The sequence below is a fragment of the Helicoverpa zea genome, chromosome 9, assembly GCF_022581195.2.
Source record: "Helicoverpa zea isolate HzStark_Cry1AcR chromosome 9, ilHelZeax1.1, whole genome shotgun sequence".
Lineage (NCBI taxonomy): Eukaryota > Metazoa > Arthropoda > Insecta > Lepidoptera > Noctuidae > Helicoverpa > Helicoverpa zea.
In genome coordinates, this window is record NC_061460.1 from 5267301 (window position 1) to 5555658 (window position 288358).

The following is a 288358-nucleotide window of genomic DNA, read 5'->3' on the forward strand; positions in this document are numbered from 1 at the left end:
TAATTCGTTCTCTATAGATTATTCGAAACGAGTTATTAAACTATTAAATTCTGTTCATCACAAGATCTCTAGGTATGAATATATTTCTTTTTCAACTCGTGTATCTGTATATGGATCGTAGACGGCTCTCTAGAGATGTATGCATGTGCATAAGTGCTGACGAACTATAATTGTTAATGAGATTACATACTGCACTTGCTGATGAAATCTACTGCGAGTAGGTATGTATGCAATGCGCATTATCGCATGTTCCATACTAATTTAGTGTAGTCCACTTACATGATAAGTCATAACATTAAGTAAGTACTAGAAGTAGGGTGTATTTACATATGCTCCACCATTACGTACATGGACAACACCTAGACTAAGCCCTACTTTTGATGCCAGTAGCTTAGTCGGTACCTAGTGACGACATTTGGTCTAATATTTTTAGGACCACTTGTAGCAAAAGTTGAATCTGCCTTCACCTGGTGGTCTTTTAGCTAAGTAGCTACCATGGTTACTAAAACTATTCCCAAGAAATTAACTATTAGTAGATTCCCTGATAAGTATAACCCGATGGGCCGCCAGTATGACACGAATGGAGAGATCAGTCGCAGGACCGACATAATATACGAGAAACCAAGTTCATCGGATCTGGATGTCCGGTAGGTATGTGCATAATATTTACGTTCTATTTTGCGAAAATATTTAAACAATTAAAACGGATATATGTTATGTATCATAATGATTATTCACATCATATGATTCATACATTTGATTTAGATACAATACTGTTAGGTTCAGATTACTATAGAACTTCATCATTTGCCTAGCCTTTTCCCAACTATGTTGGGGTCGGCTTCCAGTCTAACCGTTTTTGCAAGGAGCGAGGCAGTCGCTGACTCAATCCAGTTACCCGGGCAACCCAATACCTCGAGGTAAGACTGATTGTCAGATTTACCAGCTTCTGACTACTCGTAACGACTGCCAAAGATGTTCAAATGACACACTATACTTACTACTATAGAACTTGTGGTATGGAATAGAATATCTAATTGTATGGCGTCATCTGTGCTTTTAATATCTATGACCAGCAAGAACGTACTTATTCATATGATACACGAATAAATTATTTAACCCTTAGCAGGTATTGTGGGTCAAATTCGACCCAGAAGCGAACATTTTCGGTAATTATTTTTTTAATATTTATGCTACGACTGCGCGCTTCTACGTATTCTCAGTGCGTCGCTAGCTGCGGCGGGGGGCGGAAGTGCAGCGCTGCAAATATCTTAGGAGCGGAGGTAAGTAGCCGACTGGGTCACGTTTGACCCACGACACCAAGTAAGTAACTTTTTTCACTGAGTGTAATTTGTAACTTTTTTTGTTTTAGTGAATATTTCTACTACAATGGGGGGCTTTTTGAGATGAACGACTCAAATGATGATTTGGAACCGGAAAATCGGAAAGGACACCAAATATAAATCAAGTTTCAGTCATCAGTCCCAGTTTGAAGAACCAGTTGCAACGACCTCTTCTGCAGCTTCAATTTCAAGTCGGAAAAGAGCCCGATGCTACCTATGCGATTGGAAAAATGACCGAAAACATTCTCAAAAATGTTCTAAATGTTTACATATTATTTGTAAGACACATTCCTTCCAAAATGTTCAGTGTTCTAGAGTTGTCAGAAAGTATAAAGACTAATCTTGTTAGTTTGGAAAAAGTCGTTTTGATTTTGGTTGTCATTTTTTTTATTTTATGCTGATCTCAGAAGCAATTTATTTTTTTGTTATCATAAGGATATAAAAAGTGCCATACATATCTTTTAGTTAAAGTTTTTCATACATTTCTATTTTTTTTTTATGTTTTAAGTTCACACTAACCAGAAAGTGCCAAAAAATTTGGTTAGTTACAAATGTGTGTAAAATATAATAATTTTTTAATATTCTAAAATTAAACCAAGATAATTTTGTAAAAAATGCTTCTATTATTTCATAACTAACCATATTTTATACAAATAATAAAAAATATACGTTCTACAACTGATTTTTTGGTATGGGTAAATTTTGACCCACGATACCGGTAGTGTTGCCAAAAAAGGCGATACCAGCTAAGGGTTAAGACAACAAACACAGTTGTACTTTATTGACAACATAGGTAGGTGTGTAATTTGTATTACCTATGTTTTTGTAAAATGTAATGTGTCCTGAAGCTTATCTACTATTTCACATTACATTAATTATTTATTATTGATTTATTATTTTACATTAATTATAATGTCTACGTGTTCATCTTCGTGTTTATTTTTTTATAAAAGAAATAATCCTTCTTACCAAAATTTAAGGCAAAGTATTGTTATGTTTCATCTTATTTCTAGACGAACTTTTAACACGTCATTATTAATTTTTATAACGATGTTTTTCCAGAGTGATATAATTCTTTCTTAGAAAGTTGGTATTTCATTATAGCCTTTGTTTATATTCTGGACACTAGAATACCTACTTAGAACAGCTATAATTCATATAAGTTGACTTATAATGTTTTACTGTTAAAAGTTTGCATAATTTTGTAAAATGCGACCAATAAATTGTGGAAATCAGTGTGTTGTATTTTTATTTTGCATTTTAAGTATCGCCTTTAGACTGCCAATTAAGTATTAATCATGTCAAAAAACCACTTTTAAAACACTGCAGGTAGTAAAATATTCTCGTTAAAGTAATAGAGCTTTAAGTAAAGAACAGGAAAATACCTTGAGGCTTCTGTTTTATGCAGCGTGGCCTAGCCGACTAGGAAGTGCAGTCGGAGCAGAAGTTCTAACTTACCTTATATTGCTTGCACAGCCTTAATGAGCTCATGGCGCTTGCATTAAAATTGATAATTTTCCTCACAAGAACGAAGCTACGATGCAAATAATTTTAGATGTTTTAAAATGTCTTCGATTTTCCTACCTTAAATCTCTAACGTTTGTTCCTAATTTTCAGTTTGACATCATTTGTTTGGGAGTTAACTCAAAATTCTATCTCTAGGAAGCAAATCAGCAAATAGAGTATTATGGATATTAGATCAGGAATCACAATTTTAATCAGGCCTACTTTATCTCTTGTCATTATAACTAATCTCATATGCAGCTACGTAGGTATTTAACTTATAAGCTATAGTTCGGCCATTCAGAGAATGCGTTCCTGACACGTCGCGATTGAACTGACGACGTAACTACATTCATTGATTATTGATATAATAATGTTGTTTTAATGCTCCTCAATTGTTAAAACGGTAAACAACCAGCAAAAATATTTTTATCGTAACTGCAACGCCCCATTGCAAAGTTACGTCGTCAGTTCAATCGCGACGTGTCAGGAACGCATTCTCTGAATGGCCGAACTATAACGCAGACTACGAAGGCCCAGCATCTTAAATAGCCATAAATTACCATTTTAAATACAGAAACGTTGTAATTACGATGTACGGCGCATCTTCTAACTAATATGGTTACAGAGGACATGACGAGTTACATGCTGTATGACCATCATTTGTATGCCTTTCTGTCACATTACCTCGCCAGCTTGTCAGCGCGCACGGAGACATGTTATTAACTCTATGGTTCATGATATGCTGTCATAATAGAAACATGATGACATTATGGTTCCTCGAAAAAAGGAAAAAATATAGTTAGGTGCCTGAACATTATGATGTTGGTGACGTAGGTTGTTGACCTTTTTGTTTTTTTTTTGTTTATAGTTTAATTACAAATTAGAGGTCGGGTACTCAGGTGATGATAGTGTCTGTACCTCTGTAATTTGGAAGAATGTAGATACGTCCTGACGGTTATTGTAAAGGTTGGTGACATAGCGAAAGTTTGTTAACTCTTCTGGAAGTATCTAAGTATTAGCATTGGCCTATACTTAAATATCTAGATGTTTAAGGCGGCCAACTTTCCGAAAACTGAATGCGGGACTTAACCTTCCGTGAAAAGGGGGCGGGGGGGTGCATTGAAAAATGATCGGACGGAACTGATAAAATAAAAACCGTAAGCAAAAAGCTAATTTAACCTATCAATATCGTGTCACAGCGTGCACTAATGTCTTATTTTCAAAATCATTAGGCCTCACGAGTTCAGTAGAAATAAAGAGAACGAGATTATATTATAAGTAATCTGTGTTCCTGCACTGTTGAGCGTGCGCGCAGGTGGGTGTTGTGTAGAAGCGTGGTAGAAAAATAGGGATGCGGGACATGCGGGACGCACACAACGTTTTGCGGGACTATTTTACTAATAATTTCAAAACGGGATTTCGTCAAGCATTGCGGGACGGTCCCGCAGAATGCGGGACGGTTGGCCGCCTTATAGATGTTGAGTAGATAATCGACTATTTTCCATAAACAAAACAAATTCCATAAATAGGTACCCAAGTAGGTATTTTTTTATGCGGAAACAAATGGCTAAACTATCGATTTTGAATTAACATCGACCATTCATTCGCGCATGCCATAGATTATTCAACTTGAGCAAACATGCAACCGCGTTCAGTGAAACCATTACACATCTACTTATAGTCAGGTAATAATTCATTACAAGAAAGAATTCATTAATTAATCTAGAAACAGTTCTTCGAATCACTTACCGAACTTTCATTGATAGCAGACGAGTACTTTCTATATTAATCGTCTAAGCAAAGAGTATAAAAAATGATTGGTGAAAATCGTTTGCTCTCTGTTCCGGATCGAATCAAAACGAGTTTATGGAGTTGACATCGCGTCGCTGGCTCTCGGTGCAAGGCTGGTAATTATCGATAGCCATCGTTCAATAACACGCAGACAGGTGACATGCACGCACAGAACCACATTTCAAACTTTAGTATATTTATTATTTTGCATAATACTACTGTCTTTAGAAAGTGTTAGTAAACCCTATACCTATATTCTTTCACATTTTACTTATTGGATTTAGAAGTTGCTGGCTATTATTATTGACATGAAAAATGTAATTTACTAAAACAAAGAACCTATTTAGAACACGTGATGATCTGTAATAGATGCCGACATGTTTATGTTTTCTTAAAACACAATGTAGTAGGAAAATACGTTTCATAAATAAGTTTATGCGTAGTTTTATGATCCTGGCCTTAATGAATATGGAGAATAAAACGTACGTGCATATTGCGTGGTTTTAATAGATCATTTTTGCATCATTTAAATATTAATATACACAGAATTAGGCTTACTTTTGGTCCTCTTCAACGCGTTAGCTAGGTAGACTAGTAAAGAGCTTGGCGTCTTTGTGATGTGAAAACAATAATAAGCACTCCAAGTTATAAAGGTGATAAATAAGTGAGTCATTCGCGTCATTTTGTAGTGAGGAGTTTTGAATTTCAACCACGCTATCTTCTTATTGTGACTAAGTATCGTAATAATGTTGTTGTGTTAATTTTTTCAGGTCAAAGGTCTACTAAAAAGTAAATACTAAAAAAATGTTATTGTAAAAGATGAAATCATCAATCTGTTTACAAATAAGAACCTCATAGATAATTTCCGATTGGTCGCTTTTCAAAAAGTAGAGATACAATTCATTGAGATATTTCCCCTGTACATGCAGGTAGTCTAAGAATGCATCTATACCAATGGTATTTACGTACCGCATAATAACAAATAACACAATGCTGATTGTTTATTCATCAAACAGATTATGAATGGGTCTCGCAACTATTTAAACACACACACGATGATTGAAGTTTTAGATATAGGTATTCTTCTCTAAGGGCTGTGCCCCACTGATCAACGCGTACTAAAATTATTAACGTACCGAAGAAACAGCATGTATTAAATGTCAAATATGTACTTACAGATTTTTCACACTTCTACAATACCGTGGCAAATGTAAAGTGTACCTAACTGGTAGTTACGTTGTAAAATCCGTAACTCTTTTATCACGTTATTCCATCACATGTTATGGAGATTTCAAGTGATCAATTAATTGATAGCTCAATGCAACATCATGTTTAGTCAGACACGTAGGTACATGCGACCATCATTATAATAGATCTTACATAAATATTCCAATAACGATTGTATGCGGTAAACATCATATTTTTCCATTGATCTTAGAGTCAGATTTGCGCAGTCATACCTGTAGTGTTTATTGACCATGCTTATGGCTCATAATGTTTGTGTTAATTGTTTAGGTACACATATATGTAAATACCATAGGTACTGGAATGTTAATCGCTATCGCAGAATAAATGGGCTTACATTTAGGTCTGGCTATCTATCACAAAGGGATGGACAGGTCTACAATACTCTTTATCTTATCAGTCTTTATTTTATACCCAAAAAGAATGACTAATGGGTAGTAACAATTACAAAACTCAATCATATGTCTTATTAAAATAAGGAAAAGGATTCTTAGTTGAAAACCGCACCACAGTTCATAAGAAACTATAGAGAAGCATGTTTATAATCAAAACATAAGTTTTATTTTGTAAACACAACACGTTTAGGCAATAAATTACACAGGGCTTCAGCAGCTACTCTATATGCTAGCAGCTTTATATGCGGAGTACGAACTTACCTTGAGAATCGATCTCCCAGGTTTAAGTCCTTTATTAAACGGTTAAATGGGTAAGGAGGATATTAAACTGTTCAGAAACAATATAGGTATGAAAAATATGTGAGTTTTTTCGGATGAACAGAAAGTCACATTAAAACATGAACGGTGAAAATATTTCTGTTTAAGCCTTTATATGGAATAGAGAAGTAATGAGTTTATACTGTTTCTACGGTACTTATAACGTTTATCTCTCAGCAACGGCAGTATCATCAATTTATAGGCATTCAGATTAGATTATTTTTATGTGCGCTTAATTAGGTATATCACGTTTTTGTGTAGTGAAATTGGATAAGATACGTATTGGCAGCACATTACTACTGCAAAAAACCTAGACAATAAGTGACATGTCTAGTAATTATACGGGAGAAATGCGATACAGGAGAGAGCTATAAAATGATATGAATGGCTCCCTGTAACTAGTTATAAAACAATATTTTAGTGACTCAACTCGGGAACGGAAAAAAATACTTCGCAATGTGCAGTTATTGCGTGTTTGTTGTCCGTTTTGTATTTTTTTCTATTAAGTTTAGCAATCTTTCCGTGTCAGACGGTGTAGTACTTAAAAAGTAGTTTAGAACAAGAGTTTTATGTATCTATCGCACTTGTTAAGTATGTATAGAGTCGGCTATCTGCATCTAATCGCATTGACCAACAACTGATTGGAATGCCACATTGATTAACTCATTACTACACTACTAAAAGGCTAGATTGTAATTTAAATGAATTGATTTAATATGCAATAATGCAAGTACAATTTATTTTTAGACTTATCCTATATTTAAGGTTAACGTCACCTCCTTGTTTTCAAGTCGGCCTCGCGAATGTGAACATTTACAAGATTCCTCAGTGACATCAAGTTAGCGATTTAACGCTTTAAGCACGACCAGTTGTTCACATGCAAATAAAAACTACAAACAGTATAATATGATAAACACGTTTATTCATAGTCACACACAGCCGCGTTCACGCAACATGCATTCGTACAGATTAGTTACAATAATGTATTATACAGATTACCTTAACAGATCTTAATTAGATCGAACACTACACGCGTTTGCGTACACAACTCAATTTTGATATTATATCGTTTCACAGATATTTGAGACGCTAACACAATTTTCTTCTTGTTGTATGTATGTTCCTAAGTATTACAAAGATATAAATAAATATGGTGCCGAGATGCACCTCATAGAAATAGTTGGAATGTTTATTGTTGAGCCGAACCACGGCATTTGGCAATACGTCCTCGACCTTTCGTTTTGAACCGACATGGCTCGTCTTCGTTACGACCTCTCCTAGAAAGGTCACCCATGATCTTCTTGTGGTATTCTATACCTACGTAGTATCTACTATATTCTAGAATATAATTATACAAAGCATTTTTACATGCGCATATCACTGGTTGGACCACGAGGTCAAGGTAACTTTAAATATTTTTGGTAATGTTACGCATCAGTCCGAGCGTCGCAAAATGACAAGCACTAGTATCAGGGTCACGGTCGCTGCAGACCGCGACCGAAACAGTTGTGAAGACTAGGCGAGCAGGTGCGCCAGCGCCAGCAACGCCAGCGAGCAGGCGAGCGCGGGCGCCGCCGCCGAGCTCTGCGGGCCCGTCGTCGCCTCCGCCAAGTCCTCGCTGAACACGTAACTCTTTGATCCAGTATGCGACTTCAAAATCCTGTAGTTAACTTCATTCAGGGATACCTGATTTTTGACGAAGTTGTACAGTCTGTTTATAACAACGTATACATTTCCCTTGCTGTCGAAAGTGAATCTGTCTACCCACTGAATGTAGTTTGGATCCCGGGCGATGGTGCGTTGGCCGACACGGAAGTCGACGGTGGTGTTCCATTCAGCAATTGTAGAATTTCCAATCAAACCATAGAAAAGTACTCCAGATGAATCCATCTTCATGCCATCAGTCTGAGAGGCTTTATTGCCGAGATCGACGACGTAGGGCCGAATAGCATTATCACCCCTTTGAGCAAGCGTTTCATTTTGCAGCACCGATGCATTTATAGCGTACAAGTGAAAACTGGACAACGGACAGTAATACACTTTTCTATCAACTTTACCCTCCTCGTTCAAGTACTGGGGTCCAAGGGCTATCCCATCAATGTTAACGGGAAGGTTGACCGTGGTGCCATTGATGCGGAAAAATGTAGCCTCGGCGACAGAAGACATTGATTGGTTATCACGAATTTTCCACGATTTTTTGTCACTGCGACGAAAAACTATAATACCGGGATCGACAGCACTGTTGTCCGTGATGTACGCGTAATCACCATTACGATTATCCACGACGAGATCGTTCAGATACGTAGTGTTAGGATTGACCGAGTCAGCGGGGAACGGAATGCGTTCCATTTCTTTGGTACCACTCTTGAGGTCGATGAGCACGAGCGATGGCGGACACTTGGGGTCCGGGTTTTGGGTTAGAGTGCCAACACGTCCGTTATCCAGGATCCACATAATTCCATTTTTGTCAATCTCTATGTTTTGCACGAATTGCAACGCGTTGCAGTCCCCAACAGCGTTCTGGCTCCAGCTAGGGAAGGGGCGCAGCTTGGGGGCCGTGTCCACCGGCTGCACGGGGATGGTCGCCAGGGTCGCCGGCACTCCGTCCAACATTCTCGGCATTGTCAGGTACAAATCGTCTTGGTAGAAGTTTATGCCAGAGATTAAAACGTTTTGGGGGATGTATCGGCTTGTATTGAGGGAGACCTCGCGGTCTTCCGGGGATTTCCATTCGAAATCGATTGCGTTCCATTCGTATATAACTCTAAACTGTTCGCGTCTTGGCGCGGGCGGTCGCGGGAATGTGTCGTTTTGCGCGGCCGCGGCAGCGACGGCGGCGAGGAGCAGCAGTGCTAACATCGTCGGTGGGTGCGCGGCGAGGAGCGTGTGGCGCGGACGACGCGGCCGATGTGACTGACGCCGGACCAACTCTGCCGCCGACACTTCTGCACAGCGGTAGCACGCGTGTGCCCACGACGTCACCCTACATACAATACAATCCGGCCCAGCGCGTCTTATCTTCAAACAAAATTTATTAAGACGGTGCACGTAAATATAAACACACGATTTACATTAGGAAGCGGCTTATAGCCGTGTCGAGCGATGTAAATGTAGAAGTGGCTCGGATGGGGTGAGCCAAGGTCGCAAATCTCGCCCTCGGCTAGACGGAGGGTCCGCCGTCTGTTAGATGTGTTGTTAACGGTTCAGATAATCGATTCAGTCGTAACTACATAACTACCGGTACGATCAAGTAGACTTCGTTAAACTGCCATTTGTTTATAGGTAGGTACGTAAGATATTCCAATTTTGGTAATCTAAAATGAGCAAATATTTGACAACATCACGTTCACAAGTATTGCTAAGCACATCGATTTGATAAGCAAGTAGGGCGAAAGTATCGCCATTAAAACAAAAACAATAAGATTAAAAACATGTCATGCTGATTGGCTAATATCAGAAATAACTAATACAACTCCGTTCTGATAACGTTCAAATGCTATTAACACTTCAATCTTGATATCTAAATGAAGTAAACATAGAAATTAATCAGAGATACCAACTTAAAAGAGCGTTTTCTGTGAGGTGCGAGTTAACCATAGTTTAGCCGATAAGTTATGGTTATAACTTGACAGGAATGCCTCTTGATGCTTATTAAAATACAAATCGGAAATTTTTATTATGTATTGTGACACTTTTTTCAAGAAACTAGGTACCTACACGTGTACTTTTAAATTACTTCTCTATCAAACAGTGGTTTAACAGAAGGTTAGGAGCACTGGTTGGTTGACATTACTTTTGCACTCAACTGTACGAGATGGATTCGATTTCCATACCAACTACGTAGATTTCACCCCATTCTCTGGCCAACTTATTTCCTCGATCCAGAAAAAAAACTATTCTATTACTACACTCCCGCGTTTTACAAAGCGATTCTCGATATAAAGTCCCCAAACCGACCCTTTCATCGTCGAAATCAGGTAGAATTCGATTTACTTATTAACCTGTCACTCAAATACCGACGTCCCACCTAATAGCTTAACTTTGCTAACCACAAGGGTTTCACCGGGGACTGACCTTAATATTTAGTAAAACAGACTCCGGATTTATTCAAGCGTGCTTCGGATATTTAAATTATTATTTAGTTACCGATAGTATTCCCGGGGGCTGCTCAGGTAACTGGGTTAAGGAGGTCAGATTAGCAGACGCTTTATATAAAACACTGGTTCTATTCAGCCCAAACGTCTGCACAGTTAAATAAGAAAACGATACTTATGTCGTTGAGAAAAGGCTGGGTAGATGATGAGTATCAATTGGTAATCCCGGTAACTATTGGTAGGCGTAGGCGTTTTCTACGGGCGCAAGTTGTGGGCGGGAGCGTAGCTGGTTTGCTACGCTTTTGGAGCGCCTGTGGCTACGCAACGAGGACATACGAAATCATAAGAAAATGTATAATGGAAACCGCAATATTTGAGAGTATTCAACGTAAACCTAGGTATGCTTTCCAGTAATATTTAGTGAACTGATCTATACGATTGTCTACAGTTTAAGTCATATTTTTTCAATTCCAAATACTTTCCATTTTGGAGTAACTATGTATTTTTGAAGCTGTTGAAACTTATTGATGACATAACTGATGACTTTATTAAATTTTAACCCCTACAAAAGAGACGTAGGTAGCATAAAATATGTATTCATCAAGATCTGAGAACCAATCAAAACATCAATACGAAAGGATTGTTGGTGAGTCAAACGTGTTTCCGTGTCGAGCTCAACGTTCAGTCCCCAGGATTACGTGTCACCCTTCTGGTAACAACAGTACATGTTCCATAATTGTATAGCTATTATTACTTTTTAATTGTATTTCATTCATACAATTTGTACCGGCCAAGGGGACTTGTCACAAAGTTACGTGTTCCATTTGAGTGCTCCAATTTCAATCCCTCGGGCGATCCCCAATTGTTTTTTGGGTTCTACAGTTGAGGTACCCTTATCATGTATGTCTGTCCGTCCATGTACCTATACATTCATGTACACACGGCAAAATTATTAGCTGGGCAGGCAAGTGGCTCCACCCGGCGCGGCGCGGTGATATTGAGAAAAACATACATGTTAGTGTGCGTAAAGCAAAACGTGTTTAACTTCGCCTATTCATAAGTCGCCGCGCCAGTGGCTCCACCCGGCGCGGCGCGGCGTGGTGATATTGAGTATGTGACTCAATAGTTTTGCTTCACAATAACACGGTGTCCCCACTCAAACATTTGCAATATCTTATGCCTCTAATGATGCAGGGAATATGACGCATAAATTTGGCGTTTATAACTATCGTTTCTATAGCGCGTTGGTCGAGCGGACAGAAATTAAAATTCTACGCCGCTGGGGCCGTAGGATCGTATCTCGCTTACGGCACAGCGATTTTTGTATGTTTTAAAAATAAATATTTTACATTTGTTTGTTGAATTCATTGCTTTAAGTAATAGTAAGTCTGCGTTGTATTTTGGATGGAATATATTTACCGTCTACCCTCTAAAAATAACAAACCATATCTAAGCTAATTATTAGTTTAAGTTCACCGTCATAAATTCATAATGCTATTGACTAGCGGGCTTTCGATACGTTTTTAGACATTATACCAACTATTATAATAATCTGTGATTATACTTTGCGTTTATTGAGAGAGGAGTGCTTTTGTTTGTCAAATCAACATGAATCATTTGACTACACTTTTAAGAGCAGAAATCATTGTTTTGCATGAGCAAAACGTTTCAATTAGTGAAATTGCGAGACGTTTAAAGTTATCGGTGAGTAATTTTATTTTATTATTATACTAATATGTAATTTAATAATATTAAATGTCATATTAACATAATATATTTATATATACTGTGATTATTGTTATGTGATTATAATATGAAGTTTAATATTATTAACTTACATATTATATATATGTAATATATATATACAATGACCATTATATATATTATATACATATAATATATATATTATTATATATATATTTAATATTATGTTACTTTGATTTAGATTTGTATGTAATGTAATCGATTGCTGTTATTTATATCAATATTTAATTATTGTTCACAGAGAAGTACTGTGCAATTGTGGGTTCATCGATATGCCGATACGGGAAACATTGATCCTCGCCGACCGGGACCGAAGGCTGGATTTGCATACACAGAAGCCAATGCGCGGCACCGTGATATAGTTTCTGCGCATATGGCTGAGCCTTTCCTCAGCACTCGTTCCATGGCGACTAAACATGATGTGACACTACAAACTATAAGGAACCACTTGCATGCAGCTGGTGTGAAATGTCGTAGGCCAGCTAAGAAAATTTTACTATCCGACATTCACAAACAAAACCGGGTACGCTTCGCAAAAGAATATTTGGATTTTGATTGGTGCAATAATATATTTAGCGATGAAAAATGTTATAAGTCGGACAAGGATGGTCGCAAAATACTTTGGCGAAAGGATGGTGACCGCTATAACTCAAAAAATTTTCTTCCATACAGGTCTAGTGGCGCACCAATTGGCTATTAATAAAAATATCAGGGGGTAATGAAATTTGTTTTATGTGAGTGATGTTATTGTTAGTAAGATTACAATTTAAGATACTTGCATCTTAATAATTATCTAACTTACTAACATGTTTATTCATATCACTAATAAATTAATAATTACCCACTGAATATGAAAAATAACGCTAATTCTTGTCCGACTTAGAATAGTTTTGTCATACATAAAACTTATTAATTTGTGATTATAATATAAATAAACCTAGTCAATAAATATTGTTGCTTTCTTAATACAAATGTTGTTGTTTAATTTATACTTCCTTATTAAAATCTAGATTAATATTCGTATTTTATTTACAATAATAAAAAAATACATAATGAAAATAAAAAATGGTTTTAGTTATGAAAAAAGTCTATGCAGATGTGAGACTCGAACATAAAACTTCCGAATCGCTAGACGAACGCTTCTACGCCTCGGCTACGAGCCTTCATAGTCTTGTCATTAAATTTTAACTTCATATTCTCATCAGCATAGTGAAAAGAAATTGCAAGTGTGTGCGTGCACAACGGGTTATTGAGGTTTGTATCCAATAACCCGTTGTGTACGCACATTAATAAACAGGCGAAGTAATACACGCGTGAACTTTACGCACACTAACATGTATGTTTCTCTTAATACCACCGCGCCGCGCTGGGTGGAGCCACTTGCCTGCCCAGCTAATTATTTTGCAGAGTGTGTACATTGCCTCATTTAAAATTAATCATACTTTTATTGAAAAAAAATCATATGTCGTAATAAAATATGTGAGTAGATAACTGTCTCTCTAGGTAAAGAATAACTCCAAAAACTAAACAATTGTTTCGAGACTAAACCGTGGGTTAAGAACTAGAGTAGCGTAAGGCCAAAATTACAACTTCTCAGGAGAGCCCGAAAACAACTCAAATTTACCTACTGTTATCTTATAGCCCTTTTTGTGGCAAAATCTACAGTAGTTAGATATCTGATTTTTACTAATAATAAAACTTTATTTATCGGCTACAGAATAATGTAACTTTTTGGTCAATCAAAATACGGTTTCATTTTAATAACATTTATTTTTCAAAAACTGGTTGACATACGTCATTTTGGCTGTTACATAAATTATATAGTGCCATAGTAGCGTATCCCACCTTTACGTTTTTTTGGCAGGAAGAAAAATTACGGAAGCTTACGAAACAAGGACCCATAAGCAGTAACGATACTTTACGTTTATTTGGCGCGAAACAAACTAAGCAAACACATAATCAAACTTTCTGCGATTTTAAGCGATTACATTAAAGGCATATTTGGTGTCCTATTCGCTCTGTAAATCGAGTTACGATCGTTGTGCTCGTATTTTTTTTGAGAAAATAATGTCAAGATTATTGTAAGTAGAAACACTTCATTTTGGCAATAAACAAATATCTTTATTTTTTATACGTTATTGTTGTACTAAGCAATCAACGCACTACATCGTTCCAGTTTTTCGGCACATAAAAATATGGGGATTAAATAAACGAATGGTGAAAAAAATTTTTTTTCGTATTTTTGCCCTTACGCTACTCTAGTTCTTAACCCACGAAACCGACTGTTACATGAAGCATTCTGAAGAAGAATAGGATCGAAGACACCCTGAAGACGTTGTCTTCATCCCTTTCTTACTCTAAGATGAAAAAAAATCTTTTTTTTTAGATTTCCAGCACTACTTTCCTATATTCAAGACACGTATATCCGAAACTCATATACCTAGGTACTTTATGGAAAGGGTAACAACATATTATACGCAGTGAATATATACAGTTACGTACGTATGTGTCGACACGCTATTATCCCCAAACCTTTCTTTTGTCACTGCAGGGAGAGCCTTTCGTTTTCGATTATCGTGTGACAGTTTCAATTTCATCTCGTTGTCAAGTCTGCGTCATGTTATCCCTTGAGTGATCAACTGATATTATGGGCGAAATTACTCCGTAATGCATTGAATAATTGAATTTAAAATTAAATAAAAAGTTGACTTTTTGAACTTATAAAATAATATTTAAATAAAATAGCCACATAGTTTTAATAATATAAAAATTGGAGTATCTACCTTTTACATACAGTAAATCTCGGTATGCATATGACAAGTTTTCAACGGATGTCGAGTTCAATTTTTTCTTTGCTCTTAAATACTTTGGTAATGTCTCATCCACAATAGTTAAAACATATTTATCAGATAATAATAGCAGCGTTTTACCTGAAATAAAACGCATATTAAATACTTACCTTATTTGAAGCTTACTAGTTTGAGATAGGCACCTACGTGTTTTCCGCTTTTATCTCCGTCCTTTTCTACCCCATATCTTGCATCTCTCTCGCACACCGACCAGTTTCACTCCCCACCAGGCAGGAGGCGACGAGTGTTCTCGGCGGCCACAGTTCGTCATTGAGTCGAAAACACCAGGCAGAAATTAAAATGTAAGCTTCAAATAAGGTAAGTATTTAATATGCGTTTTATTTCAGGTAAAACGCTGCTATTAAATTCTTGACCGTTATTTGAAGCTTACTAGTTTGAGACGTGTTTGTTATCGCCTGGTGGAAGTGGACGCCAATGTGAGCAAAAGCACAATGAAATTGTGTATGTAAATAGGTACTTAGGTACACGAGTAATCACATGTAAGTATGTGTATTGCGTCCTGGAATACTAATGTAATCAAAGTTAACTGGTACTGGTACTCAGCTACATCCTGTTAGACTGGAAGCCGACCCCAACATAGTTGGGAAATGGGCTCGAAGGATGAGTAATAAAAATTAAAAGAGAGATGCAAGAACAAAAGCAAAATTGATTTCATTTTCTAATAGTAATTAACAAAAACATTGCGATACTTCTTAATAACAATAGTAACAAAAATATAGACATTAATCAGCTGGATTAATTAAATAATCGAGATAACTTGCTACTTCTATTTAGTGGGTATCTTTCCCTTCTGTAAAAATGGGCAAATGTATTGCCTGATCGCCAATTACCCTTTGCTAATATATCGTCCAAAAGTATATTGTCAACACAGATTTTGACGCTACCGCCGAGTGGAAGCTTCCTGGGGTTGTAGTTATTCCTGCCTCTTTTAACAATGTCTTAATCCACCCGCATCATCGTTCGGGTGCCTGCCTTTGGTTGGCCTCTAACGGATATAAATAAATTTAAGGAATTAGCCGATGTCCGTCTATCTTCTAACAAGGCTTTAGTCTTTCTGACCCAATACACTGGACTTAGATTTATATTTTCCTGATTATCCATCAAACAACAACCCGACTGCCTATGACTAGAACTGTCGGTCTTAGAGCCAAAGACTGGCCATAAGATTAAATTATCTTTGTTGTTTTTGAAATGTTCTGGGTCTATTGCAAGCAAGGAAAGATCATGGACTCGCCTTTCCGAAACAAGCTAGCAAAAGAAAGAGCAGCAGTGTGCCTGGAAGTTGCAAATGGATTATTCTCGTCTACGTTTACTGCACTTAAGTAGGTTACCAATTGGTCATTATTCCAGATGGACGGCTTCCCGGGGAACAGGTTTGCTCAGCGCTATTGATTTTAAATTGTGTCCGACTAGAACGTGTGAACCTAGCTCTCCAGTGGTTTCTGCATTGCATAGTGTAGCTATAACTGACTTGTGTAATAAAATAGTATTGTATGTTAGTTTATTTACTATGTGTAAGTCTGCTAAAAATTGGGTAAGTATAGGTCCAAATAGGGATTCAAGGATTCATAGGATCCAATTTCATACTTTTCGCCCCAATTTAACCATCGACTCCAAGCTGATTGATAAGTGTTGCGTGTGGATTGAAGAAGACTTCAGTCGGAGAGACTCCTTGTCCCTCCCCCCCCCCATTTCCCTGACCTTGGCAGGGGGTATCCCCGTTGCTGTGTCTATCGGTTTCTGCTCGAGGTTCATCAGTGTGTAGGGTACTGCTAATGATCGGGACTTCAAATCTGCTCGCCAAAATACCTGGTACCACCGAAGGAACTACTATGAGATTAACTCCCGTTCCTGAATTGAGATGACTGAGGACCTACGGTATAAGGTAAGGTGGCGGTAATACCCATGCTAGCGGGTAAGTCAAAACTTGAGAAAAAGGCATCGTGGAACCCCGCTTTCGGGTCCTTCAGATCTAGGGGCACGTAGTACACAACTATGTGTCCCTGGGCTCGCTTCGAGGCAAGTAGGTCCACTGCTGATACAAGATGCCACTCCGGTGGAGGTTTGTGTCGGGAGAGATGGTCTGCCTGACTGTTGAATAGGGCTGGTATATGATTCACGACGTGATAGATTTGATACAGCTCAAGATAACTGAATACTCTGTACGTCAAGTTCGGTAGGCTCCTTGATCGGGTGCCACCTTGATTTCTTAGATATGACACCACAGTCCCATTTTTGCATTGAAAAATGGCTGTTGATCTCTTTAGCAACTTGCCGTGATTTTCCAGTTAATACTGCAAGCATCTCTTTCAGATCGCAGTGAAAGCCTTTTTCTCTCTCGTTCCATGAACCCATTACGGGAGTTCCGTTCAGTTGTGCCCCCATCCTACATCGGAGGCGTCCGTGGTTATAAGGTGACAGGGAAGTGGCGAATGAATATCCAAGGTTTGGTGGCAGCTGACCAGCCACCACTTTAGATCTGCTAAGGCATCTGCTGGTAGGTTCAACATTGCTATACTCCATTCACCGAGCCGTGAGCCCACAATGTAACCAAAGAATGACACTTTTTCAAAATGGTGGGTATAACCCGACCGATGACAAAAACGTCACATTTTTATGTAAAATGTTCTTAGTATCGTGGTCTTCAATTAAGTAGGGTTCTATGTATGACAGTCAAGACTTCTAGGTTCATTTTACATGTAAACGATTTACTACATATTTCATTAAAATTAAGAAAATAATTTACGGCCTTTATTATACATATTTGATTTCAAATAAGTTTGAAAAGATTGCATAAGTTCCACAGACATCGTTCTAAAATATCATTTCTAATGTTGTCAGTATATTACTTTCGTAGTTATTTTTATAAAATATGATCATTACTTCAATCGTGACTTATAAGAACCCTTTTTATGGTTTGTTCACCGTTTGGCTCACGGTTCCATGAATAGGGTAGGTATAGATTGCTGTTCAACACTGCATTGAGGAAAGTGAGGAGAGCCCGGTAATGCAGTCTGCCGTATGGAACAACGAAAACTTGCGAAGTTTAAAAGTCCTATCAAGCTATGCAGGTCTTCTAAGTTTGTCGTGCTGTTTGTCACGTAGTGCGTTTTGTCATTATCTTGTTGATAATGCTTGCGATTTATTCACTTGCCATCCAAAACGTGGTGCAAATGATCCCAAAGTAGGCAAATATATCTTGGTGAGCCACCAGAAAATCGAGATACACAATTATAAGTAACCCTTGAGTTTTCAAAGTTTGAGCCACCCAAATTGGTCACTGTGGCGAAGGTCTTGGGTGCCGTGCTTAAGCCAAATGGTAGGCACGTAATCTGAAGCAGTCTTCTTCTGTATACTAGTCGAAGAACATGTCTGTGACCTCCGGCTACCGGAAGGTAGAAGTAAGCCTGGGCGAGATCCACTTGCACAGCCATTCGTCTTTCTGAAGAAACTCTAGCACCCGAAAAACATTTATTAAACTGAAGGGTTCCGTAATTATGAACTTGTTGAGAACCTTGAGATTGAGTATTGGACGGTTCTTTCCGTCGCCTTTTGGGCACAAGAAACATATTGGAAAGAAAGCTGGCAGAATTTGCAGCTATCAATAGAACTTTTTGTTTTATCATTTGGGATATGACGACATCCATCTCTTTGGACTCTCTGGTCAAATCTGGCATTATCTATCAAAGGTGGCTCTTGGCCAATGGTATGCGATACCCACTTATTATTTTTGACAAGAAAGGCGGAGCTCCCATTTCTTTCCATTGGTCTTGATATAATGTTAGGCAACCCGCCTGGAAAGTCATAACTTACGTGCCTTGTTGGACGCATCAAAGTCCGCCTGCGGTCCTGGACGCTTTCTGTTTCCTCTGTTGGACATGGTTCCTATTGTAATTTACTCGTGATATCCCAAGGGAGCTTTTAGAGTTTTGCGTCACACGCCATTCAGCGTGAGTGTGATTACCATTTCCCTTCGAGGGAAGGTTATAATGGCGACTCTTCGAAAGTCGATCCAAAAAGCCACCCTGCGAGGGTAGATTGCAATGATGGTACGACCCGCAACATGCATGATTGGTACCCTGCGAGGGTCCGTGATAATGAGCCGACCCCTGCGGGGGGTGGCTAGTATACTTACTGGTCCCTGCTTTGTAATGATGCTGCGACTCGCAAAATGCAAGATTGGTACCCTGCGCGGGTCCGTGATAATGAAACGACCCCTGTGGGGGGTGGCTAGTATACTTACTGGTCCCCACTTTGTAATGATGCTGCGTCTCGCAACATGCAAGATTGGTACCCTGCGCGGGTCCGTGAAAATGAGCCAACCCCTGTGGGGGGTGGCTAACATACTTACTGGCAGTCCTAGGCGGAGCGTACCAAGTCTTTCAAGGCCGAAAAGCATCACACGCCGAGATAATGAGCCGACCCCTACGGGGGGTGGCTAACAGACTTACTGGCAGTCCGAGGGGAGCGTACCAAGTCTTTCAAGGCCGAAAAGCATCACACGCCGAGATAATGAGCCGACCCCTACGGGGGGTGGCTAACAGACTTACTGGCAGTCCGAGGGGAGCGTACCAAGTCTTTCAAGGCCGAAAACCATCACACGCCGTGATAATGAGCCGACCCCCATGGGAGGTGGCTAACAGACTTACTGGTAGTCCGAGGGGAGCGTACCAAGTCTTTCAAGGCCGAAAAGCTTTCTTGACACCATCAGCCCTCTTCAAGTGCGGTAGTGATCAGTCCGAACTAAGGAGATGCTGGTTGGACCGCACCTCACACCATTCTTTTTTGTCAAACCGTTGAACGCCTTGCAGGATTGAACTAGGGCCACAGGTGCCTTAGGAACTTCGGGCTTGCTTTCTTTTCCATAGTCACGTGCACGGGCTGTGGTAGCTTTATTATTTACCGCATCTGTATTTGCTTTATAAGTCACTCATTCTGAAAACAAATTACTGAAAAAAAAGTACACGGAAGAAACTCGTGACAAAAAAGGGGTAGATGTACAAAATATTAACACTTGATTTCGCAAAATCGAATATCGAACGGTAAAACCGTTAACAAATTGTATAAAATATTATAAACTCACCTGTGTTCTGCGAGAGCACTGAGTTTATTTTTCAACGAAATACTACAGCGGTTGGTTAGACAACCTTCTCGGGCGGAAAACAAGACGCCAATGACGAACTGTGGCCGCCGAGAACACTCGTCGCCTCCTGCCTGGTGGGGAGTGAAACTGGTCGGTGTGCGAGAGAGATGCAAGATATGGGGTAGAAAAGGACGGAGATAAAAGCGGAAAACACGTAGGTGCCTATCTCAAACTAGTAAGCTTCAAATAACGGTCAAGAATTTAATGTAATCTTTTAAATTAGGTATTAAATATAATACGGTCAAAGGTTCAACATTAATATTCGCAGTGTAAAACATGAGTCAATCGGGAATGAGGGCGCCAGATGACTCATTGAAATTGCAACAATTATCCTTTTCGTATTACAATATATTATAACTAGCTGGTGCCCGCGACTTCGTCTGCGCAGGTTTAGTATTTCGAACAATATGTTTACAAATTGTAGCCTATGTGTTATTCTGATGTATAGCTATATTATTGTAAAGTTTCATTAAAATCCATTCAGTAGTTTTTGCGTGAAAGAGTAACAAACATCCATACATCCATACATACAAACTTTCCCGTTTATAATATTAGTAGGATTTTCAGATGCTGGGATTGAGTCATATTATACGAATCCCTGTCGCGTATAGTATTTACATAAGTATAGGTATTTATGTAAATAAATAGTACAGAAGAGTCATACGAATAGGTATGTATGAATACGACTGTTGTTGGCACTTATTTAGATAAATCTTAGTTTATAGAAACGTGACGATGCTTCAATGAGGAAGCAATAAAGCACCTTTTGTATTGTGACAAATTATGCAGGCTTTTGTTTTGTGGAATTATATGAATCGATGGAACCCATAAGTATCTATACCTAGGCACGTATGTAGCTACATAAAGCAGGCACTTAAATACTAGCTATCTGTTGGTACACTCTATGTACTTAGGTATTTCTCTTCTCTATAAGCCATTACCCAAGTACCTACCACTATCATTCTTGATTGATAAGCTGCTCTAACACGTATTTACTGAGATACCTGTATCATTCCAGTACCTAAGATTCATTGAGATCTTGATTTTACGTGCATCGGTCTGATCCACCATAGATACCGACAATTCAAAATTGTTTTTTTTTTCAAGTCACATGTTTTAGGCGCCGTTATTCTTATGAAACAAAATACACGTCAATGAGGGCAGGTTTTTAATAAGACAGAGATAAATAGATATTTTAAGCAATTTTCAAGAAAGACAAAAGTCTAGCTTTTTTATACAAAATTAATTTTAATTTTGAAACGCATAAGGCTGATATATTCTAGTAAGGTTCTTAAAGGCAGCATTAGTTTGGGGAGTCTCTGGTATCGTCATGTTTTAAGATTCAGTTTTTTTCACTGAACCGATTGTAATAATCTTTCACTTTTGGAAAACTACTCTCTCTCCGAATAACATAGGCTATATTTTATATCGTTTTGACGGTAGTTCTAACCGAAACCGCGGGAAATCGGCTAGTCACCTATGAAAATACAGAAACACAAATTAAAAAAATAAACAGCAGTTCTATAACAACTAGGTTATACTTCGGCAGAATTCTTAATAGACAATCAACGGTAATGAGTAAGCGATGACAAATGTGTGTTATTCTAAATTCAAACAGCCACTAGCTGTCACGTCAGAAGGTTGTTCCGTGTATGCGTACGAGTTGGCTAATGAAAAGCTAAGTTTAGATCTTCAAAGTATTGTTTTATTTGAACACAAAACTAGACATAAGTTACTATTTTAATATGTACTGATTTATATAGTTTCCCCCCCGCCCGGGTAATTGGGTTGAGGAGGATAGGCTGTCGCTCCTTGTAAGGCACTGGTATCTACTCAGCTGAATCCGGATAGACTGGAAGCCGACCACAACATACCTGGTTGGGAAAAGGTTCGGGAGATGATGATGATGACTGACTTATGTAGTTTTGTATCAGTTGCAGTAAGTGAAATATATTTTTTGTTTTAAATCCGGAGTTCTCGCATATCTACATTCGTAGTGAAGAAAAGTCATTAAAATAAATTACTTATCTAAAAGTTCGTTCGTATCAAGCTGGCACCGGGAATCGTTTTCAAAAGGCTGGTTGCATTAGGTACCTACTATTTATTAGGGATTGCCATCCCAACGTCGATGTCCCATATCATGTCTGGCCAGCCAGAACGGCTGGGACAATAGGATGAAGGACAATACCAATAGTATATAAAAAATCAATTTAATAATGAACAACATAAAAAAAAAACAATGTTGTATTGTAGTGAAGTTACTGGTGCTGCCATCTATCAGCAAATTATATTAATATTTGAAGCATTGCCATCTAGTGGGCAGTAGTCTTACTACTAAGAGAGACCATTCGTTGTGAAAAAGACAAGTACCATGCAAGTCGGACAGATGTCACTTATTATCTTGGCTTGGATTAGCTGATTTATTGACAATTAAATAAAAATGCACAAAAATAAAATAATCTTCCGTTACATTCACAAATTCAAAATAATTTAATTCGAATTAAACAAAAAACTTATTATTTTTTCCCAAAAAGTAATAAAATAGATGGTTTGTGGCACTACTTTGTTTTATTATGAGAAACTTTTGCAATTTAATGAAATAAAAAGTTTTTATTGTGTAATAATTAATTCTACTTAGAGAGTGTGCTTATGAACGAGTATTTTTGCTGCTTATTCATATCCCGTATGGTCTAGTGGCTAGGATACCTGGCTTTCACCCAGGAGGCTCGGGTTCGATTCCCGGTACGGGAAGCACCTTTTTGTTTTAGCTCCGTTGGAAAATAAGTTTTAATTTGCTTAATTATTTCATATCTTCTTTGAATTTATGATTATAACTGTTGGCTTTTTAAATCGATTTGCAACCTAGTTTCCGCTCTTTAGCTCGCATCTCGAGGTGTTTCCATCAAAGATTCTTAGGCGCTTAAAAACTTTTCAGCCAATAATATAAGTTAATGTAATAATTTATTTGTATGTATGTATAATCTCTCGATACGATGGGTGTCTTACCTGAAAATATATTAAACTCGTGAAATAAATGAATTTTATTTTTATTTTATAAGCATGGATGTATGGGAAAAAGTGCTTGTACTTAGGTATAAAAAATCCCATTACGGCAATTAAGAATCAAGATCTTATTCTTTACCCACATTCCTACTCATTCGTAGGTAAGTATCTGGACACCTCAGAGGGGTCCAGTGTTTCTTTACATTGGCCGTTTTATGAAACTAAGGATCACATGTGTAGTTAAAGTGCTCAGGAGGCAACTGGAAACCCATAGACATAGCTCAAATACACATACTGATTGATTAATCATTTCAACATAGCATAGCGGATACCTACTATGAGAAATAAATAATACGAAGGAAACACGTGTTAATATATTGATTACCAGCGGTCGTCCTCGAACAATTTTTTTTATCGTAAGCGGCTAATTCTGCCAAAATTTTAACAATTTCACTTCTTAAACAGGCCTTCCATGCGCACCAAACCCCTAATAAGAATATTTTCGTAAAATCCCTTCTTAACGCATGTCTTCACTCCAACCTACCTATGTATCTCCCTCCAAGTTTGTAGGTGTTTATAGTTTCTGAGATTTCGTAATTAATCAGTGAGTTGTACTTCGTTTTTACCCGTTTTTACTCGCGTCCGACCGTTTTTGACGGAGCAAGCGAAGGATTCTTCAATAATTAGAATCCTTAGAAGGCTTGTTTGATAAATGCCAACAGTTCGTTGCCATCGATAACATGGACGAGGTAAGAGGAGTACATAAGCCAGTACATAAGACAGTACATAAGAGAGTACATAAGAGAGTACATAAGACAGTACATAAGAGAGTACATAAAAGAGTACATAAGAGAGTACATAAGACAGTACATAAGAGAATACATAAGACAGTATATAAGAGAGTATATAAGAGAGTACATAAGACAGTACATAAGAGAATACATAAGACAGTATATAAGAGAGTATATAAGAGAGTACATAAGACAGTACGTAAGAGAGTACATAAGACAGTACATTAGGGAGGATATAAGACAGTACATAAGAGAGTACATAAGACAGTACATAAGAGAATACATAAGACAGTATATAAGACAGTACATAAGAGAATACATAAGACAGTATATAAGAGAGTATATAAGAGAGTACATAAGACAGTACATAAGAGAGTACATAATATAATGTATGTAATTCTGTCCTGTCACGGACTTTTTTTAGAACTTTTAAAGGGAAACAATTTTCTGTCATACATCATTTTTGCGAAACTTCAACCGCTTACGTAACGCACGTACCTGTTTTGCATTTGGAAACATTATTCATTACTGCTCCGCTCCTTTTAGTCTTAGCGTACAGCCTTCCTCGATAAATGGGTTATCTAGCACTAGACCAGTAGTTCCTGAGATTATCGTGTTCAAACAAACAAACTCTTCAGCTTTATAATATTTTCATAGATTAGGTACTTATCTATCTATATAAATAAAAATGAATTGTTGTTCGTTAGTCTGATTAAAACTCGAGAACAGCTGGGCCGATTGAGCTGATTTTGGTTTTAAAATGTTTGTCGTAGTCCAGGGTAGGTCTAAACGGTGAGCAAATAAGGAAAAGGCGGTACGAAGTTTCGCCGGGTCAGCTAGTTTAAAATAAAACAATTAGGTAACTTCGGCCTTCCGTACAGAAAATTCCACTAGGACATACCTACTGTCTTATGCTTATACAAGTACAAAAATAATACGAATCCAAACAATGAACCGATAAATATAAGTTCATCATACTTCATCACTTGGATTGGTTTTTGTTTGAAATTGCGCAGATTTCCGACTACCTACTGAGCGGAGGTCGTTCAATAAACCCTTAGTAGCAGGCAAATTCTAGAAACTACGTTTTAGGTAAGTACTTACCTACAGAATTTGAGGTACATATCTACCTATTCGAACATTGTTTTTGTAATCATGGGTACTCAATGACGTATTTTTTTACTTAGAAGTAAATGAAGTAGCATAAGTTCCTTTTTTTGCAACGTAATTAGTATTATTTTGACAAGTCATTCTGGGCTCTAATAAGACCGATTTAAAATGAATAATTTGGTTCCAAACTATTTTTTGCTAGTGCTGATTATGGTAATAACGTCCATCAAAACTCAGTGGAAGCTATATAGAGGTAATAAGGGCTTATTTCTACATTAGCAATGTAGAAGTTTTTTTGGGCAGTTTCTTCAAAAACCTAAAAAATTGTCCAATAGGCATTTTATACATACATACACATTTTATACATAAATTGTATACTTACCATTATCATGAAGTTGGTGTTATGTATCAGAGAAAAACGATGGGATGAGAAATTGTTTCCATGCTTGTGTGAAAACCATTTTTTTAGGTACCTGATATGAAAAAGTCAAGTAAAACGTCTCAATTTTAAAATAGGTATGTGGCGACGATATAATTGTTTTCATGTTTAAAATTCATAATTTACATTCCATGGCTATTTTCTCGGCGCTGCTCTAAAAACATGTATTCATGGGTTTAGAAATAAGTGCCCTATTTCTGACGCTTGCATGACTATCCCACACGGTTTTACGTAAAATGATACTAGAACTGTTGCACTTTCGTAAATAATATAGAAATTGTTTGTGAAGCTTCATTTATAATATAGTTAAGAAGGAACTCCTAGAGGTAAGTTCTTACTAAAGAAGGTGACACTGTCTACGATTCAAGCATCCAAGTACGTAATTCAAGTCTTTGTAGAAGAAACAAAACTTAGTTGAACCAACCAAACAACTTCCTTGAGCCTATTGCCCTAATATCATATCTTTCAAACCAGGTGTTTTCATCTAAATAACCTTCAAATGAATCCTAAAATTAACAATGTTTGAATACTTTATTGTTTTGCTACACTTCCATTTTCCGATGTGAATGCTCTGCATTACAGTAAACACGAGTTCGTTTTATTATTGATCTTTAAACAAACAGTTTGCACCTATTTTCGGATCGGATCACTCATAGCGTATATGATAAAGTACGTATATTTATAATGTATGCGCGATTATAATGAACAATGTTTTTGTTTTCATTAATCATTTCTCCAGTTGAGATCATGTTGGCAATAAAGTAGTAGTGAATAGATTGTGGGATTAATAGCAAACACTTGCGTACTTACACAAAGTAAATCAACTCAGCCACAATGTATGTTTATTTCTGGTATATTGTTATAAATGTGATTGGTTTCAGCTACAGTCTCGTGCCACGTTAGATGGAGCCGTACCATCAGCTTCTCATTGACCGACTTCCTAAAAGAGGTTCTCAGTTTAAATGTAGTAAATTTTGTTGTCATCTAAACGCTCTGTATCCTCAGATCAAAGAAATAGATTTGATGATTTGATTTGAGTCTGTATCTATGAAACAAAAACTGCGCTCAAGAGAACTAAGTAGGTAGGTAGTATTTATGCAAAAACCATTAACAAATTAATATTATTAGTGCTTCACAAAGCGCTGTGATCGCGGCTTCTTTGAACTTTGGAACAAAGGTTTACCAGAAAATACGTGGATATGTTTATTTGTCCTTGTCCAGCAATCAGTGTGGCGTCAGCAAAAACAGCGTTCTATTCTTCACAAGTTGTTTGTTTCTGAAGCGACCGTTTATTTTCATAATTTGAAGCGCGATGATTTACGCTCAAAAATTATGAGTACGAGTTTTATATTTCATACGCTATAAGCATAAACATTGATATCTAACTAAGTACTACGAACGTTACATTGGTAATTGGTAAAAATTAAGCCAGCTTTTAGCCGCTATGTTTCATACATATTTATGTTCTTTCTTGTAAGTAAGTAGTACGTTTTTCCATACTGTATTCACTAATTGATTACTTATTATATTATTTAACAAATAAGGTCATTATTGGAACACGTCATCAACTATATTACTATAACTATTAACTTATTTAAGAAATAATCACTGACACCTCTGTATATCCATAAATATATTACTATACATGTAAATAAGTAAAGTAAGTTGAACGACTGATAAGTCTGTTTTCAATCACACTCCATACGTTTTCATTGCGCGTAGGATTTTTACCGTTATTTTCAGTGACCGCTAAATTATATAATACGCAATGGTGCGATAATTCTGAGAACAATAGAGAAGATATTTCTTTCCATGAAACGTGCATACATTGCAGGTCTTATTTACATCATTCAATGCAGGGCATTTTGCTAGTAGATCGCAATTAAGGAATGCTTTTGTCAAATTACTGCATCAAAAGAGGTTCTTATTCTCACCATAATTGGACGCTAAGGTTTAAATCCTATCATAGGTTCTCTGAAATGCAGAGCTGTGTTCCGTGCTCTTATTGTGGAATAGAAGGGGTGTGCCTGAAGCGGTCCACGTCTTTGCTCTCGCCGACTTTTGATAACTCCGTAAGTTTTAATAAACCTAAGCATAAATAAAAATCCCCATAAACTTTTACCTGCATTCATTAAACGCAAATTTCTAAAGAACCAATCTATAAAAAGCTTATAACTATTCATTTTCTCCGCTTTTCCCGCAAAATAATCAGTGTCATTTAAAATTAGCCGTTTGAAGAGTTCTCACGACAGCACCAGCAATTATCGGCAAGGCTGTGGAATAGTCATCGAATACTTAATACTAAGTTCATTTCGCAGAACAGTTGCTCGTTCTCACATTTATTTTACCGAAGAGCGACTTACGATTATTGGTTCGAATTCGATCGAAATAAACCGTACATTTGTATGTACGTTTGATACCTTCGTTTGTTACCACGCACGACGGACCTTAATCAGTGCTAAACTCTTTTGAGAAAAATTATGTGTGGCTGCAGTATCGTGATTTCTTAAGGTGTAGTTTTGCAACAGTTAAGAGGCAGCTCTGCCTTTATTTTCTTTTACGCTGCTTTCTTTGGAGGACATTAGGCTGAGAAAATTATGATTAACTTATCCCATACTACTACAGGTTTAATGGATCAGTTTTAGGTCCCCTTCAGCTCTAAGTCTTCTCAAATTCAAAATTATTTGACAGGAATAGGTTTAGTTATTTATTGAAACCAATTCTCCTATTTCTAATAACCATAAAATAGAGCAAGAAATAGTTAGAATTCCTTTAGCTTTAAATACTAATCTAAATTCCTGCCTGACTGCTGGGTGCGGTGGACGGACTGAACAAGAATTTTTTGCCTTACTTTTGAGAATCGAAAAGCGTGAAAGGAATCGTTTGGCGCCATTTGAATTTGCCCGAAGCGTGTATTGGAAACGCCAGTTAGATAATTCCTATGAAACGAGCCACGACTCTTCCATCATCGCACCTCGTCGTATTTATTTTTTAACGTCCGCGAATATACAAGTGTGGCGGGTTTAGCGGCTTTCGGCCAGTCACTGCTCAGACAACACACGGTAGACATTCGCGCCGCGCGCAAGCGAACAGTTTTTCCCGCCGCAAATTGAAAAGCGCACGTTCTCAATTCAAAGTTCCTCACCAGCTATTGGTAGCTTTTGAAATATGCCTAAGAAGAAATAAATTATTCGCTTTTAAATTATTTTACCTGAATTACGTGTAAAATTGTGACTTTTTGAACCGCATGCTAACAGTGCCTGTGTTATCGCGTACAAAAACCCTGTGATACTAAATAGCTGTGAAATTTTTAGTTGTAATAAACTCTAGTGGGTCAAAACTTTCCCGATATTTGCGGTTTCGTGAAATTTTATTTCGCGAAACAATAAAGAAAAATTCTTTATGATAGGTCCATATATGAAGGTGAGTTTTCAATTTTGTTATTTAGATTTATTATGTGTGTCATTGTTCAAGGCTTGTAAACGAGGTCTCTGTACATTTGTTTTCATGTCTGCTGTAGGAAAACAAACATGGGTTGTCTGCTTACGGATTGTTTAAATATCACATTAGATCTAGCTCTAGCTATTTAGGATATGCGAATGTCCTAATGTAGCGTTAATTGGCACGATTTGTTCCCTTCAAATGTTAAGTGTAACAGAATAGAGATCATTATCATACGATATTTTCCAGTAATTTATCTATTTGGTAGTATTTAAGTGGTGTTTGTACAACTGAATCGAATACGTTAACTAACCTCAAACTTGTTCTGTAGGAGCGTTTATTATTATACATTTATTCAATGAAACTGACGGCATTGAACGTTATTGGAACGCTTACTGATAAACTATAAGTAGGTACGTAACATACCTATTTGCTTTACAGAAAAAAATAAAACGGCAGTCTTTTATCTTTTTCACAGTAAATCTTTCAAATCTAATAAGAATGTATATTTCTAGGAACTGAAATTATTCATACTTTATAAAAGTGACTTACGGATTTTATTGCGTGAACGTAACGTAGTTTACGTTTTCTTGTAGTTTTTAATTTTTCATGCAAATGAATCATGGCGATTATTCACGGGTTTACACGAGAGCGTGAAATGAAACAGAATCAGCTGATCATGTTTGTTTCGGTTTACTCTTCTGTCCAATAACTTTTCAAGGGCCTCCGTTGCTTTTTGAACCTTAACATCTTTAGTTTAAGAGATATAATTACATTTAAGCAAAGGCATCAGTTTAATTAAGTAGGTATATGAACCGGATTCTAAGTTATAAGGATGACTTAATGCATCCATCTAGGTATAAAGTTTAATTAGGTACACTTGCACAGGATCCCAGCATCCTGTTGATTAAGTCGTAGTAATATAAATAATATTTATAACCGTTAACTATTTTAAATTACTCATGGATTTGTTTAGTTTCTAGCTTTACCTACTAGGCTGGGGAGTTGCTCAATCTCTGTAGCAATCTGAAAACGTAGGCATAAATATAACATCGCCTTACGGTCTTATCTGCAGACCTAGTTTCATGCCATATTGCTAAACAGTTATGATAAAACAGACAACAGATTACTATTTTATTTTCGAAGATTTCAAAATACAGCCTTCATGTAGTTTCGCTAATTCAGACTCATCTTGAAAATGGATGAATGACAAATAACTACATTTACCTTAAACTTCCATACATTTTTACAAAGATTTAATATCAAATACTTTTTTATAGGAATTGGTAATTTTCCTTATATTCTCTTAAATAAAAAAAAAAACCTTTACATATCTTAAAACATGACACAATCATATTTTTTTTTATCGTAAAATCAGTTTTCAAAGTTAACGACCTACGTTTAACACCATGGCATTTACTTATAAACGACCAACGAATATATTGCATCACGATTTTCACATAAAAAAATAACTCCGTCTGTCAAAGACATTTTTCGAGATGAGAATCGCTCAGAAAAAGTTCAAGTATCGGTTTTTTTGCTCATATGAATCATCGATTCTTAATATCGATATTCGCAGAGTTGTCCGTTGATTCGTCTATGTGCCCATTCGCTATATACAATGGGCCATTTATTTTTATAGCTTTAACTTGTTTTGTGGGAAAATCAGCACTATAGTTTGTGTGGTAAAGGTGAAAATGGTATGCAAGGTTTTGTATATAGGATAGGTAGTTGATAGTCTCCTCGCAAATAGGACAAGAGACAGGGTTATTGCAATTGTTGATTTACGTCAACAATACCAAATCAGGAAGTTATATAACATATTTAATTACGTTCCATGTAACGGGCAGTTTGGAAGTAGGTACATAACTGTACCTCAATGGGCCAGCGGTACTTTAGCAACAATTAAGGGAGGTAGTAAAACGGCGTGCCAATTACGTATATTGCTTCGGTTAAATCATTTTACTGCTCATAATTGTCTAGTCTTTTACACAAAAATACATAATTGATTGCATTGCATAAATCTTGATTTTCTTAGAATTTGCATAAAAATAAAGTAAACAACGTCTTCTAGACTTTGCTCTGTAGTTTTTCTTCGGTTTAAGCATAATTTAAGTGGCAATGTTCAATATGCAAATTAAATATAATAACTTACTTGAGACGGCTGATTACACACGTCGTGGTAGACAAGTAAGGAATAAGGATCTATTTAATTTTTGTCTCAGAAGTTCAGAATATGGACATAATAGCTTTACCATGTGTGGTATCAGAAAACATCAATAAAAATAATTGCCACAATAACAATCAAAGTCGAAATCCAACAATTCTCTTAAAACATAAAGGTGAGAAGTGTCTAAAGGAAAGTGTATACAATCACAACTTTTGTTCGGCAAATATGAGAAATACAGACAACTAAAAACTACTTACCAACAAATTAAAGAACCAAAATTAGTTTCGAAAACCTAATCAACGTAAATCAGACTCAACAGTTGATTCGTCTCATGCATTGTAGCTAATTAGGATGGCCATTCAGTTGATTTTTGATTGTTTCACAAAAACAATAAGGCAATCGGTTCGTTTGTCAAATTTTTGTTACCATGACATACAATAATTTCCTTTAGTTTTTCTTCAACCGTGACTCAAGTAGTCTATAAATCTTAAGACAATAGACTGAAGCTCAAACTATGAATCAACGTATTTTTACGGAGGATCAATGATTCAATACTTTTAACAGTGATAAAATTAGTAATAATTGCAAAACTACTGGATGCTATAGTTTTAAATAAAAAAGTTAAATCTACATATATTCTATAGATCAATATCCAACATTAATTCTCTATCAATAAGGTTGAATATCCTCTAAATGTCAACATTTTGTTTAATCCTACTAACCCCCCTTATCTTAAAGAACGTTTCAAGTTCCTTTATGACACACATACAAAATATCTAAGGTCATCAGAAAATTTGAGGCTGGAGATGGCGATGCATTCCACTAGCTTCTTCGACAAATCTTTTACTGTTCTGGCTGTTCGGCTATGGAACGCATTGCCCGTTACGATAAGACAGGCTCAATCATTAGCCGTTTTCAAGAGAATGTTAAAAAGCCACTACCTTTCCTCCTAACGGTAGAATAATATTTATAAAAAGTATATATATCTAGCATTGACATTATTTAAAGGTATATATGTATTTATTGTTATTATTTTATATATATATAAACATATATGTATGTATATATATTTAGTTTATAATTTAAGTATTTATGGTAATAATATTTAAGTGCGCAAATTGCAGGAGCAAGTGTACACTTAGCCTAACTGCCTACCGTATAATCTTTTCCTTCTCGTCTCAATCCATCCTAAGGTTGTCTGGAAGAGATCGCTCTTAGCGATAAGACCGCCCATTATGTCACCTACCTTAACTAGATTTAGATCAAAATTGTAAAATTGGTGTACCTAATAAAGTATATCTATCTATCTATCTATTCTAAGTCTCATTGTGTTGTAATAATTCGTATCACGCTTTGCATACGCTATCTCGTTCCGTACATTAATGGCCAGCTAATCACTTGTGACATAATACCAGTGTTTAACGTTGACATAACACGTCGATATAAATGTAAAGGCTATGGCTGTAACTATGGCCCGATGCCCCTGAACCGCAAATTAACTTTATTTGAAACTCTGCCACCCACAACGTTTTGTAGGAAGCGGTAATAATAGACATGATTATCATTATTTCGACAGTCATCTGTGGCCACTGTAATTCGCTCTGCATGTACTTTGTGCGCTCATATAAAAAACTCTTTCAACAAATCACTTAGTGAAATTTTTTTTTTTTTCTCTATAAATAGGTAGGTTACATTTTGCATTGCAAATCAAAACCATCTTATCAAGATGTTTCTTTATGCATCTATGTATCTCTCCATCTATCGATTTGTAATCTTGCAATATAAAAAAGATACCTACATAAGTAAATGCAATTATGAAAAATCACACCAATGAAGACCATGTTGTTTCAAGGTTGTTTAAAGTAACAATTAATACCTAGGCGATGATTAATTTCAAAATGGCTGGCGAGCACGTGTCACATACGGTGCGTCTTGCAAGGGTTATTAAAACTATAGTCATTTGATTATCACGTTCTATTGTACTAGCACTACTACCTAATTGATAGTACAACAAAAGTTATGTAAGAAACGGTGAATAATTTCTCACCAATTGTCACGATCATCCCCAATCCCGCCGTAGAAAAGTTTTTTTTTCATGAACAAAAAAATACTCTAGCATTATTATGAAACAAAATCAAAAAAATCAAAATCAAAATAAACGTAAATGAAATAGATGGGAACAATTGGTGTTATTAATACGTTGGTTATTATTATAAAATTACATACTTACTATAGTTTTAATACGCAATCGCTTAGGCATGACTCGTGAGGAAACATTCCCATCTAAATACCACGCTAGTTGCCATGCCAATAAATTATTACATACTGGCAACATCGTTAAAAAAATATAAAGCCTCATTTGTATTTGCCTTATTTAATTTGGCGAAGTTACTTGACATTTCTCATTCATCAAATACAAATGTAGTTTACTTCCGTGAAATGCGTGATTGACCCAAAACGATACAAAAATAACGGTAGAAATACTATCACTACGGCCTGTCTTTTTATTTAATTTAATTAATGAGTTAATTAAGAATGGCGCCGAAAGAGTATGCCGATAGTCTGACGCAATCTTTTAACAAAAACAATACCAGAATGTCTGGAAAAAACCTGTCTGCCACTACCATTAATATTTTTACTTACTAATGAATACAAAAGGCTGAAATTCAAAGACTTTGGTATAGCCAATGACAATGGTGTATTAATTATATTACAGACTAGCCGTTTTCCCGCGGTTTCACCCGCGTCCCGTGGGAGCTACTGTCCGCACCGGGTTAAAATATAGCCTATGTTACTCGCAGATAATATAGCTTTCTAATGGTGAAAGAATATTTAAAATCGGTCCAGTAGTTTTTGAGTTTATCCATTACAACCAAACAAACAAACAAAGTTTTCCTCTTTATAATATTATATAGATAAAAAGACATACAAGACAGACAAAATGCTAGATTTCTTTCTAAACCTAAGCGAGTTTTGAACTGAGTCAACGCGTAGGAGTCGGTTGAAGTCAGATTTATTTGAACAGTTTGAAGTCACACTATTCTTTCGGTTTCTGCTCGACAGATTTATCATAAACTGACACATGGACGAGTCTGAGGTAGCTCATTGTGCATGCACAGACACAGTAGTTATGTACGAAGCAGAAAAATAAATTATATAGTTGGGCTTCGTTCCGAGTTTTTATTGAAAAAACGATTGGAAGTAAAATAGTATAATCCGTACACAAAAAAACACAATACAATATTTAACACAAGGGAGCTTAAGCACAGGCACGCGAGCGACGCGGGCGTCCGTCAACAACCGGAGCGCATGCGTCGTGCTTCGCGGTTGCTCGTGCACTCTCGGCTCTCCGCGCGCGCCGCAAAAGCTGCGCGGCTGTTCCACTTTTAATTATTTCGGTAGCGAGCCGGCGCGCGTCTTAATCTAGAGGGGCGCGGAGGGGCAATAGGCAAGGTCCGCGCTACATCCTCCCCCTCCAAGTCAGCGGAAACTTGTGGAGCTGGCTTGGGAACCGACTTTTTTGGTCTACCCCTACTCCTAACTTGAGCCAGATCAGATTCACCTATGTAAGGTGACAGGAGGCTGGCATGGCACTTGCCGCGAGGTTTATTATTCTTGTCCACGATTTCGTACGTGGTTGGAGATACTATTTTCACTATACGAAACGGGCCTTCGCGACGCGGTGCGAACTTACTAGTACAGCCCTTTTCGGCCTGACTAAGGCGATGGCTATCCACGAGGACGAGGTCACCCTCACGATAATCGGGTCCGGGTCTACGGCTTTTATCCGCAGCTTCCTTACGGATGTCCTGCTGTCGCTCGATTCGCCACTTAACTTCTTGCAGGCGACTTGCAAATTCTTTGAGATACGGCGTAATTTGAGGCACATAATTCTCTTGGTCTATGACCGTCCTTAAGTCGTGGGCTACGTCCACCGGGGACCTAAACTGGCGTGCGAATGTTAGAAAGGCAGCTGTATGACCAGTACCCTGATTAGGTGCTGTATTCAACGCGAATCGAACAGCTGGCAATGCCTCAGGCCAACGTCGATGTTCTGGGTCTATTAAGATAGCCAGCATCTCTTTCATTTCCCGATTTTTCCTCTCTGCGGGATTGGCCTGGGGATGGTAAATTGGCGTCAGATTCTGATTCACTCCGAGAACGTACATAGCCTTCTGCATTACGGCCGAGACAAATTGGGTACCATTGTCGGAGATCACCCGACGGGGAAAACCATATCTTAGGAAAACTTCTTCAATTAATATTTTAGCGCAACTTTCTGCGTTGGCTACGGCTAACGGGAACAACTCCACCCATCTGCTCGCAGTATCCTCGATCAGAAAGATCCATTTCTCGCCCTTACTACCCTCAGGAAGAGGTCCAAACAGATCCATAGCGAGAACTTCAAATCGCTGTTGCGGGACAGGCGTTTGCAGTAGGCCGGCCGGTTTAAAATTGGTTGCCTTAAATTTCTGGCATAGATCACAAGCCTTAAGATACCTTGCTACGTATTGACGCATATTAGGGAAGTAAAACCGTTCCTTAATCTTCTTAAGGGTGCGTTCCAAGCCCAAATGTCCAGCTGTGGGAGCGTCATGGAGTTCTTTCATGATCTCCTCGCGCATCGACTCGGGCACCACCAGCTGGGGCTCTTCGGATTCACCATCCGGATCGAAGCGGAACAAAACACCTTGTGAAAGATAGTACCCACGATCCGTCCATCTGTTGTATGCATCGTTCTCTTCGAAATCCGTGAGTATTTTCTTGATTCCAGGATCTTCGAGCTGAGCTACTCGCAACTCTTCGGAGCTTTTGTGAGGTAAGTCTACTGAGATGGGACACAGATCACAGGTATTGACATCGACCTCTGATGCCTGGCATACCGGACGGCTAAGAGTGTCAGCGACTACGTTGACCTTACCTGGAGTATATTCTATGTCCAGGTTATAAGATTGAATTTTCAGGGCCCATCGAGCTAAGCGGCCACTTGGTGTCTTCAGTGACAGCAACCACTTCAGTGGCTGATGATCGATGGCGACGCGAACTTCGGCGCCTTCCAGGTAACCCCGAAACTTTTCTAGAGCCCATACCACAGCTAAAGCTTCCCGCTCCGTTGTGGAGTAATTTTGCTCTGCTGACGTTAACAGTCTACTGGCATACTCAATAGGCTTCTCAGACTTTGGATCCGGACCCTGCATTAACACTGCACCTAGTGCATAAGCACTGGCATCTGTGCGTAGAATAAATGGCTGGTCAAAGTCTGGCTGTCGCAGGATGGGACTAGTGGTAAGTCTTCGCTTGAGCTCGTTGTAGGCATAGTCTTCCTCTTCAGTCCATTTCCAAGGTTTATTCTTCTTGGTGAGGTCGGTCAAGGGTTGCGCAATTTCAGAGAACTGACTAATAAATTTGCGAAACCATGAACAAGTTTGTAAAAACGTTTTAAGTTGTTTCAAATTAGTCGGTGGGGCCATATCCACCACGGCTTGTACCTTCTTTGGATCGGGTTCGATTCCTTTAGCGGTAATGACGTGTCCAAGGTAGGCTACTCTCTCTCGAGCAAATACGCATTTTTCTCTATTTGCCTGGAGATTAAATTGACGTAGACGATCAAATACCTGGTGTAAATCTTGCAGATGCGCATCCAGGTCTGCTGAGATAACCAGAATATCGTCTAAATAAGCCACGACAGTCACATCCTTCAATCCAGTACGAAAACGATCCATCAATCGCTGAAATGTTGAAGGTGCATTCTTTAATCCGAACGGCATGCGTTTAAATTGAAACGTTCCGAAAGGGGAAACGAACGCCGTCTTATGTCTGTCTCGAGTGGAGGCATCGGGGCGGCTGTCGCAGGTTGTGCCCTTCTCGCAGGTGCAGGAGCGCGCACTTCCTCGAGCACATCCTCCACTGACCGGGCGTGCTGTAGTAGCTCGGAAAACGTGGAGAAAGAGTTTCTCGCTACTCGCTCGCGTATTCTTCTATTAAGGAGCCCGTACACCATATCCAGTTGTACTGGGTTTTCAGGTAGGGTGCGCGGCGGTAACTGAGCAATAAGTGCTCTTACTCTGCACACGAAAACGTCCGTGCGCTCCTCAGCTTGCTCTCGACTAAAGATCTCTCTGTAGACTCTGTGAGGCGGAAGTCGTGGACCAAAAGTCTGCTGAAGTAACAGAATGGCTTCCTGCCAAGTCGCGACTGAGTGACGAACTCCTTGCCACCAGGTAGCTGCAAAATCAGTCAGCAGCATTGGCAGGCCTCTTAGTGCAATCTCGTCACTAACACCAACACAGTCCTTGTAAATCTGCACGGCGTCGGTAAAGGCACGTACATCACCGGACCCATTGTATCTCGCCGAGCAATTTGACAAGTTTGCACTTACAGATGGGAGCGGCGCGCCTTGTGCAGGCTGCGACCGTAACGCTTGTAGCAAGGATAGCAATTGGTGGTCCGTCATGACCACGGGTGTTGGCATAGGTTGTTGCGGTGAGGCGACGGGCGGAGCATGCCCGTGCTGTGGCATAGCGCAGTAGCCATGCAGCTCACGCCCGTACAGCGGCGGTGGTGAAGAGGCCGGGGCGCCGGCGGACGCAGGGCGTCCTGCCAGCGGTGGCGTTGCCGATCTCACGTCGACGAAAAACGCACCTCCCTCCGTATTAGACGGCGTCGCACCGTCCAGCTGCCCACTAGGCGCGGGGTACGGTTCTGCTGGCTGCTGTGTTAAGCGCGAAGCACTATTCGTACGTGAACGCGTAAGCACCATGGTATTTTGTAACAAATTTTCAATAAAAAATCCAGAACTCGTTCGAACGTCACTGTCACTGATTTTGTTTTTTTTCCAGTGAAGTTTGTACTCGAAAACGGCCCCACGTTGGGCGCCACGTATAGTTGGGCTTCGTTCCGAGTTTTTATTGAAAAAACGATTGGAAGTAAAATAGTATAATCCGTACACAAAAAAACACAATACAATATTTAACACAAGGGAGCTTAAGCACAGGCACGCGAGCGACGCGGGCGTCCGTCAACAACCGGAGCGCATGCGTCGTGCTTCGCGGTTGCTCGTGCACTCTCGGCTCTCCGCGCGCGCCGCAAAAGCTGCGCGGCTGTTCCACTTTTAATTATTTCGGTAGCGAGCCGGCGCGCGTCTTAATCTAGAGGGGCGCGGAGGGGCAATAGGCAAGGTCCGCGCTACAATTATAATTTTTCTTTCGAATTTAAGAAAAGACTACTTCAAACAGCATCATGCCATGGCATGGGTAAACTGATTCTTATCAGATATTTTATGGTTTATCAAGGCCTCCATATAGTATTTTCATCATCATCATCCTCCGAGCCTTTTCCCAATCATGTTGGGGTCGGCTTCCAGTCTAACCGGATTCAGCTGAGTACCAGTGCTTTACAAGAAGCGACTGCCTATCTGACTTCCTCAACCCAGTTACCCAGGCAACCCGATACCCCATATAGTATTTTCAATACATTAATAATTTAGTTAAACGTCTGATATGTAAAATTTTCCTCTGACATTGGTTGCCTTATCGCGACCCGCCATTTTCCTAGTTAAGTGGTGGATATTATTTACGCATAAATTTGCATATTTTGGATCGTTAGTCACCTTATCGTCAATTCTCCCTGTATTGATAAAAGTGATGTATAGTCGTTTTATCGCAATTCTTTCTGCATTTAGCTCTAACTCTGGCATGCAATACCATCGTTCAATCACAACGGGCGTTTCAATTAATGTCTATTATATTAGTCGGTAGGTATAACAATTACAAGTATATTCTTGGCAATTCACAGCCACTCGAGCGTTTGACCTCACGTCTATTTCATTCGATCATTCATACATTAGTTGTAGTATGTAATATTACCAAACAAACCTAGTACAAGCTAAACAGTTCGGAGGAATCAATCACGTTTCAATTGACTTTGATAAAAATATCTTCGGGTTAATTTTCTGTTTACATGCGTCAGAGATCAACGCGTGTTGTTTGATAAGTCTTAATGATGTTGATAACGGCAGACGCAGTGTTAATTGAATGTCATGTTAATAATTAATGATCAATACTTACTAATGATTGCTCATTAACGATTTGAACAAACTTGTATGTACAAGAACAGATGTACATCGTCCTAAGGTGAAAGAAGCTAGGTTACCTAACACAAAATGATTCTTGTGGCTTTTCAAAACTCTAATTTTGATCTTCTCTATATATAAGTTACGTGATTACCTTACGATATCAAATTCAAATATACAGTCTACAGGCAGATTTATTGCTTACTCATAGTAAAATAAAGTTATCTGCCATGCTTATATAGCAACCAAAGCAAAGCTGTGAGAAAACGACACTTCGGTATACTTAGCAACAATAATCATATTAAGGTTCCCATAAGTTATCAGAGAGTAGTTGCTAGCCTGACGATATTGGAACTGTAACCCGAATACTGTATTTGTAGTCTTTCATTGTCAAGATTGTTAGGTGACACCATAGCAACGAATAGAGAATATGTAATCTAGAATGGTGTTTTACTAAGGAAACAATATGTTTTGTTGAAAATGTCACAGCCTTTCTTGAGCCCTTCTACTCCTTTAGTAAATTCCAATGACAGATTTATTTACTACGTAAACTTTTAATGAATTCCCCAATTCAATCAGTAATTAGTGAATCGATTATTCAATTATGAATGAGTTTACCACTTTATCGTGAACTAGTTAATTCTGAAGCCAACGGTCGGTATATGTGTTCGTGGAACGAGTTCATGATTCTGCGGAAATGGCCTTATTCAGGAATATACGAGAGAGAGTGAAATTGCACTAATAATATAAATATAAAACAGTTCGTTGGCTTCCGTCTTCATGGATATCGTGAGTATATTGTGTACCCTGATTCCCGAAAATCATGTTCCAAGAACATGTAAAATTAACAGAATTTTCCTTTGATTAAGGTCACATACGTCAGCTCTCAAGTATAATTTTCCAGTTTTCTGCCAACATTTGTCTTACACTCAGATCGTAGTTGAACGATCTTATGGTACAGTGACTGATATATAGCTGACAAGCGTCATTGCCCATGTTCTGTGACGTGGATAATTAAATACATTGCCAAAGAAAATTAGTGTCAACCATGATATTAATTTCCCAAGTCAGGATTTAACATAAATAATATTTTGCCAACTGTCTTGAAAACACTTCTTCGTCGCGAGTAAGCTAGTCATAGAATCAGATTTAAAAATAACTCGCCACGTAATAAAATAAAAATTGCATTACTGTTGAAGGCTTTGCCGTAAATATTGACTATCAACATAATGATTTTTTATCAGCACATAAAACTAGTTTATGAGTTGTAAAATATTAACAGTCTCAATAATACGGGAGGAGTAGTTTGTAGTATTCTGCATTTCCCTACCTTTACGTTGAATAGTTGCCAGTTAATTTTGTCACAGTGTAGTTCTTAAAGTTATTTCAATAGTTTTCTAGACTTTTCCTCATAATCTATTGTCGTTTAAATCATAAAATGCTGAACATCTTTCTCATAAACGCCAACATGGAACAAAGATATCAAACCATTTCTTAGAACTTGAAAAACATTTTTTTAATTTCATTTCCTTGTCAAATGATCGCGATAAAACTTTTATTCGCGAATAAAAATTGGTTTTGTTTGTTATTGATGGAGACGCTAAAAATACTGAAATACTCTCACGTTGTGACTAACTGACCACCGTTACTCGTTACACATTTTGTTCATGCTCCTTTGAGTTGGATGTTGACTTGACCGTATTTTGAAAATCACACGAACGCATGAATTGGAATCCATTATTTACGTGAATGGTGGATTTTCATAAAAAGTGATGCCGGAAAGGACCCAATTGGCAATTCAGGTTACCACCTACTGAAATGAGTGACGGACGTCAATTTGTTTCGTACCACTGAACATGTGAAAGTGAGCAGTTTTTTGGTCTACATAAACATGTGACTGTATTTTTTGTAGCGTAACAAAACATCTCGTTAATAGAGGCACATGACTGAACAAATTGGACGATACTAACTTGGAGAGCTGCTAATTTGAACAGACGAAATTGAAACTATGATTCTTTGATTGTAACATTACACCACGACAATTGCTAATTCTTCTTATGATTCTACTAATTAAGTAATGTTTTGGAATATTTTCGACTCATCAATTTAACGATGGAGAACATAATGTAATTGTATAGAAAAGTATTCATTTTGAGGCCGTTCAAGATGTTGTTGGTGGTTCTGTCTCTTCGAAATTTAAATTGCTCGTCTATTTACAATCCACACTTTAATAACACCGAGCTCAGAAAATCAAAACATATTTTTTTTCTGTCATAGCATGACCGCAGCTTTGATTGACAGTCCTCGTGCACATAAAATGCATTATTGTTCTGAGTAATCTGGATCTGTATGCAGATAGCTATGTTAATACTGCAGTAATGGCAGGTGTAATTGCATCCTTATGCCTCATCATTACCTAACCACAGGTGAACAAAGAATAATTAACAACGACTCGTGATGTGTGTCTAAGTACCGCGCATGTTGGTTTTCTTTACATTACTTCATTATACTTAAATTTTGAAAGATTTCAACTGGCTAGTTTAAATTAGTAACCAACATTTTAGTGTTAAAAGAAAGACAAGTCGATTAATATCTGCAAAACTCGTGAGTTGTAGCACAGATTACCTTAGTAGTTACTTCGGTTGTAGGCCTAATTTAAATATTGAAATTAAGCCTTTTACGCCCAGACAGGACAGAATTAACAATTATAATAGTTCGTCTAGGGAAGCAATAAGCTTGCTTCGAAATTACCACATTAGCTAACAAAATGCGTTCGCAGAACATTAATAGTAACACGTGACGTCCATACAATTTCATACTAAAGATAGGTATGCACTTCGATACTATCCCTACAGAAATAGAAATGCTATTAAGAACTTGGTCACAATTGCTAATTAGCTACAATTCGTGGGTTTACTTGCCCAAATGTAATACTTATAAAAAAAAAGCATTAAGTAAATATTCATTTTTTTATAAATGGCTAGTTTTTATGACATCGCAAAGAACAGCTATAAGTAAGGTTGAAATCATCTCGACATTTTTTGCCTAGACTATTCACAGCAGCAGTCACCACCGTAAATATTTTAAGTTCATTGCTATGAATGCACTTAATATTCTTTCATGATTACACTATAGGAAGGATGAATTGACGTCAAGCTTTTTTCTGGAGAAAAAAAAAGCGATGACAATCAGCTTCCTACGTTTGTATGGCGTAAATCGGGAAGCCTAGCCTTAATAAAAATTATAGCAACTAAACGTTCAGAATAGTTAAGCAGAAGAATACTAATAGAAGGCTTGACTGATTCATAACTTTTTCTTAACTTCCTTTATAGTTCGCAGTAAGTATCATTGTTTTCTGCCTGCCTACGCAATGTAGAATAGGTTAGTGAATGTTTTGTGAAACAAGATTCTAGTTCAACGCTGATAAATTTCAAGTGTACAGCTTAATGTGGGTGGTCTACTAATTATTTTTTCAGTGAATTAAAGAGAAAGCCTAAAGCTCTGTGTAAATGTTCTTAAAAATTCAAACTATTGCAATAAACCTTTTAAATTATAGGTACAAGCCTATAACTTAAATCCCACTGAATCATGCGCAGTTTAATCAGTACCAACTTACGTAAGTTACGTATTGATTAAATAAATAATTAACCATCATGAAATAGACTGCATTCCACCACATCAGCGATGATTAGATTATCGTTAGTACCTTGATATACTTCTACTTATTGTTTAACCCATTTCGCTTAAAATTCAAGAATGCTTCACTTAAGATGCATTCCAGATTCCAATATTTAATACACACACGTGCAAAAAAATGCATCCCATTTGCAAAATAAAATTAATAACCTGTCAATTAATTGTTCATAATAGCAGTCTTTTGAAACACGTTTTAATTGGACGAGTTCTTATAGTTAAACATAAATTGAACCTGTATTTTATAGGAGCACGAAGGATTAAATAGTCGGCCTAAATTATACCGTTTGCTACAAGAATCTGATAATAAATAATAATGAAGATAAGGTCTGCATTGTTCCAAGTTCCCACCTGCACTATTTATCACTCTTGTCATAAGCGGTAAAGACTTCGCATTTTGCAAGTTTTTGCTGCAATTATGTAGTTAACTCGTGTTCGTTAATATTCACTTAAGCTTAGTTTGTTCTGATGAAAATATAGAGGGATATCTTTTAAACATGATGTTACAAGAAGGAAGCCAATGATACCAACTTAGGAAAATGATGGGCAAAACTCGATATTTGCGCACACTGTTGCAATATTTGTAACTAGAGAATATCTGTCAAAATTAATTTTGCATAAATTTGGCACAAAGTTACACTATTAATAAATTTCCAACCTGGTTTCTGCGAAGTACAGTGGCTTGGTTTCAAGAAAAATGCTTTCAGAGTACGTGAACCAAGCAATATAAAACCTTACTCCGGAAGAACATTAATCAGACAGTTTCGGGGAATTTTTTGCAACATCAAAGAGCTCAATCACTTTTCGGCCAATATTTGGACGTTACATGTTAGAACACAGTGATATCAGGTCAGTGATATCGCCATGATTCAGCGGCTGACTGGAGCATTGACCCATATTCGCGAACCGCGGGACACTTGGCAAACGATTCGGTTTAAATACGAACACCGGGCCGTTGGGAACACGCCGCAACCCACCGGTTTAGGGTTACGCTAAATTTGAATCTGATCTGGTGATATACAAAGCATTTATTTCAAACACCCACAGTTCTCCTCTATTTATTTTCACACGTGTGAAAACTCCCGGTTTATTTTGAAAGAACTCATAAATAATTGTCCTACATGTTACGTAACGTCTAAACACAATACCACGACTTGCACAACTAACTATACTTGCCAACTATAAAATTTTCCGTTATACATAAATTCACTTTTAATTGGTTTCTGCCATCGCCATATTGTTTCTTCAAATAATTCATGTTAATATAATTCTGCATGCGAAATTAATTAGTTCTACGTATTGCTTTTAAAAATATCCATTTTTTCTTCGTTTTAAAAAGAAACAAATTCAGCATCAACTCATTATTCACGTTTACTCAACTTCTTGCAACTATAGTTCGGCCATTCAGAGAATGCGTTCCTGACACGTCGCGATTGAACTGACGACGTAACTTTGCAATGGCGTTGCAGTTACGATAAAAATATTTTTGCTGGTTGTTTACCGTTTTAACAATTGAGGAGCATTAAAACAACATTATTATATCAATAATCAATGAATGTTATTACGTCGTCAGTTCAATCGCGACGTGTCAGGAACGCATTCTCTGAATGGCCGAACTATAGTCTTTTTACAAGGCATTACTTTGAAGACAAATTGTTTCATTTCTTTTGTATATCGGTCGCTTTACTACACAATGAAATAATTGGTCTTGTATATATATATTTTTTATTTATTGTAAGCCGTTTTATTCGCTGTTTCCTTCTAAATATGGAAACTTAACCACGTTACCTATAACCTATTTAGCATTCAGTAAATTCAGCAAGAATACTTCAATTAGTATGAGATTACTGTGCTCCACATTAAATAAGATGTACTCACAAATACAAACGGCAGAATTGCAACTCGTGTTCCACTTTCTCTACTTACATATTAAACCACGCATTAGGGACATGTTTCACTTTCGCGAAAATCACTAGCAATAAGAACAGTTAAATAATACTTAACATAGCATCACTATTCGCTTACGGTGATGAGAGAAAATCATATTAGTAATTTGTACCGATACATTTTTTCTGGCTACAGGCCGTGAAGCAATTATGATTATTACACTGATGGAGCTCCGGACATTTTGCGCTCCAAATTGACCTTGAATATGTCAACACGCAAATATATTGAACTTCCTCAGCATCAATAAGTAGGTAATCCTAACAAAATTGTTTGTCCCATTCAGTAATAATACACACGACAAAGTCCACATGGGAACAATCCGGAACATATTACCTATAATTTGCGTCTATCATAATGAATTTGCAATCATCCTATAGAAATCGTTTGATTGAACGGGGGCCTCTGCACGCGAAATCAAATTGCTGGCGCACTTTTATGGTATGTACTGGTGATTGCGAAATAGAGGCAGATAACCCTACTAATATGTGCCAACTTTCTCGGCCTCTCCTATACTTACTTACAGTTTGGTAGCGCAAAAAATACCTACTTACATTAAAATGCTCTCGAACAAGACCTCTAAAGAGAGAAGTGAAAACTTCTTAAAAGCAATTAGCATTTCAGTTTCAAACGATGTTGACTTAATTGACAGTTAGCTTAAAAAGCCTGTGTACCTATTAATTAAGACTAGCTCAGCTTATTTACATTTGTCTGGCTAACGAGACATAGCACCTTTCTCTTTAAACAATAATACAATATTGCTTAAGAAAATTGTTTAGAAAGGCATCTTTTGTTATTTTAGCAGCATTTCTGCAAATCAGTTGCAGTCAGTTGCTCGAAAGCGTCTTAATGTCCGTCATACATTCTGTTTATTGCATATAATTCCATAAATACTAATTTCAGTAAAAGTAAAAGTTTTTAGAAATTTTACGAAAGTATTTTGGAGCTCGCTTTTGGAGCATCTTGCATTGTTGAACGTTTACATTCTCTGAACATATGTTTCATGTCTTAGCGTGTTAGCTACTCGCTTTTAAAACAGTATTTATATGAAGTGCAATAACATTGGTTTTCTCTTTGTTTCAGTGTCAACATTTCTACCCCAAGCATTATGATTTACAAATGGATATTATGATAAGAGTGAAGTGTTGTCAAGAAACTAAAAACCCAAAGTGACGAAGTGCCCTGTAGGTGTCTGTCGTGGTTCCGTTCCGTTGCTTTCCCCTTACCTATTTAGTGCTCAATATGTCTGACAAGACCTGTTCGTCGGTCGGCCCGAGGAGTTTCGAAACGATTTCGGAAGAGGACCTCACTGCGTCGCCCTGGGAGAAATTGTTGGGAGAGGTGAACACTGCTGTTCCTACGATAATAAAGACTAATGTGTCGAGTACAACCATCTCTAGAAGCGGTGAAGAGGTGTCGGTGAACCCTCAAGCCGAGGATCTGGAGGCGAACAAGTTGACGCGATCCAAGAGCCTTAATCAGCGGAGAAATAGTAGCGGCCTCCTCAGCACGATCCCGAGGCAGCTGAGGCTTTCATTGCGAGGAGTTCGGAGCGAACCTTCTAGTGTCAAGGACGTGCCCGCGACCAGGAATGACAGCTCTCTCAACCTTCTTCTTAGGTAAGTTATACTTTAATTTCATATAGAGTAACTTGCTGAAACGACCACTTCAAGGATTTATTACTTATTTATTTTGTGAAAGTTAAGGGATTTGAAAACCATTGACGTCACACTAATAAATTCGACGAATCATAACCTAACAATAAATATCGTAAAACGGATAGGTATACACTTTCATATTTTAATTCGATACGTCTGACTCTTACTAAAAGAGGAAATACACAATAGCTCACATTACGTAAGATTATTTTTCATGTGTGTCAACGTATTCTCAATCACAATGATAAAAATAGGCTTGTTTTCCATTACGGTGTTCCTGCAAACAGTATATTACTATATGCGATATTATAGGGTTAGCTGCTTATGATCTGTATGAAGTTGTATACTATTGTAGAAACATTGGTGGTGAGTTTGGACTGGTAAATCAAAACAAAACTTTCGTCGTAAAATCGGTTTACCAAGCTTGGGTCAATAAAATCAGCAGATTTGGTGTTTGAAAATAGATGATTTATGTACATATAATGTAATAGACCTACATTTATATTCAGAAGCAATCTTAGATCATGAACAAAGATAGCTAGCAGTAGTAGTAGTGGGATAGAAGGTTTACACATACAAATGCAAAATAGGTGTAAATATAAACCCTTACATAGCATTGTATTTGAGATCATTCATCAAATAACGCTCACAGTGCATTTCGGCATGATCGACGATCGAACCGACATTCAGAAACGATGCACGTCTGACCTCTACCAACTCATGCCCTTGAAATTGCAGTTTATAATTTATCGTCACGTGCCATAGGACTCCACGCAGGAATTTTCATTAGAAAATCCATGGCAGGTCAAGAACAAGCGGCGCCTCATGACCACAAGGCTTTGTCTGGCTTCGCCTTATTACCTCTTCATCGGACCCGTCATAATTACCATCAAGAACCTTTCCACATAATTGCAACCTTCATGCTCCGAACTACGTGAGGCTTCGCGCTGATTGCTCTTAGAGATGTTACTTGACCTATTGTCTGTGTCTCTGCGCTCATTTAAGGAAAATTGATTTGCTGATACAATGTCAGGGTCTAATTAGTGTAACGGGTAGAGGTCTTCTGTTCGTAATAACTATTCAGACTGATAGAGACGATCAAGATTTATATCTTTGAGACTAACATTTTATTGTTTACTCGTAACAATTGCCTGTCAATCTATCAGCCAGCTATCAATAAATCTACATCACACGTTCTCAATATTATGGGGCTATAAAACACTATGTAATTCGATAGTTATTTATTTGCACGTCGATAATGAAACGACATAAAAGTCAAAGAATGGACCTTCCGTTTATAAATGATCATCAGTTCCTAATAAAAAGATTTTTACCGATAACTTTCTCATATGCAAAATTGCAAAGGAAGCGGACGTCCTTATTTAAATACGAATTGCAGGAAACAAGGCGCCCGTGGTAGACAGCCAGCCTAAAACAATGCTCCTTGCTCAGAACACAATGAATAGACTGAATGATTGGAAGTAGCAATTCAGGGCCATCCGTTTAGCGCAATCCGTGTCCTCTTATTTTTATCTCCTTGTTGCTAGTTGTGAATACAAATGACTTTTCAATTGATTTGGGCTTGTCGCCGTCGGAAACACGCGTATGAATGTATTCACATACGCATTACGTGGGGTCCATTTTGAAATGGGTTTATTAGGCAAATTCTTTGATTTATGATGGCGTTAAGGTATTTGTTATTATTTTTATTGGTTAGACCACCCAGTGTGAATGTGAACATACTATCACGAATGGTAAGACCTTCAGGGATTTAATCGACATCTTGTAGGTTATTATCAAAATAAGCGAATTTGTTGAAATTGACTGACACAGTTAGCTCATGTTAATCTATAGTTTCGTAGTATCACTTTATCAAAGTTCATCGTCGCATGTTTCGTCATTATCTTTTTGATATATGGTCCATATCTTGGTCTGATAACATGATGGCTTTACACGAGTCTCTCCTAATAAACATTTAGTCATGTTTATATCCTGAAGGGGTATCAAAACTCTCTTTTGTATTACCAACTGCTTCTTAGAATCATGAAATTATCTCTGTAGGGCATAACATGTAGAGTAATGGTAAGTAGTTTCCTCGTACTTTTCCGTGGCCATAAAAAGTAGAAGACGCAAATAACTATAATGGATTTAGAGTAACAGTTAAAAACGGTGCTTTGTTCATTTTTTGTCAACATTTATTTGACTTTCAGGCCACTGCCCCTAGCTAGAGTAAAAAATAATAAATGTATTTCTATTGCTTTTATTGGAGTTGGTCTTAAAAAATGACCATAGTAACAGCTTTGCATGTTAACTGCATGAAATAAAACTATTTAAAAATTTCTTCTTCGAAACCCATTTTGCATAAACCATGATTAATGTATGTATAAAAAAATCCGCCAAGTAAAGTTGCCATAAGATAATTAAGTGATACAGTTAAAGCTATCAGGCTTAAGACGTAACTGTGTTTATCAACTGATAGCTAGGTCATGGACAGTAGGTCAATGCTCCTAACCTAAAATAATGAGTTTTCTGACGTTTGCTCCACTATGTATCTAGACCTTATTTTGAGAACAAATATTCTTTGAAATATAAATAATGCTAAAATATAATGGATCACGCATAGCTCTATTTATTTATATGAAGTAATTTCGCCTAGATTATGGCAGTATAACTCTCGTTTAGAATGATTTATAGCTCCATCCAACATAAATTGTAGGTAGCGTGTGCCTATTTACATTGTATTAGCACTACAGTATTACAACATCCTGAATATACCTTTGATCCAGAACGTATTTATAGAAGAAAAAAAAATACATGGATTCACAGCACGGTTGTACCAAGAACGTCGCGAGGCCATTCACTTCCTTCGAAGTGTTCAAAGTCGTATGTGTTGGTGTATTGGTACACAGTGACCTGTGTATGTGTTGGTGCCAATATTTGCACACCAACATTGGACACGCTTCCTGGCATGCCTTATCACTTTAACCCGACCTGGTTACGATTTCTGTGCATGCTTTACAACGTGAAATATTTCCTCTGTTTAGCATGCGGTTTGTAAATAGAACGCGAACGTTTCAACTAGATTATTCCGTGGGCGTTGCAATAGCAATATTGGTTTAACTTCAAACGAAGTAGGTCGAAAGTCTTAATTGAAAATACGAAAACACAAATTTTATGGCATTTATTTCTGGGAATTCTGCAACAGGTGAACGGGTAATTTCAGCACCACTTTCGCTCACACTGTTTACTGCCGACAAAGTGTCGAAATATCCTAGCAGTCGTACTAAAAACAGCAGATGACGCTATAATTACGAAACAGTGACGTACCTTCAGCTGTCACCTGTGCAAACAAGGTTAAAATAATCTCTTAGTAACTTAGTTGCATACAATACATATTCTCTTTAAATGCAATGGGTTCTGGGAATGTACTCGTACAGTACTTAAAGCCAGTTAGGTATATCTCAGGTGAGCCAAATAGAACAATATGAATTACGTGTCTTTTTCTGCATTTCTCGGTACAGTTTACCTTTAACATTTCTGTTTTGTTTTGTTTGCAAGATAAGGCGTTATCAGTAACCTATTTTAGCTACTATGTTAGTTGTGAAGGATTTAGAAACATGCTGTAAAATCTGATATAATATTGCATGTATTGCATGATTCGATATTGGTTACTTTGACGAAGGCAACCACAATACAAATACCTATGTACTTTCCTCAAAGCTACTCGTATATTCAAAGTTTCTCTTGATATACAGAACAAAAATACATAAACAAAAATCATCGTTTTTCCGGGAAAACCATCTACAACAAACACACACCAACAACAACACATGAATTCATCAATGTCACTGATAAATAAATTCTGTTTCAGCCGTGATATCGAATCAAGTACCTACCTACTTATAAAAAATTCTCGAGTATTTTTTGAATTCTTAAAATTTTCAAAGGCTAGACAGGAGAAATCCTTTGGCAAAATCACCAGGAAACACAGTTTTCCTGATTAGATTTGCATTAAGAAACGATAGTTCTTCAAGTCAGTCACCTTTATTTACTGGTAACTTGAGCCTCTTGTCTATCGTCTTTCCTTATGTTCTGATGTCAAAGAAACTTGTCAATATCAAGTACTTCTTTGAATCGGTTATTACTATATATCCTTGATAAGTATTTGCGTACATAATACTTAGTTTCATAGTTGTACAAGGAAGTAATTGAACTTCGCCTCTTGTTATGGTTTTTCTGTGTCGGGTAACTATGAGGATGGGGAACTCGTTAATACAAAAAGGATAAAATACTTATTATATATTTATAAAAAAATATTTATTAAAGGATTTTTGCTTAACACAGCAGTTTACATAATAACGAATGATTTAATCATAAACAGAATTTAAATTAAGATTGCAGCTCCAAAGACAAGATGCAAAATAAAAGTTTGAAGAGTTGCTGTCATTGATCGGAAATAGCTTACAAAATCGCACTTTAAAATTAGTTGGTTTCCGAGCCAAACATTCATTCAATTCGATAAGGTGTGGTTTCCTTATATAAACAAACAGGATCAGGTACTTTATTTATAGCAAGGATTAGGAAACTCGACGTTTATATTTACGTAGGTAGTGCTAAGGAATTCTGATAGACTTTCAAAATTCCAATAACTAAATGACGTAAACGCATTAGAACCCTGACTTGCATCAAATCATTAAAAATATACGTTCTCAATATTAATATGACGTCACAGAACTGACTCAATATGCTAATGATTGTGTTATAAAACAGAAGACTGCACATTATAGATACAGAGAACGGTTTCAATGACTACGTCGAATTGGCTAATGATGCAGAACTTTTTGGAATACAAATCTTAGATAGAGATATGAAGCTATTGGCATTGGTATTTCTGGCAAACATTTGCCACATGGGTTGTCTTAAAAAGCTAAAGAAGATAATTGAAAAGATATGATTCGCATGTAGGTATAATGCACACAATCTTTTTGCAATCGAAACATGTGCCGTTCTTTTATTTGGTTATTCACTAACTGGACACAAGAGTCTAGACACACCTGTGTCCAGTTGCTGAAACTCAAAATAAGCTCGTAATAATAAGTAGTACTAATTTTGAGATTCAACAACTGGAATCACTTGTGTCCAGTTAGTGAATAACCTTTTATTTAATGAGACCAACATCCTGAACGGTGAAACTGAGATATGCGTAGGCGCCACTCGCAGTCTAAGTATGTACCCAATATAAATAAGTATAGACAGCAGTGTACAGGTTATGAGCCTCGTAACCCGTTTCTTTCGATGCTTTTACAATTCGTGCAGGACCACATGAATTCTATACCTACCACTTTTTTTTTCTCTTTCTCAGTAACTTTAACAGCTTTTTGGTGAAAATGTACAAAAGAATAGATAAACAAATGCTTGTTCTAATGAACTATTAGGTACGTACTCGTATGCTAGCTTTAACGCCTGAATTACTATATCGAATTTAGTACTTTAGACATGATATTCGCACATTGCAATTGAAATCTTTATTTATATACCTGAGTTAGTTTCAATGGCAACAATTTGTATGCGTTATGAAAGGACCGCTTTCTCAATTCATTATTTGTATGTACTGAGCACATTATGTTTCAACACGTCTGAGTATATAAATGTTACTTTCACGACTCGTTAAATGTTCGTTATTTATATTTTGATTCGTATTAAATTTGATTTTATTAATACTCTTTCAATTGTTATTTGCTCATTACAAGCTTTATATATGTTTTAATTGTCAGTATCTTTTGTATTATTTTCTATATATACTATATATTGTTATCTCCTAGAATTATTCATCTGTTGTCTCCAGAGTGTTTCGCAATTTGTTGTTTGATGATGAGTCGTGTTTTTTTTTTCAATAGTTATAGCATACCGTGAAAATAAAAACAGTTCAGCCAAGTAATATGAAAAGTTGAAAGAAATAAGTAACGCTATTGAATAAAAAAGCAAATATGAGTCATAAACTATATTTTCTGAAAACACGCTATTAAAATGAAATCACTATTAATGACCAGGAAATTATGAGTAAATTTACAGAAACTACCGCTTACTGAAATACGACATAGTACGTAGATATGTTTGGCTGAAGAAACATATTTTTTGTCAGGAAGCGTCATTATTTCTTATTCATTCGAATGAATCACTCTCTTCGTTCTAACTGCTATTAGGTACTAGGTATGTATTTACGTGGTTTATTGAACACTAGAACAGCGGTTCCCGAATTCTTTTGGCTTCGGAACCCTTTTCGTTTCACCATTTTTCGGCGGAACCTTAGCTTAAGTAAGAAGTAAACTAAAGACGTAAAGACACTTAGGTACGGCTTGTAGCGTGTGGTAGCGCACCAAATGGTTACATGGTTAGAGACATATTCAGTATACTCAGGCATAGCATGGCTATCTGCCACACGGGCCAGAAAACAATTTAGCCGCCCTTGACTTTGTGCATTATGCGAATAGTTTTCAGTTTGAAGACTGACAAAGTAAACGCAAAAAAAAAATAGATTAGGTTTGTACAGGTGTGAGGCGAGCGAGTGCGATTTTTTTTAACTAAAAGAAGAAGTTCTAAACACCCGCTGGCATTGAAAGGCATTCAGTGGCAGCCGATATCGCGAGCGAAGCGAGCGCGAATTTTTTTTAGTTTAAGTACCTACACAAAATAAACAAACCCACTGTAAACTAATAAGGTCTCAAAAAGTACAATATCCACACAAAAAAGCAAATGCAAATGAATAAGAAGCGCTATTGCTTTTTCTGAACCAGAGGAATAAAAAATAAACATCAAAGGAAACCTCAACGGAAGAGCGCGAAATTTTTTCGGTGTTGGATACTTGAGCAATTAAACGAACATAAAAGCATCACATGTAACATGGAGTCGCGAGGGAAGCGAGCGCGAAATTTTCGGATTCGCGGAGGTGCAAAAATTCGAAATAATGTCACTTTTTGATTCATGGTAAAAATAGCCACTGGAAATACTCATATGCCGTGTCGAATGTATGAAAACATATAATCCTGGCGATGAAATAAGCCCAAAAAATGCGGTGATTTTTGGCCGACTCGCTACCTATTTTTGCCGATTGCCGAAGACCTGGAGTTATTAAGTTAATCTACAATTTGTAAAAAACGGAATTAAATTATCTGCTGCCGTGGACTTCCCCCGCCACTTGACGCGTACTTACACTCCCGAGTGGTACCCACCTACATGATGCCTAAATGGAATTTTGGAATGCAATATTTAAAACAATTTAATTGAAAATGAATTATAATTAATATTGTCAAAAGTGAAACGATTTACCATATGGAAATCTTGAATTTTCCACGGAACCCCTGAGGGCCTGTCACGGAACCTCAGGGTTCCGCGGAACCCCATTTGGGAACCGCTGCACTAGAACATAGGAATATACAAGGATAATTCTATTTTTTACCCTACGTAGAGACTTCAGGATATTGAAATGTATTTTACCGTCTTCAAAAGGAAAATGGAAAACTTTGGCTAGGTATAGGTAATCACAACGCTTGGTAAAGAAGGATAACGGTTAGAACTAGATCAGTGTGTTAATTAGCCCTATTTGGAGCCGGTTCACATAACTTCTAATTGCTTATTACTGACTTAACGATACTTGATAAGTTATAGTGAAGGAACATCCTAATGTTATTGGAAAAACTGACTCTTGTCCAAAGTTCTCATCTTGAAATGTATGTAGGTATGTTAATACGCGAGTATCTCACGTTTGGCTGAGCCGATTTTGATGCAATTTTTAGCTTAGTATTTGTCAGACTTAGGAAAAGGTTTGAGGTAAATTATTGAAGTTTAGTTTGTTTATTTGTAAAAAGCTTTAAAAGTCAGTTTTAAAAATAGAAAACAGGAGTTTAGTTACTGTTTATTATATTTACATATAGTTTATTTACTGTTTACTATGGTAGCGTTTGACCTTCTCGACTTTATGCCGGTTTTAATAGGTATCCCGTTCCGCAGCCCGCCGAAAAAAAGATACCTATGTCCCCCCTAGTCTTTTTATTTAGATTTTATATAAGTATTTTGTATGTATTATTTATTATATAATGTGTATGTATTATGTAGTTGATGTGTTTGTTTGCGTTGTTCTTATCCTTCTTCTTCCTCTTCTAGGCTGTGATGATGACGAATGTTCGGTGTTAGATGGTGGCTGTGTGTTCTGTTCCTGGATGGCTGGTCCCGCTTGCGTGCTTGGTGATGGATGCGTGTTTTGTGTGTCTGGTGTTTGTGTGTCAGTGTGTGAGTGTTGTTCTTCTGCTGTTCGTACGAATACTGTGTCTCCTAATACTTTGCTGAGTATGATAGATGAATGTATGGCTGCTTGTTTTTGGAGTATGTGAATGTTAATTGATGCGTCCAATTGGTCTATGTATTTTTTTATGCTTTTTGCAACGATGCCCGTTACGCCTACTACTATCGGAATGACAGCCGTTTGTGTATTCCACAGCCGGCTGATTTCAGTTTTCAGAAGATGGTATTTGCTTAATTTTTCTATTTCTTTGGGTCCTATGTTGTAATCTGACGGTACGGTGATATCTATTAAATATGTTTTGTTACTAGTTTTATCCGTGTATATAAGGTCTGGTCTATTGTGTGTAACAGTGACATCGGTTTGGACGGGCATTTCCCACATGATTTTGGCTGTTTCGTTTTCTCTTACTTGTGGTTGCACTAGTGTTTCCTTCCACCAGAGGTTGGCAACTTCTATTTTATGTTTTTTAGCAAGACACCAGTAGACGTATTGGACAAGATTATTATGTCGTCGGACATAGTAGGTCCCCGCTAATTTTTCGCAACCAGATATAATATGCTGCGTAGTTTCGTCTTTAGTGACGCAGAGGCGGCATTTTCCGTCTACTGGTTCTTTCAATATATCGCGCTGATGTTGTTTGGTCATAACGGCTTGATCTTGTATTGCAAAAATGGATGACTCTATAGTTGGTGGAATTTGTTGTTTTTTAATCCATTTAAACGAAAGTTCTCTGTCTATATTAGCTTGATCTAGTACTTTTTTGGGAAACTGTCCGTGTAATTGCTTACTTCGCCATACTGTATTTTGTTGTTTAATTATTGCTTCTTTGATTTCTTTGTCTGTGTGTTGGTTTCCTTGTGTTAAGTGTAGCTGTGTTTCTATTTCCTCTGCTTCTTTTATTATTGAGTATTTAACCCTATTTTTATCGTGTTTCGTTATTGTTTCAATGAGATGGTCCCTATTTGTATTGAGGTATTGTTTATATTTAAGTATTTGTGTTTTGTACATATATTCTACATTTAAAAGTCCTCTCCCTCCTTGTGCTATTGGTAAGTAAAGCCTCTGTACTGTTTACTATATATTAAATAATGTTAATATATTGTGTTATTCTATACATCGTGATCAATGTAAGTACTTCAACATTTCTATGGTTTGTTTATGTTAGTATTTATCGATGAATCATTACTAGGAAAATATTGTGGCGCCTTCAATTATAAATCTTGCGTACATTTATTAATGATCAGGAATATAATGTTACATTTACTTATCAACTACATATTATAATTTTACTTTGTTACACGTTAAGAATTGCTATACCTGCATATTACCATGGGTTCTTATACAAAATTTATTGTTATTGTAACCAACATTGTACATTAAGTATTGCTAGGTTAGTATATTAGGTCTGAATGCACTGTCTGACTGTAGCTAAGTACGTCGTTTCGGAATTCATAAAAACAGGCCCCATAGTGCTACTTCGCAAAACTGTGACAGCTGTTTATTGTAAATAAAGATGACTCGTAATTGGTAATATACCTACGTACATGTTTATCAACATCAATAAACTAAGAACTCGCTTTGATCAATGCGTTTTACTAGACAATTAATGTGCTGAAAAACACAGTAACATCTACAAATTCAGCATTCATTTTTATAATCAGTAATATTGTCGACATTTATGCAGTTTCGGCATTATAAATAAATAAATCAAAGCTATTTAATTATGAGTAGATAATTAAAATTAATGTAATTAAAATTAATGATGAACTTAATCAGATTGTGAACATAATTTAAATAACACAAACATACATTTATCACTAATTAATTCAATATACAAGCTATCAATCTGTCATGATCATTAGCAGTGTTGTTAGATTTGCACAGAACACTATCATGACAACACCATAGAGAAAAAAAATACAAAATTCACCTTATAATTGAAAAGATAGGTAAAATGGAAGACGACCGTGGTGTTTTACCGACTTTAATTGTAAAAAAGTTTCTATCTGAAAAAGTGTCCGTACCTAAATACTTTTTTATTAAACAGGAGATTCCTAACTCAATATACCTATAAGGATCCAATTCAGATACCTCCACGATTTCAAGCGGGTTATTTTGTCATGAGCTTATGTTAACTCTCAAGTTCTTATGCAATGTCTCATAGCAGTAACAGAATAGTTTAACTCTAGAATGATTAAGTATAACAAAAAGTGGGAGATGACGTGTATATACTGGAAATAACTGTTAGTAATAATTATAATATTGTGTAACTGGTGCGTCATGAGTCATGCTGGTGAATTCGTTCCGCGTGAACTGACAAATGGTACTAAAAGGTACCTAGTGTCAGTAATACCGTATACAGTAAAACATAATTGTTCCGTTATGTTTCAAATAAATATAGGTACTTGTTCCGATATAATCTCGGGCTTTTCCTGAGTTTTTTCAGTAGGTAAGAATTGTACCATTATATCAGTTAAAAGAAATACTAATAAAATCAATTCTACGAAATCATAAAGGTATCTAAGATTCTTAATTGAATTTAAGTGAATCGTTGCGGTTGCTAGAAAAAAGTATCATTAAATAGATAAAAGTAATTATTTTAATTAAATTATTAATAAAAAAGTATATTATATCTAATAAGTGATAATGACTTGACCGCATGAATTGAGGTTCTCACTTTATATAAAAACTTAGAAGTAATCAATTAGACTGAGTACCCAGTCAAAATAATACGTTACCTTTAGTTTTTTGGGACTCAACGAACTTCTACCTACATATACCTGCCTAGTTATCAGAATAACCATGAGTCAGATAGCGGTTAGACGAGACGTTGACCTTATGAAATTCATTGGATTTTGGCTCCAATGAGCCTTAAATATATTTTTAGACTTACCTGGAAAAGGTTCCGCGTAAGAGGAAAAAATTTGGAAAGATGAAACTGACGTTAAAGAAACTATTCTTACCAAGATTATTTACGAGTTTACAACCCAAATCGAACCTTTTATTATTAATTAATGAAAAAGATAAGACGTCATTAATCATTACACCTCAGTTATTTTTATAGATGGGGTAAACCACCTTCTTCAAACGACTTTTAAAAACTGGAGGGTTTAGATACACTGAAACAACAAAATTTTGCGAACAAAAAACGCTATCAGTCGAATGGTCGGAAATTGATGTTTCCTACTCAACGATCAACCCTGTCATCATTACATTGTATGTTAATGGTATTGCACAAACTTTATATAGGTATAATAATAGCGCAGTATTGTTTTTAATTGCTCACTCATGTCATCAGCATAGCTGACATAATTCTAGTACATAATCGCCAATCGGTACAATATGCGGAGTATGTACCATCCGTTCATCGTTTAGTGACTCAAATCTGGAGAATTAGTGACTGTCCCAAAATATTTCTAAGAAACTAGTTCACGTTTTAAAGAGATTTGTGAACTTCGGACGTAGCCACGTGATCGTGGGTCATACCCAACGTACTTTGCATTGGCATCGCTTGGAGTACTGCCATTCAAGAAAAACTATGCAACAATTACTAGTTGCTCCAAATATGAGTTAGGTTTGTTCAGAATTTGGTAGCAATGCCATCTATCAGGGAGTAGCAGAATCTTCAGAATCTGTAGTCGTTTGCCCAACGTAAAACGATAGTGGGTTTAGAACGGCTATTTCCGACTGACGTGTTACCAGCCGAACCGACTTGGCAGCGGTTCCCGGCTCTATTTCATTGAGAACGAAGTTCAAATATTCTCTAATGTCAGATCTTTGCCGGCGGCTAAAATTGTTGCTAGTCAGATGCTTTAGACGATGCGTCTACTGGAAATTTCCTAGGTGTGGAAAATTGAGAAAAACCCGAAAAAAGAAACAAACATTTGTATTTTCCTTGCCTCAGAATGATGTCGCATTGCACTGACTAATAATACAAACATCTAGAAATAGAAAGCAGGAAATAAAACGTGCAGTACAAATAAAACTCCAGTCTTTATTTAACAGCTGACTAAGCTTCGTATGTTTAAATTTCTAGAGCCTATTCGATGTCTCGTGTCGAAACACGAGACATTACATTATAATGGAAATAACTTAGAAATGTTTATGTGTAAACTAAACTGTGGATAATCGGATAAACTTCCCTAGCAACCAATTTATGACATAAACATGGAACACGGAAATGCTATATATATAGGTATAATGGAGATTAATAATTTTCAAGATCACTTCTCAGAAACCTAGTAACTGTTCTATATTTTACCTCAATGAATACATTTCAAAGCTTACTAGGTATAAATCTGCATTTAAGGTCTTATCGTTCACTATGGCATATTTTACATAATAAAATGCCGACACAATAAAATTTCAATGTGTGGGTGTCCGTTGTACTACGTTGACGTCATCAGACACTACGTATTTGCCCGGCCCATACGCGCAACATCTCTACGTAGGAAATCTTCGTGAAATTGGTTATAAAATGGCAAAATACATAAGCTGTTTGTGGGGGAAAACACATATTGTCATGAACTTTGCTCCTAAACGTTTTGGCACAGGTATTCTGATGACGTGAATAATAATAAGCGAATCCAAGCGCCAGTTCCAATTAGCTGATGTTACACAGGATATTCTAGTAAAATACGCTCCAATTCGCGGAATAATTAATTTGTTGTCGTAAACAGACTTCTTAGTCAAGTTAGAGTTGTTTGTATTTGCGACATCAAATGTCAGGGCAGTACTTATTAGTGTCATGCACTTCACTTGACATGTAAACAGTACAACTATTATCTACTTTGTAACGATAGCATTTCGGTTAATGAGGAATTTACCAATTTCATTTTTTCCTATTAATACAAAAACAATAATAACTTGCTAATTAATTTAAAATGTTATCGACCTCCCTTTTATTTAAACAGATATGCTAATCTTAGCGGGTGTGTTTTGTTTCATAATGATTTGCAATTAACGGGAAGGCAAAACGTAAATAAACGCACGGTATCCTTCAATATTTGGCTTAAAAATAACTCGCGAACTGAAGAGTGCTAAGGCCATTTTCAGTTTCAGTGTCATTACATTAAAATACTTACAATAAACGGCACCTGTCTTTGCAAATGCGCAGGCGTTGACCGTCTGCTTCTGGTACGAACTTCAGAAATCGTACTGAGGTCGAATCTCTCTTCACACATTATTGCAGACTTTAATATGCCATTTGCAATTAAAGACAATTCCGCCTGTCAAAATTATTTTACAATGATTTACAAATGTTACTTATTATGCATAATGTGACAGTTTATCTCGTTCGCAGTTGAAATTGGAACACGAATAGGATAACCATAAATATGAAAATGGAATGGGCAATATTTTGCAATAATCTAAATACTGGCCACTTAGATATCTTGCCAATGCGATTGCTATCTGGCTTGGCGTGGTTCTTGAAACAACTAGTAATTATTCATCGGCTAACAAAAATAAATAGAAGAAAATGCGTCGGTAAAATGGTTATTTTCGCTTCTTCATGGAAGATGCACTAATTTACTACAAAATCATTGATGAGTGATGGGTCCTTTGGCATTTGTAACGTACCTATGGAATTGTAGGAAAGTTGCCAGCCATAGGGTCACGCAGTTTGTTCACTTCCGCCATGTGAATACCTCTGCACATTCTGTAGTAGATAGTAATAGTCTATTCTTAACGGTGATTTAAATAAAACAGAAGTAGGTACCTAGTATCAACTTGTAACTGGATATCGTTTAGCGCGAACATTTTAATAAATTACTTGCTTTGGTTTGCTTGCCAAATAACTATCGCTAGGAAAGATATTAGTATCGTTATAAATATGACGATCGAAATAGTTAACTTTAAAATTATAATGAGTTGACACCTCGCTTTGAATATTCTATGATATTGATATCCCACAAGCTATAATACGCCCACGTCGACATAGGTAGGACACACTTTGTATGTTTCCACTGAAGCTTAACTTATACACTATACCTTTTATTTTTGTGGAAAATCATCTAATGACTCTTCCCGCTGTGGGTGCAGCATGAGGTAGTGTCAGACTCTTACCGACTAAAACCCACCATGTTCCTTCTTAAATTCTTTATGTACTAGGAGCGCAATAATTCTTTCAAACGATCCCCGTCCGACCATACTATATAGCTGCTATCGATTTTGAATCGAAGTTGAATTGAACGGGGCCAAGTAATAGCAAATATTGGAACATTGGGTAGGTATACTAATTCGCAGTGTTTAACCCTTTGGAATATTGAAAGGTACCTAACTGTTTTACAATGATACCGACTTATAATTAGTCACAATTATCTGCCCTGATTGTTTATAACTATAGTACTGGAAGGTGAAGTGTTGGCCTTATATTGATATGAACATAAATAAACATTTGCTTTATGACCCAGTGACTATACTCAACAATTCTCAAGTTCGCTGCTAAAAGCTAGTCAAGTATATGAAAGGTTGTATTGCAGAATTGCAGAAAGTCTTGAATTTGGGATTAAGGAAGAAATATCCAATAAAAACTTTTCCTTCCTTTGTACGGAAGAAAAAGATAGAATCTATGATTAATAAAGCTATTTAAGGAAAATATGAATAATATATATGTATCTTCTACTGAAAATGATGATGACGTAAAGTTTCAACCATTCAAACACTGTTAAAACTACAAAGAAGCTCAAACGTGCGATAGGGTCAATTCTTTAGCACCCTTTAAGGTCATACTAAATCAATATGTCGAATGGCACCATTAAAATACCTAAGGATAACGCAGTGTGATAAATGACAATATTAAATCCACGAAGGCCAGACACAGGTCACGTTTTAATCGTTGTCCTGTTATCGAAGAGAGCTGACTTAAGAACAATGTAGTTTAACACAGCTGCACTCAAATTGACATCGGTGACGTCTTGTATGACAAAAACGAAATTTGATTCTCTATATTAATTTCCCAACGTGGTTCTTCATTTAACCGCAGCACGTGTAAGTATCACGTGCTTTGGAATACGCACGTTTTCAGTGTCTGTTACTGTAGACTCTTTAATGAGGTCACGAAAACATTTTTGACAATAATCAAAACTGATTGCATGGTTGTAAGTGTACACAACAACAATGGCTTAATAATTGAGGTGGACTTCTGAGAAACGGCATAATTCATTCATACCGAAGCTAACTTAGTGTGCATTGGTCTGACATAAATGCCGTGACCCAGGATTTGGAATATATTCGGAATGCTTTCTTTAAATGAACTTTCAACAGTCGGTTGGACCCACACGGAGACTTATGTAGCGCATTCTTTGCAGGAAACAAATGACTCTCTGCCAATTTTTAACGGTAGAATTCAAATTTTAAAATTTGAATGTTCGGTCATCTTTTGTCTGACCGGTCCAGACGTTATTGTCATCTCCAGATTTAGCACCACGCATCGCAAGGACGATATTACGGCATTCGTGTCGTAAATGATTGACGTCACAATAATAAGTAGATACTGCAGTTTTATGTCTGGATTGAATAAATTAATGAGTTTACAGTAATCTCGGATAAATCACAAAACCAATGCGATCTTGATGAATCATCCTACGCCATCTAACATTTGAGTGCGTCCTTACTGATTTATTTATCCTTAGCTCATAGAACAAAGTTAAAATTACTCATAGATTAAACATAATTTCTTATAGTTGAGAAACTTTTTTTTGGAAAATCAGATCATTACAACATTAGCGATTTCTTGTGATGTAAAACTTATTTACCTAGTGACAAGAAGTATATGCATACATACCTAATTCCTCCATCGACTTTTAAGCGCTCAATAGGAAATCTATTCGTGGCCAGACCACCATCGTCGCGGTAATAAATGACATCACGATCATTCATGACTCCGCTTCAGTGATTCCATGGAGCCCTTTCGGTGCGTGGCAATGGATGCTAATTTTACGTTCTAATTGACGCCTCCGTATCGTATTTAGTACGCAAATAGTAACCTCGATTTGCGGGGTTCACGGAATGTTTCTAAATTCCAAGATCCGTTAGGTATGCACCAATAAGAATTGTGTCGTGCATAACATAAAATGAAGACACATTTCTTTTAAACATTAGAGCCGTTTAACTGCTTTTAAATGAGCCGGCGCATAAAGTTTGCAGCTTTAATGTTATTGAAGCAGTCGACGGATCCATAAACACGTCCATTACCACATGACTCTAATGAAAATACGCACGAGATAATGCCTACTAAACGGTCCCTGATCAAACATAATGCAAAAAAACTTTCAGCAGCTTTCAAAACAATGATTCATCATAATATATTAAATCTTGCTCAAGTTTGATGATCAACAAAGCGACGGACATGCATGCCGTCGAAGTCAAAAAAGTCGTCAATCAACATCCATAGTAAATAAAGTTTCAATAGTGGAAAAGTGGAGTCCAAATATTTATCTGAACATCATTCGTAAATCTTAATAGCACTCCACCCAAAACGTGATCCATAAAGTACACGTGCAGATGGAACCAAGGAGATTTTTTGTTCAAAAAATAGGCAAGGCGACGTCGCGACGCGCCACGGCGCCACTGGCAGCGTTGGCACGGGACGCCTGTATAGTGTTTGTTTGTGAACATCTTCGCATCTGTTTCATTAAACATCCGTGCGTTTCAGTATTGGACCAATTCTCATCGCAATCGGTGCGAGTGAAAAGTTCTTTCCACGTACTAACAGACACGCAATTTTCCTTTAGACGCCATTTTGTGTTTTCTCCTTTTTGTTTTGGTACGAAATAATGTTGACGATGTTGCGGAAAATCGTGGTTTTGTTGTTTGATATCAAAGAAGTGTTTAGTGAATCCCTCATCAACGTTCTCTTGAAAGATAGAGTGGAGAAAATCGTTTAACTCTGTGAAGTAAATCGAGTAGTAACATTTGTACAAATAAAGTATTCGACTGTGTGATAATAATTTAAGGTTAATACAACAGTTCAGGTGCGCTGGTCTCGCGTTTGAATTTGATAACGATAGTTTTACTAGTGGGTTTATAAAGAGTGTTTGAGGTAAAAGTTAAGATTTTGCTTCAGTATTAATTTTAAAAAGCCAAAAGTGTATTCCAATCAGTCTAGAATGTCAGGATTAAAGAGATGTATAAGTCAAGTGTCAATGTTAATGACTGGAAAGCCGATAAACTCATCGGAATCAGCATGGAGCGAAGAATTACAGAAGTAAGTCCATATTGTTACTGGATGTAGTAATTCTACGTCATAATGGTTAAGCAAAGAATGGGAGACTACGTAGTAAGGTGTCAAGATTTTTGGCAGCAAGTGTAACGCTAATTCATTGCTCCCGCAAGTTTCTTAGAATCCCTTGGCGACGAATTAATTACGTTACTGCTGGTTTCTAAAACACCCTACATTATGTTTACAAAACATTTATTTCCTTCAATATTAATCCTTTTTAAAGAAAATGTAAAGAAAAAATATTATTGCTTATTAATCCTTAATTAGAACATGATTATTGTTTAATTACTTGGTGTTCAGAATGTCATGAAATTACACTATACTTATCAGAAGCAGTGATGGGGATCAAAAACTCTGTAATCAAAAAAGTCTGCTTCACCAATGTCATTGGTGCATGGTGATTTCATTAAACATGAGTTAGTAAATGCTCTTTAGAAACGTGTTTTCTCGTCTGGATAATTCAATCCAGGCGACCTTCGCATCGCTTGATGTCATTCGTTCGTAAAGTGGGCGTCCACACGACTTCGCATACACTCAGTCACAGCCAATGCTCTGTGATCAAAAAGGTTCAAGTTTTAAATAGTAAAAACCGATCGCTACGTAACGTCTGGCGATAGTTTGTAAAACTACCTAAAAGTTCTAGAAAACAAGACTGAATAAAATTATCTATAAGCCATTTGCAAATTGTTAAATGATTCAAGCCTTAACAGAAACAATGTAACTGAGACTGTATTTTTAACAGATGAACTAAGTGTGTATAAATATGTGTCATTGTTAGCTTTCCATTCAGACACCAAAGTCAACACGCGCCCACAGTCGAAGTGAAACCTAGCTTCTAAGAAATATCTAAATCGAACATAAACTTTATGTTTTCTATCTAATAAATGTTGCAATTAATTACAATTCCGCCACACGATTTTCGTGTCGTGCGGTTTACCTTAATACATTTCTTGTAAACTGTTAATCGGTTGTGAAAATCGAGATATCGCCGTGAATAATTTAATGGTATCGGTGTCAATTAAATAAGCATGTAGTTGATTGGAGACCACCATAAATGGGCCTATTAGACGGTCCATTAATCAATTATAATGTGCAATCGTTATATCATAATTAGCCAGACGCCATATAATTATGCGTTGAGTGTCTCTACTTGATATCTATTGAAATATACCAGGTTTACTTTTAACGTTCAATTTGGTTCATACCAAATAGTTGACGCCTTTTAAAAGTTTATGTGGAACGTATATTTCAATGATTAGTGGCATTTACACGAATAAGGATCTTGTTTTGGGCCTTGATCTCTTTACGTGCATTGCACTCGTGGAAACCAGTTTTCTTTTTATTGGTTGTAGGCACTTTTTCTTTTAAAGGTTATTAAAAATAATAGTAACTTCACTAAAGAGCCACCAGGCATATACACAATTTCATTAAAAATATGTTTATTATTTTTTCATTCTAATTCATAATATTCTTAAGAGTTATCGAAGGGGCTATTTCGTAAGTATGTAGTACTTATGCGTTTATAGGGACACTCCCAGTCATCGACGACGATAATACATTTTCAAGGTGATTTTTAATAACCCATGTAAATGCTACTCTGTCATAATTTGCAAAGCGTTAAGAGATAGCAAACAAAATTAAACTCAAATGACTACAAGGTATTGATTTGTCTAATGCATTATAACGCACTAAACTACCAACCGATGAGAAAATAATATAGAAATTAGCTTCACATTAAAACTTATGATACAGTATACAGTCATCTCACTGAAATAGCAAATCCAGTTACTAGGAAGCGAATGGACGGTAAAAAATGTACATATGATACTTATTTATAAATCTGTCAAGAACCAGACATACAGACCCAGTGAACATACATATTACAAACTTCTATTTGTAAAGAATAAGAAATGTTTTGACATTTTAATGAATTTATATCTCTCAATAGCGTGGTGTAGAAAAACAGTAGGCAGTAAACATTCTTAACTTTTTAATTTTAATATTTAGTTATCATTTTGCCTTAGACGTCATTTATACCCCGAAATTCATTTATCTTTATCACCCTTGGGTTTCATTAGTCATTTGTTTTAATTACAGTTCAATTTTATACTACACACACATCTTTACCGTATTTATTATTGCAAATTGTTTCTCTTGGCCGAAGAATTTTCCCATCGAATAGTTCGAACGTGAAAATAAATCGATCATGAGAATCGGTTTTTCCAATAACTTGCGTCGATATAATTCACATCGTGCAAAAACTGAATCGTTAAACTAAGCATTATAAAGTTCTGATGTATGGCAAGTATCTATCGTTCTAAGAGTAGCACCTATTCTTTGTACCGTATGAATATGTATAATTAATCTTACACGTGAGTACATTATAAAAAATCGTGAGTAGATACTGGATTGTTATTATTATTTATATGTTTTTTATAATAGTGAAGTCGTTACATCCAATTCAGTTATAACAAAAAACTATAGTAATGGACTCGTAAAACAGTGGCTATCATCAAAATTTGTGATTCTAAATCGATTTACAGTAAATTTGTTTTTTAGAACGTACGGTAGTAAGTAATGTCAATATAATTGTAGCATTAAAAAAAATGATCTTTGGGTTGGTTGCCCTTTGTTGTAGAACTAGAGGTACCCATGTAGGGGCTTTTTCAGCCAAGTTAAAAATTATAGGAAAATTCCAATAAATAAACTGTTATTTTGTTTTTTTTTTCTTTTTCGTAATCTAGGTATCAAAACTCAACCTTTTCGATGATAAAAGCCTTCAATTTATTCAAAAAGGCTTTTAAAAGATTAATAAGAGTGCTTACTTCATATAGCATCACTGGCAGTTAGGAGAACCGGTGATAAAATTTATATCGCGTACGTAAGCCCCATAAAAACACTCGTATTTTATTATCTATTTTATCTATTGAAATAAATGGCAGCTTTATGGTGACACCATCGTATCTAGAGTATTAAATGAACTGCAACCACTCAATATCCTAAGTGAAATGGATTGATTCATTTATTTAAACCTAGTTGAGCCTACTCGACATACATATCGGTAGTGAGTTGTCATTTGTTTAATGAATTTTAATTTCAAAATGCGTAGACTGTCAATCAGGTAGTTTTCATTTAATCAAGTAAATGCGTGTTCGATTAATTATTTAAACAAATGTGAATCGTTGCTTTTGAGTTGTCATTATAGGTAAACGTTTGTATGTAGGTATGCCTACTAGCAATTAATTTGTAAGATTTTTTTATAAAAAAAAATTAGAAGTGGTTTATGAAGACAATGGCGGCGCCGCTATAAATATTAATTAAAAGTAGAATGTAGAAGTTATTCACGTTGATTATAAAATTGCAATAGTAGGTAATATGACGTTTTAATTATATCTGCAATTATAAACACAATATTATCCTCCACGCTTCCAGGTACATTAACATTATTGATATTAAGTACGTCTTTCTTGATCATTTTACTGGAAATACCATAGTTTAGATATTATTGTAGAAACATGCTAGTAACATTAGCAATGCACTGCCGTCAATCAAACAACAATTTGAATAATTTAATAAATTGCACTTATTTAACCAACTGAACAATATAGGTATTTATTTTATAGACGTCAATGAAACGTCAGAAAAATAATATAAAAGAAGTCGATTCACTGGAAATATATTAGATTAAAAAACGATTCTTTAATCAAATTAATCAGAATTAAACCCAAGTCGATGCGGTTTTTCTAGACATTCAGGTAATAAAATTAGTTGCCAGAGGTGAGAAAACGATGGATGATATTACTTTTTTTAATAATAATGACACGGGTATTACGAGTTCCACTCAATGAAGATTAATGTCATTAACTCAAAAAACTCGCAAACATAATAATTCATCTGTCCGTTCGCAAAATATTGACACACCAATTCAATCATTTGTAATCATCATTAACACGTGTGATGCTGTTATTTTATACAAAAGGGGATTTTTGGAATGAAAATATTTTTTTGTCATACAGTTTTCATATTTTAGGTATTTAATTTACTGTATTTTTCTGAAAGATTTGATTATTGGTTCCAAAGCAAAGAGTTATAAAGTCAATTTCTTTATTTCCAGATACCGTCAAGCCCGTTACGCAGCAAGACGCGTCCGAAAACGCGTCATCTTCAAACACGGAGACTGTAACGTCGTCCAATGGAACGTGGCCAAGCGCAGGCGCCGATACCTTCAGGACATCTTCACGACTCTCGTGGACGCGCAGTGGCGCTGGACGCTGCTCGTGTTCGCGCTCTCCTTCATCCTCTCCTGGCTGCTGTTCGCTCTCATCTGGTGGCTCATCATCTTCACCCACGGAGACCTCACCCCTCCCCCACCCAACGAAAACGTCACCTTCACCCCCTGTCTCAACAACGTCAACTCTTTCACCGGCTGCTTCCTATTCTCCGTGGAGACACAACACACCATTGGCTATGGCTCCAGAACAACTAACGAGGAATGCCCCGAGGCTATCTTCGTCATGTGCTTACAAAGTATTGTGGGTGTCTTTATCCAGGCTTTCATGGTAAGATTTATACTATTTACGTTTAATAAGCTCTCCCATATTTCACTCAGTTGATTAGCAAAACAAACAAACAGAGATGAACGCTGAAAGTCTACATACTGACTGTCAAAACAAATTCCATTTACTGGCAGTAAATTCTAATAGCATTAAACTAGACTGCTATAAAAAAAGAACTATTTTTGTAGCAATTCTGGCATGGATTATTTTATATCTGTTAAAAATGTAATCAGTGTTATAAATAAAGTGTTCATGAAAGGGTTTAGAGTACATAAAACTGAAAAAACCTTCCTGCTCTGGAGCTAATATGATAATTTTATATTAAACTTGGAACCTCGCCAAATGTATTAACGTAACGTACACTATACGATCCAGCCAGATGTTCTCTTAAAAATTATTACAAATTTAAAAGATAGCTTTATTATTAGGCTGTTAATATCAGCGTTACTAAAACAAATGTAGAGTGCAAGAACATTGAACTGTCAATGTATGACATTGGCAGCACCTAATGTTCAGGAAGTGCTGCTGTGTGCAAGTGACGAAGACGATCTTGAACATGTGGGTTATCACGCGGCGAACATTGCATCGATGTTGTTCTAATTTTAGGTGGGAATCGTGTTCGCAAAGCTCTCTAGACCTAAAAAGCGAGCCCAGACCCTGCTCTACTCCAGGAACGCCGTCATTTGCTTGCGCGATGGCCAACTATGTCTGATGTTCCGTGTTGGTGACATGAGAAAATCCCATATTGTCGAAGCGCATATAAGAGCACAAATAATCCGCCGCAAGGTATATTATTTCGCCAAAAACGGAGACTGGTTAGTGATTGGGGACTTCAGTCAGCACGCTTAGTTACGTCTAACATGAGTTCACACTGACTCCTCTCTCTAACTTGTGGGGCGTCGAACTCTGAATGTAAACTCCCCATTTAGAAATCAATACAGTGCTCTTCAGACTTCGATTCCCCAAGTTTTGGAATATGAATTTCAAAACAGTTCTCTCTTGTCCATAGGTGGGTCTTATATTTGCGAAGCTGGCACGTGCAAAAAAGCGTAACACGACGCTCCTGTTCTCGCGAAACGCGGTTATATGTCTGAGGGACGGGGAATATTGTCTGCTATTCCGTGTTGGAGATATCCGCAAGTCGCACATACTGGAAGCGCACGTGCGCGCCCAGCTTATAAGGAAAAAGGTATCTCGTTGTACTTCCAATATGCTATTTGTAAAATGCATCAGTGTTGCAACTACTTATTTACTTGCGCGTTTATTTGCATACGTTTGCTATCTTATACGACCCATCTATGGACGATACAGCATGATTTTATTTTATGTTTGCTTTATTTCACCTCTAACTGCTATTTGTATTATGTACCTGCACATTGCATTACTTATTTTCCACATACGTTAATTATTAGTAACATATTGATATACATCTGTTTGAATTCAAATTAATTCAGCAACTATCGGAACTAAACTGTTGAATCTTTCCATTAGCATGTACCTACTTGATATTCATTACTGGTTCCGCAAACTGTTGTTTGCATAAAATATTTTAGAGTATAATTCAACATCGAGCCAAACAATTAAAATAATCGGTTTGTAGATTGCAACTAAAAAGTAATAACCAATTACTGCAACGTGTTCATCAAATTATAAAAATATTTAATCAATTTGCATCATTATTATTTGTAAAAAAATTAACTACCTATTGGTTAGCTACACGTGGTTCTAGTATATAAGATTATTAAGCTTACTGCGTAGTAGGTATGTTAACCTTATGGAACCAATCAAATCATTTGTTACACTGACTTTATCGTGGACCTGCAATTTAGCTAGCTGCATCATATCCAATTTTCTTTTTTCTTAGAATACAAACAATAATCAGAAAAGGCATGGTTACGTAGCGTAAAAGTAAATGATATCGCTCAAAGAAAATTTATTTCAATTTCCATGCAAACTGTCACAGGAATCGAAAATTAAGGTAGTGTGAATTGCAACTACCTATCTAGTGTAAATTGGAACTACCTATCTTAACATACAGATACGAGATCTCGTATTATAAGACGGAATAAAACAATTAGATATCTCTACTAGTCGTCATTCGAAAAGTCCCTTTTCATTTGTTCGTTTTCATCGTTATTTTCATGAATTTTGACATTCTTAATGCTAATAACATTTTCATAAGGTTATATGGCAAATATCAACATACTTAACTCTTGATAAACCTTGTAATTTTAATAAACTTTGTCTTCAGCGAAAATATGCCACATTACCTTAGGAAAGACTAGCTCTGTGTTACAAGAGATTATATCATCATATGAAATTGTTCAAAACGTAATACAACAACATGCGTTAATTATTATATCGTAACAATTATTCCTGCTTCATCACTAAAGAAAACCAGTTTAAATAATGATATAATCAAGCTTGAACACGTATAAAATAAAGCCTACATAGAAAATAGAAGTTGCTGTTTGTATTCTGTCATTACTCAATAGCTGACAAGGGCTTCACTCACCGTTATTTAACTAATATCCCAGAATATACTTAAGCCCTTTTAAATATAGGTAATGACAAGATACATACAGCAATTTACCAAAAATATCTGACTATCACAAATGTTCTAATAATTTGAATGTTTCCAAACCATAGATAACTAGAGAGGGCGAGGTGTTGCCATTCTACCAGCAAGAGTTGAAGGTCGGTGCCGATGGAGAGGAAGACAGACTGATGTTCATATGGCCGATGACGATCGTGCACAAGATCAACGAGAAGTCGCCGCTGTATAATCTCTCCGCGTCTGATATGCTGAGGGAGAGATTTGAAATCGTTGTTATGTTAGGTGAGTTTTGCAGATATGAACTTACTTTGCTATATTACTGGGAAGATCTCCACATATTTACTGGAAAAGGAATTATGTTTCTACCTCTTCCTCTAGCATTAAGTTCCATAAAATAGCGAAGTGTTTTCGGTTGTTTGTTTATGGTTTTGACATCCAAAAGGGACTATGTTTAGGAATATTATTTAGACTCTTTTGCTTTTTCTTGTTTAGTTAAGAAAGAACAATGTCAGACGTCCATAGTAACTTAGGCTCAATAAAAATATTTCATGTACAGTGAAAATTCTTACAGTTTTTTGTGTAGTTTAATGTAAGAAGCTTTTCTATGTTTTCCACTTTTGCATTGAACTTCTCTAAACCAAATTATTCCAAATTATTAAAACGAAAAACCTGAACTCGATAAACAAAATAATTACTTATTCAAAAGATTTTTTTTTTGGAAAAGTTCTAGATAACAATTAAATATTTTATAAGAAGTTAGTATTTTATATTTAAATTGTTGTAGTAAAGAACTTTGTGTCCGTGAGAATTTAGTTTTAAAAGTTGATTGGGTGGGCCGAAACCTGACATTGTTCTTTTAAATAAGAACAGTGAGAAAATAGGGGTTACATGATAGGTATAAAGGCTATAAGATTAGATTTAGTGGGAAAGAAAACCAACCTATACAATAAGAGTTCTAAATAAACTAGGTACATACTAGCTACCTTCTGATTCTGATTGTCAAGTGCATGATGTAGTGCACTCGAGCGATGCAAGCCAACATCCAACTGCGAGAATACCGCACATGTCTAACACCCGTCAACGCTTATTTCAGAAGATAACTTTTAGAACAATGTAAACATAAATTATGATCTTTAAAACAAACGATAATATAGAGAGAAATACGACAGTTACAGCAAATATTTTGTAACATGAATTTTAAAATAGACATTCCATTCGATTTTTTTTTAAACCGTCTGGCTGGCACACAGACTAAATAACATAAAGCACTTAATTGTCTATGATAGTTCCACAGAAAACATTTAGACCTATACGTAATGACCACACGCTGTTGGCACTTCCTTGACAGAGTTTTGGTAGATTGCCCTGAACTTTACACAATGATAATTTTGTATGATTCCATGTATTATAATAATTGGAGTATATTTTGAGCGCAAATGATCGAATATTATGATATGGCCAAGACAAGAAAAGGCAAAATCCATTGAGTATGTCGCTATGGAAATATCAACAGTTCTGTATATTCTACAACGCTCTTTATTGGGACATAAAGTTAGAATAAATGGAAACTCTCTATGATAATGTTGAACAGAAATCCCCATCAGTGACACAGTTCATAGGAAAGTCTGTTAGAACTGTGACTCAGCGTCCATTAAGAAATAGCTCCGATTACAACATAATTTAAATATAACTCATATGAATTTAAAGTGTCTTGGAATTCATTAATGAAAAAACACAACTTGTCATGATATTCGGCATTAAGATAAAGCTGCATTGGGTTATAAATAAAATATAGCTGTTTTTGTCTAAATGAACCACGTGGCCACGTGTTGTCAACCATAAATATATTATCATTAATATCTCTGCCAAAAATCATATAACCGATATAAATCACATCACATGAGATTTCTTGATTAAAAATCCCTTTGAACTGAATATATAGCGAGCGTGTAATTGTGAGAAATACCAGATCGTCCTAATCATTATGCGTTTTTATTGCACGACTCTCAAGCCAAGTTCACTTTGAGGTCGTCTGAAAGGGTAATACGTATATTGATTAGTCGAGAAAAAAATCTGTAGCTGATTCATGTTACTTACTTTTTATTTGCTCTTTATTTCGCACGAGCTCCTGGGGAACTTTTTCCCATAGTCGGAATAAATATAGCCTATGTTACTCGACGATAGTCTTGCTACCCAAAAGCGGTTCGGTAGTTTCCGAACTTTTAGGATCCAAAGAAACAAAAAAGGTTTTTTCTTTATTATATTCGTATAAATTCGGTCACTGGCCGAAATTCGATATATTTCTATCAACCATAGTTATTTACTGGCATTCGATTTATTTTTCTTATTCCTCTTTAGTAATTCCTCTTCTGTATTTTTCCAGAGGGTGTGATAGAGTCAACGGGTATGACTACCCAAGCGCGCAGCAGTTTCTTGCCATCCGAGATCCTGTGGGGTCACCGGTTCGAGACCATGGTCACGTTCAGGAAGGACACTGGTGAATATGAGGTGTGTAACCTTTTTTCTTGTTATGTCAACTCATATGGAAATGTAATGCGAGGCTCTGAGTTAATTGTGTGGGTCACGGTCGTTTTGCTGTGTATTTCGTTTTAAATTATGTAATATCGGTTTTAAGAATGAGAATGACAAAGACGGTACAAAATTCGTTGAATGTATTATGTTATAATCTTAAGTATCTTTTCTGGCATTGTTGAGAAAATGTGCCGCTTCTTACATCTAAATAGTGAGAGCGTCAATCCACCACGCTTGTCTATTAGGTACCTATTGAGTTCCTTCTTTTGATCATTTATTTAAAAAGACTATTTTGTTTCAAAACGTTTACTTTTATTTAGCTCTTTTTAATTAATTATTGTTTGATATGAAATAGCTTCCTACATATTTCATTAATAAATACGTTATTTAAATACTAAAAATACTAAATCATATGAAGGAATGTGCAGCTGTTTAATAGGAACAATTAGTTCTACATTACAAACTTTACTACTCATTCCGCAGAGATTAGTTCCATATTTAACGGTATTTATTTAAACACAAAAAACATTGAGGTAAGAATCTGTAGATATATAATAAGATTTCTCGATTTGACCTCATCAATTTGTTTTGCTACTGAATCGAAATTATAACTTACGTGATAATTAAATGACCCTCTATTGAATTAAGCAAAATCCGGAAAAAAATAATCTAAGATGCATTGCCATGACCTCGACATATGGTATGCAAATTGAAAAATTAAACAATTAGCTGGTTTACTTACTTCCGAGGTTAAATAACAATAACTTTGAGTAATCTTCTGAGGTTAGATTAATGTCAGATGAAGGGAATATTTTTTAGCTGATTTTCTACCTTTGTTTATTTTTCTTATACCTTACACATTACCAGAAACAAACACCTACGTACGTACCAAGGTACAAACATATCAGCGAATCAAATATACAGAATTTCCAAGAATTAGTAAATGTACACACACATATTTAGTACAGTAGTGTGGGCGCCTGGCACATACAATGTTTTTTTTAATCACGTTTTTCCTTGTTCTATACATTTGTTGTGTTTGTTAATTTAACTACTTGAAAGCTTTATTTTTATATTATTTTATCCAATAACAGGAGCAAAAAACACGCCAAGTCCAAAAAAAAAAATATCTACAAAACCTTGCTTTTTTCCTTCTTGAATACTAACATATTATTATTTTTTCGTTTCAGGTTGATTATACCAGATTTAACAACACATATGAAGTGGACACTCCGCTATGTTCTTCGAAGCAACTGGACGAGTTAAGAGCTACAGTTTCCAACTCTCAGAAATTAGGTATGGAACATAAATAATATAATATAATATTGCCAATGAAGTAGATCAAAACAAATATAGAAATTGGGATAACTAAGATAAGAGACCAGTCATTAACATAATCTAGATATATTTTACTCTTACCTTTTTTAGTCATTTATTTTTTAAGATTAAGTAACAGTTACCATAAAATCTGTTTTCTTTTTTACAGATCGTATGCTAGGCACCATCCCGAAGACATTCTCCGCTGATACCTTAGACCTCAGCTCCGTCGACTCCATGTCCTTAGATGAGCACATTGAGATCAAGATCCCCGAAGCCAGGGCCCGAGAAAACAGACTGATGGCCCAAAACAACTTCATTCACCACATCAACGAAAAGTCCAGAAATCCAAGCCACACACATTTGGCTGTAGAAAATGGCCAGGAGCAATATAGAAATCATATTCCATCGGAGCACAAACAACCTGAAGTGAAGGAACATATGCATAGAAGCCATAGTCACGCTAGTATGAAGAAGGTTCATGGACTGACCCCGAACGGCGTCGGCCATGCGGGCAACGGTCATCATGAACATAAAAATGAAGAGCATAAGAAAATTATAAAGTAAGTTTTGTCGTGTAACTTTTTCTTATTAATTAACAACAAGTCATTTTAGATTCGAGGTTGTGTAAAGCTTTAAGAACTCGAAAATGTGTAATTGCAACTGATTTAATTTTGGACCCGTAATATTATTTGTTATTTAAAGAAAGTAATGTGTTCGAAATTCTTGACTGACCCTGAGCTCAAAACTGACCAATGAGATTCCAATCCAATCTACCAACCATGCTTATGTTTATCTCCTTAACTTCCAGATCCCCAAGTGAGAACAACATAACCAAGCCGCCAGTGATCCCTATCCTGGTGACGTCACCTGCGCCGGAGCCCGCCTGACCCCCGCTGCGCGAACACAACCCGCCAGCCGTCGCCACCGGGGCCGCGCGCCTTAGGAAGCCGCACGTCACCTTCTCACCCCACACGCACAGCATCGAGAACTTACATCTACAAGGTGAATAGCACGAACATTATCGTAGAAAATATAGTCTGACATTTTTATAATTCTGTATTAAAAAAATTCAAAGTACCCAAATCTTGGTAGTGGTTGATGAGTGGACTGGTAACATCTATCTAAACTATGTGCTTCTCAATGCAATTTTATATGTATTTTGTATATTTAAAATATGTGATTCACTTTGTAATACCAGTGTTCAAAATTGCGTACTTAAGGGTAGAAAAAAATATGTTCAATAAAAGTCGTGCCAATATTGTTAAAGTTTTAATCGTTTTGTAACTTTGAGGTGCTTATTGTTATAAGATTGTAAACATGTACTTAGTATTACCGTTTGTGCCATGTCCTGTTAAATTATAGGAACAGATATATTTTGTAACAGACAAGAATTTTCTACTCAACCGTCTACTTCATCAAAACATCGATGTACCAGATAGGGTTGTATTTAGACCAAGTATTTATTTAGATAATTTAGTGAACGTAGAGTGGAGACCAAAACTTATAGAAATTAAATGACATGAAGCTTTAAAATCTTAGTTAGTCATGTCTCCACAGTTTGTGTAAGAATACGAAAATGTAGGAGTTTCACTTTTCTATCGACAGTCAGACTAGAGATAGAATAAGTTCTATTTTTAAGAAATATTTATATTTCCAATGACGAATTTAATTCTAAATTGACGCAGAGACGGCCCCTGCTTAAATTAAAATGATGTTAATTATACCTAATTATCATTGTACGACAAAATTCCAAAGAGAATGTTATTAAATGAACTTAAGCTTGTGCTTTCGGATTAAATCCAAAAACTATGTTAATAGTGCAAAATAATATACTTAAGTATTTAAATTGTATCTTGCTACCTACGTAACGAGTTGTGAATGTACAAGTAGCTTACTACCTAACGCTTTTATACAATAAAAATATCGTACAAAGTACTGTTATATGTACAACAAATATGTGATATATTTGGATACTTAATACTTAAATTATTCGGACAAAAGTACTTAGAACTTGGCTGTGCACTGCCATGCACGGCCCACATTGTTATCGACACATTTTCTTTGTGTAACTAGACTAGCTAATTTAAATCTAAGTGTTAGTTTATAGCTAATGCTTGCAATATGTACTGATTATAATATTTAATTATTATAAAACAATAACAACTCTATTATTAAAGTGATATAAACAAATCATAGTATTATTGTATACGTTGAGATGTTATGGAATTCAGGGGCCTTGTGCGGCGCGGGCGCTGCCGTTTTTTAAATTAGCCGAATGCTTTGTCTTATCCTGATAGAATATCGGAATAAACAAATATAGTTGCTATATAGTTTAAATACAATACACGAGTTTTATTTCCCCCTCTACACATGTTATTATTAATTGGCACAGGTTTTGATGTAATTATTATTACTCGCATTCGCATCTCCATAGTTCCGTAGATTGCAATCATGCGTGGTAAGCGTGACAGTATTGGCAAAAGTATAAAACCTAGTGCAGCTACTCGATTAGAGATGGCGCTGTACACACATTCTTTGGTACTCGCCGATATGACTATTTTTGTAGACCATTATTGATAACAAATCTATTAATAATAACAAAAGCATAAAAATAGATTATTAGAAAATACGCAAAATTTTTACAAAATTAGGCCTAGGAACTAAGGAGGAAATATTTCTAGATTTTTCCCAGAGGTCGCTGTAATAGGGACTTATATTATTATTTCTACTTATAGACGCTCTATAATTAGTACATTTAGTTTCCTATATAGGTATAGGCACTGACGCCGTTATCGGGGCTATAATACTGAAACACATTTGCATTACAGCATAATAAAATATCGAACATTCTCGTCTCATTGCAGATAAGCAGAGATTGATCGATCATGGAATACTAGGTCGATTTTGGCTTAAGTAGATGCGAATTCACACACAATTATTTTTAGAACAATTCAAACTTTATCTTTCTTTTTCTTGCCGCGTTTCTTTTTTGTTTCTTCTTCACTGGATGAAGAAGATTCTTCAGTGGGGCTGCTGAAGTAGTTCGGAGGATACTTGATAGACGATGGTCGTCTTGTCAAGCTGGTTCGTCGTAAGGCGTCCATCACGAGTCGATCCGCCATATTCACTAGAGGGGAATTTGCAGCGAAAGGCGGTAGGATTGCCGAATTGATGGATTCTCGTAGATTCACTTCACCTGGTAAAGGTGAGCTGGTTGCCATGTAACCTGTAAAGGATACGAAGATTTTGTTACAGATTTGAACGGAATATGTTTTTCATCAAATAGGTGAAGTCAAATGTAAAACGAGAATAGAGGAAATAAAAAGATCGTTTAAATGGATATAGAGAAAATGATGTGTCGCTAAGACTTGAATGACTTGAACAGCGACATAGTCAATTTGTATAACGCTAGTAGAAGTATAGAGAAAAGAAGCATGAGCAGATTTACAAACGAATCGAGAAAAACAGGTTTGAAAGTCAATTGGAAGACGGATTAGCTGTGTCCATTTTTTTCTAAGCTAAAATGGGTACTTAATACATTTGAAATTTTTAGCTGAATAATTGATGATGCTCATCAATTATTTAATCAAAATAAAACCGTTAAAAATTATTCTTCTAAGTACCTCAATATTTTGCTATATATCTACCTAGCCTACATCATTCATGGTTTTTGCATTTGAGCCTTTAATTACCTATTAGAGCTCGTGAATCATTTATTCTAACTTCATTTGTTTCCAATTCTTATTCGTTTCAATGCTATTAACATCCCGTCCAAGGATTCTGGGTTAAATTCCAGCAAACTAGTATCTGCCCACCCTTTGATTGAATGATATTGTGGAGGTGGTAAAACATAGTTTGACCCAAGGAGAACGATCACATGAACGTCACTTTTTTAAAGTAAAGATTATATATTATATTCACAAAAAATTGTAAAAAAAATTACTTTTATATTGTCGGTGAACATGGGCTTTAGGCAGATAACAGATGTTTGTTTTAATAACTTAGGTTCTAAGAACACAAAACAGGTAAATCATCTGTGATTTTCCCGTCTTTTTCCTCACTAGTACTCAATTAAGAAGGAGCCTTTCGGATAATCGGTGATTTCATTTACTTTCTTAGTAATCACACATGTAGGAATTCTAGAAAGAGGACACTTTGGAAATGACAAATATATTCTCCTTGACTTTTCAAACTCTTTTAAAATGTAATTTAAGGGGACTCACTACACTCTATCCAAAATCATTTAAAATTGCAAACATTCTTTGTAACCCTTGGAAGACCTCAATTTTATCACACACTTTTAATACCCACCTGAAGCATGTCTAACACCAAGTTCGGAGTACACCTGGATGTAGCGTGACGTCACAGTGCTCTGACATCACAACACAATTTCAACAAACACGATAAGCAGGTGATTATCTTGTAACGAGACAGGACAAACACAAGCGGACCTTCAGGGCGTGATGTTCTATCATTATATGCGTGATCAATGTCAGTGGAAAGTAAACTGAATTTTTATACAGGACTTTTTGTTCATATATAATAAAAATTAGCCAAGTTTTTGACACCTTTTAGCTCTTGGTACTTTTATTTAGAATTTCTTTAAACTATAGGTAAGCATAATGTTCTGCTACATTATGTTATCTGGAAAGCAAAGGGAAATCTTCCTAGACTGCAGCTTTCCAAAAGACATTACATATTCTTTCATTGTGGCATAAAAAGGCAGTACGAGAAAATAGTAGAGTTTATAATTCAATTTTTTAATAGATATTCATTTACTGAATATTTTTCACTACGTTACCACGTCTAGTCATGTGCCTAACTGTGTGCCTAACACACTCGCGTTTGAACAAGATAGTTCGCATATAATGATAGAATTTCTAAGGTATCATAAATCAAACACAAATCAACGTCACAACATAAATAATTATTCATTCAATATTTACATAAAACAGCACAAAACGTGACAAAACATGCGTTTAAATTGTAACAACTACATACAAGTATATTATGCACAGTTTTCTTACAAGATAGCCTACAATTTACTTTTCTTGCCTAACAATTGACATTAGCACAATTTTAACAATAGACTACTCGCAAAAGTTGTATCGTAACAGGGCCCTAACTATCACATTCTAGGCCATGATATTGAAGCAGGAATTACAATTAAATCTTAACACCTAATAAAATATAATTAAAATTGCACTTTTTACTACTGGAATGTTTCAATAATTGACAATACAATAACACAATCTGAAAGAATTCTGCTCCAAATAATTTTGTTGATTTACTCTTAAAGCTGACTAGTGGCACTGGGTTACTTGTAAACCGTTATAACAAATACTTATCCGTATTACTTATTTACCAGATCTTTGTTTTCATGATTCTAGACTCTTATCGTACATAATAATCTCTTACTTATACATAATACCCAACGTAAGCTCTTGATTGAAACTCAGATCTTTACATAACACTTATTGAGTCCTTACATACAATACTTTAAATCAGGCATATCTTCAACTTTACTCTTAAATATTAATTGAATCTAAATAATAACATTACTCTCAGATAAAACCTCGTTAGGTACTCGATTTCGACGATGGTGGATTATAATAGGCTACGACGCGTAGCGGAACATTTTCGTACTTCGAATTCCGACTGTCCCTTTCTAACGTCAAGTCTTCGGGGTGTATTATGTATCACAACAGTTATTCGTTTATCTATGACTTAATTATAGAGTGACGGTAAAGTCGCCGTCGTTGTGCTCTGCTTTGGGCTCGTGAGGCTCGCGATCTGGCATCTTCAGCATCAGGTGCGGGTCCGCGCTCTCTGTGCGACATCACAAACACACCCACAGTTACACACACATATACAAACATTGTATTTCAATGTGCAAGAGACACACGGTGCAGACATTATGTTTAGTAGGAATAGATTCTAAGACTATTTTAGTCATGAGCAGAGAGAATAATGAATATAAATATCAGTTTTTGTTCTTAATAATACTATGGCACTTGTAGAAATTGACAGTCTCATTTTAGATTCTGATATTACAGATACTTAATCTAAGCGTAAAATATTTAACAGCGACGAAATAATTTAGTCTGTAAAATATGTCCAGTAATTCAAGGTATATTTCTATTAAAGCTGTTAAAAACTATGTAAATATTTTACACGTAACCTATTTAAAAGTACCTAGTACGAAAATACACCAGACAAGGTAAGATGCGTTTTAAGGTCAGCCGTAAATGTTTTTGTTGATAAGAGGTGCAAACAAAGACATCTACGTATCGTATCAATCTTTGTACATCAACTTACAATCTTACACTAAATTAGTAACAATGAAAATCTTAACATCTTTGGTTACACACATTTTGGTTGATGAGAAAGCACGACCAGAATTAAGAAGAAAAGAGAAACAGACATTACAGAGCTCTTTTACACATATTTAATTAGTAATGACTGAGATTCGTAAGTCTAATTATAGGTGAAAAACATTTTTATAGTCGGTTTTACCAAACCACAAGGATTAATGACGATTTCCCTGAATGATTACCTTATTTACTTATACGAGTACATAGTGATGTCAAACACGACCAACTAAAGAGTCGATGACACAAAAGATAAATAATAATCGTTCAACGACGCATCTACTTCATAGAAATTCTAAGTGCAATGGAACGAAACAAACAACTGACTAATAACACCGTTAAAAAATATTTAAATTCTGTCAAAACGAATGCAGGCCGCCATCTTGCCATAATTCAAATTGAGTGTTCCAAATGACAAGTGACCGTTAAGCTGATCATCTTAAGCGATCGACAAAACAAATGTATCCTGTATGAAAAAGGGGTAACAAATTGGCAAAATGGTACATCCTGCTGAGATTTGATAATATGGTGCCGACGAGTAACGGCCGAGGTGACGGGTGTAGAAAAACCAAAGGAGTTCTGAAGACCACACAAATATCAGTTGCGCTGACAGAAGTGACATTACTATGCGAGGGGCAATGGCTCGACAATCATCTGAGACGAGCTACAGAATATCAAACGCTTCAAAGATGGCGCAGTGATGTAGGCATAAATACGTCGTGTGAAAATTTCTGATGCTGATAATAGTAGAGACGTACCTCACCGTCTCTACTATTATTCGTGAAATATAAAACTCAATTTAGCTTGAGAATTATCCTATGCCATGAACAAAATCAATATAAATATCTATAGGTATAATATACATATATATGTACCTCTATGTACGTGACTCATAAAGCTTCCTATTGAACGCTTATTGACAATAAGGTATTCCGACTGACGTCAAAATGCAAATGATTGGGTTATAGCACCTATTTAAAGTTTATTAGTGTTATGTTTAAACACAATTGTTTAGAACCACGTACGAAACAAGTAATTTAAGTAAATGATACTCGGAATAACTGTTCACACGTTCAGTGTTAAGTAGGAACTTGTGATCTTATTTGCTGTTGCTAATTACAATAACTACCGACGTGCGTCTGTTTGTTGAGGTTACGCAGGAATTATTATAAGTTGTGAATAATATAATCTTTTCATCATATATTTTTTCCATAACCCAGGTAGGGCTAGTTTTTCGAGTTACCTATTGCATCAGAAGTGTACCTACATATTTCTTTATTAGAATCTGGTATATCTACAACTAAAACATTTTCGTTAACCGTTTTAAATAATATCAGAGTGGTATTTTCACTGCTTTCGGTTTTTGCAATACAAATAGAAAAAATATTTTTGGCGACTTACAATATTTTCCTGATTTAAAATTTTCCAATAGTTTTTCTTAGAACTGTATCTATAACTACCTTTACACATTATCTTCTTTAAGGAAATCGCTTAAGATCAAAGTCTACATTAACACATGAATAAAATAAAGTTCCTACAACTTTTCATCCTACGCTTTGAATGCTCATGCGTATAAATCAGACGAAGCTGAAATAAAATATCGATATGATATGTCACGACACGACATTACCTACCTATATTAAATGCATCACTGAAGTAAAGTTATATACAAGAGTATATAAGTATATAAGACACAGTCATATTACATATGTGTAAGATGTATTTACCTATGTGTTATACTTCTAGTATTCTAATATGTCACCATTGTATGTGATATGTGACACGCTTCACAAGCGATCACGAGAACTAACCAGCCATAAATATTAACGATATTATAATACGTAATATACATATCATTTACTTTTCATAGGCTTTATAGGAAGCATATTCCTGAAGAACCTTGTGTGAAAGCTTTCGGAGAATTTTAACTAATTAATTAAGATGATTCAGAATGTGTTTTCATAAACATGTTAATGTCATCATTAGCTGATTGATTTCCAATGTTTTTACTATATATCTTGTTTACTTTTACCTAAGGAAGAATCCATTAACAGGAAAGCATTAAAATAATAAACATTAATAGGGTTTAAAGAACTAATTACGTACCTTGTGTGTCACAATCACAAACAAATCCTTTTCAACTATAAATTAGAAATTATCTCGAGCGACGGGAGCTGTCTGTTGACCCCAGATAAACAATAATATTGCTAATATCATATCTCATACAATGCCCTCGTAAAGGAAATATTGTAAGTGCAAGAAACTTGCATCTGCATTTATAGCGTATGTACGTGTTTACTATACAATGTAGGTATTGTTATTATCGTTTAAATATAAATTACGTTATGTAGGTCGACTTGAATGTTTCCAAACAAAGAAAGGAACCTATACAAATAATTGAATGTGATTTATGAGAAGAGACAGATCACATTACAGATACAATTATAGGTGTGTAGAAAAGCTCTTTGAAATTAATGTATTCGTTTTGAATGAAAGTTTTACAGGATATTTCAGAATTTGGCAATGTTACCCTTTAAAGCCTAAATGTATGCAAACCTTATTATACAAATCATCAAAAGTAATCTAACTAAAAATAATGTATATGCATAATCTTTGGATTTTCCTGCTACAATCAAGATAGAAGAAAGCTTTGTTAGTTAACATGAGGCACAAATAACCATTTACCACCACCACATCTAAGGCCAGATTTAACTCGAAAAAGGAACTCACCGATCGATCTACGATCACCCTGGCTGCCGTAGAACTCGTCCAGCTCCTTCGCCGAGCACAGTGGAGTGTCCACCTGCATCGTCTCCTCGAACTTGGAGTAGTCCACCTCGTACCCTTGACGCTCACGGTTGTACGTCACAAGCGGGACAAACCTGTGTCCCCACATTATTTCACTAGTCGTGTAACTGGAGCGCGCCTGGGTTGTCTGACCAGTAGATTCTATTGTCCCCTCCAAAATAACCACAATCTCGAACCTCTCTTGTAATACATCAGCGGCGGATACTCCGTAGAAAGGACTGTCTGCATTGATTTTATGGACCATCGTTATCGGCCAAATGAAGAAAAGATTACTGTCACATCCATCCGCGTTTAACTCAAGCTCCGTTTGGTAATGAGACAGTACTTCACCTTCCTTTGTCGTTCTTGATCGTATCAGCTGGGCTCGCACACTGGCTCCTATAATGTGTGACTTCCTCAAGTCGCCCACTCTAAACATTAAGCTCAGCTCACCGTCTCGCTGGCACACTACGGCATACTTGGAGAACAACAGTGTTTGCGTTCTGTGCTTGGGCCGCGTCATTTTAGCGAACACTATACCGACCATGAAAGCTTGAATCATCACACCCACAATACTTTGAAGACACATAATGAATATCGCCTCAGGACATTCTTCTGTCGTCGTACGTGAACCGTAACCGATCGTGTGTTGTGTTTCAATACTGAACAAGAAGCATGAAGTGAAGTCGTAAATGTTAAACACACACGGCTTCCAATTAGATCCTTCCTGCATGGGCGGGAGATGGTCCAGTTCTAAGTCTCCGTGTGTGAAAGCTATTAGCCACCAGATCAATGCAAATCCGAGCCAGGATAAGATGAATGAGAGTGTGAATACTAGCAGCGTCCATCGCCATTGAGCGTCCACGAGCGTCGTGAACATATCCTGAAGGAACCTCAGCCGCCGCTGCGAGATCTTGGACTTGAGAATGTTGCATTCTCCGTTTTTGAGAATAGCTCGTCGTCTTGTTCTTCTTGTCGCACCATGTCTGTGAGATCGGCTCCTAAAACCAAATATCCCATTTTAATAATATGATAATTGACGTTACACTATAATTAGCCTAGTACCATCTATTCGGTACAGTCCTGGAAGTGTGAATGCCTAGTTCACGCTTGCATCGCCTCGGTGCGGCTACGACCTTCATCAATGTTAATACCGGTAATATATTCCCACTAACATAGAGAATAGGCTTTCTAATTTACATAAATCGTTTCTAATAATCACGACATTAAACATAGAGTGGACATTAGGACGCAAATAAACGGACAAAAGCGACACAGTACGGGATAGTATCTGTCGGAGACGGCACGGGGTGACGGGCGTCGACGAACCTCTTGCTGCCTGTTGTGGGGTAGTAGACGCCAGGCGAGAGGTTGCCATTGGCTGGCACGGGCTTCACTTTGAGCCAGTCGTCGGGGAGCAGCTGCGACTCCTCGCGACAGGTGGGGGACTCGGGGTCGGCGTGCATGGCTGGTGCGGCGTCGTGCGCTCGACTCACTGGCAGCGGACCGTCTGCGCCACCATCCCTCAGTGGGCAGCCTCCTGAAGCATCGCGCGCGATAATGTCTCGGTCACGACTGACTCTCTCGTGCCCGTCCGCACAACAACGCGCTAAACGTTGTATAATTGTATCGCGAGATTCTATATCGGAAATTATCAGCTTGCTACGGAAAACAAATTTTAGTTAGTGTCTGCGTTGACGTTATCAGACCTACAGGATGATATTTTGATAGTTCAGTTCTCTCTTAACTGGAGGCTTGGCTCTAAAAATCCTCCGAAGATTTCAGATTCATGAGTTTTAAGCAAATGGTTTTATTAACGTTTCCTGCGTATGGATTACTTTTGCAACTAGCTCATCATTGTCACTGTATTTCCTTTTATATTGTGTGACAGTTTATGATATAAGATTACGGAGATTGTGACATAAAGTAATGAAATCCAAACAGAGCACAAGCCACTGACTGTGGTTATTAGCGTCATTAGAGATGCGCAGGCGACGAGTTAATATTTACTGGTAATAATAATTATTTATGTCCATTTGTTCGTCATTCGTTTGCATGGCCACCACGACATTTATTTTAATATTTTACTTCAATATTTTCGATCAGTTATTGTAACGTAAATCAAGAAAATAATAGTCCTTCAAGTAGGTAATTGTTTAAACGTGTTTGAAATCATTGTGATACGTTATTTTTCTCAATATAATTTAAACTTTTGTAGCAACTGCAACATTAAATAGTTTTATATAGATGATATCCACAATGTTTCAAGCTATCTACAGTTTAAAGAAACATTTCTTTTGCATTGCAGCTGGTGACCCAGTTTTGATATCGGTCAAAGGATTTAGATTGTCAGGTACTGAAGCGTATGAACATTTTCAAGTATATATATTTAGGCCTTGTCAATCTAGTCACGTGGGGTATAGGTATTTACCGCTATATCAAAGAAAACTAATCAATTTCAAAAGTATTCCTATATAATGTCTCAATAATGATCAGAAACGGTTAAATTAATATGATTACTTGTGACGTGCATATCCAAGACCTCGTGGATGTCAGGAAATCGGTTTTGGCAATCAAATAGTCCACCATAAAATATCATATGCAGCATGCGGAAAAGCAAGAAAATTAAAAAGTAACCTATCCTTTATCCTTCAGAATGGCTCCATATGCTCATATTCCTAGCTTCGGTCCGCGCTTTTACCTGAGTCCCAATGGAATTATTTCCCCACATGGATAAAGAGTACTTATGTTCTATATGTGTATAGTATTAATTTTTATTCTGGTTTTGTATTGTTAAGCTTGTTACCTTTATTTTGTATGTCTCTACCAGACCTCGGGACTATAGAGTCCCGGATTTTTGGGAGGCGAACGTGGGGCCGAAGCCAACACGCTGAAGCCCTTTTGAGACAACTTTAATGAAATGGCGACACAAAACCGACGATTATCCCCGTATACACTATAGAAATGTACCCAAGGACAATCCCCGGTTCTGTGCTAAACTATTGCTAACTATGGAGGAAAACTACCTGGGCTATTGTGATGGGATGCTAATGGACTAGGAATGGGGAAACTACGGGAACTATGGCACCTGCCGATGACAATGTATTAAATACATGTTAAAATGGCAGGTGGAGACTCGCCAACTCACTTACTGGGCCCCCGGGAATCAGTCACTGAAAAGCAACAAGAGGGCAACAGGGACATGAGCGGCTGAGAAGGGTGAGGATACCTCGGCGGACTTTAAACGCAGATCACGCGCTCCCTGTGGGTCCAGCATCACCGGCCCACTCGCCACTTACCACGAGGCACCTACCCTCCGAGTGGGCTGTTAACCCTGCTCTAGCGACTCCACTCTGACCGGCCGATGAAGGCAAGCCAAGAGGCGGGAGACCTATCCCCCGTCACGCTTCACTCCGGCAGGCCGGAGATGGGGGACAGTATACTCTCCCTGGAGCACTCGGATATATAGCCCCGCGGGGTCGCTACTCCCCGTCATCCGCCTCAGATGCCCTGCGGGGCTTACCTTTATTATTATTGTTAAGTTTCGTCAAAGTCCATTCAGGAGTTTTTTGCGTGAAGAATATCAAACGTACATACATGGGTACAGACGATACATAGATTTACGAATGTTAAATTCATTATCTTACTTTCCGATCAAAATTCAAATAATAACAGATTAGTACGTAGATGTTGACAAGAATCAACGTAATCTTATTGCAATAAACAATAAAAGTAATATGTTTTGTCACGTTTTTATTTTATTGTATTGACAACTGAAAATACGACGACATTAATACGAGTGTATATTTAGTTAGTGTGTGACGAAATGTTTTTCTTTGGTAAGCGGGTTCAAGTGAGAGCATACGGCTCTTGTTTTTTGAGCTTTCTCAATTACTCCTAATAGGGAATAATCTATAATACCATTTAGAACGTCTATTTTGTTTTTATTTCTGCTACACACATAAATATTCACTGTATCCTCAGTCTTACCATTCTGAAAATCGTTCAAGTTTTTGCACATAGGCCTGAATTAAATTCATATAAAAACCTACCTACCTACCTCTTACTGTTTTGTAAAAATAGGACAAACACCAATATTCATTATTTCAAAGCCTTGATTTTGTACCTTCGTAATTATTTAATCGAGGGAATCATCAAGTCCATACTTTATCTAATAATTTAATCAATATAAAAAATCTTAGATAAAGTTTTATTTAATGTACCGATCGCACTTGACAATGAGACATAATGTAAATCACGTAAGTATAGAGTATTAATCTCTGGTTGCCCATTGGGTGCTAGAGGTTACGAGCGCTACGGGCTACGCTGTAGTAAGTAAGAGAGGAGCGTAGCCCACGCTTAATATTTTGGTGAAAAAAGGCCTAACCAAGAGAGGAACATAGCCTTATATGCTTAACTTATTGGTGACAAATTAATTAAGCAGGCTTGTGGCTACTGACTTATTTTTGACACAGTTATGAATTTCTTAGTATTACTTATGTTCTGCTTAAGTTTTTTTCTATAATTGACTAGCTGTTTCCAGCTGTTTTACTGTTGTGATGGAAACTACTATTCGTACCCGAGTAAAATATACTCAATGTTACACGGAGATAATGTAGGTATCCAGCCAAACCAAAAGTTTACAAAAAAAATCCTCTTTATTATAGGTATTACAGTTTTTGACAACAATTATCTACTCTATGGTATAATATTGCCTAAATTCGAAAATTTCTGTGACTTTCAAAAAGCAGGCTGCATAAAACCATAGACGATTGCTTTTGCAACGCCCTGTATTCTAAAGTAAGATGGCGGCCACCCAAGCCTTTTCATTAAAATAGCTAATTTGACAGCGCGCAAATTGTAACATGCTAATACGCATCTTTTCCCAACACTAATTTGTTGATCATTTTCCGATTCAAGGCTACTGGAATTGTTAAATAATGATTAAAAGCTTGTTATAAATGGAGATGACTTTTATCTTGACAAAAAAAACTGAAATGACTGTCGGCTTTTGAATTTTCAACTTCAAATCAAAAACTTTGTCTATTGTCTTATTTATATTCTACTGCAAGACCTGTCTCTATTGTTCATAACAGTACCTATATGTAAATACAAAATAAGTACATATTTCCATACGAAGAATAATAAATAATTTCAGATGCTATGCTATTATTAGTACCTATTCTATATTGCTGAGTGCATTAGGTCACAGTGTCTATAAGTCCATTAAATCAGAAACACGTATAGATAACCTTTAAACGATGTTTTCGCCAAGTAATTACTGCAATAAATATCAAGTGACAATTAAAAGTTTAATGACTGTTACGATCTAGTACTATCAATCCAATAGATCTAAAAATGCCTCCTCCATATTTTGCAATAGACCCAACCTTTTTAGAAGCCAAGCCTCTTTTATATAACAATGTTTATTTACACAAATTAATCACAATTACCATGTTCTGAATTTAAATCTGCGCGCCGCCATCATTGATGACTGCTGTTTACGTCGTGATTTTAAGTAGAATTAATTCACACCACGCCTCCATGCAAACATTTCAACACGACACATTATTGAGTTGTAAATAACGACAAATTAGTCGTGATATTAAAATAAACACCTGTGTAGGTGACATTTGGTTATTTTTCCTGGGATGTGGCTGTTGCTGGCTGTTTGTGGCGCCACTGATCTATAATGTAATTGTCATTGGTAATTGGGTTTTTACGTGTTTAGTGCGCGTGACGATGAGGATGGTGCTGAAATTGGTTAAGAATTATATTTAGTACCTAGTTTAATGTGTGATGAACACATTCGGTCAAGTCATCTCAATGTCTTTCCGTCATCCGCAAATAGATTACATTAAAAATCGTTATTTAAATCAAAGGAAAAGGTAAAATATAACTTGTCAAGAAGAAAGCTGTTCTTAGAGGTCAATTTCGGTTAAACTTTCAAAATGCATTTTTTTTTTCTTGTTCCTCATCACCGGGTTACAACAAGATGTTTGCTGCGCTCAACTGTCGCGTGCTACAAGATTTTTCTAGCACCCCTGCATTTATCAACACGGTTGCAACAATCATGCACTTGAATAGTTTGTCCGTACGCGTGCGCGTGTCACTAGCTAAGTGTTAGGGTTATCGTCATAGACGTTAACTTGATATTTAAATAAACAACAACAATTTTCCGCTATGATTCTGTAATCATCAACAGGGTAGAACTTAGGACCAACAACTTTACGAAACCTTAATTTAGATAGTTATAGGGTTACATAGGGCCAAATGACAGTGCAGTGCAGGGGACGCAGAAAATATGACATTACATTTGTCTTAGTAAGTTTAGGGCTTTGGATTTTGTGTTTACCCGGAGAAAGCTTAACGAGCAATGAGCAAAGAGCTTATATCACTATAAGACATATCATCGACACGAAAGAAGAAGAAGAATATTTTCTTCCATTATGTTTTTTTGTCGTAAAAAAGTCTTTTGTTTAGTCGTAATCAGTCCTTAAGTATAATTTACCTGTGCCCAAGACAGGTAACCCTATTCGCCCCAATCGTCAAAGCGATACGAGTGTTTGCTAGCACGAGGCACTCACCTCGTACTTTATATACTGGTTATGTAACACTGATACATAGTGTCCGGATTCGGTACTGTCTCAAAAAAAAGGTAAAGTATTACATTAACTGCTCTTCTAGTTCATCAAGGAATGTATTGCGGAAATACATGATTTTTTGGCCTCTTTATAGATGAAGATAGAGAACCTTTCGTAAACTATTCCGTCTCACAGTAAGCTGGTTTTTACAGGAAACCTTTATCAACAGACCTCACAATAAGCCTAAAGCGTAACCCATGATCCTGGGCTAGACCACTCATAGAATTTCTTGCTTACACGTGTTTCCTGCCTACGACTGTAAATCATTCGGGGGGTGTGTGTAGCTAAAAGTTGGTAAAACCAAAGATTTAACGGTTCAACACGTCATATTATTACGTTTACCATCGAAATATTTGCTTAATATACACTGGGCACACTTTTGGCTGTTTACCCAGACTCCATTTTGATTACTGTAACCCTAACCAAATAATAGTAAATCTTATTAAATAACAAGACTTGTGTGCAATTGTGACGTTTTTAATTTCAGTTATAATTTGGATAGATTTATTTTAAGCCAGTCTCTTGTTAAAATCTTTTTAAAATTACCTACCTACGTAGCTCTGCCTAGAGTATAACAAATACGGATAAGACAAATAACGAAAAATGTGATGAAGTTTCATCGGTACTCTATTACTTCGGTATTCTATTAGCTTGAAAAAAAAATAAATTCCGTTATAGGTATTACGCTGATTTCAATATTATATAAGGAGCTTTAATAGAGGAGGATTCAATATTATGTATTGCAGCACCTATTGACGAAAATCGAAACCAAAGAGGCATATTATATTAATTGCATTTATATTTCAAAATTGGATTTAGTGTCATGACTAAAAACTAAAACTAATCTACAACTTTTGTTAGACTTCCTACTCAAATCTACTGAATCCACAATTATGAATTAATCTTACAATTTACTCTGTCAATGTTGTTGAAACGTCAGACCACATCGACGTTACACTTCAAACAAAGATCATCGAATTAACTCAAATCTTACGTTTTATGATTGTTATAATTGTTTCATTTCTTGTTTAAATAATTATTTGATAAACAGTGTTATTATTGTTCCAAGACTTATATAAATCAGGTTGAGCTGACATAATTTTCAGTTGCGTCTTAAATTTTGGGGGTGTGTAACGCTTCTGTATTTTAGTTATTTCATAGAATAGTGATTATAAAATCTCTTTATTCGTTGACTTTATTATTCCAGTACTAAATCATAATATAATAAGTAATTTCCAATAAAGTTGGTGTACCAAAATAGTTCGACTTTGGATCAATCCGCGAAAAATATTTTCCAAAATACTTAATCGTTGCTTCTGCAACAAATAGTTTACTGGGCTTTCGGTTAGAGTGTGGTGGAGTACATATTTTCTAGAATTAATGTTTATAATGCATTGTGACAGCATCGTGTATACGATATTAAAAAGAAGTTTGCAAAATTTTTAGGTACTATTGCACAATTTTTGCAATTTAGTCAGGTACCATGTTAGTTACAAAGAGAGCTCGTGCGTAAGTCAAACCCGCACGGATCAATCGATCATAAGATTAAGCAACGCTTGTCACGGTCGATCCGTGGATGAGTGCTATTTAAACATCTTCGGCAGTCGTTACGAGTAGTCAGAAGTAAAAAAGTCTGACAACCTCTTACCTAGGGTTATCTGGTGTCTCTTCTAACTGGGTAGAGGTGGTGAGATGGGCAATCTCCCTATGTAAAATACTCGGCTATATCTGACAAAAACGACAAAAAAAAAACATTTCATTCGATTCCAGGTCAGGCAAGTAGGTACTAATGCAACTTTTCTATGTTTGTATGTACTTTCTAAGTATATCTTTGACACCAATGACTATGGCACGTTAAAATGTAGGTCCCGGCTGTCATTGAACATCCTTGGCAGTCGTTACGGGTAGTCAGAAGCCAGTAAGTCTGACACCAGTCTAACCAAGGAGTATTGGGTTGCCCGGGTAACTGGGTTGAGGGGGTCAGATAGGGCAGTCGCTCCTTGTACACTGTCCACTTGTCCACTGGTACTCAGCTACATCCGGTTAGACTGGAAGCCGACCCCAACATAGTTTAGGAAAAAGGCTCGGAGGAAGGAGGAAGATTTGACGAAAACGAGAAGCCGACCCCATGATAGTTAAAAAGGCTAAGCAAGTGATGATGACTTGGGTACCACGTTAACTACTATAAAATCTACAAGTTTAGCGACGGAAAGGTTTTTAAACGTCATTAATCAAGATTATCTAGACACGTATCAGTGTTTGCAGATTTCGCCGGATTTTAGAAGATTAACCTATCAACCATAGGCTTTTCGTTGTCTACGGCTTTATTTGAAATCCTTGGACGCGCTGAAAGTGACCAAAATTGACACAGATAAGTTACTGCAACACCACGTGTTCATTTTCTTTTATGGTCCAACATTTAATATCTGTCGTACTAGTCTACGAAATTAAAAACGGCGTCGCAAAACATTTGTCACTACAGACTAATGTTCAAAAAATTAATCAAAACTTATTTTCAAAAAAGTATACCTTATTGTTATTTGATTTCAGAATAAAAAGAGGTTTAGTAGGTGCATTCGGTTTTTTTTTCTGCACACACTGGCTGAACTGGTACAAAAAAAAAAACAAAATGCCATTAAGTTTTATTTTTAATTTATTTCTTTTTCTGTTGACAATATGGCAGTTTATGGTTTTTTGACGTAAAATAAGCCAGTGTCTAGTGTTTTTCTCATAGACGTAATATAGTAAACAGGACTGCGCACTTTTAACCAAAAAACGAGCCGAGTGAAACAGTTAGTACGGAGGCCGTCTATCCCTTTCTAATAGGGTGACTATGAGATTAAGCTATGTGAGACCAATCCGAGTTTGCTAAGATTATTAGACACAGATTGGTATTGAAGTTCTAACTTACGCAGTTTGTGACCTTAAAATACTGATATAGGCTTTTAATAATTAGCGGGAATTAGCAGTAATAAAAAACGGGAAGATTAGAAGTGCAGACTGATTTTTTTTTTGTATTTTTGCTTCACATATAGACTGAGTCATTTATATCGCCTTTCTACATTTTTTTGGGAAGCTATAACAATAGTACGACAGTTTTAAAATCCATCACCCATATTTTGACTCATTACAAGAATTCATGGGCACCCTAGTTGTTTGATTTACGAAAATCTTATTATTAGCTTACCTGTAGAACGATATATTGCAACCACCATAGGATTCACTTTCACAAGTATAAAAGCAACACATTTTCACCATTTTAATAGTTTAAATTGATTTAATAAAAAAAAATATATAAACAACATTTTAAATGCTGATTACGCGCCAAGAATGTTCAGGGTTACCGCTAGAAAATAAAAAAAGCAGAATAAAAATTTATGTTGTTTATGTTTTAAGAATAAATATGAATAAATTAATGCGATTGTTATTAATTTGTTGACTAACAATTGTTAAAATAAGATAAAAATATAAGTGATTCAATTGTTTTTTTGGGAAGACAAAACTGTTGATCATAACATTTTTTTATGCTGGCAAGGTGTTAGAAAGAGACAAACGGCCTCCGTTCTAACTATCCCTCTCGGCTCGGATTTGCCTCTGTGTATTATGCAACCAATTTAGTACCTTATTGCGTTGGAATAGAGAGATTACATCTATGGTTTTTCTTTAAATAAGGTTTTAAATCTTTTTACTACAGAGGTCTTTCGGTTTACTAGTTTACTACACTCGAAAAATTTTCAAATCAGTCATATTATACACGCTAAATATTCAAATTAGTTAGCCACCTACAAGTAAGTAAATAATTAACATGTGATTGAAAAATAAGGTAAAATCGAGAAAGAAAATAGGTTGAAGGAATTATTCAGTATATCTATGCTTTTTCCTGATTGCCTCAACATTTGAAGAAGGTAGGTGGTAGGTAATACTGTTAATTCGAAATAAAGGTAGGTTAATCGCTAACGATAAGTCGCTAATTCCTTTGATTAAAAAAATAATCCACTTATTAATAAAATAATCCTGTCTTTCTCTTCGAGTATGAAATACACAGAGATAACACAATATTTCTATTTACTTATTTCTTACAGTTTCACCTGCATTTTCTGAAAATCTCGTCATCAATATAGCTGTTTAAGCCATTGTGTATTGTGTATAAGGATAATCATGAACGATTTGTGAAAATTCTCTACCTTGTTGAATCATGGTAGGTACAAACTCAAAGCTCATTGAAATTAAAGTCAGTTAGATTTAGAAAATTAGTCATGAAAATACGTTAGCACATTCTGCATTCTACGTCTAAGTCATTTCAAGAAACAGGAAAGCAAATATAAGAATACACTTAAAGGTACCTACCTATATAAGATTAGGTAACATTCGAAGAAATCCTGCCTTGCCACAGATAAGTAAAGATTACTTCACCTGGCGATTCATTCGCGGCAATATCAATAACAATGTCACATAATTTGTCAAAATTATACGAATCGCCATTATCTTGTTTATGCTGCGCGAAGGATTACGAATTCTTCTTACAGATAATCGTGCATTTTGGGTCTTTTATTACGGCTAATTGTCTGATTAGTCACTACCAATTTATACGTAACTAGCCGTTTTCCCGTGGTTTCACCTGCGTCCCTTAGGAACTGCTGCCCGTATCGGGATAAAATATAGCCTGTGTTACTCGGGAAGAGTATAGCTTTCCAATAGTGAAAGAATTTTTCAAATCGATTAAGTAGTTTCATAGTTTCAGTGTATCCATCAAACAGACAAACAATCAAATCTCTTTATAATATTAGTGTAGATTAGTCAGCATATAATGTTCTTAAGTTATTTCATAGTTATGGCACCTAATGGTACCTATTATGATGATTTCTACTTGTTTTCAGGAAATTTTATGAAACACCCAGATTGAATGATTCAACTTTTTGTACCTACATAAAAAGATATGTTGAAAATATCCTATACTGGTAACGAACGAGTGACGTTAATCCCTGCCTGTTTTCCTACATTTGCAATGAAGGCACTTAGGTTTGCCAAACTCCAAAGTGAATTTTGAAATAAATTCTTATTCGCAAAATGAAAAATATTGGTGACCAATTTACGAATGATGAACAAATGTGACATAATGACAATTCAACATGGTCGGTAAACATTGGCTTATTAGCAAAGACAAGGTATTTACTTCGAATGATAAAGGAACGAAAGATAATAATACCAAATAGGTCAAGTACACAGAGTATACATTGTATAATTTTACAATGTGCCTAATTAGATTTTAGTCCTTCATGATTGCTTATACTTTTTATTTGTTTTGAGTCATGCGGATTAGGGCAGGAAGTTAGGGTTAGCCTTAAGCTTATCAATAAATTACTAGAGCTTCGATATTAACCTCCCCACTCAGAGACATTTAATGGTTACTTAAGCCATTCCTTAGTAAAGGATTTGTACGACATTCCGTCACTAAGGAGTGACTTGAGTAATCATTAAATGTCTCTGAGTGGCGGGGTAAGACTATGTGCTGTCATTCAATTCTATTGTATGCATCAAATATATTTTTACAACCGATGTTTAAATCTTTTTTTGTTGTTACTACTCTCTTGAATGTTGTCTACAGTCTATTTTGCATTTGTAAGTGATCTCTTGTAAGTTTACACTCTTTATTTTTTATTATATTTCAATGATTTCAGAACTTAAATGCAATGACATAATCCATTCAACTCGTAAACTTCTATCAACGATTGTCTATGGAACCGCTGTCTTAAAACTACACACTACAGTAACATACCTTTTAGTGATTTATTAAGAAAATATAACACTTATTAGCACTTCAATGTTCTAACACTGTTTACGACGACGACGCATTTTACACTGAAACCTTATAAATATCTCACGAACACCATGACATTAAACATGTGGATAACACGAAAATTATTTAGAAAACGTTTTAAAATAATGACACAATACGGTCGCAAATACACGCGCGAATAACTTATTGTACAAAACTATTTTGATAAGTCCAAGTTATTATCTTTACGATTAGATATCAGAGACTCAAGGATTGATTCACGGCGTACAATGTGTCGTACAAACAGCTGAGCTGGCGGCATTCACGATAATAATTGCAATTAGTGACAATATACAGTGATTAATGACCATTTATAAAGTAATGCATCTGTTGACCTAAAGAACTGAAAATGTAAGGCTAAATGGTTACTTATCATTTTCATATTTATGAAGTTATTATAATTATAATAACAAGCAAATGAGGAAATTGTTAGCACCATTTTCTATAGCGTCTTGTTACAGGGATCATTAGTTACGGAAAAGTTAGATAATGTGTAACGATAAGGCTCGTCGCTTAGATACATAAATATTATCTAACATTATTCTACTCTCATTTTGTATTAAATGGTAGCATAGCTGGAGCAACCCTACCAAAACGGATGACCAAGTTTCTTATGCTGTGGTAGAGAGATCTAAACTCACCCCAACCATATGGCTGACTTTAACGAAAACAGTGGACTGGCCAAAATGCATAAGTAGGTATCGCAATATGACGTAAGGCCCCCTAATACGTTAATCAGTATAAAAATGCGGACAAAGGAAATAGTGTTATCTCCAAGCCCATTACGTAGGTACCTACTGCAAAACGATATTCCGGCACATTCTAGAGAAAAATATCACCTCTAAGCGGACACTTCCCAACTATGGGGACTTATGTGCTTGATACATTTTTTACTAGGTTATACTAGGCTATTTACAATATTTGATGTTTATAGATTTTTGGAATACTTTACCTGCAAGTATCCTGTCGATACACCGTGCTCTGTCCAATGGAGCTGCTGTACGTAGGTATCCTATGAAGACTGCTCGAGGGGTATATCTGTGGAGGCCTCAGAAACCCACTACTGCTCAGCCCTATGCCAAGCATAGGGGTGTCGACCACGGAACTGTCGAACGCGCTCGTTTCATCCGTCTCTTCCTCAATAACTCCAGGCTTGTAGAATATCTTCCCAGCAGACAGCCCTGGTTTTGTTTTTCCATCTTTTTGTTCATCGTTCCGCGATTGCATTTCATATGACGAAGCCGCTTCCGTCATTGTTTTAAGGTTAGTTATTGTCACAACAGTGTCCTCACATATTTTCTAATTGCAGGCATTTTAGTTAACGTGTCCTTAGACTTCATCATGTGTTTCGTTTTAATGGATTGGCGTTTCTTCTGCATATGTAGAGGTACCTGGGGAAGAAAACAAATGGTTTAAAAGAGATCCTATTTTAAAAGTAGCAAGTGCAAGAGTCCTTATTAAAACTGAGTCATTACAGAGTGGGTCCATGGATACAAGAAGCGCTGAACTAACTTGAGTATACTCGTACATTGCGTTATAGCCGTATAAAACGATATGTCCAATCTATAGACATTTGTGAACCAAGCCTTGTTATCCTTATTCAGTATTTAAAATGGTTCTAATAAAATATGGGTTATCCAAACATAATCCTCATAGATCGGTGTCTTAAAACACTAGAGTTCATAAGTGTCATGTCAAATTCAATTAGCTTGGCAACTGCGCTCTTAATTACCTGAAGAATACTACGAACTCTATGATGTAACTGTTCACGGCCTATGTAGCACAGTGAGGCAGAATTGCATAATAGGTATCATGGTAGAAAACAAAATGCTAACAAAAATAAGGCAGCAATTTTTAACACGCTATAGAAGTATAGACCAAAACGAGGTTTTTACCGCCATCTGTTATCGAGTAGCAAAACTTGAGAGCGCTTTATAAAGTAACTATTAAGGTAATCTGCGGCTTTATGTACAACATTGATAGTGCATTCATTATAAATGTGTTATATGACGATTAAAGAACAGTAAGGATTCGTAGAAATAAACAATGTCATTATTCTTATCTTTATATTTGTGTATTTTTTTTCCACGTAGTTCTCAATGTCACACAGAGTTGCAGAAGTTAAACAATAAATAAAAACAACTGAGAAGGTAAATTAAGTGGTTCAGAATAGGGAAATCCCTTACAAAATAGTTACTTTTTTCAAGTAATGTTCCGGGAATAGTGGCATTAACATGGACACGTTTCGTCCTTGCACTCATTAGGATGTGGTCGATCACTTTACACGGTAAGTGCCAACTGTCGGATGTCTTTATCCCTCCCACAGGAACAGCACTTATTGCGGAAAACGTCGTAAAATAACATTCCGCATTTATCATGTTCCTTGCTACAAGGAAGGCTAGGAATTGATAATGATGTTTCTTTTATTGGTTCACACGAACTTCTTTAGTTTTAGAGGATGCCAGATCCTTGAGCGAGTTCGGAACTCATTACCTGACAATGATGCGAAAATAGGCGAATTCCGCTATTATCTGGAGTTCACACAGCCCCGGATCTTCAATTTTTTTTAGGCGGGGCAAAATCTGCAAAATGCCGCCCCGGCTACCTACTTATGTTTATTTTCACCTTTATTATCCATATAATTTTAGCTATCAATATGTAGGCAGGCAGGGCCGTCTCTAGCTCATGTAGCGCCTGGTTGCAATCATCACCCAAGCGCCATCTATGTATTGAAGTACTTAGAGTAGTTACAAGGAATATAAATAAGAACGTTCGAATGAAGTGCACTATTTGGTAGGTAAAGGACTTCAAAAAATTTGTCCAATTCATTGTAGGCTCAAACTGTTGGCGGTCTAAGTTATGAAAGTCGAGACAGAACGATGTAATTGTAAAAAGCAGCGCGAGCGAAGCGAGCGCGCAAATTTTTTAATTTGGGACACAAAAAGTTAATTAGTTTAAAAAAGCGCTGTAACAAGCAGCAAGCAAACTTTTTTGTTTTTGAGGACTCCATAAATATATATTTTTTACTACATTTGACCAGTGGCGGCGTAGCATCGGGTGGCACCCGGGGCGGACTACTTATCGAGCATCCCCCACCTCCCCAAAAAAAACGACAGAATATAATCACGTAGTAAAAAAAAAACCTACAGTGAGCCCCAGAAATGTTCGAGATGTAGGACACAAAAGATCCCAATTTAAAAAAAAAAACGGTAAATGAATCCGCGAGCATAGCGAGTGCGAAATTTTTGAGTTTGTTAACACAAAAGTACCCAAATAAGTTTGAAAAAAGCACTGTACAGTGAAGAAGCCGCGAGCGTAGCAAGCGCGAAATTTTTGAGTTTTGGAATACAAAAGTACTCAAACAAGTTTGAAAAAAAAAAACCACCGGAAAGTTAGGCAGCTGCGCAAAATTGTTTGGATGTGGGATACCAAAGTCCTCCACCTCCGCTTACAAATAGCGCCTAAACAACTTAAAAATAACCACTGTAAAGTGAATTTTTTTAATTGTTACTTTTGAGGACTGTAATTTAACTCTGAATTAAGCACAAATAAAAAGAAACCGTGACTGAAGCGAACGTCAATTGTTTTTGCTACTTCGGTGCTTTAAATTTTTGTAAGATTGAGTACTCAAAAAGCACGGGCAGAACAAAATAGAAATTAAGAAAGAACCGCGAGCGAAGCGAGCGGATTTTTTTTTTCTAACTTTGAGGAATTAATTTAAGTAATCAGATAAAGCAAACATATAAGAGAGGGGTGACAGTCGCACTGAGAGGGGTGACCGCCTCGATGTCTCGCGCATGCTCTGTCGTAGTTTTGTTTAAAATTTGAATATAAATAAAATGAAACAGTAAATGGTAGTGAACCTAGGCTTCGCAGATAAGAATGTGACTTGTCCCTTCTGCCCGCGCCATCCTGGTCATGCAGATATGTGTCGACCAAGATGGCACCCACCGAGATGTGGTACCCGGGGCGGACCGCCCCCTCCGCCCCCCGCTACTGCATTTGACTTATAAAAGTTAAGGCAGTGTGGACTTGACTTTTGAAGTCATTGAGGCAATGTATGTATAATATTGCGCGAGCGAAGCGAGCGCGAAGTTTTTTGAGCCCGCGACACAAAAGTACCTGATAAAGGACATTGTAAAGCAACAAGTAGCCGCGAGCGTAGCGAGCGCGAATTTTTTTAAATTATTTGTTTGAAGACTCACAAATTAAACTGGGAATTATGTACAAATAAAAAGAAAACGTGATTAGAGACTGAATCAATGACCGACGACCGAGTCAATAAAAATAATAAACAATCAGAAAAACAGTCATTTAGACGCGAGCGTAGCGAGCAAGAATTTTTTCACTTAGTTGGAGGATGTTAAAAGTAAAAAATAATCAAAATGATCAATCAAACAAAGCGAAGGCGAATTTTTTAGAAACTTTGCTTGTCAGTATCGAAATGTAATTTCATCGAAATTTCCTGGTGGTGGGGCGTCCCGTGGCGCCCCTGAGACCGAGCAAGGCGCCCGGGTCATGCGCACACCCTGCACCGTAGGTTAAGATGGCGCTGTGTTATGGTCATTGATTGGAATGTGACCTTTATTTTCGTTAGGCTTGACAAGCGCCGCGGTGGCTAAACGGTTAACGCTTGGGCATCGATAGCGAGGAGGCTTGAGTTCGATCCTAACATCGCGCAATACTTTTGGTAGCTTATTTTGCCTTTTTGGGTGTCCAATCCGTTGTAATGCATTCTATCGCGTGAGGGTGGCACATAAGTCCAAACTCCACTTGCGACATTTATCTCAAAGAGGACGGACCTATGTTGATGTGGTCATTGTGAGCTACTATCTACCGGCATAGTATAAATAAGATTATGTTAAAGTGATTCACACATTAAGATAATAGTGATTGTGCTTGTGTAATCCGAACAGGGGTAAGTGCTAGTTTTAAGGGGTTAGGACATCTATAGATTACTTCATATTCAGGTCCTGACCATTTCAATTGTCATTGTTTTAGCCTCACGCAACGCCCTTTGAGTTTGGATCTTAATAAGACCTAAGAACGAAATCTTAGATATACCTATCATAAGGATTATCCCCTGAATACGGAGCTACCGGGCATAGGTGTTGGCAGAGTTCACCATAATTAACTCTCCTGGCGTCCAAATTAGATTAAGTTAAGTTAAGCTTAGGTATTCTGTGAGTGGCTAGTTTTAAGGTTCTGTTAATATACGGTGGTAATCACTGATCTCGTTTCATTGTGCATGAAAAACCCGTAACAAATAGCGCCCAACGTAAAAAAAAAAATCGGGTGTAATACACCGACATTCTTATACCGTCATTGCATTTTGTCAAAATTATTCTGGTTGTGAAATGAAATACGGGTTAAAGTTAAATATAAGTTGACCTTTTTTTTGTGAGTGTACCCACGTAAGTTTTTTCTTAACTGGTAATGGTATGTTATATTATGTTCTTTGTTTAGTTACAATATTACTTTTGTGCACTTTTTACCATAAGTATGTACAGTTATCACTTTTTACTTGTTACCGATTGTTGAGTTGAGGTTATATATATAGTTATTAGAGTATAAAGTAAGTTAGAATATTAAGATATATAGTTATTAGTAGAGGTTTTGTTTTTATCTTGACGGTACCGAAGTAGCTTAACTATTTTAATTGAAGATTAGTTTAGAAAGGTACCGGCGATTTCTTCGTTCAAATATTGTTGTAAAGTAGGAAAATAGATAAGTATCGTTAATATTATTGTAATTACGGTGGATATTAGCTCACATTTACCGTTTGTATTTGTTTAAGTATTCGTTATGGATCCTTATTATTTGTTAAAAGAGGAATTAGAGTTTGAACTTCAATCGAGAGGAGTCTCCATAAAGGGCAATGTTGATTTATTGAAGAAACTTTTGAAGGAACTGCTCATTACCGAGCAGTCGGGGTTAGTAAATTATGAAATCAAGGCTCCTCGACAAGTACTAGCATCACCGGAGGCGGAATTAAAACACTGCAAGTCCAAATTAACAACGTTAGCCACGTATATTAATGAAATAACAGAGAAACCGGATAGACACTTATTTAAACGATTAGTATCGCGGTTGTATCACGTTAAAAATAGGTTAGAACTTATTTCGAGTGGGAACGCGGCCGAGGATAATATTAAGGTCGAACTTTCCACGCGTTGTCAAATGTTATTGGACAAGCTTGAGTCAAAGGATGACGCTGAAGTTCAGAAGGATGAAATTACTCCAGAGATTAAACAATTGTTACACGAAACCTTGGGTGAGGTTGGGGATAATATTGTAAAAAAACTACAAATTGATACCGAGGAGAATTCTGACAAAATGAGACCAAAGTTATTTAAAACTTCAACCTTGGACATAGATACACCCAAACGGAAACTGGTACCTATTAGTCAGTGGGGTGTTTACTTCTCAGCGGACAATAAAGTCAGTGTTAATGCATTTATTGAGCGTGTTAATGAAATTAAAGAGGCTAGGAATGCGACTGATGAGGACTTGTGGCGTTATGCGATAGATTTTTTTAAGGGTGACGCCTTGATATGGTTTAGAGCTAATAAAGTTCATGCTACAAATTGGAAGGAATTAGTGGTCTTATTAAAAAGAACTTTTCAATCACCGTTTTATCAGGATGACTTGTTAGCGGAAATAAAAGCAAGGACGCAAGGTAAAGACGAATCTATAGCTATTTATATGTCAACCCTTCAAAACATGTTTAATCGCTTGCCATTGCCGATTACGGAACAGGAAAAAATATCTATAATCTTACGAAACATACAGCCATATTATCAAAGAGCGATCTGCAGGGATGTGTTCTTTTCGGTCGCTGAAATAGTAGAGGTTTTAAGGATAGTCGAAAGAACCAAAATCAATTGTGATAGGTTTGAAGAACCTAAGTCTCACACAATCAACTTAGAACCAGATTTAGCTTATAAAAATAATTCACTGCCGGGAACCAGCAAAAATGTTAACGAAGTTTCGGCAAAAATTGAAATAGATAACGTCACAACCAGCGCTCAAAGGCTTATAACAGGTAGGTGTTGGAATTGTCGGGAGGTAGGGCACTTATTTAGGTCATGTAGTGTTCCTAAGCAGCGATTGTTTTGTTACAAATGTGGTCGTTTTGGAGTGACTTCTAAAGATTGCGTATGTAAGGGAAACGCCACAGGGGAAAGTATGAATCCTGCCAAATAAACTTTCCCCTAGATAAACATAGTAAGGAGTGGCAGGACTGGCTTAGGACGGTAAAGAAGTTTATGTCTCGCGGGGAATTGAACCCAGTAGTTTTAGAAAGAGATAATGATAATAGGGACTATGTACTTATCGACATTTTGGGCATTACACATATAGCGCTTTTGGACTCAGGGGCTAATCGAACTGTTATTAACAGAGATTTAGCTCAAACTTTAAGAGGTCTAGGCTTAAAAACATATCGCTCTAAGGACGTACAGGTAGCTACCGCCGATGGTAATCGTCATAATATTACTGAAATTATAGATGTTCCGGTCAAATTCAATGGGCGCTTTAATGTAGTAAAGATGATGGTTATGCCGAACTTGTCACAGAAAGTTTTATTAGGAAAAGATTTCTTTGCTAGGTTTGGTATCTTCATTGATTTTAAAGGAGAAAAGTCGGATTGCCGTCAGATGATCAACGCTTTATCCTTACAAGAACCATGTGTGGTTTCAAGGGAAGATTTAAGTATAGAGCAGCAAGAACTCTTGAATAGGTTGATTGAGATAATGAAACAGACAATTGGCTCAGGATTAGGACGCACAAATATTATTAAACATGAAATTGACACTGGTGGTTGTAAGCCAATACATCAAAAGCAGTACAATTTCTCGCCGGTAATTAAACGTGAAATTGAACGTGAATTGGATGATATGTTAGAAAAAGATGTTGTAGAACCGTCATACAGTCCTTGGTGTTCACCAGTTCTGATAGTTAAAAAACCAAATGGGGAGAATAGGTTGTGCTTGGATAGTAGACAGGTCAACAAGGTGACAAAGAGAGATACATATCCTCTGCCTAGAGTATCGAACATATTAGATCATCTCAAAAACGCCAAATTCTTAAGCACAATTGATTTAAAATCAGCATTTTGGCAAATATCTTTATGTGAATCGAGTAAAGAAAAGACTGCTTTTGCTGTACCAGGCCGGGGCTTGTTTCACTTCAAAGTTATGCCCTTCGGTCTAGTGAATGCTTCTCAGACTCAACAGAGACTGATGGACATTTTGTTTCATGCATTGGAGGGGAAAGTTTGGGCATATTTGGATGACATTGTCATTTGTTCGGTTAATTTCATAGAGCATATGGAAGTATTGGAGAAAGTCATGCATATTTTAAAAGATGCTAACTTGACTATTAATGTAGATAAATGCAAGTTTGCTAGGCCAAGCTTGAAGTTTTTAGGTTACATCGTAGACAAAGATGGACTTCGCACGGATCCTGATAAAGTTTCCGCCATACTAAATTTTCCTAGACCTAGAAATATTACGGAGCTAAAGCGATTTATTGGACTAGCAAGCTGGTATAGACGCTTCGTAAAAGATTTTTCTATGGTAGCAGCACCTTTGCATAATCTTACCAAAGGAAAGAAACATAGAAAGTTCATATGGAATGAAGAAGCAGAAAAGTCATTTACAGAGCTCAAAACACGTCTTACGACGACACCTGTAATGTCTTGTCCAGATTATAGTAAGCCATTTATAGTTCAGTGTGACGCGTCTAGTAAGGGTATCGGGGCGGTACTTTGCCAAAACGTTGATGGAAAAGAGCAAGCTATAGCGTTCTTAAGTAGGAAACTCTCGGACAGGGAAAAACGATATTCTACGTCAGAAAGAGAATTATTAAGTGTAGTTTATGCCATCGAAAAATTTAGACCTTATATAGATGGGACAAAGTTTACCGTAATAACGGATCACAGTGCATTGCAATGGTTACACAAAATGAAAGACCCTCATGGGCGGCTAGCCAGGTGGGCCATGAAACTTCAGCAGTTTGATTTTGAGGTCGTCCACAGACCGGGAAAGAGTAATACAGTGCCCGATGCACTTTCTCGTTCAATAGAATTGTGTACAGAAATCAATGCAATCAAAATATGTGAAATAGACAAAGATGATTGGTACAAATCGAAAGTAAACAAGATTTTGAGTGGTCAGGAACGTGATTTAAGTTGGAATGTCAAAGATGGTCTTTTATTTAAGAAAGTGAGGCTTAGACAATATCCTAATTGTGAGTCTATTTGGAAAGTTTTTGTACCAACGGGATTGCGTAACAAAGTAATAAAAGAATGTCATGATGAGGCTACAGCGGGTCATTTAGGCATCCGGAAAACGACTTTCAGAGTTAAGCAATTCTATTACTGGCCGAATATGATTCAGGATGTTAAGCAATACATTAAGTCCTGTGATGTATGTGCAAAATTTAAAGTTGCACAACAGTTACCCCGGGGCCACATGGGTCAACATAGGGTGGTCACAGGCCCTTGGCAGGTTATATCATTAGATTTAATGGGTCCCTTTCCGAAGAGTAAACTTGGTAATACTATGCTTTTGGTAATTACCTGCTGGTTCAGTAAGTTTACTTTAATTTTTGCTCTTCGCACGGGGAAGACAGAGAAAATTTGCGAAATCTTGGAAAGTCAGATTTTGCTTTTCGGCGCCCCAAAAGCTATTATATGTGATAATGGCAAACAGTTTGCCTCAAATATTTTTAAAGATTTAGCGTTAAAATATAATTATAGAATTTGGTTCACTCCAAATTATCACCCACAAAGTAATCCTACAGAGCGGGTGAATAGGGTCATAGGTACTATGATATCTTCGTACATTAAGTCAAAGAAGCACAATGAATGGGACGTCAACCTTAAAGAAATCGCACACGCCATAAGAACCGCTGTTCATGAAACTACTGGTTATACGCCTTCGTACCTTTTTCTAGGCAGAGAAACATCTATATCTAATTCTGATACCGGATGGAACTTCAGTTCAGATATAAATAACTTGGTAGTAAATACTAAACCGTTTATCGATAGACAAGTAGTAAGAAATAATGTGTTTAGAACTGTACAGGTTAATATGAAGAGGTCTCATATGAAGAGTAGCAATGTATACAACAATAAGCGCAATGAGGGATCCTTTAAAGTAGGCGACGTCATCTGGAAAAGGACTAAGTACCTTTCTAATGCTAATAAGAAATTTATGGCCAAATTAGCACCAAAGTTTGAGAAGGCTATAGTGACGGAAAAGTTATCAGAAACTGTTTTTCGTTTAAATAATATTTTTGGTAAACCTATTGGAATGTGGCATATTAAGGATCTGAAGGGATTGTAAAAAAAAAAAAAAAAAAAAAAAAAAAAAAAAAATATGTAAACAGATTTTTTTTTTTTTTTTTTTGTGTAGGGTAAGGGTATATGTTATGGTCATTGATTGGAATGTGACCTTTATTTTCGTTAGGCTTGACAAGCGCCGCGGTGGCTAAACGGTTAACGCTTGGGCATCGATAGCGAGGAGGCTTGAGTTCGATCCTAACATCGCGCAATACTTTTGGTAGCTTATTTTGCCTTTTTGGGTGTCCAATCCGTTGTAATGCATTCTATCGCGTGAGGGTGGCACATAAGTCCAAACTCCACTTGCGACATTTATCTCAAAGAGGACGGACCTATGTTGATGTGGTCATTGTGAGCTACTATCTACCGGCATAGTATAAATAAGATTATGTTAAAGTGATTCACACATTAAGATAATAGTGATTGTGCTTGTGTAATCCGAACAGGGGTAAGTGCTAGTTTTAAGGGGTTAGGACATCTATAGATTACTTCATATTCAGGTCCTGACCATTTCAATTGTCATTGTTTTAGCCTCACGCAACGCCCTTTGAGTTTGGATCTTAATAAGACCTAAGAACGAAATCTTAGATATACCTATCATAAGGATTATCCCCTGAATACGGAGCTACCGGGCATAGGTGTTGGCAGAGTTCACCATAATTAACTCTCCTGGCGTCCAAATTAGATTAAGTTAAGTTAAGCTTAGGTATTCTGTGAGTGGCTAGTTTTAAGGTTCTGTTAATATACGGTGGTAATCACTGATCTCGTTTCATTGTGCATGAAAAACCCGTAACAGCTGTAGGTACCTAACCATTACAGTAATCTGTGATGTAGGATTTAAAATAAAAATAAATATATGCGATAAGCGTTCCTGGCTCATAGATGATCGCAAATAATTTTTAATCAGTTTTAGTTTGCTAAAACTTCGCCTCGTGAATAATAAATGTTCGTGCAGTGGTGCAGGGGGATCGGTCAAGTTGATATGGCCATGAAATTGCTGTACTTGTGCTATTATTTATTCCGTGGTCAAAGTTAAATAAATGATGAGTTATCCATCTATCTACTACTCTGAACCTACAACACGTTATCCATTGGTCTGTGAAGTGTGAATTTGGCAGCCGCCTGATTTTGCCGCCCCCTGAATTTGCCGCCCCCTGAATTTGCCGCCCGGGGCACAGGCCCCGGCTTGCCCCCCCCTAGATCCGGGGCTGAGTTCACAATATTGTGAGTCTTTGAAAATTCCAAGATAATTCCGTATTTAGCAACACGATAGCAAATAAAGTGATATAGGTTTGCGTTTGAACAAAGTCTGTGTTTACTTTATGAATGCAGTTAATTGATTTTGTTGTGTATACCTACACCCATAAATCTATTAACATATTTTATTTAATACATAGTTAAATCATTTCCTTGTATCATTCAAGAGGTGTCTAGTTTTTCTACATGCAAATTGCTGCCCTTTACATAAGCGATGACTCATGGGTTTTTGTATATTATTGTGCCCAAGATTAAAGTTCACGAAAAGCGTCATCGATCCATGACCTGACATCTTATAAACTGAGAAATATACCATTCAAAAGCGTGCCTTATTCGCTTACTGACATACAACGAAATGTATACCTGTCCATTGACGAAGGTCGGTCTCAATTGCCGGTGTGTGTTCGGTAATTAATAAAGTACCCTGTCCGTACCTTGGTCCATGTGCGTGGCGCTTACGCCCTTTTCAAAGAGTCTTAGTTTGAACTGGTTACCATTGCTACGGTGCTGCATGAAAAGAGATGAGACTTTAAGGTCTTTTTTATGAAACTACGTCACATCATTAAAATGTGGAGAGTATGGTAAAGTTAAATGCCATTCATGATTACTTGCAATGTTGCACAGTCATGAATGACATCATTGAGCTAATCTCAAGCATGAGAGACTTAAGTAATTTCACTTGAAAATATTTGAAGCAGTCTTTTTCAAAACAGATAGGACTTAACAGATATCACACAAAAGAGCTGGTACTTAAGCTGTCTGTTAATTCTAGAACCAAATATGAAAATTGCAGCATTATTCGCAGACATTAGGATCATCATAAAATAAAATTTACCGTCATCTAATACTGGCGTGTCTAGGTCTCTTGGCAATATGTATGTGCGAGCTATTAAGTAAAGTCTATGTGAAAATACAACTATGTTGAGGTTAATCACGTCGTAAAATTGTTGTGAGGTCCTTTATAATGTGAAGTCAGCTGACCCCTGCGTGTGACTAGATTTTATCTGGATAACGTCTACTTTTACTGGCAACCTATAAATATGTTACAGCCAAAGTGATTAAATATATATTATACATAATGCCTGGTCATTGTATATAATACCCAAATTGACTAGACAGTGTGATAGATTTATCACTTTATCTGGATCTAATTCATAATAGCTGGTCAAAGTTAGCCAAAGTAATAAATATGGTATAATCGTCTGACTACTTACTAATTTTTAGAAACGGCTCAAGTTATTATCGACTCTTTTTTATGATAAATCATCAAATGATTCCTCCCACTGTGGGAGAGCAGCGTGAGGGACTCAGACTGCGTGCAGCGTGAGGGACTCAGACTGCGTGCAGCGTGAGGTCAGACTGTGAGTGGCTTAAACCCACGCGTGAAACAAGGCGCGCCGCCGAGACGGGGCCGTGTCTCCCAGGAGATGGAAGGACGATAAGGCACCCAAACTCATCGCACAGGCCCACGTCTACGGTGGCTGGGAGTCGTCTCTCGACCACACAGAAGAAGACGATGGCATCCCAGTACCTCTCGCTCCGGACCTTGGCTTGAACCAGGGTCGGGCGCGAGAGGTCGCCGCTGCCGACTGCCTCGACGAGGACACGGCGGTGCCCTTCCCGGGCAGGGCACACTCCGGGCCGTCCGTACAGTGGCCCGAGCCACACTTCAAAGAGGGGACTTTTCGCTACTATTACCCTGCACTGTGCTAACTAGCCTTTTTCGAATTATATTAACGTCAGCTACCAGGCACTTTAGTTAGTTAACATGAAATAATAATCTTTACCTACTTGTTTTATTACATTATCTAAGTCTATGGAGATATTATATAAAATTGCTAGTTAATGTGATTAATTCTGTGTCAATTATCACTTTATCCAAATTGAGTAGATATTATTAATAATAGCTAGATAATATGTATAATATGCAGACTTATTACTTTGGCTGTAACATATATCGGGTGTGTCGTTCACAATCACATTAAATTAAATGCGTTAATATACTGGTTAATATTATGTCGATTGACACAAAGAATAAAAAAATGTTTTTTTCAAACAAAGTAAATAGAATAAAAATGTGCGAAAATTAGAACACCATGTAAAAGTCAGTCATTACAAACAACTGAAATTCTCCCCTGAAAACTGACAGCTATCAACAGATCAAAACATTCGATACCCCTAACTTTATCTCTCCTTTACACATGATGTTGTAAATTATTAAAACGAAAAATGACTCCCGTGGCCGTGGCTAAACCACTGAATGGATTAGGTTATTTTTTTTACAATTCGGCATAGAATATCATAAAGTATATGCGATAAGATTTAATGTGATTGTGAACGACACACCCTGTATAAGTACTCTGTTTTAATTTTTTCTGAGACCTCTTGAATAGATTACGTACCTAATTTATTCTAAGCAATGAACAAAACAGGTATCTGTGGAGATCTAAGGGGGAGGCCTATGTTCAGCAGTGGACGTCCTATGGCTGAGATGATGATGATAATGAATGAACAAAAAACCTTTAGGTACAATTGCGCTCATTTTCTTAAATTATTTGCCTAATTGAAGAGATTGTTATTCATTTAACAAAGCATTGTCTAGCACCCCTTTTATTTGCAGTGTGAATCACTCCTGACACATCACCAAAAAATGTCACACCTCACAAATATTGGACTACATTATATTCGATATCCGTTTGCTTTGAGGTCCCACAGACTTTGCACAGCCAGTCATTGTGTGAACTAACTGTGCAAACATCACGAGGACCTAAGCATAATGTTCCATAAGTATCACTTAACGATAATAGTCCGTAATGGCAAAATAGGTTGAACTAAACTCAGAATCCTTCACACGCCACAAACGATAAATGGTCGAATTGCAGGTACATTGTGCTCTAATAATGAGTATTATCTATGTGCCGCCCATTATACGTTCAGCTGATCTTTTATTTAATAACAGGAAATTATGACAGCTATGACAAGAGAAAGCGTTATTGTTATGAGTTATGGGATGTTTATTTGTTTTGTAGGTTAAGGGCCTTGGGTAAATTGTTACGCTTTAGAGCGATATGTATTGAAAAAAAACTGCTCCTGCATTGAAAATAGCTGGTACTTTGGTGAACTTGCATATTACTTTGTCAAGATATTTAGCTAGCTCAGCTCTTAACTCTGTTAAAACAATTCAATCTAATACTTTGATAAATCCTAATGCTAGCCGCAAATGTCACATAAAATAAAGCCGCTTAAATCACATACGTTATGAAATCTAATAAATAGCGACCGTCAATCAACGAACAAGCCTTTACGTCCACGTTCATTCATTCATCATTTGTTAGGCTCTCGTCAACTTCAAAACTGGCTGTTTAAGTCTGCAAGTAAATAATTAACCTCATAACGATTGATACTTGTTGTATGGAGGCGTAATATTCGCACAGGTGCAGGTGTGCCCTCTCACTGGAGCGGTTATGCTTAAAATTGTATGGAATCGGAGGTTATACCATAATTCATAAGTTTCAAATTAAGAGCATACAAAAATGAATGTTGAACCGTATGATTTCCCTCTAGAAAAAAGGAATGTCTGGGAAAGCTCCTGATAAAAAAGAAGTTGGATTGGTTACGATTGGATTTTCATTTAAGTCTTAGTTTAGTTTAGAGTATTTTTCATGATCAAATAATTGCCTTCACAATTTTTACTCCAGTATATTATGAAACAGGTGATATCTTTCTATGAGACCCTAACTAAAACAGATATATAGCAGACGAGTAGGTAGCTTTTAGAAAGACTCAATAAGCATAGTAACTGCCAGTAGGTAACGATGTGGCCGATTTGCAGCCAGGAAGTTCTATATTGGGACAGAACTCTATTAAAGTAATTGTCATACAGATAGCATGGGTTAGCCAATCTCTGATTTGATTAGGCCAGTCTCCAAACATAGTCGGTTTAGAAATTCAATATGAGGAGACTACACAAGCAAAGAAATTTGGAGAAATCTGGACTTGGTTGGAAACCACATTGATGCTTTCATTTTTGAGACTCAAGAGTCAGACTTTATTCTTTACTAGCCGTTTTCCCGCGGTTTTACCCGCGTCCCGTGGTAACTACTGCCCGTACCGGGATAAAATATAGCCTATGTTACTCGTGGATAATGTAGCTTTCGAATGGTGTAAGAATTTTTAAAAACGGTCCAGTAGTTTTTGAGCCTATTCATTACAACCAAACAAACAAACAAAGTTTTCCTCTTTATAATATTAGTATAGATAAATCTGTAAAATGAGGATTGATGAAGCTTTATTTACAATAACGTCGTTCTTCTGTCTACAGCTGTCTTCAGATAACCAAAAAGAGCAAACTACTATGACACAACATAAAGTAGCAACTGTTAACTTGTCCAAACGTCTAGTTCAGCGCACCGGCTCAGCCCACGAATTAATAACGTCCACGTGAATCAACGTTAGACGCTCGGCGCGTGCCTGCACTGAAAAAAGTATTTTACAAAACTAGTTGAGTTAATTCACAAATAACCAAACCTTGATAAAAGACAAACGAATTTCATTTACGTATTGATCAACTGCTTCTGTTACATTTTACAAAAATATTTTTGTTATTTGAGTTGGTTATAAGCTACAAAATTTTATGTTATCCAATACAAAATTCGGTTTCGGCACTTTGCAACATAATATGTTTTGCTATACTCTACACACTTGTGACTTTACAGTTGACCCAACTAAAACTATTTTTTTAACGAATAGTTGCTGTTTTTCAAGTCTGCTATATTAGTTTGTAACCAGCTAAATAGTATTGTTGAGATTTGTTTTGCAAAGTTACTAAAAATAAACAAAAAATTTGGCTGTGATCAACTAATATTGATTATGTTGGTTTTAGAATATTTTTGGTTATCAATAATACAGCAATATAATAGGTGGTGAATAAAGTTATGCTGCGCATAACAAAACGTTTTGGTTGCATCAAACACGGTCACGGAAGTAACCTGTAGAAACCTGTTCTTCTCGTGTTGCGTTGCGAGTAGGTACTTGCGAGGCGAGTGTGTGTAGGTCTAGGTAGTGGATGTGTGTCTGTTGTGCAATGTGCATCGTCTATGGCGAGCGGGAAAGCCGGCGTTTTCGATTTTATGCATGAATCATATATCATCAAGCAACGTCAAGAAGATTTCAAGAATGGAGCCGCCGCCGGTAGACGAGGCGGCAGAGAAAACGATCTCGGACTATCTGCGGTCTTGGGGATTGGAAGCTTACATTCCAAAATTTTTGGGTGAGTGTTTTTCACTTCTATTTCTTACATAATTAGGACAATAGGTAGTGTTTCATTCGTTAAATCACTATTTTAAACAGGGCATTTCCCGTTAGATGCACTTTTGCATTCTTCTGATGCGTAGTGCTACTTTTCCGAAAAGTAGAAAAGCAAGCACCATACTACTACACATCAGGGTGTCGCACAAGGCGACTGATGTCAAGGTTTACCGCCTAATAGGTACCTTCGTAGGCCAGGAAACGGCAGGGTAGCAGCGTTTTCTTCCAAACATGGAGATTATGACAGTACTCTGCAGTATTGGAGAACGCATATATGTTCAGCAATGGACTGTTATGAGCTATTGTTTGACTATTTATGCAGGTCTTTTGCTTTCCTAGTGTATGATATTATTAACTGCCTACCTACCACACCCGAAGATGAACCACTGACCCCCGCACCTACATAACCTAGGGCCTGTCCTCTCCCAACCAACTCTTATTTTTATTAAGAAAAGTCCCGTGGTACTAGTAAACAAGCTGACTAACTGACTTAGTGCGGAGATAAAAAGACTAAACTTATCCATATTATTTCAGAAGAATCCATTGATGTGGAGACTCTCCAAATGTTGTCAGAGGCTGACTTGAAAGACTTAGTGCCAATTATTGGACACCGGGCTAAGCTGACGACACAAATCAAACTTTTGACCAATATAATGTCAAATGCTTTTGAGAACACTGTAAGTAATAATAACAATAATTAATACTTAATTAGTCATTTAAATCTACACTAATATTATAAAGCGAAAAGATTTGTATTTCTGTGTGTGTGTGTGTGTGTGTGTGTATGTTTGTAATGAATAAACTCAAAAACTACTGCACCAATTTCAAAAATCCTTTTATAATTAGAAAGCTACATTTACCGTGAGTAACATAGGCTATAGTTTATCTCCATAGTACGGGAACGGGAACTACACGGGTGAAATCACGTGACATTTGCTAGTTAACATTAAAATATTTAATAAAAACATTTATATATGTTATAATTCATGTATGTATGTTAGTAATGATTACTTTTTAATTTCATTACTGTCTCTGTGGTCTAGTGGTTTGGGGCTTTGGCACCTGATCCAGAGGTTGTGGAATTGAATCCCATGGAAAATACTTAGAGCATGAAAGTCATTTTGTGAAGTTGTTCCCAGTTTGATTAGGATAATGCAGGCCGAACCAAATCCAGGGTTGTTGTCTGTCCAATAGGTTATCCTGTGCTTTGGAAGGCATGTTCAGCCATCAGTCCCTGTCACTGTCTCGGACAGTGGTCGTCATATAAAACCATGTTAGAGTTTGATCAGGATATTATTTTATATTTCAGTGTACTAATACTACTCCGGACTCAAACAACCAAATAATGCTGTATACAGTGGAAGATTTGCCAGTTGTACAGACATTACCTGATGAAAAATGGAAATGATCGAATTTTAAATACTATTATAGTGTATGTAGCTAGGTTTGGCTAGTATAGTGTGCTAGCTCTTTGTCTGAATTAATTATAAGTTCCTACTAAAATTAATTGATTTGATACTTAATAAATAAATATAATTGTAAAAAACAAATTTGTTTTTCTTATTCTATCTCAAGTTTGTAACCGAAATGAATACCATAGTAGGTAAGATTTGGGGAAGGATATATCTTGCTAAAACTTCTTATAGGTAGGTAAATGAAAATCTACAAGAATAAAAAAAACACTTCAGGCTGATGCTACAGGGTAGCCCGCGAAATTCAAATTTTCTTACGTTTTTTGCAATTTGCTGGCCAGTGCTAGGTTGTATGTTGTTTAAAATATTGTTCACGATTGTAAGACGTATGTAGTTACAGAACTAATAAACATCAAAAGCATCAGTACAATCCTCCAAGTTCTAAAAGGTCTAGCAAAAAAGATTTTTTCAAGGTCAAAGTCATTGCTAGACCTTTTAGAACGTGGAGGATTGTACTCATGCTTTTGATGATTATTAGTTCTGTAACTACATACGTCTTACAATCGCGAACAATATTTTAATCAACATACAACCTAGCACTGGCCAGCAAATTTCAAAAAAACGTAAGAAAATTTGAATTTCGCGGGCTGATCGGAGCAGTCACTCTAACTAAAAAGTTATGTTACTTTTAACCGAAAAGTTCAGTTACAAATAACAAAATAGTTTGGTTACAATAATATTATAGTGATGTTACTAATAACTGAACCCATGATCAAGTTTTAACCAAACGGATTTGTACGCGCTAACAATAAAACGTGGCTATTTTTACATAACACTTTTGTTTTATAATACACATATTAAGTTATTTATTCTAGAACACTTTGGTACAACGTGAATAATAAATTTGTTAAGAAGTTATCATTTTTGTCGAGCTACTAATAACAGATCTCTAATAACAAAACTGAATTTGTCTAATAAGAACTATAGTTATGTAGTCACTATTTTTATGTAACAGGTTACTCAATTGTTTGTTATTTGTTACTCAAAACTTTTTTCAGTGTGACATCTCACCTACATGCTCCACTTACTTGCGCTAATCATACGCTGTGTTAATGTCACTGTATTATTTACAAGTTCACTTTTATTTGCTGTGGGAGTTGAGTTAAGCACGTAGCTGTTTAAGCTAATGCAGAGAAGTGACATTTTGAAAATGATAAATCAGACACATCAGCTCACACCAAATGTGAGCTGATGTGTCTGATTTATCATTTTCAGGATTTCTATGGAGGAGGAGGGCAAAGGCCTCCTTGAAGAACGGTGTAATTTTTTTTCTAATTTACCAGAAAATACTAAATAATGTGTTATTACTCTCTTTTTATGGTTTTCTTCGACCCTTGTTTTCCAGGATTTCTCTAATTCCAAAATTCTAATTAAATACTGCAATCAATAAATAATGTCATTCAATGTGGATGACGGATGGTGCATTGTGCTGAATTAATATTGTAGGAATTAACTTATCCACAGTACGTACAGTTCCTTATATGATTCTACTATGCCTAATCTACTTCGGACACCATGACAAGACTCTTGTAGCGTACAAACGACTGCATTTGGCATTTATTTCAACTCGAATATAAATCAATTGAATTCGACACAGACTTTCTTTTGAGTGATTCTCTTCGACTTACGTGGTCTGAATGGTATACAAGTGACAAAAGAGGTGATACCTAATTCATGGGCATAGATCTACTGGTCTACTATACCCAATCGGTCATTTAGTGCCAATATCACATGCTTATTACTTAGTTCATCTTTTTACCCTAACAAATAAAAGGACTCCACATAAGTTAAGTAGGTATATGCATTATTGTTTTATTTTTCATCATCGTAGAAAACCTAATGATACTGGTTGTGCGTGTTGATAACATGCTTACGTGAATTTACTGAAGAAGATCAACATAGAATACAGGCCTGGTGATTCCAAACGAACATTTATATTAAAAACATTGTCGTTTAAACAAATGCAAAACTTAGCAGACATACGAGAACGGACCCTGATCCTAATGAAGGTTGCTTGCAATCCAAATATCTCAGCTGTTAATATAATTACGTAAATGTCGGTAAATCTACTGCTAAAACACAGGTTCATTGATTATTTGATTATGCTAATCCATTCTATTTTGTTCATGAGATAAGATTACCTCATAAGCTTTAAATATATTAGCAGATTTAATTGATTGGGATTCCTTTGTGTCTTATATAAAATTGAAGATGTTCGTGCAAAATAGAATGACTGAGTATCACAAAACATAGGTAGTAAAATCTTTTTGACAATGCCCAAAGATGTGACAGTTCATCATTATTTGACCAGAATCAGCTGTTGTGATAGGATAAATCACCTCAATACTTAATTGTTGTACGTTGTTTATTTGAAATTCAAATGAGACTCGAACAGCATTCGCGGCAAAACCGTGCTTTTAATAAAAAATATTATGCGAGTATCACCTTGAAAATGCGCAGCATTTGATATAATATTTCCTCTTTGTATACAAATTTTATGTGACGTTGGCGCTAAACCTGTTGTTATCTCGATTTGGTTTACTATAAAGTTTGATTCCCAGTTAAAAACAGCAATTTTCAAATTAATTCTATGGTGAATAAATGGAACTAAGTATAAGCTCAATATCAGATTTAAAAGGAGCAGTAACAAATGCATATTTGTTTATCTTGTGTTTAATCAGCAACGAATCTCCATAAACCTGTCAAACAGTAAGAATGGAGAAGTTTTTATGTCTAACATTAGAAATAATTACTACAGTGTGATCAACGATCTCAGAACACACTAACTACCCTAAAAGACTGTTCTTCTTAAGCCTCAAACCAATGTCCCAATATTCGTTAGTGTCAAAAACATTTACGTCTCTTCATCTCAAAACTTACCGCGCATATTAAACTGGTACATTTTCAGAGCTTTTCATTACACTTGCAACTTTCACAAATACTATCACATACGCTGGCAACATCGATATTTTCGGGGCGGGGTTTAGCTAGGGTTGTCACTGATACGTTCTGCGTGTGCGCTTCGAATGCCGGGAGAGCGTGAACTGGCCTGCTAGCAGCATGTATACCTCGTTGGTACCTAGTCCAATTGTGAACCGCGATTATTTAACTGTCCACGCGTTCGGAAACAATTGACTGCGTTTGCTTTTAGTGTATGCAGATAAGATTTTGCATGGCCAGTTTTGTTTTATCTAGCATCCTTTTATGGTATTACTTGGTGCTAGCCATGCAATATACGAGGAAAATGAATTTCGTTAATACCTTCGTGAACGTTTCTCTTTTGAAACTTTTCAGTCACCTTTGATGATCATTGTTATGGTTCATCAGTATTTTACCTGTTTATCACCTACCACGTGCTCGTTTCCAACATTGTGCCTACTACAATCTACATGGATGTGTCTAAAGCGCAAACTCAGTTTTGCCTTTTTTATTTTAGTTTTCTCCTAGAGCTTTGGCCATAAGTATACATTTGGGCAGTTATTTATATCTACCTAAGTTTATTCACTCAAACTCTAAATACTAGTAGTATGCACTTATCCGCCTACTTGAAAAAGACAAAAGAAAGTTGTGCAAGGCGCACCTAGCCTTCCTATTGTTACCGTCATTTCTCGTCAACGACATGTCTCATTTGTCGCCTGTATGTCTGTCAATCATTTACATAAAAGCCAATGAAAGAAGAGCTACCACTCCTTCTTTATCATGCCTATTCATGGAACCGTCTCGAGATCTTGATAAAATGGTTCTGGTGCCTTTTCGAGTAGTCTCGTAATCAAAGATTAATGTACTACAATTTGTAAGTAGCTCGTGAATAATTGAAATCATTTGTATGAGATGCTTATTCAGGTTTTAATTGCGAAAGTGTCTATGTGACTTTTGGGTCGTCTGTGCATTCATTATTTCATTCTTTATCTAAGTTCAGGCCCTAATATTAATAAAAATATTTTAACAAGTCAGACGCTCAGCCCTTTCATAAAAAAAACTGCATCCACGTCCAAGTAGACGGTTACAATTGCAGTACTAAAGCAACTGCAGTAATCTAAAGCTTCCTTGCTCGTATTCTTTGTCATGCCAGTACTGTTGGCAGAAATACCTACAGACAGATTAGCGAACAAAGCGTAGGCTATTGGCGACCAAGGCAACTAGGCTGCCTTATGCCTTTGTTGAGCTATCAAGACGCAGCTCGCGTCACTGCAACCGATAATGTCTAGGAAATCATGAGATCGTACAAGATGGTAGGATTAAAAGACGTTACAAAGTTGTAGATGAAGTAAAAGCAGAGATAAGTGGTAAACATTGCAAATAACAACAAATACGCGGTAATTTTTCAAGACAGTCTAACTTGAATTACTCCTGCATATTTCGTTGGTTTCATAATTTGATTTGGTTCTAAAACAAAACCCATTTGCTTCTACCAGTCGCCACAGGATTTCAGCCAAAAATATTGCTGCTTCAATCTACTAAAATCTCCCAACATCTGTCGCATCCCCTTCGTTTCTATGCTCACAGGTGCGAACTAAACAATCAGCATCTCGTTGATGAGTGTTCGTAATACGTGTAACATCCTCGGCTCGGAGTCAGTCAACATGACAAATGGATGACAGCTCAGCGTTCAAGAGCACGACGATTATCGAATTACGTTCCCCGCGTGTCGCGTTGCTCTTTCGTCTGTCATGGCCACTGCTCTTTCCGCCTCGAGGGAGTTGCCAGATGTTGATTCAGGTACCTACTTTTAAATGAGTACATACATATGTTTTTGTTGCTAACTCAATACCTATAGCTCTGCTCGATCCCAGGACTACTTACCCTTGGAGCAAAACTGACCTCTACCCTAATCTTTTAAGAGTCTTTTAAGAGAGAGAGAAGTTGTATACCTGGACTCTACTATTTATCTGGATAATATTTACCTGGATTTAATACTAAACTAGCGAATCGCTAGTGAAACTAGCGCTAGTGAAACTAGCGTTGTCACTGACAATAATACTAGTAAAGTATACCCAAACAATAGTAATTTCTTCAGCTAAATTATGAGGGAGATTTTTATTTAAATGATTACGACTTTCGACATTTACCTACATACACAGCCTCAAATTTAAATGGACAGTCCATCCTCATTCCTCCGAAAAATTTGAATTCACTCCAAATGTTCTGCTGAGTGGTATTTATCAAAATACTCTCTCTATTAAAAAGTACAATAAACCTAGTAGCTTCCACGTTGGCAACACTCCGTCCGGGCCATACATTGCATCCTGCCGGCCGTGACAAAACGATCAAGATGGTATGGAAGTGCCAGGAATTAGAAAAATCAGCTTAGGTCACTACGCAATTTTTACGCAACCATCTGAATTTTTCCTGTAGGTATTCGAATGACCATTCGATCATTTTGTTGATCCTTCAGATAAAGTTAATAAAAAAATATTGGGATTTGTTTTATAATAAACATACCCCAATAAATATTCCATAGCATCGACTATTACCGATGTTAGTATTTGATTAACAGTTAGCTATTATTAATATATTATTAAATATTTAATAAAATTAATTTTAGTAAGATATTCCTTGCCATTCCTTGCCAGACAAGGGGTAGTAAATACGATGCCATCTAGTAACGAGTAGCGAAACTACAACTAAAAAAACTAATTATGTATCTAGATATTATACAGTGATTTATGTTCTATGTAGGTAGAGCTGCCATCTCGAATTTCGCCAAACCCGGGCATAGATTCAAAAAACCCGGACATTTGGCGTAAATCGCATTTTTTCCCCGGACGAGACCGAAAATAATAAGTAAAAAAACAAGACCTCATTTTCATATTATTTTTTTAATTTCACACAATGGTCCGGGTTTTCCCCGAACACTTCTTCAAAATCCGCCCGGACGGCGGCCCCCGGACGGGCTCCAAACGAGGACAAATCCGGGGAAACCCGGACGGATAGCAGCCCTATATGTAGGTATAGTGTAAATTGAAATAAATTGTATCCATGCATCATAGCTTTTATGATCGTCTAGTACCTATACCTAAAATTAATTTTACTACTACGTGTTAATGTCTTTTAACACACATAATACAGATATCTAGGTAAACTATTTGATATAATAAACGTTATTTAACTAAGTAATAAATATTGTATCGTTTATGCGCCTTTCTCTATATCCACCAGGCAATGAGTAATTGGTTAAACCTACAACGTACAGTCATAATTTACTGACTGTAAAGTCTTACATAACGATCTTGAGAAAATCTCTCGTGTTTTATCTTTTTATTCAAATATACGCAAAGGTATTTATGCGGAAGAACTGTTATATCAGTTACTGTTGAGACATAGAGTAATCACATCATAACAATGACATAATTTAGTGCTAATTAATATCAAGTTATTCGTCATTTAAAACATAAAATGGATTATAGTGAAAAAAATAAACTCATTAATGGAATTGACCAGAGCCATTTGGAACAAGTGGAAAATGGGACGGTAATGCCTTTGCAGAAAAAGGGTCGATTTTGCAGGTAAGTAAAACAGATACGCTATTTTATTTCTTTATATTAAAAAATAATATTTTTGTGGTTCCATTGCAGGAACAGTCATAAAAGAAAATCCGGCCGAAGAAAATTTGATCGCGTCGTGCTCAAAACCGGCCAGTTTAACTTCGAGAAGTGGAAGAAGTCCAAATACCGCGTGTTCCCCGATATAGTTCAGGCTTTCATCAATGCACAGTGGAGGTGGACCCTGTTTTACTGCATCCTCACGTACCTCATCATTTGGCTAACATTCACAGGTGTTTGGTGGGTCATCCTCGACTTGCATGGAGACCTTGAACCTGAACATATGCCACATGTCAGCAACTCCTCCGAATGGTCACCTTGTGTCAGGGAAATCTACGGTTTCACATCTTTATTTCTGTTCAGCATTGAAATCCATACAACAATCGGCTACGGAACCAGAGCCATCACACTCGAGTGCCCGTCAGCAATGTTTACAATGTGCATCGAAAGCATAATTGGAACTATCACACAATCTTTCATAGTCGGAGTTGTATTTGCAAAATTAACGCGGCCAAAGAATCGAGCACAGACGCTTTTATTCTCAAAGAACGCCATCATCAATCAGAGAGATCGTAATTTGCGTTTGATATTCCGAGTTGGAAACACTAGGAAGTCAAGAATCATAGCTGGCAGTGTTCAAGCGTATTTGATCAGGCGTAGTGCCACCGACGTGTTGGATGACCAAATTAAATTAGATTTATCCATGGATTCAAGTGAGAACATTTCTTTTATGTTTCCAGTATCTGCAGTCCACACAATAGACAAAAATAGCCCATTTTATTTAATGTCTGCTTCTGATTTATTGAAGGCAGATATGGAAATTCTTGTAGTCTTCGAAGGTACAATTGAATCAACTGGGCAACCAGTCCAGGTGAAGTCAAGTTACACAACCCAAGAAATTCTTTGGGGTCATCGTTTTATCGATATGGTTGAATATCGAAAAGATAAACAAGGTTTCGTGATAGATTATGCCAAATTCGACGAAACTTATTCAATCAATACACCGCTTTGTTCAGCGGAACGCCTTCACGATTTTTATAGACATAATTTGAGAAAATTAAATTACATTATTCCTTGACATGCGTTTTCTTTTCAAATTTTCAGGCTTCTCTAGATGTGGATTCAAAAATACAATTATTTGTCTGAGTTCCATTAGATCATTGTGCATTGTCCTCATTGCTGTCAGTTTGTTTTGCATTGTTGTCAGCATAACTTTCATGAATGATAACTGAGCCCGACAGATCTGTAAGTCAGTGTCCAATTTCGAAAGCATCTTAGTATTTAATTCATGTTGTTCTTGCAAGTATTTTGTTATAAAGTCAGTCATTGTCTCATGTATTTTTGTTCACTTATCACAGTCACCACAAACACTATCTACGCGACTATATAAATCCATATTAAACCCCAGTACAAATATGACGTTAAGTCTGTTTACGAAATATAAAATTTTCTCTCAATAGTCTTGTAGAATACGCACACCTTCTCACTTCTATGCAGTAGGTAAGAGTCTGTCACCTAAGGTGTGTCAGCTCTGTGATAAGACTTAACAATTGAAAGATACGTTTTAGGTACACTTCAAGGTGATTCATATGTTCTGTGATTCCCATCTTATCGGTAAAGTAGATAGCAAATAAAAAATACCTTTAATTAAGTATATGAAGAAACTGTTGACAAAAACCTCGCAATCAAATTTAAGTACAAATTAATGTTTTTTATACGATCAGAGTAAATAAAGATTAATTAATACCAGATGCAGCACACTCTCCAACGTCCTATTTCATACTGTTTCATACTAAGAAAGAGTTAAGAGTATTGTTACCTGTTCACGCCGCCATGCCTATGCAAAATAAACTTTACAGTATATTCTTTCAAAACTCTCTTTTCAAATGCAACTTTAAACATGCCATTTATAGATTGTAGCTGAGCAGCTTTTTCTCATAATTTTTTGCATTTTAATTAACATGCAAAGTTTTTGTAACGTAACATTGATACAACACAGTTAACTTTTTAACCTAATATTCAGTTTCGACTAACGTATTTATATAGGTACTCTAGAGCGGCCTCTTATAGTCAACATTCTAAATTCTGTCAATAAATTAAAGAAACCACAAAAGAAACTAAATTCTGGATACATGCCTTTACATGAATTTACACTAGCGGATTTTGGGCTCAGTTTTTCCGAGCGATAGTGCTCGGTTCATACGGGCAGTGTATCAATTAAAGACCTTACCATACCTTTAGATGTGCAAATAACACGAACTTCAGTTATCAAACTATTATGGAAATATTTACGCCTAGGCATTGTAGTACATTTTTATCATCTTTATAACATCAAAAAAAACCCTATACTAGTCACAACAAAAATAACTTACTTAATTAAAAAAAAATCATTCTTCTGTATTTATTTTCGTGGAACGTGCAGTGCATAAACAGAGGAATACTGGCAACACTATTGTAGTGCCAACATTCAGAACAAAAATAAAAAATGACAAAAGTGTGCTGTCATTTTTCTGTCCATCGAATCAATCACTGTTGATTTTCTAAAACAAAAGTTTATTATTGCGTTTCCATAGGAAAAGATGTTTCGAGCTAATAATTTTGATAAGTTGCTTGGTAAGTTTAGAAAACACAATTTCCTTTGTGCCGCATCATCACCTGCGATCACAACAGAAATTAAGTTCGTTGTCACAATTTTACTGGGCAGTTTTCTCTGATTAGCATTTAGCTTTCTTTATTTTTCTTCCAAAATTGTCTTTCTGTAACGGTATACTTTCCGGATATGACTAATAAGCTTTACAGTAGCCAACAAAGCACGATTCATTATCAATACCTACCTCTGGTGATTACCATTCTAAAATGGTGAAATAATTTGTTCTAGATAAAGCTACAAGTAATCTACGCCTAGACCCCGATTGGCCGACAATCCTACAAATATGTGATTTGATTAGACAGAACGATTGTTCGTAAGTATTTTTAGACCAACATCATAATGTTACAGAAAAGGTCAAAACAATGTTTATCTAAATAAGTATTAAAGCATCATTGACCCTTAAGTTGTGAGCTGGAAGATGCATTTCAGTTTGAATTATTAAAATCCCTCTAGAGTTGAAGTGGTAGATGGTTAGTCATATCATAATTAAATGACTAATAGTAATCAGTCAATGACACTATTTTGTACACAACTTGAAGATAAATATGTCATTAGATATTGAATTTCATATTTATATCAATACCTTGCATGTAATATAATTGGATTGTTTATAAAAGGCTGGACACTATTATATGGAATCCCAATATTTATCATTTATTAAAATAAATCAATAATTACAAGTTAATTCAAATAATGTTTGTAGATAATAGATTAGTGTGAAATAAATGGACCATGTTTGTAACCTGTTACAACAATATATTATAGGAATATATGTGACCTTGAACATGGTCATGTGCATTATGCAATGCTAACCTGTTTTCTCTGCTTCTATAATAGATATTTCTGTAGTGTCAGAGGTGAACTATCACTGTATTGTAAATTTTTACTTACTGTTAACAATATAAGTCCCAAGTTAAACTGTTTTACTCATATTCAGAACCTATAGCTTGCAGAGTAGTCTTCACAGTAAAAAATAAAGCTGTTAAATTGCTGTGGATTTATCCATAAAGTAGTTGTAAGAGAAAAAATGCTTGTTGCAGACCAAAATATGCAGTGACAGCAGTCAAAAAGAAATTGTACTCATCAAACCCACACCAGGCTATGTTTGCACTGCTCACCCTTGAGAGTATTGTCAAAAACTGTGGTAAGTTTATATATTCCAAGGTTTATTATATGTACACAAATAGTAGCCCCTATTTTTTCACCTTAAAACCTGTAACCTGGAGTGTTGAGCAAAATGGCTCAATCCTCTTTTTATTATCATATTTTGGCACACTATGTACTTTCAAGTGTTGTTTTCAACCAGCTGTTACAGGCTAAGTAAAGATTTAAAATGTTTTATCTAATAGTATTCTTATTGGAAATCTGTTTAATCTGAATTCAGGCTGAGTACATGGTTCTTGTATGAAACACATTATAATTCCCCACCTGAATGTATATTATATAGGATACTACTTCACAAATTGTAAACAACAAGAGCACAATTGATAGCAGCATCGTAATTGTTATGTAAATAAGTACATATATCCACTGATTGTACTTTACTTGAAATTAAGATGAGACTTTATGGAAACTGTAATGGTTTCAACAGTAAAATATAATTATTTATGATGCTAAGTATTGCTCGGAAAATGTAGTAAGTTACATGACTTTGTTACCTTTTGTTTCTCATGAAATAAAAGATATCTGTGATGAGATGGCAACTATGATTACCAGTGAATAAGATTCCTACCAGAGTCTGGTAAAGCAATATAAAAATATCGGGTGTGTCGTACATTAAATGAAATGCGTTAATGTATTGGTTAATATATGTCGATTAACACAAAGAAAAAACAAAAATACGTAAGAATAAAAAAATGAAATTTTCAAACAAAGTAAATAGAATAAAAATGTGCGAAATTTAGAACACCATATAAAAGTCAGTCATTACAAACAACTGAAATTCTCCCTCGAAAACTGACAGCTGTCAGCTGATCAAAACATTCGATACTCCTAACTTTATCTTTGCTTTACACATGATGTTGTAATTTATAAAAGCGAAAAATGACTCCTGTGGTTAAACCGCTGAATGGATTAGGTTATTTTTTTTACAATTCGCCATAGAATATCATAAAGTATATGCGATAGGATTTAATGTGATTGTGAACGACACACCCTGTATATGCTTATTACCAAAGTGGCAAAGTTAAACATTAATATCTTTGCCTGAATTGTCCAACTGGAATAATTAGAACTTTTTAAAAGATGATGCCAAACATATAGGTGCAGATAAGCACACCAATGATTTATTAATTCTAATATATATATTTGTTATTATTCTAAAATACATAACACTATGATTTTCAACTGGTTTCAAATTGTTCACATATCAACAGGTTCTGGCGTCCATGATGAAGTTACATCCAAAGCGTTCTGTGAAATGCTCCGAGATCTTGTGAAGACTACACAACATGAAAACCTTCGCAACAAAATCCTTGAACTGATTCAAGCTTGGGCCTTTGCGTTCCGAAACTCACCCAAATACAGAGCCGTTCAGGTATTTTGATTATTATTGGGAATGAATAACTTTTGGTTGTTTGACTTCCACTCACATCAATAATAAGCCTTAACTTCAATTTGCAATGGCAGAAATAAAGGTGTTCATTTGTACATATGAAAAACTTCAACAAACAAAATAGATGAAGCGTAAATAAATAAATATGAAGGCAATTCAATAAAAATGAAGGTAAAAAAAAATATTGGGTGGGGGGTGGAATCCTCATGGACTTCCTCCCCCTGGACAGAGGCGTGGGGGTGTGCCGGACTCTTACTGGCTAAAACCCCTTGTGTCCTCCTTGCACGTGGGCGAGGGGCCGCGGGAATCCAAATTCTTCCGCAGCACATACAAAGGCCTATCTCAAGAATGTCGGTAACTATTGAAAGACTGTAAAATGCATAGGTATTGATGCCATGTATTGATTTAATGTTATAATTTATAAAGAAATAGTATTTGTTGACGTGTATAGAATCGATGTAACTGATGGCATCTAAAGCCATAAAATTAAAGATTTGACGAAATAAATCACTTGAATTACGATTAAATAAATATCTCGTCACAACTACATATTTGATAAACATAGGTTTCTACTTCAGTAAAAAAAATGTCTCCTGTACAATATAAAATGTAAAATTGCCACAGTTCACTGAACGTTTTTGCCCCAGCCAAGGTTAAACAACGTTCTTTGCAATATTGATCTATCCAACCGCACCTGTAACTTAATTACGTCGGGCTTTCATGTAATTGCCTCATTGTACTGAACAGTACACAGTCAGTAGCGAAAAATAACTTTAATAGTGATTATTTTACTGTACCTCACGACTCTACCAAGATTTGAATGAGAGGAACTAACGCTCATGTATGTAAGAGCTCATTTAATTGAATGTAATCAGTCGGGCTGCTCGCGGTGGCAAATTCGAATGATTGTTCTGTTTACTTACGCTACGCGTTCGGTTTGTTTGTGATAGCAATGTCCTGTGGAGTGATTTTATATCTATGTGTAACGCTATAAATATACTTACATCCTACTACACGATACGTAGGTACAATATGTTTTAATAAACCTCAACTACATAAATATAAGTAGGAACGATAGTGAGCTGTACCCATTGTTACTGTATTTTATATAAAACAATGCGTAAGTTTATCTGTTATAAAAGTTATTTTCGATGCAATGTACCTACCTACATATCGGACATTCAAAACAGCCGCTTTCCAACCAGTTTCCATGCGGGCACAGATGCTGCATACATTCACATGAACAAGTACCTCTCTACACAAACATTATAATACCTGTGTAGTAGGTATAGCTGTACCTTTGAATGACGCGTCACGTTATCAGTCAGACACAGTATGATTCATAATCTCGTGAAACAACATAAACAGTTTGTGCTGACTTTCTATTGTGGTGTCGAAGTTTTTTCTAAAGCCTCACTATTTGAATAAAGTATTGTGAAGTACAGGATAAAACTAAAAGTAATGATAGTTTGTGTCAATTTACACTCATTTAGGACAAGTGAATTTGCTTAGTCATAGTGGTTTATGTGTAGTGTTGTTTATGTGTTCTTTTGTGAATAGGATACTGTGAACATTCTGAAGGCTGAGTGTTACAAGTTCCCTCCACTCAAGGAGTCCGACGCGATGTTCTCTGCTGACACAGCACCGGAGTGGGCAGACGGAGAAGTTTGCCATAGGTATGTGTTCTATTTTATTGTACCCCTAAAAGTAGCACTAGGACAGTAGCATATTTATTCAGATACCAATACTAATTAGCGGTTCAAAATGTACATTGTTTTAAGCAAATATAAGCAAACCAGTAATTCTTTCTTTTTCCTTTTAACAAACAAAGTGATGGTGACCTTAATTTTCCTTAAGACCGAGGCTATCTTACCAGTACATAATGTAGGCCTTATGTTTTCCTTTGTTGTCTGTTAGATGTCGCGTGGCATTTTCATTGATGGTACGGCGGCATCACTGTCGTGCATGCGGCCAAGTCTTCTGCCAACAGTGTAGTGCCAAGCAATCTACATTGCCCAAGTTCGGAATTGAAAAAGAGGTAAGCATCTCTACAGAGAATCCTCTCAATTACACAAACATTACACACCCAGTCTTTAATGTTATTCAGGCGAGTTTAAGAAAGAAACTATATAAGTGAAATTTATCTATATTGGTTATTTCAATAATAAGTTGTTGACAGGTGCGTGTTTGTGACGCCTGCTATGATAAAGTGAGCCGGCCACCGCCATCTTCTTCCAAGCTGGAGATTGTGGACACTTCCAGTGACTATGGACCTGCTGCGCAACCACAGGTAAGGTTTAACTCATTTTGTTTAGTTTAACTGACAAGATTATACAAAGTCAAATAATTTATTTCATTCAGGCCTTTACAAGCGCTTATGAACATCAAAAATATAACTAAGTTTGATTCTAGTTGCTCATTCCAAAAGTAGCTTCCTATGGAGAAGAACAGGCAAGATACTCCATGGTATAAAACACTATTTTGATTTGGTGACAACAATAGAAATTGAATGAAATCAAACGAGCTTAACCTGTTATCACTACCAATATTTCTCTTATTGTTGTGCAATGTTTTATCATGAATTTGATAAAATGAAAAACAAAAATTGGAGCTTAAAAATACTTTATTTATAAACTACATAGGAATAACATCACTGTCCTTCGTAAGAATCACCGGGCATTTCACCACCAGGCACCAACATTGCAATATTGTTGCCATTCAATAGGATTTGATCTAGTTTCGTGATTTTCCTTCCTTCCGGCGTTGATTCGTACTCCGTGACGTCATCTAGCAGCATATTCACAAAATCATCGAATCCTTGTAAAGTCCCAACCATTTCTTTGTCATTTTTCATGATAATATGGATCCGAGAACCTATACACTTATCCACAAGTTCTAGAGGTAAAAGTGTGTTTGGATTCGGTAACGAAGTTTGTGTCATTTTTGTGTATCCGTATTTTCCAATTTAACTCAGTTAGTGAAAGTAATAAGCAAATATTTTTATGTTTTCAACAACCACGGCTTTTGCATGAATTCACCGAAAAAACATGATCACGCCAGGGCCAGAATAATTCGAGTTTGACAAATGCGGTTTCGTTCGGAAACAGATACAAAAACATAGGCACATTTTATTTAAAGTCTTTGAATTAAACATAATTTTAAATCTAATATTTTATCATAATTAATATTTATTTTATGTACTGGATTTACCTGAAGATGATATTTCTGTACGTACACATAAAAATATTGGTGCTGTAGCATGAAAATAGATTTCTGAACGAATGAAAGAAAATGTTGCCATACTAAAAATATATATTCATTAAAGGGTACTTCGTTTTTGATAATTAATGAGGGATTTTCTTTTTCATTATTTGAACATGAATGCAAGGAACTTAACAGCGTCTAATTTTCAGGTTTAACGAAACGTTTTTGTCATCAAAAAAAAAAATAATAATAAGATTATTCTTATTATTTAAAATTTATAGGAGAAAAGAAGTCAGACAGATTTCAAAATCCGAATGTCCTGAGAGATTTTAAAATCAATTGTCCAGAAATTTGAGTTTCTTGGGTCTCGAGTCTCGAGTCTAAGCCCGGCCGCAGACATCCGGTTTCCTGGATCAGGAATCCTGATTCGGAAACCGGAATGCTCTTTTTTCATACAAAATGTTCACAAGAGCGCACACGTTCTTACTTTTTCCGGACGGAAAAAATCCTGACATTCGGTTTAAAATTTTCTCCGTGCGTTCGGGTACTCAGAACGGAATAAAACCTGATGACGTCATTCCGAACGCAGCGCTCGCGAACAATTTGGTTCGACCGCCGCACACATACGGAAATTTTCATTCTGAATCAAGGTAGCCCTGTTCCGAATGGACGTGTATCAGAGCATTCAGAGCCCGCCTGTGACTGGCTTTTTATATATGTTTTTATTTTTGTATTAAATATTATAAAAAAAAATCCTGTTTATTGAACAATTAACAAACGTACACATATTTACATAAATAAACACCCAAAAATAATGAGTTTTTTTTATTTCTCTCATATCTATGCCTTTATAATAATAATAATCAATTTTTATTCAGATAATACAATCCATTATTGTTAGTAAAGACATTTATGAAGTTCATCAAAGGATTTAATGAACTTTCTATAATACTTAATAAATAATTCTTCTGGGTATGCTCGTAATTTAGCTGTTTTAACATAGAATTGACTTTCGGATAATCTTTGAGCATTCGACGGGTGTACCCAGTAACGTTGTTTCCTCTTTTTCTTGTTTAGCGCCAGTAAAAGTGCAACAGCAATCAATTCGTCCATGATGTCGTGCCTTCAATATGGTTCCTCTTTACGTACTGGCCATGTAAATTCAGAATGAAGAAAACCGAATGTGTGCGCTAGTGACACGGAATCCCGAATCTTAATTCCTGATCAGGAAACCGTATCCGGAAACCGGATGTGTGCTGCCGGGCTGAGGGCTCGGTGCAATGTATTTTTTTTAACTTTGCAAAAGTATACTCGCGTAGTATGTGCAACGCCCTCTATGTAGGTTTTTTACTACAATAGTTTTTTTTTTCTTTTTTAATTGTAAAAGTGAGCTTGAACTAAAGGGTAACGCCCTCTTTAACTTTTTGGCAACTACTTTATTTGAGGAGTCCTCTCCTAAAGGAGGTTTTGCTATCTACACAAATTAAATGTTTTTCACTTGAATTATATTGTGCAGAGTATAAAAAACATCAGTCTTGTGGGGAAATTGAGAATTATTTGTGGCAACACCAAACACGTCAAGTTTCGAAGTTTGTTCTCCTTGATTTGAAAATAACGAATCTTAAACGAACTCAATAATACATACATTGTTTTGTTTTACAATACTCTGTTAAATATTAGTGCACAGCAATGGCCAAAAATGTGACGAACTTTCGTGGTGAAATTTATTTCACGCCAAATGGCAAGTTACATATAAAAGACGAACCTGTTACTCCAATTGAAGAGGATTTCGGTGATCACAATCGTTTGGATTACTACGACAATGATTTTGGTAATATAAGAAAATCCATGTCTATGAATGATATCGCTGCACTTCGAGAAGATCTCGTGAAAATGGAATTTCATGATAGTGAAGATGTATACCACAGACATCGTAAACCATCGGGTGCGCCACAGGAGTTATCCAGAACGAAATTTGTTTCAATGGCCGAAGCCATTTACCATTTTCAAAAGGATACTCCTGGTCGGTTCCATACGACGCGTCCTCAAATATTCCGTTCGCAAGGACAGAATGGACGATCAGGACTGACAGTTCCTCAGTCACCTATGCTACGATCTAAGGCTCGCCACAGACCGACACATATATTATCTCAGAAGGAAATCGAAGAGAAGGAGCTTGAAGAAATCAGGAAACATAAAATTAAAGCTAATCCAATTCCAAAGTCTGTCATAGAAGGCACTAACCTTCCTGAGGTGCCTAAGAAACCTGTCACAGTTCCAGAGCCTTTCAAACTGACAGAAATACAAAAGAAAGCTGCTCAAACATCTAATGAACATCATCAATTTAAAGCTAGGCCAGCTCCAAAACACATTCTTGAGAAGCCCCATATACCTGTGAAACCTCCAGTACATGTAACCAAACCCATCAGTCCTAAGTTCCGCTACAAAAGAGCAAACTCTGCTGATCAACTTCGAAGTGATAACTTACTTATAATGAAACCTCAAAAACCTGAAGAAAAACATCATCCTAGAATGGGCCCAGTTAAACCAGAGCCATTTTCATTTGAAAAGCGGGATGAGGAACTGAAACGCCGCAGGGAGGAAAGAATCAAGCGACAGATTGAGGAGGAACGCAAACAAGCTACTGCATTCAAAGCACAACCTGTGCCAGGGGCTGTCAAGAAACGTATGCAGAGCACTGTTGCCAAAGGAGGCTCTTCCACATCTTCAGAAAACAAGGAGAACATAAAGTTTGAAGCTAAACTACCAGTAGTACTTTACAAGGAACCATTTAAACCGGTGCTTCAGCCAGTGCATCAACTGAAGTCTGCTCCATTTGAGCTCACTACAGAGAAGCGTGCAGCTGAAAGAGAGAGGTTTGACAAGCTGTTGAAAGAAAAAGAAGAGGAACAGGAAAGATTGAGACTGTTACACGAGAAGGAACAGGAAGAAGCAGAGGAGTTAGCAAGAGCTAAGTTGAGAGCAAAACTGATACATCATGCAAAACCAGTCCCTAAAGCTGTAGTTGCACCATTTGTTCCAGAGAAGTCTGTTGCCCCCCTCACTGTGCCAGAAACTCCTAAGTTTGTGAGGCGCATGAGACAGAACTAACCTAACTTTACCTCCTACATACAACAAATTTCCAGTTTAATATTTCTATGGAATAGTTTTTAATATACCTTATGCTAGGTAATTTCTTACTTGACTGTTATAGTTCGGCCATTCAGAGAATGCGTTCCTGACACGTCGCGATTGAACTGACTGAATTATAACATTCATTGATTATTGATATAATAATGTTGTTTTAATGCTCCTCAATTGTTAAAACGGTAAACAACCAGCAAAAATATTTTTATCGTAACTGCAACGCCATTGCAAAGTTACGTCGTCAGTTCAATCGCGACGTGTCAGGAACGCATTCTCTGAATGGCCGAACTATATCATGTTTAGAACCTATATTTCTATTTCATTACTGTACTGACTTTTAATTGACATGATTATTATTAAGATATTTTTAATTTTCTCATTAGAAGTTATATGTTATTTAAATTTATATTGTCCTAGCTAGATAATGATTGGTAGATGTATGATTTTCTGTAAAATAAACAATGTCTAATTGTAATTGCTGTTTTCTTTTGTATTCATAACCTAAATTGATTACTTGAAAGATAAAATATGACTTGAGTTCAATAAAACATGAATCATGTGGGTCACATTCAATTTCAATCGTGATAAATGAAGTTTAGACTTTGTAAGATTTGGTTTGATGTGTGAATACTTACAAAATATTAGATACTAGTTGTACTCCATGGGTCTCCTTACAGTCGCCCAAATAAAAAGTATATGTGCACCTACCAAATCAAATTTTGATCGGTTTTGGCCTGAAAACGCATTAGACAATTACTTTCGCATTCATAATATTAGTAATGATTAGACTGATCTACATTTCAAAAGTATCACATAAGAATTGCTCCAGTGTCTAAGTTTGTAGACTTATCAAAATTTACCCATTCACCACATAAATCACTATTTTATATACAACTCCAGAAACGTACGGGCGGCAAGACTGCCGAAGAGTTACAAGAGGAAGAGGAATTGCAGTTGGCTCTCGCTCTCAGCCAGTCCGAGGCCGAACAGAAGGAAAAAGAACGCAAGTCGCGCTCTCACATCGCGCCTGACCCGGCGCCTCTGCATCCGACTTGTAAGTTCATGGGACTTTGTGTAATTAATAAAACTATAGTTCGGCCATTCAGAGAATGCGTTCCTGACACGTCGCGATTGAACTGACGACGTAACTTTGCAATGGCGTTGCAGTTACGATAAAAATATTTTTGCTGGTTGTTTACCGTTTTAACAATTGAGGAGCATTAAAACAACATTATTATATCAATAATCAATGAATGTAGTTACGTCGTCAGTTCAATCGCGACGTGTCAGGAACGCATTCTCTGAATGGCCGAACTATAGTCCACGTTGTGATGATTCATTAATTTACGAATATACATAAATATATTACCTACTAGCTTCCGCTCGCGGCTTCGCCCGCGTGGTGTGTTAATAAAAAGTATGTGTTAATCCAGGGTATCACCTATCCACATTACAAATTTCAACCAAATCGGTCCCGTTTTTGTGTGAAAGAATAACAAACATACATCTCACTAACTTTATGCTACCTATAGCTAATTAACAACGTAATGTTATCCTTGACAATTTGGTTCAATTTATATTCAAACTTGTGTTTTATTTGTAACTTTCTCATAAAACTTATTGCGGCGGTAGTGCCGGCAGTGTTTTTCAACTCAGATTTTTAGCTTGAAGTGTTAAAGCTATTTAAAATACTATCTGTTCCCCGCGACTTCACCCGCGTACGGGGGGAAGCCCTGCCCGTACCCGGATAATATATGGCCTATTTCATTCGGGAACAGTCTAGCTTCCCAACAATTAACCAATATTTCAATATCGAACGAATATGGCATATGTATGTTTACTTCGGCAGTGTCACCAACACCATCTTCAGTGTCTGCGTCTCCGGAGCACAGCACGCAGGCGAACTCCGAGCTGTCGCGGTACCTGGACCGCAACTACTGGGAGCAGCGCATCTCTCGAGACAACACCGTCGCGCCCACTGCGCCCGCACCCGCCTCTCATGCCTCTGATACTACCGAAGTATGTATACTAAATATTATGGGAGAGAAAAGGATTTTAATTTAGTTCTTAGATTAGAAATAAGATAGAATTTCTGCATTTACAATAGACATATCTTGGCATGCATCATGCTATAATGTAAAATAACTAGTGAAGCAACATAAAAACATGAGGTATACGAATATACATATAGTTTATAACTAGAGAAGTTAAAAATAAATATAAGAGTGTTTATAAATAACATATTAATTTTGCAGGAATTCCCCAAGCCTTCTACAACTAAGGCCCAAGATGATGATGCAGAGGACAAAGAAATTGATGAGTTTGTGGAAACACTGAAATCTCAAGTAGAAATATTTGTAAACAGAATGAAGAGCAACTCCTCGCGGTACGAATTTATTATTATTTATATTATACACCTTTGCAATTATGCTTCCATCCAAAATTTTGAATATTATAATTATTCATAATTCCACAGAGGACGGTCGATCGCCAATGATACCGCAGTTCAGACCCTTTTCATGAACATCACGGCTATGCACTCACGTCTGCTACGTTACATCCAACAACAAGATGACAAACGCGTCTACCTAGAGAGTTTACAGGTAAACATGCATACTTATTAAGTAAAGAGAAACATGCACATGTAAAATTCTCACTTTTATAATGTTGTATGATAAAAACCTTCATCTTTGACGTTTTACAGGACAAAGTGACTCAAATCCGTGACAGCCGAGCGGCTCTGGACACATTACGCGCGGAGCACACGGCGCGAGTCGCCGCCGCCGCGGAGGCAGCCGAGCGACAGAGGCAAATGCAAATGGCTGCCAAACTGCAGGCAATGAGGAAGAAGAAACATGAATACCTACAGTACCAAAGACAACTAGCTTTGCAAAGAGTTCAGGTAACATATCTTATTTTATAAACATATCATATTTAAAATGATCATGCTATTACAGTCGATATTAATTGTGAATGTAACTTCCGATTTCAGGAACAAGAAAGAGAAATGCAGATGAGACAAGAACAACAGAAGCATCAATACCTGATGAATGCTAATAACTTTTACATGCCAGGTGTTTCTTTACAACAACAGTTCCCAAGTGGTTATCCAAACCAACCAATCTATGGAAACCCACAGTTCCATCCACAAATGATGCCACAAGCAACAACCGACAGCAATGTACCGGGCCCTGTGCCCGGACAAGCGCAAATATCGACCGCTAACATGCCGATGAACATAAATCCAATGGCGACTATTCAGTCCATGCCACAGCTAACGAACACTTTCGCGGCATTGTCGACATCCGCCGGCCCTGTCAACCAAACTTCAGTCAGCGCTCAACAGTCAATGGCGCAGTCTAACTTACGACCCAACCTATCTCAGCAATTACCAATCCAACAACAAATGATGTTACAGCAAATGCATCAGATGCGCATGCCCGTACAATCTGGTATGCATCAAATCGGACCACAAGCCATTGCTAATGGCATGCCAGGACAAAACATTCCACAACAAAATGGGCAAAATGCACAGTTACCAAAGCAGAATTTGCCAAACCAGCCTCAGCAGCAACCTAACGCTATGATGCCTCCAATGTCTGTAGGCCAACAAAATATAAATCAGCAAAATATGGGTCAACCATTAATGAATACGGGCAATCCTATGCTTGGACTACAAATGCAGAACATGAGAATGCCTCTTATGCAAGGCAATCAACCAAATCCTAATCAGCAGATCCCAGTGTCTGGCTATCAAAATATGAATATTCCGAACCAAGTCAATACTCAACAACCAGGATCTCAAGCTCCAAATATTCAAGCACAGTCACAAATGCCTATGCCTGGGCAACAAATGCCAATGCAAGGGCAGCAAATGATGCAGGGTCAAACTATACCTGGCCAGCCTCAAATGCAGATGAATAACAATATGCCACAAGTAGGGCAAAATTTACCACCTGGACCTGGACAACAAGTTCCCCAAACCCAAGCTCAACAGATGCCACCACAACACCATCAGCAACAGATGCCTCTCAATCAAGCGATGACAATGCCTGGCCAGGGTATGCAACAGCCTGGCCAGCAAATGCAAATGATGCAAGGGCAACAAATTCAGTCTCAGGGCCCAATGATGAACCCAGGACAAAATCCACAAGGCCAAATACCTGGTCCACAGCAAGTAAATCAAGGACAAATTCCTACTAGTCTGCCAAACCAACAAATGATGCAAGGTCAAATACAAGCTGGAAACCCCGGTCAGATACCCATGGGTCATCAGATGCAAATGGGTCCAGTGCAGCAGATGCAGCAAGGCCCTCCAATGCAAGGCCAGATTCCTCAGCAAATGGGAATCCCGCAGCAGATGCAAGCACAACTACAGCAAGGACAGCCTGCACAAAACATTCCAGGCCAACAGAAAATGCAGCAGCCCAATGTGCCACAAGGACAGTTACCACAACAAGGTACCAACCAGCAAGCACAGTCACCAGGGAAACCTGAACATAATAATAACACGGGGGAACTGATTAGTTTCGATTGAGGAGAATGGTTCCAACACTGAGTGATCTCTGCAAATGACTGGAAATAATAATACTTGTTCTAATATTACGTAATATAAAACTATATGCAATAATTATTATGCACTTAGACATTGTGCTATGTTGTGAGTTTTAAAACCAAAATATTGTCATGTATAGATAAATTTGAGATTTATAGAGGATAAAATTAAATGCCTTTACTTATAAATGTTGTAAATGTGGGATGGTGTGTAAATTATAGTTTGTTTCTATTGAAAAGGACAGAGGACTTGCATTTCGGAAAACAATTAATATTGTAACTTTTATAAGTGAAGCAGATTTGATGCTTTTAATTGTCACAGATAGATTAGCAATTATTTATATTACCGTTAAGCTAGATGCAGATTTAAATCCGCGACAAATATGGCACCATCAAACAAAATATAAAAAATAATCTGTCCCATTAAATCATTTGCTGTAGTTGTTAGCATTCTTTTAGTTAGAAAGGCCTTGTAATCTATGTAAATGCAAATAATTATGTATAAAATATTCGTCGTTCGTAAACCGTAGTTTATTTAGATATATTAATATAAATGAGAAATTCTAATATTTTATTTTTAATTATCTTCATTGATGTGGTAATTGTTTTGTTATAATATTTTAAGTTATATGATGTATAAATACGACGTACCAATAAAACATGAAAATTATTTGGATGGATTTTTATTTTGAAAATTGTATACCTTCCATCCAATTAGAGTGAATCCGTGTGAGACTATAAAGTTAATGGATTGCAGACAAATAGACTCATGTTAGTTTAGCTTAGTTTGTATAGCTGACGCAGTTTGCCAATGACTGCCATTTGGTCTATACGGTAGTTTGCTCAACAATCAATTGCAGACAATATGATTCATTATTGAGTCACAGAAAATAATAAAAACGTTTATTTAAAAGAAAAAATAACGGAATGCCACACGCTGCAATCTTAATTGAGTCGTGATTGGATCTCAGTCGGATGTGAATCGTATGTCGCTTAAGTTAGCAGAATCGAGCCCCTGAAAAGCTATGTCGACGGCTCCTAAGTATACTGAGTCGACTAACAAATTTTGCGAATTGCACTTTTTTGTATATTTACAATATTGTTATTTGTGTTAATACACAAAAAAGTGCAATTCGCAAAATTTGTTAGTTGACTCAGTATACTTAGGAGCTGTCGATGTAAGCTAAAGGGCTTATTACACTTGACTAAAGGAGATCATTCATTTCGTACCCAAAAGTGAAAGTGCCGGCCAGAGTAAAAAAAATACTTGATTCTTGTAGAGAATAATGCCTTGAACATTTTTTACTATTACAAGAATCGTCTACAATTAACCCCCCGGCTGCTATTTGACTTTGAAAATACCAAAAAATCCCACAATGTTTGGAGCATTACATTACGGCCCCAAACTGAGGAAGCTGCTGCCTTCAAAGGACTCCTGCCCAACTTGGGAAGTCATCAAACGACCCCCCTCCCGCTGTGGGGAAGTCAAACTCTTACTGACTAAAACCCATCATGGGGAAACCAGGGCCGGGGTAATTCTTTCGAACAATCCTGCAGCCCCGATAGGCTTTGTCCCCACAAAAATATCGTACGATTCTTGTCGAGGATGCCCTGAAGATTTTTTACAATTATAAGGAACCTCTTCGGGTAACCCCCAGACTGCTGTTTGAGTTTAAAGTGGGAGAACCGTGAATAAAAAATCTATACTTGAATGGTATGGCAAATAACGTCCACAGTATTTTTTTAACCAACTTCCCAAAAAGGAGGAGGTTCTCAATTCGTCGGGATCTTTTTTTTTATGTATGTTCACAGATCACTCGAAGACGCCTGAACCGATTTGCAATTTTGTTTTTGTTTTTGATAGGGTATATCTTCCAGGTAGTCCCATAATCACCCGGTCAGGATCTGATGATGGAAACCCTGAGAAATCGAGGGCAACTTTCGAAAATTGTAGACGTGCATAGGTTAAAAACTTGACAATGAGGTGTACGTCTGATAACACTATGCAACAGTGAAGGTTTGGAGCTGACTTGATGATGGAGACGAGAGAAGGTGGAGGGAACTCGACAACTGAATATGTAAACTACCTCGTGTTTGGGCTTATATTATTTGTATTGACGAAACCTTTGCAACTGTGAAGGTTTGGAGCTGACCTGATGATGGAGACCGGAGAAGGTCGAGGGAACGCGACAACTGAATATGTAAACTACCTCGTGTTTGGGCTTATATTATTCGTATTAATGAGATCTTTCCACAAATGCGAATAGTGACAACTATGCTTGTCACTGAAAAGCCAAAAATAAAAACCTTTTTACAAAAAAAACAAAGTGTCTAATGGATGTCCTCCTGAGTTTATACGCCACCGACTTCTAGGCCGATGCACCTAAGAATAGTTTTTTTTTTTTTGCATTTCAGTGTTTTTGGGAGTCGGTTTTATTTTTTTGTTAACTGACCGAACGTCTACGATTACGGCCCCTGCTACACTGATTAGCTCCGATTAGCCTCTTACTGATTTAAACCCACCATGTTCCTTCTGACCATGTAGCCAGGCCGCGGTAACTCTTTCGAACAATCCCGCAGCCCCGGCAGGTTTTGGCCCTGGTGGGCCACCTGGGGTTTGCTAACTCTCTGAGGGGGGCGTAAACAATGCATGCCGACGACACATGTTGTCTGTCTCCAAGGAGACAGAGGGACTATGACCCACTCGAAATTCTATAGGGGCGAGGGGGAATGGGATGCCTTCGTCTCCTTCTGTGAAGCATGCCAGAGAAGGAGGCGGTGGAATAACTGAGAGTTCGCGCATCTCATCCCAGCCGCTGCCGTGGACGTGGAAGACACCACGCGCATCGTTTGTCGAGAAGACTCCCGGCACCATAGATGTCGGTCTGTGGGCGGTGAGTTTAGGGAGGCTCATCGTCCCTCCGCCTCCTTGGAAACAACAGGCCTGTGTCGGCGCCGAGCGTTGACCCAAGCCCTCCTCAGACAGTCAGCAAACCCCAGTGGGGCCCGCCAGGGCTGCGGGATTTTTCGAAAGAGTTACCGCGGCCCTGGTACATTATCAGAAGGAACATGATGGGTTTAAATCAGTAAGTCTCCTCGGTGTGCTGCAGGAGGGGGGGATCGTAGACGTTCAATTAGTTAAAAAAATACTGTGGACGTATTTGTCGTAACATTCAAGTATAGATTTTATATTCACTTTAAACTCAAATAGCAGTCTGGGGGTTAACGAAGACGTTCCTTATAAAAGTAAAAAATCGTCAGGGCATCCTCGACAAGAATACTACGATATTTTTAGCGGGGACAAAGCCTATCGGGGCTGCGGGATTGTTCGAAAGAATTACCGTGGCCCTGGTTTCCCCATGATGGGTTTTAGTCAGTAAGAATCTGACTGCCCCACAGCGGGAGGGGGGTCATTTGATGACTTCCCAGATTGGGCAGGAGTCCTTTGAAGGCAGCGGCTGCCTTCTCCAGTTTGGGGCCGTAATGTAATGCTCCAAATATTGTGGGATTTTTTGAGATTTTCAAAGTCAAATAGCAGCCTGGGGCCCGATTCTCTTAAGTTAATAATGTCAAAATTGAATAGAAATCGAATCGTAATATGATCGCAATAGCAGTTTTAACCATATCGGGCATTCTGCTACTAATATAAGACCAATCGTATTCCAACGTCATTCGATTGGTTTGCGATTGGTCTTCTATTTTGGTGATTTTGGTATATACGGTAGTTTGCTCTACAATCATATTGCAATCGTAAATCATTTTCAGACAAAATTATTAATTATTGAATGACAGAAAAGGATAAAAACGTTTATTTCAAAGAAAAAATAGCGGAATGCCACATACGAATCAATCGTAATCAGTACCCTTATTCGCTAACTTTCGGATTTTCAGCTGTCAACTGGCCTCAGTTGTCAACCGAACTTTGATGTCAACTGACAATTCCAAAACATCGGTATTTAGTATCGCATGAAGTGGACATCAGTGGATATCTTTTCACGGTGCTTAACGTAAAAACTATGGTGACTAGCAGGGGTACTCTTGACAACTCTAGTTTTTATCGACTATTATACTGCTAAGGTGGAAATACCTTATTAGCATTACATTACTACGTTTGAGAGAACGCTTTATTTTCAACGTGTTATACATTTAAAAACAATCTGTCTCGGTAAAATTCAGTATTTGCTTTCTATTGTGTGTGAACTTGGTGTCTAAAGTTCCGTGTGGTTGAACAATATTTTAACTGAGAACATTGTGAGTATTGTAGTTATTGTGAATTAAACAACTTAAATTCCTGTTTTGCATGCAAAGCAATAATTGATACACCATTTTATTATTATTTAGGTTTAAAATGCCAGGACGCAGGAAAGTGTCACTGAGGCAAATGGAGCTGCTTCTAGAGTTTGCGCATTCCCATCGCGACATAGCGTTGGGCCGCTTTCCGCCAGGTCCTCAGGGAGTGCGGGACACTCGAGAAGCATGGCGGTCGATTTCGGTGGCACTTAACTGTGTCGGCAGCGGAGCCACTAAAACGCCGGACCAATGGCGCCGAGTACGTTTACTTCTTTATTTAAAAAACAGCACTTTAGCATGTTTGTATGGTGGCACGACTATATCTCATAATATTCACTTGCTTTTAATTTTGGATACTTACTTTGCATCTGTAAAACTTAATAGTAACTCATTGATAACTTTTTTTTATTTTGCTTTTTCTAAGTTTTTGTCACTGAATGAATGTAACATTGTTTGCATGTGTAACTAACCAGTAACTGTTTTTTTTGTCAAGTATTGGATAGAGTTCAAAGCAAAAACAAAAGGAAAAGCTGCAGACATGCGGAGGAGCACATCTGCGACTGGTGGAGGCCCTAACAGGCTGGTCCCTCTTAACTATATAGAGGAAAAGGTGCTGGCTTTGTTAGGCCCTGTTGTGGTTGAGGGATTGCCTGGTGTGCGCTTGCCCATTGATGTTAGTTTAATTTCATATAAATATAATTTAAGTTTTATTGTCATCCGCTTCATTGAAACTACTACTTTATTTGTCAGGATGTTATGTGGTTTCTTTACGCATATTGAAAAGAAAATTATTTCTTCAGATATTGTCACTTGGTGACCCACCAACTTCCCAGCCATCGATGTCTGGAGCTGTGGCTGTACACACCTCACAGCCTCCGGTGCCTCCTAAGCCCTCAACCTCTACTTATGATGAGCAGATAATGGAGGTTGAATGGCTTGACGACAGCCTTCTAGAGGGGACACAGCCTGTGGAGCAGATGCCTGCTGCAGAGGCTGTGGAGCAGATGCCTGCTGCAGAGGCTGTGGAGCAGACGCCTGCTGCAGAGGCTGTGGAGCAGACGCCTGCTGCAGAGGCTGCGGAGCAGACGCCTGCTGCAGAGGCTGTGGAGCAGATGCCTGCTGCAGGGGCTGTGGAGCCCACACTATCCAGTGAGGCTGCTATTAGTAAGTACTTCTTAATTAATAAATAAAAAACAGCTTTTTATTTTATTTTTACTAGGCCTAGCGATAAGCAAGTAGTAATTAGGTAGTAGTAATTGTATTGTAAGGTGTATTATCCTGTAGTTAAATCATTGTAATTATATATATTTTTCTAGGGAATTCTGAGAGAGATGGTCCACAATGTTCAACCCCGAGCCAGCGTCAACGACCACGACGAGCGAATGGTTAATAATTTTATTTCAATAACAAAAATTTTGATAATTTTACTACTACTATACTACTATTATATCGGGTGTGTCGTTCACAATCACATTAAATCATATCGCATATACTTTATGATATTCTATGGCGAATTGTAAAAAAAATAACCTAATCCATTCAGTGGTTTAACCACAGGAGTCATTTTTCGTTTTTATAATTTACAACATCATGTGTAAAGCAGAGATAAATTTAGGAGTATCGTATGTTTTGATCAGTTGACAGCTGTCAGGTTTCAAGGGAGAATTTCAATTGTTTGTAATGATTGTTTTATATGGTGTTCTAAGTTTTGCACATTTTTATTCCATTTACTTTGTTTGAAAAAATCATTTTTTTAGTTTTACGTATTTTTCTTTTTTCTTTGTGTTAATCGACATATATTAACCAGTATATTAACGCATTTCATTTAATGTGATTATGAACGACACACCCGATATATGCATGTAAGCCAAAAAGAAAAATAGTCACAAATATTATTTTTTCAGTTCGCAGAGAGGAGTCAATACCTCGTTGGGCCTATGACCTGGAATTGAGGAGAATAGAGGTGGAGACCCGACTCACAGAAGCAGTGGAGGGGATGCTTGGGGTTTTAAGAGACATTCGGGACGACTACCGCCGGCAAACAAACCGGGAATGATTACCTACTGCGTTGGTCTAGTTGTCGTTCCGAATGTTGCAAACAATGTATCCTCCGCGGCCCCCCCCTCTATCTTTTGGGTCCAATGTTTAAAAACGTCAGCGGTTTTACCCATGCCCATAGGACCCCTTGTAAGTGGATGTCTACACCCTACGTTGTGATTGTTAATTAGTTTTTATATTAAAAAAGATTTTAATTAGAATAATTATTATTAAGTGAAATTTTAAATAATGTTGTACCTTTTATTCTAAGAATAAATAGCGTTTATAAGACTTAACTAGTTTTATTTTAGGTACTTACCCTATTCATTTTACTAGGAGCTACTGCCTATCTTACCTGATCAACTCAGTTAAAACAAAACTCCTTGGTAAGACTGGTTATTGGTAATTCAAACTCAAACTAAAATTATATTTTATTTATTTAAAATAGGCGCATAAAAGTTCACAAGTAGAAAAGCTCTTGCGAAATGTCAAGCTAGTTGCACGGTTCCAAGGAGTGGGTCTCATGGAGAAGAACCGGCAAGAAACTCCATAGACACTCTTTTAAAAAAAATCAATTTTTTACAATAATTTTCATATAGTGCTAGTTATCCCTGAGAAAGTTATACAATGCAAGTGAAGCTAATGTATTGAATGAATAAATTATATAAAACTATTTTAATGCAACTATGTTAAGAGGAAATTAAATTATATAATTCAAATAATGTTACTTGGTAAGCCAAGTTTTGAAATAGGTACCGCATCCTGCGGCTCGTTCAGCTCGCCTTGGTGGGGAAGTGCTGGGAATCTTGCACCTCGCATGCCCGTGGTCGCCGGGGAAGCCACATGTGAAGAAAGAAAAAAAAATGAGTTATTTTAACGACAGTCATCCCAATCAAATAAAATGGTTTTAAGTAAATATTTAAACTTTAGTTCTTACACATAGTGTTGCCGAATGTCCCGATTTTCAGGGTTTTGGGTCTGGGTCTGGGGGCGCCTCGCGATTTGTACCTGAAAAAAATAAAAATATATATAAATTTAGGTAATCGATATAAAACTATACTTGCACTAATAGCGTAGAAAGCATTGATTAAACATTTAAAATTACACTATTTATCTTATATAGTTTTGAAAAATTTAATAAATAATTTTAAAGTATTACTCACTAAATAGATAAATATTCTTAAACCATTAATAATGCCAGGAAGAGTTTATAAATTAGTCCTGGTATTCCATAATCTTTGGACTAGAATATCTCTGGTCCTTGAATTATCTAGATTTGCTGCAGCTCTAATCTGTTGGGAGATTTGGCTCTGTTCCAAATAGTCAGACTCTTCACTCTCAGGCTCCGGCAGAGGAACATTGTGTATGTTTGCTATATTGTGTAGTACAACACATGCATTCACAATTTTAGCCACAGTCACTGGGTCATAGTGAAGAACCCTATGTGCTAATAAACAGCGCCAACGATTCTTTAATACACCTATGCAACGCTCAACGGTATTGCGAACTTTGCAATGCAGTGTGGTGTAATGTTCCTCTGGTGAACCGACAGCAGCCTCTAATATAGGTGTCATCATCCAAGGGCGTTGTGCATATCCAGAATCACCTGAAATTTCAGTAATATAAGTAAAATACCTGTTTTATTTGAAAATACTTGACAAATACAATCCAATATTTATATACCTAATAGCCAACAATGCTCCCCAGATCTTTCCAATCCTTCTAGGTGAGATTTAATGCAGCATTGGTTCCACACAAATGAATCATGTGATGCACCTCCATAGGATGCATCAACATGCAGTATTTGCAAATTCGCATCACAAATCTGCAATAGATAGGTATAACATACTGTACAGTCAGCCATCAGCGCAAGTGCCAAAACCAAACAACTTGACATGGATCTTTTATCATTGATCTTTTTTTGTAAATAATTGTCGTACAAATTCTGGTCTACGCTGCCCTATGCGTCGAATGGTAGATACCTACAATAAAGCATTTATTGATATTGACATTTTTGTATGCTCTAAGTCCAAATTTAAGAATGATGTAATGAAACTGTTATTGGAAGTTGAATTAAATTGAATTTATTTATTTTATACCTACATATTACTCTTTGATTATAATATTATTATCATTATATTGAATTGAATATGTACGATTATGATCTTGATGTTTAATATGACTTGATTTTGTGCTGTATTGTTTTAATGTTAAATTGGATTTTGTATAATTTTATTGTTTATTATTGTGATTATGATGGTGATTTGATTTTGTTTCGTTTTGCAGTACCTATTTTAATTAATTATTTATTTGTAATGTTTTAATACCATTGCTATGTATAGTATTTATTGAATTAATAATGCTCATTTGGTGGCACTCATTACCTAATATTTTTGTTAAAATGAGGATAATGCAGTGGGCCACAATATTGTTATCACTCACCCTTATTGTTAATTTATTAGTATGTATTGTATATTGTGGTTGTTAATTGTCCCTAAATAAATAAAATAAAAATCTTTTATACATATATGTTAAAAAGTATTGATTGATTATACAGTAAGAAAAAAAATTGTGATAGAACATTAAAAAATGTGTTTAATACTCACCAGCAAAACATTTAATGAATGATAATGTTTTCTATTAAAAAAAGCTTCTTCATGGTCAGTGGGCCTTATTATAGCAACATGGGTTCCATCAATGCACCCAATAACTCCTGGGAATCCAAATTTTTCCATAAACCTGAAAAATACATTATTTCATGTTTATTACATATAAGGTAGAAAACAATTACATATATGATTAAAATAATATATAGCTAACATACACTCTCATGGTGGATTCCCGTTCTTGTTGAGTGGAAGGAAACTTTATGTACTTGAGTAGCACGTCCCGTACATTGAGAGCATCGGTTACCTCATGTAGGCACCTACTAAATGTAGGTTGAGACATGTTGCAAATGAATGAGGAGCTTCGTTGGTATGATCCATTTGCATAAAAGTTTAGGACTGCCAATATCTACACATAACAAAATTTGATGTTAGGTACAAAGTTTATCATCATAATTATTAATATTACTCCATCATCATTTCAGTGTTTAAGAATAACATTATTAATTTACGTAATACTAGCTTCCACTCGCGGCTTTCTACATACTTACCAAATTTCAACCAAATCTGTCCAACCGTTTTTGCGTGATTGAGTAACAAACATACATCCATACTTACATTCTCACAAACTTTCATATTTATAAGTAGGATTGGTATTTATTCAACTTTTTAGGTTATAAATTCATACTTTTAGCTCAATTGCAACAGCAGTGTTTCGTTGAGCACGTTGCAGAAATGGACGTAACTCTGCCAAAACTTGCTGAAACCCTGATTTGTTGACACGGAAATTTGCCATGAATTCCTTCTCCGGTAAATCCAGAGAATTGTTGCAATCCCGCAGTCGACGTTTCTGGATTCTGGACAAACTTCGTTTTCTCTCTTCGTCCGCAAATGCCAGCAAAAATGCACGCGACATTCTGTAACACAAAAAAGATAAAACAAATTAAAATAATACAATTAAAAATAACACTATTAAAAAAGGAACGACTCAGGGTTTATATTTCTATCGTATTCGCAAAATTAGAGAAATCTTATATGTCTGATGCAACAATAGAGTATAGACATCCCAGTGATGATTACCAAAATCGGGCATAAAACACTGCTATTTGTAGTGTATTTAAAAAAATGTCAGTGGCTGTCAATTTGATGTCCACTCATTGCCCGCTGGGCTTACGAAATCGCAATTTAACGTTCATCGATACAGAAACAGCTGTCAAAATGATCTACGGTGGACATCAGACGCTGTCGGTGCTCATGACGTCATCGCAGTTGGTAACTGGCGTTAGCAAATAAGAAAATAGCGGTTTGACAGTTTACCGATGTATACTTTACCAAATGATGATAACTGCGAGCTGTCAGTGGAGTTAGCGAATAAGGCCCCAGGGCATTATTCTCTACAAGAATCGACTATTTTTTTCTTCTGGCCGGCACTTTCATTTTTGGGTACAAAATGTTCGAGACTTGAATGATCTCCTTTAGTAACCTAATTAGGTTTGTCAAATTAGGTTCCTAAATAATTTAGTGAAACCTACCTTCCAAAATGCGATTCTTACATTTGTCTGAATTTTGTAACTACATTATGTAGACCAGCGGTTCCCGAATTCTTTTGGCTTCGGAACCCTTTTCGTTTCACGATTTTTCGGCGGAACCTTAGCTTAAGTAAGAAGTAAACTAAAGACGTAAATACACTTAGGTACGGCTCGTGGCGTGTGTTGGCGCACCAAATGGTTATATGGTTAGAGACACATTCATTATACTCAGGCGTAGCATGGCTATCTGCCACACGGGCCAGAAAACAACTTAGCCGCCCTTGACTTTGTGTATTATGTGAATAGTTTTCAGTTTGACTACTGACAAAGTGACAAAGTAAACGCAAAAAGAAATAGATTGGGTTTGTACAGGTGAGAGGCGAGCGAACGCGATTTTTTTGAACTAAAAGAAGAAGTTCCAAGCACCCGCTAGCATTGAAAGACATTCAGCGGTAGCCGGTATCGCGAGCGAAGCGAGCGCGATTTTTTTTTAGTTTAAGTACCTATACAAAATAAACAAAACCACTGTAAATTAATAAGGTCTCAAAAAGTACAATATCCACTCAAAAAAGCAAATGCAAATGAATACCTAAGCAGCTAGCGAAAAAAGCGCTATTGCTTTTTCTGAACCAGAGGAATAAAGAATAAACATCAAAGGAAACCTCGACGGAAGAGCGCGAAATGTTTTCGGTGTTGGATACTTGAGCAATTAAACGAACACAAAAGCATCACACGTAACATCGTCGCGAGCGAAGCGAGCGCGAAATTTTCGGATTCGCGGAGGTGCAAAAATTGAAAATAATGTCACACTTTGATTCATGGTAAATATAGCCACTGGAAATACTCGTATGCCGTGTCATTTCACGTTCTGTCAAATGAATGAAAACGTATATTCCTGGCGATGAAATAAGCCCAAAAAATGCGGTGATTTTTGGCCGACTCGCTACCTGCTTTTGCCGATCGCCGAAGACCTAAAAAACGGGATTAAATTATCTGCTACCGTGGCCTTACCTCGCCACTTGTCGCGAAAGTACGAGACTTACACTCCCGAGTGGTACCCACCTACATGGTGCCTAAATGGAATTTTGGAATGCAATATTTAAAACAATTTAATTGAAAATGAATAATAATTTAATATTGTCAAAAGTGAAACGATTTACCATATGGAAATCTTGAATTTTCCACGGAACCCCTGAGGGCCTGTCACGGAACCTCAGGGTTCCGCGGAACCCCATTTGGGAACGGCTGATGTAGACGACTGAATATAGTAAAGTATAGGTAATAAGGCCTTAAGCGTGCAAAGTAGAGCAGAGGAAAAAGAATTTGCTATTTTTTTCTAGCTGTGGCTCCTGCCAGTACTTGAAGAATTTCAGGCCCAGTGGGCCCTGAAATCTCACCACCCACACCTATCCTACACTACGTTGGCCGCGAGCGATTTTTTTAGTGACTGATGCCTAGGTATCGCCTTTAGTGTCTAGGTATCGCCTTTAATGTGATCGGCATTCAGAAACGGAATTAATAAAGACGTTCCGACTATATAAGAGGCCGCCCATAAGGTTCTTCGGCCTATGAAAACTCAAACTCAAAATCGTTTATCTTTCTTTCAGAAACACTCACTTTTTTTTAAATTAGGTTTCAAAACAATTAATTTTGTAAGGGTGCGTCCACATCTGGCGAATGCGCCGCGAATGCGCAGCACGCGAGCCGATCGCGAGCTGTCCGCGAGCTGCGCGCGTGCATTTTTGTTCGTGCGCCGCTTCTGCGCCGCCCGCGCGCAGCTCGCGCGCGACCTAAGCGCCGCACGCGAGCGGCGCGCAGGCGGCGCGCGACGTCTGCCATCTTCGATAGTACTGAGCCAATATACGGAACTGTAAGGGCGAGAACTGATTGCGCGCAGATCGCGCGCCGCTCGCGCGCTCTATACGAGCCTTGCGTGAGTTGCGCTAAAGAGGCGCACCGAACTATTGCAGTGACTGCACGCGCGCAGCTCGCGGACAGCTCGCGATCGGCTCGCGTGCTGCGCATTCGCGGCGCATTCGCCAGATGTGCCCTAAACGTTCACAAAAAATATGTAAACGAGAATATCATCTTTATTTTTCACATACATTTTCGAACGTGAACGCAAAGGAAACTGGCGGGAAACGCGAATCAGCCAGTGTCTGTCAATGTCATGCTTTAGCTTTATCAATGTTGTTGTTTGTTTCATAATTTTTAATGTTTTGCCTGTTAAATAAAATTTATAAGCTGATTACGAAGTTGGAAGTCTTATATTAAATAATTTATATTCATGCGAGTGGACGTTATTTAAGTAACTGCTGAAATGGAGGACGATAATCAGGATGGCCCATTTGCAGTGTGGCAAATGTTTAATGCTCCCACAATGGTTCTATTTAATAACTTGGAGCATGCAGCTGAAGGTTTGGACAGGCTACTTACTTCTATCTTGAAACTATCAGGGTAAGTCACTCAAATTTGATTTTACAGGACGAACATGTAACACGGTGCCTTTTGAACACAAATGCTGAAACTTTTGTAAAAATTAAATTCTAAGTACAGCGAGAACATGTTTTTCTCGTTAATTAATTTGTCATGTTGTTCTTACAGAGATTTTTCTGAAGTGTTAGTTCCTCGGGCAGGATCCTCCAAATATCCAGACAGTTATTATCATGCATTCAACACATGGCTTGTCGGTAGATTATTTTATGTGTGGTCTGTTGAAGAATTAAACAGGTAAACATTACTATAATTTTCAATATATTAGATGATTGTGATGGCAAGAATGTTCATTGTGTTTACTTAAATTTTCTAGGATTCATGCATCAAGCAAGGACGCTCAATTGAAAATTCTAAACATACTGTGCATGAATGCTGCATCTTTTTATAATAGTTTGCACTCAGAGTATGTTTCTGTTTTAACAAAACTAATTCAGTACTACAAAAGGAATCAAGGTGAAAAACCAAATGAACTGCTACTAGAAAACTTTACATCAGAACAAATAGAAATACCCAATGTACAACTTAACTTGGAACCTATTTATGTCAATGTTAAAGACTTGCAAACATGCAAAACCTTAATAGATTTAATATTACAGCTTCTGGCAGAGACTCTAGCAACAAATTCAATTTATATTAACAAACACAAGAAGGAGTATAGCGAGCTGTTTACTGATATTCTGTACATGCTTGAACATTACAGTGCTGATTTAAAATTGTACTCCCTCAGGTTTTTCATAACCTTGATAAGTAATTATGAGCAAATTGGCATTTGCAAGTTCCATCAATGTTTCCCATCAGTTTATCATGATCTGCTTTACTGCTTAGAAGCTCTGTTAAAGTCATTAAACATATATTTTGAAAAAGGAGAAATAGATGCCATGTATTTGGATGTCTTAAATAAACTAATGTGTACCTTTATGAAAAGCAATAGTATACCTGATAATGAAATTAAAGAAATTCTTTTGAATATTTGTACAGTCATTCTAAAGACACAAGGAAATAAAATATTCAGTAATGATTTGAAATTAGAATGTTTATCATTGAGTAGAAATGTTGATTTTCCGAGAGATTTAATAGATGTATCAAGTATGGATGCAAGTGAAATTGATGTTATAAGGCAGAACTCCTGCAGACACATACTGGCACATGTTAAATCGAACTTAGAAGGGAACGGACCTATTGACTCTGAAGGGAGTTGGTTTTACAAACAAGTTCTACATGTAATAAAATCAATAAAAGCCTGTGAGGACAGTAAAATTGATATATTTTTAATAAGTTACCATTTGAAGAGGTGTTTTTCTTGTTTGGGGATACTGCAACATGTCAAAATTCAATGTGAGCAACTGCAAGAAAAACCTAAGATTGAGCTGCTAGCAAAAGAAGATATTCATACAATTTGGGGAGCATTATCAAAGCTGATTGGTCATAACAAGAGCATAATTCTAGGAGACATTAACTGTACCAAATTGTATATGGATATCCTATTGAGCACTGTTATTTTGTACGAAACACCCTCTGGAGAAGATTATGATAAAATTCTTCAACTGATTTGTTTACAAAGTAGCACACAGTTCTCCGAACACAGGGTCATCAATAACTTTGGTTCATCAACAACTGAAATAACTTCAGGATACAGTGACAACATCAAATCAATGATCCTGAAATATATGTTAATAGTTCACCTGATTCTTAAAGTTAAACCAAGTGATGCATGGACCCGTATAATGCATAATCTGATAAATGGTTTTCTTAAAAATAAGACTACAAACATGTATAATGAAGTTAGTATTTATTCATCAATTTGAACCTAATGTATCTTTCATTAGACACATAATTTACTAATTTTTAATGTTTTACAGGTAATACCACTATGTCCACTATTGATGCTAAATAAAATGATTTCTGCAAGTAAACTCATAGGTGATCTATTAATGCCAGCATTTCTGACAAAAGACTGCGATATTCAGACTGATGTGGCCTCCGTTCTACCATCCATTGTCTGCATGTCACTGGGAACCTATGAAATTGTCATAACTATACCAAAAAACTGTTTTGGACATTGCATATTTACAAACAATGCTATAAATCTACTACTCATATGTTCTAAATGTCATATGTTAGACAAAAATATATATTCAGAAGATTTTCTGGCTACAGTCAATCAACATAAAATTCAAGTTTACTCTGAGAGCAATACTTACAATCCAAATCAACATTCAACGATAACAAGTCTTAAAGGCTTGTTTGCAAAGTTTTTGAACTGGAAGCAGTACACAGTTCTAGAAAGCAGTGGTTACTGGGACTTGCTTGGCAGACTTTGTCATCATTTCTATGTACTCAATTATGGAGTACCTGGTGAGATTTTGAATGAGGACAACAGTGAGCAGGTTCTAAAAGCCTTCAGACCATTTATTGATAATACTTGTGTGAGTACCTATTCATTGTTATTTGTGAAAAATTTCTTCAGTTTCATGTGATTTGTTTCAATATTTTTTCTTATTTCAGGTTGAAGAAGACCCTGAATGGAATACTCACAAAGACTCAGCGTTTAGCTTATGTGCCAACGTTCTGGTAAAGTCAACAAGGGCTAGTTTAGAAAATAATGATAACATGTATCAGACTACCACACTGAACCTCATAAAAGATTTTGGCTTGTGTTCCAATGACAAAGTAATTTTGCCAGTGACAAAACTATTTGTTTATTTTATAATGCATCCGCAGTGTTCTCTTGGACCAAAAGCTGTGGTTAGTCTGAGGGATGTCTGTGAGTTCCATGGGTATACACCCAACCAAGTTTACCACCGATATAAGAAAGACTACTGTAAGCTGTTTGTTGAGTGTAGCTTGTACAGTGGCAAAGACTTTGCTATATCACTCCTCAAAGTTGTGAGAGCTTTCGGCTTCGTTGGCTACAGAGATTTCATTTCTAAAGACGTACATCACTTCCTGCCATACTTGATGCCATACTCTGTAACTATAAAAGAAGTTCCGTCTATGATTGAAGAAATCGCATCCCTAGTACAGTGCTCAGTTTCAGATTTCTTGATTGAAAGATTTCCCCACATTTATGTTCACGTTTCTTTAACCGAGTCCAACGAAGTACAGAAAAAATGCCTCGAAGTTATTGCGAAGCTTACCAAAACTTCTGTATTGAACTTAATAAAGAGGCATTTTAGAGTAATATTGACGGAATTTTTGCTACAATATTGCTGTGATGCTGAAAAAGTGTTGAAAGCTTGCAGATATTTGGCTTGTCATGATCCCGATGTGTCAACACCAATTGGAACTATGACTATGAGTACATCACAAATTGCGGACTTTTTGAACCCGAAGTTTTTAGGTGTCCTGGCTTATTTTGACCACAAGTTAGTTAACGCGAAAGTGGCGTTGTCGGTGAAGCGAAAGGCACTAAAAAGCTTTCCGGACATAATGCAACTGATGGGAGTAAAATACTTGACGCCTCTGAGGTTCAAGGTCCTGGCTACTCTGAGATCTGCTCTCCATTTGGCGAAGGAATTTCCAAAGATTCTTGCTGAAGCATGGGGCGCGTTCATTCATAACATTGATACCATATCTCTGGGACCTCTCATGTCCAACTTGGCAGTATCACTGTTACAGCAGTTGGAATACGCACCTTATGAAATAAATAAAATATTCCACTACCTTGTTCTGAACAATGAGAATTTGTTGAGTTCTCATATATCCGACCTTTTCTTCTTAGAAGATACGAAAATATCTGATAAAATAAAGATGGTTATAAAGAGACATGTGAAGAGGACCCAGCCTGATGGGTTTTTGGACAAGATCAAGTGGTATTTGCAGCACTTGAACCATGACATACCCTGTATAAAGGCGTATGCGTTCTCACATCTGGACAAGTTGCTGAAGGGCAATAGGTCGGAGATACATAAGGCTATATTTGGTGGCAAAAATATAGACCCTGTTATTGTGGAGCTGATAGACTCATTGCTATTAGGTGGGTACATTTGAATCAAGCAAAATGTATTTTTATTTCGGCTTAAAAATATAAACTTCTTGGACCATAGATTTTGACTAGATATATACCTCTACATTTATTCCACAGTTGTAACGATATTCACCTTTCTAAGTATTGCGTTTCGTTAATTTCTGTTGTTTTATATTCCAGGTTGTAAAGACCCGGACGCTAAAGTAAGCCTCTCAAGCGGTGCGTGTCTGGGCCAACTAGGCGCCATAGAGGCAGGTCACTTGCCGCGGCAGTACGTGCAGCCCGATCGCTCGCCCTTCGCCTTCTCTATAGGCGATGACTGCTTTGCTGCCACGGCGTTAGTGGAACTTTCTAGAGCTTTCCAGTATGAGAAGGATACCATGGTATGTTGTGTAGCAAGATTATCTTCATGTGTAAGGACTTTCCCCCCAGATAATTTGCAAAAAAAAAACTCCGCACCTTAGCATCCAGATATCTGCAAAAATATCCGATTACTATTGTGAATTTGAAAATATAGTTCCTACAGTAATGGCTCAGCGTGTGACCGCGCACATCTTACATTTATTAAAGTTTAATATTAGTTTTGTACATAATTAATTTCAGAACATGGACTGTTACGCTTTAACGATTCAAGAGATATTGAAAATTTATGATATATCGCCTACTGGCAGCAAGAAAGATGTATGGGAGAGTTTTCCTGAACACATGCATCAAATTATGCATCCTTTACTAAGTTCAAGGTACTATTTGCATCTTTTCTGATTTAAAAATGTGTTCATTATTTTCGTGCTTAGGAGTAATCAAAGGCCATATTTTTTAATTTTCAGGTACACTTTGGCATATCCATCCCAACCAAAGAAAGCCCATCCATTGTTTGGTTCGACTTACGCAACTACCTTTTTAGAATGGGCACATAAGTAAGAAACCATTATTTTCGACTTAATTACATAAAATTATTTTTTTTTTATACAGAAATATTAAAATAATGTACTTATTCATATTCTAGTTGGGCTGGACAATTAATTCCGCTGATAGAGTCGGAAAGCATTCGGGAACTCCTGCGCACAGTGCACCCGAGCATGCGTCGTGACGTCAGAACGCTGTTTCTGTTTCTACCTTACGTTTTGCTGCACGCGGTCAAGTCTAAGAATAATGCGCAGTACATACAAGAGGAGATTTTAGCTGTCATAGGTAACTAGTAAAATTATAAACTGTATGTTGAGTACTATATAACCTTCGAAAGCGGTTTCCCGGTACTTAAAGTGTAAGCTACATTACTGCCAACCTTAATCAAAATCTATTCAGTAGTTATTCCGTGAAAGAGTTACAAACATTATACCTACAAATATAGATACAAACTTATACTGATACTAGTACATATATACCAATACCTTCGTAAATTTTATGAAATTGTTTCAGGTCTAGAGAACTTCGAAACTGAAAATGCAGTGTCTATAGAGAGATACAAATATAAAATGCTACGACATATCAGGATGACTCCTAGCATCAACTCTGTACAGACTGAAGAAGGCAATCAGGTAACATTTCCTTAACTTCACTTGGCTGTAGGAAATTCAACTCACTGACAATAGATATAAGGTTGATTTTAAAATTACTATGTATTTGATAAGTATTTTTTTATTTTTTCAGAGCAAATGCAGTAAGACAATATACACCCTACTGGATTTCTTAAATAGATGGTTACTGGAGTGGTGTCACTCAAAGCAGCGTCCGATGGAAAATGAAAACTATAAGTACGTAACGTATAATGTAAAACCTGATTAATTTGATTAATTGAGCGGTTGCCTGTACCTGAACAAAACTGTAGGTATGCACTGCGATGATATCCTACTAGCTTCCACCAGCGGTTTTATCCATGACCCGTGGACACCGTGGTAACTTCTCGGCGCAGCCGTATAAAAAGGGGCTTATAGCCTTCCTCAATCGTGAACAGACTGTTCAGCTTTATATTATTAGTACATATAGACTAGTAAAATTGTAACATCGAACTTATTATCAATTTTCAGAGCAATATCATCATTTCTAGACAAATTCGACAAGCTAACGATAGCTCGCGGGAACTTCGTTTGCGGCGAGTTGGAGCGAGCGCTGCAGTACCTAGAGTTCTACATGGACGAGAGGAAAGACAAGATGCAGGAACAACTGCCCTTCTTAGCCGAGATATACGCCTTGTTGGATGAACCCGATTCTGTTGCTGGTATGAATTTGTATTATTTTATACATTTATTCCAAGTTTCTATAAGATTTTGTCTGGCCATCTCATTCAATGAAAACTGTAAAGCAAAGGAGGTTTTGTTTAGTTCCAGGTTGATAGACATGTACTCCCTATAATATGAATATAATGATTGTAATTTTCAGCCTGAACTTGACATTAAAAAAAAAAAAGAAACAGGCTTGCCTTTACTTTCAGTGCGTCCAAGTATCTCATTGACACAGACAGAAACTTAAAAATTTGTTGAACACGTGTCTAAAAAGAAAGTGACTGCGAATCGGACCTTATTTCAACGTGATAATCTGTTATTTTTTAGACAAGTGTTCAACAGACTACAGCAGACAGAAAAAACTTAATTTCCAGGTATATTATCCATGAAGAGATCTGAGCCATCTCTGAAGGAATTGATCTTAGCTCAGGTAGTGACGGGCAGGTTACAAGACGCAGCGCTTTGCTACGAACGATTGGCACAAGAGGGCCAGTTAGATAGACATAGTTTACAGGTAATTTCACAAAAAAAAAGACATTTGTGATTTTTCAAACTTTTGCTTGAAGTAGTGTTTATTTATTCAATGATAGATATTTGAAGAATGATAAAGAGTAATGAATAATAACCTGAATAGTTTTTATCCTCAATTATTTTTCAGCCATTGTTGACCACAAAGACCATGGTCTATCTGACGTCATATGTTAATAATATAAAATCGGCTCCGAAACTACTGATCCAATTCTTTCACTGTTGGAAAGCTGCAGTATCCCCGAGTAATATATGCTATATTTTAATCGAGTACGAAAACTTTCTGACGCAGGAGAAACGGCGAGAAACATCAAGTAGCTTAGCTTCACAAGAATTTTGCCCTAACTGTATTACTTACTCTTTGATGTATTCCTTCAGGGTATGATTGACTGCTACCTAGGCCTGGACCAGCCGTTCACAGCATACAGGTTACTCAGTGAACATGAAGACGAAGACGGTATGAAGGAGTTGTCAGCTGAACCGCTGTGGCGCCTCGGACGGTTTGAGGAACTTGATGAACTTTGTAAGAAACCTGTGGTAAGTTGATGAGGAGACCTTATTGTTGACCTGAGTACTTCATCATCTATATATCCACAATAAATATTGTATTGGTTTGATTCGAAACTAATTTCTCCACACGAGGTTTTACCGTGGCCCCGCCGGGGCTGCGTGATTGTTCTGGTACATATAGGGCTCAAGAAGGAACAAGGTGGTTAGTCAGTAAGAGTCTAACGCTGCACCTACAGTGGGATCATTTCATGATTTCCCACAAGAGAAAAGGTCTTATCATGGCAACGTGTCAGTAGTATTCGGGAATCCATTCAGGGCTCATCAATTTTAGAGGTTTTTTTTTCAATATAATATAATGTACTTATATTTGTAAATACATAAAAATTTTAATGCAAGTTGTATAAACCACAGCCACCATCCAAAGAGAACTGGGGTCTCCTAATGGGTCGTACTCTACTCGCGTATCGTCAACAAGACCACGAAGCCTTCACCATATCTTGTAAAGACACTACAAGTAGATTACTAGCTCAGATGGACTGCGAGAGTAAAGGGGAGAACGCTTTGAGGAGCGGGTACCAGAGTGTGCTTGGATTACATATTATTACGGAAACTAGTCACGCTGAAGAAGTGTTGCAAAGGTATGTATGACTTCAACCTTTATTACACAAGACCGTAGTATGGTAGTAGCCTTCATTCTAAAAAAAATATGAGATTCCTCTATAGAATTGCCGTCGCTGTGCCTCAAAAATATTATTAAGAATTTATCACAGGATAGAAGAACGTTACCGATCTTGTCATCGAGTACCTATCTTTGGCAATACTTACTGGTGATTAAAAAAACTCGAATTTCTGAAAAATAACTAAAAAAAAGAAAACGTTCTCAACTTACCTTTGGAAGTCCGAAAAGAGGACCGCAATCTAGTTACAAAATTTTTCCAGATTAAAAGATCACAACGATGGCGATCGCCAAAGCATAGAGATTTTGAATCAGTTGCTGGATGAATGGAGACGACGTCTGTCAGTCGTGCAGTCTGACGTCAGAACTATAGAACCGCTGCTAAGGCTCAGGAGGATATTGTTGCAACAAACACAGGTACAAAATTATTTTCTCTCTAATTATTACGTGCTTTTTAAAAGTATATTATTATGAATTCATGAGACGTTATACTCATTTTTCTAATCTGTCATCGAGTTGCATTCTGGTACGAATTCATGAAATCTGGTTATTTTCTTATTTAAGTGTATGATTTCAGCAATTATTGGAGCCAACGCATCCTTTAACAGCGGGTCGTTTGAAGGCTTGTATAGGGGACCTCTGGTTGCAAAGCGCTAAACACGCCAGGAAAGCTGGAATATTCCAACAGGTAATTCTTCTTCTATATGTAATTTCAAAACCAGAAAATAAATCTAAAAATAACCTATATAATTTTTATGGTATTTATGGAATGCTATTCTCCCCACCTAACTTACTCTATGTCTTACCAAATCTTAAAGACTAAATTTCATTTTCAAAGCCCAGTAAATGCATTTTTTATAGAAATCGGTGTGTTTTTTTTGGTACAACCATAGTTTAATTATCCAGTAAAAATCTGGATACACAATTTCTCATTAACTTTTGTTCCAGTCATACATGTACGTGCTGAATGCTGAAGAGTACCAACCCGAGGAGTTGTTCATAGAGAAGTCCAAGATGTACTGGGCGCGGGGACAGCACGAGCATGCCTTCACTACGCTGCGGCGGGGCTTGGACGATACGTATCCTATGTTGGAACAGCTCAATAATGATCAGAGGTATGTAAAAAAATGTGGATATTGAAATAAGCAGCATATTACAGATTTTCGCAATAAAGGTTGTAAAACATACATGTCTAGTGAATAACAGGTCTTACTGCAGGATGTAATAACTTGGAACAATACCTACCAAAACAATCCAATGTATTATTATCCGGGAAATGCGGCTTCTTTTACATATATTGAAACAGATTTTTTTGCATGTCGCTGTGTATAGAAACATTTCTAGTGTATTTTATATTCGGTTGTTTTTGCTTGAAATAAGACACCGACAAAATGTTAAACTTACTGTATATTTAACTTCAGGAAAATATGTGCTAAAGCAAAACTACTGATAGCCAAGTATAACGACGAGACCACTAACGTTGACGTTGACGTCAATATCGGATACTACAAGGAGTCTGTTGAAGTGTTCAAACAGTGGGAGAAAAGCTTGGTAAGTGCTTCGTAAACATTCAGACTTGTTGTAGGCTGCATCTACACGGGCAAGTAGCTTGCGCATGTTGAGGCACATGCGCAGGTTACATGCAGTTTAAAAACGTGCGGGTCCAGCGACTCGCGCATGTACCAAAGAAAAATACCCACCCGCGTGCTCGTGTCACTTGCGGATGTAAACTTGCTCCAGCTACATCGTATAGACGCAGCCTTAGGTACAATTGTTCTTGAATATAACTTACTGATTGAATAATAAATTTTTCACAGGTATGCCTAGGAGCTTACTACGAGAAAGTAAGCACGGGCGACGGTGTCAGCACCAACACGATGTGGTCGCGGCGCCTGTACGCGCTCAACAGCTACGGCAAGGCGCTGCAGTACGGACACAAGTATCTCTACCAGAGCATGCCCAGGATGCTCTCTATATGGTAAGTGTCAGCACCAACTCAACAGCTACGGCAAGGCGCTGCAGTACGGACACAAGTATCTCTACCAGAGCATGCCCAGGATGCTCTCTATATGGTAAGTGTCAGCACCAACTCAACAGCTACGGCAAGGCGCTGCAGTACGGACACAAGTATCTCTACCAGAGCATGCCCAGGATGCTCTCTATATGGTAAGTGTCAGCACCAACTCAACAGCTACGGCAAGGCGCTGCAGTACGGACACAAGTATCTCTACCAGAGCATGCCCAGGATGCTCTCTAATATGGTAAGTGTCAGCACCAACTCAACAGCTACGGCAAGGCGCTGCAGTACGGACACAAGTATCTCTATTAGAGCATGCCCAGGATGCTCTCTATATGGTAAGTGTCAGCACGACACAAGGTTTAATCCCGCCAAACTTAAAGACGGCTCAGAATATCGCGAAGCTGCGCAGAAACTAATTATAGATTTAAGGGGGTCATTCTGGTGTAGGAATAACACCTCAGACTCAGGTACGTATGGCACCTATGCTCGGAAGTTAGTTGCAATCCGCCATTAACATTGGCGAAAAATATATTAAATCAGAATAGACATATGAAGATGAAGAGTATAGATAGACATAGACAGTATAGAACTTTTTATACTCAATTTAGCATTTTTCTGGAGATGCTGATTTCCAATTTTAAAACATTTTTATAATTTTATTTCTAGGCTAGAAGTAGAAGTAACATCGACAGACACGAGCGCTCACTCGGTGCTTGCTCAGATGACGGAGATCATCAAGACGTACTCGGAGAGACTGCCCCTGTATTTGTATCTAACGGCGTTCTCGCAAATCGTGTCTAGAATCTGCCATCCTGTGAAAGAGGTAATTATAAATAAATAAAGGTCGTTTTTTGGATTTACTATAATAAGTTTTAATTAAAATTTAAATAATATCTAGTCTATGTAGTAACTTTAATGATGGTAAATAACGCTTATCGGAATAACTATTAATACAATAGTGAAAAAATATGTTATTATAAAGAGGTATTTATAAATTGTATAAATCAGTATTTTTTCATTGTTAGGGATACAACAAATAATTTACTTATTCACATAGCTTATAAGCTACAAGTCTGTTGTGTCTATGGCTCCATAGAAACCTGTTATTGGCTACAAGTTTTTAATGCATGAATTATTGTTTTTTATAACTTTTGGTTTCTCCAAGTGGTTTTCCCAATTTTGAATACCTAAAAATAAAAAAAAAATCTATCTTGTTTGTATCAAAAAGAATCCTTAGTAAAAAAAACTTATCTTCCAGGTCTACCTACAACTAAAAGCGATAATAGTGAAGCTAATCCTAGCGTACCCCCAACACACTCTTTGGATGATGATGAGCGTCATCAAATCCAGTTACCCTCAACGTATCAAACGCTGTGCCGATGTGTTCACTGACCCGAGGCTTAAAGAGCCTAGCATGCTCAAACTGATCAGTGATTTCACTCAACTGGCTGAAAAATTAATTGAGTTGTGCAATAAACCGATTGCTGGGAGTTCTTCGGTAAGTTGTAGTATTGTTTATGTCTAGGAATATCATTTTCATCATCATGTACTGCTCATACCTATGTTGATGATGTTGACATCCTCTTATCCCTCATCAAGGACTGGAAAGCAAGTTCGATTTCCTTCCAGCAAAGACCAGTGTTACGTTATTACTTTCAATATTCAACTCTATTTCTATCCCGTATGTATCCTTTCAAAATGCAATCTTTTCGAACGGCTGACCACTGAAAATGTCTAAATATATAGTCATGAATTGGTATGCTTATCATAAAAGTAGATTACGAAATCAAGTGATAGGAAACACAATATCTCCTTCAAGAAATGGGCAGGAACTTTGTACAGCAGTTTAAAGTCCTTTTTGATATTATCTCGGTAATGATTTTCGGCTCTTATTAGGTCCCTATTTATTTCAATAACACAGATAGCGGTGTCTTTGATCAATATCTTTTCGATGTTGTATTTCAGTAATTAATTATAGAGATATTATTGCCAAAATTGATTGAATGTGATTCGATAATAGTAAAAGTGATCATTATTAAATTCTTATCTCTATACCCATTATGGTAATCCTCACTTCCAAAATTAAAGTAGTAGTGAGTATTGGATTATTATCAGTATTACCAAATATTTGTATGAAAAAACGAGACTGACTAATTTGTGGTAGTCTACAAGGCCAGGTGGGGTCTCCTAAGTATGATCAATGAATGATGGTCACTTATTAGAAGTAGTTAGCGTAATTTTGTCTGGCTTATTGATTACCGCGGCGGTTTTAAGTCACGAACCATCTTGTGACATATAATATGCAATAAAGTTATTGAGTATTGAGTAATATCTTTATTATCAGCATTTAAGAATCGGCAGACGTTATCCAAACGTTTCTAAAAAAAAACTGTATGAACAAGTGTCAGTTCACATTTTCCAACACACGAATAACTTCGTAAGGACTGAGAGCAAATACATACTTTAGGTACATACATGGAGAGTCCTAATGTACTCGCTCCCTTTTAGTAGTATCTAGTATTGTCAAAGTGCGCTGTACCTACTTGTTTTTTACGTACATCAACGTACGATTACAAACTGTTACGTATTTTTGGAATTTCTATATTTAATCATGTTGTTTATACAATAATTCTGAACACGCTAACAAGAACCTCATAAAGTTGATCTATGACGACACTCAGTTGTCGGAATGCCCATAATGTTTGGTTTACCATGATGGTGTCAAACCGAACTGCAAATAACTACCATATTTATGCATAGTGCGTAATATGTACTTTGTTGTTGAATGTTCCTTACGAATTTATATCCTTATAAGTTTACTGGGAAAACTTAAATTGTTCATTACACTAGCTGTTAAGGAGTGAGTTACTGAGGCTGCTCGCCTACTCTGTGACCGGTTTTTAAAGGAAAAAATAAAACATTTATAGCAATGTATAGAGCAACGCGTCCTACAAAAAGTCGTGCAGAAAATCCTATTCAGAACTTCCTACAAAAAAATACAATGACCTCTCACATAACATCACAAATCATTTATGTCGGCAATATGCCTTTCTTTGCAGACAACAACAGTGACTGCACTAGTAAGGTCATTGCCCCGTCTCCTTGCTGGTGAAAACTTCAGCCACATAATGATGCCGTTCCAAGAGTTCTGTAAGATCGTGCTGCCGTCCAAGGCGGCACGACAAGAGAGGATAGACTTTAACATACCCACCGAACCGCCCGTGTATATCGCTGGCATTGAGGAGCAGATTAGTATATTGCCTTCCTTGCAGAAGCCTAGGAAAGTTACTTTAAAAGGTAAGTGATTAGATTTATATACATAGGTAATACAATTATATAAATAAGGTCCATATTGCTACTAGCTAGAGAACTACCGGCATTTCATATGGAATATTAATAGGGATTTGAGTATTGAGATTTGGCTAGCCACTATCATTGGAGCGTTTTACTTACATGTATTATCCTGTGATGTCCTAGTATATTATGTAAGACTTGGTACATACAAGTTAGGTGGTTTGTTTTATGATGCAAAGCTTATTTTAATCAAAAAACTAAACCGTCTTCTAAAGCAAGCAAGCATAAGTAAATCTTCTTTAGCATCGATATTTTTCTTATTTTCTTTTTATACCTTTAGGTTCCGACGGCAAATCCTACATAATAATGCTGAAACCCCGCGACGATCTCCGCAAAGACTATCGGCTAATGGAGTTCAATGCAGTCGTGAATCGTTTCCTACAAGATGCGCCGGAGACCAGACGGAGAAGACTTTATATACGAACTTATAGTGTGTTGCCTTTGAATGAAGAGTGTGGCCTTATAGAGTGGGTGCCCAACTTGGTCGGACTCAGGCCGATACTGATGCATATTTATAAGCAGAAAGGTAAGGATACTAATTTAAACTAAATGTGAAATACAGTGAAGTTTTTGAAGTCGAGATCTATAGCTACATGTAAGGATCGGGATTGAAAAAAAAATATAATTTTGCCCCTCATGGTCGTACAGAAATGTCATATCTTGCTGAAAATGCTGAAAATCTTCATATTTTAAATACTAAAGTTGACGTTTAGGTAATTTCAAGGTTCACTGTGTTTTTGGGTCACTTTTTAAAACACTAGAAAACAACATATATTGTTTTATCTCAGGAATTCACACAAGTAATCGTGAGTTGAAAGAGATGATGTGTGCCAACAAGGACCCGGTCGAGAAGAAGCGACGGATTTACGAGAAACAGTTGCTACCGCGACACCCGCCTGTCTTCCAGGAGTGGTTCCGAAGATCATTCTCCGATCCTTATGGATGGTAAGTAAATAATTATGTAATTTTTGGAAGACATAATAAAAATGTCGTGTTAACTTAGTAGGAGCAAAATTGACATTTGATTTCTTAAATCATTATTTATTCTTTGCTCTAGTTACCTATTGTAATTCTGAACCTTTTCTTTTAACTCTGTAGGTATCAGGCAAGATCAGCTTATATCAGAACTACTGCTGTGATGTCTATGGTTGGATACATTTTAGGTAAGTTGTTCCGTTGTTTTCCGTCGCTACAAGCTACAGACGCGAGCATCGACAATCTGTAAAAATTTCTTTTTATAATGATGATAATGGAAGCTTGGAACTATTTATTTCAAAATTTTTTTTTCTATGAAGATCTCAATCATTGTTACCAGGTTTAGGAGACCGTCACGGCGAAAACATTTCCTTCGACTCAACGAACGGCGACACGGTACATGTGGACTTCAACTGTTTGTTCAACAAGGGAGAAGCATTCGAGTGGCCCGAGCGGGTTCCCTTCCGACTCACCCATAATATGGAAGCTGCTATGGGGCCGCTCAAACATGAGGGAATGTTCAGGTAGGATTATAAAAATATTATCATATATGGGGGTTTAAGAATATCTATAATTCTGTAGTAGGTAACACGTAAATTAAAGAGGTGCAATTTTCTTTAGCTAGTAATTCGGACAGATTTTTTTAAAATTATCATAAATCATAAATCATAAATCATAAATCATTTATTTTGCTTGAAATATGGTTTTACATAAGGTGTTAACAATTATGTAAGTTGTAGTGTACAAAACATATTTCACCCGTATTACGGGTATGCAAAATATGGTTCTTTAAAGCTAATGGAATTATACAATTATCTGTTTAATTAATATATTAATCAATTAAATTAATTTTTAAATTAAATTATTGGTTAAAAAAAAAAGGTACGGCATTTAGTGGGCACCAAATCGACATGTACTTTTGTTGAGAAACTCTTTAACACTATAAAAACTCTCCTGGATTAGCCACTTTCGAAGGGCAGTACAGAACTTGTTGTACGGCAAGTCAGTCATTCCCTTAGGCAGAGAATTATAAATTAATGGAGCCATATAGGCACAGTTTTTCCTAAAAAGCTCCAGCTTAGGGACGGGCATTTTTAAGGGAAGGCGATTAATTTTGCGTCTAAATGTGTTATCATTAGATATAAAAAGATAACCGTGGTTTTTAACAAATTTAGAAACTTCATATATGTATATGCAAGGTACGGTTAAGAGACTATGTGCCTTGAAGATAGGTTTACATGATTCTGTCCAGCTCATTCCGTACAGTGCTCGAATGCACTTTTTCTGTGCTATAAATAATCTAGCAATGTCGCAAGAATTCCCCCATATCACGATGCCGTATCGAATTATAGAACATACGTAGGCATGGTATACCATAATCGAGGTATGGCGGCTCGTCACGTCTTTCACTTTTCTAAGTGCGAAAACGAACTTGTTAATTTTTACACTTGTTAATTTTTTATTAATAAATAAGTATCCCTGATTGCTGTTGCGATGTCGTAATGGCAAGGGATATAGTATGTAAAAATGTGTACGACATATGTGAGAAAATAATTTTTATGATCAATCTTTCCCACTTTTTAAAGTAACATAACTACGTTGAAGTAGTATAACTTTAAATATGTTTTTACGCTTATTTCACAGTCGTGGCATTTTAAAATTACCTACATTATAAATGAATACAATTCAGTGGTGTGATTATGTAGTTCTCACGAGATTGCGCAAAATTACCTTTGTACCTTATATGCGGAAGATAAATTCTTTTTTAATTTAAAAATATTCCTTTATATTTATGTACATTTATGTAATGAATTTTACCTCTAGATTTTTTGATCTGCAAGCATCTTAATTTCCTCAAGACTAAACGGTAACAATCTTAACAATTCTAAGCGGAAATGTCAACAATATAAAACTCTTTCAAAACAGGAACCTTATAAGGATGTCTTTGTTTTTTCCTTGTAACTTTGCTATGGAAACCTTAAAAAAAGTTTTGTATTCACCCGTGTATCTTGTTTACCCGACTGCCAAGAAGTGTATCTTGTATGAATGTAACAATCTTTATTACCTCATATCCTATCATTCGTCAGATCAGGGTATCATTGGATTCGTCTCTATTACCTAGCTGTTTTTGGATATGACGTTTAGGCTGCCTTCCCACCTCCAATAGTCGGTGACCGATTTTTTGTAGGAGAAAAATATAACACGCTAATAGCAATAGTGCAAACGCATACTTCCTACAAAAGTCAGACCGAAAATCCTAGTAAGAACGTCCTACAAAAAATAACTCCGATTTAATCTGACCTACAAAAAGTATGGCGGAGGCGACCTTAAAAAATAACTTCATATCGTCTGTGCGATGCCATAGACTGAGGTTAAGAAAAACCTTTATATTCAACAGGAAAAGTTGCGAAGCAGTAATGCGTGCTCTTCGCGCGCAAACCGCGGCACTAATGTCAGTGATCGAGCCGTTTGTGTACGATCCGCTCGTCTCGTGGGGACGCGTGCGGCCCGTCGACTGCGGCGAGCGGACCAACGAGCAAGCCTTGCAGCATTTGTTGCATATCAAGCAACGGCTCAATGGAATGGTAATTGTTTAGGTCTTGGTTATAGGTCATATATACTATATAATATAGTTCTATGACTATCATAAAAAGGACTGATTAAAAGGAGGTTTATTAAAGATGAAGAAGAGAAAAGTTCCCATTTTCTCGCGTAACATAGAGTATATTTTGTCATGGTACGGGAAGAAGTTTCCACATAACGTGGGTGAAACCGCGGGAAACAGCTAGTAATCTTCAAAACAAGTCTGTTGAAAAAATCGAAAAAGTATACTGTAAATTAATATCTAATTTTGACGCCATTCTTAGAATTGCGTCTCGACTACGAAAAAGTTATAATTATGTTGTTTTTTCTCAAGGTGAGGACGAAGAATAAGCAGCTATCACTGTCTTTGTCTCCTGAAGGTCAAGTGGAGCACCTGATAGTGGAAGCGACCAGCATTCACAATCTCTGCCAGATGTATATCGGATGGGGACCTTTCTTGTGAAGAAAATCTTACTATTGATACCAAATATAGTGCCTCAAAAACTGTGATTGTAATAGTTTGTTAAGCTTAAATATATTTGTAAGAGTAAAGTTCAGTCAAGTCAAAAGACTATAAAATTGCACATCACTTTTTGTACCTTAATGCAAGTTGTAAAATAAATGTTCATTTTCTTACCTGGTTGTTGTTTTTCACTACCTATCATTTGCTCGTTTCATTGGTTATATAGTGTAATGAAGTTATGAACTTTTTCCTAAATCCAAACCAAAAATAGTGCTTTTATAACCACGTAGCACAATTTATATTTAACATGTTTATGTTTATTACCATCTGTAGTGTATGCAGGTACATGTGCATCATTGTATAGGTTATGTCATTATTATGACGCCTCGTGCGCATACGTCACTCGGTTATAAATACCGGATCGAGCGGTGGGGAGTCAGTCGTTGTCAGACTGTCGACCTGTGTGGTGGTGCGTTGGCGAGTCGATTAACATAATAAAATGAGCGTACAATACATTGGCGACGAGGATAAAACCGTGAGTGTTTGGACCAACAGTTACCTATTATCTAATTTTTATAATTTTGAACTACCTATTTGTTCTGTGATCCAGAAAAATATTTGATATACAAGGTTATACTAAATAATTTGTCCTATTCATGCCTATACCAAATTAATGTATGCTAAATAAGCTTTGATAACAAGTAACCTCTGACCGATGTTAATATTCAATCATATTAAAAAGTGCAAAAGGAAAGAAGGAAGGGAAGAGAGTAGAATGACAAAGTATACATAACTTTTATGTTCATGTATGTATCACCCGAATTGCAAACAAATTTTAACCTTTTTACGTAATTCTTTGTTTAAGTTTACCTTGCTACAATTCTAATGGAGTAGCAATATTTATTGCAGGTGTTAATATTTATCAAATGAGTAATTTATAATACAAAATCATTGCTTGGTGATCAGTTTACTCATTCTTAAACCTGCATCAAAGTTTATTCAATAATAGGCATTTATTGGAAGCAATATAAAGTTGCTGGTTGTTGAATTGTCGTCAAGACGATTTTAGCAGTGGTGGGATTTCCTAGAGGATATAATACAATAACCTATTTGCCTTATAATCAATTGTGTTTAATAATTGTTGTGCTTGCATGCCAACAAGGCGGAATGTACACGGATCTTATTATGTTGTTTACAATCCTATTTTGTAAGTGCCTGCATTCTAAGCAAATAAAGACCTATTCTATTCCAAAAATCTGCTGGTCATTAAATTGACAGCTTGACGGTTAGCAGTAGTGTATATCTACTGGTCATTAGATTGACAGCTTGGCAGTTGGCAGTAGCGTGTATCTACTGGTCATTAGATTGACAGCTTGACAGTTGGCAGTAGTGTGTATCTACTGGTCATTAAATTGACAGCCTGATTGTTGGCAGTAGTCTATATCTACTGGTCATTGAATTGACAGCTTGATGGTTGGCAGTAGTGTGTATCTACTGGTCATTAAATTGACAGCCTGATTGTTGGCAGTAGTCTATATCTACTGGTCATTGAATTGACAGCTTGATGGTTGGCAGTAGTGTGTATCTACTGGTCATTAAATTGACAGCTTGGCAGTTGGTAGTAGTCTATATCTACTGGTCATTAAATTGACAGCTTGACAGTTGGCAGTAGTCTATATCTACTGGTCATTAAATTGACAGCTTGACAGTTAACGGTAGTGAACGTCTACTGGTCATTCAATTGACTGTACACGCATAAATTATCTGGCGATAGTTGTCAACTACTGCAACAACTAAATAGTAAAGCTTGATAATTTTTATATTTTCTGTGTCAGAGTCTAGTCAACAACTTATACCTGCTATATTGTTCTGGTACTTAACTAACTTAATTCAAGTGCTTGCAATATAGAGGATATTACAAGAACAAACTGGTGGGTTATATACTCAACGGTTCTACAAATGACAAACATGTGCTAGGTATCTAGTTTAACAAACAGCACATTGAGGGACCGTAGTAGGTTGGCCATGTATGTTGTAGAACTCGCCCAGCTATACTGGTATGTATTCACCTATGCACAACATCCAAGTCCATCAACACCTCTAGTGGGTTGCCTACCCATAATAGTGTTAATTATAACAGTTGCTCAGTCACCCTAGGTATAATTTCAATACTTTTACTTTATTTTGCTGTATTAAAGAGGTTGTTATACAACAGAGATATTCCAGAAGATACAGAACAGTAGAACAGCATACAAGCAGCAATACTAGCTGGAAAATGTGGATCAAAATTTTGGTATTCAATAGATAGAATCTTTGGTAAACATGCTAGCTCACAATTGTAATTTCAGTACTTTAGGTTGATATAAAACTCTTAGATCAAAAGAATATGGAACTAAGCATTGGAGCAATCTGTGATTTATTTGACAATGCTACTTTATCTACCCAACTGCCTCGTTGGTCTAGCTGTCGCAAGCGCGGCTGCTGAGCACGAGGTCTCGGGTTCGATTCCCGGGTCGGGCCTGGAAGTTGGTGATTGATACACCCGTGCATCGGAAAGCACGTAAATGTCGGTCCTGTGCCTGATCTCTTTCCGGTCGTGTCGGATTGCCGTCCCATCGGGTTATGAGAGTGAAGGAACAGTGAGTGCACTTGTGTCTGCGCAAATGCTTGTGCACTATAATATGTCCTGCGCAGTTGGCTAATCCCCTTACGTGAGTACAGCCGCCGTAGCCGATAATCGGCTAGGAGGACATCATCATCATTTACCCAACTGGGCCTTCTCATCTGTGACAAAAAATCTTTTAAGGATGATACCTGGAAGGAGTTCCAATGTAGATACTTACTCTGGGAACTGTCTAATGATGATTAGCTCATGGATGATTGTTGCAATCAAGTTCTCAAAAGTTGATGATTGCGTGTGCTTTTAAAACCTTCAAGATTCAGGCTTGAATGAATTTTAATTGGTATCTTAGCCTCTTTTTTATTGATTTACATTGGTGTTTACAAATAGTTTAACAAAGTGGCCCTCATTATAATATTGTTATTTGCAAATTATGTTTTACAGTATTGCAGTACCAATAAGCAGTATAAGTACATTGAGAGTTGTGGAAGAATATGCTTCCATAGGGGCGAATAACATAACCATATATGAACATATATGAAACAGAATCCATTTATTGATCTCAAGTTAATAAATCATCACATTAATATATTCTTGAAGTGCACACCTACTTGTAATATAAAGTTGTGTAATTTCCTCAACCCATCCCATAAGATAAGATCCATATGGGTGGTGGGATGGATATCTATTAACAAAATAATGTCTTGTGTCCATAGCGTTAGGGTTAATAATAATTGATCTTAGAACACCAATCTTAGGTTACCGTAAGACAATTGGACTCGCACGAGAGGTAAAGAACTTTATCACTATTTACATTTATCGACATTTATTACTCTTTTGTGCTAATTAAACTACACAGTTGCGTCGACATTTGGTTAATAATAACTAAAATATTAGAAGGCAGTACTCCTTGATACGGCACGTATTGTGAGGAGGTTTCTGTCTCTGGGACCCTAACCACCGGTACCTTGGACCCTGTGCCCGATATCGGTGGTAACCTATTTTTTATATTTTTAAATGTTTTTTATTTTTATATTTAATATTTAAAAATGTAAATTATATGTTCTAAATAAATAAATGACCACTAAAATATTATTAAGTTCCTAAGTCCTACTGCAAAATATAATCTGAGTAAGTGTTCCTTAAAGTATAGGAAGTAAAATTGCCCTTAGTCACCAAATCGTTTAAAAATTTACTGGGGTGCTGTCCCTATAAAAGATAATAATATTTTTATATTCTGGTTGTCTAACTGAAACAACGTAGATAAAGTCAGCTGCAATAAAGGGTAAGCGCTTTTGAACGAAACTATAAACATACTTATGCAGCCAACTATACTTACATAAAAAAAAAATATTACGTTACCTATACGCGGTCATGAAATTGGAAAAGCGTAAAATATTAAAAATGGAAGCAGCACAAAGCTGATCATCAAATTGATGAGGTCAAGTATGACATGAGAGCAGCATAGCTGCTCATGAAATTGAGATATAGAATTAGAATCCCACATTTATCTATGTGTAGACAGATGTTTTAGAAAGGTTAGCGGTTGTTTTGCAAAAGGAAAATTGCATCGACTAGAAAACTGTTTGTGAGCTGCTGTCACCTTGGTGAAAGGAAGAAGAGCATGAGTTGAGGGTCAGGGACTCTTCTATTTTATGGTGATGCAGAATGTCACAGCTTCAAAATATATAGTGCAAAGTTAGTGACACCTGTTAAAGTGCATTCGTTGCATAATATGGTTCTAATTAGTTAAAATCTGATTCGTAATGTTACTTTACACCTTCGTTATAATCAATATGTAACCATGATACTAAAAAGCTTACCATCAAAGCATAATAATTCTTTGACTACTTAAATTTTTGAAAACCACATTAGGAAAAGCAAACAAACATTACAGAACGCAATGTCCGGTGATAATAGTGTTCTTGGATGCCTAACCGAAATATAAGTATTCCTATCGCACTATTATATGCAGTAAGGTATTCATATGTTGGGTGTTGAATGCTAAGAAGCTTACAGTTTCTTGACTAGATATTGGACATACATTGATGTAGGGTATTTAAAGCCTATATCAGAATTTCAGCGAGTGTACTAGCAGAAACGTGCAAAGTACCAGCGCTGATCAATAGGGTTGAAGACCAGATTGTTTGTTACATTGCTGAGATAATGATAGGCTTTGATATTCCACTCTCAAATTAAAAACTACATATTACCAAAATTAGTTGAGTTAGCATTCTCTTGCTTACAAGGCACACAAAGTACTTAACTCGTACATAGAACTACAATTTAAACCATTAAATTGGTGACAAAATATGTGATCGCCATTAAATTGGAGACAAAGTATGTGGTCACCATTAAATGGGTGACAAAGTATGGAGTCACCATTAAATTGGAGACAAAGTATGTGGTCACCATTAAATGGGTGACAAAGTATGGAGTCACCATTAAATTGGAGACAAAGTATGTGGTCACCATTAAATGGGTGACAAAGTATATGGTCATCATCAAATTGGAAACAGTCCATCTAGGTCACCATTCAATTGGGACGATCTTATGTGATTACTTTCCTCGTACGGCTCGTACGGTTTTGAATGAGTGAAAAGCATTGATGAGGTACCCTAATGCCGATCTTTTACCTTGGAACAATGCATTCTGTATCAGTTTTAAGTGAAGTCGAACCAAGCAAGATGAGTGCTCATTATCTGAAGGTACAGCAATATTTGAGACTTGCTTGATTTCACATGGACTGATTGGCGGGATGTCTGCCAAATGGACGGATCATCTCTAGTGTAGATATAATACAGGGCCGGAACAGCGGCTACAAAACCTGAAGTTAAACTTGCCGGCCTGATATCACTGCTACGAATTTGTCTTGTTGACCCTGAAGCAGATGCTGGTATGTTACCGTCTGCAAAGGGACGGATTTTTATTTATGTTTATTTCACAAGGGAAGGGATGTAGTGTCCTGCAGTATCACCGATATCTGTCGTCTCCTTAAATGGAAAGGGAAATGAAATGGAAACGGAACAAAGTAAATCAGTTTGATGGCAGTGTGATCGGTGGACTGATCTGATAGCGTGGTTTTGTTGTGCTGCAGGTGTTTGATAGATCTTTAAGAAATTACCAAAATATTTATGAGTTTGATTGTTGGACTTTTTGAAACAAGGTTAAAATCAAAACAACAAGGGAGAGATGTAGTGTATGCAGGTACATGTGCATCATTGTATAGGTTATGTCATTATTATGACGCCTCGTGCGCATACGTCACTCGGTTATAAATACCGGATCGAGCGGTGGGGAGTCAGTCGTTGTCAGACTGTCGACCTGTGTGGTGGTGCGTTGGCGAGTCGATTAACATAATAAAATGAGCGTACAATACACCATCCTTGATTATAACAATTATTAATTCTGAAAAGAAAATTCTTATAAACAGTAAAGTAATTACGCATCCTCGTAAAAACAGGTTTATTTCCGACCTAGAGAATAAGGCTAAATCTGCTACCATACCTTTTCATTACAGTCATTTTCATAAAAGGCAACAGACACATGTTTCCTACTTAAATACCGACATCCCGAGTTGAGTAATGAGTTTTCCAACGCCAGATAAGTAAATCACTTGGCAGGTGCGACGAATAAAGAGCATTGTTCAGAGTCTATTGTGGTACATTCTCGGTCTATCGGATCCACGATGACTTTTTCTTTGCGTGTTATGAACTTCATTATTTATTTCGCGGTCAACGCAGCCTTGTTTTGTTTCCTAGGTTGTTATGATTGTGATTATTTATTTTAATTTGTTTATTACTTATTTAATTTCTTTAGAAAGAAATATAGATAATTTATTTTTCATACAAAAGGCTGTTCGTAATAGGTTCATGCCATGTACACACGTTTAGGAATTGTAAGCGTAACAAGCCTACATAGGCACAGATTTACTTTTGCAATAAAAATAAACGCGGATATGAAAAAAGAAGTCATAAGTATCTACCATACCTAGGTTTATTTCCGCGTGAAGGGAGATCACGTTTTATTCAAAACGTAGCCTGTGTAATTTTGTTCTTCTGGTATAAAATAGTGTCGTTATTTCTAAATTAACACCACTACTTTGCATGTAGATTATTTATGACATCATCATATTATCTACATCAAATTCCCGAGATGTTTTGCTAGGCAATAGGTTTAGATATTTACAGTCATTTTTTTTACGAAATTGCGTGTACTGGTACTTCGATATGAAAGACAGTGTGGGGGGTTTCCATCGAAATAATTTCGCTATACATTTATAGAGCACGTATTTGTGCGGAGCAATCTAATCGCTGATAGCTGAACGGATGATAAATATTCGACCTCGTTCATTGTGAATTCTTCACGCGTTTTGGGTGACCCTTCCCTCTAGGATTGTCCTCAACGCTTTGTGGATCATTTATTTTTGTCAACCTTCATAACATCTCGATACCGATACATAAATAAAATATTTTCTAGCTGCCGCACTTTCTTTGGCTTTGACAGAAGCAAAATATTTGCCGAGGTAAATATTTAAGGAACATTATTCATCTATTATGTAAGGGTTGTAATAATGTAACCATATGCACAGATGGGCTATTGTAAGCCTCCCCTAATCCGAAATGAAAAGAAGTCTTCTCTTTATTCTTGAGTGATTATATTAAAACATGTATGAAAGACTGGCCTATTATTTTAAAAGGGAAATAAAGAGGGAGAGTATGTGCACATCAAACAGCTCTTTGTATTAGCTTCATGTTTTATGGAAACATTTTACCTCGGTCCGGCGGCGGTCGACCTAGTATCGTTTAGCGCTGCGCGTGTAGGTAGCTCGGTTGACAGGCAATATCCGGATGATCCATTGTTCACCTCATTGCGGATTCTGAACAGCGATGCGGTCTGGCCTCTCTCATTCAGCTCCTGCTTCAGCGCTGAGGAAATAAAAAAACTGCAAATAAGAGAAACGCATTTTAGATCGAACCGGATAGAATAACAGAGGTTAAAATCCATTTGTAGAGAATTTCTGTATCTTGTAAACTGATCGGGGTCCGGTCAGGCGAAAGCTGCCCCTTTTTCGCAGATATTCGATAAAACTATTTGTGAGTTTTCTGGCGTAAGTATTCTTCCTTTATTTTTTGCTGGCATCCGGCTGATTAAAGCATCTTCAAATAGCATAAGTATACCCAAATGGACGTTTCGGTAATGAAGGAAGAATATAATTTCATTTAGCTAACTGACCAATAACAACAAGTCATGTTTCTGCCATCGACCATCAGAGATCGAGACAAAGTCTTTAAGCTATGTGAAAGTGCATTCATACGACGATGTCTGAAACCGTCTTTACTTAGCTTGAACGTGAACAGAATACACCGTGTTTCATATTACAGGTACAATAAATAAATATATACTATAACAATAAGTTATAGAGACATGAAAACATATTGTAAAGCGGCGAACACACGGGAAACGTCGAAGGTATTGTCTCCTATCATTATATTGCCTGGTGTGTCAGTTATATGCAGGTCATTGCTATTACCGCACCATTATGTAGGTATGTACGTAGGTTTAGGTGTTTATATATAATTTACTGCCACACTCAGAGTCGTTTAATGATTACTTAAGTCACTCCTTAGTGACGGAATGTCATACAAATCCTTCACTAAGGAATGGCTTAAGTAACCATTAAATGACTCTGAGTGGGGAGGTTATTGTAAAAAAAAAAAACAACATTCTATTAATTTCCTACCATACCTTACCAGACGACTTTTTTATCTCCGTCTAAGTACCCACCAACCTGATTTCATAAAATACATACTTATTATACAAGTAAGCAAATTAATTGATGCTCAACTTAACTCATTGCTTTATGGGTAAAAAAGTGTTGTGTAATGTTTTTTGCTAAGCGGGTTTTAAATGGGTATTTCCTAATACCCGTAAGTACCCGTTTTTCATAGTAAATCAACTAATACAAAAAAGTGTTTTGAATCTTAAGTCTCTAGGTATAAATAGGTAAATAAACATACTTCCTTCGGTTATTAAACCTATTACCATCTATTAGCCTAGCAACAGATTTCTAGATCACTACGAGTTTGTGAGTGCTAGGGTCAAGACAGCTCTATGATGTAGAGTTCAGCGACTAATTGACTGAGAAGATGGGCACTGGATATCAGCATTTCAATTTTCATACAAGAAATGCATTCCACTGATTAACATTTTTTTTATTGTCGTGCAAATTTTTTCTCTCAGCGGCATGTGACTTGTGCTACTACGTATGATTGTTAGGCAGATTGGTACTTATTATGCTTCTGACATAGAAGGAACATTGATGCCATACTTACCAATAAATCTATAGATTCTAGATCAAAGTATGAAGTCTACCTCTATTATTTCTTACGAGATGAGGTTAATTAGTCAGAAAGATAACCTATTGTAAAGTAAAACACTGTATATCATTCTGCACGATTTCCTTACAAATAAACCGGCCAAGTGCGAGTCGGACTCGCGCACCGAGGGTTCCGTACAAATGCTGTATAGATAAAAAGTGAGTTTCGCGCCAACCGTTCAGTTTAGAACAATCATAGTTATGGTAATTTCGTGAGAGTCAAAGTAGTTAATATTTTTTATTTTATAATATAACTAAAATAGTAGGCCAGTACCTTGTAAAAGTTATTTTATTGAAGTTATTTATATACAACATTTTATAGTCATCATTCAGAAATCTGATTGAAAATAACTAATTATGTCTTAAAGGTCATGGGGCATATCTGACCCGCTTTGTAAAAAGTGTCGGACATGAATCAAAGTAGTTTTAAATCGTGGAGAATGGTATGACGTTTCTTTGAATATAAATATTTTATTAAAATTCCATGGAGACGAATGTCCAGGATCGTTTGAAAAATATAAAAGACAAGCAGTTTCAGAGGATTGTACAGGTTGCAATGCTAGTTTTTATTGTTAAAGACATTTCATAAAGAAGGAAGGTGCCAATTCGGATGACCAGGATCTGATGAGGATCTGGAAACCCTGAGAAATCGAGGGCAACTCTTGAATATTGTAGGCACGCATCGAGTCATAACCAGACATGTGAGTGTATTTTTGAGGGTATTGGTAAACAGTGAAGGTTTGGAGCTGATTTGATTATGGAGACTACAGAGAGTCAAGGGAACTCCCGAACGGTATGTTGCAACTACCACGTGTTTAGGCTTATTTTATTCGTATTGGCGAAGACTTTCCACAAAGATAGGTTTGACTGCCATTGTGGGATCGACAGCTAAGATCAGATATAGTTATGGGAACTCCTTTACAATTTATAACGTAACCTTGTGTTGGAGCTTATTTTATTTTAGGTGATGAGAATTCACTACTAACTTGGGTTAAAGCAGCCATTTCAGGAATGGGATCTTTTATTTTTGAGGGATTAATCACCTAAAGAGCCCCAGTTTCAGGTTTTTTTCGAAACCGCCTGACGACTTGTAGCTGTCGAATTGTAACGACTTCTAGAGAGTAGGATTCGGCGCTGCTGGCTTTACGTTTCTAGAGCCCTGACAAAAGTGTAATTCTGTCACTTTCTTTGTTTTATAAAGTCGGCATTATTTTATTTTGTAGCATTTTACAAACAAATCCAACTTCAAACATATATAAACCGGCCAAGTGCGAGTCGGACTCGCGCACCGAGGGTTCCGTACAAATGCTGTATAGATAAAAAGTGAGTTTCGCGCCAACCGTTCAGTTTAGAACAATCATAGTTATGGTAATTTCGTGAGAGTCAAAGTAGTTAATATTTTTTATTTTATAATATAACTAAAATAGTAGGCCAGTACCTTGTAAAAGTTATTTTATTGAAGTTATTTATATACAACATTTTATAGTCATCATTCAGAAATCTGATTGAAAATAACTAATTATGTCTTAAAGGTCATGGGGCATATCTGACCCGCTTTGTAAAAAGTGGCGGACATGAATCAAAGTAGTTTTAAATCGTGGAGAATGGTATGACGTTTCTTTGAATATAAATATTTTATTAAAATTCCATGGAGACGAATGTCCAGGATCGTTTGAAAAATATAAAAGACAAGCAGTTTCAGAGGATTGTACAGGTTGCAATGCTAGTTTTTATTGTTAAAGACATTTCATAAAGAAGGAAGGTGCCAATCCGGATGACCAGGATCTGATGAGGATCTGGAAACCCTGAGAAATCGAGGGCAACTCTTGAATATTGTAGGCACGCATCGAGTCATAACCAGACATGTGAGTGTATTTTTGAGGATATTGGTAAACAGTGAAGGTTTGGAGCTGATTTGATTATGGAGACTACAGAGAGTCAAGGGAACTCCCGAACGGTATGTTGCAACTACCACGTGTTTAGGCTTATTTTATTCGTATTGGCGAAGACTTTCCACAAAGATAGGTTTGACTGCCATTGTGGGATCGACAGCTAAGATCAGATATAGTTATGGGAACTCCTTTACAATTTATAACGTAACCTTGTGTTGGAGCTTATTTTATTTTAGGTGATGAGAATTCACTACTAACTTGGGTTAAAGCAGCCATTTCAGGAATGGGATCTTTTATTTTTGAGGGATTAATCACCTAAAGAGCCCCAGTTTCAGGTTTTTTTCGAAACCGCCTGACGACTTGTAGCTGTCGAATTGTAACAACGACTTCTAGAGAGTAGGATTCGGCGCTGCTGGCTTTACGTTTCTAGAGCCCTGACAAAAGTGTAATTCTGTCACTTTCTTTGTTTTATAAAGTCGGCATTATTTTATTTTGTAGCATTTTACAAACAAATCCAACTTCAAACATATAAAAAAGCAACAAGAAAACAAAAGCAAGAAAGAAATTAAAAAGATGTTAGGTGCATCGGTCTAGAAGTCGGTGTCTAGAGGATGCATCTATATTTATTTAACCACCGAGATCTAGACCGATGCATATAAACAGTTTTCTTGTTGTTTTAGAAGTTGTTTTTTTTTTTTGTAAAAAGTTTTTATTTTTAACTTTTGTGAAAAGTTCTCGTCAATACGAATAATATAAGCCCAAACACGACGTAACTAAAACATACCGAGTTCTCTCGACTTTCTCACGTCTCGTCCTTTCTGATAGTTGCCCTCGATTTCTCAGGATTTCCATCATCAGATCCTGACCTGATGACAATGGAAATAAACGGCGAGTATACTCTTTCACTACAAAGAAATGATTTCTCAAATCCGTCAAACTTGGTCGTTTAAATTCCCCATTGAAATGAGGAAAATATTTGATGTTTACACCTGATTTTCTCTAGATTCCCATGGTTCACATTGATGCGACTAATGCCATAGTAAATCAGAGCCTTTATCATTATACTGTGCTATATTTCGTTCGTATCCGCCGTGGGTATGGTTTTCATACTAAGGTGCCCAATGACCTTTGAATGATTTAAAATTTTTCACAGTTTAGAGGCCATTATATTTAAGAAGTGTTTGATATGAATTTCACTTTTTATTCAAAACTTTAATATCTCTACGCGTTCATGTGAAAAAGGGTAGGTAGTAAGTTTATAATTATGAAAAAAAATATTTTATGTCATGTAAGCAAAAATAATATTTTAATATTTTATGTAACTTCAAATTTATCATTTTCGCAATTTTTCCTTTATCTGTACTATATAACGTTGCTTCGTGCCGAATTTTAAGATTCTGAGTTCACGGGAAGTACCTTGTAGGTTTTGATTCCCTAGCGTGTGACGGAAATTCGTCTAAGGTGTCGGTAAAACTGCTGTATCTTTTGATCGCGTTAACTTAGAAGTTAGATTTTTTCATTGCTTAAAGGGACAATAGACCTAGGTATTTGGTATAAATTTCAATTTGGTACCTTTATTCGTTCGTGAGAAATAAGGTAGTAAGTTTTATTTTAGTAAAATATTTTTATTATATTATATAACAAAAAAAATGAGATTTTCGCAATTTTTCCTATATTTGCATTATATAACAATGCTTCATGCCAAATTTCAAGATTCTGAGTTTACGGGAAGTACCCTGTAGGTTTTGATTCCTTTGCGAGTGTCGAGAATTTGTTGAAAATATCGACATAATCGGTTGTATCTTTTGATTGGCTTGGCTTAGAAGCTTGATATTTTCACAGCCTAAAGGGACAATAAACCCGAGTATTTCATGTGAATTTCAGCTTGATACGTCCACGCGTTCTTAAGATAAAGGGTCTTGACAGACAGACAGACAGACAGACAGACAGACAGACAGACGGACAACAAAGTGATCCTATAAGGGTTCCGTTTTTTCCTTTCGAGGTACGGAACCCTAAAAATCGCTGATGTAACTTTATTACAACATACCGACATAATCAAATGATGCTCGTGACGATGTCGGGGAATCCCATTGAATTGGTTGTTATTTATGAACTGATTGTAACCCACACGAGAATAGAAAACAATGTAAAAGTATTACCTAGCTACTATGTCATTAATCTGTTATGTAATACCTATGTATATATGTCTTTCACTTGCTACACGTGGTCCGTAGCTGTGATAAGAAAATTGTAATCATGGGTCTAAATTATAAATATCTAATCGTCATGCTCCTATTCGTCAGGTTAAAATCAGACATATTCCCGCTCCTTGGCTCACGCCTGCTATTAAGGATTTGATGGCCACCAGGGATAGAGCCAAACGGAGGCTAAAGCGCTGTCCTTCAGACCGCAACCTCTCTGCGTATAAAGAGCTCCGTAATCGCTGCAGTCGTATGTGTAGAGATGCAAAGAGACGCTACTTTCATAATTCTCTTGACAACCGTAACCCGTCTGAAGTCTGGAAATTCCTCAAATCTGTCGGCATTGGCAAGTCTCATGCTGTTTCTAGTGGTGTTTTTGACGTGTGTGCCCTAAACACTTATTTCTCACAACCCCCTATTATTTTGGATCCGCACGTCAAATCCTCTACTTTGAATAGGCTTGACTGCTTGCCGAAGCCGCTGTGCTCACCTTTTGAGTTTGATGCAGTAAATGAGGAGGGTGTTAAGAAAGCTATTCTTGCTATCTCCTCCACTGCTGCAGGTAATGATAATTTATGCTCAAGAATGATTCATCCAATTCTATCTTCTGTCCTTCCAGTCTTGACTCACATTTTTAACTTTTCATTATTTTCTTGTACTTTCCCTGATGCCTGGAAATCAGCTAACATTATCCCCCTACCTAAAATACAGAATCCTGAATCATTGACCGATTTCAGACCCATTTCTATCCTTCCGTATCTTTCCAAGGTTCTTGAGCATATTGTTCATTGCCAACTTTCTAGCTTTCTTTGTAAAATTGATCTTCTTAGCCCTTTTCAGTCCGGTTTCCGACCTGGTCATTGCACTTCTACAGCACTGTTGAAAGTAACTGACGATATTCGCCAGGCTATGGACCATAAATCCCTTACCATACTTGTCCTACTAGACTTCAGCAGCGCCTTTAATTCTGTTGACTTCGATATTCTGCTTGGAATCCTCAGATCTTCAAATTTATCCTCTGCTTCTTTAGACTGGTTCGAGTCTTATCTCAAGGGGCGCTCGCAGCGGGTTCGTCTTGATGATTCTTTCTCTAATTGGTGCTCACTTGTCACGGGTGTGCCTCAGGGTGGCGTTCTCTCTCCTCTTCTCTTTTCTATATTTATTAATACAGTCACCACTGTCATCTCCTGTAACTTCCATCTCTATGCCGACGACTTACAGCTTTATCGTCACTTTGTGCCGCTTGACGCGGAAGTTGCCTTGTCGGCCATGAATCATGACTTGGAATTAGTTGATCAGTGGGCGCGTTCGTTTGGACTACTGATCAACCCTAGAAAATCCAAGGCCTTGATCATCGGTGGCAGAAATATGCGGAGTAGGCTAGATTTAAATGTTTTAACCCCGCTCTGCCTTAATGGAGTTAAAATTGATTTTAGTGCTACGGCTAAAGACCTTGGTGTGATCATCGACTCCAACTTATCCTGGACAGCTCAAGTCGCTGAAGTCAGTCGGAAGGTATATTATACATTCCACTCGCTCAGGTGCCTCCAGAACTTCTTACCCTTGGAGACCAAAATCTCTTTAGCCCAAACCTTAATCCAGCCCATTATTGACTACGCTGATGCCTGTTATTTGGATGCCACCGAGGAGCTCTTAAACAAGCTTGAGCGTCTGCAAAATATCTGTATACGTTTTATCTTTAATCTTAAAAAATATGATCACGTCTCTAGCTTTCGCAGCACTCTCAAGTGGCTCCCAATTCGACTTCGCCGGAACACTCGCATTTTGTGTTTATTATTCAACATCCTCTATAACCCTAAATTTCCTTCGTACCTTCGAGAGCGGTTTTCCTTCATCCGTCCTAATGATGCGCCTTGCAGGTCACATCTTAGAACAATTCTAAAATTTCCTTCCCATTCCACCGACTTCTATTCCTATTCCTTTACCGTTCACGCTGTTCGGTTATGGAATTCCCTTCCCCATGAGATTAGAGATTGCCAAACTGTTGGACTTTTTAAGAGAAAAGTTAAAGAACATTACCTGTCCATTGCATCATAGTTATTTTATTTATTTATATATATATCTAGGTATATATTATTTTATTTTTGGGTATATATTATTTAGTAGGTATATATTCATTATTTACGTATTGTTTATGTAGGTATTATACAATATACAGCTGTTTTCTTCCATTTTAATTTCTGTTTCCTTTGCTTTTTTTACACACTGTCTACATCTCTTTTATTCTCTTTTTCCTTTCGCAGGTATGCTGGAAGAGATTTCTTAAGAAATAAGCATTACCTTTGTAAATTCTTTCTTTCCTGTCATCTTTCTCTATTATGTGTGTGTACAAAAATTTGTAAATAATAATAATAATAAGCCCCGCAGGGCATCTGAGGCGGATGACGGGGAGTAGCGACCCCGCGGGGCTATATATCCGAGTGCTCCAGGGAGAGTATACTGTCCCCCACCTCCGGCTTGCCGGAGTGAAGCATGACGGGGGATAGGTCTCCCGCCTCTTGGCTTGCCTTCATCGGCCGGTCAGAGTGGAGTCGCTAGAGCAAGGTTAGTCCTGCTCGGAGGGTAGGTGCCTCGTGGTAAGTGGCGAGTGGGCCGGTGATGCTGGACCCACAGGGAGCGCGTGATCTGCGTTTAAAGTCCGCCGAGGTATCCTCACCCTTCTCAGTCGCTCATGTCCCTGTTGCCCTCTTGTTGCTTTTCAGTGACTGATTCCCGGGGGCCCAGTAAGTGAGTTGGCGAGTCTCCACCTGCCATTTTAACATGTATTTAATACATTGTCATCGGCAGGTGCCATAGTTCCCGTAGTTTCCCCATTCCTAGTCCATTAGCATCCCATCACAATAGCCTAAGTAGTTTTTATCCATAGTTAGCAATAGTTTAGCACAGAACCGGGGATTGTTCTTGGGTACATTTCTATAGTGTATACAGGGATAATCGTCGGTTTTGTGTTACCATTTCATTAAAGTTGTCTCAAAAGGGCTTCAGCGTGTTGGCTTCGGCCCCACGTTCGCCTTCCAAAAATCCGGGACTCTGTGTAGTCCCGTGGTCGGTTAGAGACATACAAAAATAATAATAATAAATAATCTAAATACAATGCTAACTACAACAATTAATCAAATTAAATTATTAGATCGTCCGATGATTTTGGGTTTTGGTGGAAATATACGGTTAGGTATTGATTGTAAAGTTGCTCTAAATGGATTTATATTTATTTGCAAAAAAGTTATCACAATTTAGGAATAGCCGCAAAGTACGTCATCATACGCAAACGCTAAGACCCTGTCACTAATTTTCGATTAGGTTGTATTTGTAATCTTTTTGCGCCTGCGTTGGCGTGTTTTTATATGAAGAAATAACTAAAGTGTACTAGGTCTGGGTTCCTTCATTGTCAATATAATTAAAAGTGTAATACAGAAATCAAGTCACTAACAATCAATCCATACTCGAGGCTAGATATAAACGAGTCGGACTCGTGCACGAAGGGTTCCGTAAATTACAGTTAAATCAACCTATCTCAAAAACTATAAGAGATACTTTGATCAAACCAAAAATCGTTGAAAGAGTTAATTAGCATGCATCACCTCTATTTTTTTTAGAATTTTATACCCCTCTTTCTTTCTCCTGCCCTGTTCCCAAATATTACTTGGGGTCGGCGCAATATGTCATTTTCTTCCATTTTCCCCTGTCACTCGTCATACTGACACTCACTCCCTTCCTATTCATATCATCTTTCAGGCAATCCATCCATCTTTTCTTAGGTCTTCCTCTTCCTCTCCATCCATCTACATTCATACTTAGCACACACTTTGTTGCATGCGTATCATCCCTCCTCATTACATGTCCATACCACGACAATCTTCTACTTCTCATCTTTTCTGTAACTGGCGCTACTTTCAGACTTCCTCTAATGTAATTATTCCTCACTTTATCCATTCTTGTAACACCACACATCCATCTCAGCATTCTCATTTCTGTTACATGCACTCTCTTCTCGTCCCTCTTTTTCAATGCCCAACACTCCGATCCATACAGGACGACAGGTCTAATGACGGATTTGTAAATTTTGCCCTTCAGTTTGAGGGGCATCCGCGGGTCACAAATAGCGCTAGTTACCTGTCGCCACTTCATCCATCCAGTATTGATCCGATGCGTAACGTCCCTGTTCACCTCACCGTCACTTTGGACGAGTGAACCAAGGTACCGGAAGTCGGAGCAAACTGGTAGGGGCATGCCGGCTAGGGTTATGGTCATGGGTCCCGAAATACCGCCAAAATCACAATGAAGGTATTCGGTTTTACTCCTGCTCACCTTTAAACCCACTGTCTCCAGTCTCAGCCGCCATGCCTCCAGTCTACTCTGGACCTCTGGCCCACTCTCCCCCACCAGAACAATGTCATCGGCGAAAAGCATACACCAGGGTGCCTCCTCCCGTATATCTGCCGTAAGCGCGTCCATTACAAGCAGGAAGAGATACGGGCTGAGGGCCGACCCCTGATGTAAGCCAACACCTACACTGAAGCTGGTGGTAGTGCCCGCTGCGGACCGGACTTCTGTACGGCATCTGCCGTACATCGCTCGGATCAACTGCACATACTTCCCTGGTATACCTTTCTCCGAATTTTATACCCCGTAGTTATAAAAATAGAGGGGGGGGGACATACTTTTTACGACTTTGAGAGCTGATATCTCAAAAACCGTTCACTTTAAGAAAAATGTTTTTTAGAAAACTTTATATCATTTTAAAAGACCTTTCCATTGATACCCCACACGGGTATGTACATCGAAAAAAAAAATTTCATCCCTCAGTTACATGTATGGGGGGCCCCACCCCCAATTCTTTTTTTTACTATTTAGTGTCATATTTTTGTAGCGGTTCATACAACACATATTCCCATCAAATTTCATCACTGTAGTACTTATAGTTTCCGAGTAAATCGGCTGTGACAGACGGACAGACGGACAGACGGACATGACGAAACTATAAGGGTTCCGTTTTTGCCATTTTGGCTACGGAACCCTAAAAAAGAAAAATATCCTATGCATATAGGCTTTTTCGTTCGAGATTTTCGAAACATTCGTAGCAAAGCCTATTGAATATTTTAGTCGTTGTCTATTCTCTACGATTACAAATCGCGTGTTTACCAGCTCAGCTAAAGAAATAATACTACAGTGATACCCTTTGGACACTCCTTTTTAAATCTTCACGCGTTATGCGATTTGCCCGTGAGCTGACTCAGGCCCTATTGTTCGAGGGTCGGATTCATTTGCTCCTTTTATAAAGATACGTTTATCCTTAAGAAAGGAAAATATTAACTGCTTTTTTTGTGTACTTACTTGTATAGGTATTGTTTGATACATTAGTGAGATTTGATTTCAGAATCTGTTAATGTGGAGGAGATTTGAATGGATAGGTATCTGAAGGAAGGTAGGTACCTTAGTGAGCATAGTGAGCCGTGTTTAGTCAGGAGCTCAGAAGAGCTGGGGCCTGATTCTCCTAAGTTAATAATGTCAAAATTGAATAGAAATCGAATCAAAATCGAATCGCAATAACAGTTTTAACCATATCGGGCATTTTGCTACTAATATAAGACCAATCGTATTCCAACGACATTCGATTGGTTTGCGATTGGTCTGCCATTTTGGTGATTTTGGTCTATACGGTAGTTTACTCTACAATCATATTGCAATCGTAAATCATTTGCAGACAAAATGATTCATTATTAAATGACAGAAAAGGATAAAAAGGTTTATTTCCAAGAAAAAATAGCGGAATGCCACATTCGCTTCAATCGTAATCGAGTCGTGAAAGGATCTCAGTCGAATCGAATCGTATGGCACTTAAGTAATATTAGGAGAATCGGACCCCTGATTGTAACTTGATTCTTATAGTTTAGAAAATTAAAAAACCCAATAGCGTCAAATATAATTTAAAATTGCTTAAATAAAAATATCTATCTTTTCATTAGCATCCTAAAGCCACACACCTTATTATGCAAGTTAAGAGCTTATAAGGAAAATGATAAGGTAACTTAATATTTTGCGCGCCAGAAAAACATTTGCTATTCTATTAATACTTACAACCATTTTATCTACGTTAGGTTTTTCCCAGAACTTTTTTGTGAAATGCCAAGCGCTCAGTATTAACTGACTGACTGGCATTAATTTACCGATGGTAAATAATCTTCCTGATAATCGTGGTACAGATGGATATTGAAAAAAAAAACTTAGAAAAAACGATTGTAAACAGTCTACTAGTTTTAAGAAACCATGGTCAAATAACGCGATATTCCTACGGGTGAAACTTGACAGTAGGTACGTGAATACCTATACGTTTTAAAGTTTTGACGATAAAGGAGGAATATGTGATGGTACGGATCTAAGGAACTTAACCATCTTCTAAATAATTACTCTTATCTATAAAAACTTCAATTGCGTTTAGTTTGCACATTTACCTAAGACCAATCCACGAAATTCACACTTATTTTTCTAATTACCGCCTGTTCTACGTTACAACTACTTATTCGTTTGTTTGTTTGTTTGATTGGCGTGATAGTGCAGTAGTGAGCTATTAATTGGAGAATCCTTATAAAGATAATAGGAAAAATAATTTATTTCAGTGATGTAACGTCTTGAGAGAACTTCGACCTTGTCTGTTTACGTAGATAATTTATAAGTAGTATAGTAGTACTGGGTAGTTGTTTTTAGTTGCAATTTGAAAAATGCACAAATGTGTTAAAATTATTTTTGGAAATTTGGGATGGATTTATTCTTGTTTGTCCTATTGTATGTTTTTGAGAGTTTGTGTTGCTGTTTTCTACATGGTCAATTAAATATTTCAGACCATTTTTTATTACCTATATTTTATAAGTGCATAATTGCAAATTGATTGATTCAAGTAAGGCGAAATTGTAGAACAAATACGCACGTCTGTAGATGTTATTAGTTATCTAGCTAGATATATGGCCGAAAAAAGGTTGGCGCCAACTCTAGGTATTCAATAAATGCAAGATTTATATTATAGTTACTTACAAGTAGTACGCATGTTTGTAAAATTAATTCTCAGAATGGTTATTCTAACTGCTACCTTATAAGTAGGTACCTACAGTTTAAACTTCCGTATTGGCTTCGTATCTCAACGCGAAAAATACAGGTGAACCTTGATGAAAACTCAACCAATTACCTAGACAATGGTCTGTTAGAAACCATTAGTGCTCTATGAATTTGAGGAACTAGGTATTTACTCACTATTACAGGGCTTTCAATTAAACCACTTAACCATCGTTTTCTCTACTATTCTAGTCGTCCAATTTATTATCCCACTGATGAGCAAAGGCTATTTATTATGCTTTGGAATTAGCTAAAATTTTTCGGGTCCTAAGAATTTCTAAAAGACACAAGAACTAAATAATCTATACTAATATTATAAAGAGGAAAACTTTGTTTGTTTGTTTGGTTGTAATGAATAGGCTCAAAAATTACTGGACCGTTTTTTAAAATTCTTTCACCATTTGAAAGCTACATTATCCACGAGTAACATAGGCTATATTTTATCCCGGTACGGGCAGTAGTTACCACGGGACGCGGGTAAAACCGCGGGAAAACGGCTAGTTTTAGTTAAGGTCAGTTGGCCAAACTATATAGCACCGTTTGACATTTGCGTCAACTTTATGGTTCGAGCTCGAGAAGATCGAGAGATTCTCTGGGACTGAAGCGGGTTACGCCATTTTGGCCATATGTTGTTCGTTTTACGCCTAGGTCCATTCAAAATTGTAAAGACCTGTAAATACATCTGCATCTACTCTATCTTTGAATAATTTGGAAGTTCTGTTAAGGGCTACACAGTGGGCATAAGGAATTCAAAGAAGTGAATAAGGATATATTTTGACAACCGATGTAATTTCCGATACTGAATAACCGATATCGAAGTGTGACTGTACTGAGTTGCTAAGTAAGTGTTCATTTAAAAATTACTGAGAACGGACCTGTTCTCTCAAAGTACAAAAAATCGTAGAAATCGAATTTAACATTACACAAGATTTCATAAGATATTTGACCGCGAAACAAATTAATTGCAACACAATCACGGTTCGAATTGATAATGCTTTTAAAAATAGAACCTCAAACATAATAATAACTTTTTGACTTTGAAATAAATTGATTGATTTGTTAGGTACTTCCTACTGCAAATAATACGTATTCAGAATGTATGAAAAGTTGAGTTGACTTGGTTAAATTACTCTCAGAAAGTAAGATAATTAATTGAACGAGAACTACCCTATAAATTGGAACCTCTTTTTTCAATAAGTTAATAAAGAAAAAAAAAAGTGAAAAAAGGAGGGACCTAGCTCTATGGATGCATCAGCGTTCGAATTCTAGTTATATTCAAAAGCCCGTCTACTCTGTGTAACGGTGATTAATATAATTAGCACATTATTTCAGCGCTTCATTAGTGATCAAACTTTTTATGGCGCTTTAATTTTGTCACTACGTTAAGTGGAATCACAAACCGTAACAGGGAAATTAACTGATTGCGAGATTGTTGTCAGTCTGCCATGAGGCAGTTTGTATAACGTCGTTGTCGAATGCGCTGGTTAAAAAAGTTTGCGACGCATGCGCGGTTGCCGATATAAAGGCGGGAAAACTTTGTTTGTCTGTGTAGTTTGCGTGTCTGTGGTGTGCGTTTTTGAAATTCGAATGTTATTTTTGAGAATGGATTGCAGCTTTTAGTGGTGTTCTGTGATATTATTGTTTTATTTATATGTTATTTAATTTATTAGTGGTTATTCATACAAAATACCTATATATGAAAGGTAAGTTCATTTCTTTTTACCTTAGCGTCCTTGACTTTCATCTTGAAATTGACATAGTAGGGAAATAACCGGACTGTAATTTGCCTGCCTGATGGGAACGAGCAATGAATTCAAATCACTATAATTGTCGTAGAAGCCACGTAATTCCGGCTAATGATTGTGTTTTTGTGTCTATCTATTGTCAAGTTTTTGAGTTTACCTTTTTATGAAGTATTTTTTTCATGTTTCCACATATTATTGTCTTTGTGTTTTTCTTCAAGCACTGTGAGACTATAATCAAAGTGTGAGACATTGACAAGCAAAGATGATCATAATATTTGAGACCGGTAAACTTACAACAACACAACCAAATATTTGTTTTATAACGTGAATCATTGTTTGAAATACTGGAATTCAAAATAATTCTGCGTTAAATATTTTTGCTTTTTGTACTAGCACGTTACACATTTAGGGCCTATTTTTAAATCCTCATTTAAGTTCTAATCGAGGAATATAAATATAGCGATTTGACTAGTCCGTGGGATTAACATATTTTCTAACCGTATCGACCGGTAATAAGATAAAAATTAAAGACTACTGTTAGGGAATGTTTTTTTAATACATATTTACCTCAATCCTCCATATGAGAGGAAGCCGTAGTCCAGCAGTGGGGCGATGAAAAGGCTGTAACAGTAACTTATTTAAACCTGCTTTGGTCTGGTGAGGCCTTCAAATAGGCTACTTTTTATTCAGCAACAGAAATACCCACGTACTTATTAGGTACATGGTTCTTACAGTCGAAGATTGAACCCAAGAGACAGTGCTCCTGGTAACGGGCTGAAACAAACGATGCTGATTAATTCAATAATAGGTATTTTGCTGAGAACCGTTACTTCGTATGTGGTATCAGTAACATAAAAACTTCATTATCAGTGCAATGTTAATGGCCTCAAATTGATCATTCAAGTTTTCCATTACGATATCTCAGGACATCATGATAATCGGAGATCAAGATCCGATACCGATTTATAGTTAATAATATTATTTCTTACCTTCGTCAGTGCAATAAATTATTTTTACATTTACAGTCGTATTGAAGGTTTTGTGATTTAGTTGAGAAAATGAGGATTTTCCATCCTAAAAGATGCTTGTAAGTGTTGTTACAAAAATACGTTACCGAACGTATTTATAGTTAATAATATTGAGTCTTACCTTCGTAAGTGTAGGTAATAAATTATTTACACACTTTAAGTCGCATTGAAGGATTGTGATTTACTTGAGAAAATGAGGGTTTTCCGACCTAGAAGATATTTGTAAGTCTTGTAATAAATGTATCAAAAAAATGCGTTACCGTATATGATGATTAAACTAAATAGGGATAGTGAGAGTAGGTAGGTAATGCTTAAAAGCGAAGATTATTTTTAGATCAATTTGGCAAAATATCCATAAATTAACTATACCGATCTTTTTCTTAAGAACTTTAAAGATAGAAAAGAATGATTAGTCTCTCTGACTTGACAAATAATGTCAGTTAAACTTTCGAAATGCATGTTGTAATGTTAAATAATATGCTTTTCATTAAATAAGAATAGGTACGTGTTTTATTACGACGAGTATGTGCATTAAGCTGTTTCTTCGTTGCAGCTCAAACATGTTGAAGGTACCGAATCCAAAGAAGTTGATACGCAGAGTGTTTCCCATACTGCAATGGTCGAGGACTTACGACGCACGAGCGGGGGTTGGAGACTTAATAGCCGGTATCACCATCGCACTTACATTGGTACCGCAGTCTATTGCGTACGCATCCCTTGCAGGATTTGAACCCCAGGTACTGTCTCAGACTTGTATTGTTGACGAAATTTCCACATGAGCACAGTGGCATCAATCGTTCCACATGAATGAACATGTAACACGTCAAAGGCATGTCCAAGGTTATGATCGGATTTATGGAGGGAAGCTGTGTTTACGTTTAATTAACATACCTAACGAGGTGGTAAATGTGTTACCATAATTCAGTAGAAACACAGTAATACGACGCTTAATTAGTTACATTTTACGTTTAATAATTTATGCGGGAAAATGAGTTGATGTTAAGTTTTCCCTGAGATATTTCCTTTGGCCTTAAATTATTTATGACCTTTCCGGAAGATTGCGATCCAGCCTCTTCCAATGTCACAATTTTAAGAAAACATTGTCAAATATGGTGTAGGTATTAATAAATTTATAATTATAATTATATTAATAATTTTTAATTATACATAATGTACCTATGTATTTGTAGAATAAAGTTGTGTTTCTATTAATTAAGTAGACGCACGGACACTTGATTAAATCGTTGAGAGATACATTATTATCACCCTTTTAAATCTGGTAAATAAAAAGTCATCAGGATTTGATTTATTTCCAATCAATTAATTGTTATGATTCAAATATTGATTATCATATCATAGTAATTTCCATTGATAAATAATTGTGATAGCGGAGTTGAGGCTATCGCAAAGCGTGAAAGCATTTAAAGATGAAAGAAAAGTTATAAGGAAATTAATTATTTTTATTAGCCTTTAAGTCACTTTTTAAATTCTATTTTTGAACCAGTCACAGCCGACTGCTTGAAATAGACGTTTAATTAAACAGCTAGCCTTTTGACTGAACAACAACGCTGTTCAATCACAAGTCTGTCAGAGTTGTTGTTTGTAGAGTTTGACCGCGAAAGAAATATCAGTTCACGCTCCATTGACGATCGTAAAAGTAGTCTAAAAACAACCTATACAAATATTACGGAGATGAGAATCATTCTTATTGTAGGGCTTCTCATAATACGATAACGGACTTTCATTCATTGATAACATCCGCCGTTTCAAAATGCGTGTAGTATGTACTCATTGTCATTATTCTTTATGCGTGACACTATTTTGTAAGAAAATCGTTCTTGGTATTTGTAATGCTTTTAATTATGAACAATATAAATATTAAGCAGATAAGCTAACTACAAGACTGTTAACCATTAAGCATTTTTTATTTTTCACAGGTGCCTAGTTTTTGTTTATTAATTTTAAAATATCTTTGACCCAATTGAAAAATTTATCCAATTGCAAGTTATGACAGTAGACGCATTATTTTCTTTAAGCTAGCGACTTCTTTCCGTGTTTCTAAACGTATTCGGCCTTGGTTCCTCTCGCTCAAGGACCGCCCTCAGCGTCCTCGCTAGATCGCCACCGATGAATTTATGTATGGGGTGAAGAGACACAGGGTTAGCGCCAGTAACGGAACGGGATCTTCACTCAATGTGCTAATGGCGAGAATAAAGTAAAGCATACATTTGTTTTTAAATGTTTGAAGTTCTATAAAATACTCTTCGATTCGTATTTCTTAGTTATATTAGGGGGCATTTTTTAAAGAAGACTGTTTTTAAAGATGACTAATTAAAAAAAATATATAACTTTTCCTAAAAGGTCCCGGAAGAGTACCTACTCAAATTGTACACGTTGGTATTTCCAAGAAAATTATCCTGTGTCTATTGTTGGAACTGAAATTCCAAAAATAGCTTCTGTATTTCAGAGGAAAAGCCAATAAAAATTAGTTACGAGTATTATTAGCACTTCCCTGTGCTCAAAACAAAAATATTTCGTTTTATGTAAAAAAATAAGTTAAAGCGAACTTGGAGTACCTAACTAATATTATTTTTTTGTGTCTGATTTTGGATAGCTATAGGTACAAATATCAAGTCAATATATCATGTCTCAACGTCACACAAATAAAATGTTGAGCTGAATTTTAAGGTATAGTTTGAATTTGCTATGCAGATGGCGTCAACGTGAATCTTAATCTTGAAATTATACATGCAAGGGGCGCGGGCTGTCTCTAGTATTATTATTTAAATCCCAAGCTGTGCTTTAATAGTGAGCATTTAAAGTTTTCGTAATATTCCAATGATAACGAGTTCTTTAGATACCCGAAATTTTCCTGCTCATTTTCTCTCAAGTTTGTTGAAATACATTTTTCTTTGAATTATTACAAATACATACATATTTGTATTACGTTTGTATTTCGTGTACTTAAATAAAATACATTTATAGCCATGATTTCAGATCACGTTTTATTTATTATTCGTGTACACACAAATCTTCAATAATCTTCGTCTAATGCTATAACAATGAATATAGTCAACATTGAGCAAAGGTGCTTATTCTTAGTAATACACAAATCTGTTTTGTTGGCGGTACATACCGTGGCACCTGTATTTGTAATCGCGGCTAATGTAAAAGTTTTGTTATTACGCTTGTAGGAAACGGATACTTTGGCCTACCTACTCAATTCCCCGAAGTAATCTTCTGTACGTTTCAGAGATTAATTACCACTCGACGCGAAATAAGTAGGTATCTCGTTATTTATGATTCACAGAAACTTCTATTTATACTTATTAAATAATACGCAATTTACAGTTAAATATTAATAATTTCAGGTACAAGGTAATTACTTTGTAGAATTAGCAGATTATATTATTTGAATAGAGAAACAGGTAAATCTCAGCTGTAAGATTACCAAAATTATTTTTAACTGAGGCCGAATCCTTATAAAATAAATTGGATTGATTTCCAGTTAATTATTATCTTTAGTTGGTGGCTTTAACAGCTATTTTTATTACCACAAGGAAGGTATATTGGTAACCCATCTGGTTACCATACCATTTGTGGAAACCTACTTAAACAATCAATGGGCAAATACTGAAACTGGATCTTGTAGTAGTTTTCACCATTGAGTATTATTTTTCTTTGTGGTTTTCACTGTAATAAATTAATATGCAGCTGATAAAAGTTTGTTACGTGTATGTAGGTAAATATTTGGTCATTGAATTTATTTACACGTGTACCTAACAATTACGCTGTTTTCTTTGAAAATATAATAAAACATAGGTATTAAATCAATAGATGAGCTGTATTAAATCAAAGTAATTTCTCGATGTCACTTTCCCCCATTAACTGTACGTATATGTTTAACCAACTACTATGTGAGTATTATTGGGAAGCTAGACTATCGTTCAATTCGCCAAAAATGTTTGGTAAATGATGCCTTGTGTAGGTATATTGTAATAAAAATTAATAACAACACCAGACATTCATAACGACGATTGATGCCATTTTGTTTTGTGAACCTAGGTATATTATAATCTTATCATTATGGTCGGCGACTTCTACTAGAGGATGTAATGATCTTAATGTTTGATTATAACTCATGTTTTGATAATTTCTAGATAGAGGTTCCGATGGCTTTTTTTTTGCACAAACAACTAAGTATTTTGACATGAACCATTATTGAATGTGCTGTTTTATAATAATAAATGCTTAACTTGAATTCTTATAAAAATGGTTTTATAGCAGTTGCCATCTCGAGAATAGCATTGCAATAAATCTTTACCTAATGAATTTATAAAACAATAGATTTAATTTCAATTGAAATGAATATAAATAACTCGTTCTAGATTATATTAGGTAGAGCATCCATTGTTATATCTTGATTTTGAGGCAAATTATTTATTGGAAATTAACTTATTTCTAAAAGTATGTTTTTTCTTTCAGTATGGCCTTTATTCTTCATTCATGGGTCCGTTTGTGTATGCGATTATGGGAACAAGTCCCCAGGTGAACCTCGGTCCGTCAGCGTTAATATCCCTGCTCACGTTCACGTACACAAATGGGACTAATCCAGACTTCGCCATACTTCTTTGTCTCATGGCTGGTATCGTGCAACTCGTGGCCGGAGTTGCACAACTTGGTAAGGTCCCTTTATACTTTGTCTAGTGGAAATGCTGTGCTAGTTTGTTGATGTAGAGTTGAATGTTCCATTTATTTCGCTGTAGGAAATTCTATCTAATCAAATAATGTTGCAAAACGATCATACGTCTTCAATTCTGCTAATAAAGTGTCTTTAAGTAATTGAAAGGTTTTAATTACTCCTGTTACGAAAGAAATTTTCTGATAATATTAAATTAAAAAGTCTATATAGTATAATATGTGTATGTATTCTAGGTTTCCTAGTGGAATTCATATCGTTGCCTGTAGTATCAGGCTTCACGTCGGCAGCTGCGATCACAATAGCCTCATCCCAAGTAAAAGGCTTGCTGGGTCTTCGGTATAACGCAGACACATTTGTGACGACTTGGGCGAACTTCTTCAAGCACGTGCATGAGACCAGATTAACTGATTCCATGCTTAGCTTGGGATGCTGCCTCGTGTTAATAGGAATGAGGGTGAGTACTTAGTTCTTAAGAGTGAGTCAAAATTTTCAATTGTAGTTAAGGAGCTTTGAAGTCAATTCCTGGTAACTGCCTTCAACATGGCATTCATATCGCATATGCAATTTCATAATTTTTATCAACATTTTTCAAGTGAAATCCTTTCATTATACAATATATTTATCATGTTTATGTTAGTAATGTTAGTTACTTGTCTACCATTAAGGGCCTATTACACGAACGTTGGTGTTAGGGTGCTTCGATATTATGTATATTGGTAAATCCACATCAGCGTAGAAGGATTTTGAGGAAAGGGATTGCTGGTTTTATGGGCGCTGGCAACATTATTAAAGATAATGTACGTATATTACCATAACATAGGTTTATTTATTACTCACGTTACGCTTACTCGTACTCTGTTCCATAATGTTATAGTCTTTATGTATGTCTATTACAAAAATCCTATATATAATATCTTAGTTTGTAGGCTCATAATGTATTGGAGAGATAATAAATACACTTTTACTTTAATTTAATAAAATAGGTCACAACATATAGAATTACGTTCAGCGGCTATAATCCTAAGTGGCAACTTTCAGAAGCGTTAACCTTTTCTAGGCAGAAAACAAATATTTTATTAGTTGTTACTGTAGTAACGCTAAAGCTAACATTTGTAGACGGTCGCCTAACTAAATGTATCCTCTTGTATTATCCGACAACATGTTTACAAGGCTTTGTCGTGTCACTTAGAAGTTTTCTAGAGAGCCTTATACCTATAGATTGGAAAGCAATCTAGTTACATATTTATTGTTGTAAGATACGTACCGTTAACGTTTCTATGTTATTTTGTAGATAAAGAGGACTTAATTTTTTTGTTCAATTAATCTGACTGAATATTTAATCTGGAATACTTTAACCACGTACCTAATATACGCGCTAATATCATTATAGTTCGGCCATTCAGAGAATGCGTTCCTGACACGTCGCGATTGAACTGACGACGTAACTTTGCAATGGCGTTGCAGTTACGATAAAAATATTTTTGCTGGTTGTTTACCGTTTTAACAATTGAGGAGCATTAAAACAACATTATTATATCAATAATCAATGAATGTTATTACGTCGTCAGTTCAATCGCGACGTGTCAGGAACGCATTCTCTGAATGGCCGAACTATAAAACATTTAATTTCTTCTGTTGAATATGCCTCACATCTTTATTGCCTTCATTCTATCAAGATGTTCAACGTTTAACAAGTACCTAATAATTTAGTGGCTAATCTCTAGAACCCAATTATCCGTGTACAAGCATTATAAATTCTCAACTAAGTCCTAAATGCCTACTAATTACGGTTTCCTATAGTTCAGTCCATATATTATGAGACACTACGTGAGCTCACTCACTTAGGAGCAAGTTGGACTGTTTATTTGTTAATTTCGTCGATAATTCAATACGATACTTAAATATGAAATTTCATATCTGTAGCATGTTTGCAACCTGTGCCGACCGGGCTCTAAAGTTTAATAAAAAATGGTGTTTTGGTCTGACGTTTTGGGTTGATCCAAAACTAATTAAAATGCAACAAATAAAGTAAATATGAGTAATACTAAAAAAATATCAATACAAACTTTTATTTAAATACAAATTATAATAATAATGAATTAGGGTAACTTCTCTTTAGTGTAGTTTTTTTACAGTCTGGATACAGATTTCTATGTTCCTGAACACAACGCAACAAAAACTGATTTCGCTCTTCTTCAGCCGTGATAAGACCATTATAATCTTGCATTAATTTAACAGCTCTTTCAGCAGTGTCATTTACGACCTTCAAACGACTTAATCGTCTTCTAGCTTCCAAAAAAGCAGGATTGTCACCCCACGAAGATACGTCTTCCCGAAGAAAACTGTCGTCGATCTGTAGTCGAGATAGAAATCGTTTGCTTCTTTGAGTTACAAAATCATCCAGCGTCATATCTGAAATAAAGAAAAAACCATTAAAATAAGCAAAAACTAAACCACAAAACTTTGAAAAAGAAACAAGAAAATATTAAGTACTTACCAAACAAATTTTGCGTAATTTCTTCCTTCGATGGGACATAGCGTTTAGAGGAATCTGAACTTTCATCTCTGTTTAAATTATTAATAATTTTTGTCTTGGTTTTGGTATCAACTTCTTCATCAAAGAGTGATAATATAACTGTTTCTTCACACAAATACCATAAATGACGAATAAACTTGCTTATGGATGCCTTGGAAATTGTCGCGTCTACTTTTTCATATTCTTTTAGAGCTTTCAAAAAGGACAAGTCTTGGTTAGGTGCTTTAACTGCCATTGTACATTCGAGCCAAGGTTTGGTATACAAGGTGACGATAAATAAACAAACATCTTGTAGAGCATTTTTGTTCTTTGCAGTAATTTTAAGTTGCGATTGAAGCAAACATATTTTTATAGAATAGATTGCTCTCGCCATCCATCGCGCTTGATGCAAAGCTCGGGGGGCCTGAGTTTTAGTTTATACACTGTGTCTCCTCCTAAGAACACAACGCATAGTTCAACCAATTCGCGGTAATCGTCTCTAACAAACAGTTCAGTCTTATAAAAAGTTAACAAAGATGTAATGTTTGCCTTAGCAATATGTGCTTTAACGAAATTTCGTGCCTCTTTTAAAACTGTTTTCAGGGCAAGGAATCTGAGTACTAAGTTCAGAGTTCGAAATCTGTTCCTCATCCGAATTCTCAAGACATTCCAAGTTATCTATCGAAGAAGTAGATGCAACAGCCAATAACTCTCTTTGTTTTACCTTTCTTTCCTGTTCTTCCAATCGTCTTTACCTATCTCGTTCTTCTTTCTCCGCCAATTTTTTGTCGATTCCACCTAAGCATCCCGGTCGACCTGGCTCTCTCTGTTTCCTTAAGAAATCTTTGTCTTCCTCTATCTTCATTCTGTCAAAAGCATCTGCATGTGCAATATCAAATAAGTTATCAAGGTCTTTTACAAAGTTAGTTTCACGATTCTTGAAAGTCAACTGAGTTTTCTTACAGTTTTTTTGCAGCTCCCTCCAAACATGATATAAATCAACAAGTTTCTTCACGCAGTTAGGGATTGTCTTCGTAGGAATTCTGGCTTTTTCCCAAAATATAATGCACTCTCTTATAACAAGATTCGCACTTTCACTAACAGTCAGCTTGACTTCACGAATATTGTAAAATAAAACGGTGAGAACTTGTCGATTAGATGGTAATTTTGCACCATTTATCTGGTGGCTTGGCAGTCCGATAAGGAAAATATTTTGTTTATTACTTCGTAATTTCACAGACATTTTCACAAAATAAACAACAAGGCACTAAAAATGTTAGAAATCACTTATGAAATGACAATTGAAACTCGCAATAACAGGTCGCCGCGCTGCTCCCGCGCAACTTGTATGGACAAGTTAAAAACTCAAGTCGGCACGGGTTATCGCTTATAAATCGGGCTTATATTTATTTCTAGACTTTATTAAGTCCATACGAAACTTTTTAGAAGGTATGCGTAAAAATATATTGAAGTTGAATTTTAAGGGACACCCTAATGCTTAACTGTCAGCAGAATTGGGCCAGCATTTCTTGTATGTAATTATTTATTAGGTAAGACCAGTAGGTATTTCCTGACACAAACTTTGTAAACTGTTATTAAATGTACCTAATATGTGTAAAAATATTGTTTTAGGATACCTGCATATAATAATATGCATTTTAACCAATTTTTGTACGGTAATATATTTTGTTCGTAAAATAAACTATGAATCAATTTTTTTCATAGAAATTATGAAGACGACCAATGTGCTACGCAAGTTGCTACGATACTCTCTCGCGTAGCGCATACCTACCCACGAGGATAAGTTTTGTTACCATGCAGTTGATTATAGTAAACATTGTTATTGCACTATAGTGATAATACCTTTGTACGAAGAAGTGGCATTGTTTACTCCTTTATCTAAAACAGAAGAACATCGGCTGCAGTATTTAACATACTCTTTGTTCAATATCTCACAACAGACAGTATTTGCCTCTCGTATATAAATAATATAATGTTGCTATGTCGTGTCCCAGCCAACTGTTCACTGTCCTTCAGACTGTACCCTATATCTACACGATTCGTCAAAATATCTTGTGTTCCTGGTTTATGAGATTAATACAAATAAAGATAATGATAAGTGACTTCCTCCAACAAGTCACTCAATTCAAATAATATAAGTACATAAAGTTTAACAATAGTTAATTCAATTTCCATATATGAGAGAATGATACAGAAATAAATATACTTACTTAACTAACAGCGATAAACTCATTATATACATAAAATACTTTTACTTAATAGATTGTTGTAGTAATAGTATAATAAAATTATCTAAAAATATTTTTTCTCTTTACTTACTCCCTCAAGTCAGCTCAGTCAGACGTGACACGTCATTTTAGCGTAAAATATTTTACACTTTTCCAGATATGCTGAGCTTAGAGAATATTATTGTAGATACCCGAGAAGGATCCGTACATCGCCTCGACACTAAGCTTTTTCTTTATCTGAGATACTATAATATAATATAGAGAGAAACCTTTTTCTCAGCCGCAGTAATTATCTGGGCATCGTCTGAAATTCATCGCAGTCAGATAGCCTGGTAGATTCATTCGTGCAAATAAAACCGATAAACTTTTATCATAGTTAACCACGAAGGCCTTTTATTTTATTATTTAGCGCAAAAGAGAAACTTTCACGGAAGATGGACCGACGGCTGATTAAATCCCTTCTAACTTTGCACTAACTCACCTAAGTCGAACTATTAACAACGAGGGAACTATTAAATCCATGATACGACTACATAACTTGTATCATAGTTCACTGCATTGCATTTGGAGTTCATAAATAAATCAATATTTGTAGCTGTTTCAATCAAATTAAATCAAAGTCAACTGGAAACTGATTTATTTAAGCTCGCTTGTAACTCGTAAGTTGCCGTACGAAACCAAAATCTTCCATCGGCTGAGATTAATACATAATTTACTTTAGATATACTTCAACCGATGTACCTTAAGTTTACTTGGCAACTAATTTTCACATCTGCCACGGATTACTCTATAGTAATCTTGTACACAGTTTGCGATATAAAATAGGGCTTCAATTTTAAGCCCATCGATGTTATCGATATGTTGCTAAAATTATATGCCTATATCACGCGACGAGATTCCATGCGGGCATTCATATACATAACAATGTCTTCTTATATGTAAACATACCGATAAGTGAAGTTAGGGTATAATGTAACATTGTATTCAATCTAGATGCCGCATGGAGATATTATGACACTATCAATAATGCCTAAGTGCAGAAGTAAAACATATATTTTCATATTGGTTAGTTTATTTAAATCATTCTGTTTTCAGGCATTAAAAGACATCAAAATCAAAGACAAGGCAGCAGACGAAAAGGGTAGCCGAAAAGCAAAAATATTGAAAAGGTTCTTGTGGTTCACCGGCGTGGCTCGAAACGCTGTCGTGGTCTGCTTAGCATCAGTCACAGCCTTCATCTTGCATGAAGATAAATACGACCCGTTTCTTTTAACTGGTAAGTTACCCACACATTATAAGTAGTTTTTAATAGATAAAGGAAATTGACAAATGACGACCACCACTTCGAGGAAATTTCAGACTCCTTCAATTATTATTGCCCACTGCTGTTTTAAGCCCCGGAGTATCTATTTTTAGCTATTGCATAGCCTAATAGACTAAGATTATATGTAGTTTTAATGGCCCTTCGTCAGTGCAAAGAGCTTAACAAAATGTAGTTATCAAATACAGGGCATCAAGGGACTGAATTTATTTTTAAGGCTTATTATGTGCGGTATTCATTGAACTGTTAATTTAATTAAGTAACTATTTCAGGGCTTAAGTGGGATTTTTCAAATATTCTTAGAAGAATTTGTTAACTAAATCTCTTTTAGGGCTGTTTTTTATTTTTATTTGTTGACTTGTACGAATTGCCATATTATACTATGGATGCTCGATACAGCTATTGATATCTTTTTATACCAATTCTCGTACAGCAGTTACTGCAAAGATTCGATATTTTTTTCTTCTTAGTTGGTTCTATAGTCGGTGTGTTCGGCCACTGCCTTCGTGACCTTGGCCTTTCAAGAGCAAACGTAGCGATTGTCGTCAGGCCTAGTTTTGCAATTAATTGACATACACACGAGACGCATTTTTATGCATTTTTGTTTTGCACTTGAAACTAACCGGCCGCCCTTGAAATGCAGAAATATAAATTGCAAGAATACATTTATAAATGATTTTGTTATAACGTTTTTTTGCATCTTTTTTTGCGTCAGTCTGAAGCCTGTTAAGGAAACAATAAATCTGGTAATGGATTTGCCTCAGAGAGCTGTAATTGAGTATGACGTCAAAGTGTCATTCAATTTTATTAGTACACAGTCATTTACTGTAGGGTATGAATTAAAAAACGACAATAACTTGTTTTAGGTATTACTAATTTAAATGTAGCTACATAGTATATTGTGGCTAAGTCCTTATTTAATAATGAACTTCTATGCTCTCTGAAGCATTAAGAAATGTCAATGCGTAAACATGCACCCATCCATGACTCAATCAATTCAAGCGTAGTATAACCTTGCAGATCAATTTAGCAATTATTTTATTTGTTTCTACCTATGTAAAACCTTTTTTAATAAATTTCCAGGGACAATAACGGCCGGTTTGCCTGCCGTCCGTCCGCCGGCATTTGAAACTACAGTCGGGAATACAACGTACACGGGTGGCGATATGCTCTCACATCTCGGCTCCGGATTGGCTGTTGTTCCTATTGTCGCTATCCTGTCCAACGTTGCTATTGCTAAGGCTTTTGGTGAGTAACACCTAAATTGATACGAAGTTTTCTTTGAAAAGCACAGATAAAGTACAACAAGGCTTCGAAAGAATTTGTATTGAAAAAGTTGGATAAGTCGAAAAGATATATATATTAATGAAACAAGAGAATCCAGAAGAGTCCATGAACCGATAATAGCGTAGTGCAGAAGATACTGAAACTTAGTATGAGAGCCGGTGCAGAATATTGATTTAAGTATAGACTTTTAAGTCGTAAATTAAAAGCGATAAAACATCTTCTATTCGAAACGAACTTTTACAGCGCATCTCTCATGCAATATTTTACAAGCAACAGTATACATACGTAACAGAAAATAATAGCTGCAATCTGGCGACCTGTGCCTAAATAAATACACACGTCACGGCTGCATTGTGACGCGTGCACGTACGTTATTGTACACTCATATTTCGTGGATCATAGAACACATATCGCGTAATCGAGTTTATGCCGAGGGGAGCTTCGAAATAGTAAAGCTTTTAGGTATCTTTGTTATGTCAAAGTGTTAGTACTTAACATTATGTGAAAGATTAAATAATGGATTATAGTTCGGCCATTCAGAGAATGCGTTCCTGACACGTCGCGATTGAACTGACGACGTAACTTTGCAATGGCGTTGCAGTTACGATAAAAATATTTTTGCTGGTTGTTTACCGTTTTAACAATTGAGGAGCATTAAAACAACATTATTATATCAATAATCAATGAATGTTATAATTTTGTGCCAAACTGAGTGTCAAATAACTTGGTAAACAATATTTTTCTAAATCTATACTGCGCTATTACAAGGTTATGTCAGCGGTTTATATTTTGTAGTGCTGTGCTAAAAATAACAGGCAAGTATCGTAATCTGTTCTTATACAGTTATAATATAAAATAATACGTTTTGATTTTCTTTTTAAGAATTGGAAAATAATGGACTATAAGACTTAATTATAACTTTTATGAAATATAAAAATAAAACTATGACCAAACCGCATTTTTATACTTAGATTAAAAATGGTAACCCCAAATGGCGTTATGGGCCGCCATTTTGTGACGCTAAAACAGTCGTCCGTTGTCGTTTCGTGCGCATAGACCACGTTTTTCAAGTGTTTTCGATCTGTTTTTATTTGATTACCCGGCTTTTGTTAGACCGAGATATCAGGATTGATTCTGTTATTGATAATAATATAATTATACATGTAGGCGAAGATGATGATGAAGACACCACCTCCTCAAGCAAATCGGAGTCTGATTAATATTCTGTTCGCACATTCAATTCAATGTACTTGTAACAAAGAATAAATAAAACAATTTTATTATATGAATATTACCTTTTTTTGGTTTCCACTTAAATAACTAAAATATAAAACAAATGATTCCGCCAATTTAAAACGAAAATAATCTTAAAATAATGCGGCGGTTCATTTTGAAGGAACGGTAACGAACTCAGTGTTATGTTGTGCCCATCACTAGTCGTGACTAACTGATAGGTGTCAGGAACGCATTCTCTGAACGGCCGAAGTATAGTAATCTAGAATATGTAAAAAAGCTTTTAAGCTAGAGGTCTAGATCTATGACTTATTCTAGAGTCTATGGTTGTGGGACGCAGAATGCTTGGAAATATTTTTGAATTCATTATACCTAAATAAATTAAAAAATATTTGCTTGACATAAAATAATGAATTTATAAGAACTTCTAATCACTGTTCTTATAATTAAAGTGCTGAATTTAATAACAAAAACAAAATAAAAAATATTTTTCACTGCTTTTGTTTTCACAATACCGAGGTACTTTTGTATCTTCGATGAACGAGAAGGGTCGAAGTCCGATGAGCATTCTTAGTTTTACTATAGGTATTGTAGCAATATCTTTTCGAGTTCGATGACAGCGAGCGCGGGCGAGCGAGAGCAATAATGAATTTTCGTTTCCTCCGTGTCCTTCAGGTGATAATTAAATATCAGTGTTCTTGTTTTTCGTTGTTCTATTGTTATTTGTGTTCTCCAAGCCAAGTACGTTTATTTGCTCCGTTGCGCTTTCATTGTCACCTGGACATTCCAATTTCCCGAGCCAATAAACATCTCAATATTTTATTTCATCTCTAACTCGAGGTTTATGATTGTTCTATCGTTTATTAAATAGATATGCTACGGATCAATAATAAAAGTAGCAGTATTATTGAACCATTCGATATGTTGGTATGCCTTATCCCATATTAAGGGAAACAATGAATGGTATCATTAAGACGTATACATTACCAAATATGTTCAATGTAAAACAAAATTGTTCGGGCATTATGATTGGGCTCATCGTATTACATAATGGTATTTTTGTTACTTGCGCACGAGGAGTTGATATGAGTACCTATATGAAATATAAACATCTGTGTTCGGTTTACAAGTCGGCAATTCAATATTATATTTATTATTCATCATAATATTTTACAATTCCGCCCCAATCGGAGAGTATTTAATTCAGACAAATACATTTCAATAATTTGACAATACGCCCCGTAAAGCGTTAAAATCTTAAAGTACAGTAAACACATTGCATTATTATGTTTGCTGATACGATTTTAACAAAAGAGATGTCTGTCGAATCATGTCAGTTAAGCCGATGTGAAATTTATTCAAAAATCCATGCAATTTCAACTGCCAAGTAAAAATGTATGCGAGCTTGTTTATCCAGTGACGTTTCGTTTTTACTGCAAACGTTCGGGCGTGTACTGATCTGATAGATTTACCAACATTTCACTATGATTTGATGTCAATATTTGCCGATTTTTAACATCAAACTGGGAGTACTGGGTAGTTAGTGTTTATTCAGTTTATTTTTACCTACATTTAACAATGGATACAACAGCGATTTGATTGGTTATATCAATATAATTTTGCAACAAAAATATATTTACGTCATTATAATAAGTTAGCACTCCGTAAACATATGTATCTACTTTTAGTAGAACCTATTTATAGATAGCTCTCGGCCATCGCTTGGAACTGCCTGAATCAGCATTATATAACCATATTGTTGGTAGGTACTTGATAATTTTATTAAGTTTTAGATCTTCAACAACGGTTAGGTATAAAGTTAAAAGTACCATCGACATCAATTTAACACGAGTTTAATAGTTTTATAGCTTTGATAGTTTTATTACTTTGAATGTTTAAATTAATTTTCAGATAGTAGATAGGCAATAGATTGGTCACGTCAGAACGATAGTAACCATTTAAATAAGTGGATGATACTGTAAATCAACTCTAGCGAACTTCATAAAACTAATGTTCCAAATTGGATAAGATAATTGAGTTTATAAACTTTGTATCTTCAATTTGAAACTTGACTTGTTTATGGCAACAATAACTCGATTTATGTTCATACGAAGAAAATGCGTATAGAGGTTCTATTGGATTATCGTTATCAGATTTTGAACGCGATTTCTAAGATAAACTCTTGAGATCACGATAGCGTGACATGCTTAGGCTCAATGTTTTTCTAAAGTTCACTCATTTTAATGAAAACAAAAAAAAATCTATGAAATAAATGCATTATTTTCTCATATTTGCAGCCAAAGGAAAGACAGTGGATGCTACCCAAGAGATAGTAGCACTGGGCGTGTGCAACATCGTGAGCGCGTTCTTCCAGTCCATGCCCGTCAACGGCTCCTTCTCCCGGAGCGCCGTCAGCGACGCCTCGGGGGTCAAGACTCCAGGCTCCGGGATCTACACTGGTACGTACTCACTAAAACTAGAAATGTTTTTTTTTTGCGATGGTAAAAATCATCAAATGACCCCTCCCGCTGTGGGTTAGCAGCGGTGGGTCTCAGGCTTTTACTGACTAAAAATCCATTGTGTTCGTTCGTAGGCCTTTTATATACCAGGGCCGCGGTAACTCTTTCGAACAATCCCGCAGCATCTAGAAATAGGTCAAATGTGGTATTTGTAAGACTAGCATTTTGCTCCAATTGGTATAATTTTGCATCAGATACGCTACCGGCTTGTGTGAAAGGATAAACGTGTTCAATGTTATAGTTCGGCCATTCAGAGAATGCGTTCCTGACACGTCGCGATTGAACTGACGACGTAACTACATTCATTGATTATTGATATAATAATGTTGTTTTAATGCTCCTCAATTGTTAAAACGGTAAACAACCAGCAAAAATATTTTTATCGTAACTGCAACGCCATTGCAAAGTTACGTCGTCAGTTCAATCGCGACGTGTCAGGAACGCATTCTCTGAATGGCCGAACTATAGTAGCTACATTTATTAGGTACGTACCTTTAGGATTATGAGGGATTATGTGATTAGCCGGTTTGTGCGGTTGATTTATTGGTTTTCGGTACATTTATTTTGTACGGCATTATTTTTGATACGGATCTGACAACTTTCACTTTACGCATGAAAGGTTTGATCTGTAATGAAATCCTGAAGACGAATCAAATTCCTCATAAGATTACCTTTTGAAATAATGACGACCGAATACTGAAACGACACACACGTGTTAGTTTTAAAGACAACTCAAACATAATTCTAAGTTTAACGTGAATTGATACGACAACGAGAAACAATAGACGACGCAAACAACGAGAAAGAGATTTAGGTGTGACTTTGAAATAAAGTTTAGAGTATTTAAGGGGTTTTTCTATTTTGTAATAAATTATGCTGAATTTGCATTAATCTAGAACTAACACTAGATTTTATGACGGTTAAATCTATTGCTATTCGAAGTTTAAAGTTGCTATATACGTAAAACCTACACACACGTCCGGCTCAAAACTAAATCTCAGCCTACATAAGTTACATCGCACTAGCGTTTAGGTCGTGTATTCTGGAAAAACAGATGAACATGTATAAAAACGCGACATAAATCTTGTTTCCTCGATCTATGGCTATTTACGACTTTCTTTGTTTCAATTTATTTTGTGACAATTTGTTAGCTGTTTAACTTTGTAATGTTTTGACGACGCGACGGCTTTTGGCACTTGTCATTTTGACGGGTCCATTCCGTGTTTGTTAGTCTCTTAACTTTGAGATTGTTTTAAGTGCAATAATCAACTTTGTTTTTATGAAAACATCGTTCAAATTGGACCGTACTTCATTTCCCAGTGGTTTTACATCAAAGTTGGTGAAAACTTTGGGTGTAATACTGTTCGTGGAATTGTAATTTCATGCATCGTGCATTCAACGTCCGCGCCCGTCAGTGATTGCGTTAGCTACTAATATGATAGGGGCTGTCTTTATCGACAGCAGTTCCATTTATTACTTGAAAATTTCATATCACAAATTCGATATAATCGTATATAATCGTATTCTGTATAACGAACGCAGGCCCATTGAAGGGTATTTGCCCTCATAAAAGTGTAGTATAGTTAGTTCATTTAAATCAATGTCTCATCAATAATTTTTGGTTTTGAATGTTTGTAAATAAGAACATACATTGCTGATCCTTACCAGATTCTTTAAAAAGTAAATAGGTCTAACAATAAACTCACCAAAAGATTTAGAATAAATGGCTAAAGACCTTAATACCGGAGCGATTCTACTTGCAATTTTTCATTCCTTTCCACTTCTATCGCATTCGCTTTACACAAAAGATAACTTTATCGTTGCCGTTTTATATCACACTTGATCCTTCTTCAAGATTAGTTTTTCTAGGAACATTGTTTTGACAGTGTTTTGTTTTTGTCTTTTGTACGTTCCCCTAATTGGGTTCTATTGTGATTGAATATTGTATGTGTCTTCTGTTCAGGGTCTTTCTCACGTATGAGTCAGTAGTGCGTGTCTGATAATTAATTAATTGTGTATATAATATTGTTTTCACTTTTTAGTTTACACTTATTCGATTGTTTACATTTATGGGCTGCAGCCAAGCGATAAAATAAAAGTCACATTTTCAATATTGACTCAAGTGAAAAATAATGTATACTTTACAATTAAACGCTTTTGGACAATGTTCATATATTATCTCGCGCTATGTCGTATTTTAGTAAATAAACAGATGGTGTAAAGTGAACTCACACCATCTGTTTATTTTTTTAATGTTTTGCCATGATTTACTCAGCTTGCCATCTTTTTGGACATGTTGATGTGGTTTCATTTGGATTCCATTACTTTAACATAAGATAAGTAGGTACGCTTTCAGTATTTAAATTAAAATGAAGCCAAACCTGGTTAATTAAATACCCAAATTTATTTATCAAAAACTATTATCAAAGTCTGTTATTTTTGGTTTTAATATCCTCAATCCTCCAATATATCAGCTTGGTCCTGCGTATCTTAGGTCAAAGATCGTGTGTCGCATTATGTCAACCTGCAAACTTGGTCTGTTTCGACTTTACATTATTCAGGGTGTTCCCAATGAATATTTACTCGCCCCAATTGAATCTCAATAGAGTTTTGTTAGTCCGACATTAACATTGTGGCTTGGATTATTTGGAGAAATCAGAGTAAGCCTTGACTTGGGTAAACAGGTCTTTTTTGTATTATTGAAAGAGGAGGCAACATCTTATTTTGCCTTATATAATCATTATCATGTTTTGAATTACATTGTATACATAACAGGCGCAATTAATTAATTATGTTTTACACTCCGAGAGTTCTATGTTATTGAATTTAATTTCAACACTTATCTATTATTCAAAATGTGTTTATAGTTCGATTCACAAAATAGAACGACGAAACATTAAAGCGTCATGATCTAGCTTATTAACGAACAAAGAGCACGAATTGAAATGTTTCTCTAATCGGTTGAATAATTTATACATTAAAAGAGACATCCAATAAATGATGCAATATTATCGCCTGCTTGGGTTTTAAATTCAGTTCAGTGAAATCCTTCGAAACTTCTTTGAATTTCGAACAACCACGGGTGATTTGTGGGTTGTTTAATGTTGGAGACGCGAAATCTCCGCCGTTTAATCTTAGGATTAGTTTTAACAGAAATGGGTGGTTGAAGTAAGACAAATGTAAATCCACCGACATAAATCATTTTTACCATGTGCGACAACAGCGCGGTGGAGTAGGAGGTAGTGGGTACTTCATAAATCTAAAAGTTTGCATCGTAGTTTACTGTCATAGCCAAGTTTGTGTTGTTTTACAATTTCAAATACACGTCTGAAATATCAAGAGGCTCCCTTTATCTGTCTGTCACGTAAATTTGTGACTCTATTGTGTTGAATACATTCACCTTTTCGGGTATTCATGGTGATTTGCCGATTTCATTGTTTTTATTTTAGTTCGTGTGATTGGTTTCGACTTATCCTTTGTCATAACATCATCTGTATTTGTATGTTATGCTGCACATTGCACTGTTGTTATTGTTCTTTATAACTCATATTTTTTTGATGGAACCTCACTTTATCAAAACGTAACTTTGCAAATAGTGTTTTATCAATTGCTTGTTTTTCTTCGTAATTAATTACAGTAATTATTGCAGGTCACCAAGTCCAGACTAATTTATATGTCACAAAGAAGATTATTATCAGTAACAGATTTATCTTGAGAACTATTTATTTATAGCACATCGTAACAAGCCATTATTTCTCCTTCAGTGTCACGTCTCGATTGTAATCGTAATAATAGCGATGCAATTAACGTTCGTGTTAATCTCTCAATAGATCCTGTATTAATTAGGCGTACTATACAGGTGTGTTGAAATAGGGACACTCGGAATTAGTAGCTGAATTATTGATATTAATTGTTACAACCATTTGTGGCTCCGTTTAATAGAACTGGGTACATTCTGCTTCTGAAATGTGAAACAATAATTTATGATTTGGTATCATAAACAAAGAACATACCTACCTAGAACGCTTTCCCATAATTGTTATTCCCGTGGTGGAATATAGGTTTCATTATAAACTTGTATTAATTTATCGTGTATCGTCGATGTATTTATTGCACAAAGCCTGCATACACAATATTACACAATGGGGGTTCAACATACTGCGGCCAATATAATTATTTATAAAATTATGTGAAGAGGAGGAATCAAGCTCTATATCTACATGTCAAGCGTAGCGTTGATCGTTGGCTGTAAGCTAGATTGAATTTATTTACTGCGTGACTTCCTCCGATGCAGTTTCTCCCAAAAGTTTGAAAGAACGAGATTCTAGGTAATGCACGTGCTTTTACTTCCAAATATCTGATGCAGAAGTTCATCTTTATGGTTAAAAGATGTAATAACTCACGTCGAGTTTTTGGCTCGCTGAGACTGCTAGAAATATGTCATTGCTTTCAAAGGATTTATTTAAACGTTACTGGCCTTACTACAAAAACTTTAACCCCTGTTTTACTCTTGTCTAATAAAGTTTTGGCTGCAAAATGAACCGTATGTCAACGTCATAATTTGACATTTTTTTAGACAAGGCATAAACTGACGTTTAAAAGTTTTTGTGGTAAGACGGTACGAGTTCGTAATGTTCTGACTATCAAAGAGTTTTTAGAGTTAGACTTTTGGGATTCAAAATTTTGGGATTGTTCTTACAAGTCAGATATATCTGGTTTACTGATACATTATCTTCATAACTGTTCAGATCATTTTGGTGTTTCATATTAGCTCGTTACAGTTACAGCCTTTTTAATCGTTCTTCTGCTGGGCACAAGCCTCCTTTCACACGGAGAAGGTTTGAGCGTTAATCCATCATATTAGCCCGTAGGTATGGGATTTAAATTATCACTGATTCATTGATACAAAATTCTGTATATTTATTTCTTCAAAACAGGTATAATAGTGATACTGACGTTAGTATTGCTGACGCCGTACTTCTACTTCATCCCACGTGCTGCGCTGGCCTCCGTCATCGTGTGCGCCGTGCTGCAGATGGTGGATTACAACATCATCAAGAAAATGTGGAAAACAAGTCGTGAGTACATAATCATTAGTTTTTTTTTTTGGGGGAAAATCATCAAATGACATGACCATTGTGCAGCATGAGGGACTGTCAAACTCTTACTGACTAAAACCCACCATCTTCTAAAGTCCTTTATGCACCAGACCGGCGGAAACTCTTTCGAACAATCCCGCGGTCCCAGCATCATGATTATAATTATGCCCTTCGTCAATGATTTTTGTTACGAATTATACTCTAAATTTTAAGCGTTTCAAGGCTCTCTCTTCCTGAGTTGTTCTTTTCTCAAATGTGTTTTAAATAGGTATGTACGTGCCTTCTATGACATACTAGCATAAGCTAGCTATTTCATTAGGATGATTTCAACTAAATATTGAATGTGTACTATATGTAGATGTTCAGAACGACGCATAATTCGACATTAATAAACATAATTTACGCAGCAATAGCTTTCAGCGTGCAACACAAGAACGTTTGGAATAATTTGAATGAGAGGAAAATCAAATATTTACCTACTATAGTATTCCATTAAATTCCATTTTCGTATTCAGCCAGGTACTTGGAGGGCCCCTTGTAATCCCACTAAAGATTATAATGTTATTCCACTTGATGGTAGACGACGAAGTTCAAGAGTTGCCAAGTTTCATCCATTGTTGCTTTTGTTATTTCGTGTCTCCCCATTCTGGAAATTTAAGAAAACAATCAGAACGTTCGCACTGAAACATTTAAATTGGGTCTGGTAAGAATTTTTATTGAGCAACTTGTGGGGCAGTTGATGCGATCACAAAGTTAATTTAATTTAAAATTTTACTTTGTTCTATACTTCGGCCGTTCAGAGAATGCGTTCCTGACACCTATCAGTTAGTCACGACTAGTGATGGGCACAACATAACACTGAGTTCGTTACCGTTCCTTCAAAATGAACCGCCGCATTATTTTAAGATTATTTTCGTTTTAAATTGGCGGAATCATTTGTTTTATATTTTAGTTATTTAAGTGGAAACCAAAAAAAGGTAATATTCATATAATAAAATTGTTTTATTTATTCTTTGTTACAAGTACATTGAATTGAATGTGCGAACAGAATATTAATCAGACTCCGATTTGCTTGAGGAGGTGGTGTCTTCATCATCATCTTCGCCTACATGTATTATTATATTATTATCAATAACAGAATCAATCCTGATATCTCGGTCTAACAAAAGCCGGGTAATCAAATAAAAACAGATCGAAAACACTTGAAAAACGTGGTCTATGCGCACGAAACGACAACGGACGACTGTTTTAGCGTCACAAAATGGCGGCCCATAACGCCATTTGGGGTTACCATTTTTAATCTAAGTATAAAAATGCGGTTTGGTCATAGTTTTATTTTTATATTTCATAAAAGTAAAAAGAAAATCAAAAGGTATTATTTTATATTATAACTGTATAAGAACAGATTACGATACTTGCCTGTTATTTTTAGCACAGCACTACAAAATATAAACCGCTGACATAACCTTGTAATAGCGCAGTATAGATTTAGAAAAATATTGTTTACCAAGTTATTTGACACTCAGTTTGGCACAAAATTATAACATTCATTGATTATTGATATAATAATGTTGTTTTAATGCTCCTCAATTGTTAAAACGGTAAACAACCAGCAAAAATATTTTTATCGTAACTGCAACGCCATTGCAAAGTTACGTCGTCAGTTCAATCGCGACGTGTCAGGAACGCATTCTCTGAATGGCCGAACTATAATTATTAATTAAACTGAATATACTTATTGTTCCAATTTGAAGGTTACTGTAAAATACGTTAATTTGAAATTGTGACTATATTACAAAGACAAACAATTAGTAGATATTAATCTCGTAGCTTCCAGGGTATTGTCGAATGGCTAAAATCTAAAGCCTACGCCTAACCGCGAATTTGTACTCGCAACACGTTTTAACCTAGGAAGCAGCTTACAAAATTAAGGAACTGATGGAATTAAGTTCATTAAGGCCCCGTCAGCGAACAGAAAGAAGTTTTTAATATAGGAGTATGCTTCGTTGTCACGCCTACAGGCTTAAGCTGTTTTAATTAAAATGTGGGAGAAAATGAACAAGCTTATGTGTGATGTTAATTATATTTTTTCATAATGCTTATTACTTTGTGTGTTCAAAGGATTTGATGCAAAGCATAAGCTGTTCACTCTTATTAACTTATAAACTGGTTTTCTACAAAATTAGCATTCTGACATCCTTGGCATCATGTTTGTGCACACTGATGAAGCTTGGCGCAGCGCAATCTTTCCGGTAAAGAGAGGAAAAGTGTCTGTCATACATGGTCTGTCATATATAAAATACCCAATCCAAAGATTCTTCATCTCATTACCAAACCCTCTATAAAGTCTCTCTTTGGAATTTGATGATTCCAAAGTACATCAAAGAAATTACAGTTTATAATTAAAACAGGACTGGACATCATTCCGCTGGTGGGTACATTCCTGTGCTGCCTATTCCTGGGTATCGAGATCGGTCTGGTTTGCGGAGTGGGCATCGACGCACTTCTACTACTTTACTACCATTCCCGTCCACCGCTAGACGTACAGTATGTTGATGTAAGTATTCACTATCTTTTTCTATTTAAAACAATACGTTGATAAGTGTAACAAAAATTGAGATGCAAAGCGTACAATTTTTTTATGGCAGTCCTCGATCTTGATAATGAATAATTTTTTATGAAAATCTAGTTTGGAGAATTATCAGGATGCAGGTAAAAAAAGTGGTAACGATATGAAGGATATAGTAAAGTGCCTGGTGTAATTATTATTAAGAAGCAACTACCGATTGCTCAGTTATTTTTTATTAGTGGCCTTTTCACTAGCTTACCTTTCAAAAACACTTGAGAGATAGTGATGACACAAGATCCTTATAACAATGAAACGCACCCTTTCAAAACGTTCACTGGGCATTAAAAACTTCATAAAGCAGTAGAGAGAGGACCGTCAAGTGTCAAAACAGTAATAGCCTCGCTGCAAAAACAGAATAGCAGTATTCGTTGTTGCAACACTTTGCTCACTTTATAGGCTCTTGTTGCCTTTTCACAGTGATGGCATAAATTCGTGTCAAACCTTTTTGAGATGCGATCATCGGGATTTGACGATAATTCTATCAAAGAAAAATGCTTCTTCCGTTTTAAAACAATGATTTAGGTATGTTTATTGTTGTTGATTAAACCTAAATTACGGAACTGATCACAAGTCATGTTAGTCTAGAATGTAGGCAGTAGATGCCTTCATCTTCACCACATAGTGATGACGCAACTGGACACGTTTTGCTGCGTATTGAGATGCTAATGATTTGCGGTCAACCACGAACTGTTCGTCATCAAGCGCCGCATTTGATGTCCTAATTACAAACTTACAAATTAACCTTATCTTCAGTAAAGCTATCCAAATCTTCTCACTTCTCCCACAAAGAGTTTTACCACTAAATAACTCTGAATAAACGGCTAAAGCGTTTGAACTTAGTTTTGGTGTGAAAAGGCATCTCGGAACGTAACGTGCAACTTTGCAGGAAGTTTGAATAAAATTCTATCAAATGCGAGTCAAGCATGCACACTGGAAGTTTCTCTTCGTTTTTCTTTATGATCGTAGTTAATTTTAAAGTTCAATATTCCATTTGATTTAAGATTAAAAATATGAAAGTTTGATTAAAGTATGCCTAGACTAGATGAATAATAAATATTATATTATATTCAAACCTTTGTTTTTTGGAGGTAGCGAACGCCTCCAAATTAGTGATTTTGACTAACAGTCACTAAAACTTAAAGCACTAAATACATAATTTTTCAACAGGACGGCATCCTCCCTCCTCACTACGCAATCCGTCCCGTAGGCGGCCTCCACTTCGCGGGCGCCGAACGCGTTCGTCACAAACTGTTTACCCTACAAAAATCCAAACCAGTCCCTCCCGTCACTACCATACACACTATCAACAATATATCAGAGAACGAAACTAGAAGAAGTCTGCAATATACGGTGCCACATAATGGGGCAGCTGTGTCGGTACAGAGCAGGAGGAATGATGTGGAAGCTCTTGGAGTCAGACCAGCTCACCTGCTGGTCATATATTGTGACGCGCTGTACAGATTGGACTACACTTTCTTACAGGTATGTATTCTACTGTTATGTTTTATGCGCCATGTGTTATTCTAGCTTTACCTTTTTATGCCTGGTTTTCTAGGCACAGAAAATATGCGTTTTTACGAGAGATGTACCGATTTACAAAAAAGTTCAATAATATTTACTATTTTTATATATTTGGAAAGTTACAATAATAAATAAAAAAACTTACATTATAGCTCGTTATGACACTTTTCCCCCCATCGAAATCTTTTTCTTAGAGGAAATTAAATTAAGAGAACTGTTTGCATTAAAAAGGTTTAATATGTATAACATGTGTATTGCGCAGCTTAATATAACACTGGTGACTGGATACACTATTTACGCGTTGTTTCAGTATGACGATATTCATTTTGATTACAATATTTTTATTATAATCGATTGACTACGGTGCGGTGGTGGAACGATGATGACTTCTGTATGTGTACATGTGCAACTTAAACGTTTCTGTTCTGATAAGGAATAATACGATTATGAATACTGTGTTAAAATGAATAATCATGTTTGCTTTCCTATTAAACCCACTTCTAGATAACATTTTTACAAAATATATCTTGGGTCTATCAAAACTTAAATTACACCTACATCGGTAAAAAAAACATTTTGCTAATTTGGATGCGGGATAAAACTTGCCGTAGTTTTTCATAAATTACAACACTTTTTCCTTTTAAAATTTTCTAGAAAATATTTTCTAAATGTTCAGTTTAATGATATTAATTTAGATTAATGAAATAATTAGTTGACAAAAGCCGCAAATGTACCATTTTAGCGTATGTTTAGCTGAACATGTTAGCTGTAACGATCGCATAATGTTCTGTGTTGGGTCAGTAGCTAGGCCAGGCATCATTTAGCCATTCATTACGGGTAAATGGACAGCGCATGTTTTACTACTAATTGTCATAATGTTTAACTAGAATTCTTTTTTTCATTGTTATTATATGAAGTCGTGGTGGCCTAGTGGGCAAAGAACCAACCTCTCGAGTATGAGGGCGCGGTTTCGATTCCAGGTCAGGCAAGTACCAATGCAACTTTTCTAAGTTTGTATGTACTTTCTAAGTATATCTTAGACACCAATGACTGTGTTTCGGATGGCACGTTAAACTGTAGGTCCCGGCTGTCATTGAACATCCTTGGCAGTCGTTACGGGTAGTCAGAAGCCAGTAAGTCTGACACCAGTCTAACCAAGGGGTATCGGGTTGCCCGGGTAACTGGGTTGAGGAGGTCAGATAGGCAGTCGCTTCTTGTAAAGCACTGGTACTCAGCTGAATCCGGTTAGACTGGAAGCCGACCCCAACATAGTTGGGAAAAGGCTCGGAGGATGATGATTGTTATTTTATGGCAATTAAATTACGAGTTTTCGAAAAAAGTGAAGGCTGATCCTAACTGTTTTATGTTATTTAGATACCTACCTTACCTTAGGTAATAATTGTGGTAAATTACCATTATATCATAACTGGTAATATATTCCGTCATAATAGTTGCGTAGGCTCTGAGTTATGTGACCTATTTTATGAAAACAGCGTTTAAACCATAAAAACTGTACACATAGTTTTACTTTCAAATGTACCAAAAAAATGTTTCACCCGCCCAACATTTTGTGAGCGTGTTTGCTGCAATTCCATCGTTTCTGTATTTTATTTAACCTCATCCTGTTCGTGTAGCCTAGGCACTCATAGCATAATTAATTTGTCTTAAAAGGACCTTATAATATTAAAGAGCAAACATCTTCCATGTCGCGTAACAAGGGAGCAAAAAGCAAATTATTATGATTGTTAATATTAATTGTGTTTAATTTTAATTAATGAACTGGCCGGTGGCTGTAGCTTGTCGAATTAGAAAGAAAGAAAGAAAGAAAATACGTTTATTCACGCACGCGTGTGACACAGCCTTACAATCAATAAACAAAAATAATATTAAAAAGAGAATAACAGTCGTTATAAATAACACAAGAAAAGACGAATTACAATTAAAAAACTAGTGGAAAATATGTGTCACACCCCACGTGAAACGGCCCTTGCTCAGCATAATGCTGAGGCCCTGTACAGGACAAAAACCTCAGCGCTGATTTTCAGCAAGAGCCGAAGCTAACGCGATGACGTCTGCTGGGGCAAGAATTAAATAAGGTGTAAAAAATAAACTAAACAGATATCATAATAGAAGAAAATAAATACAGACTAAAATCGACTAAATAGATAAATATACCTTGGCAACACTCGGGAAGCCTCTCGCGCAGATTTGGTTCATTCCATGCCAAATATGTGAGTGTCAACGTCAAAATGTCATTGCAATTAAGAATTACATTGCATTTAGTACAATTTACTTTGGAGTACAAACGGGACTTGATTGTTTTGAAAATCTAATTTAAGAGACCGTCTCTTTGGGCGGAATTCATTGTTGTATTTGTGAAAGTGGGTCTCTTTGGGAAGCTGTTTTCAAAATAATTGTAAATAAATTAGGGTAAACATTAAATGATGTGTGGATTCATTTGTATAAAAAAAGAAAACAAATCGTTTAAAAAGTGATTTGAATTACTGACATTATAGAATGGACGTTTGTAAACCACGTTTTTATTGGCCATCCACAAAGTGCTAAGTTATTTAAATGAACCATTTAGGTATTCTATTTGACATCAAAGGAATAATATTAAATACAGCGTATATAAAGTTGAGAGCAAAGGGTCGTAAAATGATATATATCGTATCGTAAATCTATGATGTACGATCACAAAGTCTTTAGGGTTGATGGGACCCACCCGACGGCATATCAAAACTGTTTAGATAGCTGGGATCCCTGTAAGGTTCACCGACGATATTCCATTTCTATCGTAGGTGGTCAAGCGGATCCTACATATTCTATTTTGGGCAGTGTTATCACGAAGTTATCCCTTTAGGAATAGACTTTGGTTGATTGACCTTTAAGGAGACATGTTATAGTTTGTCTTACCATGAAAACGTTTTGAGATTGAATTATGCCTTCTAAAAATATACGAAGAATGTTATACCTACGTCACAATGAATTACATAGAAGGTGAGGTGTCCCTTATAATGTTTATTAGAAGTATCAAACAGCTTACTTTGATATCGATTAAATTTGAACAAATGTTTATTTTTGTGTTCATAGTGCAATCATATTTAGAGCTCAAAACTGCAAGCTATTGACTGTAGTAGCAAGTAAAGTATTTCTTTAATTCGTCTAAACTTAAAAAGCCTATGAGTTTGCCTCGTATAATGGTAGGATCGTCATTGTTATAAAACAATTTAAAATAGGAACACAAAGTTCTTGAACAACTAAATTACGAAATGTTTTCGTTTACCTACGTAAATTGAAATTATCCCTTTGTGTACGAAAGAAAATAGGGAATAAAGGGGTCGGTATCACGTACTTTCGTAGGCAGGTACTTCGGACTTTTCAACTTATAAAGTGGACCCAAAAAGCCTGTAGCATCCATTCCAAGTAACGTCAAGTCACTTTACTCCTAGGTACGGACCGTGTAAGTACTACAACTTCTCAGTAACTTAAGCTTCACGAGTGCACGTAAGAGCATTGTTTAGTAATAAAACTGATACTTATTGGTATTTTATTATTTAGAAGTGGGTACCTACTCATTATCAAGGGGTTTATTTCAAAGTATAAAATTCAAGTCAATATTAAAGAGAAGATAGAATTTAAAGTGATCGTTAGATGATGCTCTCTTTGAAGTGATTTTATTTTTTATTGTATAAAAACCATCCCTAAGTACCTACTTAAGCGCAGAAAATAATAGTGGATATCTAACTAGAGCAGGGCGTATAAAATTAGCGTCAATTTAATATTCCATTGACCGCAAACCGCAACGTCAAATCATATGCAATGTTGATGTGGCGACCACAGCGCGAGTTAAAACGTGCAATAGGCGCACAACTTGCAACAGATATAATTAATATTAATTAATTGTTATTCGTTTGTAACTATTTATCTTTTGGACGTTTAACTCTTTGTTTACGCGAAAGCTTCGAAAGTGCTTGTTTTCATTTAATTTCACCTCTCGCTGAAGTCGAATGTTATCCGCAAGCACGTTCAGTGTGGGGTTATTGTATTCGTTGCGTATGTGCATAATTTTATGTACAAAGTTGTTACAACTTTTATGAATGTTACTTGTTGGTCAGCGATATTTTATGGGGTCATTATGCTCGGTTCGTGTGAACAGAATCGATTAAAAGTAGCTATCTGAAAATGTTGGTAGCTGCTCGTTCACTTTATCACAAATATTGTAACTTATTTTTGTATCAATCAGATTGACATATACATACGATAAGTTTAAAAGAAAAACTGTTTTGATGACTATCTTCTATAGCTATCTATAAAATAATACCTACGAGTGAGTAAATAGCAGCGAGTGACATTGAAAGTATATGGTAGGAATATAAAGATGACTCGCAAAATTTGTGGGTAATTCTCATGTTTGACCTATCAATATTTGAATAGCCATCATAATAACCAGTTATTTAACCAACATCGGTTTTTACAATATCTTAGAAGTAAATAAAGGGGTTAAGGCATTGAATATTCAACACAATAAGCGGGTCCCGGGGAAAACTCATTATTGCATTTTATATGTAAATATTTTCTTAGCGTTAGTTTACAGAGTGATTTTATTCAGCAAGCCATTAGCTAGATTATGAAGACAGAATACAAGGTTACTCGCATTCAATATTGATGGATTAAATAAAAACTATTCGGAACGTTTCTTATGAATGGAAGCAGATTATTAGAGTATTGCGCAGTCTTTTTTACTACTAACTAGATTTTTCTGATTAGTATTTTCTTTACTTAGCAGAAGTTTTGAAATGGCGAGTTCTTGAAGAAAACTTACCTGTTATATATGATCACTCTTTTTTATACAGATTTTCTTTGTCTGTTTAGATGTTTTTTGTCTATGATATACGATTATAAAAAATCCTTCAGACTATATTTTCATCTAAAATGTTGGCTATGTTTCAGAGTATGAAAATGTTAGTAATGGACTGGTCCCGGACGGGTCGCGTGATATGGTGCGACGCGCGACAGTCGGTCAGAGATCAACTGAGCTCAGTCTTGACGGATCCCATCTTCTGTGACAGTGTCCAGTTGAAAAGTTTATTAAGTGGTAAGTCATTTTTCATAACTTTTTTAATAGTTTAAAATGAAACGAATATCTTCCCGTATTAAAGTCAAAGGTTTTTACCAATAAATTGTCCTAATTTTTATGTCTGAAGAAATCCAATTCACCAATTTGAGATTTGTTTAGAACATACGATTCTCATGATCTATTTATGATTGTAAAACAACTGAGGTACATTTTTTTGTCGGCTAAATGATTTAGGGTTTTTCAGAGCCAAAGTGCGAAAATTAGCGAAGTCACATTTTGGAATTATTGTTTAATTGTGTCAACTAGTCGATTGTGTTTACATACCTACCCATGTTTTGCCCTGTGATCCATTTAGTATGCTTAAATAGTTTAGCATTTCAATAGAACATCCACTATTAATCAGTTACGCATGAATTTCATCTAACAAATGAAACGTAGCGTTTCCAAATATTAATGCGTGGAACGTTAAATGGAAGCCCTATGTTATGGAATTGCTTTGTATAAGATTATATGAAATGTCCAATGTATTTCTCTTATGGATAATAATTATTATTGTATTTCCATACAAACGAGTTCAATCAGATTACTTTTGTTTTCGAGTTGTGTTGTTCAATTGTTTTTCTATGATTGCTAATACTTGTGAAGTTATATCAGTAGTCAATGGTCCTGTCGTAAAAAATAATGGAGAAACTTATAGTAGCTATCGGTTGTATGGGGGTCGGAGATCAGTTTAGGGATAGTTCGAGTAGTTACTTTATTTATCAAATGTATTTATTTTTCAAACGTAAAAGAATGTCATATGTAAAATCATACAACCAATAAGTATTCTGTTTAGTTGATGTTGATGAACCAAATGAGTATCCATTTTTTTATCGTTTACTTCCGAATCCAGTGCTGCTTGATATTAATTTTTGTTACTGGATATTATTTTTAACCTACAGTTAATGATTGCCTTTATACAGTCACATAAAAACGGACAGTCGCGAACCATAACACGAAAGCTCTTTAAGCTCCATAAGCATTACTCATTATTTGTCAGTTGAATTGAACGTGACATATTGATAGTACAGTATGGTTTATTAAGCATTATTGGAATCACGCCAATCGGTGGTTTAATATGCAATCAGAATAATTCGTTTGGCGGACAAATTATTTCGATTGCATCCCACAATATAGTGCGACATTCAATTTTCAATTTGTCGTGATTGTTGCAGGCCCCAGCGAAGAGATGCAGACTACCAATAATGATACAGCCTTTTAGTTTGTAAATACTTAAAATAAGTATGTGTTAATAGCGACAATAAAGAACAAATCCCTGATGTTTATTTGTTGGGTTTTTCTGGTGTTTTTGACTAGGTTTCATGAACAAATGTGTGGACCTTAAATGCCCTCAGTGATTATTTAAAAATCTCCTCTGAGTTTGATTTTTCTGATTAGCAAATTAGCTCTGTCTAAAGCCATTTATTTATACATAAATAAATTATTTATATATAGTCTCTCAAAATTTAAAAATAAGAAATGCTATAATGAGAATGTGAATGGTCTGACAGCGAACTTTACATTCATGCATTTCAGAATATTTTCAAAACTTATCATACGTAACTAAACTAAAGTTAGTCTGACAGCTATTCAAGTAAACTGTCTCAATTTAGAGTTAGGGTTAACTGAACCCTATGATTATTGTAATCGCATTGTATTTCTATAATATAAAGGGCAACTATTAGCTTAAAGCCTATGTAATTTGTTGAAGACACATGAATAAGAAAAGTGATAACAAAATGTAAATTGTGATTATTTAGGTATATTTATTTATGAATATCAAGGCTTTTCATACTCCTTATATGTGGTACCTACTAGCTGTTGCCGGCGACGTAGTCGGCATGATCGATACAGAGAAACAAATATACCTAGATTACTCTTCGTGCATTGTTAAAGCAACTTTAAATAAAATTCAAAATCCGAAATAATTGTGGGATCAGGATGAAAAAATACAGTTCAATGCATAGTAAACTATTAATGCATTATACCTAGATAGGTATTATTTTATTGTACCTAGGTACTACAATGTCTGAATTTTTGTTTACCGTTATAATTTTGAAATGATGGCCAATGCGTGAGCGTGATATTTACTTATAAATGTTTGTAGTTAACCATATTTTTTATAATGTCGTTGTTGTAAAAAATTTTCAATGCTAACAGCTGTGATCGATTTTGCAATAGATTAGTTTAGCAGTTATATTATGTATCGTCTTAATAGTATCTAGATTAAGGGAATTTTAAAGATGTTAACCCGCATCTTGGGAGAACTATTTCGCATTCCAGGAGAAAGTGTAGCCTTCCTAGATAAATGGTATATCTAACACTGAAAGCTCAGTAGTTCCTGAGATAAGCGCGCAAATAAACTGTCAAACCTTGTAATATTAGTATACATTTTAATAGCTTGAGATATAAATTGTGTTATGTAATTATGATGTTGTATTAAGTATGTAAATAGTAGGTGTTAATTACCAATAAAGAATATGTGTACATAACTTTTGTTTTATTTACTTAGCTCTTTGTAGGTACAACGCTTATTGCTGTAGGAATAATTGTGTATTAAACATTAAAAATAAATACGTTGTGACAGTGTGAAAGTAAATTATCCCTGTTTACTGGTTTTCTGAAAATGAAATCCAATTGCGCAAATGTTATTCTTTGGTGCTTTTTAGCCTACACACAACGCTAAAAGACAAGCTTTATAAATGAAATAACAACGAATGAGGTATTCGAATAAAATTACCTACATGAAACTCAAGGTATTTAGATTTGTGTAGTTTTCAGAACTTTATTTTTTAATTTTAAATAAGCATACTGAGATACGAATCTACCTACAGAAAAACACGTATCGTAAACTTACCTACTCATTAATGTTTGAAATATATATCTTTAATTAACTTTAATGACAAGGAAAACTGTTTATTTCTTCATACGATCGCGCATCGCATACGAACATGCAAGATCGTAATGATATACTTATCGAAGTAAAAAAAACTGATAATATGTATCTTTTGACGAACCAGGCAATAATTCGAGTTAGTGATGATGTGATTTATATAAACTAGGGTTTATTCTAGAAGGATCCAATAGGAACAATCAGAACTGCAATATCGAAGGATAATATAATATCCTTGGTATCACTGTATAGGTACTTATTCGTGGCTGTCACACTGAAAGTGCCACAAATTACCGATGTTCTGAGACTTGATTACTTCGACTCTTTTGATTTATAAATCAGATTAAATTATAGCCATAACACATTATACAATGTGACTTTATCTTAATTGTATACTTTTGATACAAAAAATAATTTTCTCAACTAAGCATAAAAAATTGTTTAAAAAAGCAAATGTATTGATATGATAGTAACTATTGATATTCAAAACTTGTGTTCATTCTGTTCATATGTTTAATCTCAGTTCTAGATTATAAATAATCTACTTAGATATATACTGCGTAGGTAAATTCCTAACTGATGAAACGAAATATGGCCAGAATCGAGGGCTCAACGAGTCATGATTAAAAATACACGCCATTTAGGTATCCTGATAAAATCAATTTTATTATAAAATCTTACATTTTGTATAAATATCCATGCTTTTAACTTAATATGGATTTGTCGAAGAGAAGTTACAGTCGCAAGTTAATCATGAAAGCTATTGAGTTTGGTATTATTCTCGCAGTTTTAGTCAGCTTAGGCAGTTGTAAAAAGATATTTTACGATTTAAAAGAGGCACCGCAACTATATCAGAAATTCTTAACCGATTTTAAGGTTTCTTACAAGACTCCTTACGAATTGTTGATACATTATGAAGCTTTTAAGCAAGCATTAATAGATATGAACATATTGAATAGTCAAAGTACTACATCTGAGTTTGAAATAACAAGATACGCAGATTACACGCCAGCTCAGCTTGATAAAATGAAACTTATTCAAGCGCCCATTTATTTAGCACGAACGTAAGTACAGATGAGCACAGATTTTTACGGTTAATATTAATACTCCTCGCTCTAATTTGTGTTATTATAGTAGACTAACTTATATTACAAATGCAAGTTTATCACACTTTCCCGCTAAAGCTTCTGCACCAATCGAAGAGAAATATGTGATGTGGTTGTAAACGACCCTTGGGGCTGTACTAGTACCTAACAAGTAAGGGCTCCGGGAAAAAGATTGTATTAAAAAAATTGTACAGGCGTATGCGAAGATTTGAATATAATAGGCAAACGAAATCATTTGTATTAATTATTGTTTAGCTAATGAGTCCAAATTTTGACTTAATCTATTGTATTATGGAGTTCAAGGAACTCAGAAATAGAAGTACTATAATCCCTTTATTTCGATTTGACGGCGATCCGACAATACTAAGAAAATCGCACATGAGATTGACGGCTCGCCTGCCTTCTGAGGCACGGGTTCTCGGAAGGTTAAGGAAATGGTCGCCCATCTGTGATCTATCTTAGATAAGGAAACATAGATATGTATAATAATATTAAGGGCCATAATAACTAGCACTTAATGTTATTATAGTCACAAATATCCCTACAAAGTTTTCTAATATTTTATTTATTTTGTTTCAGAAGCTCTTAGTTGAAAAGTTATCAAAATATATCCAGCGTTAAATCTTCAGATATCTACAATGTTACTTTGACTTGTTTGCATATATTTATGAACTTTCATTAAAATCTACTTACATCTTTTCGATAAACTCATTGTTTTTTTAATTTTCTTTGCAAAACTATTCCCATATTTTAATTGCTAATTGCATTATAGGTAATTAGTTCAGTGAAATAAATATAACAAATATTTATTTCACTACGAAATGTAAACATGTAATTTAATATTGACCTCGAACTAGGAACGCCCGTAACTTAATTCTGCTACCAATTTACCATTTAAGAAAGTCGTGAGAACTGTTACATTTGGGAGAGAGTCCTGTACAACCGTTTAAATGAGTTAGTTTCCCTGTCATCATAATTTGTGAATAGAAGATAATGGGTATTTATCATTTACTTATAAACTCAAAAGACTTCCAGTCAGTATACATACAGTCCATAATGAAGTACATAAGGAGAGTACATAAGGAAGTTCATAGAGTACATAAGATGAGTAAAGGAAGTATATAAGGGGAGTATGTAAGGAAGAACATAAGGGGAGTACCTAATAAGTAAAAAAGAAAGTGCATAAAAATATAAAATGTATAAGGAAGTAGATAAGGGGAGTACATAAGGAAGTACATATGGGGAGAACATAATAAAGTAAAAAAGGAAGTACATAAGGGGAGCACATAATAAAGTATATAAGGAAGTTCATAAGGGGATAGGAAGTTTATAGATTAGAGAAGATATTATTTTTTAGGACCATCTATCAAGATGATTCTTCAGTAGAGGTTCCAGGGCTCCAAATAGAGGAGGTTATCAACTGGCAATTGAGTTAATCGTTTTGCAGTGAACGACTTTACTCGCGGATGTATGTACTTAGTTTCAGTTATTTTTTTGGTGATTAATTCATATAATTTATTTTTTCAAAAAGGAAGTAAATTGAACTATTCACAGTAATATACTTTTGTTAAATTTGGAATGTTTATGATATTTTAAAAGGTAGTGTCGAATGAAATACTATTTAATATGTGACATTGGAAAATTTGTGTTAACTTCGCCACTTTTTACAGCAATAAGTCTTGCTCTTACGAACCGAACGATGTCGCTAAAGAAAACCGAGCCGGACATCCGCTAGTGTAAAACGCTATTATTTTAAATGAAATATATGTAGGTACCCATGTTCTCAAATGAATGCACGAATACAGAGAGCAAGTGAGCTGATCAAGAAACAAGATACATGGTCAACAGTCCACATGATAGGAGAAGGAAACATTAATTATTATCTATCATTTTACATTACAAAAATCACACAGTGATGTAATAATACCACGCTTCTGTTTAACCATCGTATCACACTTTTTTTATAAAACAGTCTGGTTTTTGCCAAGTTTGTAGTATTGCAGTCAAGGTTGTGGTTTTAAAGCCATTTATCGTTAATTGTTTAGATACTCACTCTTCGTACATAAGCGAGATGGAACTCATCTGTGAACAGATAGTGGGCGAGCTCATCAAGAGAATAGACATACCTAGAAATCGCAGTCAACATGCGTTCCTTGAGTATAGTGTTGATACTTGCGCTGGTCGCCATAGCGAGCGCTGCGCCAGCTGGAGACAAACCATATTACGACTTAAACAAAACTCAGGAGTACTTCGAAAAATACATTAAAGATTTCCACAAGGTATACAAAGATGATGCCGATAGAGAAGCACACTACCGAGCCTTCGCCGACAGTTTGAAGAGAATCAATAAGTTTAACGAAGAAAGCGATAGTGCCACTTTTGATGTAAACGATTTCACCGATTTCACAGAAGAAGAGAGGAAAAGAATGTTCAGATTCCGAAGCGAGTAACAGGTGAGAAATTGAATACAACAGTCCATTATAATATGAAGATACTAGCCGTAGAAACTACTGCCCGTATCGGGATATAATATAACCTATGTTAGTCGGGAAGAGTGAGTAGGTACAAAATTCACAGAAAAAAATGTTGCCTCTTTATAAAAGAATAGATTAAAAATGCTAATACGGCTATTCTACTTCCATTCATTTTTTATTTGATTTCGGTTATATTTCAGAACTAATAGGTACAATTATTATGATTGGTTTTCAGATGCTTGGGAACACACATACAAACTACGAACATGATCAGCATTTTTCTTTCTGCGAGTACAGTTTTTTGTTTTATTATAATAATTGTTGCTTTGAAAGATTTATTGAACATGATGTGGAACTACACTACACTACATTTGAAGCTATATGAAATTAGTTTGTGGTAAATATTCTCCATGCCTGAACTGAATAAATCTAAGATATAACTTAAGATTTTTTTATTGTACCTACCTGTGAGACAACATAAAAATATATAGATCCTGACATGCGCTCGCGCCTTTTTTTAAGTTTAACTTTTTTTTAATGGAAGCCGAATAAGTTAGAGAGGCTTATGTCCAGCAGTGGACTGCGATAGGCTGATGATGATGATGAAGTTAAAACCAAATAAAAATATTTTTCAAAGCAATTTCATGCTTACAATTGTATGCGCCGATAAGAGTCATTATAGAAATTAGTAGGTAAATAAGATTTGAGGTATGACGAAACATGGGAAAATCGAAATCAAAATATTTTTGTTACGGGGTGGAACGTATTATAATTTAACACGTTTATACTTAACTTTGTAAGAGGATAGGCTACTACGTATTTACTATAAATGAGCAATCTTGTCTGGACTGTGAATCGTTTAGGCGAAGCAACAGTCAGAGTTTTTTTGATTGGGCTAATCGAGCTCCTTCAAATAATAAGTTCTTGTGTTCCAAACTAGTCTAATAATCTGGATGCCCGTTGCACAATCTTTCCCAGATTCATCATCAGCAAAGGCTTTTCCCAACTTTGTTGGGTTCGGCTTCCCGTCTTACCGGTTGGAGCTAAGTACCAGTGTTTATCATGGAGTGATTGCCTGTCTGACTCCCTCAACAGCCTTGGTGTTGGATTTCGAAGAATTATCCGAAAAAGAGAAAATCGTATCTGAAATTTACGAACTTTATTAAACTCTTTATATGTATAGCTTTTATTAAACGAAGGCATCATCCTCCGAGCCGATTTCCTAACTACATATATTGGGGTCGGCTTCCAGTCTAACCGTATGGAGCTGAGTACCAGTGCTTTACAAGGAGCAACTGCTCTATCTGACCCCTTCAACCCGTTATAGTTCGGCCATTCAGAGAATGCGTTCCTGACACGTCGCGATTGAACTGACGACGTAATAACATTCATTGATTATTGATATAATAATGTTGTTTTAATGCTCCTCAATTGTTAAAACGGTAAACAACCAGCAAAAATATTTTTATCGTAACTGCAACGCCATTGCAAAGTTACGTCGTCAGTTCAATCGCGACGTGTCAGGAACGCATTCTCTGAATGGCCGAACTATAGTTACTACTAGTTTTGTTAGTTACTACTACTACCCGCTAGTTACCCGGGCAACCCAATACCCTTGGTTAGACTGGTGTCAGACTTACTGACTCCTGACTACCCGTAACGACTGCCAAGGATGTTCAATGATAGCCGGGACCTACAGTTTAAAGTGCCATTCGAAACACAGTCATTGGTGTCTAAGATATACTTAGAAAGTACATACAAACTTTGAAAATGTTCGTGTTTATTGTACGCGGATGACCTCAAGTTGCTGTTCCAGGTGAGGGACGAGTCGGACTGTACGCGACTGCAGGATGACATTGACAGAGTGGTGAAGTGGAGTCATGACAATAAACTATACTTCAATGTATCCAAATGCTCGGTAATATCCTTTACACTTCGCGAAGCCCTGTGTGCTATGAGTACAAAGCAGAGGCAACACCCATGACACGAATGCGCAGGTGCGTGATCTAGGGGTTCATCCAGAACGCACTTTTCGGGAGCATATTATTAATATATGTGAGAAGGCGTACATAAACCTAGGCTTTGTACTTAGGCAGTCGCAGGGCTTTACGAATATAATAACAGTAAGGGTATTATACAACGCACGTTAGGAGTCATTTGAAGTATGGTGGTGTCATATGGGCTCCACACGAAGCCAAGTACTCTGTCATGCTGGAGCGCGTGCAGAACAAGTTCACGCGCCACTTGTTCTGAAGGCTGAACGGGGTGTATCCGCTGTACCCGCTTATGTACCCCACATTGTTTGTGCTGGGTATGGTCGGGTACAACCAGTTGAAGGTGCGACGAGAGTTTGCACTTATATAAATTATTTAGTAAAATTACTCCGTGGCAAGGAACACAATCCCGGAGTACTTCGGTGCTTGTGTCTCTGTGTGCCGGACCGCTACGTGGAGAGACGACGGCGCCCGCCACTGCTGTTAATGCCGTGTGCGTTCGCGCAGCGGAATGTTGTTGAATTTAAAGATTTTAATTATGCAGATAATTAGTGTATGACGTCCTATAATTGTGTATGGTAAATAAAAATTTGTGTATGCAGCCATTGTGGAGAAATTCACCAAAAATAGATTCCGCTGGGCGAACGTTGGCGAACGTTGTCCTGGCGGAACTTTTTTTAATCCATAGACTTTAGAAGAAAAGAGATGTGTCCAAAAATTAGTATGTATTTGTGTATAATTGATTATATATGAATGAAATCAGTGCATGCATAAACTTCGGAGAAATTCAAGTTTCCGCTACGCGAACGTTTGGCCATTAGCTAGTTTTCATATAAAGCGCTTACATAGAGAGCTGTAGATTTTTACATACGTTGTTTTGAATTTGTTTATACTTGTTTAAAAAACAGATTTAGAAAAAGTCGTAGGGTTTAAAAGATAAAAATATAAACGTAAAATACACTTATTAGGTCTTAGTTCTTAAAGTATGCAGTTTGGGGTCTAGATTTTCACGTTTACACAAACCTTGTAAGAGTCTCCAACATGTTGCCAAGTATCAATGATGTTCCGTTAGTAATTAAAAACTTATAGGATATTTTACCATGAATAGATCACTGTTTACAAAGCAGTCGAATATCACGACGTTCTAAAGGAATTGCATGGTAAAATGTATGCCAATAATTAGTTTAATCATTCAACTATTCACTTGCAAAATTTCATGTCATTAAATTCAGTAATTAAGGAAAGACAATTATAATACTGACGGAGCATCGAAAACCTACATAACCCGACCAAGTTCGGATAGCTACAAAAAAGCGACCGTGTCATATGTCTAAGAAACGTTCTTTACTTGGAAGGTTAGTATTTATTAATATGGTACAGTTGCGTAAGCCAGTAAGTCTGACACCAGTCTAACCAAGGGGTATCGGGTTACCCGGGTAACTGGGTTGAGGAGGTCAGATAGGCAGTCGCTTCTTGTAAAGCACTGGTACTCAGCTGAATCCGGTTAGACTGGAAGCCGACCCCAACATGATTGGGAAAAGGCTCGGAGGATGGATGGTACAGTTGCGTACAGAAGCGTTAGGAAAAACTAAAACATACACAATCATACACTAATTATCTGCATAATTAAAATCTTTAAATTCAACAACATTCCGCTGCGCGAACGCACACGTTAATGCCAACCGCCAGGACCAACCTTCTGGCCAAAACGCCTCTCACGCGAGCGATCCATACTATTAACGAAATCCAGAAAAATATTGTCATTTTTTCTAGCCAGTTCAGTGAATTCGCAAAGATGATTTTATTTATATTATGTTATCTAGATTAGGCTTGTAGTACTTTTGTTTTTATTGTTTAATTTTATTATTTGATTGTTATAATTTTCAATTTGTACTCGTCGACATAGTGTAGAGCTTGCCCATCTACCTCAACATTACCTTTCGTGCTGTTGGTCATCGTATGTGTCTTGCTCATGTTCATTTGAAGTCCAACCTCTCGGCTTGCCCTGCTCAGGTCTTGGAGCATTTCTTGGAGCTCTGCTGATGTAGACGCAAAAAGAACGATATCGTCAGCAAACCGCAAATTTGTCAGCCTTTTGTTACCGATGACGATGCCTTTAGATGTCCAGGGCACGGTGAGCTTCCTGAAGACTTCTTCTAGTGTACAGGTGAATAGATTAGGGGAGAGCGGATCACCCTGTTTTACGCCCTTCTCTATTAAAAATGATGGACCAGAGGAAAGTACTTTAATCGATGCAGTGCTGGCCCTGTAGACTTCTTCCAGAAGCTTTATATATGTCTCATTTATTTCTTGTGCGCGTAAGGATGTAAAAATCGCCGTGTGTTTGAGACTGTCAAAAGCCTTGGAATAATCCACGAAAGCCAGGTACAACGGTTTGTGGTACTCATTATATTTTTCTATTATCTGGTTTAGTGTAAAGAGATGGTCGGTCGTGGAGAAGGAAGGGCGAAATCCAGCCTGTTCAACTGGTTGATGCTTGTTTAGTTGGCCTCTTATGCGGTTATGTATAACTTTAATGAACAATTTATATAGGTGGGAGATTAGGCTTATAGGTCTATAGTTATTAATTTCGGATTTGTCGCCTTTTTTGTGGAGGAGAATGATATTGGAGTGGGCAAATTGTTTTGGTATCTGACCGGAATACAAAATAGAGTTGAAAAATGTCGACGAGTACATCTACTTGGGCCAGTTAGCTTCCTTCGATAACAGGCAAGAGAAAGAAATCGATCGCCGCATCGAGAACGCCTGGAAGAGCTACTGGTCCATGAAACACTACATGAAAGGGGACCTACCCCTTTCACTCAAACGAAAGTTAGTCGACATGTGTATCTTGCCCGTCCTAACCTATGGTGCGCAAACCTGGTCCCTCACCGAGTGTCAGAAGTCCAGGCTCAAGGTTTGCCAAAGAGCGATGGAACGTAGCCTTTTAGGTATTAGACGAACTGATCGTGTACGAAATACCGACATACGTTCCAAAACGGGAGTCGCTGATGTGGGCCGAAAGTCGGCAATATTAAAGTGGAACTGGGCCGGACACGTCAGCCGAATGCATCCGGAAAGATGGGCCACTATCGTCGCTCAGTGGACACCTCAGGATGGACACCGCAGGCGGGGTAGGCCCCGGAAGAGATGGCGTGACGACCTTGACGCCTATTGTCGAGACTGGTGGGCTCGGTCGAAAGATCGAGAAGTGTGGAAGCAAGATGGGGAGGCCTTTGCCCAGCAGTGGGACAGTATGGGCTAAAAATAATAATAATAAAATTTTCAATTTTGTTTTGTGTAAATGTGTATCTTGTGTTTTTTATTACTTGAATGAAATTTGTTTGATTTTGTAAAAAGTTAGATAAGTGCCTCACTAACGCATTGGATTGTATATCTGTAATGTTAGTGATAAGGTTGAAGAATAAATGAATAAATAAATAAATGGTGAAGACCAGAGAAGGTCGAGGGAACTCGACAACTGAATATGTAAAATACTTCGTATTTGGGCCAAAAAAAAAACTAATTTTAGGTGCATCGGCCTAGAAATCGGTAGCAAAATTAACTTTAATTAAAATCCATTAGATACCGACTTCTAGGCTGATGCACCTAAAATTAATTTACTGCGCTCGTCATTTACGAGTAGGTGTCAGACGGTCAGGAGACGCGCGTGAGGAGTCTGACCACTTGCGCATACCTACATAATGTTCGGAAGTTAGTTTTGCAACGCCCTTTTTGGTCAAGACTTTAAGTTTAGAGTTAAACGCTGGTGCCTGAAAAATTACTTTTCATTCATTTGTCATCGTTAGACGTTTAATTATATTCGGATATAAATTATACCTTATCGGTTGTTGTTAAGTCTTTACAATAATCCATAAATAATTGTTTAGTCACTCATTTACCTATATAAGCTAACTTTTCTTAGATTTTCAGCAAATAGGAGCTGAGTTTACAAAGAAACGGTTACCTCAAAGATGCGTTCCATCAGTATAGTGCTCGTGCTCGCGCTGGTCGCCATAGCGAGCGCCGCGCCAGCTGGAGACAAGCCACATTACGACTTAGACAAGGCTCCGGAGTACTTCGAGAAGTTTATCAAGGACTACAACAGGGTGTATAAAGATGCTGCCGATAGAGACGTACATTACCAAGCCTTTGTTAAGTCATTGGTGGAGATCAATGAGCTAAATAATTCGATCGGCGGGGCCACTTATGATATCAACCAATTCGCTGATTTTACTGAAGAAGAATGGAATCATATGAATGGAATAAGTGAGTAATTATTTTCTTAACGCTGATAAAGATAGCTATAGATGTTAGCTTGTGATAGTAGTCTGGTTGTATAAGCCTAAGTTTTATGGGCTTTACATAAGATGAAAGGTTATAAAGCCATCTCTGGGATCTCGTTTAAGTGGCAATGAGCTGTTCTACTTATGTACCTACATAAGAATTGTTATTCTCAATAAGAAGACCCTAAGAAGAGCCCTAACTACTTGTCAAAAATTACTCAAAAATTGATTATATTTAATGGTTGTTCTGATATTAGTCTATAAAACTGCCAAATACATCGACAAGTTTTTGCGTAAAAGAGGAACAAACATCGTAAGTACAAAAAACTTGCGATTTATAATAATATTAGTAGGATTTGTATCCCGCCTCTGGCTTGCTTTCATTGGCAGTCTAGAGTGGAATCGCTAGAGGAAGGTGGCTCTTGATAAGTGGAGTTGGTGGTTGGGTTGGTGATGCTGAACCCACAGGGAGGGCGTGATCTACGTTTGCGCGTCGCGTCCGCCAAGGTAACCTCACCCTTAAGCCGCTCATGTCTCCGTTGCCCCCTTGTTCCGAATTAGCGAGGGCGGACAATGTGATCGGCTGGTGTGGACATAGTCCCCATAGTATCCAAAATCCTAACCCACTTACATCCTATTAAATAGCCCACGTACATAGTTTTCTTCCATAGTTAGCAATAGTTTAGCACAAACCGGGGATTGTACTTGGGTACATTGATATAGTGTAAGTATACCTACAGGGATAATCGATGTTTTGTGTCACCATTAGGTACTTTAAAGTTGTCTGGTGATCACATACAAAATTAAAAAAAAATATATATATATATATATATATATTGTTTTTAAGAAGTTGGCTGCACGATCTTTTGTTGTTGGCCTAATCATAATATTTGTTAATGATTCTAGGTAGGTATATACATAAGCTGTTATTTTATACGTGTTTTGATTTCAGGGGATCCGAAACGGACGTAACATGAACGCCGGGGATATGGATGGATACATCAGTGGACATAAATAGAATAGAAATATTCTATATATTAAAATCAGTGAATTGGTGTTAAATTCTCTTGAGTTTTTTTTTTATATTTCCCCCTATATTTTTAATTTTATTTTTATATTGCCTGCATTAGGTATACAAATGCTGCATACATACAGTATGGGCGAAGTGTATTTTTGATTTTCTCAAAAGTAATTTATGCAAATATTATAAAGCTGAAAAGTTTGTTTAAATATTTCAGAAACTAACAGGTACAGTTAAAAAAGCAGTAAGTAGGTACGTCAGCTACTCATTAGCTTTTCTTTCTATTTCTTCAACTGACTTCAATTGTATATTTCAATACTTTTACTGCGGGTGACGTAAAAACCAATTCAGTTTCAGATTCAATCAATTGTTTTTATTGATAAATTCCGAATATAAATTATAATAATATTTTCTTATCAGTTCGTAGTTAAATCATTACAAGTCATCTATGAATAATTGTTTAGTCACCCACTTTATCTAGGTAAGTATATAAGCTAAGCTTGTCTCTACTAGGAGTAGTTGGTGCTGAGGTTACAAAGAAATCGACATCGCAGCAGATATGCGTTCCATCAGTATAGTGCTGGTGCTTGCGCTGCTCGCCATAGCGAGTGCCGCGAATATTGCAAAAGCCTATCCGTATTACGATTTAGACAAAGCATATTTATATTTCGAACAATTTATCAAGGATTACCACAGAGTCTACAAAGATGACGTAGATAAAGCAATACATTTCCTTGCCTTTGTTGAAAATTTGAAGTCCATCAATAGCAATAACGAAGCTACTATTCGGGCTAAGGGCAAGGGCGCCACTTTTGGTATCACCAAATTCGCAGATTACACTAAAGAAGAATGGGCAAAATTTAATCCGTCTGTTTATCCGTAAACTATCATCATCAGAGATGACGGTTTTAGATATTTCTTAAAATCCATAATTTTTGAACCAAGAAAATATTTTTTTTTTATTTTCTGGATTAAAAAGTAATTAATGTGATAAGAATTAAAACACTGTGATTGCTTTTGACAAAACTAATAATAATACAACATTTATCTGAAACAAGTGAGTCTATTATTATTCCCTGATCCTTTTATGAGCCATTACACAAAACGAAAGACAACAAGATACAAAGCACGCCACACTACCGAGCCTTCGCCGACAGACTGAGGCGAATCAATAAGTATAACGAAGAAAGCGATATTGTTACTTTTGGTGCAACCTTTTTCCACCTTACAGAAGAAGACAGGAAAGAAATATTCGGATTCCTAAGCGAGTAATAGGTGAGAAATTCAATTTATCAATCCATCACAAATAAACTAGAAACACTCAAGAAACTGGCCGTTTTCCCGTGGTTTCACCTGTGTCCCGTAAAAATGTGAAGAGTGTACAAAATAAACAAAAAAAAAGTTCCCCTTTATTATACTATATTATATATATTTAATAAGAGTATAGGTTAAAAATGCTAATACGTTTTTTCAATTCATCTGGGCGATTGTACTGTCGTGGTTTTATTTGAGAATCGTACTGATTTGAAGAGGCAGTTATAAATAGCGGTTTTGGTACCTAAGTTAAAAATTATAAATTCATCATCCTCCGAGCCTTTTTCCCAACTATGTCTGGGTCGGCTTCCAGTCTAACCGGATTCAGCTGAGTACCAGTGCTTTACAAGAAGCGACTGCCTATATGACCTAATCAGTAAAGTTATCCGGGCAACCCAATACTCCTTGGTTAGACTGGTGTCAGACTTACTGGCTTCTGACAACCCGTAACGACTGTCAAGGATGTTCATTAACAGCCGCGACAGTTTAACGTGCCATCCGAAACACAGTGTCTAAGATATACTTAGAAAGTACATACAAAAAATGAAAAATTATAAATTGCACGTTTATAACTAGTCCAGCAAATAAAACTAAGCAGTAATACAAACAAACATGAGTAATAAAAAATAGTGAAATGAATCAGTGAATAAATAATCGGCCACGAAAGTGACTAAAACTAAAAACTAACGGTAAAAAACTGGCCAAGAGCGTGTCGGGCCAAGCTCAGTGTAGGGTTTCGTAGTTTCCCGACTATTGCCCATAAGTACTTAATAGGTGGACAAACTAGATGGGCTATGTATGTTGGGTTTTCGGTGGTAATTTTGGATCGCGTGAATCGATTTTAATATGTTTTTTCTTAATTGAAAGAATACATGTTAAAGATACAATACATGGTAAGAAATATGTAAAAGTAAACTAACCTAAAAAAAAATGATTGCGGTGAAATATACCTAAGTAGTATAAGTATTTTTTTTTTCAAAACCTTCAATTAATCGGGTTTACTATACATATATATATATGGGATATGATAAAAACGGGGATTTGATCAATTCTCTAAGGGATTTGATCAAATCACGGAGGATGTTAAAATAACAACACGATTTTATCTTTTCCCTAAACAAATCTAGTGAATTGAACAAATCCCTAAATTGGTTTAGTGAAATGACAAAAATAATTTTGCTTTGATATTTTAAAGGTTTATTTGGTAAGATAGACATAATTATGATAATCAGGTGTGTGTAATACAAGGAAATATTGATATAAAAAATCACCATTACTCAGAACAATATTTTTTTTTTTGAAAATTGAGAGATAAAAATAAGTTAGAAGTACAAACACCTTATGGCAAAACGGCGCTATTAAATAAAAGTTTTTTATGCATGACATCATTAATCTATAATAAATTGCCTGATGACATTAAACAATTACCAATCCGAAATTCGTCGGCCGCGCGCGACTGTCGCGGGCCTCGGCAGCGGTGCCATACATTTTCATAGGTTGAGTATTGTCGCGCGCGGCCGACGACTGTCGTAGGCCGCGCGCGGCTGCGACAGCCGCGATCCACGGCATTCTAACTTGATAGTTAGAAGAGTTGACATTTTCACAGATGATGTATTTCTGTTGCCGCTATAACAACAAATACTGACAACTAGAATACAATAAATATTTTGCGGGGCTCCCATACAACAAACGTGATTTTTTTGCTCGATATATCGATAACGGCAACAGGCGGATGCGGTTTTATAAATAATGCTACGGAACTTTACCCTACTCTTCGAGTGCGAGTCCGTCTCGCGCTTGGCCGGTTTTTTGCTTTCTTGTGTGACAAATTACTAATCATTCATTTTTAATTACGGATATAAATTGTACCTAATCAGTTTATTGTTAAGTCGTTATAACAATCCATAAATAATTGTTTAGTCACTCATTTTACCTATATAAACTAAGTTTTCTTAGATTTTCAGCAGATAGGAGCTGAATTTACAAAGAAACGGTTATTGCAAAGATGCATTCCATCAGTATAGTGCTCGTGTTCGCGCTAGTCGCCATAGCGAGCTCCGCGCCAGCCGAAGACAAGCCACATTACGACTTAGACAAGGCTCCCGAGTACTTCGAGAAGTTTATCAAGAATTACAACAGGGCGTACAAAGATGCTGCCGATAGAGAAGTACATTACCAAGCCTTTGTTAAATCATTGGTGGAGATCAATAAATATAACGCAGAGAGCAAAACTGCCACTTATGATGTCAACGAATTCGCTGATTATACTGTAGAAGAACTGAAGAATTTATTCGGACTCAGTGAGTAATTACTTAAACGCGGATATAAATAGATATATTGCTACTAATCTAGTTGCACAAGCCTAAGTTTTATGGGCCTTAAGACGAAGCTTGTAAGCCATCACTGGGATCTCGTTTAAGCGGAAATGAGCAGTCCTACAAAAAAAAATATGTTAATTTCAATTAGAAGAGCTAGCCCTTACTATTTGTCAAACATCACTACGTGTTTGGAGAAATTAGTTTGAAAGTTGTAATTAACTTTTACGAAGCAGCTCGTAGTCTGTACGTTTGTGGTCATACAACCGTGCTTTTGGGAGTACGCAGTTCTTGGTGGTGCGCTTGATCTCTCTCAGGTCAGCAGTCCGGAGCAGAGCAGTCTCAAATACTTTTTAATGCTTCTGTTCTATAATTTATGTGCTGCACCACTAGCTAATCTACAAAAAACTTGCGATTTATTAATTTTTATCCCGCTTCTGGCTTGCCTTCATTGGCCGACTAGAGTTGAGTCGCTAGAGGAGGGTTAGTAGTCCTGCTCGGAAGATGGCTCGTCATTAGTGGAGATTGGGTCGGTGATGCTGAACACACACGGAGCACGTGATCTGCGTTTACAGTCCGCCAAGGTAACCTCACCCTTCAGCCGCTCATGTCTCCGTTGCCCCATCGTTGCGATTTAGCGATAGTTTCCCGGAGGTTCGGTAGGTAACTGAGCTGGCGACTCTCCACCTGCCATTTTTGCATGTAACTATTAATTACATTTTTATCGGCTGGTGTCGTAGTAATCCACTGACATCCAATCATAATAGCTCAAGTAGTTTTTCATCCCACCATCTCGGAAAGAGTAGTTTCATTTTTCATTATCTCATTATTTTCCCTTTGATATCTGAGCGCAAAAGCCGTTTTTATCCTCTAGAGCGGCAAAGTGATTTGAATTTAGAACATCGTGTGCAATACTCCATTTGTGACAATCTCGATAAGACTTTTCAAACAAATACATATTAAACAAATAAAATACTGCTTAAAATAATAATTCAATTAATTAGGGAATTTTTATTATTGTTTTTACATAGATTTTTAACTTCGTTTCATTTTAAAACAGAGTTTTCAATTAAATTAACTTTAATAGGTACTACTTTTTAATTTGATACTCATATGTGCGCGCCATTTTGTTTTATTGCATTTAGTAGATTTTTCACCTTGTGCTCTTTTGATTCCCTCGCTATCGCTCAGGATTCTAATTATTTAAAAATCCTTCGCTTGCTCGGTCATCAAAATTGAGCCCGCGGTTAAAAAGCAACTTTGCGCTCTTGTATAACAAATAACTATTTTTCCATAGTTAGCAATAGTTTTGCACAAATCGGCGATTGTCCTAGGGTACATTGATATTGATAATTGTCGTTTTGTGTCACCATTACTTAAATGTTGCCTCAAAAGAGCTTTAGCGTATTGGCTTTTTTTTATGGGAAATCATGAAATAACTCCCGATTTTTGGAATACGAACGTAGGGCCGTAGGGCTTAAGAAGGAACATGATGGGTTTTGTTGTTTATTAAGAAGTTGGCCGCATGATCTTTTATTATTCGTCTAATCATTATAAGTATTTGTTACTGATTTTAGGTAGGTACATTAGCTGTTATTTCATGCGTGTTTTGTTTTCAGTAACTCCAAAACCGACGTAACATGAACGCCGGGGTTATGGATGGATACATCAGAGAACATGAATATGACTTCAAATTTTCTTTAAGGTTCTATGTAATAAAATTAATTTGTATTAAATTGTCTTGATTTTTTTATATTCCCTTATATAATTTTGTTAGGTATTTAATATTCTTATTTTTTTAATATATTTTTTATCTAACAGGCTTATGGCCTGTAGTAGTTTTACAAATGCCCCACACGGGCAGTTTGGACTAAGTATATTTTTGATTTTTCAAAAGTAATTTATTATAATACTAGCGACACGCTCGTAGTTTTAAGAGTCCGTTCAGATAGACCGGCTCGGAGAGGAGAGCAAATTCTTAACACACTGAAAATCGGGCAGGTACTTGGTATCTGGTCATTATTTTTGCACTGCTTTTGTCATTAAGAGGACGAATTGGAAATTTTGGCGCCAAGGATCTCAATTTTTCTCAGTAAATACAAAACCCAAGTAATACCTGAAAGTTCATGATATAAACCTTATTTTGTTAGACATCAAAACATGATTAAGTAACTTTTATAACAGAGAAAAATAATAGGTCTTTACCTATGAAATTGCCGTTTTGTATGAAAAAAATTAAACGGTTTTTTTCATGTATTTTTTATTTGTATTTATCAAAGTAAACCCATGCAATCAATGCTTCTTTGCCAACGCAGTGGCAGTGAATTGATGCCCTTCTTAAAGAAATTAGCTGGACGGGAGGCAACCATTTGTTCAAAGGCATTTTTTACTGCCTGTCGGGTACTGAATTTTTTACCCGACAAAAACTTATCCAAATTCTGGAAAAAGTTGTAGTGTGTGGGCGCAAGGTCTGGTAACTGGCGGACGACGGAAAAATTCATTCATTTGTGTGTCTGTTGAGCAGTGCAAGGCACGTCTCGACGCATATTTCGCGCTAGCGTTCATTGAGTTCGTAGGACGCCCATTTGTTAAGCTTTTTTACCTTGCCAATTTGACGAAAATGGATCAATATTGTTTTGACGCTAACGTCGAAAGCTTAAGCCGTAGATTGTGTATCATCAGCTTCCACAGTCGCCTTTAATTTATCGTTGTCGACCAAAGTCTTCGGTTCAATTTTCAAGCCGAAATTTCCAAAGTGGAAGCGAGGACACCAATAACAGGTGGTGCGTTGGTTAGCAGTGTTAGCTCCGTAAACGTTGTTGATGTTACGTGCCGATTGTGCCGGGTTGCTACACCACGGTAGTCATATTCCATAGTTATTTGATTTTTTAACGTATCCATGATAAATAAAAAGATTGAAATGCGATGACAATGTAGCACTAATCAATTAACTAATGACTACTTTTGGAAGAATTCTATGTTTTTTAAACAAAATTAATTTGAAATTACAATTCTTAGCCAAACAAAAAATATTATGATTCGAAATGGCCATTGCCGCAGAGCGGCAATTTCATAACACGGGACCGATTTAAGCCTCTTAACTTTTTTAGTAGTTGAGTATATACATACTCTTTAAAATTGTGGAAGGATTTTTTATCAAATTATCATTTCTAAATAATAAAATTACAAAACCATTTTGTCGCTTACGACTTTTAGTTATAAGCTAGCGCGCGTATTGTAATCCCTTCCCCGCTCAGACTCTCCGTCCCCTCTTGACGCCTTAGATGCGTGTGCCGGTTATGGAATTATTGTTTACCAATTCGTCGCCTTAAGAATGCTCGAAGGCACTCAGTGTGAAATAATAAAAGGAGCCAACGGGCTCCGATCGCGTATTTTTTTCGGTCTTGCAGACGTTTAGCTCCAATTGCATCTTACGCAGCCAATCGGAGCCGATCGGAGCCGATTTCGGTCTCTGCCCCTCTGAAAACGTACCTATGGCAAAGCATATCTTTATACTTTGGTAGATCATGAGCTCGGCGTTTGCTGGTCACGGCGTCACGGCTGGTTATTGATTGTCAAAATCTAAAGTTACCATTATAGTAAGTCGATGCAATCCACACTTATTATAGAAGAAAGTATTACAGCCATACATAGTTAACGGGCCCCACGTTTTTATTTTAGTCTAATATGACCGGGACCACCTACGTAGGTTGATAGGTAACTATTTTTTTTATTTTCTAGTTTGCAGTGCACATAAGATAAAACATTTTAGCTTAAAAGTTTTTTTTTACAGATTTTTTCCTAACTTTGAAGGGGTCGGCTTCCAATCTTACCAATTGCAGCTGATTATAGATAGTTCAACTCAGATTTGCGCGCGGCCCTATGTGTGCGTCGGCTTGTAAATATACAACTTTCATTCGTGTGACAGTGACGTCGTCCGAGCATGACGTGTTCTTATCGCTTTTTGTTATGGGTACAGTCGTTTACGAAAATGTCTAGTTCTTCACGGAGAAAATGTTTAAGGAGTCAGGTAGCGTTTCAAAAAATGAAACAACATTCAAAGCTTTTTATTATTACATTTTACAGTTTTTCATTATTTTCTCATAAGTTTTTTCAAATTGACGTTGACAGTATCTAAGAAATAAATGAGGTGAAATATCTAAGATGAATTAAATACTCCATACATATTTTCTAGATCTTGGGGTACGCGGACAATAAATAAAAGTGTGGACTAAGAATGTAAAAAGACGTATAATCTAGTATAATAATGTAAACAAAATGTGTGGGGAATTTTAAAAAATAATATTGCTTCGCATAATGTCGACCAAAATAAGACGGAAATAATGAAACTCATAAATGAACGTTTAAGTCATATTGATGAAGGGATGTTGGGTAATACTTGTCGACATGTACAAAAGAAAAAAGAAAAATACTATAGACATTTTGACATGGAGTCAAAATTTATAATTTACCTCGGTGAGAGTAGCGAATCCGAAAATTCATCATTTGATTTTTCAAGTAGCGATTCAGAATCATTATAAATAAATAAACATTAAATTACGTAATAACTGCTTTTCTTTAAACAGCCGTAACCCCTAAATAACTGTATTTGTACCCGACTGTACCTCTTGTCACGCACACAAAGTCACTGTGTATGTACAAGGGTTACCCACACATAAGGCCGCGTGCAAGACTGAGTTGAACTTACTATACAGTGTTTTACATGGAGCGACTGCTTGTCTGACCCCCTTAACCCAGTTACCTGGACAACCCGATTCCCTTGATAAGTGGTTGGATCTCGTAGGATAATTCGAAAAAGAGTTGCAAATCGTATGTGAAACTTGCAAACTTTATTTAAGTCTTTCTAAGTAAGTAGTATGTATTTAAATACACAATCGCTTAGGCACGAATGTCGCTGCAAGCACGGTGTCTATGATAAAAAAGTGTATAAACAAATCCCACCCAAAACAAAAATGTGAAAGGCTGCCAAGTTCGATAATATGGAAATCCTTCGCCTACAAAAGAAGTGAGATCTGAATAAGTACCAAGTTCCATACACATACCTCAGTTAAAAATAGTTACTTTTTAATGATGTTACTTGGCAAGTTTCACACACCTTCTAAACGCAATAAATCAAGTATTTAATTTTCTATTAAAACTTGCCAAGTAACATTATTAAAAAGTAACTATTTTTAACTGAGGTATGTGTATGGAACTTGGTACTTATTCAGATCTCACTTCTTTTATAGGCGAAGGATTTCCATATTATCGAACTTGGCAGCCTTTCACATTTTTGTTTTGGGTGGGATTTCATTTATTTTTGTAAGGTTGTTTATTTTATTTTTTTCTTATGATTAAGTTAGTTAAGGAAATGTCTCATTTATATTATCTTTCAGATTTTTGAATATGCACTATGCTTCTTACAAAGAAATGAACTAGATTAACTAAATGGACTAGATTTACCAACTGACTGACATGACATGTTATCATATATTATGTTCGTGGATCAAAGTTACACATTCGTTATTTTCGAAAGTGACTCACACTTGGCCGTTTTCAGATTTTTACTTTGACTAAATACAAACCTTTGTAACGAATTTCAGATCGGTACGACCATTCGAAGATATATTATATAAATATAGATAAATTTAGTTCGTTTTAGTTCCTTAGGGGTATAAATTTACACTGGGTATTTTACACCTTCATTATTTTGAAACCGACTCACACTTGGCCATTTTCAGATTTTTCCCTTTACCTTGACATAAAGACCTACCTCCATGCCAAATTTCAAGTCAATACGACCATTGGAAGTGGTCTAGGTTTTTGATGAGTGAGTCAGTGAATCAGTGAGTCAGTCAGTGAGTGTATAGTGAAAATAGCGATTTTCTGACGTCAATATCTCAAGACCTACAATAGGTATATTAATGAAATTTTGTATTTTAGATAAGTGAGGGGGTCTCAACAGATACTAGAAATTTGAAATGTTTAAATAAAATAGATTTTGAGTTATAGGGGGGTCGAATTTGGCCCGAAATGGTTCGTGTAATATAACCCACGGCCGGTGTGTCGCTTTTTTTGCTCGAACTTGGCGGATACACTGCCGTGTGTCTAGATTATTTGCTGTTCTATTAATAAATACACATTTTTTTATCATAGACATAATAATAATTTGTTTGTTTGTTTTATGTTTATTTGTGCCGATCATGCAGGACACGACGGTCGGCAGCGAAGGATTTCCTACAGCATCTACCACCGCCGCTAGGTCACGGCGCTGCGTTGCCGATGCTGGGCACTCCACCAATGTGTGCAGCGTCGAGTCATCTCTGCAGATGCCACAGTGGTGGCATTCGGACGTTGGCTCTCGGCTTATGCGACACAGGAACTTTGAGGAACACCCATGTCCGGTTACGAACCTGTGTCAGGCGGAAGCTGAGGGTGCCGTGGTTTCTCTCCAGCCACTCCTTTATAACGGGCCTGACCGCCGCGATAACTGCGTTCCCTGCCGTGGGTCGCGCAAGTCGCTGCTCCCATTCCCCCATTAACACTTGGTGGAGCTCTGCGCGCCTCAACTTGTCGACGCAAGAGGCGCTCACCCCACTGCACTACTTCCTCGCGCCATGTATGGAGTGGAACTATGAGTGTTAGAGCGCTCATCATTTCCGAGTAGGTGTCAGTCGGTCAGGAGACGTGCGTGAGGAGTCTAACCACTTGCGCATACCTACGCATTTTATTGCTATTTATTGCTTTCTTGTAAAACAAATAACAATCATTCATTTAAAATTACGGATATAAATTGTACCTAATCGGTTTATTGTTAATTCTTTATAACAATCCGTAAATAATTGTTTAGTCACTCATTTTACCTATATAAGCTAAGTTTTCTTAGATTTTCAGCAAATAGGAGCTGAGTTTACAAAGAAACGGTTACCTCAAATATGCATTCCATCAGTATAGTGTTGTTGTTCGCGCTGGTCGCCATAGCGAGCGCCGGGCCGGCCAGACCAGACAAGGAATATTACGACCTAGCCAAGGCTCCGGAGTACTTCGAGAAGTTTATCAAGGACTACAACAGAAAGTACAAAGATGCTGCCGATAGAGAAGTACATTACCAAGCCTTTGTTAAGGCATTGGCGAAAAGCAATAAGCTAAATGAATTGAGCGACATGACCACTTTTGGTATCACCCCATTCTCAGATTATACAGAAGAAGAATGGAAGAGAATGGTATCGGCGTTCCCGATTGTCCCACAAAATCAATAAAAGTCAGATTTGCAGTAAAGTATCTTCAACAGACATGACGTTAAATACAATTTTGTTACAGTCCATAATTTTTGAACCATAATTTTTAATGAAAATAACTTTTTTGAATTTCTGTGTTGAAAAATAACTATTGTGATAAGAATTTTAACTTATGATTGCTCTTGAAAGAACGAATTATAATATAAAATTAATCTGAAACAAGCGAGTCTATCATTATTCCCTGATCCCTCTATGAGCCATTACACAAAACGAAAGACGGCGCTAGCGCCATACAAATCACGCCACACTACCGACCCTTCGCCGTCAGACTGAGGCGAATCAATAAGTGTAACGAAGAAGGCGTTAGGGCCTCTGTCACTCGACGTACTCGCGACGGCCTACCGCTCTCTGGTCCGCCGCGGCCCCGAAGCGACTTGTTTTCAATAGCCACACGCGCCGCGCGCATTCCAATATTTATCATTTTTATTTCGTGATCATGTCGCCGTCGCCGCTTACTGGTCAGTTATGTGCTGTCTGTTTTTGATTAGGTTTTTAAAACTATCTAACAAAGGACTATCTTGATTTGTGTTGGTTTATATGCAACTATTGTAAAAAATATTTATAGGTATTTAGGTTTAAACATTTTATATGTATAAACTTATCTAGTAATTGGCTTCCGCCCGCGACTTCGTCCGCGTGGAATAGTTACTTCGGGCTAACGCTGACTTTAACTTGCGACTTAGTTTATGTGTATAGGTGAGTAAGTAGGTACTGGGTCTTATAATCTAATGTGTTGTTGTTTTTTAATATCAATAGGCTGTTATCACCTTTTTTGAAAAACATCACCATCCCACCCCTGCTCCATGCTTCAGGCGTTTTGCCCTCGGACAGGACGGAATTAAAGAGCTTCTGGAGGACTTTAAGTGCCAGTGTTCCACCCGCTGTCAGAAGCTCTGAAGTGATTCCGTCCTCACCCGGCGCCTTGTTGTTCTTAAGCTGCTTCAGGGCCATCCTTATCTCGTACAGACTGTTGTCCGGGATATCTTCGATATAATTTCGGGACAGCTTGGCTCTTGGATCGCCTGCCAAGCTGTCAACGGACTTTGCGACCGACGTGTATAACCATAGAAACCATAGAAAATCTCGATCTCGCCTAAAACCTCTGCTTTGGTCGACGCTATGCTGCCATCCTCCCGTTTCAGCTTAGTCATCTAGCTTTGCCCTATAGACTTGTCCGTTGCGAACACTTTGAAAAGCCTTGGTTTCGCTGTATGGTCTCTTTAACACGATTCGTATTAAAGAGACGCAGATCGTGTCGCAAGGACTTAGATATTCGTCTATTGAGCTGCCTATATGACTTCGCGTCGCTGGAAGACTGTAACTGTACGGCCACCCTTTGGGTACGGAACCCTAAAAACCAGCCAAGAGCGTGTCAGGCCACGCTCAGTGCAGGGTTCCGTAGTTTCCCGAGTATAGCCCATACCTAATTGGAGGATAAACTAGATGGGTTAAGTATGTATGTTGGGTTTTCGTAATTTTGGACCTGAGTACTGGCCATGATGACCTGGAGTCTGACCACCTGCGCGTACATACATATGTTCTGAAGTTAGTTTAGAAGTGCCCATTTTATCAGAATGACTTATTTAATTTGTTTAAGTTGTTTTAAGTCGTGGTGGCCTAGTAGGCAAAGAACCAACCTCTCGAGTATGAGGGCGCGGGTTCGATTCCAGGTCAGGCAAGTACCAATGCAACTTTTCTTAGTTTGTATGTACTTTCTAAGTATATCTTAGACACCAATGACTTTGTTTCGGATGGCACGTTAAATTGTAGGTCCCGGCTGTCATTGAACATCCCTGGCAGTCGTTACAGGTAGTCAGAAGCCAGTAAGTCTGACACCAGTCTAACCAAGGGGTATCGGGTTGCCCGGGTAACTGGGTTGAGAAGGTCAGATAGGCAGTCGCTTCTTGTAAAGCACTGGTACTCAGCTGAATCCGGTTAGACTGGAAGCCGACCACAACATAGTTGGGAAAAGGCTCGGAGGATGATGATCTATTTGTTCACAATTTTGACTCAAAGACAGACACAAATTCAAACAGATTTCTTGGCTTGCGCTGTCGTTACGAGTTTAAAAAATACCATTGCTTTCTTGTGTAACAAATTACTAATCATTCATTTTTAATTACGGATATAAATTGTAATTATACAGTTTATTGTTAAGTCGTTATAACAATCCATAAATAATTGTTTAGTCACTCATTTTACCATATAAGCTAAGTTTTCTTAGATTTTCAGCAAATAGGAGCTGAGTTTACAAAGAAACGGTTACCTCAGAGATGCATTCCATCAGTATAGTGCTCGTGTTCGCGCTGGTCGCCATAGCGAGCGCCGCGCCAGCCGAAGACAAGCCACATTACGACTTAGGCAAGGCTCCGGAATACTTCGAGAAGTTTATCAAGGACTACAACAAGGTGTATAAAGATGATGCCGATAGAGAAGTACATTACCAAGCCTTTGTTAAGACATTGGCGAAAATCAATCAGCTAAATGGGGACAACGACACTGATACTTTTGGTATCAACCATTTCTCTGATTTTACTGAAGAAGAATGGAAAAAACTACTACCGGTGTACACGGATCGACCAGGTCGATGAAATTAATTAAAAGTCAGATTTGCTGTAAACTATCGTCAACAGAGATGATGGTATTAAATAAAATTTGGTTACGGTCCATAATTTTTGAACTCTGTTCCATGACAATATTTTTAAATGATTTTCTGTGTTAAAAAGTAATCATTGTGATAAGAATTGTAACTGATGATTGCTCTTGACAGAACCAATTATAATACAAAATGTATCTGAAATAAGCGAGTCTATCATTATTGCCTGATCCTTTTCTTTCGTTTCGTGAAAGACAAAACGAAAGACGGCGCTAGAGTCATGCAAATCGGTGCTCTCCTTCTTGTGCATCGTAGTTTATATGGATGGATGTTCAAATCAATTAAACTACAAATTAATAACTGTTGTGTTATGTGTATTGAATTGTTTACTGAAACTGTTATTTATTTAAATGTTGGGCTGGCAGGCTGGTAATCTCTGGACCCGCTGAGCCGATTTTCAAAAATGAATCAATGGAAATCTTTGTTATTTGTGAATGTCAGGATCTTATTTTATCGATTACGGCGAGTGATTCGCACAGAAACCGCGGTCATCAGCTATTGTCATTGTAAAAACTGGGCAGACGTATAGCCAAGTCTTAGTAATAGGGTCCCGTTTTACCCTTTTGGGATAAGGAACCCCAAAAACGAGACTTACTTAGATTAACTGACTTGTTGTACATTTTTACATCGGCGTGCGCTACGATCGTTTTCATTTAAGAGGCGTAGGAACTACTAAACGCGCCGGGATTAACATTATACATATCACGTTTAGTTTCTAGGTAGGAAATAGGGCTATGATTCGTTCATCATGCTAACAGTACATGACAAATTCATCGCTTTCCTTATTTTACGCTTTGCCACAGACGGATAAATATTTGTACTGTAAATTTATTAAGTGTCTACTTCATACATACTTAGCTTAGTATGAAAAAAATTAAAATCATTCAATGTAGGTCAAAATATTCGAGACTGGTAACATCGGGCGTTCGTAATAACGAGCAAACCAGTCCCTAAGTTTTATATAGGTACTACTTTTATTAGGCGACTAAAATCATCGATAATACTTGTTTAGTCATTCAGTGACCCTATATATAAGCAACATTGTACTCGACTGACAACAAATAGCGTCCGAGCGAACTCAGAAACAAGTTATCGAGATGCGTTCCGTCAGTATAGTGTTGATGCTCGTGTTGGTTGCAATGGCGAGCTCCACCCCCGCTGGTGACAAACCGCATTACGACGTACAAAATGCTCATGTGTATTTCGAACAATTTATCAAGGACAACAACAGAGTGTACAAAGATGACGCCGACAGGGAAGCACATTTCCGTGCTTTTGTCGACAGTTTGGTAAAAATCAATAAGCTGAACGCAGAAAGCGACAGCGCCACATACGGAATCAACAAATTCGCGGATTACACTGAAGAAGAGAGGAAGAATATGTTCGGATTTAAACGTAAGTTATAGTTTGCTAAATTCTATACCTACCTAATTCAGAAAGCCCTTGACCAGCTACTACGCATTCAATGTTTAATGTCGCCGATGACGTCACTTTTGCGATTCATAAATATGCACCTTATCACTGGTATCGAGAGTTGAATTTATTATATGCATCGACGATAACAAAGACTCGTATCATTAAATTAGCGATATGTTTTGTACCATTGGGTAAATAAACACAATCCTAACCTAAATGTTTGACGTTTGTAGACAAAGAGATGAACTTTTTATAGACGTACGACCTTGGAACCGCGTCTTTTAAGCTTATTTTATTTTGACTATTTAAATAACAGGAAATTAGATTCTTTTTTCCGTGAATACATTGTACTGTACTTGTTGTTGACTTTTATGATTGATTTATTAATACTGCGTAATGTTTTACTGTTAATAATGGCATTCAATGTATTAGGGTATTTTGTAATAAAACCGATATCGGAGTAATTTGATTGTAAGTCTAATACTCATTGTTTTCTTGTTTCAGGCCCCTAGGATTATACATACTGCGTGTGAAAATAATTAAGTTTATTTTTATAATGGAAAAATTCAAATAAAAATTATATGTGTATTGTTTTGTATTCGATAAATTGATATTAAATGCATTGAAACTGCATATCCGCATTTTTGTTAACCTTCAGTGTTGCAATAACAAATTGTATTTCAAAATTAATTCACGAAATTGGGTCAATGGACATAGGACATTATCTACGTCATCTTCGTAATTATGAACAAAGTAATTAAATACTGATTAATATTCCATTAAGCAATTAGTGGACCTGTTGCGTAGGTATATAATGTAGCTAGTTCTGAGATAAATATGGTAATTGGTCATCTCAATGTAAGGACGTTGATGAAATATTTGAAATATATAAGTACATTAAATATTAAAGATAACCTGGGTCAATAATGGAAAGATGATGGTTGGATTCACGGTAACGCAAGATGAGCGGACATGCCAGAATGCAGGTAGGCCAGGAGCCTTCTCCTAGATCAAATTCATACGATGGGCATGACCTAAGCGATCAGTTACGAGTGAACTAACGAGGCGTTCGGGTTCTATGAGATATCTGTCAATGATTTTTGGTATTACAAAAAATAGTCTGGTCTAAAGAATTCGTAAAAGGACGAATCTAGTAGATACCGTTCTTCGTCCCCCTCACAGCCGCATTTTGGCGCGCTGCTTTGTTAGGACATTCTCCGTTATGACACCTCCGCTAGTCATTTTGTTCACCATGGCCTAGGTCAAATACGTTCAGTGGGCATGACCAAAACGATCAGTTACGAGTGAACTAACGAGGCGTTCGGGTTCGTCGAATCATCTGTCAACGATTTTTGGTATTACAAAAAAAGCGAGTTACGAAGAAGGCGTATAAGGGCGAAGACAATAACGGACCTCGAAAAAAGTCGTGGTGGCCTAGTGGGCAGTCGTGGTGGCCTAGTGGGCAGTCGTGGTGGCCAACCTCAAAAACCAACCTCTCAAGTATGAGGGCGCGGGTTCCATTCCAGGTCAGGCAAGTACCAATGCAACTTTTCTTAGTTTGTATGTACTTTCTAAGTATATCTTAGACACCAATGACTGTGTTTCGGATGGCACGTTAAACCGTAGGTCCCGGCTGTCATTGAACATAATTGGCAGTCGTTACGGGAAGTCAGAAGCCAGTAAGTCTGACACCAGTCTAACCAAGGGATTTTATTTATTTATTTATTTATTCGACTTACACGGCTTTAGCAGCCAATTACATAAATCGTAAACTTTTTAAAATGAAAAAAAAAAAAAGAACTAAAAAATACAGTTAACTAAAGTATAAAATAATATTAAAAAATAAAATAAAATGAAAATAAAGTAAAAAAAAAAAAAAAAAAACACGTTAGTAACGAATATTGTGTTGTGTTGTGTGTTATATGGGATATTGGGTTGCCCGGGTAATTGGGTCGAGGAGGTCAGATAGATAGTCGGTCCTTGTAAAACTCTGCGTCTCAGCCGCATCCGGTTAGTCTAGAAGCCTAGAAAAAGCTCGGGAGATGATGAGTAAAAGTAAATACATTTTGATCATTTTCTTGGCCATTCTTAGATTTTGAAATAGATATTTGCTCTGCTTTGTCCTTACTTTGTATCTTCATAGGTAATAAATAGTAAAGAAATATCATTATATAGTGGGAAACACGGAACGATTGTCAGCTTTTTTACCGCTCCTTGGATACGCGTATCTATTGGCAATTTGTAGTTACGATCTCTTCGGGACCCGCGGGAATTCTTCTCAACTCGTCTTCATCCTCATATAAACTAGAACTCTATTTTATATCATATATTATTACTTTTAGATACATATTTTACATATTAGATGATTCTCACGCAGAAAGAAACTTGATGTTTGGAGCTTGTACATTTTCAAGCATGTGCATATTTATGTAGAAGATTCGTAATTCGTAAGTATAGCGAATTCGTCTTTTGATATATACTGAAATTACAAGTTCATTTTTAGTTAAAGGTCAACCTTTAACTTTTTCGAATCATTGGAGAGGGTTAAGCTTACCGGAGTTCTATAGTTATACGGTCATCCTATCATAATAATATATTTGAAAAAATAATAATAGCTTTACCTTCTATTTGTTCACATACTCTATGTAGGTCGAAACTGTACGGACATTTAACATTTAGTATGATGTGACTTATCTACTAAATGGTATTTTCCATAAGAAATAATTAGGTTTCACAGTCAACGAATGCTTAGGTAATGATTATTTCCTAACGCATTTTGACAATTGAAATACATTGTTAATATCGTTTACTTGATTTTCTCATTATTACCGCATCTTTATATGTAGGTAGGGCTGCCATCCGTCCGGGTTTCCCCGGATTTGTCCTCGTTTCGAGACCGTCCGGGGGCCGTCCGGGCGGGGTTTCAAAAAGTGTCCGGGGAAAACCCGGACACTTTCCATTTAAGGAAGCACCTCATTGAATTTAAGTATAAGTTAATAGTAAATGGATTACAAACAAGGTATTATTTTGTTTAAAAAAATCGCACTCTTTCGTGAAAATAATGCGATTTACGCCAAATGTCCGGGTTTTTTTAATGTTTGTCCGGGTTTGGCGAAATTCGAGATGGCAGCCCTATATGTAGGTAATATTGTAACCAAGAAATTGAAACTTATTTTTTATCATTGCCAGAGAATTATATTACATAGTTAACAGTTACACCGTTGAGCCACAAACTAAGATATCACTATCCTTATCGTTTGTTCAACAATATTAAATGTTACTTTTATCGTGTTCTGAATGCACTTTGTATGACAAATATATACTTTATTTGGTATCAGTTATTTTAAATGAATCACTCCTAACATATACTGTGTAACATTATACTGGTATAGAGGTAAGATAGTATTTGTGTTTGTCGAATAGCATTTTATAATTGTATCTGTGTAATATGCGTTGGCCTCTTTATAGAATTCTAAATATAATATCTACTGGTATTTTATTTTTTAGTTTTGTATAAAGATCAGTAGTTTGAGTTTGTATATATAGTGTACATATTTACTCGTCATTAATAAAAAAACCATTACTGGTACAGGTAAAGTTAGTTGTTTTACGAATATAAGATCTTGAAGGCTTAAAAGGTATAAACCTACAATTGATAACAATTGTTTAAATTATCTAATGCATTTAAGATACTTTGCAATCAGTACCTAAATGAATTGTAATCATTAAATTATCTTTGACAGTTTATACATTTTATCTAATTAATTCGATAATCGGGATCCTGGACAAGTCTGTTAAACAACATGATGGATTAGCCAGATAGATTGATGCCGGTGCGGTTTTTACTATGACTTCGAAAATTTCTTGTTAGAGAAAGTTGGAGCTTAATCTTCGCTCTAGTCAAGACGGGGCGACTCTTGTTATAGTGGACGCTGTATTGATTTGCAGTAATGAATATGGATAAGGAAAAACTGTCAAGTACTTTTCAAGCGTTCGGAAGATAAAAACATAAAAACTTTCCATTTTCTTCGTATATTACAAAAAAGTAATGTTCCCGTCGAGTATACAACGTAAGCCATAAAAATAACAACCAAGGACCTAGTTGATTGTTGAAAAACAAAATGCTACGTTTTATTTGAGCCGACAAGAGTACGCGGGGTAAATTGAAACGCGGGTTGGGGGACACGAATCGGCAAGTTTGAGCACCACGCTATACCATTCCGGGGATTTGTCGGACCCTCGTAAAATGCTCTTCGGAAACGGGCTGAGTTCCTGGAGGTTTATCTTATTTTGAAAAGCCTCCACACGGAAAGATGACGCGGCATTTACGAGAACACTGGGCGATCGTTCAAAATGCGTTATGGAAAATTCTTCCGATGTGAGCACTCTATTAAGTCGTCGGCTAAGTTAATAATGGCTTCTATCATTGACACAGCAATGATTACACTAGTTTACACGGTTTTTATACCCCAGATAAAAGTTGTTGAATTTTATCTATCTATCTATTGGTAGTCTAGGAAAAATAGTAAAAAAAATCTATCACGTCCACATTTGGAATTATACTTAATTAAAAAACACGAGAAAACGGACCATAAACAACTAAAAATTGTTAATTTTGGACTTCTTTTTGTAGGTTTCGGAATCGGTTTCTCTTAATATAGACCAGAAGTAGTCTCCCAACATATTTTCGTCCCAATAGCATTGATGACGATCTTCAAAAGCCTTTAGATCCTGGTGAAAATGCTCTCCTTGTTCGTCGCTCATGCTTCCTAAGTTTTCCGGAAAAAAATCAAAGTGGGAATGTAGAAAATGAATCTTTTGACATGTTAACACCCATCTTATGATAATTTGAAATGAATCACTGACTATCTCTTCTTTGTTTTCACTTATATTATTGCTTAAAAAGTCTCTAACAACAGTTTTGAATGAATTCCAAGCAACTTTTTCAGTCGTAGATAAAAGAGTATCAAACTTAAAATCACTTATGATTTTGCTTACTTGTGGACGCCAAACACTCCCTCTTTAAGTGGCATATGCATAAACAATACCCGATATAGTTTCCCTATTAAAACCCGAAGTCTTAATAACACAAAAGTAACAGTAATTTTCGTGATTAGTTGGTTCCCTGCACAACATTGGTGTACCAAATGACAGGTCTACGTTTTCGCCGGATGACCATCATAGTAAAGTGATTCTACAGCTGTCACAAAACACATACTGGGCCCAGTTTTTTTCTTGATTGGATACAGGAAATCCGAAATAATGGAGAAATGCAATTTTCAACGATTCTGTCACATGTCTTTTCTTTTTTATAAATATAAATTGTCCACAAACATAACAAAAGCGATCACAACTTTGTTTACACTGTCTACGCGATATTTTATTTGAATTAAACAAAAAATATCTCTTAAACTAAACAAGTAATGTAACACCAAAGATCGGTAGTTAAGAATGATTCCTAAAAACAAATATTTGTGGGTAGAAAAAAAATGTGACGTGATAGAATTTGTATGTTGTTACTTTTAGAATGTACAAAGGTGGCGGAGAGTACTGGTGTAGATTTTGTGAGGGGTATATAAAAAAAATAAAAATTTGTAAACTAGTGTTATGGTTCATTTGTATAATGAACCTTCCTTAGAAAAGGATTCGGTCGATGATATCAGAGTACATCATCCTCCGAGCCTTTTTCCCAATCATGTTGGGGTCGGCTTCCAGTCTAACCGGATTCAGCTGAGTACCAGTGCTTTACAAGAAACGACTGCCTATCTGACCTCAACCCATTTACCCGGGCAACCCGATACCCCTTGGTTAGACTGGTGTCAGACTTACTGGCTTCTGACTACCCGTAACGACTGCCAAGGATGTTCAATGACAGCCGGGACCTACAGTTTAATGTGCCATCCGAAACACAGTCATTGGTGTCTAAGATATACTTAGAAAGTACATACAAACTTAGAAAAGTTGCATTGGTACTTGCCTGACCTGGGATCGAACCCGCGCCCTCATACTTGAGAGGTTGGTTCTTTACCCACTAGGTCACCACAATATCAGAGTACAATAGGAATAAAATGCTGAGTTAATTGCAATATCTACCTAAGTGTTTAAAATTCTCCACATTATTGGATTAGTCTCATGATTATGTTAGTATGAGCCGTGTAATTTCTTATTGCAGTTGAAAGTATTTTCTGTAATCAAATATTATAACCGTACCTAAGTATATATAATAAATAATATGAGATTACGTATTTACTTACATAATACATTAAAAATAATACTTAGGTAATACAACAATAACGGTCTTCTTTTGTTTTGTCTCAATTTCTATAAAGTTCACTACATTTTTATTTGAGTGCTATTTCACAATACATTCGGGAATGGGATTTGGCAGTGCGTCTCGACGTAATGACGGCTCCACGTGACACTGGCCTGAACAGTCTTTCTTTTGTTTCTACATCTATTGTAGAAAGAACAGGCGATTGCTGAAATCTTACAATATACCTCCGTTTAGTAGGTACATTATAGTAGATACGCTTCGTTGCCGACACAACATGTATCACATTCTGATCTATCCATGATGTGCAAAAATTACTTGCAAACGTAAGACTTTACATATTAACTGTCTTTATTTTACAATAAGTAGAAATGTTAAGGCTGGTGATGATTATCCACCATGTTTGCCTAACAGCGCTATCCGACTGTGTCTAAGCTACTATGTTACTTCTCTGCTTCATATTATAAAAAAGTTGCTTTCCACGTTGTAGGGGGTAATCTTAATATCTACTGAACCGATTTTGATTATTCTTCTACAAGAGAAAACCACGTTATTTGCGAGCGTCTTAGGTCGTATTTTGTCCTAGTACGGGCAGCAGTTCTCTCGGAACTTGAGCGAAACTCCAATAAACAGCTACTAATAATATAAACAGTAGTGCATTCAAGCTCATATAACTATGCTTCACGCATCATTGTCGGAGTCTCGCTAGCGGGGACGCGTGTTTCACTAACAAGGGTCATACGTTCTGTAGTCTTGTAGTGGAGCGCAGCCGCGGGGCGAGCTTGTTCAGCGATCATAGCACTGAGTAGCCTTTGTGTGCTGTCTCATGTAGCTTGTATTGTGATTTAAATGCTCATTGGAAAATTAATATATATGGTGAATGATATGTGCATGCTAATGATGACGTATTTCGGAGCAAAAACCAAGCTACGTAAAGAAGAGGTGTAGAAAAATGTACAACACAAAAAGATTTCGTAAAAAGTTTTTCATTAAAACCAGCTAATTATAACTGGAAAGTTCGTCTAGAACAAACATAATATAGCTGACGTCATTCCGTGAAACACACAAAGTTGAAGTAAATTAGAAAAGCAGCACATATAGCGAGTACGTCACAACTCGCAGGTTGGCTACGTCTGTAGAAACGTGCAGCCTGGCAATAATGAAGACGCCTCGCTGAGAGCCGTTTAATTAACTTCAAAGATGCCGCGGCCCTCGAACTTGGGCGTTTGCTGAAGAAATAATAATGAGCCGACACCCGCCACGCTTCACTGCACGCCTAGTGTGAACTAGTCTTATTTTCTTAGGAAATTAATGGACTTTTTGGCCTGACGCTTGCAGAATCTTAATTCAGATTGCATTTGCAAAGGCAGTCGATTTCTTAGGAAATTATGTTGACTTTTAGCTTATCGACACCAGAAGTATCAATTAATGTAAGGGACAAAACACGTATTTTCAGGAGAGCCAAAAAACGATTTTATTTTTTTAAATCTCTCTATAACTTTTAACTGGTGCTTCCTATTTTAATTGTGTCTAGGACAAAGTTTCTTAGAATTTCTTCTTCTTTCATGCTATAAAGTTAATATTTTGAAATACCCAGCGGCTTAAAATATAGCATGTCCCTTACATTAAAAAAATATGTTTAGTTGTGCCTTACGTTACCAATATTTTATGTGTAAACCGTCAAGCATAGCGTAAGCAGCAAAACAAATAGAAAATTATACGAAATTCTACTGTAAAGAACTTTTATAGTATTGCAGTTTGATGTAACTATAGATTATCTACTAAAATTATGGTATTTTGATACTTTGGAAATAGGTTCTTTGCATGATTAATGAGCTTAGCTATCACAAATTTAAATCACATTAAATTTAGGGATACAAAAATAAAACGATTTCTTGTTAAAATATATTTATTATTTTCGACTTTTATGTCTGCGTAATTATTATAAATTCAACACACTAATCAGTCAATTTAAAAAAATATAATTATGTATTTGACTCCATGATCTCTTATGATTGAACAAAGCTAAGGCCTTAATTAACAGTTGTACAAACTATGTACTTTTAATATTTACGTTTCATTGGTTTTATAATAAAAAAAGAAAAAATATTTTCTCAAACTTAATCAACAGTCTTATTTATTGAGTAATTGAATGAATGTACTGGAAACGAAAGACGATGAAAAAATATGAATTGACTGAAGAAAAAAATGAATAAAATAATATAAAACATGAACACTAATATATATATTATTACAAGAATAAATATATAATAATTAGGAATGGGCAGACAGATTAGACAGAAAGTCGTGGTGGCCTAGTGGGTAAAGAACCAACCTCAAGTATGAGGGCGCGGGTTCGATCCCAGGTCAGGCAAGTACCAATGCAACTTTTCTAAGTTTGTATGTACTTTCTAAGTATATCTTAGACACCAATGACTGTGTTTCGGATGGCACGTTAAACTGTAGGTCCCGGCTGTCATTGAACATCCTTGGCAGTCGTTACGGGTAGTCAGAAGCCAGTAAGTCTGACACCAGTCTAACCAAGGGGTATCGGGTTGCCCGGGTAACTGGGTTGAGGAGTCTTGTAAAGCACTGGTACTCAGCTGAATCCGGTTAGACTGGAAGCCGACCCCAACATAGTTGGGAAAAAGGCTCGGAGGATGATGGGCAGACAGATTATGATGATAACTATATATTAGTAAATTAAACTTTTTTAATGGTGAAATCGGAAGGGTTGAAATAACTTTTTCTATTTGGTATTTTATCTAGTTATCGTCATCAGCTGTCTTCACATCTTCATCGTCGTCAGTTTCAATGAGGGTATCTTTAACTGATGATTTAGTCGGCAGGTTCAAATATTCAACATGAAATCTTTTTGGTATTATGCCCGTGTCGCACAATTTGAACTGCGCGCGAACACGTGCGAACAGGACGGTGCGTCGCGTCGCTGTCTTACCCCTCTCCCGATACACCCGCAACGTCTTACGCTAGTCGCGCGCGCCAGAGTTATAACCATTTAGAAAATCAAATTAATGTAAGTACTCGGTATTTTAGCAATAATCTCTTAGACAAATAAAGTAAAGCAAATGCGAATTTGATTTCTAGTTATTACGTAATCGGCATATTGTAGTAATGAGCTTAAAATAAAGATAGTTTTGTGAGATAATAATGTAAGAGAATAATTTAGAAAAAACAATAATCTTGAATTAAAGTAAGGGACATGTTATTTAAATCGACTGATTTGAGGTTTAAGGTAAGGGTGTAAATTATTTAATACTATGACTTACTTTATTTTTCAGAGAAAAAAATATATAAATGTCTGTTACATCAATTTTTCTGTCATAAATCGTTTTACGCAGGCCAAAAATTTTTACTGTAAGGGCTCTTTTTTTAACGATAGATTTTTTTTAATAATACCAATCGATAGAGCGTAAAATTCTGGATCCAATGATATATATAACTTATTTTCGTCAAAATGTCCCTTACGTTAATTGATACTTCTGGTATCGTTATGCTGGATTAATTTCTTGGTAAACGCATTCCTACTAATAACGAAAGTCTAACTCCAAGTTGCCAAAGTTTGTTGAGTTTTTTGTAGGTAATTTCCAAGAATGAATCCAAATCTGCAGACTAGAATATTGTTGTTTAAGTATTTACTACTCAAATAGAAACAAATAAAAACTCTAAACTGTTTACCTGTTTACGCATTTTATGCTAATAGTAGCTAACGATAATGACTTGTTTGACTAATATTATTGCACTGAGTACCTAGGTATTTACGATACCTACATAATTATGCACAAGCGACTAAAACACCGTTGTTTATGATTGTTTTGCATACTTATAGATAGGTCTTTAAGAATAATAGAGCGTATTCAAACAGATTCAAAAAGACTCATAGGTATTTAATAGTTGAGTTCTTTGTAAAGACTTCTAGGAAACATCTTGTATTACGTTTATCTATTTTAACTGATTCCGAGCAGTGAGCACAATAAAATTGTTACGGTTTTCAAGCATGGGAAAAAGCAACATTTTTGTATCGTCACTGCAGATAAATAATGTAAATAAGGTACTTACCTTAAACACAGATCTGTGATTTCCACATACGTCATACCAGCTATTAGTAAGCGCAAAATAAAAAATAACTGACCTTACTGAATAACATTATTGTTTTGGAATATATTGTCACAAATATGAACGTCACTTAAAAGAACTGATAAGTATGATAAGACGTTTTGTATTACACTATATTATAATTTGTTAACAACTTTTCTTTAATAGAACTACCCAGAATAATTACTAAGTTTTATAGCTGACTATTAAAGTGCAGTGAAATTAATATTTCTTTAAGAACTTTGAACTTTTTAAAGTGTAATGAGAGATGTCTACGTTGATTTAATTAAATAAGCGTTGCATGTTTTACTTTGATTTACAACGAGAAGTCAAGAGTGCTTCGCGAGAATTTAGTTACTCGACAACTGTTGTCTAAGTATTCATTATGATGTATTTTAATATAAACTGAGGACAATAGACAATATCAATGAGTCTTTTTGTTCGTCTTATCGTCTGAACTGTTTATAAAAAAATGTATGATGATGGTGTATAGCCGTGTAGATAAAATAAACATAACCTCATTTATCAGAATTGCATGAGCACAAAATGAAAACTGCATTACAGATTATAGTGTAGGTACGTAGTTTTTTTTACGAATAAATATATATTTTTCAGCACGAAAACCGATCACGAATTCACAAGGTATTGAATTCTTTTACCAATTTGTAAGTTAAATATTTTTTCATAAAAACGTGAGCTTAACTTTCATGCAATTTCATTGGTATTAAAATGATAGGTACATAATATGCATGTAAATATTGGAACATTACTAAAAAAAAAAACAGACGGTATTAAAGTTTAATTAAGGTCAAGAATTTTAATGAGGGGTTATCGGAGCCAAAAAAAGCTTTGCTAAATATTCAAAGATTTCAAGAATTTCTGCTGAAACGCTGATAGTGTTGCCAAAAGTTGGGCGCTGTTAAAACTTTATGATAATTAGTGAGTCGCGAGAGCTAATTCAAAGATCAAGCCGCAGAGATAGGAGTTTGTCGCCAGATGTAATATTGCCACAGCCTCGTGTAACACTCGAGGAATCTCCACGATTGTAACTGAACAAATAAGTTTCCAACTTAATTGTAGATTCTCTGGGACCGCGTTTAGTTTTACCCAGTATAACGGTGACATAGACTTGCTTTGTTGACACAAAACGTTCTTATTACACTTTGAAACTTTTCTAATTTGTGGTTTAGTTATGTTATATAACAGTACATTAAACCACTGCGATAGTTCGTTATTAAATGTTACTTTTAGAAAGAAAACAACAAACGTACTCGCAGCTACGTAGCGTGAATTATTCGAAGAGCGTAATTTTTGTACGATTACGGCGCCACTAAATCTTGGGAACTCGTTAATCGAAGTTTCTGCGAGTACTTGGTGGCTGACGCCAACTGCCTTTGGCACAGCCCCGCCTCTGCGCGACGCGAATTTAAATGATAAAACTCAGATCCCTCAAAGGATAAAATTCAGATTATTCCGCCCTAAACTAAATTAAAAATCTCTTTTTCAAAAAAAGTGGGGCCAACCATCGGCCAACCTAGATACACTTGACTTTTATGAGCGAAACATTTTTAATTACGAAGCGGTGTTTACTTCAATCTACATCATTTTCGGCTGTTAATTACAGCGTGAGTTTGTTTTAAATAAAGCTTATCATTATAAAATAATTCAACCTATTAAACTGTCGGAAATTATCTTTCCACCTACTTCAAACGTATGAGTAATATGTTAGATAAAACATGGATGAATTTAATTATGAATCCGTTTTCCATATTAATTATTAATTTAGTTATCTTTCGGTTTCATCATTATGAATTAGCATTGTTTTGATTATCAGTTATGTAGCTAACTGAAACTTATGTGAGCTCATAATGTATTTACATTGTATTGAATACAATTGCATTCATTATAGATTTTTTACCACTGTTCATTTGATATAACTGGTAATTGAATATTACGACAAAAGTGCTTCATAAAATCATAAATAACATTCTGGCACTTCGAACGTTCATAGGACATAAAAAATTATAAACTAACGTAACATTTTACTGATAAAAAAGTTATTAATTTTTACTGCAAAATACAGACCACATAATTAAATATTTAGCAATTATGTACATAAATTGCTGATTATTTTTTAAATGTTTACCTGGCCACGAGTTGCTGATAAGGTAGCTATTTCTGCCCACAGATTATATTTTTCTACTCACAAAAATGCCAATAATTTTAAATAAAACCCAATATAAACCAAATAAAACCATTTAAACAGCAATAAAATAGCCGTAGAAATGTTATTAATCATTGAAATACGTAGATTTCACAGAATTTCGTACAAAGGCGAGTTTAACCATCAATGTCTACACATGTTCTTGGCATTCACGTTTCAATAGATCTTTTCACGCCACCATGCCGTCTACAGAACTCTTGAATTCAAATGTTAGTGTTTTCGGAATAAGTTCACGTAGAATTTTAAAATTCATACAGACCGACACGAATGTAAGAATATATTAAAACTATGTATAGATTTTTAGAATATGTCTGCGGACTGTATGCTGTTTGTATAAAAAATTATGTAAAAAATCTCAAGGATTTTCAATTGTAAAGATTACTTGCTTACCTAATGGTTAAAATGTCTTATTGATATAATTATTGTAAAGTATTTGATGATGATAATTAATTAAAGGTCTTCACAAGACCTGCATTGCAGTAAGCCAGTGAGTGACCGAGGCCCGCATCGGAAATGGCTTTGGGAGCTTTAAAAGCTCATGAATTACATATTGTTCCTCCATCACATATATTTAATTTGTTACACATTTATCTTACCTCTGGTTTTTTGTAGATTTATCGCAATATTTTTCGTTAATGTTAACATTTTCGAAAACTTTTACCGTCGTAAAACAAAAACTTTTAAACGTCTGTTAAACATTTGTCTTAAAAATGGCAGATTATAACGTTGAAATATGGTCCGTTTTGCAGCCACATGTTTTTAGAGAAGTGTTCAACAGATGTTTAAGTTTTTCTAGTAAGGCTGTTAGGGTTTATTAAACTGGCAGACATCGGCAGATTCTTATGTCATGTCGCCAAATTGGTCATGTTTGACAAAATCTTGCACAATTTTCGTGAACAATACCCATAAAACTGGCGTTAGAAACGTCATGCAAACAACGTTGTCGGCTTAACGTTCTAAATATCACACGAACAGTAACAGGTTGTCGGTGCATCGCAAAACATCGAAACAAACTGTTTCCTGATGCGAACCATTCTGCTTTGTAAAGTGATCGATACAACTGTGTTTATTTTTGCTATTGAATGAAAAACAATTGAAGAGTGTCAATGTCCTAATTTTACACCTGTGGAAACAGTTTAAATGTTTATTTACACAGGTTTTATTAATATTGATAATTATTTTTGTAAAGAGTACCATGGAATTTGTTGTCCATGTCTTCCGGTTCTTACCCATTAGTCAATTTTTTGGAAATATTTCCAAAAAAGGCTTCAAAACCCTGTCATATTGATTCGTTTGGATCGAACCTAAAACTACAAGAAATTGTTTTAATTCCCAGAACATCTAATTAGATATGTAGTTATAAACGAACATGAATTCTAAAAACCCTGTAAAATACTCAGATCTGAACTCCGATGGAAATAATATTTTCTTAAACTGTTCACATAAGGTAATGATGGCGCGTTTCTCCCAACAAAGGAGCCATTCAAATAGGTTTGGATTCAATCATAATTCGGATCAGTGTCAGACCTTACAAATAGAAGATTGGTAGTATTTGAACAGTTGTTCCACTGAACAGGTGTGATAGAAGGTCAATGGTTATTGCGAGCACTGAAAACTATATGCAAAGAATATTACCGTCATGTTGTAAATAAAAAATATGAGAAAATTCCGACACATTTTAAGCTAGTACTTATAAGTGCAATAAACTTTAAGGAGAGGATGTGATTTATGTAGGCATGAATAAAGACATTATTTAAACTCTGTATTTTTACCCCTATGTAATACATAACATCTATTAAATTCTTGACCGTTATTTGAAGCTTACTAGTTTGAGATAGGCACCTACGTGTTTTCCGCTTTTATCTCCGTCCTTTTCTACCCCATATCTTGCATCTCTCTCGCATACCGACCAGTTTCACTCCCCACCAGGCAGGAGGCGACGAGTGTTCTCGGCGGCCACAGTTCGTCATTGGCGTCTTGTTTTCCGCCCGAGAAGGTTGTCTAACCAACCGCTGTAGTATTTCGTTGAAAAATAAACTCAGTGCTCTCGCAGAACACAGGTGAGTTTATAATATTTTATACAATTTGTTAACGGTTTTACCGTTCGATATTCGATTTTGCGAAATCAAGTGTTAATATTTTGTACATCTACCCCTTTTTTGTCACGAGTTTCTTCCGTGTACTTTTTTTTTCAGTAATTTGTTTTCAGAATGAGTGACTTATAAAGCAAATACAGATGCGGTAAATAATAAAGCTACCACAGCCCGTGCACGTGACTATGGAAAAGAAAGCAAGCCCGAAGTTCCTAAGGCACCTGTGGCCCTAGTTCAATCCTGCAAGGCGTTCAACGGTTTGACAAAAAAGAATGGTGTGAGGTGCGGTCCAACCAGCATCTCCTTAGTTCGGACTGATCACTACCGCACTTGAAGAGGGCTGATGGTGTCAAGAAAGCTTTTCGGCCTTGAAAGACTTGGTACGCTCCCCTCGGACTACCAGTAAGTCTGTTAGCCACCTCCCATGGGGGTCGGCTCATTATCACGGCGTGTGATGGTTTTCGGCCTTGAAAGACTTGGTACGCTCCCCTCGGACTGCCAGTAAGTCTGTTAGCCACCCCCCGTAGGGGTCGGCTCATTATCTCGGCGTGTGATGCTTTTCGGCCTTGAAAGACTTGGTACGCTCCCCTCGGACTGCCAGTAAGTCTGTTAGCCACCCCCCGTAGGGGTCGGCTCATTATCTCGGCGTGTGATGCTTTTCGGCCTTGAAAGACTTGGTACGCTCCGCCTAGGACTGCCAGTAAGTATGTTAGCCACCCCCCACAGGGGTTGGCTCATTTTCACGGACCCGCGCAGGGTACCAATCTTGCATGTTGCGAGACGCAGCATCATTACAAAGTGGGGACCAGTAAGTATACTAGCCACCCCCCACAGGGGTCGTTTCATTATCACGGACCCGCGCAGGGTACCAATCTTGCATTTTGCGAGTCGCAGCATCATTACAAAGCAGGGACCAGTAAGTATACTAGCCACCCCCCGCAGGGGTCGGCTCATTATCACGGACCCTCGCAGGGTACCAATCATGCATGTTGCGGGTCGTACCATCATTGCAATCTACCCTCGCAGGGTGGCTTTTTGGATCGACTTTCGAAGAGTCGCCATTATAACCTTCCCTCGAAGGGAAATGGTAATCACACTCACGCTGAATGGCGTGTGACGCAAAACTCTAAAAGCTCCCTTGGGATATCACGAGTAAATTACAATAGGAACCATGTCCAACAGAGGAAACAGAAAGCGTCCAGGACCGCAGGCGGACTTTGATGCGTCCAACAAGGCACGTAAGTTATGACTTTCCAGGCGGGTTGCCTAACATTATATCAAGACCAATGGAAAGAAATGGGAGCTCCGCCTTTCTTGTCAAAAATAATAACTGGGTATCGCATACCATTGGCCAAGAGCCACCTTTGATAGATAATGCCAGATTTGACCAGAGAGTCCAAAGAGATGGATGTCGTCATATCCCAAATGATAAAACAAAAAGTTCTATTGATAGCTGCAAATTCTGCCAGCTTTCTTTCCAATATGTTTCTTGTGCCCAAAAGGCGACGGAAAGAACCGTCCAATACTCAATCTCAAGGTTCTCAACAAGTTCATAATTACGGAACCCTTCAGTTTAATAAATGTTTTTCGGGTGCTAGAGTTTCTTCAGAAAGACGAATGGCTGTGCAAGTGGATCTCGCCCAGGCTTACTTCTACCTTCCGGTAGCCGGAGGTCACAGACATGTTCTTCGACTAGTATACAGAAGAAGACTGCTTCAGATTACGTGCCTACCATTTGGCTTAAGCACGGCACCCAAGACCTTCGCCACAGTGACCAATTTGGGTGGCTCAAACTTTGAAAACTCAAGGGTTACTTATAATTGTGTATCTCGATTTTCTGGTGGCTCACCAAGATATATTTGCCTACTTTGGGATCATTTGCACCACGTTTTGGATGGCAAGTGAATAAATCGCAAGCATTATCAACAAGATAATGACAAAACGCACTACGTGACAAACAGCACGACAAACTTAGAAGACCTGCATAGCTTGATAGGACTTTTAAACTTCGCAAGTTTTCGTTGTTCCATACGGCAGACTGCATTACCGGGCTCTCCTCACTTTCCTCAATGCAGTGTTGAACAGCAATCTATACCTACCCTATTCATGGAACCGTGAGCCAAACGGTGAACAAACCATAAAAAGGGTTCTTATAAGTCACGATTGAAGTAATGATCATATTTTATAAAAATAACTACGAAAGTAATATACTGACAACATTAGAAATGATATTTTAGAACGATGTCTGTGGAACTTATGCAATCTTTTCAAACTTATTTGAAATCAAATATGTATAATAAAGGCCGTAAATTATTTTCTTAATTTTAATGAAATATGTAGTAAATCGTTTACATGTAAAATGAACCTAGAAGTCTTGACTGTCATACATAGAACCCTACTTAATTGAAGACCACGATACTAAGAACATTTTACATAAAAATGTGACGTTTTTGTCATCGGTCGGGTTATACCCACCATTTTGAAAAAGTGTCATTCTTTGGTTACATTGTGGGCTCACGGCTCGGTGAATGGAGTATAGCAATGTTGAACCTACCAGCAGATGCCTTAGCAGATCTAAAGTGGTGGCTGGTCAGCTGCCACCAAACCTTGGATATTCATTCGCCACTTCCCTGTCACCTTATAACCACGGACGCCTCCGATGTAGGATGGGGGCACAACTGAACGGAACTCCCGTAATGGGTTCATGGAACGAGAGAGAAAAAGGCTTTCACTGCGATCTGAAAGAGATGCTTGCAGTATTAACTGGAAAATCACGGCAAGTTGCTAAAGAGATCAACAGCCATTTTTCAATGCAAAAATGGGACTGTGGTGTCATATCTAAGAAATCAAGGTGGCACCCGATCAAGGAGCCTACCGAACTTGACGTACAGAGTATTCAGTTATCTTGAGCTGTATCAAATCTATCACGTCGTGAATCATATACCAGCCCTATTCAACAGTCAGGCAGACCATCTCTCCCGACACAAACCTCCACCGGAGTGGCATCTTGTATCAGCAGTGGACCTACTTGCCTCGAAGCGAGCCCAGGGACACATAGTTGTGTACTACGTGCCCCTAGATCTGAAGGACCCGAAAGCGGGGTTCCACGATGCCTTTTTCTCAAGTTTTGACTTACCCGCTAGCATGGGTATTACCGCCACCTTACCTTATACCGTAGGTCCTCAGTCATCTCAATTCAGGAACGGGAGTTAATCTCATAGTAGTTCCTTCGGTGGCACCAGGTATTTTGGCGAGCAGATTTGAAGTCCCGATCATTAGCAGTACCCTACACACTGATGAACCTCGAGCAGAAACCGATAGACACAGCAACGGGGATACCCCCTGCCAAGGTCAGGGAAATGGGGGGGGGGGAGGAGGGACAAGGAGTCTCTCCGACTGAAGTCTTCTTCAATCCACACGCAACACTTATCAATCAGCTTGGAGTCGATGGTTAAATTGGGGCGAAAAGTATGAAATTGGATCCTATGAATCCTTGAATCCCTATTTGGACCTATACTTACCCAATTTTTAGCAGACTTACACATAGTAAATAAACTAACATACAATACTATTTTATTACACAAGTCAGTTATAGCTACACTATGCAATGCAGAAACCACTGGAGAGCTAGGTTCACACGTTCTAGTCGGACACAATTTAAAATCAATAGCGCTGAGCAAACCTGTTCCCCGGGAAGCCGTCCATCTGGAATAATGACCAATTGGTAACCTACTTAAGTGCAGTAAACGTAGACGAGAATAATCCATTTGCAACTTCCAGGCACACTGCTGCTCTTTCTTTTGCTAGCTTGTTTCGGAAAGGCGAGTCCATGATCTTTCCTTGCTTGCAATAGACCCAGAACATTTCAAAAACAACAAAGATAATTTAATCTTATGGCCAGTCTTTGGCTCTAAGACCGACAGTTCTAGTCATAGGCAGTCGGGTTGTTGTTTGATGGATAATCAGGAAAATATAAATCTAAGTCCAGTGTATTGGGTCAGAAAGACTAAAGCCTTGTTAGAAGATAGACGGACATCGGCTAATTCCTTAAATTTATTTATATCCGTTAGAGGCCAACCGAAGGCAGGCACCCGAACGATGATGCGGGTGGATTAAGACATTGTTAAAAGAGGCAGGAATAACTACAACCCCAGGAAGCTTCCACTCGGCGGTAGCGTCAAAATCTGTGTTGACAATATACTTTTGGACGATATATTAGCAAAGGGTAATTGGCGATCAGGCAATACATTTGCCCATTTTTACAGAAGGGAAAGATACCCACTAAATAGAAGTAGCAAGTTATCTCGATTATTTAATTAATCCAGCTGATTAATGTCTATATTTTTGTTACTATTGTTATTAAGAAGTATCGCAATGTTTTTGTTAATTACTATTAGAAAATGAAATCAATTTTGCTTTTGTTCTTGCATCTCTCTTTTAATTTTTATTACTCATCCTTCGAGCCCATTTCCCAACTATGTTGGGGTCGGCTTTCAGTCTAACAGGATGTAGCTGAGTACCAGTACCAGTTAACTTTGATTACATTAGTATTCCAGGACGCAATACACATACTTACATGTGATTACTCGTGTACCTAAGTACCTATTTACATACACAATTTCATTGTGCTTTTGCTCACATTGGCGTCCACTTCCACCAGGCGATAACAAACACGTCTCAAACTAGTAAGCTTCAAATAACGGTCAAGAATTTAATAGCAGCGTTTTACCTGAAATAAAACGCATATTAAATACTTACCTTATTTGAAGCTTACATTTTAATTTCTGCCTGGTGTTTTCGACTCAATGACGAACTGTGGCCGCCGAGAACACTCGTCGCCTCCTGCCTGGTGGGGAGTGAAACTGGTCGGTGTGCGAGAGAGATGCAAGATATGGGGTAGAAAAGGACGGAGATAAAAGCGGAAAACACGTAGGTGCCTATCTCAAACTAGTAAGCTTCAAATAAGGTAAGTATTTAATATGCGTTTTATTTCAGGTAAAACGCTGCTATTTTCACTGTATTTCCAAAATCGAACTTTTGCGTTTACCTTTTACACGTCACGCGTCACGCAAACACCTTCGAAAGTCTGGATCCCTGCCAATGGGGACCGCGCTGTTTGAAGTACCGACGTGCATTTACTAGATTTATTAGATAAGATTTATATTGAAAACTGTACGTATCTCTTTCTTTCTCCCATTCACAGGCATATTGCCAGCGTTTAGTTTGCTTAGACGAGCTGGGGTGCTCGTTAGGTAACCTATACTGCTGTTATGATATGCTTAGAACAGAAGAACATCTGGTGCATTCTAAAAAGGCAGCAATGTACAACATTTTCGAGAAAATAAGTTGAAAGACTAAAATTTTACGTATATACGGTAGTTGTATGTGAATATGTGTAGAAATATTGTTCACCGGTACATAGTATTATACCGGTTTATTTAATGTCTTAAATTTTATTTTTACTGGTGCATACAAATAAATATAGCCAAAATTATAGCGTAATTTGGTAAAAGTGAAGGGGTATGGATCACGATAGTTAAGCGGTTATAAAGTTCGATAAGTTCCCCAATAGATATGACGGTAATATATAGTTCCTGGATAATCACGATATTTTTTATTGATAATTCTGCAATTAGCGTAACATTATCATCTTGTAGGTGTTGATTTTTGTATGTAACTTAGGGAAATAACTTAGATAGGTACCTATACAACTGAACAATATGAAATAGTGATTTTTTCTTAACTAAAAATTTATTTTACTTTGTCTGTCGGAGTGTAGGTATGTTTGCAGCATTAAATATAGGTATACCTAAGCATTTTTGTAAAATATTTTGCTGGGACGCGGACCCGTGATGGATCCATTAACAAAACACTAACGAATTGTCACCTTTTGTAAAACGTCGCTTTGTTCGTAAAATAGTACCTCAAACGAATCATGACAGTACTCTTGAAATTCAGAGTGCCACGGCTAATTTAACGATCCGACTTTTTACAAAACCTGCGAGTATTTTGTGGCCATTTTTTCCACTTCCAGATAAACATGAAAACTCCATCCAGGTAAGTATTGTTGTTGTATTCTCAACTTTTACGTAGAAAAAATGTTAGCTCCCGTAATCGATTCCTTTACTGTGAAATTATGTGGTTTTGGGAAGCTCAGATCTTACATTTTGCCATGTTATGACTATATTTGTTTTTTCATACCTCGATTCTTTCCATTATTATATCTACAGTTTTGTTCTATATTTACACGTGCAAGATTATACTGAAAATTGGTTGATTATACGCTTAATTGATTAAATTTTAATTTATTTTAACCGGATTTGCAATTATTCAGGAAATTAATAATTTAGAAGTAATCAAAATAATCTTTACCTGCGGTAGTAAAAATAAAAAGATTAAGCGCACCGGAACAATGCTACGTAGATATACATACCGATACCATTTATACCGATTTCTAAGTAAATACAAACAGGAATATTAATTGAAGGCAGAATCGGGTGGAGGTTAATTAAAACACTTTCCCGCAACTCCAAAGGGATTGTCTTCTAAGTATTTTGCGAACACAAAGCTTTAATAGATTCGATTATAAATTTAAATTTCATGGCTTAATGGAAAAAGTGATGAATTAGAAAATATTCAGGGAATCAAAATTGGGCAGATCAACTTTGATCTATCGAAGAATTTAGGATCAGCAGAGTCAATTAAAAAGGCTTTTTTTTCTCTTGATTACTGCTGAAGCCAAAATATAAGAAGTTAATAGTATAAATTATTAAAAGCGGGAGTTCAAGGTTGGAACTATGCCCAGGCATAAATTGTCAATATGGGCCCTAAATCAGATGTTACGAAACAAATGATGACACATTGCTGCTTCCTCGGGAATATTCAATGTGACAAGGACGATATATTGGCATTAAGTTGTAGTCTGACTGATTCTTATCAAGTTACTTGGCCACTGTTTATTCAAAAATGGCAAAGCACGCTTCCGTACCCCACAAACTAATTAGTTAGCCAAACTAGCTCCCGCTTAATGCACCCCGTGAGCATACAAAAACTTTAATTATCTTACCGCTTTGTAAGCATGCTGTAACAATTTAAAAAATAATTTGTCCACGGATAATGTAAACAAGAAGCAGCAGGGATACGCTTTATGCATTCATACGCGAATGTAACAGAAAAATCTCGGTTTAATATACATAATGTAGTCATATTTACATAAATACGTAGGAGTCCCGTCTTATCTTGGGGCATCGGACTCTCGAAACGCGCGCGACACGCGGCTTCGCTATGAAATCTGCATAAATTTGCAGTTTTCTTGTTGTTATACACGATTTATGATGTGGAAAATTGTTTATTTATTACTATTTTTCTTTATGGCAAGTATATTTTAGCGTTATAAAAATTTACTTCAGTGTCTGCGGCTTTATTTGACTCAAATATCGGGACAGAGACGAGGGTTCTTTTTTAAAAGAATATTTTAGGAATTTGAATAGTTTAGGTTTATGAACCGAAAGTGAAAAATGAGCTATTTTTTAAATAAAGTAATGCAAATGTTTTCCATTTCGAAAAGGTTTTAGTTATATTTTAGCTTTCACTTCATGTTTCCACTAAGTGAAACATTATAGTCGCAGCCCTTTATTACTCAGTTACATAACACTGTCTTAACGTAGCTTCCGTAATAATCCAGAAATTCTCATCTAAGTGACAAATAATTGAATTATACAGGTCTGCACAAAGGTTCCACGAAAGATACTTTCATTTGTTCATAACGCTACATAATACGTTTTCTTAAACCCTCATAATGTTACTTACGTTTGTGTAATAAAAGAATAATAAGGAACAGAGATGGTCGGTATGGTGTAACGTGGAGCTTCGGCGTTTAATCTACGCACTTAGGTACATTGTGGGGCCCACTTAACTGATACACATTTGCCAGGTAGCCGGCCCCTGTTGGACCCGGTTGCGTGAATAAATGGACACAATTGCGAGCCTGGATAGAATCATAGTGGCGTTAGTTGCCGACGTAATTTTATTATAGGGTACGTGTGAACAATGGATGTACCTAGTACGCTATAATTGAGTTAGTGAAAAATGCGTGTAACAATGAAGTGTTAATGGGTTTTAGTAGAATAATATATTTTTGGAAGGTTACGTAATAGAAAATGAGGTAGTAGGTGCTATATTTTTATCGAGCTATAAAAAGTAAATTTTCGTAAAGATCATGGGGTCATAATATGATTTTTAAGGTTTGTGTCATTTGTCTAAGTGGTGCAGGTGCATACATTTTGAAGTTCAATAAATAAAGATTTCTGTTTTCTACTTTAGTCTGCTAAAAAGTCATTCAAGCTTTTATTGCAGGATTTATCGTATCGCCATTTTCCATGAACAACGGAGTGAAGATTGGAGGTTTTAGTTAGGGCTCTTCAACATAACAAAACTGAGCAACACTATAGAAGACTATTATTGGTCGTAATTTCGTGCAAAATCAACGTTGGAGTAAACAATAGCTAATATCTTCGTAACCAGAAGCCTTACAAGTGAGGTCTTTATAATGGAATTTATGATCTAATTGTCTTAAATACAGGAAGATAACAATATCGAGGTGAGGAACGAGCAAAGCTAATTGCGAACTGGAATTTTGATACTTGTATTGTTTTTAAAATAATATAGTAATAATATCCCGGTTAACCCATATCCTAAGCGAAAAAGAACCTTGATCCGTCTCCAGGATATCAAATGTCATCAAACTCAATTTTGCCGCTTCACAATAAAATCGTAACGTTTGGACTGTTCCGAAATGTCTTCAATTTAAAGGAGATTTCTCAGAATCAAAATTAAAGTATTTGGGACATAAAAAAGTCTTAATAAGAGAATCCTGCCATAACTAGACATCTTCCGAACCCGTAAAACAAAACGTACGTGATGTTATGTGCCAAAGAAAATTCTTCGAGTACGTTATCCATCGTTTTCTTTTATTGGAAGCTTAAAAAATGTCGTCGTCTTTAGAAAACTTGAAGCATTCACGTACGATACGAGTATTTATGAATACGCTCTCGATTGTGAGCGAGACTTTATGTTTATCCAATTACAGATGAGTATTATTATGTTTTCCAATAAGTATATTTTTTTCTTTTCAACTCCTCGGTACGTTTATTCGTACAGAAAAGTTTGCGAAGACTTAATTTAACTTGAATAATAGGGTTGGATATAAAAAGAGTTTTTGATAGTTTAACAGAGTTTAATGTAATTAGTTATTTGCTAAGACTATTTGAGAACAGTTGTAAAGGTACTATTTCAACTAAAAGGTTATTTAACTTGAGCTGTGGATTTTACACAACTTGTGCACTCAATTTAAAAGCATTTAATTCTTAGAATATTTTATTTTTTTACAGGAGTAAGAGAAGTTCTTAACAAAAGTGAAATGGTTTGGTAATAAACATATCTCCATACCTATAACGATATACAACTAAAACGATGCTGTCACTGTTTTGGTACATTAAAAATCATTACCGATGTATTTATTTAAGTTAAATCAACCAGGAAGCTAAATACACGAAACCAAAGCGCGACGAAGACAAATAATTCTCTTCCCAATCACTTTAAGAACATCATAAAACAATTTGCAACATCAATTCCCAGTAGAAGTCCATGCCAATAAATTATGATAATTGTTTTTATAAGTAGCGAGCAGGGATGTTGTTCCCTTTATTATTTACAGCCGTTTTCAATGGGCTCAAGCAACGAGTGTAAATCAGAAAGAGCGAAGTACCTACAACGTAGATTTATTACTTCTCTACAGTCCCGCGGGACGAATACAGGAAACCTTTCTATTACGTACTTTGTGATTGTGTATTTGTTTTCTCATTTGTTACAATTAGAAAAGCTGGCAAGAAATGGGATAGAGTTGTCGTGAAGTTTTGTACTGATAGATTAGTTTGCCGCTTTCGGAGTAGGGTTAATCGCTGTTTTATTGATTAGGCGTAAGATTATATCGGGATTTTCAGATGGTACTTCTTTGAAGGTCTAAATTTAACTAGCTTACAATCTCTTTTTATCTTCTACTTTTTACGGTTATTACCTTACTATTTTGGTTTGTATTGAAGCCCTGATTAGTCCACAATAGTTATGATGTTTATAGCAATTTTTCCTTGATCTGGCTTACCCATTTGCTGTTTAAATAGTACAAAAACAATACCATGAATCATCAAACACAATATCACCCGTTTCAGCAGTTACAAACACTAAGTAATAACACAGAGGCGAGTATCAAAACACCTACACAGCTCGACGATCGCTTACAACGTCTATTTACAAATCCATTTAGCCCAATATTCGCGCGAACAATATTTTCCGTTGTCAATTGTCACCATACCGCGCCGTATTATTGAATTATGACTATCTAAACACGCTAGCATTGGAGAGCGGGAACCATAAATTCGGGGGAGACTTGTTCCCAATAATTTATGTACTGAGAAACTTGGAACGTCCCTACACAGACTTATTCATGTTCCCCCTAAGTTAATCACTTGACACAGCGGGGAATTCATAAACACGCCTAACGGAAATTGCCTATATAATAAAGAATCAATAGGCGGAAATTCTTGAGGTTTGCCGTTTGATCTCCGTGGAATTTTCAAAAATGCCTTTATACCATAATACCTTAACGGTAATTAAGTAGCGGTTTCAGTATGGGGATTCTGATTAGGTGTGTGTAGTATGTTACTTCGTGGTGGCCTAGTGGGTAAAGAACCAACCTCTCGAGTACGTGGGTGTGGGTTCGATTCCAGGTCAGGCAAGTACCAATGCAACTTTTCTAAGTTTGTATGTACTTTCTAAGTATATCTTGGACACCAATGGCTGATAAAAAAGGTGAAGGAAACATCTTGAGGAAACCTGGACTATATATAGTCTGAAATCACCAACCCGCATTGAGCAAGCGTGGTGATTAATGCTCAATCCTTCTCCTTGTGAGAGGAGGCCTGTGCCCAGCAGTGGGACGATAAAAAGGCTGTAACAGTAACAGTATGTTACTTAAGATTTAAGCATTGTTATAAATTGGTCTAAATCAAGTTCATTATATTTTTTGATTTCAAAAAGACTTTCGATAGGACTTGAATAATTACAGTTTGTTTTGGAAGAATTATGTTCTCAAGCTTTCATACTGGCAGAATTTTCCGCTCAGTTTATCCGAACGACATTACCCAATTCGTACACGGGTGGAGTCATCAAACAATTGACAACTACCGGTGCAAACGACAAACCGGGTGGAAATGCCGCTAGTGTGAAAACGCTGTTCTAAAAATAAGGAATCCTTCAAAACGTACACGTGCACAGCAAACCCACTTCACCGCTTATGTTCACTATTCCAAACAGCGCGAGATGTTAGAACAATTTCCGCATAAAACAAACCCTTCGCTTCTGTGTTGCCAGACCACTTAAATACTATTACGTAAAGATAGATCTAACATCGCCGCAACAAACTTAATAGCCCTTTCTCTGAGAGACTATAAATAAATGACATTATGGAAAAAGAGTTATAAGACCTCTGTGTAAAAATGAGCTGTCGGATGCCATGAAATGATGCAAAAAAAGGTAAAATGTAAAAACGGCGCTCCTTATTACAAAGATTTTTACTTAATAGCTTCCTGCTACGATGGTCGCTTTGTATTAAAAATAGACGCAGCAGTAACTAGTAACGAAGCGCTTTAAATAACATCATTTTAGTGGACTGCCATCTTGTTAAATGAAATGGAAAATGTTGTTAATCTCTGCACTTTGTGTTACCAGTTATCCTTTGTATCTTTTCTATCATGTTCATTGCGGAAAAGTGGACTATTGAGTTCCGAATGTATTTTTTGACAAGTTATGTTGGTTTCTGAATTTAATTAATATTATTTATAATTTCCTTATGGTTTTCAACATAATTATTTGATCGCACGAAATTGAATATTGTTTTATTTACATTGTTATACTAAAACTAATTTAAAACGCAATCAACTTAGGTTGTCAAAACCCATAACGCTTTACCATTTATACCGCAATTATTTGGCTTGACCGTTAAAAATCCGACAACCGTACTCCGATATCATTATTTTTAATTAAACAAATCGATTTCTCGTTTATTTTGGAACGCTATCCCGATGTTGGATGGTCTCGTCATTAATCACCACATAATATATTGTTAGGCTCTTGAAGAGCCTCATCGGTTTTTCCGAGGGGACATCAATTATTTTCCCTTTTTCGTATAGAGTTGTTAAGTGTACCGGGAACACATCTATTCGTATTCATTCGATTTAGATCGCTAAGATATGTTTTCTCTGGATGTAGAAAAAATTAAGGTGGATTGATTGATGGCACACTCAAATGATATTAAAAGGTGGGCATAAAATTCACCTCATTAATTGGTTATTCATGTTAAAAGAACAGATTAATAAATAATCCTCCATTGAAACTGAAGCAATGTTGTTCTAACTGCTCTTATGGCTACGGTAGACGTAGTCCGGCTACATCTCACAAAGAAGGTTTCAACATTGGACAGTGGTCACATCATATACACGAAGGGGGTTGATAGGGCGACTATTTCAGTCATCGTTATTTTGTCAAAATTCCGTTCGTCAATATAGGTTACAAATAATATTTCAGAAGCCTTCGTAATCAATTACTTCTGCTTGAGAAGCACCTTTGCCTGTAGGTCCTACCAAGCATAAGATGAAAAGAGTTGAATATTACCTTACCATTTTCAAGATAAAATCGTGAGTACTTTGTGTAATTGAAATACGGAGAATTTTAAAATTAAGAAACTTGAGAAAACGAGTGATAACTGAAAAAGTTGGTAACACTATATTTTGTTTCTTGAATTTCTACAGATGTCTTATCTAAGTTAGTAGTATCAAGATTCGACTATATTTCAAGTTCTAAAAAACATTAAACACCACAAAAATACCATAATATTGGTTCTTCAAAATTGCTATGATACAGTAAGTAAACGATTTATTAATTTATAGGAATTTTCCATCCACATTATGAAAAATCAACCCCCATTAAAGCATAGAAATTAATAATATTGAGTCTAAATATTTCAAGTACCGAACTGTTTACAATTTGGCAAAACCTTTTTAAAATACATACATCCTTGAAAGCAATCAAAATGTATTTTTCCGCTTTGATGAAATAAAACCAATTTCTCATTTAAATCGGTTCCCTAAATGTAAGAAATTAGTCTGTATCAGTGAGCAAAGGAATTATTTACAACTGTTTTTGTTCGTCATTAGACCGTTATAAGCTTATTTAATTACTCATTTTACGTCATTAACCTTTAGAGGTTATTAAAAAGGGATCGTTTCTACGCAGATATTATTTAAGGCTGTAATAGAGATCAAAATTTATCATCAAATAAATTATTCAATATTATTTCGTGATTGTGCAAAATGACTATGGGTAATATAATTGTGGTTATTAATTTGGTGATCCATGTTTTTAGGGAATACAGTGTTTTTAGGCAATATTTACTAGTGTAAAAGCCACATCGGATGCTGGCTGTTTAAAGCCGTTTGAAATACAATTTTGAATAAGGTAATTCCACGAGTTTTTTCCGTAAAGGAAAAATCAGTAGAAAAACTAAAGATAGAAATGAATATCAATTATCAAAATTTATGATCGTCTCCATAAAATTCATTAGTATGCACCGTTCATATTTTACAATTTACGAAAAGAAAAACTGCAGGCGGCGGCCACTAAATTCAGGAAAATAAAACATCCTATTCAAAACACTGCTTTACATACAGTCTTTGTTGCGATTTTCCTTCATAATTTACTATGGGAAGTTGCACACGAGCGACTTTTCAAGACATTAAATGTCGGACAAAAAGGGTACTTACCTATATCTTTCCAAATAAATATGATAACGTTTTGTTACTATACTATGGAATAAAATTAAAACAATTTCGAAGTTCGTTACTGAAGACACATAGTTTGATCTCACAAAAATCATTGTAATAAGACTTTTTCGGAAAAACCATTACGTTATTTCAGGCTCAAGTATGAGTAATCATAGCTCACGTATTTTCCAAAAAATGTGTTATTCTCAACAAAAAGATGGATTAGGCTAATAAGTATGATTATCTCGTCAGTCCGTCTTCTGCCTCGTTTTCTCCAATTCATAAATCAAGTTTAACGAATAACCCCGATGTGAGATACCCGCTCACAATAGCATTGTCATAGCCCATTAAGTATATAAGTATTATTTAGCAAATGTATTGCTCCTAGCAATCTCTTTATAAGATTACGCGTTTGTATAAGAATTAAAGATATAAAATGGGGCCGGGCTACAACGGCCTGTAATCTGTGCTAAGTGAATGATTTATACCCTTGCCTTGCTTGTATTGTTAACTTTTCTGTCTCTGTTTAGCTTTTCAATGCAGTTTTGTGTTTCTAAAGAATAAGGCTTTTGGAAGATTACGTTTCGATTAAAATGTAGATTAATTGATTGTTGGCGCTTGATTAAGAAAGCAGCGTTTATCGATGTACCGTTTATCTCATGATGTTTTCAAAGTCAAGGAGTTGTCTTTATTTAAAACTTTCCTAATATAAATATTTAAAAACTCTACTTTCACAACCATTCGTGATTATCTGTAACACTTAGAATCTTGTCATGCACTAATGGAGGCACCATAGTAAACTTTACACAATACAAATTAGCATTAGCTACATGTCTACATATGAAACCTATATTTAGAAACTGTATGTTACCTCATTCAATCAGGGATTACGGCATTACCGGCTAATCATGACGGCGCCGTATCGACGACACGTCTACGAAAAGGATGAGCCGTTAAGTTCAAGGTTAAATACAACAGTCTTTTCCCACAGCTGGAACAACAGCTCGTATGCCGTAATTATAAGACAATAGTACATCAATTGCGGCTCGCGCAAATCCATAGTGATGAGTCAAACAATGGTCATGGTTCTGTTAAGAGATAACTAGTTAAGTATAAAACGTTATGTAATAAATGAGTAGTAAATAATGATGCGTTTACATATTTGGTTGGATTAAGTTTAGTGTAATTTGTTTTAAGGATACATGGGACCCTAATGCCTTGAAATAGCTGTCGCATAGCGGGGTAGGTATGTTTATTCGTTTTTTTATCATAAACAAATACATTAAATAGTTTATGATATAGTTACAAATAAAACGTTAACAAATGCTATTGCATCGTTGAAATACCAATGATGTTATGGCGTTCGCAAGTGGCATGATATTGGTATTTCTTTACAACATGTAATAAAAATTGGTGGATACTTCTTTTGTTATTCGTTTATGTTCGTAATAACGTTTTATTGTTAGCAAAGTAGTGTTTATCGTTGTATTATTGTCTCTAAAATGATATATTTGATCCAATTATTCAAGAGCCAGACATAGCTTACTTAGTTTGGATTTATTTTGTTTTGGTAGCGTAAAAGTAGACTTATATTTTTTTTAGTCTTTAGTTGCGATATTTGTGAATTTGTAATAGTTAAAAATAAAATGTATTATTGACGATCACATGTACAAAATATGAATTTAAACTGATCAATCATCAAACTCATAGCATTAATATGAAAATATTTTTCAAATTTAGTATGTACCTATTTAAACCTGGCATTACCTAAAAGTAAAACGATTAAGGTTCACATATACAAAGAATCACTTTAAGCAAATGGATACGTCTAGACGGGGGCACGGTCATGTCCCCAAATACCGTATTGCCCTAATAAGTAGGTGTATTTGACGAGTATGAAACGTGCCTTATGTAGTTTCATTTTAAGGCACCTGTTAATAAACATTTCATCGCGACCATAGTTTTTAAATTTTCAGCAACATCGAATATTCAGTACTTGACATTGCATAATGAGTTCGTACGTATGTACAGTCGATTACAGACTAAAAAGATAAATTGGAAACGCTGAACACATCAGAAGTTAATTAACTGGTTACGATACATTCGGAGTTTGATTATCAGGCTTTTAGCTTTAATTACAACATTCGGATCGAATATTGCCTACGATCAGAGTTGAAACATTGAAAATTATAAAAGCTTTTATGTATGTTCAACTTGCTTGGAGCTAAAGTTATTATTAAAAATCATTAAACGATAAGCATAAGGATTTCTTTCTTAAGATTATCTTCTGACGGCATTTTTAGAGAGAACACGACATTCTCGAACAAAAATCTGAATCGAAATTGCATTTACCTATCTAAAAAAGTTTTTAAAGTTAGGTATTCCACATAACTCCAGCGAGCTTGAAACCATTGAGTATTTGTCTTTATTTATTCTCAAATCTTTGTTGCCATCTCGTTCAAGGATTCGATATTTTCTCTTTCTTTTACAACAATACGTAATACGGGTCTGAGTGCCTATTTAAAAGACTACACAACCACATGAAAATATTTTGAGCAGACAAAAGAAAATAATTTCGCAAGCAACGTTTTATCTTAAAGAACCCTTTTCTGGTAAAGTGAGGTTATTGTTCATTGTAACGGATTTATATTTTCCCTTTATAAGAGCCGTTAACTCCGCTAGAGAAATTAAAAAATAACAATAACGATAGATACTTTCTGTTGGTCGGAACACAAAGGTTCGCTGTTAATGCGTCCCATTTTGCAGTGGGAATTTTAATTAAAATTAAACGAGTTTGAGGTTTCGGGTTTTTGTCACCCGCTTTCTACCAAAGTAGCGTTTGACGGGTTAGGGATTTTTTCAAATAAATCCTTTTAATTTATGAGCATGTTCTTTTATTAACCCTGTCGTAAATTACGTTTGTGATTTTTAGTTTTTTTTATCATACCGATTAGTTTTAGCCAATATCTACGGGGCTGTACCGATGACGTTTATAATAATGATATGCAGTTTATTACGATAACTATATTATTATAACGTTTGCATGCCTAAAGAGTGACTATGAGTAACATGCTATGGATTCTTTGGTCATTAAATTTCTAATCTTAATTACTGTGACAAATAAACAGTATAATAATTTTTATGGACAATGAGTAAGTCCATGATTGGTATTTCCAACCACTAGTAATTAGTTGTAAGTCACCAATCCTTTGTCCCATTCAACGCGTTACTTTAAGACTAACACATTACAAAAGAATAAAACATGTTCTCCATTTATGTCGGAATATAAAGACTATTTTCCTCATCGTTTATGTAAACAATACATATCTTAGCTAAGAGTTAGTCGTTAGAGCAAGGTTGTTTGTCATTATGATTCATAGAACCTACTTATGTTTTAGCACTTACCTAAGTAGCGGTATAAACAAGCTTGTATATAAGGCTGCTTGCGTTATTAATTGTAACAAATTGTTCATGATAATGATTACGTTTTAAATTAAGTAAATAGATAAGATAGTAGGTACGTATGAATACCTGTAGGTACGCGCGGCGCCGTGAACAAAAGCCGTGAAAAAAAGAGTACTTAATTAGATAATTCCCCGAATCTCCCGGAACAGTATATCAGCTATGTACACACAAGCGGTTCACTCTAAAACTGGACTAACAAGCTTTTAATGAATATGAAAAAGTAATTATAGTTTCATACAAACTTACGAGCAATTAATTCACGCCTGGCCCGCACTTGCCTAATGGCATTCAAATTGAAGTTTTTAGAGCTATTCAAAAACCCGGTATTTCTATAACTACTGAGTTTTTGTTAGCAAACTGATCCGTGGACTCTGCGGACGATTTTAATGAAATTCGAGACCGTGTCGAGTCGCGTTCAGTGTCGTTTCAAAATTATTAAACTAAGTTAAAGTTTAAGTTGGAACTTGTGCGATGTTACATTTTCAAAAGTTGTGTGAAAAATGATTCTGTTGTACGGATAGATTTAAAGTTAAGAATATTCTGGTCCTTGTTTTTTGATGGGTTGTTTTTTTGTTTTTATAGAAAGTTGTGGTGGCACGTCCTAATTAAAATGTTGGGAGTCATATGTGTTTAGATGTTGTAGGCAAGTTAAGGGCAGAAGTAGTGTTATCTATGATATCTGATATACTTAAAAACCTTTTTCTATCCAAAGGTGGGCAGGCATTGAAGGCATATCAGCAAAAAACACCACTCTAAAATGTGTGACATATCTTTGTTGATATTTAATTTTATAAAAGCATTTTACTGAGCTAGCAAATTAATTTGGTTTTCCAGGGCTGCTGACTCACTTATTCCAATTTAAAATTACCGCCCGAATGTGAAATTCAGAACATATCTACCTATATTTTTTTATTCCATCAGAGAACTGGAAAAACGTCTTTAAAGACTATTCGTTTTACTGCCGTCAAATCAGTTGAAAGATCTTATTGCATTATTCAATCGTACCTGAAGTAAATTTGTTTTGGCTAAATTAGCTTCAGAAATACGCCGCGTTCGAGTAAATGCAGCGAGAGAGTCGATCTTTTATTTTGGGCACGAGCCGAATATTACTTTTCTAATTTATTTTAGACTTCAAACACATGAAAGAGTTTTGTACAGCCTTACATGAAACAACAAAATTTAACTACAATTACTTGGTATTTGAAATAAATTTATATTAAAAAGCTATGACACACATTAATAACAGTCCTGTATGTAATGATATTACTATTATAAAGCATAGAATGGCCTACACTTGAAGTACTACTCAAGTTTCATCAAAAGAATAAAATATTTATTTTATTGCTGTCAATTATCGCAGAGAATAACACTTGGTACTAAAGCATTACCTAGATCATTCAGTTACCTACACCTATAAAGTGAATGGATACTCAGAACTACTCATAATATGGGTAACAAATAGGTAAGTACGCAAGCAATAGTACTCATCATCACTTGAACAAATCCCTGCGTTTAGTGCTCGCAATAAAGCGAACAGTCCTAAAGATTGCACACGATTTCGACTTGATTTAGATTGAGAACTATTGAGTGAAATGCGAGCCCCAGTTAAATGTGGAGCTAGGTATGTGAGGGCTATTGTAAGCCCGGTAACGGAGGCATCCGACCAAATTGTGCCGAATGTAGAGATAAGTGAAATTTATGTGTAATGATATCGACTCCTGGCCTTTATATCAGTATGTTTGCTTCGATGGCGCGACTAGATACCACTCTAATTTATGGAGGTTGACAATTTGTATTAAATTGACCAGATAATGCGAGTGTATATCATGTCATGTATTCGTATATTGCCGTATAACTAGTTATTGGTAACGGGTTAATTAGAATTTCAAATGGCTCTATTGTATGAATTTTATCGACTATTGCTGGTTGTCATAAATATCATGTTTTAATAGTGCATAATGTAGCGTGGAGCTGTTTACTGTTTTATGTAAAGTTTAGGCAAATGGGTCAGGCTAGATTTGACATCATTTACCTGATAATAGGTGTTATCATGACAATACTAATTCCAACTCTAAATATTAATCTTTGCGAGAGATTAAAATATAAAATTGAAGATTGTGTTTATTGTGAAGTCAATGAGTTTGGCAAAGAGCCAGCAATCAGGACTTCGCTACAGAATTAACTTACGCAATAGTAAGTTTGTGCGCAACACAAATAAGTGAAGTTCCCCGTATATCGGTGTAGGGGGAGCTATTCCTGTCTTCCTTGTGTGAATTAAAAGGTCGTTATTCCGTGTTCCAGCCACCTGCTACACTTTGTAAATCTCGCTAATTATTATTTCAAGTCTTACAAAATAAACACAGAATTTATAAATAAAATTACTTTGAGCGTGAATGTCAATTAACTTAGTTTTAAGAATTCTCAATGTTTTTTATGCTTTATTAAAAGCTTAGTATTTGTGAGTACTTAAAATTAATTTCACATCTATTTCGTTTGTAGTAGTGACTTGGAATAGTGCCCAAAAAGGGGCGATATGCTCCACACCTATGTCATAAAGTTTAATACTGTCGTCAGCTAACTATTTGTGTAGATAATATAGGTCTACATGCTCTTTGGAGTATATTACGTGTAATTAGTGGGATGAGTTTCAACTTGATCTTTTAACCTTCATGTGATATGAAAAGGTCGAAATACGAGTATTCGTATATGACCAATATGACCTACTCGTACTTTCTATTCAGACCAGCACAATCCGTAACATTACAAGGCTAGGCACACAAGATTTAAAGACTACAATAGCTTTTTTACTAAAAAAAGCCTAAGCCTAAGTTTATTAAAGCCTAAACACGTTAAAAACCTTGACATTTTACATGGATATAAATTTTATTCCTTTACAACAATATCTAAAACACAATTAAATACAATACACCACTGCTACGTTTGCCCTGGGCCATCCGTCGGGTAATAACATCGTTATGCGGTGTCTCGGTTAAGCCACTTGTTTTCATTTATAGCTAAATGGCTCTCATTACGGCATAGAGCGAAGTGCTGTACACCATTACACCTTAAAACGAACATTACTCTTGGTTTCGTCTTCGTACCAAACTTTTACTTAGGTACAGCGTGGTAATTTGAATTTATTTTTTAATTTTCAAATCTTTTAGTTGCAGAAATAATGTTGTCTTTCGAAGTGTGTTTGTATTAACACGATTTTTCAATTAAGTAAAGTATTGCTTTGAATAAGTATTTATTATTGAAATTAAGACTATCGACTTGTAAGTCGAAGGTTCGACTAACTAATTATGGGTTGAAATGCATCAGTTTGTGTCCCCCGTGCGTTTTGTTGTGGTGAATAAGATGTACCTAATTGATATGAATAATAATCAAATGAAAAAAGAAAATTATCAAAGTACGTTTAGAAACTAAACCGCATAAAAAAGAAACCTATTTTATGTAGGTAAATTGCCCGCAAATAATACTTACCTGTTCTGTGCAAGAATCATTACAGTACCTGCGATCCTTTACGCGCAGTCTTAAGCTATTTCCAAGAGCAGAGACTTATGGGAGCACTATTGCCTGCACTTACTAACGATCGTTCAGCAAAGTGCCGCATACAAATACGAAAGCAAAAAGGGGTATCTTGCTCAATCCATATCGTAATAACAATGTTTCGCGAACTTCTCGTACAACTCAATAACAACGTTAAAGAAACTTCACATTTCTTCATCTGAAACTTTAATGGTTATTTCCTTTTGGGTGGGAAGTTGGTACCCGTTGTGTCCAATGAAAAGAAACCCATTAAGGCACATTTTAAATTCTCATTTGGTTGTTGATTGTAGCTGAGGTGTAGCTCAACTGATTATGCTAACGATAATGTGATGCTACTGAATTAAGTTGTCGCGGTCCGCGAGTGTTATGGGGGTATAAATAAGGAATATTGTGCTCGAGATTGTCTCTTCCGAAGTTATGTGGATAATAAGCTGGATTTTGTGTCTTGAGTATGTAAGTGAAGTAAGTATTTTATATGCAGCAGCTTTGTAGAATAAGGAAGGGTTCATTTTGTTTTCCAATTATGTTACTTGTACCTACTTATACCTTATCATTGCCCTTGTAATATAGAGCTGTAAATCTTATCGTTAACGCTTAAACCATAAACAATAGGTTTACCTTTTTATACACCTTATTATCAACAACAAAACATTAGGTACAAACTATGCAACTAATTACCGGAAAACATAAAATTACACGCTTCAACATTATTCTTTAACAAGTCATAAAATAAATAGAAACATTACAGTGCACTCGTGTTTAGACAAATTTTATGCAGATACGAAGTGAGATTAAAATGGAATAAACCTTTAAAACAGTGGGTCGTTTGCTTAAGCGTTATGTGCATTACCTGCACGCGCCGCCGTTCCAACTAAATATTCAGAATAATCCCCTAATGTACCATCGAAACATGAACCAAAACATTACAAAAATGTATTGTTCACAACCTTTTAATATTTACTATACAATACATATTTAATAAGCACTTTATATAAGTGTCTCCCCGAGCAACCAATTAGGCACGTTATAGGAAAACAAAATGAAAAATAAAACCCATTCGATCCGACGAAGGAAAGTTTTAAAAAAGAACTCCGAGATTTCTAGCTGCAGACGATATTTTTTATAGCAATAAATCTAAAAGTTTATTTGCTAGTTTGTTACTCAGTCATGCTGAAACGGCTGCGACAATTTCTATGAAACTTGGCACCAAAGTGAATCATAAACTAAACCACTAGGTTTATTGTGGAATTGTTTACTGCAATAACTGCGTGATGATAAAATTCTATTGGTAATAAAACAAATATTTCATTCGCGACCAGAAAATATCTATAATTTAAAGAATTTATGTCTTTATGTCCATTTGTTTGTCATATAACTATGAAACAATAGTATGATTGCGTATACAGCCGTAGGCACTAGTTTTGTGCGGAAATAACATAGCTTGATCTGACTGTCGTATTGATTGCAATGTTGTTAATTTACACTTGAAATTATGCAGCTTGATTCTAAATTTTAAATGTAACCTGGGTGGGAGGACTCTGAAAAATTGCCATTAAATTATTTGATATGGTCAGTGTGTGTTTATCATTTAATGGTTAATTAATTACATGAACTTGATGAACTGACAATATGAATAAAGAATATAAGACTATAGGAAATCATTTATTTCTATTATCCTGGTTACGAAGTAGAACGAAGAGTCCCAACTCTTCGATGAACGCGTCCTTTTACTTTTGTTCTTAAATATAAACATGCACCAACAACGGAGTTTATTTTTTAGGAAACCATGCTGTTCAACATTATACTTATAATAACATAATAATTATAACCGTTAAGCAAATAAAGCTTTATTTTCACGGCGCTCCAAAAACCTCATTTTATGCTGATATTATTATTCAAAATGACAGAGCCCACGCATTTAATGCTTTATTAAAAGCTAAAACAGCTCTCTAGCACCTCGTTTTTATTTAAATGCGGGTAAATTAAGTTCATTTATATTTATTAGTGAAACAGAGATGATGAAAACGTCAGCTGTTTGTCATTTCAGTAAGATATACGAGGGGGTTATGGGGCAAACTAAACGTAAAGTTTTGTTGACCATTCATCGTAGTAATTTAGCGTGGTAATTGTTTAAAAGTGCGTAAAAAGTGCTCCGGTTTCTAGAAGGAAAGTTAATACGTTTAAGGTAAAGTTATGTTAGAGTATGACATATTGCAAAATTGCCATTTTTCCTCTTTAGCTCTTTAGCAAGAGGATGTTAATATTCCTGTAAACGACAGATGGACGACTCTATGTATAGAACTGTACTTTATGTATGATGGTACTATATGTATGTATATGTACAATGTACATACTAGTGAAATAAGTGGTCAATGTTTTTAAATTAAAACTGTCAATTGATTCCTCGTTTAAGTTTTACAAAACATTAACCGTCTTACCACAAAAACTTTTTAACGTCAGTTTAAGACTTGTCTAAAAAAATGTCAAATTATGACGTTGACATATGGTTCATTTTGGAGCCACATTTTTTTTAGACAAGTGTAAAACAGTGGTTAAAGTTTTTGTAGTAAGGCCATATAGATTTATTTTGAGACTGCCTAC

At 36.4% G+C, this 288358-nt stretch overlaps 17 protein-coding genes, 4 long non-coding RNA genes and 1 other non-coding gene across 43 annotated transcripts; 16 read left to right on the top strand and 6 right to left on the bottom strand.

Annotated features, from left to right (window-relative positions):
* The first annotated feature begins 1120 nt into the window (after positions 1-1120).
* On the top strand, positions 1121-1958 carry LOC124633250. Its single transcript, XR_006984712.1, has 2 exons — positions 1121-1283; positions 1373-1958. It is a non-coding gene; the product is annotated as an uncharacterized LOC124633250 (long non-coding RNA).
* Positions 1959-7498: 5540 nt separating this feature from the next.
* LOC124633246 (protein yellow-like) lies at positions 7499-9566 on the bottom strand. Its single transcript, XM_047168418.1, has one exon. It carries the CDS (start codon positions 9455-9457, stop codon positions 8114-8116), a length of 1344 nt encoding a protein of 447 aa, XP_047024374.1. The 5' UTR covers positions 9458-9566; the 3' UTR covers positions 7499-8113.
* A 13582-nt stretch (positions 9567-23148) lies between these two features.
* Trnae-uuc lies at positions 23149-23220 on the top strand. Its single transcript has one exon. It is a non-coding gene; the product is annotated as a tRNA-Glu (tRNA).
* A 5602-nt stretch (positions 23221-28822) lies between these two features.
* On the top strand, positions 28823-77466 carry LOC124633133 (G protein-activated inward rectifier potassium channel 3-like). Of its 4 annotated transcripts, none has more exons than XM_047168242.1 (9): positions 28823-29235; positions 46215-46750; positions 68426-68870; positions 69877-70056; positions 71517-71706; positions 73808-73932; positions 75147-75252; positions 75443-75836; positions 76085-77466. In XM_047168242.1, the coding sequence occupies exons 2-9, from the start codon at positions 46374-46376 to the stop codon at positions 76161-76163; spliced, it is 1896 nt and encodes a 631-aa protein (XP_047024198.1). In that variant the 5' UTR covers positions 28823-29235; positions 46215-46373; the 3' UTR covers positions 76164-77466. The 4 variants fall into 4 exon arrangements, with proteins under 4 accessions (XP_047024198.1, XP_047024197.1, XP_047024200.1 ...); XM_047168241.1 differs by lacking the exon at positions 69877-70056 and adding an exon at positions 69474-69653 and having other exon boundaries at positions 28827-29235; XM_047168243.1 differs by lacking the exons at positions 28823-29235; positions 46215-46750; positions 69877-70056 and adding exons at positions 63733-64296; positions 69474-69653.
* On the bottom strand, positions 76533-118344 carry LOC124633134 (G protein-activated inward rectifier potassium channel 3-like). 11 transcript variants are annotated; one of them, XM_047168245.1, is made up of 4 exons: positions 118179-118344; positions 97867-98305; positions 84378-85435; positions 76533-78502 (listed from the first exon to the last, which is right to left on the bottom strand). In XM_047168245.1, the coding sequence occupies exons 2-4, from the start codon at positions 98166-98168 to the stop codon at positions 78228-78230; spliced, it is 1635 nt and encodes a 544-aa protein (XP_047024201.1). In that variant the 5' UTR covers positions 98169-98305; positions 118179-118344; the 3' UTR covers positions 76533-78227. The 11 variants fall into 11 exon arrangements, with proteins under 11 accessions (XP_047024201.1, XP_047024205.1, XP_047024208.1 ...); XM_047168249.1 differs by lacking the exons at positions 97867-98305; positions 118179-118344 and adding exons at positions 85716-85971; positions 96855-97058; XM_047168252.1 differs by lacking the exons at positions 97867-98305; positions 118179-118344 and adding exons at positions 85764-85974; positions 96855-97058.
* Positions 101323-108120, top strand: LOC124633136. The gene is made up of 3 exons (XR_006984703.1): positions 101323-101470; positions 104177-104178; positions 108065-108120. It is a non-coding gene; the product is annotated as an uncharacterized LOC124633136 (long non-coding RNA).
* On the top strand, positions 113564-115372 carry LOC124633135. Of its 2 annotated transcripts, none has more exons than XM_047168257.1 (3): positions 113564-113788; positions 114361-114503; positions 115136-115372. In XM_047168257.1, exons 1-3 carry the CDS (start codon positions 113653-113655, stop codon positions 115232-115234), a joined length of 378 nt encoding a protein of 125 aa, XP_047024213.1. In that variant the 5' UTR covers positions 113564-113652; the 3' UTR covers positions 115235-115372. The 2 variants fall into 2 exon arrangements, with proteins under 2 accessions (XP_047024213.1, XP_047024214.1); XM_047168258.1 differs by having other exon boundaries at positions 114364-114503.
* A 3262-nt stretch (positions 118345-121606) lies between the features above and the next one.
* On the top strand, positions 121607-122918 carry LOC124633469 (ATP-sensitive inward rectifier potassium channel 12-like). The gene is made up of 2 exons (XM_047168698.1): positions 121607-121804; positions 121874-122918. The coding sequence occupies exons 1-2, from the start codon at positions 121695-121697 to the stop codon at positions 122916-122918; spliced, it is 1155 nt and encodes a 384-aa protein (XP_047024654.1). The 5' UTR covers positions 121607-121694.
* A 1376-nt stretch (positions 122919-124294) lies between these two features.
* LOC124632957 (hepatocyte growth factor-regulated tyrosine kinase substrate-like) lies at positions 124295-138619 on the top strand. The gene is made up of 13 exons (XM_047167996.1): positions 124295-124453; positions 124719-124803; positions 125531-125634; positions 126866-127026; positions 128605-128720; positions 128962-129082; positions 129224-129334; positions 134296-134449; positions 135245-135414; positions 135651-135781; positions 135872-135998; positions 136100-136297; positions 136388-138619. Exons 1-13 carry the CDS (start codon positions 124420-124422, stop codon positions 137930-137932), a joined length of 3057 nt encoding a protein of 1018 aa, XP_047023952.1. The 5' UTR covers positions 124295-124419; the 3' UTR covers positions 137933-138619.
* On the bottom strand, positions 129650-130131 carry LOC124632959 (U6 snRNA-associated Sm-like protein LSm5). Its single transcript, XM_047167998.1, has one exon. It carries the CDS (start codon positions 129983-129985, stop codon positions 129695-129697), a length of 291 nt encoding a protein of 96 aa, XP_047023954.1. The 5' UTR covers positions 129986-130131; the 3' UTR covers positions 129650-129694.
* LOC124632958 (targeting protein for Xklp2-like) lies at positions 131797-133870 on the top strand. Its single transcript, XM_047167997.1, has 2 exons — positions 131797-133458; positions 133688-133870. Exon 1 carries the CDS (start codon positions 131938-131940, stop codon positions 133357-133359), a length of 1422 nt encoding a protein of 473 aa, XP_047023953.1. The 5' UTR covers positions 131797-131937; the 3' UTR covers positions 133360-133458; positions 133688-133870.
* A 3185-nt stretch (positions 138620-141804) lies between the features above and the next one.
* LOC124632988 lies at positions 141805-144567 on the top strand. Of its 5 annotated transcripts, XM_047168047.1 has the most exons (6): positions 141805-142200; positions 142291-142498; positions 142733-142912; positions 143040-143403; positions 143556-143624; positions 144144-144567. In XM_047168047.1, the coding sequence occupies exons 2-6, from the start codon at positions 142298-142300 to the stop codon at positions 144293-144295; spliced, it is 966 nt and encodes a 321-aa protein (XP_047024003.1). In that variant the 5' UTR covers positions 141805-142200; positions 142291-142297; the 3' UTR covers positions 144296-144567. The 5 variants fall into 5 exon arrangements, with proteins under 5 accessions (XP_047024003.1, XP_047024002.1, XP_047024004.1 ...); XM_047168046.1 differs by having other exon boundaries at positions 141805-142498; XM_047168048.1 differs by having other exon boundaries at positions 141805-142498; positions 142733-142849.
* Positions 144568-144695: 128 nt separating this feature from the next.
* Positions 144696-147905, bottom strand: LOC124632987 (putative nuclease HARBI1). Of its 3 annotated transcripts, XM_047168044.1 has the most exons (6): positions 147571-147905; positions 147101-147291; positions 146883-147015; positions 145960-146101; positions 145440-145882; positions 144696-145284 (listed from the first exon to the last, which is right to left on the bottom strand). In XM_047168044.1, the coding sequence occupies exons 1-5, from the start codon at positions 147796-147798 to the stop codon at positions 145485-145487; spliced, it is 1092 nt and encodes a 363-aa protein (XP_047024000.1). In that variant the 5' UTR covers positions 147799-147905; the 3' UTR covers positions 144696-145284; positions 145440-145484. The 3 variants fall into 3 exon arrangements, 2 of the variants coding, with proteins under 2 accessions (XP_047024000.1, XP_047024001.1); XM_047168045.1 differs by lacking the exon at positions 144696-145284 and having other exon boundaries at positions 145438-145882; positions 147571-147901; XR_006984693.1 differs by lacking the exons at positions 147101-147291; positions 147571-147905 and having other exon boundaries at positions 145960-146258; positions 146883-147016.
* A 2826-nt stretch (positions 147906-150731) lies between these two features.
* On the top strand, positions 150732-168378 carry LOC124633253 (serine/threonine-protein kinase ATR-like). Its single transcript, XM_047168425.1, has 29 exons — positions 150732-150868; positions 151016-151141; positions 151221-152688; positions 152767-153333; positions 153413-154883; positions 155055-155257; positions 155478-155614; positions 155702-155791; positions 155881-156065; positions 156294-156412; positions 156525-156628; positions 156902-157092; positions 157471-157610; positions 158003-158161; positions 158546-158772; positions 159074-159227; positions 159388-159498; positions 159759-159925; positions 160232-160361; positions 160628-160788; positions 161497-161653; positions 162089-162328; positions 163890-164127; positions 164465-164710; positions 164973-165129; positions 165283-165347; positions 165500-165683; positions 167558-167744; positions 168077-168378. Exons 1-29 carry the CDS (start codon positions 150732-150734, stop codon positions 168203-168205), a joined length of 7650 nt encoding a protein of 2549 aa, XP_047024381.1. The 3' UTR covers positions 168206-168378.
* On the bottom strand, positions 161417-175747 carry LOC124633254. The gene is made up of 2 exons (XR_006984714.1): positions 175600-175747; positions 161417-161642 (listed from the first exon to the last, which is right to left on the bottom strand). It is a non-coding gene; the product is annotated as an uncharacterized LOC124633254 (long non-coding RNA).
* A 14136-nt stretch (positions 175748-189883) lies between these two features.
* On the top strand, positions 189884-223887 carry LOC124633027 (sodium-independent sulfate anion transporter-like). 2 transcript variants are annotated; one of them, XM_047168116.1, is made up of 12 exons: positions 189884-190131; positions 191755-191938; positions 195687-195882; positions 196137-196357; positions 201763-201943; positions 203072-203236; positions 206806-206967; positions 211965-212105; positions 214538-214683; positions 215923-216237; positions 221230-221374; positions 222571-223887. In XM_047168116.1, the coding sequence occupies exons 2-12, from the start codon at positions 191762-191764 to the stop codon at positions 222615-222617; spliced, it is 1896 nt and encodes a 631-aa protein (XP_047024072.1). In that variant the 5' UTR covers positions 189884-190131; positions 191755-191761; the 3' UTR covers positions 222618-223887. The 2 variants fall into 2 exon arrangements, with proteins under 2 accessions (XP_047024072.1, XP_047024071.1); XM_047168115.1 differs by lacking the exon at positions 189884-190131 and adding an exon at positions 191167-191260.
* Positions 197813-198492, bottom strand: LOC124633033. Its single transcript, XR_006984698.1, has 2 exons — positions 198401-198492; positions 197813-198315 (listed from the first exon to the last, which is right to left on the bottom strand). It is a non-coding gene; the product is annotated as an uncharacterized LOC124633033 (long non-coding RNA).
* Positions 223888-233811: 9924 nt separating the features above from the next.
* On the top strand, positions 233812-235266 carry LOC124633031 (cysteine protease-like). The gene is made up of 2 exons (XM_047168120.1): positions 233812-234131; positions 235101-235266. The coding sequence occupies exons 1-2, from the start codon at positions 233837-233839 to the stop codon at positions 235118-235120; spliced, it is 315 nt and encodes a 104-aa protein (XP_047024076.1). The 5' UTR covers positions 233812-233836; the 3' UTR covers positions 235121-235266.
* Positions 235267-238462: 3196 nt separating this feature from the next.
* On the top strand, positions 238463-240534 carry LOC124633030 (cysteine protease XCP2-like). The gene is made up of 2 exons (XM_047168119.1): positions 238463-238783; positions 240418-240534. Exons 1-2 carry the CDS (start codon positions 238489-238491, stop codon positions 240435-240437), a joined length of 315 nt encoding a protein of 104 aa, XP_047024075.1. The 5' UTR covers positions 238463-238488; the 3' UTR covers positions 240438-240534.
* A 5174-nt stretch (positions 240535-245708) lies between these two features.
* Positions 245709-246057, top strand: LOC124633028 (cysteine proteinase-like). The gene has a single exon (XM_047168117.1). The coding sequence runs from the start codon at positions 245734-245736 to the stop codon at positions 246055-246057; it is 324 nt and encodes a 107-aa protein (XP_047024073.1). The 5' UTR covers positions 245709-245733.
* Positions 246058-248354: 2297 nt separating this feature from the next.
* Positions 248355-249577, top strand: LOC124633029 (senescence-specific cysteine protease SAG39-like). Its single transcript, XM_047168118.1, has one exon. It carries the CDS (start codon positions 248370-248372, stop codon positions 248685-248687), a length of 318 nt encoding a protein of 105 aa, XP_047024074.1. The 5' UTR covers positions 248355-248369; the 3' UTR covers positions 248688-249577.
* Positions 249578-249694: 117 nt separating this feature from the next.
* On the top strand, positions 249695-250801 carry LOC124633032 (senescence-specific cysteine protease SAG39-like). The gene is made up of 2 exons (XM_047168121.1): positions 249695-250147; positions 250673-250801. Exons 1-2 carry the CDS (start codon positions 249850-249852, stop codon positions 250678-250680), a joined length of 306 nt encoding a protein of 101 aa, XP_047024077.1. The 5' UTR covers positions 249695-249849; the 3' UTR covers positions 250681-250801.
* Positions 250802-288358: the final 37557 nt, after the last annotated feature.

Bases quoted from the DNA above. Each gene is read 5' to 3' on its own strand.
- LOC124633246 (XM_047168418.1), bottom strand. From the start codon at position 9,457: ATGTTAGCACTGCTGCTCCTCGCCGCCGTCGCTGCCGCGGCCGCGCAA.
- LOC124633133 (XM_047168242.1), top strand. From the start codon at position 46,374: ATGTCTGACAAGACCTGTTCGTCGGTCGGCCCGAGGAGTTTCGAAACG. The intron at 73,933-75,146 runs GTGTGTAACCTT...TTTTCGTTTCAG, and splicing joins AGGACACTGGTGAATATGAG to GTTGATTATACCAGATTTAA. The intron at 75,253-75,442 runs GTATGGAACATA...TCTTTTTTACAG, and splicing joins TTCCAACTCTCAGAAATTAG to ATCGTATGCTAGGCACCATC.
- LOC124633134 (XM_047168245.1), bottom strand. From the start codon at position 98,168: ATGACGGAAGCGGCTTCGTCATATGAAATGCAATCGCGGAACGATGAA. The intron at 85,436-97,866 runs GTAAAGTATTCC...ATTTGGTTTTAG, and splicing joins TATCGACAGGATACTTGCAG to GAGCCGATCTCACAGACATG. The intron at 78,503-84,377 runs GTGAGTTCCTTT...TATCCTTTACAG, and splicing joins GGGTGATCGTAGATCGATCG to GTTACATGGCAACCAGCTCA.
- LOC124633135 (XM_047168257.1), top strand. From the start codon at position 113,653: ATGAATCATATATCATCAAGCAACGTCAAGAAGATTTCAAGAATGGAG. The intron at 113,789-114,360 runs GTGAGTGTTTTT...ATATTATTTCAG, and splicing joins TTACATTCCAAAATTTTTGG to AAGAATCCATTGATGTGGAG. The intron at 114,504-115,135 runs GTAAGTAATAAT...TTTATATTTCAG, and splicing joins CAAATGCTTTTGAGAACACT to TGTACTAATACTACTCCGGA.
- LOC124633469 (XM_047168698.1), top strand. From the start codon at position 121,695: ATGGATTATAGTGAAAAAAATAAACTCATTAATGGAATTGACCAGAGC. The intron at 121,805-121,873 runs GTAAGTAAAACA...GTTCCATTGCAG, and splicing joins AAAAAGGGTCGATTTTGCAG to GAACAGTCATAAAAGAAAAT.
- LOC124632957 (XM_047167996.1), top strand. From the start codon at position 124,420: ATGTTTCGAGCTAATAATTTTGATAAGTTGCTTG. The intron at 125,635-126,865 runs GTAAGTTTATAT...ACATATCAACAG, and splicing joins GAGTATTGTCAAAAACTGTG to GTTCTGGCGTCCATGATGAA. The intron at 135,782-135,871 runs GTACGAATTTAT...ATAATTCCACAG, and splicing joins ATGAAGAGCAACTCCTCGCG to AGGACGGTCGATCGCCAATG.
- LOC124632959 (XM_047167998.1), bottom strand. From the start codon at position 129,985: ATGACACAAACTTCGTTACCGAATCCAAACACACTTTTACCTCTAGAA.
- LOC124632958 (XM_047167997.1), top strand. From the start codon at position 131,938: ATGGCCAAAAATGTGACGAACTTTCGTGGTGAAATTTATTTCACGCCA.
- LOC124632988 (XM_047168046.1), top strand. From the start codon at position 142,298: ATGCCAGGACGCAGGAAAGTGTCACTGAGGCAAATGGAGCTGCTTCTA. The intron at 142,499-142,732 runs GTACGTTTACTT...TTTTTTGTCAAG, and splicing joins CGCCGGACCAATGGCGCCGA to TATTGGATAGAGTTCAAAGC. The intron at 142,913-143,039 runs GTTAGTTTAATT...TTATTTCTTCAG, and splicing joins GTGTGCGCTTGCCCATTGAT to ATATTGTCACTTGGTGACCC.
- LOC124632987 (XM_047168044.1), bottom strand. From the start codon at position 147,798: ATGTCGCGTGCATTTTTGCTGGCATTTGCGGACGAAGAGAGAAAACGA. The intron at 146,102-146,882 runs GTGAGTATTAAA...TATCTATTGCAG, and splicing joins ATTCATTAAATGTTTTGCTG to ATTTGTGATGCGAATTTGCA. The intron at 145,883-145,959 runs GTATATAAATAT...CTGAAATTTCAG, and splicing joins GGAGCATTGTTGGCTATTAG to GTGATTCTGGATATGCACAA.
- LOC124633253 (XM_047168425.1), top strand. From the start codon at position 150,732: ATGGAGGACGATAATCAGGATGGCCCATTTGCAGTGTGGCAAATGTTT. The intron at 156,066-156,293 runs GTAACTAGTAAA...AAATTGTTTCAG, and splicing joins GGAGATTTTAGCTGTCATAG to GTCTAGAGAACTTCGAAACT. The intron at 165,130-165,282 runs GTAAGTAAATAA...TTAACTCTGTAG, and splicing joins TTCTCCGATCCTTATGGATG to GTATCAGGCAAGATCAGCTT.
- LOC124633027 (XM_047168115.1), top strand. From the start codon at position 191,232: ATGAGGATTTTCCATCCTAAAAGATGCTT. The intron at 195,883-196,136 runs GTAAGGTCCCTT...TATGTATTCTAG, and splicing joins GGCCGGAGTTGCACAACTTG to GTTTCCTAGTGGAATTCATA. The intron at 214,684-215,922 runs GTAAGTATTCAC...ATTTTTCAACAG, and splicing joins TAGACGTACAGTATGTTGAT to GACGGCATCCTCCCTCCTCA.
- LOC124633031 (XM_047168120.1), top strand. From the start codon at position 233,837: ATGCGTTCCATCAGTATAGTGCTCGTGCTCGCGCTGGTCGCCATAGCG. The intron at 234,132-235,100 runs GTGAGTAATTAT...TTTTGATTTCAG, and splicing joins GAATCATATGAATGGAATAA to GGGATCCGAAACGGACGTAA.
- LOC124633030 (XM_047168119.1), top strand. From the start codon at position 238,489: ATGCATTCCATCAGTATAGTGCTCGTGTTCGCGCTAGTCGCCATAGCG. The intron at 238,784-240,417 runs GTGAGTAATTAC...TTTTGTTTTCAG, and splicing joins GAAGAATTTATTCGGACTCA to TAACTCCAAAACCGACGTAA.
- LOC124633028 (XM_047168117.1), top strand. From the start codon at position 245,734: ATGCATTCCATCAGTATAGTGTTGTTGTTCGCGCTGGTCGCCATAGCG.
- LOC124633029 (XM_047168118.1), top strand. From the start codon at position 248,370: ATGCATTCCATCAGTATAGTGCTCGTGTTCGCGCTGGTCGCCATAGCG.
- LOC124633032 (XM_047168121.1), top strand. From the start codon at position 249,850: ATGCGTTCCGTCAGTATAGTGTTGATGCTCGTGTTGGTTGCAATGGCG.